Source organism: Carettochelys insculpta, chromosome 3 (assembly GCF_033958435.1).
Source record: "Carettochelys insculpta isolate YL-2023 chromosome 3, ASM3395843v1, whole genome shotgun sequence".
NCBI classification, from domain to species: Eukaryota; Metazoa; Chordata; order Testudines; family Carettochelyidae; genus Carettochelys; species Carettochelys insculpta.
This window is the reverse complement of record NC_134139.1, coordinates 97,081,599-97,369,956: the sequence shown is the minus strand read 5'-3', so window position 1 is coordinate 97,369,956 and position 288,358 is coordinate 97,081,599. Positions and strand designations below refer to the sequence as shown.

General features: G+C 42.1%; 1 protein-coding gene across 2 annotated transcripts; it reads left to right on the top strand.

The window, feature by feature from the left end:
- The first annotated feature begins 100,793 nt into the window (after positions 1 to 100,793).
- STXBP5 (syntaxin binding protein 5) lies at positions 100,794 to 284,757 on the top strand. 2 transcript variants are annotated; one of them, XM_074990422.1, is made up of 28 exons: positions 100,794 to 101,626; positions 103,334 to 103,431; positions 137,548 to 137,629; positions 141,578 to 141,678; positions 154,690 to 154,824; positions 162,272 to 162,335; positions 167,599 to 167,682; positions 183,107 to 183,230; positions 187,384 to 187,462; positions 196,089 to 196,243; positions 197,973 to 198,045; positions 201,399 to 201,546; positions 201,630 to 201,697; positions 202,335 to 202,375; positions 203,816 to 204,036; positions 206,461 to 206,642; positions 216,604 to 216,729; positions 217,995 to 218,146; positions 226,428 to 226,493; positions 231,755 to 231,820; positions 231,916 to 231,963; positions 258,659 to 258,709; positions 259,282 to 259,521; positions 263,455 to 263,827; positions 269,870 to 270,035; positions 272,468 to 272,579; positions 277,848 to 278,068; positions 279,011 to 284,757. In XM_074990422.1, exons 1-28 carry the CDS (start codon positions 101,471 to 101,473, stop codon positions 279,050 to 279,052), a joined length of 3,474 nt encoding a protein of 1,157 aa, XP_074846523.1. In that variant the 5' UTR covers positions 100,794 to 101,470; the 3' UTR covers positions 279,053 to 284,757. The 2 variants fall into 2 exon arrangements, with proteins under 2 accessions (XP_074846523.1, XP_074846524.1); XM_074990423.1 differs by lacking the exons at positions 231,755 to 231,820; positions 231,916 to 231,963.
- The last annotated feature ends 3,601 nt before the right edge of the window (positions 284,758 to 288,358 follow it).

Genomic DNA, 288,358 nt, shown 5'->3' with positions numbered 1-288,358 from the left:
GGTCATTAACAGAGTGCTCACTGACGGGCTTATGTGTATTGAGATTCCTAATGTCTGCTCTGTGTCCATTCATTCTTTGGTGACGTGTTTGCCCAGTGTAAATTGCAGAGGGGCATTGCCAGCACATGAGGGCATATATAACATTGGTTGAGGTACGAGAGAATGAGCCCCTAATCTTGTAATTAATGTGGTAAGGTCCAGTGATGGTATCCCAAAAATAAGTATGTGAACAAAGTTGGGAGCGGAGTTTGTTGCAAGGAAAAGTTCCAGGATTAGTCTGGACTGGAAGTACTATAGATCTGAAGTGGGTGTGTCCCATGAAAACTCATCACCTCATAAATCACTGTTAGTCTTTAAAGTGCTACATGACTACTGTTTTGTTAGAATACAGACTAACATGGCTACCTCTCTGTTACTATTCTTAACCTTGTCATTCTAGTCACAGGCCTGGGTACTACGTAGAGGCTGTGCTGATTGTATTTGGAGGTATTGTGATTAGTGTGTCTACAAATTAACATTAGCTCTGCTGCAACAAATGAGTGAAAGTTCATAAACGATCACAGTGGCCTATTATGTGATAATGATTAAGAAAAGTTATGAGAAGGAGACTGAATTAGTCAAAACAGCCGGAGGGTTTGTTAATGCCACCAAAATACTGTTCTAATTCTGATTGATTTCAGGTCTGCTGCCTTTGTTTACCAATGAAACCCCAATTAGTGTTTTCCATGGGGTGAATATATACCATGTTGGCCCAGCACCCAAGGGGTTATTGCAGGTCCTGCTAGTGATTGCTGGCAGCTTAGCGCCTCCTGAGATGCTAAAAGGTCTGCCAGAAGAGCAAACAGGCTGGAGAACAGCACTCTTGCCAGCAAGCTGCTGAAAGCAGCTCAGAGACAGTACTCTGAGAAGGGGCAACCAGACCAACAGCTGAAAAGCTTATGAAACCGGCAGAGAAGAGCTCAGAGTTGGAAGTCTAAGGGGAGAGATTCCAGAGTAGTAGAAAATGGCAAAAACAGTACCTATACATAGAAAGGGGAATCAGGAGTGTTTGGTTTGATATTGAACAGAACTGATCCCTGATGAAGCCCACTTGCTATGCCCTTTCAGCATGCCTGTGAACCACTGATAAGTACTTTAGGAATTGTTATCCAATCAGTTATGTACCCACCTAATAGTAGGTTCATCGAAGTTGTATTGCCCTAGTTTGTTGATGAGATGGTCATATGAGACTATCAAATATTTTGTTTATATCTCTAAAATATAGCTATAAAGCAGCTGGACATCTAAAATGGCTTCATAAAGTGCTCTGGGTTTGTAATGAACCCAGTGTCTCCCTCTGCATATCAGCCCTTACCTTCTTTTCTTTCTAATTCTTCCTCCCTGTACTCCATTACAGGTTCTCCATTACACTTGCCCTTAAGAAGGAAAGAACAATTCTGAACAGACATTATTGTGCCTACTGGTATCTTTAGATTATAAAGATACAAGTGAAATAAAGTCTGAATATTTACCAAAACATCCACAGACCTTTCTTTCCTCTTCTCCTCCCCGTCCCCACCCCTGCCACCCCCTTAGGGCCAGATTCATACCTGGTGTAACTTTAGTGCAGTGAATGGAGTTTCACAAGGGACTCTCCAGACAATGATTCCTCACTAATATGTGCCCTAGAGGAGCTGTTTAAATTGATGATGATTTCAAGAGGCCACCCCGATGTTATTTAGGAGATGGAGCAGAAAGAGGAGCTTTTATTTTTTAGTCATTAACTTCACCTTTTGAGTACAAAACAAACAAACATACACACATAATGACACTAAGCCATAAGTGATCCATTTCATTGCATTAACTAAAAATAAGAGGCCAGCTTCCATTATTGTTAGGAAGCTGTAAAATGCTGTGGATGTGATTTACTTGGAAATGCTTGTCAGCTTCTCTGACAATGGCACACTCATCAATAGCTTCTCTTGTTACATTTTTATGTCTTCTGTAAATAACCACATATTTGCTTTATGTTGTGCAAGAACTCGTACGGCAGCTTTCTTTGTGGAATACTTATTTTTAGCTTAAATAACAGGACTTATTGAGGAAAATTCTGCATTAGTGTTGTTCAGTCATTTCCCTGTCTCATCTCTGAAACATGTTAAGTAGGAAAAAGGAGACAACTGTGATCCCAGTATGGATCTAAGACAAAATAACCACATATGGGGCTGGCCTAGTTGGTACATAACTCACAGGCGCACAGACTTGTAACTGGTTATCCTAACTACAGAGCTTCCATAATACCTACTGGTGAAATCTAGTAGGAGCCCTTTGAAAAACTCCCTCTCTGGGAAGACTGCATTGCACCAATGGTCTCCCTTTACTTAGGGCAGTTCTGCGCTACAGGGGACGTTTGGATTAAGATACACAATTTCAGCTACAATAATTACATAGCTAAAGACAACGTACTTTCATTTGGGCTTCCACACTGTCTCCACGGAGGGAAGTCAACAGGAGCCTGCATTCCCATCGACTTCTCTTACTCCTAAAGAGGCAGGGTCGGTCTTCCCTGTAGGGTAGATGGAAGTTTACTGTCCTCCCCTATTACCACTAGTACAATTGGCTCAAGAAAGGAAAGATTAAAAGGAAAAAAATCTTGTCACTTAAAGATAGCAGCAACAGTCTTACATGGAACATTTCCTGGGAATTAATAACACAATGGTGTTAATGATCCCAATAAGTCTGGGCCATTAACTCCTCCCAGTTGGTTCTCTGTTCCCCAGAAAAAGCCTTATACCTTTGATTTACACCAGCTTTGTTAGGTTGTTCTGCTTTGTTGTTAGATCATCTTTCCAGCAGCTGCTGGTCATCTGATACCTACAGTGCATCCTTCCAATTCAAAGTCTATTGGAGGGAGAAAGACAGTAGTAGTTTTTCATGATCAGCCAGTTCAGATTCTCTCCCTTTGGCTCTGCCAAGAGGACCTCATTAACAGTGGAAGAAAAAAAGTTTTTGTGATAGTCATGTACTGATTCCCCTTTGCTGAATCACATGTTGCGCATCAGTTCCACTGAAATTGATGGAGCTCCTCATTGAGTTAAATACAAAACTCTCTAGTATAGCCCCAGCCATGAAGTTTTTATGTAGGACTACCAATACATTTCATTTGGATAATATTAAATTGGTTTGATAAAGTAAAAATGCTCCATTTTGATGTCAAAATGTTTATTTTGTTATAATTTTAATATCCGTGAACTAAAAGAATCAATAATAAAATAGAAATTTTTTTCGTTTAAGCACTGTCAAACCAAGACAATTTCTCATAAAAAGTATTTTCAAAATTGACACATTTCTCCCAAAAATGTAAGTTTCAATTAAGCGTTCTAACAAAGAAAGAAAGAGAGAGAAAACTGCTGGAAGTGTGTTTTCAATCAGGCCTATTACTAACACCTGCCGATTTTTACTATGAAAGGCTTTTGTGGCTGATACCCCAGATTCTCCTCTGCCAAAGCAGCTTATTCACTGCTCCAAATTTACTCCGTTACTCTAAGTACATGATGATACCATGAGCTAAGCTTCAGTGGGTTCACTGTCCTCTTCCATTAACTATTCATCTTCTGAATTGCAATAGGACATAGTCCTCTAGACTGTAGTACAATGATTGTTCATGGGGGTTTGTGTGTATTGTATTTTTTTAAAAGTAGAGGAGGGAATATATTTTAACTAAATAATGTTAAAGAAGCTGATAAGAAGTCAGAGCAAAAATACCAAAGAATTAGCTCAGAGGGCCAAATATTTTTTTTTAAATCTAATCATTTGAATTACACTTAATGTGTAAATAGGTACTTAAACTGGCGTAAATGTGCCTCTGCATTCACAGCCACCACTTCCTCTTGCCACATGGATAACTGCAGAAAAATGGCCATTTGCTAATTTTTATGTGCAGAGACACAGGTTTTTGCAAGGATACCCTGGTAAATTATGGAACCACACATTAGACACCTAGATTGGAAAACTGTGACTTGCACTACCACTCAATCAGCATGGAGTGCCTGTATTGCATGGATATGAAGTGCAGCTCCCCCCTGCATCAAAGTGACATCAGTACTAAGCTGCTGGATATAGCAAGGACAAATAAGGAGCTGAAGCCTGCAGCAGAGATGCTATGTTCCCTGCACTGTTTAGTGAAATAACATGGAGGTGATTTGGGGGTTTCTTTTCTCCCTAGAGGTAACTTTGGTGGATTTGAAAGGTGACAGTAAAGCCGTGGGACCTTGATCAGTTAGACAGTCTTCAAAGAGAAATGCAGAAAACTGTGTTTTAAAATGTCTGAGCGCTAACTCACACCACTAGCTGCACATGCAACCCACCCTTTCGTTCCTCACAGAAGCCTTCGTCCAATGCATAGTAGGAAGAAGATGACACCGGTGTCCGTTCATGCTTGCGTGGCAGAACAGCTAGAAATAGGTGCATGCAAGATTAAACATAAAGTGTCATCATCTACACTGAAAGCCATTTTCGTCTTTACTCTTGAGATGGAATTTAAAAAAGGGCCGTGGGCACTAAATTTCTAAAGCTATGTCTAGACTAGAGGGATTTGTCGGCAGAAGTTTCTGTCAGAAGAGTTCTGACAAAGCTTCTGTTGACAGATCATGGCCAGACCACAGGGTGGATCAAAAGAGCGATTGGCTGCTCTGTCAACAAAACAGCTAACCATAAGCACAGCAGGCAGGGTTGCCTGGTGTCCCAGAAGCCACGTCTGTCGACAGAAGACCCCCTGGAATGCCCAGACTCGCTTTTTGTCGATAGATCTGTGGCGAGTGGGGTACAGCTGTCAACAAAAGTGCTGACTTCTGCTGACTTACTGTCGAAAGAACGCCCTTGGGAATCTGGATGCTCTGCACGTTTTGTCAACAAATCCCTCTAGTCTAGACAGAGCCTAAGAGCCCATCAGGTTACGGGGGCCCTTTTACCCTGTGCTTCTCCTATAGCCTGACCTGTGCACATTTTTAGGACCTTGCTGATCAGCTTCCTGTTTAAAGCAGAAAATTGGTGACCGAGATTGTCATAGCATGACAGAGGTTTGTTTATGAACTATACACAAATCCCATTCCTTTGAACCGGGGCATAACAAGCATCACGTCACCGGTTCCCTTCTCAAAGACTGATGAGGCAAGGCAGGCACCTGTGCCCTGTCCTGGAAGCTGCACTCTTTTCTTCCCTCCCCCACCTCCCTGACACACACACCTGCTGCAAACTAGCCACCCCAGCCTCACTGCTTCCGGATTTTCCATATCTGAAGAAGTGGGTCTGTCCCATGAAAGCTCATCACCTAATAAATTATATTGTTAGTCTTTAAGGTGCTCCAGGACTGCTTTTCTGTTGTGTGAAGATACAGACTAATTCGGCTACCTCTCTGAGAGTATTCACTGCTTCAGTTTCCTCTCCCTACTCCAATCCCTGATTTTCACACCTAAGCCTGGGCTTCTCAGAGGCTACCTGGTCTTGAAAGATGAGCCTGGATGGAGGTCTACTATCCAGTCTGCAACACCCAAGAACCTTAGCAATTCAACGACTAGACAAAGGGAAGCCATACAATTCACACAGTACCCTGAAAGATTCTCTGGGTCCATTACTGAATGGCTTATTTAACTCTTTCTGTGGTAAGATTAATCCTGAGAGTTTATAGACCAACGATACTTCATTGTGCAAGACACCGTCACCCTTTGTCACACTAGCACTGGCACAATCCACACCTGCATCATGCACAGCCGTGCCCTGAGGGCACATTTAGAAATTCCTGGGGCCAACCGGTACTCTCTGAAGTGAGTCACACTGCTAAAATCCCTACTTGCGTCTAATATAGTATTCACCCTGAGGGGCAATTTCTGAATCGGGGTGGAGGGGAGAAGGTGGTGGGGTGGAAAAGAACCTTAAGATCTTCTTAAAATCTCAGTGCCTTTTGGCCTGTTTTATTGCTTTCGTACCAACTCAATTTTATTCCTTGCCACTGATCCCTGTCCATATTTATTCACCATGTTTGCACAGTCTCAGATGTACCCATTTGGAATGATTAAATCAGAGTAATCAGGGAAAATGAAAGCTCTAGAAAAGAAAAGGAGGAGGCCCCCTTGCAAATGCAAGTTCCCAAGGGACAGGAGTAACACTTTATGGCTTCACATTTATTGTGAATGTGATTTCACAGTTAGTCTTGTCATTGCCAATATGATCTCTGGTAAGAAGTGAAGCAGCTTTTCAGTGCATGGGAGGTTCAAAAGATTACAGATGAAGAGGTGGTGTTTGTCAGCAGGCTGGCAGAAAATAACTTTTCCCTTTTTCTTGTGCGGATCATATCACAAGATGCATCAAGGAGAACTGTGCGGCCACAAACTGTCAAGTGTATGAGCACTGAAGCAACAAAAGCCACCTGGTTTCCTAGAAATAACTTTGACCAAACTACCAGAATAATGTTGCTACTGTAGGCCTCATGTCATCTTATAATCATTTCTTCATGTGACATTTCACTGGGGCTGCCTTGTCTCAGCAAAATCTCATCACATTAGATCTGGTTATGCACATCATCCAGCATGATATTTGGGCTTGGATATGTCATTTGTATTATTACTCAGTAGAAGAGGCTGGCTTTATTGTTTGTAACTCCAGGCTCCCTTTGTGGAAGAGTAGTGTAAAATGTCCATGTATGAAAGTCCAAGTTAAAATTTGTGACTGAAGATATGTGACCGGATCTTACCTGGTGAGATGTGACTATAATCAGACATCCCAGATTGAATTCAATGTCCTGAATGAACCTTCCATACAGGGATTAGGTAGTACCACACTACATGCGAAATAAGAAGGTAGATCAAATGATACTTGTGACTCTTTCACTGGTGTAAATGCCACTACGTCAAGAAAATAATTCTTCTAGCAACCTGGGTACCACCTCCAGAGGCAACTGGTGTGGGAGTTCTAGGAGGGCAGAGGACCAGCCAAGTACCCCTGCTCTGCCCATGCGCATCCCACCCCCACCCACCTCTTCCTGCAGAAGCTCCACATTGTTTCCAGTGCATCTGTGGCATGGCCTAGGAGGGGAAGCTCACACTGATTATGAGTTGCACCACTCCAGGAGAGGGGCAAGACTGTCCCCACGCTCACTAGAAGTAGTGCAGCACTGAGGGGTGAACGTGGGAGATGCTGGGAAAGGTGCGTATCACCCTCCTGTGTACCCTGTGTCACCTATGACTCTCTCTTAGCAAGGCAGATTACCTGCGCTGATGGAAAAGCTCCTTCTACTGATGTCAAAGTCAGAAGCAGTTAAAATATGGTGCAGCAGTGCTGCAGTTATGCCCCTGTGGCACTTGCGGTTTAGACCTAGCCTTAGCCTTCAATATTGTTGATGAGAAGAAAACTCTTCTAGGTTTTTGCTCTCATGAGAATATTCTGCCTCAGTCTTTGCAAACCAGAGTGGTTTGGATGCCCAGATAAACACCTACTTTTTTTAGAATTTATTGAAACCAGGCCCTTTGGGAATTCGCTTGTGTCTACGTCATCCTCTGAGAAGGGTCAGAAAGTGCAAGGTTGACGTGCAGTCACGTTTGCTGAGCTGTAAGCAGCTGACAGTCAACTTGTTTGCAGATTGTTGCATTGCAGCAGAATGGTTTGCAGACTCTTTAATCCATAGTGCAGCCACTACAAAAATTCACCTCTCAGCTTGAAAACAAGCAGAGCAGGCTGCCTTTCCACATAGACATACACTGAGAAGAAGCTGCTTCTCAGCTTGTCTAAAGAATAGATTTGCTCATTTTAAAATTTTGTATTTTTGAACTGGAAATAGGATAGTTGACTATAAATAAAGTGCGTAAAGCTCCACAAAGGTATTAGCCCCTGGCATTTTATGGACACTACATTTACTGCAAAAAGAAATTGTGTTTCATGCTGTAGTTTTTGAAAGATGGTAAATAAGCTTTCCCTGAAAAATAGAGGATTAGTTGAAAAGCAATCGTTAGGTTTTCTTACTGGCAAATAGTAATGGATTAAGCATATTATTCTCAGGTGTCTCCAGGCAGAAGTCTTTGTTTAGAAGGCCAGTATTGCGACTTCCATGCTTGTGTTACCAACATATAGTGCAACGAGTGTTGTTAAGGGTCAGATTGCAACATGACTGCATGAGAATAGTACTGATCGTAATGAGTGGTTCTTTTCCGTGCATATCAGGGGTCAGCAACAGTGTGGGTGCCAAGAGTGGCAGGTGAGCTAATTTTCATCAGCATGTGGAGCAGGAGCTCAGTCCCACCCCTCCCCCATGCAGCCAGGAACTTCCTCAAAGCATGCCGCCTGTGGATTAGCAAAAGACCAGCTAGTGCTACCAACCACTGAAAAGCTCTGCATCTTAATTTATTAAAGAAGGTGTTGTATGCCGGACTATTAGGCCGTGTATACACTAGCCAAAAACCTCAAAATGGCCATTCAAATGGCCATTTCGAAGTTTACTAATGAAGCGCTGAAATACATATTCAGCGGCTCATTAGCATGCGGGCGGCCGCAGCACTTGGAAATTGACACGGCTCGCCGCCACGCGGCTCGTCCAGATGGGGCTCCTTTTCGAAAGGACCCCGCCTACTTCGAAGTCCCCTTATTCCTACGAGCAGATGGGAATAAGGGGACTTCGAAGTAGGCGTGGTCCTTTCGAAATGGAGCCCCATCTGGATGAGCCGCACGGCAGCCAGCCGCGTCAATTTCGAAGTGCCGCAGCCGCCCGCATGCTAATGAAGCGCCGAATATGTATTTCAACGCTTCATTAGTAAACTTCGAAATGGCCATTTGAATGGCCATTTCAAAGTTTTTGGCTAGTGTAGACGTAGCCTTAGTGACTTTAAAAAGTATCACCAGCACTAGTAGGTAGAGGTGAAAAGGTCAAATTTCAGCACTCTGACTCAGAAGGGTTGCTGACTCCTGATGAGTATGTATTCAGTCATAAATACAATGTACAATGACAAAAAGATTTTGCTATCTTTTCCCCTATAGCACTGTAGAACCAGTGTAATTGTGGGTGTCTTAATTCCTTTTTGACTCCGTTTATCCACAGAATCCTCATTTATGTTACAGTTGGTAATCTTCATTACCAGAGGAAAAGACTTAACTTTTAATAGATCTGGCGGGGAGGGGGAGCCTGCTGGCCCAGTAGTAATAAGTGTAAAAATTTTTTCTCTGTGACCAAAATAAATAGAAGTTAGTGAGAGAGAACAAATATATAACCCCAAAATATTAGCATTACATTCACCGTAAGGACCCAGCCATGCTTCATCGCAATTCTGTAAAGGTATTCTACACAGAAAAAATTGTAATCTTGTATATTTTCACTAGGTAGAGAGATTTCAAAGTACTTTAAAACAAGAATGTTGTTAATGAAGATCTCTTTTTCTGCTGCTTATTCTTCATGTGAAATTAGGTATTCTTTTCTTTGAAACACTGCAATCAGTTGCAGTAGAGATTATTATGAAGCCACAGACTTCGAAATCCCCTTATTCCTGTCAGCTGATAGGAATAAGGAGATATCTAAATGTGCAGGGTCCTTTCGAAAAGGACCCCGATGTAGCCGAGGTGTGCACAATCGAAAGCGGCACTTTCAAAGTGCCGTGGCAGGAAGCATGCTAATGAGGGGCTGAATATTCATTAGCATGGCCATTTTGAAATTTTGGCCAAGGGCAGCCACAGCCACAGAGTGACTAGTCTGCAGCTGACAAATTAAGAGCTGAAGCAGATAACCTACACTAAGACGTCTTGTGTATATCTTTCAAAAAAATTACAAATTGAACATAGCTTGTGTTTCTAACTTAGTAAATCTTGTTCTCCTAACTCTGTTTCCTGAATATATCCACAATGTGTTAATGTCTACCTGTCTTCCTTTCTTCTCCTTGTGCATGTCCAACCATCAACATGAGCTCCACATGATCAAAACACAACTCACACTTTTTGCCGCAAGCTCTTCCCCTCGCTCCTTTCTCAGTACAGACAGACACTGTTGTTTTTCCTATCCTTCAATCCTACAATATGTGATCTTTGACTCAGCCTTCTAGCTGGATCATCACATTCAAACCATATCTGAATCTTCCCATTTCTTCCTGTATAGCGTCAAGATCCACCCTTTCCTCTCCATCCACTCGGCTAAAATGCTTATCAAACCCCTCATTTCAAATTTTGATTCCTGCAATGTTCTCCTTTCTAGTCTTGACAAGTGCCATCTTGTCTCACTTATGTCCATTGCAAATGTTATGAAGGTCATTTTCATGGCTCATTGCTTCAGCCATGTCACCCCTCTATTTGCATCTGTTCAATGGCTCCCCCTTCTCCCCGATATCAAATACAAGCTCCTTACCATTCACTTTTAGATAGATGATTATTCTATTAAACTGTGTACTGCCTGCAGTGGTGACTGATGGGGGCAGCCATCAGTTGCCTCGGACGGATGCAAGACAATGATTCTGAAGGGGGGTGCTTTTCAGTTTTCCTGAACACTAAAGGTTTTGAAATATAAAAATCTTGAACTTTTTGTATGACACTGAAGGACATGAGACATCCAAATGTCAGTCTTGAAGGTATTGAAGTATTTGAAGTAATAAATTGGTACCAGGAAGAGGACTTTAAAATGTTGTTCTGATTGAGTTCATATATTCATATGGTTTCTTTTCTTCTTCTAGCATGCTACATTAGAGACATTAAAGAGTAGGGAGGAATCAAGTTGTGGAAAAGAGACCACTACCTTACATATTATGTATCCATCGTCCCCTTCTTAGAATCGATACAGCCATTTCGTGCAAAAGTTCACTTCCTTCATCTCTTTTCTCCACTTGAATCTGTTTCCACACATTCTTTTGGTTTGGACCTTAAACTCACTTAGCTCCCATCTCTTCTAATGCCACTATCACCTACCTATGAATGCCTACATACAATGGTCTTGACTACTCTTCTTCCACAATTTATTTCTGTATATTTCAGGTCAGATAATCCACACCTTTACGCCAGTCCTAGTCATTGCAAGCCCAACCAAACGTCACGTGTTTTAAAAACTTGATCTAGTTATGATCTCCCTAAATCTACAATCCTCAGTTCACTGCCTGTTTCAGAGTGCAGTTCTAACTCTCCCTACGTACCTTTCTGCTTCTCTAAAGATTTCTGTAATCCCACTGCTCTCATATATCTAAAGGATCCTTTCCCTACTATTCATATGAATTAGAAAAATAAACACTGTTTTCTTTTGTATCCCTGTGCATCCCCACATTTCTTGCAGCTCTTTGTCTAGGCTAGAGAATGCAATAAAAATTCATTACAGCAATATGGGAATATACGTAGAGTAAATACCTTGAAATAAATACTTACTGATAATTTTTAAATACCTACTTTATTATTTTATTAAAGTAACCTCCTGGGGCCCCCATATTAGGTCCAGGACCCATTGTGTTGAATGCTGTACTAACATCTAAGATAGTATGTGCACCAGAGACATTAGATTTTAAAAGACACAAGACAGAACAATGACAGGAGAATGGAAGTATTATCTCCCTCAACCAAGTGGAGAACTGAATGACTTGAGAGTTGCCCAAGGTCATGTGAAAAGTCTGTGGTAGAGCTTGGAATTGAAATCAAATAATCATGATCCTGATTCAGTGTTTTGAGGATATGACAATCTTTCTTTTTGGATTGTTTTGTTTTGTTTCCATGCACACTTTAAAATGTATTTATTCTTATATTTACCCTCTCCCTGATAAATTCTTTAGGTCAATTCGTCAACAGACGTAAATCGGTACAGCTACACTAAAGCTAGTAAACTGATGTTGAGTTACACGAGCTGGAGATCTGGCGCTTTATTTCCATGAAACATAAGGCTGCAGTACATTGTTCAAGTACCATTTGATAACTTTATTCTGTAAGAAATCCATCTGCCATCAAAGGCTACGGTTGTACCAGTGAGATCTGCCAACAAAACCCTGGTTTTGTTGCACCAGTTTTGTCTGCAATTTGTGGACAAAACTCAGCACTATCACTGGCAGCATTGAGGTATGGGATGATGAAATAGTGCACCCATTTATCTCAAAAACTCTTTCGAGGCAATGTGCGCATTGCATAGACAGAACTATTTTGAAATAGCCTCACAGGCAGCTTTCCCAGCATCTTCATTGCTCTTCGAATTTCCTTGACTCTTCCAGTTTTTGCTGCTAGTGGGGAACATAACTTTACAAAGTTAAAATTGGTAAAAACACATACCTTTATTCTTCCAGCTGAAAGAGAGACTTGTTGGACTAGCCATCACTTCGATAGAACATGAAATAGCTTCCAAACTTTGTCTCAAGCAATTTACTGCCCAATTTGCAAAAGCACAAAAGGCAAAGGTCTAAATATTTACACAAATTGATGATCAAGTGCAAAAGAATTACAATTCAATGCATCTGATGAAGCGGGTCTTTGCTCATGAAAGCTTATGCTCCAAAATATCTGTTAGTCTATGAGGTGCCACAGGACTTCTTGTTGAACTCAATTATAGACTCCATTCTGTATCAAGGAATAAAGATTTTCATAGTGTCCCCAAATCACTTCCTTTCAAAGTAAAATTCAGTGGTTTATAGCCAGAAACACTGTGTGTAACTCAAAATGGTTAAAACTTTGATGTGTCATCTACTGGTCAGTTTAACCTATACAATATAATTGTGCTAGGTTAATGAAAAGTAGAAAAAATACTTATTTTTACATTGTTCATTTTGAATACCTTTAAGTCTAGACTTCTCATTTTCCTTTGTATTGAACGAAGTCAGCATGCCACTCATAGTTTGCTTAAGGCACCAAAAACCTTTGGGCTGGCACTGTTTACCATACAACCCAAGGTGTAAGAGCAGCACATGCATGCGAACCTGCACTAGCATAACTAAATATATGTAGGTTGAACCTCTGAAAAACATGACTTTCTGGTCCACCAGGACCATGGATGTTCCTGGGCTACACAGCCCAAGTGGCCAGAAACTGGGGGCAGCAGAGCCAGCTGGCCAAAAGTCCACAAGGGACTATAAGCAGCAGGCCAGCAGCACAAGCCAGGCTGGGAGCAGCAAGTCAGGCAGCCCAGCCAGGGTGGTGGAGAAGCCAGTCCAGGAGATGGTTGGGAGTGGGTGGGGGGAGTGGGGCAGTGGCCGGGGCCAGCAACCAGGCAAGGAGGGGGTTAGCTGGGGCCAGGAGCGAAGCTGGGATCTGAGTTGGGCAGGGGGACCAGAATCAACCTCCCTTGGTTTGGCAAACTCCTTGTTCGGGACCAGTGAGGTCCCAAGAGTTCCTTGGGGCAGTAAGTTACTGAGAACTTTTACTCTCTTCCACACTGTGATTTTCAGGAGAAAGACTTCATAGGGAGGTGCAGCCTGTAGTGTAGATGTGGTGCTGCAGGTCCGCCAGGCACCCTAGGTATAGACTTGCATTGATAGCCTGTATGGAAGCTACTATTTTTATCTAGTTTAGCCCAGGTAAAGGCTGGATGATCTGTGCTGCCTGCAGCCTAGGGCATATCCTTAAAGATGATAGGCCAAATTCTCTCTCTCTCTCTCTCTCTCTCTCCATTCTCCCCTCCTCCCACCCCGGCCACATCCGCTTCTGTCCCTTTTGTACTGCTCTTGTGGTATAAAGATGCTAGAATCTGTCCCTAGTTGTTCTGCAGCCAATTTCTTAGTGGTTCCCTGATGGCCTTCCACTCCTCTGTTGGTTCAGGTCTGATATCTCAAAGATTTACCGTAGGGTTTCACAGTTTCTATAATCTTAACTGCTAGCAATGCCTACTTCAGGCAGTGTGTGAACTCTGAATCCAGGTCTCCACAGATAAATATCCCTTGGTTTCCATGCTACCAATTATAAAAATCCATCTAAATGTGTTTTCATGGTAAGAGTGGCACATGTGCACAATGTGTATTGATACTGTAGGATTTCATCTTAGGCAGAGGTGCTGATTAATCCCTGCTTAATGGAAAGGCAGTCGTTTTATTCAAGTGGTAACAATGAAAAAGGTGTGATGTTAATTCAACTCCTGTGACAGCTTTCTTGTGACAATCTATCAAACAGCTGCTTTAATACTCCAAAGAAATGTAAGTTATGTACAATTAATGATGGGGAGAATGCTGCTTCCTTCTGAGGGTGCCCTGAAGAGTAAGCTGGGAATTCTTTGTATCCCACAGCATGCTAAAATTACTTAGAATATAAATAACAAACATAAGGAAATGCAGGCAACATATGAATCCATGTGGAGAGCATATGCACTTGCAAGGGGAGCTCAAATCCCCTCTGCATCTGCCTGTCTATTTTACCCACCTGTCGCTAAATATAACTTTGAATTAAAATGTAGCTTTGGTCTTCTAAACGTCTTTTAGATGTGGATGCCTACGTGCTAGTCATGTGACACAATATGGCTTTTCTGTAGGCAAAGGGCTGCAATGAACTTTTTAAAATAACTTTGTTTAGGAAGAATGAAACATTTTACAAATTAACTTTGGGTGAAGTGTTAAGATCAAAGATCATGTTGACAAAGCAGACGAGTTTGGGTGTGTTTGTGGACCTGTTGAATACTAATGTGAATGGATTCTTCATCAAAGAAAATATTTAAGCAAATATTAAAGACACAAGTTAAAGTGATCCTCATCTCCTTTCCAACTTTCTGTGGGGGTTCCACAGGGCTCTGCTCTTGGTCCTTTTATCTCCCTCTGTGGTTTATCTCTGGGTAATCTTCATTTGCAAAACACATATCCAACTTCTCTCTCTACTCTGATGACACAGATCTATCCTGCTACTCCAGGCCTGTCTCCAGTCCTAACTAAAACCTACTCTGACGACATCTCACAAGTGTCTAGATATCCACATGGCATGACCTAAACAAGCTCCTCCACATTACTTTCTTTCACCACCACCGTAGACAACATCACCATGCTTCTTGTCAACCAGGCCTTTAATCTCAGGGTCATCTTTGACCTAGACCTCTCTATCTGTATATCCTCACATCCAGGCTTGGTTTAAATCTCACCGAAATGCTGCATAACACTTCTACATACAGCCTTTTCTGTTCATCCACACAGCTAAAGTACTCATGTAGGTTCTCATCTCACATCTTGATTCCTGCAACATCTGTCGCAATCGTCTTGGCAAATGCAAGCTTGCTCCCCTCAGATCCATTCAGCATGCTGCTGCAATGATATTTGATGTTTTCCTAGTCTGTTGATTTATCTGTCCTTCCTTTCTTCAGCCTTCCACAGATTTCCCCGTTTCTATTGAGTCAAACACAAGGTACTTGTCTTCACTTTCAAGGCCTTCACAGCCTATTCTCACCCTTCTTGTTAACTCTCATTCTATGCCTTAAATATTGAGTCTGTTCTGGTATGGCTATGGTCTGAAGAAGTGGGTCTGTCCCACAAAAGCTCACCTAATAAATTATTTTGTTAGTCTTTAAAGTGCTACTTGACTGCTCTTTTGTTTTGATAGTATATAGACTAGCACGGCTCCCTCTCTGTTACTTTCAAGATGTTGATTCTCAGCTCCAATTAGTCCAGGCCAGCAGCTTCCATCACTCACTAGTTAAATGTTCATTCTTAATCTGCATGCCCCTTCTGCTTGAAAGGGGCACCAATAAACGTCGGAGAAGCAGTCTCATTGTGGTCAAAAACTCTCCTTTGCTCTGATGTCTACCAAAAAACTTGTACTCTGTGGGTCAGTGGTGCACAGAGCCTAGCAGATTGATCAACATTGTCCTGTTGTTTCCTGGTATTCCCATCTTAGTATATCTGTCTGTTGCCTTATACTTTAAATTATAAAATTTGTGGAGCAGGGACTATCTGTGTTTTGTCCCTTGCCTAAAACATTGGGGCCCGTGTCCAAAACTAGGCAGCGTGGTAATATGAATAAATAATTATTTGTATTCCATACCATCTTGTAGCCACTTGTGCAAAGTTTTCCAGAGTCAGGCAGTGATCAGTTTCAGCGCAATGGAAAATTTTTGTGCTTTATATAAATTATAGCAAAACACTGACATAGTGGCCAAATTTTACTCATCTAAACTCTTAAAATCCCAGGTGTTCCAGGGTCTAACTAGTCCCCGGACTCCCATAAGATTGTTTTTTAAGTAGAGGCACCCAGGGATCCCAAAAATTACCCACTTGACCATCCACTTGACCCTAGGATAAACCTTTGCTTGCTATATATGATCTAATTTTGGAGATTTTAGAGGGAAGGAGAGTTAAGGGGGCAAAAAGATCTACCTGAGAATCCTCTCTCTCTGTCACGTGCGCATGCACGCGCGCACGCACACACACACACACCGTCTGCATCTCTCTCAGGAAAAAATGTTCAAGAAGTGGTCATGCCAATTAGGAATGGAGATTAGTATAGAAAACGGAACAATGACAGAGTTATGGAAAAAAAACAAAACACCAGTCATGTAGCACTTTCTAGACTAAAAATGATTTATTAGGTGATGAGCTTTAAGTAATAGCAAGAAGATAGCACCTTTAACCTAGAAAAGCTCAGGAAGAGGAAGACAAAAGGTATGGAATGCACATTGTTTGCCTAGCTCCTTCAGAAAAGAAAAGAGGAAAAGGACCCTAGGCAATGACGGACAGAAACTGGCAGCAGTGATGATTCTTTTTAAAGAAAATAGAACACTACTTCGAGAAGTGCGATGGAAAATGCTATGGGTTGTAAACCAAGACAGAGAAATAGCAGTCTGAAAGAACTGTATAGATGAGATCCTCAGGGAAAAATACTGCAAGGGATAAGGAAGGACAAATGCAGAATGTCAGTACGCACTTAGGCATTTTGGAAGGAAATGGAGTAACAATGAGAAGATTATTAGTGATGTGGGGGTGGGAGTCGGGGGGAATGTTCTTATTCAATACAGACAAAAGAAACCTATAGTTAAAGGCAGAGCACGAAAAAGTATTAATTTGATGCCTAAAGTATTTTTCTCGTAATTATCCAAGTGATACAGGGTTTATTAGTAGATACTCAGAATAGAAGACAATACTAAATACACATCATTTCATGGCAAAACAGGAAAAGCAAGAAAGGTGAAACAATGTCTTGGTTACAAAACATTGTTACTGGCACAAGAAAAACCTGAAGGAAAATTATTCTGAAAGTGAGAACTGTCTAGTTCTATTTTCTGAACAAGGAGAAATCTTGCATAATTTTTCATTTTCTCATGCACATAATCTTTGTCGCATTTTCATTTTATTGAAGCCTTCATAATCTGAGGTGTCTGGCCTGATGAAATGTTTGTTTTTTTTTTAAACTAGATTACCTACTGCATCTGTGTGCCCTAATCAGGACAGATGTCCATGTAAGGAAATGCTCCTCTTCCCTTAACTACATACCATCAAGTTCCAGTAATAAAATTCCTTTACATAAAAATAAATTATTTTGGTTGTCATTACCTAATCCAGGGGTCTGCAACCAAAATAGCAAGAAGAGCCATATTTTTAAAATTCAGTTACAAAATCAATCCTTCAAGAGCTGCAATGCACATGAATGTGAGACAGGCTTTAATAAATAGCATCAAACTGTACTTTTTGTCACCCCTATTTTAAGAACAGCACGCGCACAATGATTTGTACCAGTTAGAAAGTTGCTACCCCCATCTCCAGGCTTTAAGTGCCTTAGCCCCAAAATCTGCCCCCATCCCCATGCTTAATCCCTCTCAGCCCCATCTGCCCATCATCCCCAGGTTTAACCCCTCTCATCCCCAAACCCCTGCACCACCACCACCACCCCAAGGATTAACCTGCCTCAGATGACACTGCTCCTCCACAGCAGCCACAGCCATCTTCCCCCTCTGCTTCTCCTGCTGCCTTCTCTGCATGGCTCCAGCAGGGGAAGGCTTGGCTGTTCCTCCTCACAGCTCTCATCTGGGCTTAGCACATCCCCCATGTTCAGTGCGGGCAGCTTCCTGCCCCTCTGTGGCTCTCTTCTCCAGGGCTTCCTGCCACAGCTGACTGCTTAGTGGCTCCGGAGGCTGCTGCCACTTAAAGAAAAAAACTAAATTCAGTTGGTTTAATGGCGGGCAACTGGATTTAATTTTGTTTGTTTGTTTGTTTGTTTAAGTGGTGGCTGCCTCCAGAGCAGCAGGAGGAGTCAGCGGTGGCAGCACTTGGAGCTGCAAATGGCTCCTTAAAGAGCCACATGCAGCTCTGGAGCCACAGGTTGCTGACATTTAATCCACTCCCTGAGTAATTTGTAATGGCCCCAAATTTTGCCTCTGAGATTGGACACATGGGAAGGAGGCAGTAAACATTCAACTTTCTGAAGAAGAATAAAGACTGCTTGCTTGCTCACCCAACCTCACTCAGTGCTAGCAGGGTCTGGTCACTTCCTGAGCAACTTAACTTTTTCATTCTTTTCTATAAATGCAAAACAACAGACATTCTGTATAAGGGAAATCGAGACCTTATGATGCCCTTTCCTTGTTCTTCCAACTGCATGTTTTTCATAGGAATTGACAACGAATGTTATGTATTTGAGGAAAGGAGTTGGAACAAAGCTTTGGTTTTGTTTTATCAACCCTGAAACCATGCCTGAGAGACAGAGAGAAGGTGAATTTATAGTTTAAAGAATATCTCTCTCAAAATGAGTTTTTATTGATATTTATATTCCTATAGTGCCTAACAGGTCTAGTCATGGGCCAGGATCCCATTGTATTAAATACTGCACATAAAGACAGTCCAAGAAATATTATGGTTAAATTGGTAATAGGTGCGTATGACAACTTCTGACTGGTATGAGAGAAGTACACTTAGAATCTAAGGCCTTTACATGGTAACAATAATATTGGGCACATGTAGTCCTCTTCATGCTAATTTGAAGTTGTCACCATCTCACGTTGCCTTCAGTAGTTGTCTGTAAAGTGCAGTGTGGACTTGTGTTGGACATTAGATACGAGGCAGCGATGTGACCAATTAAGAAATATGGCATATATTCATGGTGCCATCAGCAGGGAAATCACTCTTAAAAACAAGGCACTAAATTAACAACTCAAATGCTAATACTTGGCATTAGATTAGTACTTAGATTAATACTTCCATTTGGTACTGTTGAAATAGAACTTAATCATCAGCTAGCCAAATATTTCATTGCTATAAATGTTCATTTATACCAGGATAGTTTGACTAATTTTATTTGATAATTTTATCAATGCTGTTGTAATTTGATAGCTTAGCTAATGCCTCTTACATCTTCTGTGCAAGACTACTTTATTACATTCCTGAACTGTCAAACACTGAATCGTTGCATGCACATGCATGAATGGTTCAGTGACTTCCATGTGCATGGGCATCTAAACTATGAAACGTGGAAACCAAGTTAAAGGCAGAGGTAACCAAATCCAAGTACACTTCATTGTTTGCACACCCTCAATACCAGTAATTTTAATTCTTTTCAGTCATAAACAAGATGAAGGTCAACATGAACGTGAATTATGCCATACCGTGCAGCTCTTATTCTATTGGAAACTGTCAGCATTTGTTTCATACAGCAGCTGCATAATAGTACCAGATGTCTTACATCAGAAGAGTACAAGCATTATTTCCCTTTAAAAAACAAAAATCTGTGCAAATTTTGAACTTAGTAATTCTGAGCTACACATTTACAAAACTCCCATTTTATATTTTTAAATCCCTGCCTCTGATTGTTGCCTGCTATTAAAATATAATGGTCTATTCTTCTTGTACAGCAAAAGCCCAGTTTTCTGGCATCCAAGTGAATGTAAGCTGAATGCTTACAGCTGGATTAGAGCACCAGTGTCCCTGGTTTGCACTGATTGCGCTATTAAATTAGTGGACCAATTTAAGAGACATACGTCCAAATTCGGGAGTGATTTAAATGGGGGAGGAAGTCATATCTCAGGATTTGTTTTTATCCCCAGGGTAATGCTGGTCAGTGAACTCAAGGTAGTTTCTACCTTTTAAATGGCCCGCATAGACACTTCCCAATTGGTTGTTTCAAGCTACATATGTTTGCTAGGGTGAGTCCTAGGTCTGTTCTGTTAACCAAACAATCCCCTTCACAGCATGCATATGAGTGAAATGTCCAGTGGCTTCTGTGTGCATGAGAGCTTGAACAATGAAATGTAAAACCTCTGCCAAGGGGAGGCGGAGATGGAATACGTTGGCTGCTTTGCCAGCGTTGGAGTGATGATGGCCTGCAGGCAGGCAGAGTAGCAATAAAAGGGGCGTTGCTGGCCAGAAGTGGGCATGGCTAAGCGGGCCTAGGGATGTAGCTATTCATAGGCTTTCTAAGCTATGACAATAATTGGTAAGTAAACATATTGACAAACTGTGATCCAGTGGGAATCCACTTTTGCCTGGTGCCTGAGGAGGATAATTCTGGTTGAGCAGAGCTGCAGTGGGAAGGAGAGAGGGACTTCTATTGCTGTTAGACTCTGCCAAAAAGTCATGCTTTTGCCAAATTTGCAAGAGATGGTAACATTGAGTGGTGGGCTCCAAATATTTTGTATTACCAAAAAGTAGCTTCTTTTCAGATTTACAATTTATGGACGCTCACAATTCGTGCCCTTATCAACAGCGCCTAAATAAGGCTCTAGTCCTCTACCTAACTTGCATAGGCACTTCCTTACCTGTATGTGGTGGAACCTTTTGCCTTTATTAGACATCTGCATTCACATAAGCATCCTGCAGTGTAGATCAGTTTGCTGGATGGAGTCCTAAACTGGTGTACAGGTTGAACCTCTTTAATCTGGAACTCTCTTGTACAGCAATATCCGTAGTCTGGCATGAGTTTGGTTAGCCAGACAACCACTTATGGGTGTGGCCAAGTTTCCTGTAGTCCCATAAAATTTGTTTACAGGCGCTAGTCCTGGCCCTCAGTGTTCTGTGCTGTTATTTAACAGTGATTTACTCCTAAATATCTTTTAAGAGCCCAACAAGCAGTGGAAGTGTTAGTAATGTGCTAGACAATATTGACCTCCCATGGTCCAGCAAATTCTGTCATCTGGCATTGGTCAGGTTCTGAGAGTGCCAGGCGAGAGAGGTTCAATCTGTTTTACCTACCAGTACACTGATTCTATTTTACATTGCCCACTAACTCAGTATCTGAGCACATCACCATGTCAAATGTATTTAATGCCACAGTAAACCAGGGTGGGAGGTAGTACTGTTGCTCTCATTCTACAGAAAGAACCATGGCGCAGGCAGACTAAATGACTTGGCCAAGGTCACACAAGAAGCAGGTAGCAGAACAGGGTATTACCTGGGTTTCAAGAGTCCCAAGCTAATCACTGTGCCTCTCTTCCTCTCAGTGCATTTTTAGTGTCTTGGCCCTTCTACATATCGTTTGGTGCCTATTTAGCTCGTTTTCTAGAGATATGATTTTATACCAATATAGTTAAGTCAGTACAGTCCTTACAGTGAATGCAGTTATACTTGTATAAAGAGGCTAATACCTTTTCTTAAACCAGTATATTTATAGTTCTACGAAAACTAGGTATAGATAAGCTCTTGGTACACATGCACAGCTCATTAAAATCAGGCCAACTGACGAGGGTGTGTGTTAAAGTGGGTCAGTTGCTCACAGGTCCGGCATTTCATTTGCAGCAGCAAATGGAGCTCCAGGCCCCTTTGAAGTGCCATGGCAGCACTGCTGTGGCTGTGCATGGCAGAGGGGGTAGTGGGGACGTGGTGCCATGGTCCAGGTGGTGCTGAGAGCTGACTACCCTTCACCCTGCCTCTTTGCTCTTGGTCCCACCCCCACCAGAGCACAGAGCCAGTTCCCCCTCCCACCTTGCCCCTAGGGCTAAGGGCAGCTGTCGGCACTGCTAGCTAAAATATACAGAACTGTTTCTTTGGTATGCAGAAAGCGTATTGTAAATTTGTGTGGCATTTTGAAAACTGCTCCATACAGTCTACAAACATCCAATGGTAGAATCTGAATTTACACACGCACAAATAGGTTAAAATATACAGGAGCTGTGCACAAGTATCTATAAGTGAAATTTAGCCAGGGCATGGATTAGGTCATTCTTAGACAGACACACTCTCTCTTTTCCTGGTGGCTCATAGACTCTCTTTTTTGTTTTCAGTGTATTGTGTAGTAGAATGTTCAGCAAAAATTATTTTGTTGTTGGCTGTTTTTCACCTCCATTATGCATGTTCTCCTCCAAAGGTTTCAAAATCCACCGCTAGTGTTCAACTAACCTTCACTGGCTAGAAGTTAGATTGACAGATTCCCTTTTGCTTATTGAATGTTCTCCTGGGCACACCTAGATGGCTTTTTGATGTTCTGACTGCCTTCACCGCATGTACTCTGTTGTCACTGAACAGCTGTTGGTGTAGTAGAAGCAGTCCTGTGTTGTACTAAGAACAGTTTATGTACAGTTTTATTTTGTTATATCCAAAGACATCACTTTTTTCTCTGTTGGTACTCAGATGGGCCCAAACTGCACAACTCAACTCTAGCCTTCACTAATGTTCAGCAGTATATTTGGTTCTGCTTATTATGAACATGGCAGCCAGCTGGAAAATCTGGATCTAGATGCAAACTTCCTGAAGACACAGGATTGTTCGGATCTGAGGCTTGCTTTGGTGTGAATACAATCACTTGGCTCTTTCAAGGAGCATTAGTAAAGCCAAGCCAGATTTTTTCCACACTTTTTTGTGCACAGGTGCCAGGCAGAACCAAATTAAAGGCTTGCACTGCTACATAACATAACATGAAGACAAAGCCGTCAATTTCTGAGACCAGTCTGTCTTTGTTTGTGCCTGTGGATTACTATGTAGCCTCTGTATCAAAACTGGAAATGAAGAACAGTTCCAGGGTGTTTATAATGCTTGAAACAGTACAGTGAATGAGAGATTCTGGAATCCCCTTTGGAACACACACTCTGGCACTTGGTACATTCACTGTTCCTATTTGAAGCTATTGTAGCTGCAGAAATATCGCAATCCTCTTTTCTATCTCACCCTCAATAGAACAAGAGCCCATTTCACTAGAGCATTCTTTTTTTTTTTTAATGCTTTTTCCACTGAAGAAAAATTTCACAGTCTCTTCTGTGGGGAACAAAAATTTAAAGCTGCTTGTACCTCCCTTGTTTGTTCAGTTTCCTCCTAGACTCTGTATTTATGCACCCCAGTTAGAGCAGATGCTTGTAGAAACTTATAATAGCATCTGGGAATGGGTGGTAGAATAGAAAGTAGTGGCTCTAGCTTTATGTAGAGAAAAGCAATTACTGCCAGTAGGCCAGGAAAATTCTGCGTGCACCTCTTGGTGTGGAACAGATCAGGGTGACCCTGCCCTGCCCCTCAACCTCTTCTCTGAATAATCTAAGTGCTGACTGGCAAGTAAGCAAGTGAAATGATCAAACACCTTCTGATCTGTGCCAAAGAGTAGGTACAGCTGTATGTTTGCCACTACACTGCTTCTGCTGCAGGAAAAAAAAAAAAGAGAAAAAATCATATTCCATTTTCATTTGGTTCTGACTGGGCTGATATTTCACCTCTTGCTTTTACACTCCTTTTTTTATCATGACTCTGTTGAGTGCCTTTCCAGCCACAATAATGAGAGCACGCACTGAGAGCAACAGAAAGCTCAGATGCCAGAAGGAGAGAACAGTTTGACACAAGTTTATCATAATAGCAATATAATAGGTCTGCAGGGGGCCTGCATTTTGAAGTGTTTTGGGGATCTCTCATTTCCTATGAAGCAGCAACTTGCTGCTGAATAATGTTCAGAGAGTTTTGAAAAGTTACTGCTATGCATATTCAGCAGCTACTCCATGAACACACGTACTATGCCAAGCAAATCATGGTGAAAAGAGATTTCCTATTAGCAATCAGAACATGGTCCAAAATATGACCCAGTTTGCAATGTTAGAAACATGATTTGAAAATACAAAAAGGGAATGTTGGCAACTTATTTTTTGCTGGAGTTGAATGTTTTATAGCTTTGTCATTAAACTATCCACACAAACACACAAAATAATAGTAAAAGTTGAGGTTCCATATTGCATACATGATAATACAGCTCATGCGGAACATAGTAAAATCAATCTCTTACATCTCACAGTTAAGTGAAAATTCATTTCTGCAATGGAGTCTTCTTTGGTGTACAAAGTAACAAATCCGTCTTAAGAAAAAGCTGCTTCCAAATGTTATACCACTGCTGCAGGGCCTGTGGAGAAATCAGCACTGCCCTCTGGATGCCATTCACATCCAAAATAGAAATATGTCATGTCTGAAAAATAATTTTCTATTAAGGATTAGAGAGTGAGAGATGGGAGTAAACAAAACAAATAAACAAGGACTATCTTAAGCTATTTTTATAAGAAAGAGTGGTGGTAATAAGTTTTTCAGTGTTTCAGTGTTGGAAAGGAAGAATTTGTACGGGCAGGGGTAGAAAGAAAATTTCTACAAGGAAAATACTTTTGTTAGAATTGGGTACATTCTGGAAACAATAAAGGGATGGAGTCATCCAGTGGGGGTACTGCATCTTCTCTGCACAAACACATTGGCTACATCTACACTACCGCAATCTGTTGACAGAAGTAACTCTTAGGAGAAATCTTCCAACAAAGCTTCTATCAACAGACAATGTCCACAATAAACGTGGATCAAAAGAGCGATCTGCTCCGGTCAGAGACAGCAGCCAGACTGCCCTGCCATGTTCTCAACAGAATGGCCAACCATAAGCTCAGCAAACAGGGCTGCCCGGTGAACGAGAAGCCCAGTCTGTCAACAGTGGGGCCCCCAGAGTGTCTGCACAGCTTTTTTGTAAACAAACTGTTGACAAAGGCATATTCGTCATTGGGGAGAGTCAGAATGCAGTCGGCAGAAGTGCTAAGTTTGCTGACAGACTGATAAAATGCATTTAGTGTATGGACATGCAGTGAGTTTAGTTGCCAAGTCTCTGGTTTCATCAACAAACTCTCAAGTTTAAACGTAGCCATTGACTGTCAATGAGATTTTGGTTTTTAAGTGCCAAAGTCCCTTTTGAAAATAGGTTTTTCAATGGCAGCAAAAGGCTGCTTTTCCCTGCAAATGGGGAGTACTCTCATGACAAAGTCTCTGTAAGGAAAAAGGGATTAATTCTAAGTGCTTTCAGGACTTCCTAAATGAATATACGTTGGAACTGTTCTTGTCCTATAACTTGAAAGGGAAACCCAGCAAACTTGGAGCTCTTTTGTTCTGAAACTGGGGTTTGTTTTGTTTTATTTTCTAATGCTTTATTTGATTGCTAGTAAACGTACTTATTTTAAGAAGGCTCTTTGTAACTATCTCAGGTCATAGACCCACAAAGGAAGAGGCAGAAGTCTCCAGTTAGACTTATACAAAAATAAGCGGCTGGTATAGGAAGGGTGTTGCTCCTGGGAGAACTCCAGCCCAAGACAAACCAGAGCTTGAGGTCTAACATGGCAAGCCGGTTTCAAGGGACACTCAAAGAGACCAGACAAGAGAAAAATATGTAAGCTCCCCCATAATTGTAAGAGGTCACTGTTTGAACATTGAGGGGTTATTCCTATATGGTCCATGGCCACCAAACTCACCACCATCAGGCCTCTAGACTTTACCATATTGTGGCACTGGACATGTACTATTTCTACATGAGAGTATTAGGTTTTGGGGGGTTATTTAAATGCCCTCAACCCTAGAACCAAGTGATTTATGTCAGAATCACCACTTTCAGCTTGTGAAAAAACACAGTTCCATCCTATAAGGATTGCAAGGGTTGGGGGAGCTTGAAAATGGGACCTGAGTTCAACCAAGAGGCTCAGAAACTAGAACACAGTTAACATGAACCCAACATTTATTAATTTTGTGGAAAAGCTCATGGTTGTCATCAGAGAAGCTCTTACCCATTTTTTGCCTGGTCGGGAAAGGTGGAGGGCATCCTCACCGCAGCAGGGATTTTAAAAAAATTGAGATTTTAAGCCAGTGAGCCCCAAATGGTTCAGTCTGAAGGGTGGGCCCTTAAAAGGGAAGACTTTACGCCAGTTTGGTGCTACATTCTGAAAGACGTGCTGGGACACACAGTTCTCAAGTGCAGAGGTCGCTTACTGGGGAACTGCTAAGCCCCCCAGAGATGAAGATCGTCTCTCTTTTTTATTTATTTATTTTTTAGTTTTATATGTAGTTCTGGGAATAAGCCTTCGGCTTCAGTAGCTGAAGAAGGGAGGATCCGAGACCCTCTCCAGGTGCCCAGTGCAGTTTCATTGCGTGAGGCTGCAGAGAGGACTGCTGTAGGTTGTGACTGAGGGGTGGCCAGGTGGAGTGAAAATTGCTCCCTCTGTCATGCCAGACTTCCCTCTCTAGCTACACAAGTCACCGTTATGCTGGTTGGAGTGTGGGGTGTGGTCTGCTGGATAGAGCAACAGTACAAACAAAGAAAAAGGCAAACATGCTAATCCTGCGACCCACAAAGCAGTTGAGGCTCACACTACCATTTTTCACAAAGCAAAGGGTAAATGGTGTCTTTGAAGGGAGGTGAGTCCTTAATCCCCCTATCTGCCCAAACCTGGGTATTGATTGAGGTTTGAGCTCAAGCCCCGCCCTTGCCCCACCCCACAAACTGGGATGGCCTGAGGGAAAATGGCATCTGGGAGAACTGTGCCACAGGAGCTCTTTAATCCCTTCCTGATGAGGAGGAGACCCTGTCCTGCCACAAGCTGTATTTTTCTTTTTATGTGGAACACTTTGTGCTCTGGAGAGGGGCTGTCCCTCCAGGAGCTGCAGCCAAAGAATTGCACCCCCTTCCTTGGGACTGGTTTCAGGACTGCTGTTTCCCACAAAAATGATTAGGGGGCAGAAGCACTTGACCTAAGAGGAGAGGCTGAGGGATTTAGGATTATTCAGTGTGCAGAAGAGAAGACTGAGGGATGATTTGATAGCAGCCTTCAACTTCCTGAAGGGGGGCTCTGAAGAGGATGGAGAGAGGCTGTTCTCGGTGGTGACAGATGGCAGAACAAGGAGCAATGGTCTGAAGTTACAGAGGGAGACATGTAGGTTGGATATAAGGAAAAGACATTTCACCAGGAGGGTGGTGAAGCAGTGGAATGCGTTACCTAGAGAAGTGGTGGAACATCCATGCTTAGAGGTTTTTGAGTCCTGGCTTGACCAAGTCCTGGCTGGGATGATTAATTAGGGTTGATCCTGCTTTAGGCAGGGGGCTGGAGTAGATTGCCAAAAGTCACTTCCAGTCCTAGGATTCTATGATTCTGTGAAATGTCTGAGGCAAGTAACATGCCGGTCCTTTTTCAAAGAGGACACTTGAGAGACAGCTTGTGATGGTAGGGCTGGCAATACTGCAATACAGCTGAAGGCACAACCCCATGGAGACAGAGTGGCTGGAAGTGGTTCATATCATTCATACCATGACCGACACCCACATTCAGCATAGGATTAATTAATTTGATAGCAGCCTTGGTCTTCATCTTTCCTCTGACATCTGCATGGTGGGGAGTCATTCGATCCTGAAGACCTCAGTCTCCTCTCTCTGTGTGCATGGGCCACAGAGAGATTGTGGCACATGCATGGAAAGCAGATGGCTGTTTTGTAAGTCTATTTGCTCTAACTCAGCATGCATTATGGAGCAGATTCAGAACTCTCTGGGCCCATTTCTTTGCCAGCCTTACTGCAGAACCGACATTCATCGGGATGAGAAGTTTATGTATTTATTCTCGGGCAACATGGTTTTACAGTTTGATCTTGAGAGCTAGTCATGTAGTTCCCGTTGAAGTCAAAGAGAGGTATGTTATAAACAAAAGAACCGTTTAGTACTTGCAAAGCTCTGGATAGCACCTGAACCACTTTATTTGATAAATGTGTATGAAGAAAACAATTCAGAAACTTGTTTTTCTGCTAAAACATGAGAGGGGAGATGACTATGAGACCTAGTTAAAGCTGCTCTGCTGTTACACAGTATTGTCGCATATCATGACATGTTCTGTCAGTGAAGTTACATAACAAAGCTGTGTTTCCGAACACAGAATTCCCCACTGGTAAAGCAGTTTTATGCCCCTGTAACTCCATTGAGATCCGTCAGGCTGGTAAACACTGAAGGTTTTTTTTCCTCCTCTTTGAGATATCATGTCTCTCTCTGCAAGAGTTATTTTTGATAAAACAAATAATATTTGGCTATTTTCTTTGGACCACAGTGACTATTGCATTTTATTAATTTTAATCTATGCCCCTAATATGCTTTCCACACAGAGAGAAAGAGCAACATGTGCCCCATCTGAAAAGCAATAATGAGAGTAAAGGAACACTATGACTAAGACTAAGATTTTTGACATGGGGATTTTCATTTAAATGCATAGGCAATAAACATTAAACCATGGAAGCCCCAGCCCCTTTCTGGGGGAGGGTAGACTGACAGCTCGAAGAGCTCTGCCACTGCAGGCTTCTGACTGCCTGAGCTGGACCCCTGTCATGAATGAATGTCTGTAAAGGGTTAAACCCAGAGAGAGAGTGGGTTCTTTGTTGACAAACAGCCTGGTGAGCCAATGGGAAGAGAGGGGGGGATTTTTTAAATGAAGCAGTTACCTGCTGAGGGGGTCTTTTTCTTTTGTGTGGCCAGAGGAGACAGAGAGACAGAGATGTTTAAACCTGAGCAGATTTAAGGAATTCAGTAATTATCTGGGCATGCAGACATGTAAGTAGAAAGGAAATGTTTAATCAGACATGATCAGGTTATTTTTTATTTTGGGTTTGGTGGGGGACTTCTCAGGCTGGCTGATATACCCCTCTGTACACTGTAACTTTTAAACTGGATTGCAGGGAAGTAATTCTCTATGCTTTAACTGACACTTTTTAAAGTTGCTCTGTAACACTTGGCAATGACGTATGCTTTATCATGTAAATCTTTTGTTTAATAAATCATCTTAAAAATAAAAAAGCAGTTATTTGATCCCTGTGTCCTGGAGAAGGGTCTGTGTCTACGTATGCCTAAAGGTCAGCTATCATATTGACCCTTAATTTCTTCTTCTTTGTTTTCAAGCTCTCTCCTAAGAGAGAGGTAAGAGCTTGGGGTTACCCCACAGGGAGACATCCCAGGTATGTCTTCATTGGTTCTAAATAGGGTTTTTCTCACTTGCATGGTGGCAGCTACCTCCCAGGGTCCAGGAATCTGTGGCCTTGGGAAACCTTTCAGCAGACGCCTGTAGAGGAATTTTTAAGGTCTCTTCTGAGTTTGGAGTGTTACAGTGGGGATCAACCTTGACAACGCCACTGCTGCATGGGGCTGAAGCCTGAAATCACAAAGGTCTGTTAAAGCTCCAAAATCGGTGACCTCCATAACAAAAGCATGTCCTTAACTATGTCTAACACTTTAGAAGCTATCCTGCAATCGTTACTCAGCAAAAGCTCTAACTGAAGGTTGAGTTTTAAGCTCTGCAGGATCACATCTATGGACATATTGAACTGTGATATGAGGTGTATATGAACTGCAAAATCTATCTTGAAGAGCCTGGGTCTTTACTGTCACTCTGCTGCATCACCCCAGGGAAGTCACCGGGAGTACTCTGGAGAGTAAGAAGGGCATTATAGAGCTTTGAAATAATCCCTGGAAATTGAATTAAATTTTGCTGTCTTGATTCTTGTCCAGTCTGAAAAATCAGCAGAAACTATATTTAACAATGGCTTTTCTTACCTGCAGAGCAGCAGCCAGCTGAGAGCACAAATGTAATTTAATGTGAATATTTTGACTTTTTTCGTTGGAAAAAGAAACAGTATGCATACACTGAATATTCCTGAGGTTCTCAGTTTGCTTGTTTTTAAAACAGTATTTGCAAGCCTTAGAAATGCTTAACCATATACCTACATTATAAACTCTGCAATATGCAGAAATTGTAACTGGAACTGTTAATGACATCCAGGTTAAGATTGCCTAACGTTCCAATATAAAACTTGCCCAGTCTTTAATAATGACTGAGCTTTTCTTTAGGGGTGGTTACAGAGAGGGTTTTACTTGTTTGTTTTTAGCTTCAACAAAAACCAGTTCAGACATAGGTTTAGGGGAAGTTGTGTTGTTTTTTGTTCATTTTAGAACTTCCAGACAGCTGTTAGATTGTGAAGTTCTAGCACCTTCATGCTTGGGGGCAGGAATGTCACATTTGGCAGTGGATATGCAATCACCCCTTTGCTGTCCCAGTGAAAATCTGCTCAAGTATCACTGTGTTAGATCTTAGGAAAATGAGGTTTGTACATGCTCAGTAGAAGCTAAAAATCCAAATTTTCTGTTACGCTGAGCACCAAAAACACCTTATGTGGAGCACCCACAGGGACATTTTGAAGAACTTCTCTTCTTAGCTGTAGCAGCTCTGGGGTTGGGCTGGGAAGAGACTTCTTCCCCCTGTTGCATCTAGTCCAGCAGGACCAGGCCAGAGGATGGATGGGAAGAGGTTCATGTTACAGGCTCTTTGCCTGGGACTGAAGCCCTTGTGCACTGGCTTTGATTTTCCACAACCCCTGCAGAAATCAGCCTTTAATTCCCTGTCCTGGGTTTGTATAGTAATCTGTGTTGTCAGAAGGGGATCAGGGTGCAGTGAAGTTTGAGAAATCGTGTTTTAGTACCAGGGGAACTCTGAGGGGTTCCTCTGCGATAGGTTCCGAGGAAGAAGTCAGATCCATCCATGCTGTTTCATCGCAAATATTTTAAAGTTGTGTATATGGTAAAACTTTAAGACCATATCACATAAACATAAAGGGTGCTTGGATAATTCATCTTACAATATTACTAATTTATACTAAAATGTTTATATTTAATAATTTCAGAAAATTCCGATGTCTGTATCCCATTGTATAAAGATCATCAATCCTGAGTGGCCATTCTAGCAAAACAAATTTTTGTGTGTTGCAAGATGTTGCTGTACTCTGCAGTAACTTTTATGATGCTTTAAATATAGTTAATGAGAAGAGCTGATCAAACAGTAATCGCTGAAGACAAATTTAGGTGATTGTTGTATATTCATTAAATATCAGAAGCAGACAAATGGCATAATTGTTTAATAGTAAAAATCCAGTATTCACATTCAGTATTCAAGCTTCAAAATTGGTCACCCGAGTCATTCTGCAGGCCGTATTCTACATCATAAATACTTACATGTTTTCTGAGCAGTTTCCATTTCATCAGCTTGGTAGGATAATGTCAAAAGAAAGTTTGGTGTTGAATCTGGAGCCGAAACTACAGCTTCAAGGGCCTGGGAAGGAGAGAAAATGTTGATGCCACATAGGAATACTGTACAACCTTGTTAACTCCACTGTCTGCAATATCTGGATGGCAAGAGAAGCTGTGGAATTTCACTGCAACCACAGATAACTGCATTGAGATGGAAGGGAGAAAAACCATGCATGTGTGCTCCACTGATATGGTGGTACTCCTTTGGCTTTTACAGAACCTCTAGAAAGCTAATCTGACATCCCGGCCCATGCTTAAAGAGCAGGCAGAACACTGCCATAGAATGTGGAACAACGAAGAACCTCTTTTTCCTGCCAGCAGTGGCTGGCTTAACCTATTGAAACGGTGGCCTGGCATCTGTCAGCTGAATATGTTCAGTGAAACACTGAGCACATCTAGGCTACGTCTACACGTGAAGCCTACATCGAAGTAGGTTATTTCGATGTTGCGACATCGAAATAGCCTATTTCGATGAATAGCGTCTACACGTCCTCCAGGGCCGGCAACATCGATGTTCAACTTCAACATTGCTCAGCCCAACATCGAAATAGGCGCAGCGAGGGAACGTCTACACGTCAAAGTAGCACACATCGAAGTAGGGATGCCAGGCACAGCTGCAGACAGGGTCAACGGGCGGACTAGCGCTTCCGGGGCAACAGCTAGCCGCTCCCTTAAAGGGCCCCTCCCACATACACTCAGCCTGCACAGCACGCGGTCTGAGGAGCCATATAGGCACACAGACCCCGGGCGCCGCAGTCATGGACCTGCAGCAGCAGCAGCAGCTAGAGGTCCACCCAGCCCTCCCGGCAGGAGCAGGGCTTGCCCTGGCCCATGCCATGTGGGAGGCAGCTGAGTACCTCCTTGCCCCAGGGGAGGAGATGCCCCCAGGGCAGCAGGGCTCAACCCCTACCCCTGCAGCACCCCGCTCCACCCCCTGCCTCACACACCGGCGGCTGTGGAGCTACCCCACCAGCACCGACTGGTGGGAGCGGCTGGTGCTTGGGGAGTGGGACGACGACCACAGGCTCAGGAACTTCAGGATGACCCGGCAGACATTCCTGGAGCTGTGCCAGTGGCTCACCCCCGCACTCAGGCACCGGGACACTGCCATGCGGCGTGCCCTCCCTGTGGAGAAACGGGTCGGCATCGCTGTCTGGAAGCTGGCCACTCCGGACAGCTACCGATCCGTGGGCCAGCAGTTTGGTGTCGGAAAGGCCACCGTCGGGGCTGTCTTCATGGAGGTAAGAGAACCCACAGGGGGAGGCCAGGGCAGGGCGGCCAGGGCAGGGCGGGGCCAGGGCAGGGCAGGGCAGGGCAGGGCCACGCACACCCTGCTCACCCCTCACTGGGGCTGTCCCATGTGCTTTCTCTGCAGGTCGTGCGTGCAATCAACGCCATGCTCCTGCACAGGCTCGTGAGGCTGGGGGACCCACATGCCACTGTCGCCGCCTTTGCCACCCTGGGCTTCCCCAACTGCTTCGGGGCTCTGGATGGGACTCTCATCCTCATCCGCGCCCCGCATCACAGTGGAGGACGATACCTCAATCGGAAGGGCTACCATTCTGTCGTCCTGCAGGCCTTAGTGGACAGCCGGGGACGTTTCCAGGACATTTACGTGGGCTGGCCTGGCAGCACCCACGACGCCCGGGTTTTTCGGAACTCGGGCCTGTGCCGCCGGCTGGAGGCGGGGACCTACATCCCCCAGCGGGAGATCCCTCTGGGTGACACCACCAAGCCCTTCTGCGTCATCGCAGATGCGGCATACCCCCTCCGGCCGTGGCTCATGCACCCCTACACGGGCCACCTCTCCGCTAGCCAGGAGCGCTTCAACAAGCGCCTGAACCATGCGCGCCAGGTGGTGGAGCGCTCATTTGGCCGCCTCAAGGGACGCTGGTGATGTCTCCTGACCCGCCTGGATGCGGGCCCCAACAACATCCCCCAGATTGTGGGTGCCTGCTGCGCCCTGCACAACTTCGTGGAGAGCAAGGGGGAGACCTTTCTGCAGGGCTGGGCCGCGGAGGCCGGCAGGGCACACGTGCAGCCACCTGCTGCCCCCAGTCGGCAGGTGGACCCCAAGGGGACCCGGGTCCGGGAGGCCCTGCGGGCCTACTTCGACCAACAGGCCGCGGGGTGAACTCTGCCCAGGCCCCCTACTGCCCGCCCCTTCCTCCCCCACACTCCTGCCCCAACGCCCACACCATGGAGCACCCCACCGCCCCCCCCCCCCCCCACTTGTCCTGGACAAATGACAGCACGAACTTGTGGGTGAACGTAATTTTTTTTTTTCCTGGCCAAACCTTTCTTTTGGGGTGTAAATAAATATGTGAAGCACAAACAGAAAACTAAGTACAAACGTTCAACCAAAGAAATATGTACACAAATAAAACAAACCAAAGAAACAACTGTGTGGCATACATAATAAAAAGAAAACCAGGGAGGAGAAAGGGGAGAACTATTTACATGGGGGGGACGGGGCAAACGGGGGCACCAAAAAAAGAGGGTCCAACTATATACAACAAGGCGGGGGCCACGTCCCGGGCCCCTCGCCCCTATAGCCCCTCATTGGGCGTGCCCGGCCAGGAGCCCCGCCGCGCCTGCAGTCTGGTCCGCGGCTGGGTGGGAGTGGGCTGGACTGGAAGGTATCGGTGCCAGCGAGTGTCAGGTGGCTCCAGGGGTCCCTCGGCGCTCTGGCCCTCGCGGGTGGGTGGTGGGCCGACGGCGGACGGGCCGGCGACGGCCGGAGCAGCTGGTGGTGGGGCTGCAGGAGCGGGCAGGGCGGGCGATGGCTCGGCCGGCGCGGCATGGGGGGCCAGGTAGTCCACCAGCCAGTTAAATGTCTGCATATAGGCCCCCCATGCCTCCTGGCGCCAGGCCAGCGCCCGCTCCTGCAGCTGGAGATGCAGCTCCAATACCTCCAGCTGCCGGCGGAGGATGGCCAGCAGCTGGGGGTACGTCGCCGTCGCCGGTAGTAGGCGCGGGGTCCGCCGTCTAGCCCTCCGTGGGGCCGGTCGTTCCTCAGCCGAGGGGCTGCCCTGGAGCGATGGTCCCGGAGGGCTCTCCGGGACAACTGAGGCCTCGCCGGCGCTCTCTTCCGGTCCTTCTGATGGTGCAGGTGCAGGACACAGGAGAGGAGTGGGGAAAGAAGAATGGAGACAGGCGTTAGTGTGGGCCCCGAGCCGTGGCCTCTGTCCCCCCCGCCCTGTGCTGCAGGTTCCCCATCCCCGTCCCCGGGACATGCTGCTGTGATGGATGGGGTTCAGGGGTCCCCCTGCCCTGCAGCCCGTCCCCTGGTGGGAGCGACTCTCACTTCACCCCGCAGGGTCTGACAGCAGGAGAGGTTTCTTAGGCCACAGATGCCCAGTTTCTGGCAGGAGTGACAGCACCAGCTGTCGGAAGAGACAGTCCTTCCAACCCGTCGTGGGGAGAAGACCCCAAGGGGGGCCCCTCTGGGATGCAGCTTTCCCCCTCCTCAGGCTGGCTGCCTACCAGCTCTCCCTTCCCCTAGCCTCTACCTGTGGCCCCCGCCCTCGCCCCCCAATTCCAAGCCAGCTCGGCTCCTCCCTCCTGTTGGTTCAGGGCAGAGGTGTCACCTGCCAGCTGTAGCGCCAGGATCCTCCTTTGGCCCTGGGAGCTCTTCGGCTCTTGTGGCTCATATGTAGCCTGAGTCTCCCTTTGGCACTCCCCCCACTCCATCACATGCTGCTGCTGCGGGGTGTCCCACCCCCTCTGCCCGGGGGCCCCTCGAGGTTCCGCTCCTCCCTGGCCCAGGGATGGGGCATGGCACTGTCATGCAGGGTGGCGGGGGGCAGGGGCTGATGGCTGCAGTGCTGTGAGGGCCATGGCCCTGGTGTGTCCACCAGAGAGGGGTACCTACCTGTAGGTCTGCTCCCACGGTCCGGAGATCCCCGGGGGTCGGAGGCCCTGCTGCTGCTCCGGGATGGCAGGAGGAGGATCTGCAGGCTGGATTCTGCAGAGGAGGAGCCCCCCTCCTCCTCCTCCTGCCACGATGTCCCGGGGATGGCGTCCGGGGGGGGCCCCCGGGGTGCGGGGCTTGCCTCCGGGGTGGACTCCGGCTGGAGGGTCTGCTGGGGCTCGTCAGCCGAGGTGTCAAGGGTGGCCGGAGGGGAGGAGGTGTGCCGGGAGCCCAGGATGTCCCTGAGCTCCCTGTAAAAGGGGCAAGTGACGGGGGCGGCCCCAGGTCAGCTGGCCGCATCCCGGGCCCGGGCATAACCCTGCCGCAGCTCCTTCACCTTACTCCTCACATGATCCGGAGTGCGGGCAGGGTGACCCCGGGCAGCCAGGCCATCGGCCAGCCGAGCGAACGCATCCGCGTTCCACCTCTTGCTCCCCATTACCTGGAGCACCTCCTCCTCGCTCCAGAGCCCCAGCAGGTCCCGCAGCTCGGCCTCCGTCCAGGAGGGGCCCCGCTGCCGCTTCCCAGACTGGGTGGCCCTCTGGCTGGGCTGGCTGCCCTGGCTCCCCTTGAGGGGGGTCCCCTGGGGGTGCTGGGGGCGCTCCTGGCTCGCCATCGCCACTGGCTGGGTGGCTGATGGCTGTGCAGGCTGCCCGCATGTGCAGGCTGCAGCCTGCACGTTGCCTCAGCTTCCTGCAGAGTCAGGGCGGGGGAGGGGACCTTTAAGGGGCCGCTCCATGCGGCCACCAGTGAGCTGAGGGGCTGGAGAGAGCGTCTCTCAACCCCCCAGCTGATGGCCGCCATGGATGACCCGGCAATTTCGACATTGCGGGACACGGATCGTCTACACTGTCCCTACTTCGACGTTGAACGTCGAAGTAGGGCGCTATTCCTATCTCCTCATGGGGTTAGCGACTTCGACGTCTCGCCGCCTAACGTCGAAGTTAACTTTGAAATAGCGCCCGACGCGTGTAGCCGCGATGGGCGCTATTTCGAAGTTAGTGCCGCTACTTCGAAGTAGCGTGCACGTGTAGACACAGCTCTAATGAGTCAGTTATGAAAATACTCTTAAGCAGACAGTGACAAAATAGCACAGACCCACAATTTCATATCACTGAGAAGAGGGGGTTCTACTGTTGCCTACTTCCGGAGAAGACGTTACCCTCTTCTTATAAGCGTGGGGAGACTTCGGTGAGAATGAGGAACACCTCGCCATATTAATCTATGGTAATGACATGGCAGACCATGTGCTCTCTCTCCTGTTCACCAACCTTGTGTCCCTTCCTGTGCTTCACAGAGCACAAAGGAGCACCGGGATAAATGCTGAAACTTTCTGCACCCAGCTTGCTAAAACCTTATCCATACTATGCACTCCTTTCTCAGTCAAAGAGACTGCCCCTCCGTGTACTCCTAATCAATAATACTGGTGCAAATCCAGGGGCAGAGAGCTGGAGAACTTTGGATGGATCCATATGGCATGTGTTTTGGCAAGCTAGCATCATGATACATATTCAACCCTTAGACCAGGAGGTAGTAAATGCACTAAAAGAATTTGGAGGCACATTGTTCAACTCTGTGCTTAATCACAAAGTTAGCTTCTTATAGTCCTCATTATTGTCAATACCCATTAAGAAAGTCGCCCATGTTTCAGCCAAATCATGGAAGGCTATACAAACATTGACAATAAAAATAAAATGCTGGGAAGACACCTGAAAATGCTACCAATGAGGCCCCGATGCCCCAGATCAAGAGCAAGAAACCATCAGCAATATCCAGGCCATTGCAGAACAATTTCTTTTCTTGTAATGTCCAGGAGGTGATCTGGGTTCAGAATGAGAAAACTGATGAGGAGTATAGCAACTTGTCCAAAAGTGACGTTGTGCAATCTGGCTTATGGTAGGAGCAGACAAAATGTTATGAAAGTGGTGATTGACTCAGGTGGAACCAGATGATGTGTGAATCCTGACTGATTGTGAGGCTGACAACAGCCTGGAGAAAGCTATCGTCTCATCAGAAAACCAGACTGGTGCAGACAGCTTACAGAGTCTACTGTTGAGTTAATTATGGCAGAGAGCTATGTAAAAAAAGCAATGCTGACAAACTGATTTATGATTAACCATTTTTAGATACGTAATTGTGGTGTCCTAATGAACTCAGTGAAGTTATTGTTTTACTCTTTATTACAGTATGATTATTAAACAGATGTCAACATTACTCCCTTTGTGCCTCCTCTCAGTGAAACTGAAGCTAAAAATAGCACTTCGATTTATCCCAATGCTTGCTTATAAGGAGGTTTTGAATGTCCCCAGTGCCATTCATACAAACAGAATTATATTATATTCACCGGATATTTCTGTTTATTTTTTCTCCCCAGCTCTAATAATAGGATGCCTGCTATTCCTCAGCATAAACTGCTATGCAGCTGTTTAGGACAGCAGTTTCACGGACTTGGGGATTTGCTTAGCCACTCCTGAAACAATTATAACCTGTCTGAAGGAGCGGTTTTGGATTCTTGCGGAGAACAAGGGGAAAGAGCTGTCTCTTGGTAAAGAAAAAGGGATAAGACCGCAGCTGTCACCCAAATACTTACTTGACCCACCATTTTATCACAGATTTTCACCCTACTTCTCATCAGCTATAGGTTGAAAACATTTTTATTGAACATGCACTTATGTCATGGCCTCCCTGGAAGTAGGCAGAGTGAGAGGTAGCTGGGTATATCAATGGGAAACATTGCCAACTAGGTGGGCTGACACAGATATGGCCAAATGCCTGACCCATCTCCCCTCACTCCCAGGTCTTGTTCTTTTCCTTGAAGGAAATGCAGGAAAGTGCATTCCTGCCATAAAGCCAACCCCATCAGGGAGGAAAAAACAGTCTGTAAACTAGAGCCAAAGAAGGAGGTACAATAGCACTGGCAGCAAGACACAGCAGCTGAAAGTCCTAGAGGCCTGTTGGCAACATAAGTGAATAAACTAAAACAAAGAAGCCATCCAACCAGCTGATGATTAATAGCTGATTTTAAATTGCCAATGGTAGCAACTCAAGCCAACAAGAAAATATCCCTCTGTTTAAATAGCATCTGAAAACTGGGAGGAAATCCCTGCTGTTACTGAGAAAGGAGAGTGGGTAGGAATATCCTCTCTGCCTCCTCCATGCTTAATATTAAGGTAAAACCAGTACAAAGTGGCTTCCCAACCAGCGGGGTCACAAACAGCCCCAAGAGGGTCCTACCAGTTGCCTCTCTTTATGTCTAGATGTTGAAGGAGGGAGAGGAAATCCCAGAACTTTTCCTTTTGTAACATGGGGTCATGGTATGGGAAAGTCTGAGATATGTGGCAATAAACCTCATTCATTCAACAGCAACAAAATATAAGATGCAGAAAATACAGCAGCCGTAGTTAGTGTCATTTGCTATGAGGAGAGAAGCTAAAATGCAAAGAAAAGAATCATAGAAGTGTCAGACTAGATGGGACCTTGAGAGGTTATCTCGGCCAGGCTCCATCCTTCAACTGCCAGTCTGATATAGGAAAAAATATACTTAGTCCATGCCTCACAGGTGTCTGTCTAGTCTGTTCTTTAAGAAGTCCAGTGGTGGAGGTTCCACAACCTCCCTTGAAAGCTGTTCCAGAACATTACTATTTTTGTAGTTAGAAAGTTTTTCCTTGTATCTGATTTAAGTCTTCCTTGCTGCAGATTACGGCCCATGAGCCTTTCTCCTGCCTACAGGGTCCATGCACAACAACTTGTTAGCATTTTCTTTGTAACAGCCCATCACATACTTGGAGTCTTTTCTCAAGACTAAACATACTCTGTTTTTTAATTTTTCCTTATAGGTCACATTTTCCAAATCTTTTATCATTTTGTAGCTTGTCTCTGGATTATCTATATCTTGTCCATATCTTTCTTAAAGTGTGGAGACCAGAACTGGCCTCATTGTGCCAATTAGGGCAGAACAATTTTTTCTTGCCTTACATAGCACACTTTTATTAATACTCCACTCTGGTATGAGATTAGCCTTTTTTGCACCTGCATCATATTGTTGATTCATTCATTTTGTGATCTTTTGTCCCCCAAATCCTTTTCTACAGTACTATTGTCTACCCAGTTATTACCCGTTTTATAGCTGTGCATTTATTTTTCCTGAAGTGAAGTACTTTGCATTTGTCTCTACTAAATTTCAACTTGTTGCTTTCATACCAACTTTTCAATTCGTCAAGGTAAGTTTGAATTGTGAGCCTGTCCTTTAACGTGTTAGCAACCTGTCCTAGCTTGGGGTCACCTGCAAAATTTAAAAGCCTACTCTCCACCCCAGTATCTAAGTCTTTAATGACAATATTGACTAGGACTAGGTCCAAAACAGACTGTTTGGGAAGTTGGGATGGATGAGTAGATATTACAGCAAACCATTGAGACGCACTCTTTTTGAATACTGACTTTCAATCAGTTGTGTGTGTGCAGCAATGTTATCGAGAGCACATTTCCCTGCTTTGCTTATGAGGATGTCACGTGGCGGGGAAGCATTACTTAAGTGTTAAAAGCATCATTAAAATCAGAATATTTTGTGTCTACTGCTTCCCCTCCTATCCACTAAGCCAGTAGCCCAGTCAAAGAAGGAAGTTAAGTTGGTATGGCATGATTTCTTCTGGGAATAGCCCAACAGAAGTGAGTCACTCTGGGAGCATTCTGCCGACATCCTGGTCATGCTCATTCCACAAAGAAGGAGGGATGTGTCAGCAAAGTGGGGGGGGGTTCCTCAACATTTGGCCCTGTGTGGGTGGGCCAAAAGTTGGGAAAGACTCTCCTGACAGATCTATTGTCAGTAGATACGCAAATGCATTGTGCAATTTGCGTATCTCTTGCCAACGGGTCTCAGCAATCTAGACTTAACCTTACAGAAATACACAATTCTCTTGAACTCCCTTTTCCCTTAGATTTTCTTCCATGGTAACCTATCCATCCAGTTCTCTAAGTTTATTAATGTCATCTTTTTTGAAGTCCATTGTCCTTATTCTTCTGCTTTCAATCCCTGCTTTCCTTAGAATCATGGAAATATACTATTTCATTGTCACTTTCAACCAAATTGCCTTCCACTTTCAGAATTCGAACCAGTTCCTCCCAGAACTCCATATATATGTATAAAATCTATGCTCTTATCTTACAATGTGTTTGCTAGAGGCAGCCATGCACTCTGACTGAAATTTGGAAAAATGCAGAGTTGAAACTTTCACTTCTTTATGTAATACAGAAGGTGAAGTTTAGTGCAAACAACTGAGATGTAATTTAGTTTTGAAAAATGTTAATTCCTCTTTTGGGAATACAACATCACCCTGGTGTCAGCTACTGCAAGCTACAAAATTATATGATGTATCTTTGCAGACACTAAATATCTTCTGGAAAATCTGTATTACATAAGCTACTTGACTCTACATGCATAAGCTTATAAAACTAAATTTAAAGCCAAATATAGTTCACCAAAGAGCTGAAATAAAAGGGCTTGTCTACACTGCCTCTTTACTGTACTAGTATCGGAGAGGTAATAGAGTTAGTCTGTGTCTTCAAAAACAGCAAGAAGTCCTGTGGCACCTTATAGACTAACAGATATTTTGGAGCATAAGCTTTCATGGGCAAAGACCTGCTTCACCAGATGCATATGCTGTAACTTTCTCATGTGGGGGTGTGAAGAAACATGCACACACCCCAAGTACATCAAGTTACAGTGTGAGTGCTGTGAAGTGCCAGTGCAAACAGGCTTTCAGCACTGTAAGCTACTCCCCTCATGGAGGTGGTTTACCTACAGTCCTTGGAGCTCTCCCAGTGCCGGTGCCATAACCACACTGCGTGTTAAAGTGCTGCCACAGCTGTGCTTAGAACTTACAAGTGTAGACAAAGGCTAAGGCAACGGTTGTGGGGGAGTTCAATCAGCTGACCCATGTCACAGAACCCTGGGCTTGAACCTCTACATTACGTTTGAAGCAGAGGTTACAGTTTTTTCTGACTCAGAACTAGGGCTCTGGCATCCATGCTACAGTGCACAGACCTGAGTCAAAGTAAACACATCCCAAAGTGTCAGGTGCTCGTTCAACCTCAGTGTTGACACTCTTGCCCTGTGAATGTGGTGACTGTGGAACAGCTCTACTGCTCATCTTGTTTCCTCACTGTGATGATACTACTGCGAGGTAGTACTATGGAGCATGGAAGTACTTAAACCACATCAGTAGCTACTTCAGTGGCTGTCTCAGTAAAGTGAATACAGTTTGAAGGGTCTTTATTGGACGACCATCTAATCTGTGAATTGGGCTCTCTCGAGCCAGGATGAGTCACATTGAAGGAAAATGCCCCTGTGCACCTGATCTGAGTATAATTTGGGCATCAGTCTCCATGGCTGTCAAGCTCTTAAAATGAAATTTTGCAGTACTTACTTTTTAAAATGGGATGTTCCATGAAGGTGGTTTTGTTTGGCTGTTTTATTTTTGTCCATTTGTTTTGAAGTTTGACGTCTAATGAAGGTATTGTAAGAAAGACATACCCACAGCTCAGCCAGGTTTGAAGTGTTGTGTGATGCCAGCACTCCCTGGAGATCCCTTATCCTGACCCTTACTGCACCCCAGGATCATGGGAAGCTGTGGGAAAATTTTGAAGCTGGCTGGCTCTTACTCACCATCCTCAAAGTTCATGTAACCTGGGTGTCCCTGCCACACTTTTCCAGAGAGACTGGAGGAGGGAAGGGACAGGAGCAAGGTCCAGAGGGGGCCTAAGCAGGGACCCCTCAGTGCTTATCCTCTGCCACCAGTAACTCTGGAATGCATCCAGAGAACATCTGGAACATGAGTCGAATTTGGGTCATGTGCACACAGTAGAGCAATAGGACTTGGACCCTAGGCCTTAGTTCAGCTTGAACACAGACTCTCCAGTCTTGTGGAGTCCTGAGAAGTTGGGTTCAAGCCGTAAGTTAGCACAATTAGCATGAGGATTCAAGGGGAGTTTGCCTTGAGCCCAGGCTTACATTGCTGAGTGGACATACACTTTGAATTAGTTGCTCAGGTTTGAAGAAGATCACTGTGTAAGCTCAGAAGCTTTTGTCTTTCACCCAGGAGTGATGGAGCAGTTTTGTACCAAGTGACATACTATCCAAAATCCTTTCCCCAGCCCTGTCCTCCCACAGGGAGGTATAGCCCCCAGACAGGAGATGCAGCTGCATGGAAGGGTTGGTGGAGAGGTAGACCATGGCACAATTGTATCAGAGGAGCCGTGTCTACACGTGCCCCAAACTTCGAAATGGCCACGCAAATGGCCATTTCGAAGTTTACTAATGAAGCGCTGAAATGCATATTCAGTGCTTCATTACCATGCGGGCGGCCGCGGCACTTTGAAATTGACGCGCCTTGCCACCGCGCGCCTCATCCAGATGGGGCTCCTTTTCAAAAGGACGCCTCCTACTTCAAAGTCCCCTTATTCCCATGAGCTCGAAGTAGGAGGCGTCCTTTCGAAAAGGAGCCCTGTCTGGATGAGACGTACGGCGGCGAGGCGCGTCAATTTCAAAGTGCCGCGACCGCCCGCATGCTAATGAAGCGCTGAATATGCATTTCAGCGCTTCATTAGTAAACTTCGAAATGGCCATTTGCGTGGCCATTTCGAAGTTTGGGGCACATGTAGACATAGCCAGGAGCTGCTATCAAGAGGCACCAACTTCTGGGAGCAGCAGTTAAGCACCTTTTCAGTGAAATGGATTTTTTTTTTAACTGAAAAAATGTTTTATCAAAGCTTGAAATGTTTGAGTTGTATTGATTTCATATCAGAAACTTAACTGAAATTCTGAGCCCTACAGTAATCTCTCTGGGTACAACAGAGGCAGTGTTTGGGGGACAGGGTGAGAGAGAGATCACGCAACTCCTGAATCAAAGCTTGACCTTTTTAATCCAAAACCAGCAATTTTGACAAAATTCCATTTCATGAAACATTTTTTTTTCAGTTCTGTATGGAACAAAAACATTCAAAACATCTAATGTTGTCATGAAATGGAATTGTTTTCCTCAGGTCAGCTTTAATTTAAAACAATAGAAAATAGTTTTAAGTGACAGTGTTTTATCACTTTGAAATCCATTTATTTTTTTCCTGCCATTCTTTTAATTCCAAAAATGTTGTGTTCCAAAAAAAAATGATGATAAGAAAACAGAACCAGGGCCTCTGGAAAGCTAATCAGATGTTAAAACCAGCATTTCTGGTTTTCTCTGCAGGTTTAATGTGAAACCACAAGTGTGTTGTCATGCACGAGTTAAGGTGCTGAGCACTAAGTAACTTATCTAAGTATGCATTCTAGAGAAATCAAGGTCTTCCATGCAAATTATTAATAGTTTATCTTGATTTAACTCAGGAAGAGATCCCACCATATGTCACACAAATATTCCGTTACTAAAGTAAGAGACATCATGACTCAAGCAAGCAAAATAACTCAGTTATTAATAGCTAGTCATCTATTCTATTAAAAAAGATCCAAACTAAGCAATGAAAGTATTCTGACACTATCTGTTTTTACTTCTGAAGTTACCAAAGAAACTAAGTAGTCTTGCTGTAACAAGCAAAGCATGGATAAGGAGATGCCAAGAGACAGGAAACAAAGGGTAAGAACCAACTGGTCAGCTTTCAACATGGTGAAAGTTAACCCTGGAGTGAATCAGAATTCTCTATGAGCACCAGTGTTGTTTCATTATGTTGCAAAACTAATGCAACTGATTATTACATCATGGCAGGCTACTACTCAATAAAGACCTCCACTCAGCGAGTATCTGCATTTAAAAAAGAAGCAAAATGTTAGGATGCATAAAGAGTACATAAGAGAATACACAAATGTGGCATAATGTAAATCAGTGGTATGTCCTCATCTGGAATGCCTTTTCTGCACAACCAGTCTGAGGAACACATTGCCATATAGCTACAGAAATGAATGAGACCAGCAGCAATGCAGAATTAAAAAATCCTTGGAGATTTTTGTGGACAGGTATATTCAGAGTTAGTTTTGAGCTGTCCACACCACATAAGCAGGGCAAATTAATTTAGGTCAGTGAACCTTACAGGGAGCTCCCAGAGGAGAGTCAGGACTGAGTGAAGTCTAATGAAAGAAGCATTTCAGCGGGGAAGTGGTGGACTGGGCCTAAGCAAAGTGATGAAAGTAAGGCCAGAAGGGGACTGTAAGGCAAGTAGTTTGCAGTTACTTCGTAGGAAAAAGGAGCTTGGGTTGAGCTGGTAAACTCAGGGTACCAAATCTAGAAAAGTAAGAAGGAATCCAGGGAAATAAATAGAAGGTTTGGGAGGAAGTAGACTAGCTTCTAGGCATATCACCTGCAGTACTATTTTCAGCATGATAGCTCAATCCACGATAGTTTGGGTATGTGTTCTCAGCATACCACCATGACACTTCAAGCTCCAAGTTCCTTTAATCACTGGGGGCTGGGAGAAGAATTATCCTGAAGGCAGGTTATCACTGTCAGTGACAGAACACTGGATTGGATGGACCACTAATCTTATGGCAGTCCCCATGTTTATGTGAGTATATCCTCTAAGCAGCAGCTGTGCAGCTCATTAAATTACTCCAATCAGAGGGAGGCACTAAGTCACTTCAGTGAAATATACAGCACCTTCAAAAGAAAAAAATGCACCACAACTGAGAGCCAGAATCTCTCAAAAATCTAATTGTCTGTGTATTCTCTTAATCAGATATTGTCAAATGGTTTTAGTAGCACCATGTTATGTGTTCAGCAATATTACCGGTATATAGAAGGTTTTGCACCATTTCATTTTTGTAAATGTTTTGGAATTTTTTTAAGCTTTTGCCAAAAAAAACCCCACAAAACACACACATACATGCAAAATGCAGCAATGACATTTTCATAGTTCAACCAAAGCAAGAAAACATTGTAAATATAATTTTGTGTGTGAAAATTTTGTTTCTCAAAAATCCATTTTAGACAAAGTATCAGTGGAAAATCTAGCCCCAAGTACATAGACCTCTCCCTGAGATCCTACCTCTGTATTATCCGGTTATCTTAACCACACACAAGCACCACATCATGGCTCCTTATGAGTCCTATATGAGTTTAGGCCATGATTCTCGTAGGTACTTGGGGTGGCTTAGTTCCACTGACTTCAATAGAAGTTAGATTCCTAAATACCTCTTGAGGATCTGAAGCTTAATGTTAGAATAAACTTGTAAACTGTGCACTGTGGAAATTCAGACACTGGCTTCAAAGGCCTCTAACTCTGTCAGATCAAAACAATCTTTCACTTAGTCTCAATCTCAGAGGAGTAGCCATGTTAGTCTGTAGCGTCACAAAAACAAGAGGTCCTATAGCACCTTAAAGATTAACAATTTTATTTATTAGGTAGTGAAGTTTTGTGGATAAGACCCACTTCTTCAGATCTGAAGTGAAAATAAGGGTTCTGCAAGAAAATGATCAGTGGTCAGCAGCCTGCGGCTCTAAAGCGTCATTTGTGGCTCCAGATGCTGCTGCCACTGTCTGCTCTGAGGCTCCCTGCCGTGCCGCCACTGAAAGAGCAGAACTAAATTTAATTGGTTGAACAGCTAGGAGGGTGGTGAGTGGGATGCGGCTGTTAAACTAACTGAATTTAGTTCCATTATTTCAGCAGCAGCATCAGGGCAGGAGGCTGCAGAGAGCTGCTCACTCACAAAGTAGCTGATGCATGCTCAGTGGGGGTGGGGCAGGAGGCGCCAGTGGCTATCTGGAAGGGGAGCCAGATGGGTCCTGCAGTTCTTGCATTGTCCTCACCTTCCATTGGCTGCAACCAGCTTCTCACATTGCCATAGGGTGGCCAAAGAAATCAGGGCCTCAAGACTAGAGTCAGAGGAGCAGGCAGGTTCACCCACCATGATGAGTAAGGCAACAGGAGCAACTAACTCTGGTGCAATTTGTTGAGGTGCGGGTAGGCTGGGGGCCTCTTTGGGTTGATGGGATAGTCCCAGGGGCAGGTTTGGGGCTGAACTGAGTTAATCCTGGGGATGGAGGTGACGGGTTTTGGGACCGAGAGGAGTTAAGCCATATGTAAGACTGTTATTAGGGGGGCCACAAAATTCTTTCGAGATTGGGAAACACTGACTTAGAGGACATTAGCCCATATGTTCAGTATGAACAGTTGCATACCTCAGATAAGGATGCAGATTAGTTGGGGAAAGAGTTAGCTGAGGATAATAATCCCTAGAGGAAAAAAGCCCTGAAATCTAGCTTGAAATATCTTGGTTAAATAAGTGCGGGCAATTTAAATGCAGGGTAAAGGAACTATTGATATTTGCAGGGCTCTCCTGGGAAACGTATGCTGACTAGTCAGGAGTATTTTCACAGCATAGTCTCCTTTGTTACTTGAGTCCCTCTTTTTTCACACCTCTTTCTTAGCACTGCCTCCTCTTTGTGTCATTGGTATCTAGCATGGGTACGTAAACGAATCCCACAGACATGGCTTTTCAGAGCATTTTCTCACATATATTCAGTCAACTATATTCAGATAACTCACTTCAGCGCTATTAGGATTAATTATGTGCAGACTGACAAGTGAACTGAGCATAAATGAAGATTTTTGGCGAACTTCTACTTAAACAGAAACAAAAACGTGAAAAGGAAAGCAAGCAAGAAAGAACATTTTAAGCTGCTTCAAAACATTTTTTATTCTGATGCTTTTTGTCCAGTTTGTCCATCAAATCAAAAAATCAATTATTCACTTAGCTGCAGTCAAAAGCAGACTGTGGCCAATTCTAATTGCATTGATTTATATTAGCCGACCAGTGCTGGAGTGCCAGGCATTCTGGCTGTGTCCCTATCAAGCTTTCTATTCCTGTTACACGGAAGGGGTCACAAGGAGATGGTGTAGCATTTGATTATATAGTAGCTGAGGATTTCTACATAGCAGGGGGAGGAGGTCTGAGCTGCCCAAATATAGACTCCTAGAGCTGGAGGGGACCTCAGGAGGTCATCTAGTCCAGCCCTCTGCCTAAAGCAGGATCAACCCCACCTAAATCACCTCAGCCATGATTTTGTCAAGCTGGGACTTAAAAACATCTAGGGATGGAGATTCAACTACCTGTCTAGGTAGCGCATTTCAGTGCTTCACCAGCCTCCTGGTGAAATAGTTTTTCCTAACACCCAACCTAGACATCTTCTACTGTATCTTGAGACCATTGTTCCTTGTTCTGCCATCTGTCACCACTGAGAACAGCCTCTCTTCATCCTCTTTAGAGCCCCCCTTCAGGAAGTTGAAGGCTGCTATCAACTTATCCCTCAGTCTTCTCTTCTGCAAACTAAGTAACCCCAAATCCCTCAGCCTCTCCTCATAGGCCATGTGTGCCAATGCCCTAATCATTTTTGTTGCCCTCTGCTGTACCTGCTTCAGTGCATCCGCATCCTTTCTGTATTGGCGTGCCCAGAACTGGGCGCAATACTCCAAATGTGGCCTCAACAGTGCTGAATAGAGGGGAATAATAACTTATCTAGCTCTGCTGGAAATGCTCCTCCTAATGCACCCCAGTATGCCATTAGCCTTCTTGGCTACAAGGGCACACTGTTGACTCCTATCCAGCCTCTCATCCAGTGTAATCCCCACATCCTTTTCTGCTGTACTGCTACTTAACCAGTTGGTCTCCAGCCTATAACAATGCTTGGGATTCTTCTGTCCCAAGTGCAGGACTCTGCACTTGTCCTTGTTGAACTTCATCAGATTACTTTTGGCCCAATCCTCCAGTTTATCTAGGTCACTCTGGACCCTATCCCCACCCTCCAATATATCTGTCTGCCCCTTTACCTTTGTATCATCTGCAGATTTGCTGAGGGTGCAATCCAGTCCCTCATCCAGGTCATTAATAAAGATGTTGAACAACACCAGTCCCAGAACCGAGCCTTGGGGCACTCCCCTTGAAACTGACCACCATCCAGATATTGAGCCATTGGCCACTACTCATTGGGCCTGACCATCAAACCAGCTTTCTGTCCATCTTATAGTCCATGTATCCAATCCATACTTCCTTAATTTATGGGCAAGAATGTTGTGGGCGGCTCTGTCTAAAGCTTTGCTGAAGTCAAGGTATATCAAAACCATTGACTTCCCCATGTTCACAGAGCCAGTTACTTCATCAGAGAAGCTAATCAGATTGATCAAGCATGACTTGCTTTCGGTGAATCCATGTTGACTACACATGACCACTTTCCCATCTTCCAGAGCTTCAAAATGGATTCCTTGAGGATCCCCTCCATGATTTGTCTGGGGCCTGAGGAAAAGCCGTCCAATCTATAGTTCCCTAGATTGTCTGTCTTTCCTTTTTTTAAAGATGGGCACTACATTTGCCTTTTTCCAGTCATCCAGGACCTCTCATGGTCTCCAGGAGGTTTTAAATATAATGGCCAAAGGTTTTGCAATGACATTTGCCGATTCCCTCAGTACCCTGGGGTGCATTAAATCCAGACCTATGTATATGTGTATGTCTAGCTTTTCTAAATAGCCCTTAACCTGTTCTTTCCCCACCAAAGGCTGCCCAGCTCCTTCCCATACTGCATTGCCTAATGCAGTGGCCTGGAGCTGAGCCCGTCCATGAAGACAGAGGCAAAAAAAACATTGAGTACTGCAGCTTTTGCCACATCACCTGTCACCAGATTACCTCCCTCACCTAGTAATAGCCCCACACCCTCGCTGATCGCCTTCATTGCTAACAAGTCTGTAAAAACCATTCTTGTTACCCTTCGCGTCCTTTGCTAGCTGTCGTTCTAATTGTGCTTTCCCCTTCCTGATTACTCTTCTGCATTCGCCAGCAATATATTTATACTCCTCCTTAGTCATCTGTCCAAGTTTCCACTTCTTATATATCCCTTCTGAGTTTAAGCTTTCCAAGGATTTCCCTGGTAAGCCAAGCTGGTTGCTTACCGTATTTGTTTTCTTACTGCACATTGGGATTGTTTGTTCCTGTGCCTTCAATAAGACCTCTAAAATACTGCCAGTTCTCCTGAACTCCTTTCCTCTTCATATTTGCTTCCTGGGGATCCTGCCCTTCAGTTCTCTCAGGGAGTCAAAGTCTGCTCTTTTGAAATCAAGGGTCTGTATTTTACTGCTCACCTTTCTTCCTTTTGTCAGGATCCTGAAATCCACCATCTCATGATTGCTGCAGCCCAAGTTGCCACCCACTTCTGTTTTTCCTACTAGTTCTTCCCTGTTTATAATCAGCAGGTCAATCTGTGCATGGTCCCGGTCGTTTCCTTCATCGCTAGTACCAAGAAGTTATCCCCAGCATTCTCCAAAAACTTCCTGGATTGTCTGTGTGCTGCTGTATTGGTCTCCCAACAAATGTCTGGATAATTAAAATTTCCCATGAGAACCAAGGCCTATGATTTGGAAGCTTCTCTTAGCTGTCTGAAGAAGTTCTCATCTACCTCCTCTCCCTGATCTGGTGGTCTATAGTAGACGTGAACCACAACACCACCTCTGTTGCTTCCACCTCTAAGCTGAACCCAAAGACTCTCAACTGATTTTTCTCCTTCCATATACTGGAGTTCTGAGCAACCATACTGTTCTCTTACATACATTTCAACTCCTACTATTTTCTCCCCTGCCTGGCCTTCCTGAACAGTTTATACCCTTCCGTGACAGTGCTTCAGTTATGTGAGTCATCCCACCAAGTCTCCGTTATTCCAATCACCTCATACTCTTTTGGCTGTGCCAGAGCCTCTAATTCTTCCTGTTTGTTTCCCAGACTTTATGCATTTCCGTACAAACACGTTAGATAACTAGTTGATTGCAACTGGAGTGATATAAAGGGTATTTAACGTGGGGAAGGCTATATTCCTGGGCTTTTTCCAGCAAACATCAGTTTATTGGCAACAGACAAGATACATTTATTAAGATTACAGTTTTTAAATAATATATTTAGAGTTGATAGGCCAGAAACTTGTCTTTCCCTGTGTTTGTGATACACACAGTACATTAATGTCACTACAATATTAATGAGGCCTTTTCCCCTCTCTAAATTGAATAATAGCAACAAAGTTATGTATCTCTGAAGAACTCATAAGCTTTCCTTCCTGTAAGAAAATATAACTTATCCTTGTGGATACAAAAGTTGCTGCTCTTCAAATGATTGAAGTTGCAGAGTACTGTAAAGAGCAGCAGGGAATACCCTGGTCAAATGTAGAGATGGGACAGCACTGCTGAGTAAATAATCCCTTATTTTTGAAAGGCAACATTGGTAACTCTAGGGCAGAGCAACAGGAAAGTACAAGTAAACTGCGGCGCAATATTGGTTGGCATGATAGTCAACAGTTTTTGCATGCTAGCATCTTGCCTATTTAATTTTTGTAAGCGTCTTAGGAAAAGAGAGTTTTGTGGAGGTAGATAATGAAAATGAACAGTAATTTATCAAAAATTATTATGGTCTCAGTCTATAAAGTCAAAAATGTGTGAGGAAAATTATTTGTAACAATTGTGAAATGATTGACTTGCAGAATCAAAGTTAATTTATTCATCAAATCAGAGCACGGTGTGGGGAAGCCACATCCTGTAACTGTTTAAGCTGATGATTTTGGATGAAGGATATTGTTGAAGTGAAACAGTTATAACGGCAGATTTCTAAGGGCAAATTTCATGGCCCTTTCTCTGACAGTTGTCAAACATTTTTTATGTTTGGTGTAAGGGCAGACTGCAGGAAAAAAAGTCATTTAACTCTCAGCCATTTTTCATCTGAAGAAGTCAGTTTTACCCACGAAAGCTCATGACCTAATGAATGTGCTAGTGTCTAAGGTGCCACAGACCTACTTCTTGTTTGTGATGTTACAGACTAACATGGCTGCCCCTCTGGGACTACTTAACTCTGTCAGTCATGTAGGAATAACTTTGAAATCATTCCAATACTGAAATGAGAATAAGACCTGGTTCGGTTTTTGCTAGTTTTGTCATTGTCTTTTCTTGTCAATGGCCACATAAGAGAATTTAATGGTAGGATTACTTCTCATACAGCAAAATTACTTTGTCCTCAATTCATCTTTTAAAATATTGGAAACCTAAAAATATATGACAGAGCCAAAGCCAATACATTTTCATTCTTGTACCCCCGTAAACACTAGACACTTACCCTGAAGTAGTCCAGAAAGCCATTTTCATGTCCCTCTTTCATATCTCTCCACCGGATTCCAATGGGAAACTGATAACAGCTAGGTACATGGTTAATAAGGTCTTCTGAGCTATATTTTATTCATAGCTATATATCTAGACTTTTTTAACATAAAAAAGTCTGTGTTCCTCAAAACTATATAAGACCCTGATCCTGAAAACCCCTAGGCATTATGAAGGTCACTTGGAGGTTGGGCACTAAAAATAGAGACAACCAAAATCACTAGTTTCTTTTGAAAACTTATGTACAACTATCCTACATCCTGTTGCTGCCAAAACCTGAGTCATTAATGACAAGGACAGAAGGATGGTGCAGGCGTCAGAGTATTTCTCTGTCTACCACAAACTTCCTAGGCAAAGCAGTTTAACCAGTCCATGGCTGATTCCCTAACCTTCAAATGAGGATGATAACTCTTCCTTAGCTTACGGTAATATTGTGTTATAAGGCATCAAATTTTGTGGGTAGCTCAGGTATGACAATAATTAACTCCTTCATTTTCATTGTAAGCCCACGTGTTTATTTGCTCTTAACTTTGTGACATTTCCATTTCCTGGGCTGACATTTCCCAAGCTTGAGTTTTCTCTGTCAAAAGATGAAATACACATAATTCCTGCCCCTGAAAAGCGGAGAGTACGGGAGGTTCAGCTCTTGTTAAATGAAAATAAAGAATGGATATAGAGGTATACTCGGTATTGTCCAAACAGCATAAGAAATGTGGATTTTAGTCAGATTGGGAGTTCAGACAGATCATCAAGAGGGCAGCAGCAGCTCTGCAGCTGCATTGTCATGGCCTTGTGACAACATGGTCAAACAGGGCTCCCTGCGCTGCTACTCCTGCATCCCCAATAACCGCAGATGCTCTTAAGTCAGGCCCCTACCATTAGAAAGGTAAAAGTGAGGGTGGTGATTCCACAGCCTCCCATACAATGCCCTCACCCTGCCCGTCTTTTGGGTTGCAACATAAAAATGTGAAACTGATGAAATTTAAAACCCTGGTCTGTGAAATTAACCAGAATTGACCATGAATTTGATAGTGCCCTGCTCATAGGAATACGACTAACAAGCAAACTTGTACTTTTGAAATATACCACTTTGTTTCAGAAGGAAGTGTCTTTAGAAATGTTTTGGGTGATGACATGGGCAAGATTTTTATCTCCATCCCACTACTTAAATAACGCATGCTTATCACTGTGCAGTTTCATCAGGTATATTTGATATATTATGCTGGAACAAAGTGCAAATGTTTTCAGTCAGATGCCTGCCTCAAGTGAAGGCCAATTCTTTAAAGTTGCATGAAGACATTACACCCCTAGCCCTGTCCAAAGTCATCTAGGCTTAAAGCACGTTTCCTCGTAGAGCACTGGAAAAAGCAACGGGATAATGAAGTAATTACATAGGCATGTCAGCTTACTCTGGGCCCAGGGTATGCTCAACCCCCTGCATCTGCCCCACCTGCCTCATCCTACCCTCACTCTGTCCCAGGCCCTGCCCCCCATCTTACACCTTCCTCCAAGTCCCTGCCCCACATCTTCCCTGCCTCTTCCTGCCCCCTCCCCTGAACACACTGTCCTGGCTGCTCTTTTACCTCTCAGAGCCACCCACATGCCATGAAGCACCTGATTACGGTGGGCAGGAGGCACTGGGGGCAAGGAGGAGAACTGGCTTCTGTGTAGCCGTTATTTTTTGCAATGGCCATTTCTACACATGCCACTTTCTCTGAAAGTAGCATGCTAATAAACAGCCCAAAATATGCTAATGAGGTGTGGATGTAAATTCCCAGCACCTCATTAGCATAGGGTCACATGATTTGGAGTCCGGCAGAAGCTCTTCCTGACTCCAAAACAGCGTGTGGAAGTGCAGCCCCTGGGGGATCTTCCAGAAGGAAGTCCTCCCTCTGGAGGCCCCTTCTTCCTGAAAATTTTCTTCCGGAAGATCCCCCAGGGGCCACGCTTCTACACACTGTTTTGGTGTCTGGAAGAGCTTATTCCAGACTCCAAATCATATGACCCTATGCTAATGAGGCGCCCGGAGTTTACATCCATGCCTTATTAGCATATTTCGGGCTGTTTATTAGCATGCCACTTTCGGAGAAAGCGGCACATGCAGAAATGGCCAACGTGTGCCCAAGCCCCAAAGCATCCACAGAGTTGGTGTCTCTGAGTAGCAATGATAGAAGACATGTCAACATGACACAGTGCAGTCATATTAAGATTCCCCCATTTTGTCTTGCATGACTTCACTGACTCCTGCAACGACACATAGAAATGCTCCCTGAATTTAAGGGCACAGGGAACAAGGAACAAACATCTCCTTAGAGAACAGTGTCTGTGTGTGGCCACCAGGTACTTTTCTTGCAGTCATGGCAACCTCCTGGGCAGTGGAAGGGCAGGCAGCAAAGCAGCTGAGCCTCTTCCAGGGCCACTGCCGGTGTCAGACCCTGCCCTCCTCTGGAGCTACAAGCAACAGAGGAGCAGGCAGCCCGTGAGTTCTTCTGTTTCCTGAGGGTGATGAGGCTCAGGATTTGGGCTTCACCCCTTGGGTAGTGAGAAACAGGGTCTCTGGGTTCTCGTGGCAGGCAGGGTTATGCGGCAGCAGGTGCCAGCCCACAACTTACCTGCCTATCTCTGCGCACACACATCATCCCTGGCCCCTGCTGCATCCCCAGCTGCTTCCCCATCCCAGGTTTCGTCTCTTCCTTGGATTGCTAGGGCTGAGTAAATCTGCTATGAAAATTGATATGTGTGTTTTATTAATGTTGCTTTTCACAGCAGACTCGCTAGCTGTGAAAAGTGATATTAACAAACATTCAAATAGTACTTCTTTCAGCAGCAGATTAACTAGCTATCACGTCTTTTCCTAAAAAAGCAACAAAAAACCTCCAAAAACCAAAAAAACCTCCAAAAGAAATAACAATAACAACAACAACAAGACAAAAATGCGCAAAGCACCCTGTTTGTATTTCTGTTTGGTTTAGGTGCAATGAAGAATAAGAAGAACTATATTTTGTTTTTATTATTGAGTCTTCAAAAAGAAAAAGCCTGCATAAATGAATTAGAATGATTTTGCTAGTCATATTTATATATTTATTTGGTTTTCCTGAAGTTAATTAAGTATTTTAGGAGAAATTGCCAGAGCTGCCACCAGCTGCACGCTGAGGCCACCAAAAAAACAAACAAACTGGGAGAACCGCTGGCTTGGAGTTATACATAACACAGCATTCTATATTTCAATAATAAGATGCTTCTGCTGTTTACTGGGCCTGAGCTAATGCGTGTTGGCATTAAAGGAAAGCCTGCTGTTGACTTCAAGGATATTGGTTTTGGCCTATTGTGAGCAACAGGGCATCATACTTATATTTGTTATATTAGTGAAATATTTTTCTGAGAAAGGGAAGATCTATGGCAATATTTGCATTATTATTGAAATGCTTTAGCAAGCATAACAAATGTGGTAAGTCAAGCCTGTTTGTTCCCTACAGTTTGCACTGACGCTAGTTTTTAAGGAGTGTCTGTTTAATTATAGCCAACACATCCTCTATAGAGCAAGACTAGGGTCAGACTCAAAGGTGCAGTTTAATTTTTCTCTGGTGTTCTTAGGATACCACTGGTTATGCTAACACACCTGATGTTTTACGGATTCCTGAGAATGAGATACAGGGCATTGTTGATATCTATCATTTCTACTAGACCAATGGCATTTTGTCACTTCACATATTTTTAGTCCCCTCTTTTAGAACAGATGCCTCTTGTTTTTAGTAGGCGCATCCCTGAAGTCCTCGAACAAAAATTCCTGTTGAAGCCTGACTAAAGGCTTCAGAATAGAACCTGGTGTTTTTATTACCATTGAAAGAATATGGAAAGCTTAAGAGTAATTTTTGAATTAAATATTGTTAGATAAGAGTATTCCAGTCTAATTTTAGGATGTTTATTCGTGCTATTTTCCTATTGTTTCCCTGGTTCAAATGTTCTGTTATTTGTCTTTTCAAGCAATGGGGTAACCATAAGGAGAATAATGGTGTGCCAACTCTCTTTTTTTATCATGAGTCTCACAACAGTTGATGTTTAAAGCCCTTGCTCCTGGACTCACAAAATAAAATAAGAATCTCATTTATCTTTAAAGCAAAATTTTCAGAGCGTAGGTTACAGGAAAAAAAGCTTGAACATGTGACCCCAGCATGCCCAAAACTTTCAAAATTCAGACTGTAAAACAAAAAAACAAAAATGTACTCATCAGCATTGCACTTCATCGTCTAGATTATTGGTAGATGATGCTTTAGATCCTTATTCATAGAATCATAGAAGATTAGGATTGGGAAAGACCTTAGGAGACCATTCTAGTCCAACCCCCTGCTCAAAGGAGGACCAAACCCAACTAAATTATTCAGGCTAGGGTTTTACCAAGTCTGGCCTTAAAGACCTCTTAGGATGGGGATTCCACCACTTGACAACCCTTTCCAGTGCTTCATCACTCTCCAGGTAAAGTAGTTTTCCTAATATATACCCTAAACTTCCCTTACTCCAACTTGGGACTTTTTCTGGACTTGTTCTGTCACCTGCCACCTCTGAGTACAGCCTCGCTCCATCCTCTTTGGAACCCTCCCTTCAGGTAGTTGAAGGCTGCTATCAAATCCCGCCTCACTTCTCTTCTGCAAACTAAAGTGCAGTTCCCTTAGCCTCTACTCATAAGTCATACACCCTAGCCCACTAATCATTTTTGTTGCCCTTCACTGGATTCTCTCTAATCTGTCCAAATCCTTTCTGTAGTGAAGGGCCCAAAAGTGGACACAATGCTCCAGATGAGGCCTTGCCAGCAGGGCCATCCCTGGGCATATACAGAATATGCAAATAGGCAGTGGTATAGGGACCACTACATTTGGGGCACCATGGTGTCCTAACCTTCATATGCCGAATGCTAGCTGCGGGTATTGCCAACTTCAGTGGCCCAATCCTGCACCCTCTGCTCCACTTCCCGCCTCCAGTGGCTCAATCTCCCAGACCCTGGGCCCCCGATCTGCCTTCCCAATGCTGGTGCTCTGTCCCCTGGTCCGCCAGTTGGCACATGTAGCCCCAGTCTCCCTCTCACTGTGTCCCTTCCCAGCCCACAGCCCCTCACGCAAACTTCCAGCCCCAGGTGGGGGTGGGAGGTGCAGGTACTTAGACTCTGCAGGGTACCAGAATTGACAATGGCAGTCCTGATCACCAGTGCCAAATAGAGGGGAAGCCAAGCATTTAAACACATCTAACTTTGAGCATGTGAGGAACCCTACAGAAGTGCTTCAAGATAGTCATATGATTAGGTACTTTGCTGAATCAGGGACTTAAATGTAATCTAATGAGTATAGCATTCATTTTATTAACACTGATCTTATAGCAATCAAATATGGAACTTCCAATAGAGAAGACAATTAAGGTGCTACTGTACTGCTGACTTAGAAAATGAAATTATTTGGTTTTATAAAGTGATATGAAGAAGCAACGTACTGAACAACTGTTTTTGGCAACAGAGCAAAACCTTATGCAGCTCATGTTTGCCGTATAATTTGTATCTATGAGCAATAATGTAGGCTACAATAATGGACCTCAGTAAAGTGAGTGCACACCCTGTTTGTAAACTTCTACAGTATGTGTTTGTATATGTTCCCATAAAAGGAGACTTGTGATTAGTTCCCAGGAAATTTAACACAATAATAAAAGTTAAAGCTAGTAGGAGGTTTCTTTGTGTCAGACTTAATCACTAATGCTGTGTCTACACGAAAGAGTTTTGTAAACAGAACAGGCCTTCTGTTGACATAACTCAGGGAAGGGTCCTGTGGCACCTTATAGACTAACAGAAAAGTTTCCAAGACCAGCATCTGATGAAGTGAGTCTGTGCTCACGAAAGCTCATGCTCAAAACTTTTCTGTTAGTCTATAAGGTGCCACAGGACCATTCGTTGCTGTTAGAGATCCAGACTAATACGGCTACCCCTCCGATACATAACTCAGGCAGTGTCTACAAATACAAAGCGTTCTGTTGACAGTCTCAACAGAACTCTACATTTGTCTCAACAGTGTTACTCCTCAAAAAATTCAGGAATAACACTTCTGTTGAAATAGGGTTCTGTCTACAGAAGTGCAGTGTAGACACTTCTGTTGACAGAGAGGGCTTCCAGTTCACTGGGCAGCTCTGTTTGCAGAGCTTCCAGTCAGCCATTCTGTCAGCAGAAGTCTGGTCACTCTGGCTGTTCTCTGTCGACAGAGAAGATTGCTCTGTCAATCTGCTTTTGTGTGTAGATGTACTCTGTCAACAGAGTTTCTGTTGACAAATGTTAGTGTTGACAGATGCTTCTAGTGTAGATGTAGCCTAAGGGTCTAAAGTCTATTTAGGTCAAAGAAAACCTTTCTAATGACTTAAATGGCTTTAAAACAGACCCAAGGAAGAGAAAAAATAGAAGCTAAGAGTGATAATCATGACCAAGATTTAGCACTAGTTTTCCAAATAGAGCCTTTCAATTTCTAGTAATGCTGTTCAACGGCATGTGTGCAGATTCTAAAGTTGAATTGTCATCTTGGATGTACAGGTTGAACCTGTCTCTCTCTTGTCCCACACCCTCAGGACCTGACTGGGGTCGAACAAGAGAATTTGCTGGACCATGGGAGGTCAATATTGTCTGGCACATTACCAACACTTCCACTGCTTACTCTTTGAAGACATTTAGAGGTAAATTACAGTTAAATAACAGCACAGAACACTGAGAGCCAGGACTGGTGGCTGTAAACAAACTTTTTAGGACCACAGGAAATTTGGCCATACCCATGATAAGTGGTTGTCCAGCGAACTAAGATCATGCCAGATTATGGATGTTGACATGCAAGAGAGTTCTAAATTACAGAGGTTCAACCTGTGTTTATATAATCACATGAAAAAACCTTCAGTCAGATCTTCATGTAGCAAACGAGGAATAGATGATACACAATAAATATAATACAAATGTTAGAAAGATATAAACATTAAAATGGGAAGAATCGCTTTTTACTGCTCTGTAAAGAGAACCATAAATAGAAATGGGGCTTAGTCGGTTGAAACTACAAAGAGGGACTTTTAGTATGGCTATCAGGGAAGAGCTCCCTGCCTCTGGTATCTGCTAAGCTGCACAATAGTTTCCCAAAGAAATTGGTGGAAAGTCAAAGACTGGGCATTTTAAAACTAGGTATGAACAAAAGAATGCAAATGAACTGCGAGGCACAGTCTACCCCGGCAAAGACATGAAGTCCCTGCCTAGATAAGCTGTTTCTGACTTTCTAACTTGTAAAACTGTGTAAGAATAGTTAATTCTCAAAGAACTGTAGAGGATGAATGTCTCAGAGAAAAAAAACATTATTACTGATTCAATATTTGAAGAAGTCACTAATCGTGTCCCACTAGTTGTCACCTGCCATCTCACACTGGAATCTATACAAGATGTCATTAAACACTTACCACCCATACGCAGTGGGAACTAGATCCTGAAACAAATCTTTCCTCTGTCCCTTCTTCTGGACTTCAGACAACTCCCCAGACTTCCCAAGTTCATTGTCACAAACCAGGACATACAAACTCAAAGTGGCACGAGATTCTGCCATAACAGATGCAAAACCTGCAGGCATATCTCCATTGCTGCAATGAGATATTGATAAGAATGGCCACACTGAGTCAGATCAATTGTCCATCTAGCCCAGTCTCCTGTCTCTGTCAAAGGCCAGTCACAGAGGCTTCAGAGGGAATGAATAGAACGGGGTAATTATTAGGTCATCCAGTCCCAGCTGCTGGTAGTCAAGAGACTTGGGACACTCAGAGCATGGGGTTGCATCCCCAACCATATTGGACATTGAGGGATGTATTCTTTTTTGACCACAGATACAATTTTAGCTTTCACAACATCACTAGCAAAGAGATCTACAGGTTGGCAGTGCACTGTTTGATGAAGTACTTGCCTATGTTTGTTTTAAAACTGCTGACTGTTAAGACATGCACTAGTAGTCGCCAAATAAAATTATGCAAAAAAGTAAATATTACTTCCTTATTCACTTAATCCATACCATTAATGACTTAATACACTTCTCCCATATTCCACTTAGTTGCCTCTTTTCTTAGCTGAACAGTTCCAGTATTTTTAATCTTTCTTCATATGGAACTTTGTTCAATAATGCCAATTGTTTTTGTTGTCCTTCTCTGCATCTTTTCCAACTACAATATATGTTGTTTGGCAAGGAGCAATCAAAAATGCATGCTGTATTCCAGACATGGTTGTACCATGGGATTTATCCAGTGGCATTATGATTTTTTGGTGTTATTATTTCTCCCTTTCCTAATGTTTCCTAACCATTTCGTTTGCTTTTGTTGACTGAAGCTGCATATTAAATGGATGTTTTCAGAGAGCTATCCACAATAACTTGAATGTTTCTATTTTTCAATGGTAGCAGCTAATTTTGACCCTTAGTTTTGTATGTATGATTGGAATTATTTTTTCTAGTGCACTGCTTTGTGCTTATGAGCATTGAATTACATCTGCTTTTTTTTTCTCCTAGTCACCCAGTTTACTGAGAGCCCTTTTATAAGTCCAAAGCTCACTGTGAAGACTTAACTGTTCTGAGTTATTTTGTATCTTCCCTACATTTTGCCACTTAGCTTTCACCTTGTTTTCCAGATCATGTGTGAATATGTTGACTAGCATAGGTCTTTGTACAGCTCTTTGGGGGTCCCATTTTTTAACTCTATACACTGTGATAACTCACCGTTTCTACCCTTTGTTTGCAATCTTTTAGCCAGTTATTGATCCATGAAATGACTTTCCTTCTATCCCATGATTGCTTACTTTGCTAAAGAGCCTTTGGTGAGGGATCTTGTCCAAAGCTTTGTGAAAGTCTGAGTGCACGCTATGGAGAGGCATGATTTACCGTTGCAGAAGCTGTGTTGATTCTTCCCCAGCAAACTGTGGGTTGGTTTACACTTCCATGAAGATTGACCCACTCAGGATTGATCTTCTGGAGTTCAATTTTGTGCATGAGGTAAAGATGTGTGAAATCAGTCTGTCTGGGGTTGGTAGCTGACTTCTCTACTCCTTGCAGAAAGGCGATTGACAGGACAAATGGTCCCGTTGACCTTCCTTAATAAAGATAGTCATAAAAGTTTACTTTCAATAGGTTGATTCTACCTAGGCAGTTGCCATAGGTGGAATAGTGTATCAGAAATTGACTTTCAGGTCTAGTGTAGATACCTGGCCTAAGTCTTTATATGTGTCTGATATTTTTTTCTTCATTCCAGTTTCAGTTTGCCTGATATTAAAATTGGACTGACTAGCCTTTAATTGCCAGAATTGCCACTGGAGTCTTTTTAAAAAATGGGTGTTATCTTAGTTACCCTCTAATCATCTGATAGAGAGGTTGATTTCAGGAATAAGTTGTGTACCACAGTTAACAGTTCCACAATTTCTTATCTGAGTTCCTGCAGAACTCTTGGGTGAATAGCCTCTGGTCCTATTGACTTCTCATTCTTTAATTGCTCAGTTTGTTTCAAAATTTCCTCTACTGACATTTCAGTTCCTCAGATCTGTCACCTAAAAAGAATGTCTGACATGTGGGGATCTCCCCCGTATCCTCTGCAGTGAAGACCAATGCCAAGAATTCATTTAGCTTCTCTTCAGGGCCTGGTCCTCCTTTCAGAGGTGTATTTAGGTTTCCCAGGGGCCTGGGCAGGAGAAAGAGGGGTGCCTCTCTCCTTTACCCACAGCAAAATTCAACATGAAACTAATTGACGTGTGATTAGCACAAATTCGAGTGAACCTTTCAAGGTAAGTGGCCCATTAACATGTCAGCAGTTGTAGGACAAAAAGAGGGGGATTAGTGGTTTCAATAAGCCATAAATCCAATATCTCTGTTCACTCATGATTTCTGGCAGAGTTATGAATTTAAACTCCCAAACTCATCTTGTGAAGGGGTTATGCAGGTTTCCTTTGAGGATGAGGGCTGAGCGGTCAAATAAAGAGTTCATGCGTAGGCGACAGGGTGTTCTTGTCTTTTATTGTTTTCTTGTGTGAATGTAGTGATTGTTTGGTTTCACCCATGTGGTTATAATTGGGTCATTCAATGCACTGGGTGAAGTACACCACATGTTGTGATAGGTGTGTGGGGGATCCATGGGTCTTGAAAGGAGTGTGTGTAAGGAGGGGTTTTGACATGGGCGGTGGTGAAGCTTGGGCTTATGGAGGCAAACACTCCAGCACAATCTCTTCTGATCAAGTCCCTTAGCGTCCAGGCTCCACTGCAGTTGCAGGCTCCTACCCCTCACCCAGTCTCTCACACTGTGACTTCTGGCCCTTGTCCCAGGCTAGCACTCCCAGCCACTTCTCTCTGAGCTCTGGGTGGCTAGGCAGTGTGGCCCCAGTCACTCTGGCCCTGGAGCACTGGTGGGGTGGGGCATTGCAGCACCAGCTGGAGCCATGATGGTATGGAAGAGCCAGCAGTCAGCAGAGGAGGAAGCAGGAGGGATTCGGGGGGTGGAGTCACACTTGGCTATTTGGGGAATCTCAGTCTCCCCCAGCCTGTGACACCTGCCACTCCTGGTTGTTGATCATGGGAGCAGTGGTGATAAGTCTGTGGATTTTGCATCTGTTTTACTGGCAAGACCTGGTACTGCTTTGAGGTGGTGTTACTGGGTCTCTGAGGTTGTTGCCTCTGATGACAAGTTTGGAGAGATGGGGGATGGTCTGAAAGCCAAAAGTGATGGTTCGGGAAAAATTTCTGTCAGGGTGAGGTCCCAGCTGAGCCTGGGTTATAGGTGTTTGATGATGCCCTGTGTGGGTTCCAGAGTCGGGAGGCCAGTGTAAATTAGGATTATGCAGTTGGTGGAGTTTATTTCTGTGTATCAGAGCAGTTTGTTTCAGGGTATTTGGGTGATCTGGTGCATGGTGCAGTCTTTTACTATGGTGGAAAGTCCTTGTTTGTTGAAGGGAGTTGTATGTGTACTAACTCGTGCATCCTGGACCAGGCCCACCAATGGGGCGGGGCAAAGAGGGAAGCTGCTCTGGGGCCCAGCAATTTAAAAGGGCCCAGGGCTCCCAGCCACCACTGTGGCTACAGCAGCAAAGTCAGAAGCTGGAGCCCTATGCCCTTTAATTGCCACCAGAGCCCCAGGTGGCACATGACAGGCTGCATTGAAGGGCTGGCTGGGTGAGGCGAGATCCATCCCCACCCTTTTTGCCTGAAGCCCCACCTCTTCCAGGGGCCCTGAGCCATCTCTATCCCCCTCCCTACCACACACACATTTTGCCAAGGGCCTGGTGATGTCTTCTAACTGCCCTGTCCTGGAAGTTCTTCTTGGAGCATGTTCTGTGGCACGTGAATGCCTGTCTGTGGATAACAGATTTCATGGCATGGGTGGGAGTGGTTCCTGGTGCTATGAAGGTAGCGGTGGTGATCCATGGATTTCATGTTTATTGTTATCTGTAGGGTTCCTTTGTTGAAGCTGATTGTGACATCCAGGAACCTAATGCTATTGTCGGAGTGTTCCAGATAGAGTTCAGTGGATGGGTAATGGTTGTCCAAGTTACATCAGAAGTCTGAGAGGGAGTTTAAGCTATCCAGACAATGAAAATATCTGTGTATCTCAGATATATCATTGGCTTCAGAGAAAAAAATATGTCATTAACATTTCAATCTTTTTATTGTATATGAAAACAGAAGCTTTTTTCTCTCAACATGTGCTTGAAATATTGTTATACCTTACTTGTCTGTCCTTGGAGAATTTAATCATCTTTGCAGAGCCTGAAATTACATATCTATTGGAATAATTTAAAAACCTATGAAGATCTGTTAACTACAGAAAGCAGAAGGTAATAGCTATGTGATTTTTTAGAAGGTGAAATATTTTTAAGACTTATATTTTGGCTTTTTCACTCACATCATAGAGAGTATTTTACAATGACACTAAACCCGTGAAAGGGTTTTATGGAGAACTGTGTGAAGAGGTGGATCGGAGCTAATGCCAGTGGTTATCAGGTAAGAGACAGCTGCATTTCTTACTTCAGCCACTCTGTACTGCTCCTTTCGACTCAGTTTCAGTGTTGCACTGGACCTAGAAATAAATAAATGACGAGGGGGAAGATTTAGAGTATGATTTTCACAGAAAGGAAAGAAGGGAGGATGCAGCATTGCTGACTTCTAACATTAAAAAAATAAAAATCTAATAAGGCCTCCCTGATCACTCATTGGAGGGTACATCTCTGCAGAAGCTGCCATTCTGTTCTTTTCTGTTCCTTTCCCTTGCTAGACAAAATAGGCCCCTTCTGTGATTTGCCATGGTCGTTTGTCTCCTATCTGCCTCCCACTGCTTCCTAAATATCACACTTTCCTCTCTACTGTGCCATGTCCCCTGCGTCCCAACCCCGAAGACTGCCTCCTGCTACCTCCATATTCTCCTGATTCCTCTTCTGTCTTTTTTCTTACCATATCCCTTCTTTCTCACAATCTCATTCTCAGCACCTTTAAATTTCCAATCCCGTACATGATGACTAACACCCTATCTTGACAAAAATAAAAAGGGGAGGTGGGGGGGTGTTTTTCAATTGTTAGGAAATGTCTTGAGAAGGATTTTCTGTTGTATAAAGCTAGCTCAACTGAGATAAAAAAAAACATTGGTTTTGGTCCTTTGAAAACAGGCCTGTGAGGCCACCATCTTTCCCCATGGCAGCCTGGCTTCAGCCCATTTGGAAACTGGAGTGTTGTGACATCTCTCTCTAGTGGGGTCACCCACATAGTCACCTATAAAAGTTAATGAGAAATGGTGGCCATCTTACCAAGGCCACTCCAGAGATTCTATCTCATTGTCCTTCATGAGGAATGGCAGCCATTTTGCATAAGGGAACAATGTCTTTTCTATTAGTGCTCTCATCACAATAACAGAAATCAGAAATTCATGAGACCCCTTAAGCTGTAAATGTCATAAAGCTTAAAAAATGACATTGCAAGTGTTAGTAAGTGTCATGGTGCAGTACACACATGCAAGGCTACAAGAAGATTAGGGGAAAGAAAACCAGAGAATAAGAAGGGATATACAGCAGGGGGAATCCCAACATTTGTTACATTTCATGGCACAATTCAAGTTACTGAAGGGCTGTGGTTTTGTTCTCTCTTTTAGTGTCCAGTCATCCTTTGAAATACATTTTCCTGAGCTTCACCATGAGATAAAGTTCCATCTGCTGTGAGGATGGTAACATGGAGTCTTGTAGTGAAGGAGGGCACATGTTGTTTCTTGTTAAGATGTAGACTCATCTATTCTTTCCCTCCTTATGGTGGCACAGAATAGCTACTTGACAGCTGATTGCCAATCCACTTTGTTGACTCCTGGCTGGAATTTTTAGCTTGTCCTTTGTCTTTGATGAAGAGGTTTGATAAGCACATTTTAGTCATAAATTCCTCTTACATTCCTAACTGTACATATAGGCTGCATCTACACTGGCAAGTTTTTGAAAGATTTTTCGAAAGAAGGGGGCTCTTTCAAAAGATCCTGCAAAGCATCTACACACAAAAAACGTTCTTTCAAAAGTAAATTGAAAGAATGTGGCGCTCCTTTTGAAAGTGCTCTTTCACTCCCATTTCAGGAAGAACACCGTCTTTCTAAATCTTCTTTCAAAAGAAAATGTGTAGACACTCTGCAGGACCCTTCTTTCGAAAGAGCAGTCCTCATGGCACCTGATTTTTCAATCCCTGGCCCATTCTTTTGAAAGAACAGGGACTGTGTGGATACTCTCTTTCAAAAGAGCAGATCACTCTTTTGATCCACTGCTTTGTGTGGGGATGCACACTTGAAAGAAGTTCTTTTGGAAGAGATCTTCTGGAAGGGCTTCTTTTGAAGGGTCTCTGTACGGTAGACATAGCCATAATGTTGGTATGTTTTTAACCATGATACTATTGACCAGTGAGTTAAGGCATATTTTGTACAAAGCTCATTACGGTGATATATAGTGTGTGAATGAATACAAGGCTACATTTGTTCACACATCCCCACCCCCCATACAGGAGATAACAAAGTCTAAAAGCTCTCAGCTCTGACAGATATTTGTCGAAAGCCATATGACGCATGTAAAAGGGAGAAAGATGCCTTCTAAAGATGCAGGAAGTTAAAATAGGGCTTGCTTTCTCCATTATGATAACATGGGGAGTAGCCAGCTGGGCTCCCACACATTCTCTTCTCTTTTCAAAGGACAGAAATGTTTTGGGAATAGGGGATCATGGGGTCACGCGAGGGCTTCCACACAGCTGAATAAATATTCAAGACTACAGATATTTGTGTAGATATGAAACGCTTTAAGACATGGGCAATTAATTATGCTGGCCATTCCCTGCATCTGACAAAGTGGTTTTTACCTGTGAAATCTTATGCCCAAATAAATCTGTTACTCTTTAAGATGCCACAGGACTCCTCATTGCATTTGTAATATATGTTATGGATAGGAGTCTTTTTATTTATTTAAATCAAAATAAGTAGAATATTTATGAAGTTGAAATAACGTGAAAATTTATCAGGGTTCGTAGATTACCGAGGTCAGAAGGAACCATTGTGGTCATCTTGACCTCTTGTGAAACACATGACATGGAATTTTCTAAAAATAATTCCTAGAGCCTATCTTTAGAGAAACATTCAACTTTATTTTTAAAATGGACAGTTATGGAGAATCCATCATGACCCTTGGTAAATAGGTCCAGTAGTTAATCATCCTCACAGTCAAAATGTATGCTTTTTTCCCATCTGAATTTGTGTATCTTCAACTTCCAGCCCTTGTATCATATTAACATAAGAATGGCCATACTGAACCAGACCAAAGATCCATCTAGCTCAGTACCCTGTCTGCCAAGAGTGGCCAGTGCCATGTGCCGAGAGAGAGAGCAAAGCAGGTAATCACCAAGTGATCCATTCCCTCTTGCTCATTCCCAGCTTCCAGCAAACTTGTGAGGAGTAAATAGCAATTCCTTAACTACTTTCTCTGCAGCAGTCATGATTTTATAGACCTCTGTCATACCCCCCCTTAAGTCATCTCTTTTTCAAGCTGAGAAGTCACAGTCCTATTCATCTCTCCTCAAATGGAAGCCATTCCATACCCTAAATTATTGTTGCCCTTTTCTTAACCTTTTCCTATTCCAATATATGTTTTTGAGTCAAGGTAATCACATCTGTGTGCAGCATACAAGATGTTGGTAATACCAGGCATATTACCATGAGTTTATAAAGACCAATATCGCCTACTAGATTCTTTCCCAAGATGAATGTCAAGTTAACAGGCCTGTAATTGCCAAGTTATCCCATTTGCCCATTTTGAAAAATTGACATAACATTAGCTTTCACTGGATCTCTGACCAAATCTGAAGACTTCTCCCAGGATTTCTTTAAAATGCTGATAATGATTCATGGGTAGATTTAGCACAGTTTCTAGCAAGCCAAAGGAGGCAGTGGATAAAAACCCATCTCAGATAGACAGATGCCCCACAGCTGCCAGAGATTAGGCAGAGATTAGCCTTAACCTCAGAAAATTCAATCTCGTTTATCAACACTAATTGAAAGCAAGATGTGAGTGGAGAATATTAAACAAAAGAGAAAGAACTAAGGACTTAAATAGGCTAGAGATTGTAGGAGCACTCACAATTACCTCTGACCATCAGGAAGACTCACACTTCGGGCTATTTAAAACTCATCTGAAGAAGTTTACCATTTTGTACTGCAGACAGCAAAAATTGTATCTTCTCCTTTTTCTCCTATTACAGTGCTGCTGCGACCACTGCCACCGCCAGGAAGTACAGTATGAGGTGCTCTGTTGCAAATGTCATGAGGTTTACTTTTCCCTGAGTGTATATAGTTGGTCTGATTTGAGAGCCAATCTAGAGTATATCACTGGCAGAAAAATGCTACCAAAAGGGGCTTTACAAAGTGAAAAATGCTGTGATGTGGCCACTGATTTTCGGCATTGAACCGGCACTTTGCAAAGTTCTCACCTGTCTTCAATTGCTGGCAGTGCTCACCCTATGTGTTGACCAGGTACTTTAACATACCCCTAAACTAGGTTGGTGGTAGGACAGGAAAGTATCCTGGCCCCAGAGAAACCTCTGATGTGTGCTTGGGAAGCTTTAAGGTCCCTTTGTCCTGTCGCAGAAGCGAAAAAGAGACTTAATGGCTGCGTCTACACGTGCACGCTACTTCGAAGTAGCGGCAGTAACTTCGAAATAGCGCCCGTCACGTCTACACGTGTTGGGCGCTATTTCGAAGTTGAAATCGACGTTAGGCGGCGAGACGTCGAAGTCGCTAACCCCATGAGCGGATGGGAATAGCGCCCTACTTCGACGTTCAACATCGAAGTAGGGACGTGTAGACGATCCGCGTCCCGCAACATCGAAATAGCGGGGTCCTCCATGGCGGCCATCAGCTGGGGGGTTGAGAGATACTCTCTCTCCAGCCCTTGCGGGGCTCTGTGGTCACCGTGGGCAGCAGCCCTTAGCCCAGGGCTTCTGGCTGCTGCTGCTGCAGCTGGGGGTCCGTGCTGCATATACAGGGTCTGCAACTAGTTGTTGGCTCTGTGTATCTTGCACTGTTTAATGAAAGTGTGTCTGGGAGGGGCCCTTTAAGGGAGCGGCTTGCTGTTGAGTCCACCCCGTGACCCTGTCTGCAGCTGTGCCTGGCTCCCTTATTTCGATGTGTGCTACTTTGCCGTGTAGACGTTCCCTCGCTGTGCCTATTTCGATGTTGGGCTGAGCAACGTCGAAGTTGAACATCGACGTTGCCAGCCCTGGAGGACGTGTAGACGTTATTCATCGAAATAGCCTATTTCGATGTCGCAACATCGAAATAAGCTATTTCGAAGTTGGGTGCACGTGTAGACGTAGCCAATGTGTGTCATTATTTGGCTCAACATTTCTGTGTAACTGGGTCACTTTCAGTCCTCTCTGAAAACTAATGCAATTTTGGGTATATTGAAAAAATAGCAAAATATCTACAATAAATATTGTGGAATTCCCTAGTATTCTGCTCACCTCTTATTTTTATTTTGTAAAGAATTATTCATGGTTCTGTTATTTTTAGGGCAGTCAACCCATTAAAACACTTAATCATGATTAATTGCGTCATTAATCATACTGTTTAATGAGCATAAAAGCACGTCCTCTGGAATGGGAGCCAAAGCATGAAGGGGTATACAAATGTTTAGCATATCTGATACATACATACCCAACAGCTACAAAAGTCCTGCATGAATGTCTGTTCTCACTTTCTGGTGGCAGTGTAAATAGGGTGGATAACATTATCGCCTGCAAATGTAAACAGACTGGTTTGTCTTAGCAATTGGCTGAACAAGAAGTAGGACAGAGAGGACTTACAAGCTCTAAAATTTTGCTTTGTTTTGTTTTTGAGTGCAGTTATGTATGAAAAAAAAATCTACATTTATAAATTGCACTTTCAAGACAAAGAGATTGCCCTAAGTGCCTATATGAGATGAATAGAAACATACGTTTGTCATTTTACAGTGCAAATATTTGTAATAAAATGGTGTAGTATAAGCAGTGTATACTTTGTATTCTGCATTGCAGCTGAAATCAATGTATTTGAAAATTTAGAAAATCATCCAAAATATTTAGTAAATTTCAATTGGTCTTCTATTGTTTAACAATGCAATTAAAACTGAAATTAAGCATAATTAATTTTAAAATTTAGATTAATTGTTTTTTTAGTTAATCACGTGAGTAAACTGTGACTAATCAACATCCCTAGTTATTTTGCATCCTTATTTCTGTTTTCACAGAAGTAACTTTGAGTATTAGCTCTATAACTAGTAATTCTTATGTGGCATAGGAGAATATAGGGCCCTTGCCACGGAGTAATGCCATTCTTAGTTTTGGTTTCTGTCTAGGCTATGTTGTTTTACAATGAATCTGATTTTTCCTTTTTTCTTGTTTGGGAGTGGAGGTAAAAAGAATATCCTGCTCTTGTATAATCAAGGAGTTTTATGAACTATATGTCAGATTGATTTTTTCCATGTGAGATCATTGGCCATAATCTGTAGTGAGACCTTACAGAAACATGCCAAACTGTCTGTGAAAATATAAGATATCTTTAGAATTGTAGAATATCCTCCTACACGGCCAAGAGAACCTGTCAAAAGCACATCTTGGTTTGCTTTGCTCCTACAATTCATGCTTGTTTGCAGTCATGATATTTATTGACTGAAGGTGGGTGGTAGAGAGTCTTGGCGTCAGCTTCAGCAGATGTGAAATTAAAAGTACAGAAGATCTTCCTGCAAAGTTCATGAACGTTTTAAAACATTTTAATGGAACTGAATAGGAAAGGCAGGGGGGGAAGAAAGAGAGAGAGAAAGTGTCAAGAAGATACCAGATAAGAACAAAAAAGGAGGAAAAATCAAAATGAAAGGATGCCACCATGGTATGACCATGGAGGTTATAATCTACACACAGCAGTCATGTGGACTCTGGTTCTATTCCTTGTCAAAAACTTCAGAATCAACACCACAGTTGAAACAGCACGACAGTGAAACAAACTAGTGAACATTAAGGCTGGGTCTACATGAGCCCCTTCCTTTTGAAAGGGGCATGTTCATTTCAGCGCCTCATTAACATCTTTCGAACCCGCTAATTAACATGCCCCTTTCAAAAGGAAGGGGCTCGTGTAGACACGGGGTTAGTGTGCACCAACAGACTCTACAAAGATCAGTTGACATGCAGCCATTAGTCTGTGTCTGCACTACACACCAGTGCTGAGCAACCCAAGCTACTGATTGGGCCACATGATTTGGGCTTACTTTATCTCAGTGGGCTCCAAAAGTGCCATAATTAAGATGGTCTCCCAAGAAGGCATAGTTTTGCTAACTGCTCTTGCCTACCTAGTATTTGTCAGGTGTTTTGATTGAACCATGGCATCACTTTTATTGGGTGCAGAGGGAGTAAAAGGCTCTTACAGTTAATGTTGTGAGCACTCAGCAAATACCTCACTTTACATGCCCTTGCTTTATGTGTGTGTCACCTTAGTAATACCAGTAGGGAAAAAAAACCATGAAGATGAAGCCAGTGGAATCTGGCAACCCTATGTGTGGTCCGTGGTAAACAAAATGTCTTAGGGGCCACAGAAGATAACTCAGTGGGCCGTAGGTTGCCCAAGACTGCTAAACACCACAGCTGGTGATGTAGCATACACATATCAGTAGCATGACTACATTGCCCTATGACAAATATGGGTATCCACTGGCCTATGGGTACAGGGCTGCTGTCCCGTGTCAGGGCCCCTGGGCCTTGGGGGCTGTGGTCCAGTGTGAGGCACCAGGAATGGGGGCTCTGGTGCCTCCTATGGGGAGGCAGCAGAGATGAAGGGGAGTGGAGGATGGGGACTCCCAAACCCCTAGTCAAGGGATGTTGCAAAGCCTCGCTGCAGCAGGGCCGGGGAATGATGTGTGGGAGGCTGGGGCTTGAGGCAGCCAACCCATGAAGGAGTTCTCTGGCATCAGTAACTGCCTCCCCTAAGTGTAGGACACCAGAGAACGAGGCAACTGCCCCATTGTGGATTTTGCTGACGTGGGGTGCCACGGAATGGGGCAGCTGCCCCACAGAGGAGCTCTCCTGCAGCAGGACCTGCTGCCACAAGGTGCAGACTCCAGGGAACAGGGCAGCCACCCAGTGGAGGAACTCCCTGGCAGAAGCTGCTACCACAAGACACAGGGTGCCAGGGAACAGGAGCCCCTCAAAAGACGGGACAATTTGCCTATTTTCTTAAAAAAGTCAGGATGCCTGTGAGACAGCTTAAATACGGGACCATCCTGGTAAATATCTAAATATCACAGACAGACTGGTAAAGATGAGCCATTAGATAGAGGTGTCATAAGCTCTCTGTTACTGGGGCCTTTGGGAAGGGCTCTGGCAAGGAGAATCAGACTGCCTTTTCCTTACTGCTGTCTTTGGGATCTTCCCTGAGGTAGAGAAGAGCCCAGCAAGAGAGGTGCAGTCTTTCCCCACTGCTGAAGTCTTTCCTTGTAATGAGGCAGAGCTCTAGAAGTGAGGAGCTGGCAGAGCCTTACCCCCTAGTGCTGGGCAGGGACATTACATTGAGAAAAACAGCAGCATAAAGGTGCAGACATGGCTTGGATGAGTAGAGAGGTGCGTAAAACATATTTGTAAGTACATACCCATACCTAATACAGGCTTATGCCCAGCCCATCACAAGAGCAGCTAACTGTGTTTATCTCCTTTGAATTGGAAGAGAGGCTATGATACAGATAAGGATGCAACCAGCTCTAGAAAACCATTCTTTTAATTTGATAAAGACCATTTATATATAATTAACATAATTGTACACATAATATACAATAATAAACAACAGAAAGACAACATTTCCTTTGAAGATAGCTGAAAGAAAAGCATCAATTATTAGGTCATCTCTGCTGCTCTGAAAGTATCCTTTGATAGATTTTTATCTTCGAGATGGCTATATGCATTACAGAATGCAGAGAATTGTCTGTTAGGCAATTACAGAGATTCAGTTTATTCATGTTCATAAAGGAGAACATTTGAACACAAATATAAGTACTTCCAAAGAGGCTTGTACAAATGGCAGTCCTGTTGCGTAACTCTGGAGATCTATCATATGGCAGACATTTGCAGAGATTCAATAAATTTCCTTAATTAAACATGGATTAATGCTAGTTTGGCATTAGCCTTAGGTGCTGTGGGTCCAGTTGAAAATGAGTCTGCAAAAGATCTGAATTTGTTTATTCCTGGTCAAAAGCTGCTGACCCATTGATCAAATAAAATTAGAAGAGTCTTGAAATATTCTGCAAAGGGACATCTATGACATGCGTATTTCTATAGTCTAAGCTGGGAAGTGGGAAAGGTCACTCTATTGACAGGCTGGAAGCAAAGGTCACTTCTTCCTGGCAGCTGCAAACAAAAGTCATTGCCCTCTCAGAAGTGTAATATTTGAGTACCAGAAATATATTTCCACAAAAGTCAAGAAATGACTCTGTTTAGTCAATAGACACAGGAAATTTCTTCTCTCCTACCTTCTCAGCTCTTCTTTGAATGCTGCTCTTGCAGAGAGAGATTATTAGTGAAACTGCAGGCTGTATACCTCAAATCTTTTGGGTCTTTCTCCTATATCCAGATTCTGTGATGGCTAAATGAATTCTTCTGATTCGATGGTTAAAATTGGTACTTCCTTTGGCTTCTGAGTTAACACCTAACTGGAATGAATGTGGCAAGCTTCACTTTTCATAAGTCTTGTGTCAGGCTATTGGTATTGTGTCGGGCTATCTAAGACAAAATTATATCTGTTGTCATTTGCACTGTTTTCTTCACAACAATAAAGGCTAGAAACTTTTTTATGGAAAAAAAAAATCTTAAATTCTCCAGAAAGCCAACAGTTAACAGTAAAACTTTTGGTGGTCCATAATTTATCTGTCATAGGTATATAATCTGAATAGTAACAGAGAGGGAGTCGTGCTAGTCTATACACTATCAAAACAAAAAGCAGTCAAGTAGCACTTTAAAGACTAGCAAGACTATTTTGCTAGTCTTTAAAGTGCTACTTGACTGCGTTTTGTTTTGATAGGTGTATAATTTGTTTATCGTGTCTGGGTAGTCAGTATGAGTAGGCATGGCCCATAGAAATAGTATGCCCACTTTTGCAGAGACATGTATATGAAACCCTTCTATTAATGGCAGGTGATGACAAGCAAGGCCAGGTCCAGTTTCTAGGGGATTCAGTCAAAAATGCAACCAAACTGGCTCAAGCTCCCCACTCAGTAACCTGGGACAATCTCACTCTACCTTCTGGGTGCTTGTAAAGGTAGTTCTTCCCCTCTCGCAAGTACAGAGTCTGAGATAGAAAAAGCTTGTTTAACAACAGTAGCCTAATATAAATTTATACAGCGGCACACACAGTATTCCTAAACAAAGGAAAGGAAAACCCCGTTAAACAAGGCACTGTCCACAGAGTCTGCTAAGTTGAGATCCCTTGCTTAGAGCTCTTTATCCACACACACCCATTTATAGAGTGTCTTCTCCTTCTTGGTGGTTACTCAATAACAAGTAGGACATCTTCATGTCACCCTCTTATTTATGAGTCAATTGATGGCTGATCAACTCAATTCTGGAGCTGCCGATCTTATGGCAGAAGAGGCAGGTGTTGGAGGGGTGTGGGACAGTATTTGACACTCTTTTCTTCTCGGCCTGTCTTTGTCTGCACTGCGGTGGGACCTTTTATTGTGCCACTCCCTCACAGATTAATGTTCTCCACTGGGGACAGTCTTGGACAACAATCTCCCTAGCGTCAACACCAAGGCTGCACTTTTTCATATGTGTCCTTCAGCATGTACTAACATCACTTCTGCTGGCCCCCAATGCTCCTCTGTCCTTCCTTCAATTTGGAAAACAGAATCTGCTTTGCGAGGTGCTATCAGACATCTGAACTACCTGACGACTCTAGCAAAGTTGTTGATGAATGCTAATGGCTTCATAGTTGGTCAAGTTCAACTCTTCCAGGACACTAGTGTTCATGCCTCTTTCTTCCCAAGAGATATGTAGGATTCTCCTGAGGCAGCGATGATGCTATTAGTCAAGTGCCTTCATATGATGTTTATATGTTGTCCAGGTTTCACATACATATAGTAGCATTGGAACAAGCACTGCATAGAGGTTTGTCTTGAGATAAGATGTCATGGTTCTTGAAGACCCTATGTCTCAGGTGGGCAAAAGCAGAGCTTGCATGGCTCATACAGTGCTGGATTTCAGCATCAATGTTGACTTTAGTGGAAAGATGACTTCCAAGGTACAGGAAATGTTCCACATATTCCAGCAGTTCTCCACTGACTTCAATAGAAGGTGCATGAGATTGTCCTGTTGGTGAAGGTTGGTGGAGCACCTTGGTCTTTCCACTTTCTACTCACAGCGTGATCTGGTCCATACAAACCCAGTGTTCACAGGTATATCAGCATGGAGTCTCTTACCATACAGGGGCAGGATCACCTGCCAGCTGCTTGCCCACTGCTCTCTGCTGGACACCCGTGCTGGATGCTTGCCCGCCCACTGATTTCCACCAGATGCCCCTGCCAGGTGCTTTGTGGGTTTGGCACTGGGCAAAGCCCTGTGATTTCAGCTCTCAGTGGCTTCAACTAGAGGTGATTTCAGCTCTGGGCCTTGCCACAAGAATCTCAGTATCCACCAGGGTGGATTCTCACAGAAAGAAACTACAAACCCCAGCAGTGGTCTGGGCTTTAGTTCTATCTTTGAACAGTGCAGGGGGGTGGGGTGAGACCATCAAACCAGATTACAGCTTTATGGCCAAAAGGCTCCCAGTTGGTTCAACCACTGCCCCCCGCCCACTTCTCCTCTACAGTGCTCTGTGTGAGCCACATCTTACGCAGTGGTGATGACTGCCCTGTATCCCCACAATAGTATCAAGCATTGGTGATATTCCACAATTCCTACACTAGGCGGTAACTTAATTTGTGAGTTTACAACAATAAGTTTTTTGCAAGAGCAAAACAAAAAGCATTCAAGTAGCACTTTAAAGACTAGCAAAATAGTTTATAAGGTGAGCTTTCGTGGGACAGACCCACTTCTTCAGAGCTTCCTGTAACAAATTGCTGTTCTGGTCTGGATATGGTCTGAAGAAGTGGGTCTGTCCCACGAAAGCTCACCTAATAAACTATTTTGCTAGTCTTTAAAGTGCTACTTGACTGCTTTTTGTTTTGATAGTATAACACTAAGTTTGCAAAACAAAAACAGTCAAGTAGCACTTTAAATCCTAGCAAAATAGTTTATTAGGTGAGCTTTCGTGGGACAGACCCACTTCTTCAGACCATAGCCAGACCAGAACAGACTCAATATTTAAGTTTGCATTACCTGTGAAAAGAGCAACCCCATCGTTTTCAGTGCCACCAAGATTTGGGTGCTTTAGAACATGGCAGCTACTCTGTGTTGGGCCCATGTCATTTCTAAAGCTGATTTAGCAGTTATAGTTCCTTTTTGTGGGTAGAACACAACTCAGAATTGCTCTCCCAGATCCCAGATTTGCAAGTAACCTGAAACTCAGTTTTGATTTGGCAAGGACTTTAGTTCAAATGTTGTTTATTGTGGACTTCTTTAACATGCAATTCTCTCTCCTTTCTCGTCAGTTCTGTTTCTTGTGTTTATTCAGTCAGATCATTTTACATTTGTAAGGAAGTTTGTTTTACTCCTTACTTCTATTATCATGGCATCAACAATAAAATTATGGGAGAAAGAGCTGGATTCTATTCTGGCAATGCCTTTGAGAATAACAGAGTTGCAAACATGTAAGTACAAGTAAACTTTAAACTGAAGAATGTTTCTGTAGCTCTTTGGCTGTAGTCTGCCAAGTGGGGAGCCCATGTTTATGATACATGAACCAGAATGCATTTGCCAGGAGTTTGCATTGCTAGCAATTAGGGACTGGGGGAATAAAATGAGAATCTTTTGTTTTTGCTTATAAACTGAATGAGTTTTAGTGGGATATCATTGACTTGCAATAAACATGAAATCCCAAAAGGCCATATTACAATCAACTTTCTGAGTGAAATCATACTTCCTTAAATCAGCAAAACCCAATGTGAAACACCAGCACACAGTTGCTATTTAAGAGTCATTGTTTATAACCTACAAAATCAAAGAGGAGTCACATGGCACATTAGAGACTAAGGCTATGTCTAGATTACAGGGATTTGTTGAGAGTAGCTTTTGTTGGAAGATATAATAGCCTAACAGATTTATTGAGGCATAAGCTTTCATGAGCAAAATTTCATCAGATGAGTTGGAATGGAAGTTACAGAGGCAGAGGTGTATATAAGAACAATAAAAAACATATTGGTCAAGTATAGGACAAGTGTTAATGAGTTCCATCAAGTCAGTATGGTAACAGAGAGGTAGCCGTGTTAGTCTGTACTCTAACAAAAGAAAGAACCAGAAATGTAGCACTTTAAAGACTAACAAAATGATTTATTCGGTGCTGAGCTTTCATGGGACAGATGGGTCTCATTTTCAGCATTTGCTGTAGAGATGTAACTATCAAAATAGGGGAAATAGCCTTTGCAGTATGTTAACAATTTGGTTTTTACCCATGAAAGCTTATAAAAATAAAGATGGTAACAGAGAGGGAGCCGTGCTAGTCTATACACTATCAAAACAAAAAGCAGTCAAGTAGCACTTTAAAGATTAGCAAAATAGTTTATTAGGTGAGCTTTCGTGGGACAGACCCACTTCTTCAGACCATATCCAGACCAGAACAGACTCAATGTTAGTCTCTGAGGGCATGTCTACCCTACGGAGTTATTTCGGAATATCTTATTCCAGAATTATTATTCTGAAACAAACTGTTCTGGAATAACGTGTCCATTCTACAGGAGAGCCCTAAAATAAGTAAAACATATTCCAGAATAGTGTGTTCGCACAAAATAGAGCCTATCTCAGATTAGAGGCCCTGGAAGCACTCTGGGTAGGACACCAGGGCTACGTCTACACGTGAAGCCTACATCGAAATAGCTTATTTCGATGAGTAACGTCTACACATCCTCCAGGGCTCGCAACGTCGATGTTCAACTTCGACGTTGCGCAGCACCACATCAAAATAGGCGCTGCGAGGGAACGTCTACATGCCAAAGTAGCACACATCAAAATAAGGGTGCCAGGCACAGCTGCAGACAGGGTCACAGGGCAGACTCAACAGCAAGCCGCTCCCTCAAAGGGCCCCTCCCAGACACAGTTGCACTAAACAACACAAGATACACAGAGCCGACAACTGGTTGCAGACCCTGTGCCTGCAGCATGGATCCCCAGCTGCTGCAGCAGCAGCCAGAAGCCCTGGGCTAAGGGCTGCTGCCCACGGTGACCATAGAGCCCCGCAGGGGCTGGAGAGAGAGCGTCTCTCAACCCCTCAGCTGATGGCTGCCATGGCGGACCCCGCTATTTCGAAGTTGCGGGACGCACAACAACTACACGGTCCCTACTTCGACGTTGAACGTCGAAGTAGGGCGCTATTCCTATCCCCTCATGGGGTTAGCGACTTCGACGTCTTGCCGCCTAACGTCGAAGTTAACTTCGAAATAGCGCCCGACGCGTGTAGCCGTGACGGGCGCTATTTCGAAGTTAGTGCCGCTACTTCGAAGTAGCGTGCACGTGTAGACACGGCTCAGGACAGGTATGTCCCATGGCTGCTTGGTCAGTGAAGCTGCTGTGAATGGCCGTATCACAAGTCACACCACACTGCCTTCCTCCTCCAAGGATATAAAAGGGATGCAGTGGGCATGTGCAGCCTTGTGCTCTGGTTGCCCTTGCAGACACCACAGCACTCACAGCATGGAGCTGGAGTGGCTGCAAACCACTGCCAGGCTCAAAGGCTTCATGCTGCATCTCATGGCACACTTCCTCCAAGCCACCCACATGTTGCTACAGTGGAATGACAACAATGGCCAGACAGAACCATTTGCCCAGGTCCTGGTGCTCCTGCTGCTTCATGGTACCCTGAACCCCTGTACATCATGGAGTGCCACTTGTAGTGGCATGGTCCCAGTGGCATGATCCCAGCTGCAACTGGGAGCACATCATTCTGCAGGGATGAGATGATCATCAGGGGTGTGGAATTTCTGCATGATGAAGGCCACCTTCTAAGAGCTTTCTGAGTGGCTCACCTTGCCCTCATTTGATGGGACACCTGAATGAGACCTTCCATCCCCATGCAGAAGTGCATTGCCATTGCCCTGTAGAAGCTCGCTATGCTGCACAGCTACTGGGAACCAGTTTGGCATGGCGAAATTGACCATCAGGGTCATGTTCCCTGTGGGTTGTCCATGCCATCAACCAGTGCTGGTGCTCTCAGTCATCCCTCCGGGAAATGAGGATGCCATCGTGAATGGCTTTGCTGACATAGACTTTTAAAACTGTGTGTGGTGATGGGGGCTAGACAGTGTACACATCCCCATCCTGTCCTCTGTCCATCAGGCCATGGACTAGGTCAACCGCAGGGGTTACTTCTCCATGGTGCTTCAGGCCGTCATGGACCGTGAGGACAGCTTCACGGACATCAGCATGGGATGGCCAGGAAGGGCTCATCTTCCGAAACTTTTGCCTGTCCTGGAAGATGCGTGGACCATCACCTTCTTCCCTTACTGCACCATCAGCGTTGAGGAGAAAAAACATACTCATCATCCTTCTGGACAACATGGTCTACCTCTTGCTCCCCTGGCTGATGAAGCCCAACATAGGGAGCTTGAAGCCCAGCGAGGAGGACGTCAATGCTAAGCTAAGCAGGTGCCAGATGGTGGTAGAATGAGCATTTGGCCATCTCAAGGGGAGATTCTGGTGTCTCCTCACCTTCCTGGACCACAGCAAATGCAACACTCCCTTTGTGGTGGCGGCCTGTTGTGTGAAAGCAGGAAGGCGGGGGAGGCTTTCCTGCCATCGGGGGGGAGGGCACTGAGGCACAGCATCTGGCCAGGGTCTGTGAGCAGCTGGGCACTGGTGCTATACACAGAGCACAGCAGGGAAGTCTTGAAGGAGAGTTTTTTTGTCAGGACCTCTTCTAAGACTCTTTCCCCTGTGCCTCTCCTCTAAGGGCCCCTGCTTTCCCGTGTGTGTCTTTCACCCCCACCCATCCCTTCTCCCACTCCCATTCAGAACAAACAATAAAGAATGTTCTCTGGAACAAAACTGAGTGTTTATTGGGGGAATATATAATAGGGGGCGGGGGGGAAGAGGACAGAAACCTGGAATGCGCAAAGAGTCTCAGGGATGGGACTGTGAGTGCTGCCTGCCTCTGGGGGGGATAGGGGAGAGAGAAAGGAAGAGGAGGCTGTGCCTGCTCAGGGGCCTCTGGTCACGCTCTGTCCCCTATGCAATAGGGAAAGGTTTCTAACTCACCTGAAGCGCCCCCACTGGAATTCTAGGGAACATCCTGGGAGTGGTCAACATCAAGGGTCAGCAGGACCACCTGGGTGTCATGCATGGTGCAGTAGCTGGCCTCCTTCTTCTCCCTGCCATCTTCCGCCTCAGGCACCTCGAGAGTGATGCTGGATGTGTCCCAGACAGACTCAATGACTGGGGGGGTGGAATGACATGCCCCCTCAGGATGGAGTCCAGCTGCTCAAAACTGTAGCACCTGTAGGGTGCTGCCTCAGAGCGTTTGGACTCCTCCCAGGCCTTGTGGCAGTCCTGGTGTAGCTCCTTGATTGTGAGCCAGCACTGCTTCTGGGTCCAGCTGTGTCCCTTCTCTTCCAAGGCAGCAGCAACCCATCCATAGACCTTGTCCCTTCACTACCTGGTGCGGAGATCCTGGAAAGTGCTCTCTTCCACCCAGAGCCCTGTGAGACCCAGCATTTCTGCACTTGTCCAGGACTGCACTTACCTGCAACCTGGGGCACTAGATGCTGTGGGAGCAGCTCTGGCAGTGCTGTAAATTGACTCATGGTTCCCTCTGACTACCCTGCATTGCAGTTCAGAGCTTCAGGGCAGGCCATGTGCAGCTAGTCCTTCTGCTTGTGGCTGGCTTCTTTAAGGCTTTGCAGGGGGCAGGAACAGTAGAGTTGGCAGCAGGGGTGCCTTGACTGGTCAGGTCTGCAACTGTGCCAGCCCCCTGGGGGCCAATTACCTTGAAATAACAGCCCCTGCTCATGCACACTAGCCCTATTTCGAAATAACTATTAGCTCTTTTTCTAATAGATAAAAGTGTTGGTCTTTAAGGTCCTGCAGGCTGGTTGTTTTGTTTTGTTTTGTTTTTGTGAAGCCACAGACCAATACAGTTACCTTCTGAGACTATCTTAAAATAGAGGTCTAATCCTCTGAAAACCAGGACATAATTTCAAGTTATCTAGTGTGCATGGAAACTTTATTTCAAAATAATCCCTGTAGGAAGACCAGTGCTAAGGTGCCACACAACGCCTCATGGTTTTTACAGAAAAAGACTAACATGGCTACCCCTCTGCAATTGTTTATAATGTAGGGTTTAAAGTGCTGTGCAGTGTTTGTATTCTGGTTAAGACAGATTCTTTCTCACTTAAAAACTGTGTATAGCAGAAGATTGTGTCCCTGTCAGAAAACCAACAAGAGGGGAGACTCTTTTTTATGTTAATTTCTCATTCAAATGCTGTAAATTCCATGGACAGTGCAATTATCCTAAGCAGTAGATTGATTTCTTTGTACATTTAAGGAAGTAAAATATATTAAGACAATTTCTATAAAGTAGGGTTACCAGATAGCAAGTGTGAAAAATCAGGATGAACATGGGGATAATAGATATCTGTATAAGACAAAACCCTGACTATCAGAACTGTCCTTATAAATTTGGGTCATTTGTTCACCCTGTTATAAATTGGTCTCAAACTGAACTGTAAAAAAGAGGAAACACTAAACATTCACTAATTTATCCTTAATATTATCAGAGAGATGGTTGTGAAAATGGTACTACTGTTCAAAAACACTAATTTCATCACAGGGGCATGATATTGGACATCTATCATGACTTGAAATTAATACATCATTTGTCATGCCCAGAGAGGTCGTCTGTTAACATTTTAAACCTACATCATTATGTAGTATCTTATCATTATTAAGGGTGTTCTTCATGGTTGATTAAACTCAGCGGAGACACACTGGTAATCAGAGAGACATTATTGCTGAGCACTGTTAATGCCTCCCTTCATGATAGCAAGCTGATGACCCTGCTTAAGCACTCATTGGTTAAACTGTTCTATCCTTGGATACCAACATCCTCACCAATAACCAGCCATTCTGGAACTTTCTATTTTTATAGATCTCTGTGGAAGGTATTTTTGGGTCAAGTCTAGCCAGACACACACTTAGTTTTCCTTAATCTTAATTAGGCTGTATTAAAATTGATGCATCTCATCCCTGCAAAAAACAGGGATAACATGTCCTTGCTGGTTTGTTACAGCTATTCTCAGTCATGGTGCTTCTTCAGGGAATCCCAAAAAGGTAGCACTGGACAGCTGCTCCTCTCAGACTATATCTAGATTGCTGGCACTTGTGTTGGGAGGGACTTTGCTGACATTTGGCCTGTCCCCATGGGGCCAAATATCAGAAACAATAAACCGTCTGTCGAGACATCCCTTCTTCCTCGTGGAACAAGGTGTACACGGGTGCCGAAAGAATGTTCCCAACTGGCAGATCCCTGCTGACAGATCTGCAGTCTGGGTGCGTGCGCACTGTCAACAAAACTTCTGCAGTCTAGACATAAGCTCTGAAAAGCTTTCCGTGTAAGTCCTACAGTGTTCCATCTTATTACCTCACTTTTTTCAGTGTTTTATATAAAGCCAGTAGGGCCTATTGCGAGGCATTTTGGCCTGTAGTGAGACTAATATACTGAAATTCAGCTGTCTTTCTTTTCAACAAACACAGATTCAACATGTTTGTTATCTGGCCAGTGTCTGATGGACAAGGATCTAGATGAGCTGGCTAAAGCTGAGATCAGATAACACAGCAGTACTGTTGTCAAGAAGGCCAGTTGTGGGAGGGTATAGAAATTGTTCCTGCTACATCAATTAAAGGAAATAACCAACTTTCAACAAAAGATTCTTAGCCTCAATATCTTATTGGAACAGTCACAGTTCCTAGATTCCTGGTGTCAGCAATGCTATTTTGTGCTTTTCACCATTTATAAGTGTCCATTCCTTTCAGGTTTAGGTCCAGTGGTTTTGTTACACTAGGTTTGGACTCATATAATGTGCTTTAGTAAGATAATATTTTGAATCCCATTTGGAAACTATAACTAGTGTAGAATGGAGATGCTTGCTTTCTGAGCTGGTCTGAATATATAGTAGTTCTGGTCAGGTTTCTGCATTCATTTCTTTTTTGATTGACCGTGATGATGATGACATTTAAAGATCACGTTCTGAATTACCAGGAACCATCATGGCAGCTGGAAGCATTAGCTATGAGAAGCTCCATTTAAACTTTCTGTGCCAGTTACAGACTTGATATTAATAACTATGTGAAATACCAATGACTGTCTGCTGATCTAGATAACTTACGTAGCCCCCCATTGTTGTAGTATCTGAGCAGTTATGGAGCTGTTTCTGTTAAATCCAGACACAATGGCCAGTGTCAGGAATCTCTCACTTGATGGATACTTCCACTGGGGTTTGCTGTCCTTGATAGATCTGCAGAGCCTGAACCTTGCAACCATCAGGCTATGAAGCAAGATGCATTTTTGCTGGTTGTCATTTGACTAGTAGTTTTCATTCTTGTTTAGTCTTTTAATCTCTGCAATTCAAGGCACCTCTCTACCCCAATGCTCCCAAATTAAGCTTTTAGATAAATACTAAATCAAAGATAAAAAGGGGAGACTGCTCAGATTTGAATAGTTTCTTTCATTGTCTATGTCCCAAAATGCATTGTGCTACTACATGAAAACCTGAAATTAGAATCATAGGGTTGGAAGAGACCTTGGGAGTGAAAGCAGGACTAATCCCAATTAAATCATCCCAGCTAGAGCTTTGTTAAATGGGCCATAAATACCTCTGTTGATTGCACCACTTTGCTAGGTAAGCAATTCCAGTGCTTCACCACCCGCCTACTGAAATAGTTTTTTTTTTCCCCCCAATATCCAACCTAGATATCCCCCATGTCAGCTTGAGACCATTACTCCTTTTTCTGTCATCTGTCACCACTGAGAATGGCCTCTCTCCATCCTCTTTGGAACCCACCTTCAGGTAGTTCAAGGCTGCTATCAAATTGCACCTTACTCTTCTCTTCTGTAGACTAAATAACCCCAAATCCCACAGCTTCTCCTCTTAAGTCTTGTGCTCCAGTCCCCTAATCATTTTTGTTGCCCTCCACTGGACTCTCTCCAATTTGTCCACATCCTTTCTGCAAGTGGGGAAGAGAGGAGCTGGAAATGGATACAGTACTCCAGGTCTGGCCTCATCAGCAGCGAGTGAAGGAGACTAGTTGCTGGGTAGATCTGCTGGCAGTGTTCCTATAAATGGACCCCAATATGCTGTTAGCCTTGTTGGCTACCAGGGCACACTGTTGACTCATACCCAGGTTCTCACTCACTGTAATACCTGGTTTCTTTTCTGCAAAACTGCTGTTTAGCCAATTGGTCTCCAGCCTGTAGCAATGCTTGAGATTCTTCTATCACAAATGCAGGACTCTGCACTTGTCCTTGTTGAACCTAATCAAAGTTTTTTGGACCAGTCCTCCAACTGAAACAGCTTGTTGGTGTTCATTTTCTAACCTGAATATAGGGCAAAATATAAACATTACTAACTGTGAAAAATAAATTAGAATGTGTAAATTGTTTCATTAGGTGCTGAAATAGTGAGGGAATTTTTATATTTAAGAAAGCTTTTAAAAAAGTTTTAAGTTGTTACTATGAGCTCTTACATCTTCTGTAACTCTGTACAATCCTGGATCAAAATGTTTCACAGAAGTAGCTTTTTTACAACTAGAAAAAGCTCGCTATTGAGATCTGGGCATATTGGCTGTGTAAGTTTCAGGTGTCCTCTGATATTCAAGTACAAATATTAATAAGATTTTAAATGTCAGGTGCTGTTTGCCAAATATATGTGAATCTTAAAATTAAAATCTCAGATGTACACGCATGCACACACAGTGTACTAGTGATCTCTTTCTTATTTATTTTACTTAGAACATGTGTCCTGTCACTACATTAGAGTGCAATAAATGCATGTCCCAAGACTCTGAGGGCATGTCCACACTTACTAAAAAGTTTGAAATGGCGAAGCTAAGGGCCAAATCGAAGAATACTAATGAGGCACTGCAATACATATTCAGTACCTCGTTAGCATGCCGCCGGCCGTGGCACTTCAAAAGTGCCACGGTTTGCTCACCTGCAGCTCATCTACATGGGGTTCCCTTTTGAAAGGATCCTGCCAACATCAAAATCCCCTTATTCCTATCAGCTGATCAACCACAGGCTATAGCACAATACTACTAATCCTGGAACTTTTCCTTGTAACAAGCTCCATTGCCAACTTTGTCCAGATATCTATTCTGGAGATAACATCAATGGACCTAACCATGTTAATTGCAGAATCACAGACACATTCTCCTGTTCCTCAACTAACATCATGTATGCCATCACATGCCAACAATGCTCATACAACTTGTATATAGGACAGACTGCAAACACTCTTCGACAAAGAATGAATGGACATAGAACAGACACAAAAAAACTCCAAATACACAAACTTGTCAGCCATCACTTTAATGGAGTGGGCCATTCTGTTAGAGACCTGAAAATCTGTGTTCTACTGAAAAGGGACTTTAACAATCATCTCCAGAGGTCATGCTCAGAACTAACATTCTCATAGGAATAAGGGGATTTCAATGTTGGTGGGGTCGTTTCAAAAAGGACACTCCCCCACCATGTAGCTGAGCCACGCAGGAGCTAAACGTGGCAATTTCAAAGTGCTGTGGCCAGCAGTATGCTAATGAGGCGCTGCATATGCATTTCAGTGCCTCATTAGTATTCTTCGATCTTGCCATTAGCATGGCCATTTCAAAGTTTTTGGTAAGTGTAGACACAGCCATTAACACGTAGTTTAAACAGGGACAGCAATTACCTGACCCATTATAAGGACTCTCCTACATACTTGGATGTTTTATCTAACTCTCAACTCCCACACCCCCACCATCCCTCTGCTCTTCTGATTTGTCAACCTTAATAACAGTTTTTGGACCTCTGTGCTTTATATATTGAGTCTGTTCTGGTAAGGCTGTGATCTGAAGAAGTGGGTCTGTCTCATGAAAGCTCATAACCTAGTAAATTATTTTGTTAGTCTTTGAAGTGCTACATGACTACTTTTTTGTTTGGATCAGATCAGTGGTCCATCTCGTTCAGTCTAACACTGCAGATAAAGCTACAAGAAATAAACTGTTCACAAAAGTAGTTTCTTCCTGATCCCAGATACCTTCTGATTGACTTATTCCTGGAAAATGAGGGTTTACACACCCTATTTAAAAATGTGGTTATCCTAGCTAATTTAACTGCAATTGTTCTTGACATATAAATTTTTAGTCCATTTTGAATCTTACTAAGGTCTTGGCCTCACTTGAATGTTTTGGCATTTAGCTCCACAGGTTAATTGTGTATATGGTATAAAAAGATACTTCCTTTTATTAATTTTCTACCCTTTCTATTTCATTTAAACTCAACTGATGCTTGACTCATGAGAAATTGAATATCAGCCCATACTTTTCAGTCACTTTTGGTATTGTAGACTCTCTATCCCTCTCATCATTTTATCACCTGTCTCCATTTACAGGCTGTGTTTTTTATGAGTGACCAGAAAACAACACTGTATTCCAAGGGAGGCCATAACATGAACTTATATAATGGCATTAAAATCTTGTTCCGCTTTCTGCTGTATCTATAACAAGACACGGCAACATGTATGCTAAATGAAAAGAAGGAAAAATGTTATTTCCCATTAAATGTGTCTCTCTAATATGACTGTGAACTCTTTGACTGTGACCACACTACCCCACCCTTCCAGAAGGGACATGTTAATGAGGGAGTTCAGAAGATGCTAATGAGGTGCTACATGAATATGCAGTGCCTCATTAGGATAACGGCAGCCACGCTCAATTCAAATATGCCACTTTCGGAACGCATGCCGCCCATGTAAGCAAGAGCCTTATGAAAGTGGCACGTTTGAATCACGAAGCTTGTACCATGTGTCAAGTTGTCTAAAGTGGTACATGAGCAAATATCGTGTAAAGCTGCAGAAAGAATAATAAGGACAACCCAAGGAATTATAGACAAGTCACTTTAACTTCAGATAGATAATAGACCAAATAATTAATCAATCAGTTTGCAAACACCTAGAAGATAATAAGGTGATAAATACCAGTCAGTGTTGATTAATCAACAAATTGGGTCAAACCAACCTAATAGTTTTCTTTGACAGGGTGACCAGCCTTGTTGATTGGGAAGAAGTGGTACATCTTGATGTTAGTGAGGCTTTTGAAGGCCTCGCATCATCTTCTAATAAATTAACTAGGGAAATACAATCTAAGTGGAGCTGTCATCAAATCTAACTCTTTGGGAAACTTTTCCCAGAGAGTAGTTATCAGTGATTCACAGTCAAGCTGGAAGGGCCTATCAAGTGGGGTGCTGCAGGAGTTGGTTCTGGATCAATATTTTCATCAGTGATTCAGATAGGGGCATGGAGGGTATACTTCCAAAGTTTGTGGATGATTCCAAGTTGGGAAGGGCTGTGAGTGCTCTGGAGGATGGAATTCAGATTCAAAATTTCTGGGCTAACTGGAAAAATGGTCTGAAGTAACAAGATAAAATTCAATGAGGACAAATGCAAAGTAGTCCACTGAGGAAGGCACTATCAGCTGCACACATACAAAATAGGAAATGATGCCTAGGGAGTAGTGTGGAAAAGGATCTGAAGCTGTGTCTACACATGCACGCTACTTCGAAGTAGCGGCACTAACTTCGAAATAGCGCCCGTCGCGGCTACACGCGTCGGGCGCTATTTCGAAGTTAACTTCTACGTTAGGCGGCGAGACGTCGAAGTCGCTAACCTCATGAGGGGATCGGAATAGCGCCCTACTTCGACGTTCAACGTCGAAGTAGGGACCGTGTAGACGATCCACGTCCCGCAACGTCAAAATTGCTGGGTCCTCCATGGTGGCCATCAGCTGAGGGGTTGAGAGATGCTCTCTCTCCAGCCCCTGCGGGGCTGTATGGTCACCGTGGGCAGCAGCCCTTAACCCAGGGCTTCTGGCTGCTGCTGCGGCAGCTGGGGATCCATGCTGCAGGCACAGGGTCTGCAACCAGTTGTCGGCTCTGTGTATCTTGTGTTGTTTAGTGCAACTGTGTCTGGGAGGGGCCCTTTAAGGGAGCGGCTTGCTGTTGAGACCGCCCTGTGACCCTGTCTGCAGCTGTGCCTGGCACCCTTATTTCGATGTGTGCTACTTTGGCATGTAGACGTACCCTCGCAGCGCCTATTTCGATGATGTGCCGTGCAACGTCAAAGTTGAACATCGACGTTGCCAGCCCTGGAGGACATGTAGACGTTATTCATCGAAATAGCCTATTTCGATGTTGCTACATCGAAATAAGCTATTTCGATGTTGGCTTCACGTGTAGACGTAGCCTGAGAGTCATAGTGGAGCACAACCTAAAAATGAGTCAACAGCATAACACTATTTCAAAAAAAGCAAATATCATTCTGGGATGTATTAACAGGAGTTTTGTAAGCAAGCTACAAGACATAATTCTTCCATTGTATTGATTAGGGCTCCACAAGATTATTGTTTCTAGTTCTGGGCATCACGCTTCTGGAAAGATGTGGACAAATTGCAGAAAGTCCAGAGAAGGGCAACACAAATGATTAAAGATTTAGAAAACATGACCTTTGAAAAAACTTAGTTTCTTTAGTGTGGAGAAAAGTAGACTGAGAAAAAAGACACGGTAACAGTTTTCAAGTATTTAAAATGTTGTTACTGTAAACTCTGTTTTAACCAGCATTCTATCTCCTGGAATGCTCAAATAATTGGCATTTTAACCCTAAGTAAATTTTAGTTATGTTTTCCATAAGTACAATATAGTGAAAGTAAATACAAATAAATACAGCAAATATGTTTACAGTGTACAGTGCTAATGTTGTTGGCAAATAAAGTACTCTGCATACGTTTTTGTTTGTTTCTTAATATCTAATCTTATTTTTCTGTAATGTTATGCATTGCTAGAGAAGAATTGTCCTCTTTAACCGGTGAAGATAGGACAGGAAGCAATGGGCTTCAACTGCAGCAAGGGCGGTTTTGATTGGACATTAGGAAAAATTTCCTGTCAGTGTGATTAGATACTGAGAATCTCTAGCATTGGAGATTTTTAAGAGAAAGTTGGACAAACACCTGTCAGGAGTGTCTCTACATGAGTGGTTCCCAACCTTTTTGGCATCACTCACCCCTTTTGATTTTTGAGAAACCCTCATGTCCCCCACCTCTTTTTTCCGTGGGCCAGCCACCTGTGAGCCACCTGCCTGAGTCCCTCCCTCCCACAAAGCCAGGCACTGCCAGCCCCGATCTAACTCCATCCTCCTCCTCCCACACAGCCCACACTCACTCACCTTTGCAGGAGGCAGCTATCTCCATGTGGGCCTTCACCAGCTGCCTGTTTTTTTATAGCAGCTGCGCTGGGTCGCCCATGTGAAATGGCAGGGGCTGAGAGCCAGGAGTAAGGACTGGCTTTTTCTTCGGGTGTGAGGAAAGACTGGGGGGGGACTGGTTTGCCCCATGCCCGCACTGGAATTTCTTCAGACACCCCCAGGGGGACATCCCCCCCCAGTTTGGGAAACCATGCTCTACATAATACTTAGTCCCACCACGAATGCAAAGACTGGATTAGATGACCACTAGAGGTCCCTTCCAGTTCTGTTACTATGGCCGTGTCTACACTAGCCCCAAACTTCAAAATGGCCACATAAATGGCCATTTTGAAATTTACTAATGAAGTGCTGAAATGCATATTCAGCGCTTCATTAGCATGCAGGCGGCCTCAGCACTTCGAAATTGACGTGCCTCGCTGCCGCGTGGCTCGTCCCAACAGAGCTCCTTTTCGAAAGGACCCCGCCTACTTCGAAGTCCCTTTATTCCCATCAGCTCATGGGAATAAGGGGACTTCGAAGTAGGTGGGGTCCTTTCGAAAAGGAGCCCCGTCAGGATGAGCCGCGTGGCGGCGAGGCGTGTCAATTTCAAAGTGCCGCGGCCACCCGCATGCTAACGAAGCGCTGAATATTCATTTCAGCGATTCATTAGTAAACTTCGAAATGGCCATTTGCGTGGCCATTTCGAAGTTTGGGGCTAGTGTAGACACAGCCAATGAGTGGCAACCTCAGAGCAGATTGTTAAGAAACAGGGCACAATCCCCAAGTTGGCTAATTGGAGTTCAACAACCAAGTAACAAGTGTGAACTCCTCAGGCACTAAAATAGATTTAACATGAAGTCAGACAGTATCCTCAGTCTGTCTTGCCAACTAGCGCATGCTTGCCTTTGTGAAAGTCCCTTACACCAAAAGTCAGAACAATATTCAGATTGCTTCCAGTTTCAACAGACCAGTCATACACATGGTCAGCAGTACCTTGGATCTCTCACCAAAGACAATGCATTAGCCAATTTTATAATAAGCTAACTAAAAATTACTAACCAAGATAAAGAAGTAAGAAAGTTTTATGTACAAGGGTAAAGCAGATAAACACATGTACAGATGTGAGTTAGTCTGAAGTTTCAAAAGGTAATAAAAACTTTTGTAATATGCAGGCTCTACATGTCCTTTCAGGCTAACCCAAGCTAAGCAGGTAGGATATCCTTTGCTTATATTTAGATACATTGCTCTCTCTGAATTCCGAACACCATGCTGATCCACTTCTTTCTGGTTAGGCATTTTTATTCCCTTCCACCAGAGTTCACATTGATGGAACAAGTATTGGGACCTTGCTCTTCTTCATGAGTTGTGTGGTGGGCATGGGACAAGGTCCCCAGGGTGCAACCTGGACTGTGGCCACTGAGCCCTCTGGCCCATCAAGTTGAGGTATCCCTCTCACTCTGTCAAACCTCTGGCAGGTACTGCACTTACACAGCCATCCAAAGGCAGGGACATACCCAAAGGCATGGGACATACCCAAGTGAGCTACATGAGTGATCTCCCAGATGCTCATGAAGCATTAATAAGGCGGCTCCAGCCAGTTCCCCCGAATTTCCAGCCTTAAACCCCAGAACTGTACTCTCTTACAAGAAACCTGGCCAGAATAAGGTAATTACACAGTCTGGTCTTCCCTTGGTAGGAATAGACACTAGACTTTGTAAACTGAGTTCCCAAATACTTAATACTGTGTCTTTTGGTTAAAGTAAAATATAAAACAGCTTTATTACAGAAGATAGATTTTAGTGCTGTGATTTTAGCTGCTGTGAATCACTGTGATACAGTTCCTGAAATGATGGGAGGGGCCAAGAAGGAGAAGTCAAGAGGCAACCAGGGCTGCTTCTAAGACAGGGAAAATCCCAAATGCCTTTGTAGGATACCTTTATGGTGTGCCACGAGAATTGTCCAAGTGTGCATGAAATTGAGTCAATTTGCAGAGTCATTGTGGGGGAGAAACTGACAACCCCATTCCAGCTGGGGCTGAAGAAGCAAGATTGCCTAAGTCCCAGCTGGTATGGGGTTGGTCAATTTCCTCTCACAGCAGCTCTTCAAAGAGCCACTGGGGGTGGGGAGGGCAGTGTGTGGGGAGGGGAATTGACAACACTGCACCAGCATTGCTGCCTGAATTCTAGCTGGCACAGGGTTAGTCAACACTGCCCCCCGACACCTCATGGTGGCTCTTTGCAGAGCCAGTGCAAGGGGAAATACTGATGCTGCAGGAGCCCATTCATATTGGGAGGCAGCTGAAATGCTGCTTCCTGGCCCAGGGGAACCTGCTCCCTACTGCAGCAAGGAGGGAGGGAGGGAGGGCGGGCAGGAGCCTGTTTGAGTTGGGATATGGTATAAATGCCGCATTCCAGTTCCAAGGGGCTGGCATAGAGGGCCAACATTTGAGCAATCAATTCAGCTGAAAGAAGTGGGTGTGCCATGGAACTGTTTGTCTCCTTGAAGTGTGCCGTGTTACTGAAAAGGCTGGGAACCACTGATTTAGCCCATTGTTTATATACCAATATACTCATTTTCGATAAAGCATGAACTCAGTCCATCTCAAAGGTACAAATTGCAATGGAAGGTACAAACAGAATTAGAAGTGATATATAATGGGAATGATATTTTTCTGTCTGTCCATCAAGCTGTAATTTAATTTAAAATGTAACTCTATTCAGTACACAGTTGTTGGCAGTTGTATTATACAGTGTTCATTGTCGTCATATTAAGGAACATAACAGTCAAATGTATTTGAAGTGAACAGTTATTCTTCAGTTTCCAGTATTTACCAGGGACAGATGATGTGTATTAGCACCAAATAGAGATTTATGTCAAAAACAAATAGACAACTTATCTCTTCTGTATACAGTGGGTGTCCTTAGGAGCACAAGACTATCCCCCACACAATCCAAATGTATTCAGCTGACTATGTGGCAACCAAACATACATACAAACATGGCAACTTGTGTGGGAAGATCAGAATGCTTGCTCCTCCCAACTAGATTTTAGAAAGCTTTTATATTCATTTTGTGAAAACAACGCCACTACTTTCTGAAGAATGGACACTTTTCCTGCATGGGTTACGATGTCCGTTAAATTGCAAACAGAGGAATAAATTGTTTATTTTTGCTTATTTGCATGACTTTTATTATAAGATACTTCTGATTCCTGTTCCATAGGGTGACTATTCGTCCTGTTTTTACTGGGAGAGTCCCTTATTGAAGCTCTCTCACAGGTGTCCTGACTTTTTTAAGAAAATGGGTAAACTGGTCCCATATTTTGCAGGGCTCCTGCTCCCTAGCACCGGGTGTCTCAGGACAGTAGTCCCCGCAGCTAGGGAACTTTTCCTCTGGGTGGCCACTCTGTTCCCTGGTGCCCTGTGCCTCAGGGCAGCAGCTTCTGCTGCAGGGAAGCTCCTCCATGGGGCAGTTGCTCCATTTCCCAGCAAACCCACAGTGGCAGCCACGGGGCAGCTGCCTCGTTCCCTGGTGTCCCACACCTAGAAGAGGCAGCTCCTGCTGCCAAGGAGCCCCTTCACCTGGTGCTGCAGCCCCTGCAGAGAGGGACCCCTGTCACGGGGCAGCTTCTGCATTCTCTATTCTCTTACCCCTTGCCGGAAGGCTGAAAAATCACTCTGCTTAGCACCCCCCGACCAGGAGGGTGTGGAGCCCCATCCTCCACTCCGAAACCTACTGTGGGAGGCTGCAGAGCCCCCATTCCTGGTTCCTCCCCATTGGCAGCCTGCTGGGCCTCCATCCCCAATGCCTCACCGTGGGTAGCAGCCCTCATCGTTGAGTAGCCCTGACATGGGACAGCAGCCCCACCCCCCATGCTTGGAAGCTGGTGTCTCATATTTGCCATAGGGCAATTTGGTCACCCTACTGTTTCATTCTGTCAGTTATTATAGAGTGTTGGAAATAAATAGCAGCATTCCAGTCATCAATGCTCATAGATAGATAGATATAAGACCCATATAGGAAAATGAAATCAATGAAAAATACTTGGGATTAACGTATGTATACTTATCTGATTTTTGAATCTACAATACAAAGCCTTCCATGATAGCTGTTGTTATTACAATGACAGCAGTAAAAATGAGGTGCGTTTTTGATTTTGCAGGTGAGTAGTCATTTACAATGAGTCATTAATGAAAGCTTTTGTTCCCTGGAATTGTACAATTGTGCACTTTAATACTGTACATGCACTGAGCAGTAAGTGGGAAAGCCAGTTTCAAAGTTGTAGCACTATAACTGTGTTTAGGAGCAGATAAATTCCTTTTGTTGGCCATATTTTAAGTTTAATCTCTGTAGTCAGAAAATCCTTCCTCTCTTGGCAGACAATCATATTTCATCCTAATATGACTGCTCATCTGACTTGCAATATATTACTTTCTTTGTACTGGAAGTAGATTAAACTTAATATTTCATATCATTGTACTTATGTGGCAAATACTATGCAATACTACCTCTATGATTAATAAATATGAAACAATATTCATTCAGAAAAATCTCTGAAAGTATAATTCTGCCTTTTTTGTGTGAAGAAAACTTTCATGACCTTTAGTATGTATTTTGCCTCTTAGGATTGCAAGAGTGAGGCCTAATTCATATTCAGGACAACTTTTAATGCAAACACTGGGACACTAGAGAATTACAGTATTTGATCATTTCTCTAAAGTAATTTAAACTTTTCATTAATACATCAATATGTTTTAAATATGCATTAAAATAAACCCAATCAAGCAATATATTCCAAAAAAATGCATGTTTAGTATTGATAATGTGTATTGTAGATGGCCAGTGGTCCCAATTCAGGAAAACATTCCTTATTATTCAGGACAACACTTAAGAATGTGGTTAATTTCAAGTATGTGTGTAAATGCCTCTGAACTCAATATCAGAGCGGTAGCCATGTTTGTCTGTATCTGCAAAAATAAGAAGTCCTGTGGCACCTGAGAGATATTTTGGGGCATAAACTTTCACGGGTAAAGACTCTCTTTGTCTTTGCCCATGAAAGCTTATGCTCCAAAATATCTGTTAATCAATAAGGCATTACAGGACTTCTTGTTGTTTTTGAACTCAGTGGGATTTAAGCAAGTGGTTAACATTAAGAATACGTACATATTATGCATAATCAGGACCAAAATTTGAAGGATTTTACTATTATGTTTTGTTCTTAGTACCTCTGAAATCAGCACCAGAAACCTTAAGTAGACTTGAATTTTGAAGATAAATAGCAGCTTCACTTCAAATTCTTGTTAATTTTTGGTGCCTGTTTCTTGTATTAGTGATGATCTTATACATGCATTTTCATGCATAAATTAAACTAAAATCCACATTGTAAGCAGCATGAGGAGATGAATTCCTTAGTGAGAAATAATCTGTCATGCAGATATCATTCATTAGGAAGGGGGAAAATGTAGATGGGTACAATATGTCTGTACAATTAAAATGGGAGGAAGTGATAGCACTTTGGAGACAGGATTAGAATACAAAATGACCTTGAGAAACTGGGAGAACTGGTCTGAAATTCAATAAAGACAAGTGCAAAGTACTTCACTTTGAAAAAAATCAGACACTACTATACTGGGGAATAACTGTTTAGGCACTACTAGGACGGAACAGGATCTGGGGCTGATCGTGGATCATAGACTGAATATAAATCAACAATGAGATGCAGCTGCAAAAAAAGCTAATATCATTCTGTGTTGTATTAACAGGAGTGCTGTATGTAAGACATGGGATGCAAGTGTCCTTCCTTACTCATGCTGATGAGGCCTCACTTGGACTACTGTATCAAGTTCTGGATGCCACATTTTAAGAAAAACGTGGATAACTTGGAGAGAGTCTAGAGGAGAACAATGATAAAATGGATTTTAAAAGCTGAGCTGTGAGAGAAAGTTTAAAAAGAACTTAGGATGTTACATCTTGAGGAAAGAAGACTGAGCAGGAACCTGGTAAATCTTCAAGAAATGTAAAATGTATTCACATCTGGAATGGTTTCAATGGCAGAGAAACCCAATCAGAATATTCTGTGTCCCAGAAGTGAGGGTGTGCTTCTGAGCCTGGGCTACAATATGGGGCTAAAGCAACCTCACTTACACAACTCCAGCTTTGTGAATAATATAGCTGGAGTTGACATAGCTCTGGTCGACTCATGATGGTCTCTGGGTTGATGGGAAGATCTCTTCCGTTGACTTACTCTACGCATCTCATTCCAGTGGAGTACCAGAGTCAATGGGAGTGTGAACTGTATTTGAGACTTGCTAAAATCAACCCCCAGTAGCTCCACTGCTGCACTACAGATCTCCAGTAAGTATAGACATACCCTTAGAGGTAGGAGACAATAGGTATAAATTGCTGCTCCAACAAAGGGGGGGGGATTATTAATCTGATTCTCTTGCATTTTGAGTGAGCGCACTAATCAATGGCCTGACTGTTATAACGATATTACTATCATGGCTTTCTGCAAGAAATCGTTTAGGTGCCTAAGTACAAGGCTCACAGCTGTGACTCTCAGGTAGCGATAAGACCATCTTTTTCCTTAGCATTTTTTGTTCACTTGTTGTAGGCAGCATCACAGTTTTCACCTTGCTGGCTTTTGTGGATCCTGTTCCTAGGTGCTTAATTTTCCCCAGATTTGTACAGGGAGCCTAGGCATCTAGGGCAATGTTGTGGGTTCCATTCTGAATACATAATTAAGGTTAGGCATTGCAACACTGAGTATAAATTCTCTTTGTGTATCTAGCCCTTGATGGTTGTTACTTCTGACCCAAAAAAGGTTCCCCCTCACTGCCATAAAGATGATGTTGAAACATTTTGTTTTGAACATAAATTATTATTTCACTATTTTAAAATGAAGTTTGATAAACTAACATGATATATACACCCTCATCATGGGCAGTTGGCTTGTGGTCTGCAGAAGAGTTTGGATTAAGCAGGGGCTGTGAACCAAAACATTTGAAAACAACCACTATAAAGTAATATTGTGTATGTTAAACACAGTAGGTGATTTCCATTAAGTAAGTTATTAAAAAGGCTTAGAAACACTTAGAAAGCTACAGTCAATGGTAAACAAAAACTAAAAGAGGCAATAGTAAAGGAAAAACTGACTGCATTTGTTCTGGCCAGGTCTCATGCTTACTGGAACATAGAAGGCAAGAAGAAATTAACAGACTACATAAGCAACAGGACGAGTGCTGTGCATTGTCAGAACAATATTGGAAGAAATTAATTAAATCCTGACACTGGCCAAGGAAGATTTGGATAATCAGAAGAATAAATTACTCCTTTGGACCCTGATATAATTAAAGGAGTGTCTGGAATCAAACCAGAACATGCTGCTTTTGAAACTGAAGAAGTGACTGGAAATGAAGAAAAGGTAGAAAAGAGATCTGGGTCTTAAGTATTTTTTTCAGAATAATTTACATTTATTGATAGGGTACTCATCTACTGAAAAGAAGATTGAGGTTTACACAATACTTTTTACTAAGGGAATAAAAAACAATACAAATAGAAAACCATATGTATTCTTACTAATATGCAAAGAGGAAAACCAAAGATATTTTTGAAGACAAATGTGTAAAATATTACGTATTTTTATGAGATTCCATTGTGAAGTAATAAGAAAAAAATAAAAATTTCTGCCAAAAGTTAAAATAAGTAATCTGCAGTATGGAATCAAAGTGTTATTGTGCTAATGTAGAATGAAGGTCTGCTCTAATATACTTCAGGTTGAACCTCTCTTGTCTGGCTACCCTCATGATGTGACCAGTGCTAGATGAGAGAATTTGCCAGCCCACAGGAAGTCAATATCGTCTAGCACATTGCTAACACTTGCCTGCTTACTCGGCTCCTAGAAGACATGTAAGGGTAAATTACAGCTAAATAACAGCACAGAACACTAAGAACCAGGACTGGTGGCGGTACACAAACTTTATGGCACTATGGGAAACTTGGCCACACCCATAATAGGTGGTTGTCCAGCTAATTAAAATCATGCTGGATTACAGAAACTGCCAGACAAAAAAGTTCTGGATTAGATAGGTTCAACCTGTAATGTAAAACCAGAGTAGATCCATTGACCTCCTGGCAATAGATCAGATTTAGACCAGTACAGCAGAATTTTCCCATAATAAAGAATGTTCTCATTAAAAGTTATCTGTTTGGGGATTTAAATAAAAAGGCCACAGGAGGAGAGTTTTTTTCCAGGAACACAAAATCTGAGGAAAAAGCTTTGATTTATTGTAGAGATAAAAGAAAGTTTGGGTTCCTATAAAGTTTCTGAAGACTGGAGCATTCATCATTGAACAGGAGAACTCCTTACTTCTCCAAGGGCAGTAGCTGAATGAGTTGTTAGTTGAAGAGAGTAAAACTAAGGGCTCCACCTGGCATAATAATACAGGGAGAAATTCTAAGGCCCATTAAAATTTACTGTTAGGCTGAGTAATATTCTGCTTACTTCTACAGAGGGTGCCGTAGCAACCATGCCACAAGGTTCTGTGGCAGTTGGGGTGAGTCCCAAGCTGTTTCAGGAAACTGGGTCTGATTGCCACTTCTCCAGCTGTGTAAGGAACATGGTTTCAGAAAAATTTTGCATGGAATGGTCGAACTGTTGTGAGCACATGCAGCATGATGTGTGATTACATTATATCCTGCAGAGTTGGGTGATGGGGAGCAAAAGACACACTGCAGCATATCAGCCTATGAAAACTCTAGAGAGGGGACAAACCAAGTTCAGAGGGTGAGGCAACTGCCCTCTTGCCCCATAACCAATGATATCCCTGAATGGAACTGCAGTGCCAAACATTGGCAAGAGAGTTCAGCATACTGGGGAGCACATGCTTGAGTAGGACACGAGGAGGAGGTTGGACACAGTCAGTTTAATTTGCAGAGAGAGGATGTGGTTATTGGGTAAGAGGAGCTGGGAGGGAGGAAGCTTTGAAATATTGCAACTAAGCCAGAGAGATGAGATAAGAGGAATGTTTGCTGTACTATAAAATTAAAAGCCTACTCTTGGTCCCATGAAAGTCAATGGGAGCAGGAGTGAAAGCAGCAGGGTCTAGTTGGTGAAGGGCATGAGTTGGGGAGGTAGGGAGAGGGGTGGAGGGGCATTGCAGTACAAAAGAAAATAGCAGCATCTGCATATGTTATAAACATTTATTATTTGTATTACAGTAGCTCTGAGACATCAGTCAGAATCAGGGTCCTCTTGTGCTAGGTGTTGCACTCAAAACACCATCTCTGCTCCAAAAATCTTACTTAGTCCTCAACTGAAGGGCATACAGGAGAGAGGATCAGGAAATGAAAGTGACTGTAGTAGGGAAAAATGGCTATACACGCTTCAAATCATCAAACACTTAAGCATGTAATTTACTATGCGTGTTGTCTTTTTAATTCCTATTTCCTGTTCCTGTTCAGCTGCTACCTACCTGCTGTTCAGACTGCTGCTGAGTTCCCCAGTTCTTGGTTGTTACAGATTCTGATTGACAACCCACCTGTATGACCTGCTTCAGGTTTTCTGTTTGTGGATTGCTATTCTAGGATGCATCAGGGCGTAACAGGTGAATAGTGCAATTAACTTCAAAGGGATTGCTCACAGTAGTAAAGTTAAGGACTAGAGTAAGTGTTTGCAGGGATAGGGCTCACAATGTGAGCTTAATAGAATGACTAACATCCTTAAAGTAACAGCAACGAAGGGTCCTGTGGCACCTTACAGACTAACAGAAAAGTTTTGAGCATGAGCTTTCGTGAGCACAGACTCACTTCATCAGACTTTTATAACTTTTCTGTTAGTCTATAAGGTGCCACAAGACCCTTCATTGCTGTTACAGATCCAGACTAACACGGCTACCCCTCCGATCCTTAAAGTAAAATTTCTTATCTGCATAAATCTTTGCAATATTATGCCCTGAACATGTTACCATGCAAGTAGAGAAGTCAAGTTACAGTATTTTCCTTTCCAGCTTAATGTTTATAATTTAAACAATTGTCAGAAGATAGAGGAAATTCTACTAAAATTTGAAAATATGGACTAACAATGTATAAGAGCAGTGGATAATAAAGAGAAGTTGGCGCTACCTACATATTTTACCTAAGTGACAGAATTTATTTTATAAACAGGAACAAACCCTTAACTTTTTATACAAATTGTACTTTGGCCTTTGTTTAAGCTTTCTCTTAAATATTTCCGACAGATTTATGTCATCTCTTGGCTCATGTAAGAGCACTGCTTTGAGGATGATCTGAGGAACTCCAATGTTCACCCATCTCTTCTCACAGGTAATAAGGAATCTGCTTTGATTTTCTAAAGACTGTCAACCATCTTTTAAAACTATGTGAGCTATCTTATATTATTCCATCTGTAGTTTTCACATGACATGAAACTTCTTGGCATTCAGCTCCAAACTGACTTACTGAGTTAATAACCCAGGGGCTGGTGGAGAGAGTGTTTGTGTGTGTGTGGGTACGTCTACACGTGCCCCAAACTTCGAAATGGCCATGCAAATGGCCATTTTGAAGTTTACTAATGAAGTGCTGAAATGCATATTCAGCGCTTCATTAGCATGCAGAAGGCAGCGGCGCTTCAAAATTGACGCGCCTTGCCGCCGCGCGTCTCGTCCAGACGGGGCTCCTTTTCAAAAGGACCCCACCTACTTCGAAGTCCCCTTATTCCAGCTCATGGGGCACGTGTAGACACGGCCTGTGTGAGACAGAGAGAAAGCGAGCATGTGCGCCATGGAGAACATGAGATAATCTCTCCAAGTTACATAGCAGCTGCACTGCCATTGCTATGCCACATTGATTGACCAAAAGGAACCTTTTATGTATATAATCTATGCACTTAAATCTATTGTGCTTTTCCCTAATAAACTGCTATTTTATGTATAATATGGACATTATTGCAAGTGTGATGTGTTGGTCCATTCCAACACTATTCTTAAGATGTTCTTGATACAGATCGGTAATGCCAAAGCTAACATTACCAAAATTGTATGCAATTATTATCTGGAATTATTTTTCTCATTAGTCTTAATTATAATAGATTCTTCCTCTTTCTTTACCAAGTGAGGAGCTGAGGGTGATTGGCATTTCAGAAGATTTTTTTTAAACTTAAAAAAAAAATGCAGGAATTAATTCTTGAGGCAAGGATAACAACATTACTCTTCATCGCTGGGCATATGACCCCCTACTAGTGAGAGAGAAAAACTGTCATACAACAACAGAGAAATGGACAGTCTATCTTACATTCTGTATCTGACAACAGCCAGTGTGAAATACTTCAAAGAAAGGTGTAAGTCTGCTCCACCCATCTAAATTGTTCAGTTGTGTAATAGCACCTATAAAAGGAACTGTTTCCCTACTTTCCTTGATTAGCATATGGCTTGTGGAATGAGGATGGACAGCCCTTGTAAATACTTTTACAGTAAGTTTCAGATGTTATACTGGTTGTGGAGCAATACAAGCTCCTTCCTAGTTAAGGCTTCCCTTATGCTTGAGCTTTTTTCTTGGAATATTACTTTGGCTTGATCAGAGGGCAAAGGCCGTTGTTTCAGGAAAGTTTTTGGGGAAAGGTCAAACCATTCTTGAGGAATAAACCATTAGTTTTTTTCCAATTTGAAATTGTCTTTTTCTAGTCTCTCCAAATCAAAAAGGGCACTGCTTCCCCTCTTGGCAAAGCCTTGTTCCATACGGTTACCTTACAGGTGCTTCATTGGCGGGCTAGGAAATGTTAAGAAAATAGATATACTTAGTCAAAACTACTATGCTGTAATTGTGGGCCGATTCTGCTCACAGGGATTTGAACAGTAACATTTTCCACTGATCATGTTGCTATTGACTGACTGCTGCTCCTTAAGAACATAAGGAAGTTAAGGGATAAAGGAGCACTCCCTTGGGATCCAGAGGTAGTCCTGGTTTGTAGAGCTGTAGGTGGGGGCGGGGGGTCCTTGTCCTTGTCCCTCTCCCCAGATGGATGGGAGAATTATGAAGAGAGGGTGAGCAGCCTCCCCACAGCTCCCAGGTATGGCTATACGATGGGTGCGTGCCCCTGAACTACCCAGACAGCGAGGGAAGGAACCGCTGTCCCCCGCCACCTCCCAGCTGCTCCCCAGTGCCACAGCAAGGCGGCGGCCGGTGGCTGTAGCGGTGTTCTGGCAGAGCGCTCCCAACAAGCACGGGCAACCTCCGCGGGCGGCTCTGCCGCTGCTCAGCGCCTGCTCCCGGCAGCGGCCTCCCGGGCCCTGCCAACTTCCCCCCGGGCCAGAGGCGAGGAGTAGAGCCGGGCACATCCGGGTGCTGGCGGCCTTTGAGCGCATGCGCCATAGAGCCGCTGCTGGGTGGGTGAGGAGGCAGCGGCAGCTGCTCCTCGGGGAGCGGCGCTTCCGCGTTGCGGGGCCAGAGGCCAGACAGGGGGTGGCGGCAGCGGCAGCGGCAGGCGCGGGGCTGGAGCATGGTGGTGGTGGGGCGGGCCGGCAGCCAGGCGCGGCAGCAGCAGCCAGCAGCCTGCTGCTAAGGCGCGAAGGCTGCCCAGCCGAGCCGAGCCGAGCCGAGCCGAGCGAGGGGGAGCGCGAAAGGCAGGGACTGCGGCGGCGGCTGGGCACCTGGAGGGCTAGCGGTGCGGCCGGCGCTCCCGCGATGTGAGGCGGGCTGGGCTGTAGAGGCTGAGGCCGGCGCTGTCACGTCGCAGCTATATCGAGGCAGTCGGCGGTGTCGGCAAGGGGCTGGGCCCGGAGTGGGGCCAAGCGCGCTTCTAGGGCCTTGGGAGCTGCGGAGTGGGGGTCGCCTGGGGAGCGGGCGGCGGGGGCGGATTTACCTTCGGGGGTCTCTTGGCTGGTGCCAGGCTGAGCCCTGCGCCGCGCCCTCGGCTACCCCTTGCGCTAGGCTCTAGCCTCCCTGGCCGGCTGCAGGGCTCGGCGGCAGCCGGTCTCCGGCTCAGTGAATGAGGAGAGCCGCTTGGACATCGTCTCCCGCCTAGGAGCTGCCGGGCTCTCCGCGAGCCGGGGCTGAGCCGCGGGGAGGAGAAGAGTCGGGAGCGCAGACGCCGCCGAGACCATGAGGAAATTTAACATCAGGAAGGTGCTGGACGGGCTGACCGCGGTCTCGTCTTCCTCCTCGGCGTCCTCCTCGCAGCAGCAGCAGCAGCAGTCCGGGAACCGGGAGAGCGACATCCCGGAGACGCTCCAGTCCGAGCACTTCCAGCTCTGCAAGGTGATGCCTGCAGCCAGGAGCTGTGGAGGAGCTCATGGAGCCATGATGGGCTCTGCAGGCTTTTGGCTGTTTGGGTTGTAATACCTACAATTATGGAAACCCCTCCGCTCTTTGGGGATGGGAAGGGAATGCTATGGGAGTTAGAAAGGGTTTGCTCGAGTGTTCTGTGGGAATCATCTTTTCTTTCCATTGACAATTTCTAGATTGTCTTGTTTCTAGGCTATTTCATGCACCTAAAGCTGTATCTGTCCAGGAAAAAAAATCTGGGGAGGGGGAAAGTAGCAAGGAGTGTAATGATACCTGGGTGTATATATAATGCACATCTGATTGCTGTTGCCTTTGAACGAAAACTGCTTATGATGGACTAGACGTATGGGAGGACCTAGCCCTTTGCCTTATTTGGAAATGCATTGATCCTTTTATATCTGCAGACCTTTCTGTTGAATTTATTAGGGCTTGTTATCAAGTAGACGCTGCTGATATTTCCAGTGTAAGGTGGGAGAGAAGTTACTATTGTTTGCTGATGGTATGATTATAGCAATTGAGGTTTGTACATTTATTAAAGGATGATGCAGCAAATTAATCCAAAAGCTGCACCAAGAGCAATAAAGTAATTTGAATATTAACACCCATCTTCTTTTTATACAACACCCAGGGCTTACTTTTTGTTCGGGCTGCTTTCTACACACTGCATTTTATCTAGTGTTACATGCATTTTTTCCCAGCAATTTATAAACGGTAAAGGGTCTGGAAGGGGCTGAGGGGTGGGGAAACAAGTGTTGAGTTAAATGGCCTTGTTTACAGATGCAGTGTAATACCTTGCAATACTCTGCATAATCATTTAAAGTTGAGAGGCCGGCCTGTTTAACCTTATCAAAGTTAAATCCCTGTGTACACCATCATCCGTATATTTTTATTTGTAATTTAAATCTGATTCTTTAAAATAGAAAAGCTAGTATTTGTATGGCTATTTTTCCCCCCTTTGGCACAGCTGTGATCAAGATTGTCATTTTATTTTTTTCATGTGAAAAGTGATTCATGCAATGAAACAGCCCAGTTAATTAATTTGAATCAGTTATTGTCTTACAGTACAGTTAATTTGATAACTGTACAAGCACTAATTAAAATCCTGACTAGTCAAAAAAGTAGCCATTCTAATAGCTTAATAAATAGTGTTGATGGTGGGGGTGGAATATGTACTTTCTTTTAAAATGCTATCCTGGAGGGAGGATGCCCTGTGCCTTGTCTAAGAGAAATGAGGATAGCTCTCAGAAGAGCAGTTCTAATGATTTGTAATAGTTTAATTCACAATATTGGCTGCATTGTCAAACTTCCCAGGAAACATCTCATATTTTAATTGTCAAATGCTTTGTACACAGCTATAAACAAGAAGGAGGAAAGACAAAATAAATTTGGGAAATGAGAATAGTTGGGTGGCTTTTTAAGGAAAGGAGGGAAAAATAAAATGCAGCTTTCAGTAATCACCTTCTATTTCATATTCAAGGATGTATGAATAGAGTCTCTACCAGAAATTTTCTGTAATGACTTCAGGATGAAGGGCTTTTGCATCAGATCTTTCTTCCTAAGTGTTTATTTCCTGACTGAAGTGCAATTAAAACTAAACTCCTTTCCCTAATACACTGTTTTGATTTTTTGTTTTTGGTCTGCTGCTTGACCCACTGTTACTACACTGCTGTGACTTGTTAGACTGTACGCCATGGTTTCCCCTATCAGCCTTCAGCCTTGGCATTTGATCCTGTTCAGAAGATACTGGCCATTGGGACTCAGACTGGAGCTTTAAGGCTGTATCCTTTCATTCTGTTATAAAAAGAAAATCACTGCTGCTGCTGATTGGAATCCTGTGTTGGGTTGCTATTCTGCTTTGCTGGAGCTGGTGTGAGGAAGTATTCTGGAAGTCAGGTATGTATTTGCATTTGGGGTTGGGGTGGAGAGGGGAAAGCCTTAATCGCTCTTGCTGGAGTCTCTCTTTTTTGTGTCTGTGTGTGCGCGCACACATCTTTTGAGGATCTGCCAATGCTGTGATGTATGGCTCTTCAGTTTTCACTATTTTGGGCTGGTATATGTGCCTGTGAAGTTTCTCTTGTGTTTGTATTTTTACTGCAGTTAAACACAAATCTAGGGAATCAAGGCCTGGCATGTATTAAAGATTGTAAAGATGCTGTCTTCTTGGACTTGAAAATTTTCGAAGGGGGAATGTTGGCTTCATGCTTGCTTGTGGATTTTCTCTTTGGGAGCTGCTTTCTAATATTTTGTAATTATTTGTGGCTTGTTTTTAAGCTACAGAAGGATTGTATTTGTTTCTAATTGTTACATCATTAATACTAAAATGTACAAGTTACTCAAACTAGCAAATGGAATTTGTAGCATAAGTCAACAATAGGCATGTTCTTCTATGTTTGAGAGAAGGGACCTAAATGTCTTTCCCCAAAAAATTGGGATTGGCTGAACATCAATGGGGAATATAGTCATTGAATTTGCTCTTACCCTGACATCTGTTGAAGCTTTGACATTTCTAAGAGTTTCAAATTTATCTTTCTAGGAAAATAATCTGCTTATAAATGGCAGATCAATATCTTGTTATCACTGCTACTTTGTAGGGCTTGCTACTGTTTATAGTAATCCGGGAGTTAGATTAACATGACAATAATCCCACCTCCTTCAACTAAAATGAAATATTTTGCAGCAATATTTAGTCTTTAAGCTTTCTTTTCAGATGCTTTAAGTTTACATATGTAAGATGTTAACTGTTATATGACAGAGTCAGAGAGAAGAGAATTTTAGATATAAATTGAGTGAGGTTAAAAAGTGTAAAAACCAAACAAATGTGAAATATAATTATCATTGAAGATTTCATTGTTCATAGGAGCAGCATATTAAGTATTATCTCTACACTTTATTAAAACTATTGTTATATGTAACTATCAAAACAAAAAAACAGTCCAGTAGCACTTTAAAGACTAACAAAATAATACTGGACTGCTTTTTTGTTTTGATAGTATATAGACTAGCAGGACTATCTCTCTGTTTACATGTAAGTAGTATTTCTTTATCTATTGAAGGTAGCTTTTACAGACAGGTTGCCATTTTTCTTGTAACTAAATTGGCAATAGATTATATGCCCACTTTAGTATTCCAATTATGGTGAGTTATGTTGAGGGTGACTTATAAAATGGTTAACTGAAGATGGAAATTAATTGCCTAACATCACTGTAATAGTGCCTTACGAGTTTGCCTTTTAATAGGCAGAAATAAACATTCTGGAGGACAAGTGAGTTTAGCTTAAGCATCAGTTCAAATGCAATTTTTTTTTAAAAATATCTGTTTTCCTGGAAATGTTGAAGCAGTTGTACTGAGCTACAGGTTGAGCTTCTCTATTCTGGCACCCTCAGAACCTGACCAGTGCTGGATGAGAGAATCTGCCGCTCAGTATTGTGTAGTAGCATTACCAACTCCTGCACTGCTTACTGGGCTCTTAGAAGACAAGGGTAAATTATAGCTAAGTAACAGCAAAGAACACTGAGAGCTGGGCCTGGTGGCCATTAACAAACTTTATGGGACTGCAGGAAACGTGGCCACACCCATGATAAGTGGTTGTCCAGCTAACTAAAATCATGCAAGATGACATATGATGCTAGATTAGAGAGGTTCAACCTGTAGTAGGATGGAGAGAAGTGTGTTTCTGATCTGAAACATCTATGCTATGTCTGAATTGGACTAGAGGGCTAAACCATCAGTCTTCGCTGATTTTAAACATTAGCTTCTTTTTTTTGTTTGTGAAAAAGGGAAAGCATCCCAAATATACTGTTTGTCTTCTTGAGTGCATATGCAAGACTTTGCTGCTAATAGCCTTCTCAAAGACAGGGAAATTTGACATTTGTTTTGCTATTGTTAGAACCTTGATGAGAACCATGAAATTGACAAGAATATCTCTTACTGTTTACAATTAATGAATACTCTGAACAGAAACAAGGTCTAGAACTACTCGGGGAGGAACAGGATGTAAAAATAGAGCCTATGGGAAGGTAGTGAATAGCAGATCCATCTTAGTCTCCACACACTCTGCTACTGTTTAGAGGCTAAAGTAGAGTGTTTTTTTCGGGTGGATGAGAAGTCTTCCCCAGCCCAGCTGTCCTCAATCTGTGGGAAATTGTTGGATTTCCCCTTGTCTTCTGTATTGGCCACTGACTAGTAAATTCAAAGTATGGTTTTAGGTTATGAAATTCTTCTTGTGTTTCATTATAACTCATAGCATATTCTAATTCTGGATATGTAATGACTGCTATAATTGATACCTAAGGAATGAAATAGTCCCATACCTAGTCAAATCTGGTATGAGGTATGATGATTTGGTTTTTGGGTATTCCTCTACAAACTTATAAGGGAAACTTCCTTTCAAAAGAGGGCCTCAACTTTACTTCTGTTGTGTTTTTTTTAACCCGTTTCAGTTTTTAAAAAATTTAAAATACTTCAAATTTAAAGAGGTAATACGATTTCACTCACAAAAGTGGAATGGGAGCAAAATGCTTTACAAATCAGAGGACTAGTTAGTAATGAATATTATTCAACTACTGTAATGCTTTTTAAACATGCCTATATTGAATAGTTAAATGATTTAAAAACATCTGATTAGTAGTTTTGAACTGCTTCAGATTTTAAAATCCGTACTGGTTATAGCTATGCATATTATGGGCAGGAGTGTGATAGCTGTGCTGTGAAATTCCTGTCTTCTATAACCATGTCTGCACCTTGGGGGAAAAAAGGGTAGGCTTTTAAGCACAATGAATGATTGTTTAAATATCAGAATTTAGCACACAATGTGGCATTTAAATAATTGAACTTTTTTTCTTCAAAAAGTTATGCCACTAGCATGTTTGTTAAAAATAGTCCATGTTGATGGGAGAGATCTCTTCTGTTGGCATAACAAGACTACCCCCCTGGAAGGCAGTAGCTGTGTTGGTGGGAGAAGCTGTTCTCCACATAGAGTCTGCACAGATGCTTATGTCAGTGTAACTTTCCTTGCCTGGGGAGTGTGGCATATTCACACAAGGCTTTGCTATTCCATGGCCAGCTTGTTCCTTCCTTGAGCAGTAATTCCTTCATGACGTCATTGCAGTTGGAGACAGAGTTGTTCATAAGGTTTTTGGAAGAGATTACAAAATTTATTTATGCTTGTGACCTTCCTCAGTATTTAAACTTGAGTTTTGAGAGTAAAAGATTGGGGTATAATTCCACTCCACCATATAGTTCTGAGCATGTGGTTGAATGTGCAACCTATTGGTTCTTATTACTATTTCCATAAAGTTTAATAGCCAAATTTGAACTGGGAACATTTTATAAAGGGATTCATTTTAAAAAATAAACTTTGTTCATCAAATAATCTTCTGCAGCAGTATGCTAGTTTGAGAAGTTATTGTAACTCTGAAATGGAAATCTTATATTCTCTGTTTTAGCTGTTTTGAATCAGAGGAACTCTGCTTCATAGCAGACTGAATTTTTAATAAATCAGTCAGAATAGAGTCCCTGTAATTATGCTTGACCGTTACGGATGGATAAATATGGTGACCTCATTCTAGAACTTTCATAGAAAAATCACATGGCTTTTTAGTAGATGAAGGCAGAAGATACCATGCTTCTTGTTGCTTTGCTCTAATCCTGAGCACAGGACCGTCTGTGTGTAGTCTATCCTCTCCAGAATTTCATGAGTTTGAGAGCAGTCTTTGAGTATGCTGTGCTCACAGATGAGATCCTAATTCTTGCACTCTGATACCTCAGTGCATTCCTTCCCTTCCCTGGATGGAAGGACCATCTAAGAAATACTTAAGAATTTAGATACATTTTGTTTAGTGTCTTGGGTACAGCAAGGAAATTGTTAGAATAGTCTCCATTCCACTTATCTGTCATTTTCAATCTCCTTTTCTTCAGAAATCACTACACCTCTATAGTGTAGTCAGATTTGTCTAAATTATATGAAGTCCTGTGGCACCTTATAGACTGACAGGGGTGTGTGTGTGTGTGTGTGTGTGTTTTTTTTGGAGCTTAAGTTTTCATGGGCAAAGACCCACTTTGTCAGAGGCATGCCTAGAGTTTATCTAATAATACACTTTCAAAAATAAATCATAGCTGGTAGGCTTTCTCAGTACTAATCTTCTGGATGACCTTTCCTTTGATCTCTAATTCAGTAATGGAATTGTAGGCCCTGGGCATACCAATGGTTTAGTTAATAAAGCTACTTTTTTTTTTCCTTTCACTCATACATTTAGAGGGTATTAAAACCTACATCACAAAAGATCCAGGGAGTCCAGCCTGTTGAAATCTTGATCTGATTCTGTTAAGGGAGGCAAGATCAACTTAGTGTTTAAAGCAGAAGATGGTGAGGCTACCTAGATCCTGTGCCCCATTGTTGCTTATTTTATTAATTCCCCATGAAGTTGGGCATTTTTCGTTGCTTTGGTTTTCCTAGCTATGCAAAATACAGTAAACCCCTGATGTGCGATTTCGATTTGCGCATAACTTGTGTTAATGTGAGGTAAGCACAAGTCAAAATCATGGGATTCCCAGGGAGTGGGGAATGCAGCTGGTCTGCCACCTGCTTGCTCCAGCCCCTGGTTCTCCCAGCTGGATCAACTATGGCCGTCTGCCACCCAGTGCCCCTCCCTACCTAAGGCTGCCTACCCAGCTGCTCCCAACTTGTTAATATATCCTTGTGTTCTCTGTGCATATGCAAGTAGTATAGTTCTGATATCCTCTTTTTTATCCTCATCAGGGAGACACTTTTTTTTTATACTAAATAACTTTAGCTCTTTACCACTGTCTCCAAGAGAATTGAAGAGTTTAGTAATTCATAGGTAGGGCGCTACTAAACACATGATCCATTTACATCAATTTCACCATCATAGGTTTTTAAGATTAATACATTTTATGATTTCATGGTGTCTTAATTGTAGGGGTCCTGACCCAAAAAGAAGTAGAGAGGGTTGCTAAGTTATTGTGTGTGGTGTTGGGAGATGTTGCGATACTGCTACCCTTATTTCTGTGCTGCTGTGTGGAGAGCAGGGCCCTCAGTCAGCAGCCCACAGCTCTCTGGTCACTGAGCTCTGAAGACAGCACTGAGATAAAGGTGGCATGATATGGCAATTCCGTGACCCCCTAAAATATCCTTCAGACACCACCCGACTTTTGGGTCAGGATGCCCACTTTGAGAAATGCTGGTCTTTCCCATGAAATCAGGATAGCCATGGTGTCCAACCAGTTCTGAAGTAATAAGCACTATAGTGACTACTGTATACAGAACTAGCCATATTGTTCTGAAAATATATTTATTGTTCAAGCCAACAAGCCACACTGAGCTGCCAAAATAATCACATGCGGCTGGTGTGTTCGAGACCATGGCATTGTAGTAGAAACACACAATACCAGATATGGTACGTGACATGTTCTTCATGGCCATGAATTTGGTAGGGCCCTATTATTAGGGTTAGTGGCTCTAATTAAACTCTCTGTTTTTGTTTTCCAAATAGATTTTCTCGTCTGATTTTTTTTTTTTTTAAACATGTTGAGGGTCCAAGAATGTCAGATTAATTTGCCACCTTGGAGTGCAGTAATAATTTTTTAATAATTATCCGATGAAGGTCATTTCTTACTTAAAGCAGAATCTATTTGTGCCAACATAATTTTGGATTAGGAATATGTGGTCGTACTGAGCATGGAATGCATGTGTTGCAAAACTGTGGTAGGGACTTGTAGAGCATGTTCTGACTTCATAGCATACTGTTATTGCTACTGTTTAAACTTTTGTGCTTCTTCCTACTATTCATGTTTGTTTAAAATCTAAGTGGTATTGTTACAGAAGAGGTTTATGAGTGTGGAGTGTATTCTTGAAGAGGAAGTCCTCACTTTGCTTTGTGAAATCAGTAGAATTTGCATCTGGTAGTATGTTTTCCTTTATCTCTTAATTAATGGCTTGGAGCAGTAAAAGTATGTTAAACTCGTGTATTACAGTGTGCAACTCCTGAAAAGCAGCATGTACAGTGTTGTAGTTGGACATGCATACTGCTGAGTGAGAGTCTTGGATACAGGGCTCAATAATGTTGCCAGCGGGTGTCAGCGCATGGAGTCCTTTTTGGTCTTACTCGTGTTCAATAAGCAGATAAGAGGTAACGTTCAGAGGAGAGTTCACGCTACAGAAGGAGCAGACAAATGGGGGAAAGAATGTTAAATAGACTCTGTCCTAAGTAACAGGACCCTATCAGAAAAGAGAGAATTTAAATTTTGAAATAAATCCGTATTCCTGTAGTAGCCAGCACTTGAAATGAGAGTGCAGTAATAAATGCTATCTAAACATTTGTATATATGAGAACATAGGCAAAGTTTTTATTCACTCCAGCATAATAATTATATGCTAACTGAGTCTCATTTTGAACAATTGAGGCTGTCCTTTAGTATAACTTTGTGAGAATAAGCATTACATTAGGTTTGTAATGTGAGCAGTATTTCAGTTGGTTTTTTGTTCTGTTGATGTGTTTTAGGTCATTCCCATTGTAGTAATGTATGGGGTAATCTGTATTTCTGTCATTTGATTTATTTCAGGCACTGTTAATTATGATCTTGCATTAAAATATTTCCCCTTATTACTTTATTTTGTTTGTAAATTATTTGACACATCGTTAGTTTAAGTGTGAACACCTATCCTTTCTAAGGATTATGTAAAAATTTACTGGCACAATAATAATTGAAAATCAATCACAATTGCACTCTGTGCCTCAGTTTAATAATCTGGGGGGAAGGTCTAGTGTGAAAAAAAGGAAACCTTGGAAACAGGTACAATTGAAACTGTCATACTTTTTTTTTATATGGCTGAAGTAAATGTAAAGCAACAACTTTAATTTTACATTCAGATGGTTAAGACCAATAATTGTGCCTGGGTTAGCAGAGTATTTTACAGTGGTGCCCTTTTGGTGTGTTTGAGTTGTTATATGTTCCATGGTCTCTTCTGGGCAACCACAAGCACATGCTGGAGAGTCTTTAATTTTCCATTTGTACTGCAAGTATTTGCAACTCCCATAGTTTATGTGGGTTTGCTCATGAGCTTTGTGGGAGATTGAAGCCAGGGATCTTCTGTATCAGGTCTTTCACAAGGTGTTTGGGACTTCTTGTGAACTTAATTTAGCTTTCCAAGCTTCTTCAGGGTTGAAGTTGAGTTGCTGAAGGTAACAAATGTGTAGGTCTTAAAAGGCCTATGTGATAAGGGATGTTGTAAGGGCCTAGTGGATGGAAAGAGGATCACTTTCCTTGATACTTTTGAATTCCTGAAGGGTTACAGCATCACAGCAAATACAGCAAACTCTTTCATATCTGTCATTCTATCATCTGGAACTCTCAGATAACCGGCCTTTTAACCCTAAGTACATTTTAGTTATGTTTTCCATAAGTATGGTATAGTAGAGTGGAGATAAATACAAATACTGCAAATACAGTAAAGTTTAGTGTATAGTACTACTGTTGGTAAATAAAATACTCTGCATACATTTTTGTTTGTCTTAATATCTAATCTTGTTTTTCTTTATTGTTATGCATTGCTAGGGATACCTCTCTTTCTCCAGAATATTTGAATATCCAACAACCTCCCAGTCCCTAGGCTGCTGCATATGAAAGAGTTTGCTGTAGATGCAGGAGCAGTGTGATGATGCTGGCAGCTAAGGTTTGAGGTCAGCTAGAGGGTTCTAATAATTGCATTTCAGTATTTAGTTGGACATCAGTAAGTTTGTTTTGCTTCTGGTCCACACTGGTAGGTATATAGTACTTGGCTGCAGAGTACACAAGGTCCGTTGCTGATGTATGCATCGCTGCTGCTGATACTCCCCAGCTTGTGCCTGCCGGTTTCAGAACCAATACTGTTGAAAAGCAGAGCAGTATAAATCTGCATCTTGCTATGATTTCTATGCACCGTATTTATAAAATGAGATAAGCATGACATTTTATTCTGAAACCTGACTGGCTGCATTTTTTAAACCAGATCTTGAATATTTTAATGTTTTTTTTTCCTTTGTGGCCTTTTTTCTGTACAAATTAAAGATTTTAAAATGGCAATTCCTTACCTGGTTTGACATGTTGGCTGCTCCAGAGGATTTGCTTGATAATGTCTACCTACTGCAAATTAACATAATGCTCTTTTGTCAGTCAAAATGGCATCTTTGGTGAAAAGGTGAAAATACACTTTAAATCTATCTGAAATTCTCTTGGTTTATGGAGGGGTATTGTGGGACAGTCAAACCCACAGAAGGCAATGAGTGGTTGAAGAGCAGCTCAGTCCTGAACCTGCAAGCCATGCCAATCTTGTCGCAGAATCTTAAAAAAAGAGACATGCAGTTCAGCAGGGGGACAGCCTGGGGAGATGGTTGGACCTCTCATCTTTGTCTCTCAGAAGGGAGCACTGCGGAGGCTTATGCTACCTTTTTGTTGTCTGTGAGTACAGAACAGTAGGATACGTTGCTGGAGCGTTTTGGTGGACAGAAGTTGGTGCTTCATTTATACTAACTTTGTTTCCCTGCCTTTGTGGCCTAGAGAATTGGGACTAAGGGTTTAGCTCTGGAGCAGACCCCCAATGAGAATATGAACCCTCTGAGAAGAAGGTGGAGCATCACTGGAAGTAGTACATGGATGTCTGACCAGACTCTAAAACTAATTCTATACGGGTAGCTGGATCAGAACGCAAAGTGGATGGGTGGACTGGATTTCCCTGTAATCTCAGTTGGAAAACTAGCTGAAAGACTCAACACATAAAGGTCTAGAAAGATTGTTGGTCCTAGACCAGGACTGCCATCCTGGTGTGATATTTATGATTATTGGGAGAAAACACTATCTTGCCCTGAAAGGGATGAGGCCAAATGTGACCTGATTGAAGAGCCAAGTCACGAGACTAAAGGGACTATCAGTGGATCAGGACAACAGGTGAACAGAGGGGGGGGAAAATCTGGCAGTAATGCATCTAGCCATAGTACATTATACCAGCTGGTGAGTCACTTTGTAACAGAGAAAATTAGCCACCATTGCAAAGAATATTGTTTTAGATGACTTTGATTCAAATATATTCTCTTCTTAAAATGTATATGATGGGAAGCTGCATGATTTTTTTCCCCCCAAGAAAGATTTTACACTAAAATGCGTCAATGACGTTGTTCTTTAAAAAGTTTGTTTTTAGTTTTGTATCGGTGGAATTCAGGGAAGGGAGTCTCCTAATCTCTCATCTTTAAGCATTTTTACAGTGTAGGAGAGAGGCTCTAAGCATAGATTTTCATTCAGGTGCATTCCATCAGTTGAAATGTTGAAGGAGTAAACATGTAATAATGTTCTTGAAATAGTAACAGAGAGGGAGCCATGCTAGTCTATATACTATCAAAACAAAAAAGCAGTCAAGTAGCACTTTAAAGACTAACAATAATTTATTAGGTGAGCTTTCATGGGACATACCCACCTCTTCAGACCATAGCCAGGCCAGAACAGACTCAATATTTAAGGCAAATTTGACCCATTAACACATGGTTTGAACCGGGATGCAAATTTTCTGGGACATTATAGGGGCTCTTTTGCATACTTAGCTTAATCTAATTCTTGATTTCCCCCTGCCCCTCTGCTCTTTGATTTGCTCACCTTGATAATTTTTTTTCTGTTTTGTCAACCTTGATTACTGTTTTTGGTTCTCTGAGTCTGTTCTGGTCTGGCTATGGTCTGAAGAAGTGGGTCTGTCCCATGAAAGCTCACCTAATAAATTATATTGTTAGTCTTTAAAGTGCTACTTTACTGCTTTTTGTTTTGGTCTTGAAATGTGTGCTTTACATTAGTGCAGAGCAAATGAGGTGTAAATGGCATTCTGTTTTAGGGTTTTTAGTAATGTAGAGCAAAGTTGATCACGCAAACTGAAGTGTTGAAAAGTTGGGTTTCCAGTAATAACTGAGTGGTTTTCTTTAGAAATAGGTGCCAATGTGGTGTTAGTGCTCTTAATAAAGTGAAGTGCAAATCTGCAAGATCAGCTGTGCTTTGTCCTGAAAGAATGCACAAAACTGTTCTGTAGTCATCAGAGGAAAGGAATAGACTTTTATCTTGAGGCAGATAGCAATCAATTAAAGCAAAAATGAATGTGCCCACTAAATTACTGACGATCATGCAGGAGTCTTGCATTTTTGATAAGTTAAAAAAAAGTTTTTTAAAAAAAAAGGTACATTTTGTCTGCGTGTGGTTATGAAGGTCATCTGCTTTTTTAGCTGACTGCACACTTACTGTCATTACTGTTTAACTTTCAATAAAATCTTTAATTCACATATACATTCAGTCATAATATATTTCTAAATAAGAGAACAACACAGCAGTGGAAGAACTAATCCAATTGAGTACAGCACAGTTGTTTCAAGTTATAATAACAATTGCTCTGCAAAATTCTGATCTTAGTTCTGAAGCAGGCAGCACTTAACTCTGATAATTATAATCAATAAATGGACATGTGGTTTAATTAGATTTTCATGTATATGCTTGTTACTGGAATTGGGTAACATGGAGAAATTCTTATTAGGTAGTCTGACTAATTTTACATATTAATTTTACGTTAACTGGATTAATGTACTTTGGTGCTATTAATATGTATCCTTTGATGCAGTTAGCATTTGTTAGTTTTAAATATATTGTGTACAGAATAGTAATTCACCTTGTTGCAGCTGATAACTATTTTTGGTTGAATTTTATTAGCTTTGTTTTAGAGAGCGAGCTATTAGTCCATTTAAAAAGTCATGCTTAATTATATACAGTGCTTTGCCTGTTTAATGATGAAATAAGTTTAATTTTTGTTTAATGGAAGTTTAACTTTCCATTGTATTGCATTTGTCACATGCTATATGTCTCAAACTGGAACAATACAAATACTCATCCCTCACTATATGAGCACAGTTGGTTCTGAAATTTCTGCTCAAAGGTGAAAACACATGACACTAAACTCCCATTGAAATACATGTAAAAGTCTCCAATTTGTTCCAAGTGCTTGTAACTTGATATAAACCAGTTGAGTTTAGGTACTTTTCTGATGTATTTTGAATAGTTTGGCACCAGAAATAGGATGTACGGTATGTATGTAGAGCAGGGATTCCCAGCCTAAGGTCCGGACCCAAACACGGGTCCCATTAGATTTGCTGAAGGTCACCAGCTGGGCGGTCCTCAGCTATATGTGGCTGTTAAAGAAGCCATCTGCAGTTTCTTAATACTGCTGCCTCAGGCAGATACCTATCAATAGAGAGAGCTGTCATCTCCAGCAGCTGTTTCTCTCCCTAGGGATAGCAATTACCTTATGCCTAGGTGCTGAAAGCTTAACACTTGAGTTAATTGGTTTTAATGACTGTTACCTGCTGGGAGCAGGAGGGCTGGGGGAGCCTAGCAGCCACAGTGAAGAAGCTGTCAGAGGAGGAGGAGTGTCTAAGGCTGGGGCCATTTAGGGATGCAGGGAGGGTCTAAGACCGGGGGCAGTTTGGGACTGCGGGCGGGGGTGGTGGTCTAAGGCTGGAGGTGTTTGGGGGCTGCTGGCGGGGGCTAAGGCTGGGGGAAGTTTGCAACCGGGGAGGGGGGACTAATACAGTAAATCCTCGAGTTACCCAGGGGTTGTTCCTGCAACCCCTGCATAACTCAGATTTTCCTGTAAGGGCAGGGGAGCCAGGAACCACCAGGGCTGGTCAGTATCCTCTCCCCCAGAATGGCAGGAGCTGGGAACCTCTCTTCCCCCAGCCACAGGGCTGTCAGATGGCTGCATGTCTGATGGAGGGAGGGAGAAGGCTCCAGCCACAGGGCTGTGGGTCTCCCCGCCCCCATCCAGGGACCCCACGGCTGGCTCGTATAAGTGGGGGAAGTTCACTTGTTTTGTGAACAAATGTAGGTATGTATGTCCCTCGTTTTAAAGTGCTCGTTAAACAAGGAATGATTGTAAAGCTAGAAACTCACATTTGAAACTGGATGAAAACAAGGAAATCAAAATATGGATGTAAAGTAACCATCATATTTTTCCGTTAGTTATCTGTTAAATATCTAGGTGTGATCTGTTTTGTCACTAACATGGTAAGGTTTTTAATACTCTTTTTTTCAAGCCTGTAGAAACTGTAGCATTTTTGGACGAATTCCAAATGAGAAGTTTACAGAGACTAGTTCAGCAGTCTCTCTTGAAAGTACATAGTCTTTTTTGTATGGGCAACATAGGCTTTTCCTCAACACTACCCAGCCAAAGGTGATTGTATGTCCACCATTGTCTAGTTCAATCTTTGGTGCTAAATTGCTTTCCTCTTAGTTTATATCCTCCTGTTTCTTTAAAAAATAAATCTGTCCTGAAGATTGTTTTTCTGTAGCACATATAGCTGCCTATAACTTGTCTGCTTCGTTTGTTCCATTTTAGATTCTACCCATGGAAGCAGTATTGTAGAGACCATTCAATGGACTGCAAAAATAGGTAATTTTATGGATAATAAAGGTGGAGCAGACTTGTATGTGTTCTGAGGATGCTTTAGAATAGACTCATAAATCAGGGAGTTGTTTTACAAGGTTTGTCTCTTGTACCAATTTTGCTGTTTTGTGTGTTAGAGCATAGAAACTAATTTGAAGATACTCTGCAAAACTGCCATCGTGGGAAGCCATGTTTGTACGTCAGTTTCCTTGTCAAATATAATTGGTTTATAGATAGGCAGAATCTTCCTTTCAAAATGGCAGCCCAAAAACTCTGCCTTCTCTGTGGGATGGATAAGTTGGGTTCTTTACCTTTTACTCACCATGGCCAGAAATAAAAATTCTGTAGAAGAGATTTTTGTCTTCAGTTGTGTTACTCCATTGTCTTCAAATTAGGCTTTTTTTAACCTCTTTGCCTTAAATAGGTTTACATAGGTTTAACTGATTGGAGCTTGGTAAACAATTCTGTCCGTCAAAACAAAAAAGGAGTAAAGTAGCACTTCAAAGACTAACAAAATAATTTATTAGGTGAGCTTTCGTGGGACAGATCCACTTCTTCAGACCATAGCCATACCAGAACAGACTCACTATTTAAGGCATAGAGAACCAAAAATAGTAATCAAGGTTGACAAATCAGAAAAAAAAAAAATGATCAAGGTGAGCAAATCAGAGAGCAGAGGGTTGGGGGAGTCAAGAATTAGATTAAGCCAAGTATGCAAAAGAGGCCCTATAGTGTCCCAGATAATTTGCATCCAGACTGCTGAACTCTTCCATGTTCAAATTCAACACATTACCACGTGGTTTGAACCGGGATGCAAATTTTCTGGGACATTATAGGGGCTCTTTTGAATACTTGGCTTAATCTAATTCTTGACTTTCTTCCCCTCCTCCCCTCTGCTCTCTGATTTGCTCACCTGGATCATTTTTTTTTTTTTTCTGATTTGTCAACCTTGATTACTATTTTTGGTTCTCTATGCCTTAAATAGTGAGTCTGTTCTGGTATGGCTATGGTCTGAAGAAGTGGGTCTGCCCAAGAAAGCTCACCTAATAAATTATTTTGTTAGTCTTTAAAGTGCTACTTTACTGCTTTTTTGTTTTGATAGTGTACAGACTAGCACAGCTTTCTCTCTGTTACTAATCAGTTGTGTCGATGAATGAGAGCTAACCAGTGCTTTTTGTGGGGCTGCCAAAGGAGGGATTGGGGGAGCTCCATCTCCCAGCCCCACTCTGCCACAGGGGTTCTGACTCCCAGCCATATGGCAGCCTTCCGGCCCTTGCTCTACCATGGGACAGGTGGGGGCTCTAGGACTTGGCCCTGCTCAACATAAATAAATAAATAAAGGCACTGGATTTAACAACCTATATAGCACACTCAGTTTTAGCTGTGTTGGCTCTTCTTGTGACTAGAACTAGCAAATGTCACTCTGATAACAGGTGTGCTTTCTGGATTTTTTTTACAGTGCACTCTTAGGCTAAATCTACACTAGAAGCATCTGTCTACAGAAGTGTCATCAGAGTTGTTCTGACAAAACTTCTGTTGACAGATTGCATCTTCAAATAAAAGCGAATCAATCTTTCGACCCGCTCTGTTGACACAAGGGCCGTCTGGAGTGTGTATGCAGTTTCTTTGTCAACAGTTTCTATAGACAAAACATGTTTTGAGTGTTGGTGTTCCGTAAGTTGTGTTGACAATACCAAGTTTTATCTACAAAACTTTCTATTATAGATATAGGCCTAGCCATAGGATATGTCTACACTAGAGTTATTCCAGAATGTGTCCACCCTACAGGGAAGCCCCAAAATAAGCAATACTCATTCTGAAATAGTGTGTGCATACACAATAGAGCCTGTTTCGGTTTAGAGCATTTCTAGGGACGCTAATCAGAAATAGGATATGTCTACACAGCAGTGTTATTTCCAAATAAGCTATTCTGGAATAGCTTCTTTTGAAATAGATCCTGTTCCCTGTCTATAAAGCCCCTATTACAAAATACCTATATCAGAATGGGCACTATTCCTAAAAGAATGAGATTTACAGAATTTGAAATAGGCTGTCAGCTATTTTGAAATTATTTGGAAATAGTGGTTTTGCGCTGCAGATGCTCTCAAATAATGTCCATTATTCCAAGTTTCCTGTGTAGACATACCCTTAGAATTAAACTACCCTTTCATATTTTGGAGCAGAGTTTTAAGGTGCTTAATATTAGAAGTGATGAATGGATGTAAGTTCTAATAATAAACAAGGATTACATAGTCAACCTTTCAGTTGGAAATGGCCTGTAGTGTTTAGTCCAGCCCATCTTCTGCAGTGTCTGGATTATTTAATTTCGAACAGCTGATAGTTGAATGTCTAGTATAGTATTAATAGCTCCATTTTAATACTAATGACTGCAGTTTCACAATGTGTTTTGTCAAGGTGAAAAGAATTCCATAAACTGGGGATTTAAAGCCTGAGAGCCAAATATTCTTGTGGTGTGGCTTCAGGCTGTTCTGTTGTCCTGTTGATTTTAGGAGGGCCCCAGAAGTAGACTGATTCAATATTTCTAGTGTCCAATACCATAGTTTCAGCACTAATCAATGAAAGGTGTTTATCCGTTATTCTTAAAGAAAAATTTCAAACTGTTGTACAAGGCTGCAAGGAAGATTAATAATGAAAATTATATTTTTATTTTTGCTTCCTATATTCAATTTGCATGGATTTCTTTGGCATATTTGATTTGGAAACCTTTATTCCTCTTCCATAATTGTTTCACTTTTCCTTCACGTATTACAATAGCAACATGATTAAAATAAAATATAAAAAAGTAGTTTTCCAACTTCTGATTTGCTCCTATGGAACTTTGGATCAGGTGCTAGCAGCATGAGTGATAGAGGAAAATATGCGTTAAGTGACAGTTATGGCTTATCCTTCATGCTGTATCCACTCTGTGGATACACCAACTTTTTGTAGCTCAGCATGGTAATGTACACCTGAAATCAAAATGCACTAAGGTTTTGAAAAATGAAACAAGTAAGCCCATTTTTTTGTTAGTGTTAAAAGTGATTTTGTTTGAAGCATATAGCAACTTTAGTGTCATTTTTGACTCATATGGACCATATGACTTAACGTACAGAAAAAAATTACACTTGGATCCTGTTTTATGCTGCAGTACTTAAAATCAAGATCAACTGCAATTGATAATTTAAATCTATATGATGTTTTTTTGACAACACATTTTTCTCTGTTTTTGACTACAGTTTTTTACCATCAGTTATGCACGTCATAATGCAAATATATTCTGTTCTGTCTTGACAGTTTTGTTCAACTAGTTTTAGTTTGCATAACTTTTAGTAAAGAAACCTGTTTTAAATCTAACAATTTTTTACTTTTAATAATTTGTCTGGTAGTGATTCCTGTATTTTAAGGTTATCTTGGGAAGCTCAGAATATACTCTTTTTACATCTAGTAAGTTTGTGAAAACTGTTTTCTGGGCTTGAAGTAGTTTGTGATTGGTCTTAGAGGTGATTTTTAATTTTTTTAATAAAAATATTAGCAGCTATACTTTGTGTTAGAGTAGTGGTTGTGACAGAATACTTTTTCATCTTATTTTTCCGTCAGTTTGCCTTCAATAGGTCAGTTTTAAACACCTTCAAGTGCAAATAACAAAGGTTTACTCCTTTATAAGGACTATGTTGGAGGGAGAAGAATTTTAAAATAAAATGAATAAGCAAATAACAGAGCAGCCTTTTTAGTGAACAGGCTTAACTAGAATCGTTTTACTTCTGTGTGAAGCCTTCAGTTCTCTCGTTTTCAAAGTGCACAGCTTCTTGGTTCTGTCTAGTCTAGTGCTTCATAAATATTATTCTCTTCTAGTGTAGGGGAGGCAATGAGAAGAGGTGGAAAGTCAGTGAGTATGTAGGGAACGTAAATGATTAACAAGGGTGCACGTATGGAGAAGTAGTCTACATTAGGACTGTGAAACAGGGACAGAAAGAATGAAAGGAAAATTGAACAAATAAGTAAAAGGGGACACAACATGAGTAAAGAAAAGGAAAGATGGATGTGAAAAAGAACAGTTTTAGCCTGAAAATTGTGAGGGAGAACAGAAAAAGTGGACGTATTTACAATTGATAGTGGAAGGACAAAGAATCAGGTGAGGCATAGCTTTTTAAAAAAATTGACTCAGGGCTTTGAGACTTGTCATGAACTACAAATTAGGGTCAGAAAGACTTCAGAGACTGGGTCGGACTGCAGCTAGGTATTAAGACTACATGTTCTGTGAGGCATAATATCTAAACTAGGTCATTGTGTGTTCTAAAGAGGTTATTAATTATCACTGGTGTCTTTTTGTCTCTTTAGTGACCCGTTTCTTAGAGAATGCAAAAAGTCTCCAATATCCTGGGGAGGGGTGTGTGTGTGTGTGTGTGTGTGTAAGTAAGTAATTGGGGGGGGGGGGGGGAAACTGGTTTGGAATGTGAGAGTGGTTGTCCCCAAGGTCAAGAGAGACACATAGGCTGTCTCACCCATGGGACTGCTGGAGAATGGTAATCTGTGACCACAGCAAAGAATTGCTGGTTGCCTAGGAAATAAGGCTGACCAGCAGACCAGGGACTGATTGAATAAAGAAGATTGCTTTCCAGGGACGTAAATATTAACTTTTGATTTCTCCTCAGCACCTAAGATCAACCCTTCTTACCTAGTTCATGATATGACAATCCATCAATAGTGATACCAAGCAAATTGTTAGTTTTTGTTTTAAAGCCAGTCTTTTAGTTCTTACTCTTGTTTTGGTTATAATTACTGTTATATGAGTAATTTTATGGTGGCAATCTTAAGGAGAAAAGAACCTCTCTAAGGAGAGACGTTGAAAAGCTTCCGAAACCTCTGTCTTGCTTAAAAGGCTTGGACAGAGTATTAAGTGTCCATTGAATTGTTTTGTCAGTCTGCAGTGAGTTTTGAGCAAGAGAGAAGTTGAAAGGTGGAGGACAGACTAGTTAAGGGGAAGGGAATAGTTTTTATAATAATGGAAACTTTAGTATTAAAATGAAAAACAATTTTGAGAGAACGTGTGAACTGGGTACCCTTTTTGAAGATGGCTTGGCTCACCAATATATTTTGGAAGTTGAAGGCTGCTATCAAATTGCCTCTTACTCTTCTCTTCTGCAAATTAAATAAGCCCAAATCCCTCAGCATCTCCTCAAAGATCATGTGTTCCAGCCCCCTAATCATTTTGGTTGCCCTCTGCTGGACCCTGTCCAGTGCATCCACATTCTTACTGTACTGGTGGAGCCCAGACTTGGACATAGTACTGCAGATATGGCCTCACCAGTCTTAAATGAAAGGGGATAATATACATAATGAGTTCGCCAGGTCTGCAGAAAATGCTAATCCTAATGCACCTTGATATGTCACTAGCCACCTTTTTTATAAGGGCACACTGACTCATATTCAGCCTCTCATTTGCTGTAATCACTAGGTCCTTTTCCACTCCACTGCTGCTTAGCCAGTCAGCCCCCAGCCCTGTAACAATGCTTGGTATCCTTCTGTTGCAAGTTGTAGGACTGTACTTGTCCTTGTTGAACCTCACCAGATTTCTTTTAGCCCAATCCTCCAATTTGTCTAGGCCACTCTGGACCCTATCCCTGCCCTCCAATGTATCTTCCTATCCTCTAGCACAGTTCATGACCTCTGCAAATTTACCAAGCATGCAGTCCATCCCCTCAGACTTAGTCCTTTTGTATAAAGTCTTTCCAAAAATCAGATGTTTCTACTAAAGATGAAAAAGCCTACTCTCGCAACTGCAGTGTTACAGGCTAATGATCCTTACTCTATGTTATAGACCCTCTTGAAAAAGCTCTGGTTAAAAACATACATTGTTCAGTTATTTTTAATAAAATCTATACATAATCAGCCAAGGGAAAAAGTTGTTAGGTACTTTCGCTCTCTTTTGAGAGGGAGAGGAAAAATGTACAAACTCCCCTAAATGTTTTTCTTTTCAAGTATCAGAGAGGTAGCCGCGTTAGTCTGTATCATCGAGAATAACAAGAAGTCCTGTGGCACCTTATAGACTAACAGGTATTTTGGAACATTAGCTTTTGTGGGCAAAGACTGGCTTCATCAGATGCATTATTGTTTTTATTCAGTAGTAACTAGTAGTAGTAGTAGCTGCCATTGTTATTGGCTTACCTTTTACTAGGCGTAAATTCACTCAAAAATTTCATTTTAGAATTGTGTGTTTTACATGTTTGTTTCATCTTTAGAGTTTGAGAGTTCTCAAGCACCATACTATTCTGAAGCATTCATAGCTTATTCTGTTTGACAGACTAGCAGAAATAAATTGTGTGCTATAGTCAGGGATTTAGACAAGCAATTACCAAAATGAATTGTTACGTTAAGGATATTTTCTGGGTTAAATAAAAAAAAAAAATCCTGGAAATGGAACAATGGATTATCATTATTTCGACTTGTGTGAAGCTGTTGTTACGTTTGTGTTCTGTTCGTGGGAATGGTTTAAAATACTGTGTCTAGATCAGAATATACCATAGTGGATATAATTGCAGAACGTGGCTTAGATTTTTTTATAGATGGGTGTATGGAGTAGTCATAGTGGAAGAGGTGGCTTACAACTGCCTGTTACAGGCAGCCAATATTATTGACAGCCCACAGCACATTTTTTCTAGTGCTTTAAATAAAGTTGTAATCATTTAAAAATTTACTTTAGCGTGTTTGTGTTTTCATTAATGAAGTACTTAGCTACCAGTGAGCATGGTACTTAGGAATGATTTATTTAAATCACTAATTTTGATCAATATTTAAATCACTAGAAAGGAGCTTTGATTTCTGTATGTGCTTCTTAATTACCTTTCTAAAGAAAGGTTGATTCTTGTTGGTTGGTAACTATTAACATATGTTGGTTAGTATAAAAACTGTATTTGATTGCAAAGTTTGAGTTTAATGGTCCTCTATCCTGTTGGTTAGCAAAATCTACACACATTATAGAGCTTCGCAATTATTTAAGTTCTTAAATTTTATTTTTTTATCTTAGAAAATGATGGATAATGCATGTATTTACGAGAGTAAGTTTTTGTGACAGATCCCAGGCCAGTGGGCTGCTGTACTCTAACTGGTAGAAGGCAAATACATTGGCAATTGGATGAACAGTTCTCTGTTCCTCGAGTAATGCAGAACCAGCAGGAATTTGCCCAAATCAATCAGGGCAGTCAGAGCATTTAAGGCACCTGGAGTTAATTAGGTGTTCCAGAATCAGCTAAGGCTAATCAGGACACCTGGAATGTAGCAACCCTCAATAGAAATGTATCTTTTGATAGAAACTTTGCATTACCTTGTATCTTTTGACAGGAGCTTTGTACTACTTCATACCTTTGTATTACTTTATATTATTTTGTACTATTTTGCACCTTAGTATTACTCTTGATATTTTTATTTTATATTCATAGACACTTTGTAAGACTCCATTTTGAAAGATATGATCTGTTGTATTAACCTGCAAACCTTGTGCTTTCTGTGTGTGTGTGTGTGTGTGCGCGTGTGCGCGTGTGTGTGAGAGAGATCCATCTGGAAGTGTGACTGGATTCTTAGGGTATGTCTATACTATGAAATAGTCAAAATGAACAAAGTTGAATTTGGAGCACTGGATTTTGTAAAGTCGAAGGCGAGTGTCCGCACCTGCCCACAAAGTCATCTTAGTGTGTCCCTACTAGTTGCAAAAGTTTGACTGTTGTAGCGTTGTATTGTGGGAACCTATCCTGCAGTTCCTGGAGCGCCATTGCATTTAGGGATCTTTTGCTGCTACATTATGGGGGGAAAAAAATCCTCACAAGTGGTGGTTGGAGTGTGTTGTCATCTTCCCACATTGCATTGCGCTCAAAGCAAACGGCCATTTTTTAGAAGTCTCTTTCCCCAGTGAGATTTTTTTTGTGTCAACTTCATCACAGAACTTTTAACCAGATGTGTCTTGAGAGCACTGATTGTCATCTTCCCAGACTACATTTCCCTTATTCTCCTCTCTTTGAAACCAAATGGCCAATTTTCACAAGTAAATCAGGAAAAGTGGGGAATTCAAGAGGGTGTCCAGAGGTTACTGTCACTCAGTTGAAGAAGAGAAAGAAAGACAGAGCACCTTGCTTTCTAGTGGTTAGGCTATCTTCCCCCATTTAAAATCATGTGAACAGGCATATGGATTACATGCAGCAAGGTTGGGAGGGAATGCCAGAGAGCTTAGGTGTATAGTACAGTAACTGCCTGTGTGTGAGAGGGAAGGGAGAGAGAGAGAGCACACAAGATCTAGTCACAGTGCAGCAAGCCAGGGAGCTGTCAGTTCCATGTATTAGGGTGTCTGTCCTCCAGGTGTTTGTGCCATGCTAACAGGAACCTCGGTGGTCCCAACACCTGTAAATTTTCTGCATTCAGTATGTCTCTGCACAAGTTCCCCCCCACACACCCCCAGGCATATTTTGCCTATGAATAGCAATGGTGCCTTTCCCTGTTCTGTGCCATGCTAACAGGAACCTCACTGGTCCCCCGTGGAAAGAATGTTTTATGATGTGCTGAAAAGCCACTTTGAATTCAGGTCAGCACCTAAGCAAATTGGCAAAGGTGCTCGTGCTACAATTATCTAGGAGCTTTTCGCAGTTCTGACTGTGCCATGTTAACAGCAACCTCAGTGGTCCCCTGCAGAAAGAATACATTTCACAGGGTAGGGCAGCATGTCAGGGAGCTGTCAGTCCCACCTATTTGGGTGTCTCTGCCATCCTAACAGAACAGGAACGTCAGGAATTCACTTTAGTGAAAGAACAAGTACCTTGATTATGAGCTTTCTGATAAAAGTGTACAATAGCCAAATGGATTGGTAAAGTTGCTCAGGCTTCAATAATCTATGAGCGTTTCAGGAAACCTGTGAATTTACTTGGTTGAGTGGGGCGGGGTGCCTCTTTTTCCCCACTCAAGGGTTATTTTGCATGCAAATAGCAAGGATGCCTTTCCCTGTTCTGACAGCGCCATGCCAACAGGTATCTCACTTGTCTCCTGGGGAAAACACATTTCACAGGGCAGAACAGCTGGTCAGGGAGCTGTTTTACCCCGTGAAAATGCAGCGAACAGGACACTGCAGAGACTGTGCATCTTCCTTGAGCCACAGGCTTTTGGAAGTGTGGGAGGGACAGCCCACAATGCAGCTATGACCAGGGCTGGCCCTCAAATCCTGTTTAGCTAGGGGACTGAGGCTCCCGTTAAAGTGGACAAGGCACCAGGCTCCAGGGGGATGCAGTTGGATGAAAATTATAATTCAATTAAAATGGGCAAATACAGCATTTTACATCTTGTGTTGGTTTTAACAAAGACTATATAATCGGTATGCATAGAAAAGTAAGTTTCAAAACAGGCTTTGTGTTCAATAGAATTAAACAAATCTGTAGTTATTTGTAATTAACAGAACTGATTTTTCTGGTTAGCTTGCATTTAAGGCTTTTTGCACTAATGTAGTAGAGCTCATCCCCTATAATCCTTGATTTAATGGACTAATATGGGGAAAGGGGTGTCTGTTAACAGACTTTCGGCATTATATCTGGGTGCTTATACTGTATGATAATGAGGTGCTGATCTTCCCAATCCATCACTCACTCCAGTCTTCTTGCCCCCCTTTATTCACTTCCCCTCACACCTCCATCTCCCTCTTCCACTTACCAGGAGAGGAGCTGAATGCTGGCCTGGTTCCTTCAACCTCCTTCAGCTCTCAGTGCTGTGACTCCTCCAGCCGCTGCCTCTGAGCTGCGCATGCGAAGGCAGAGCATGGCTGCCCCCATCCTGTCAGAGAGCAGCAATCTCTGATGCCATTTCAGGCAGTAGTGGCCACATGCCCATGTGCTCCACGCATACAGGGCTGGGGGAGCAGAGCTCCTGCGCCCCACTGCAGCCCCTCCCACTCCCCAGCTTTTCTCTCCCTGGTGGCCCCAAATGCTGTGTTGGCCCCTCTACCCCAGGTGGCCCTAGCTGCTCAGGCAGCTCCTCTACCCCTGGCCGCAGCTCTGGTGAATTTCCAGCATTTATTTAGGAGGGTGTGGCGGGGGGAGGGGCTGGCAGACAGCATCTGTTATTTCCAAAGTCTGTTTTATCAGGGTCCATTAAATCAAGGTTTTACTATATTCTGTTCGTCTCCGATGTAGTTGCATCACACAATGTTGATTGTTCTCCCTCCAGGAAACCAGCAGGTCCATCCTTGTCTCATTCTATCCTCAAGGGTACACATTCAGATAGTATTTCATTCATCTGAATAGTGATGAGTGTATTCTGATTGTGTCCTCAGTGTTCACAGATACACCCCACGTTTCAGTTTTCTGCTCCCTCTGGTCTTGTTTTCCTTGCATAATGAAAACACCCATTTAATCAGTTTAACTTAAATCTCAAAGTAAATAGATCCTACAATCTTCCCATATTGCCTTTCTGCCCTTTTTCTATTCTTTACCTCTGCTCAGTGTTTTCAGTGTCACTGTTTTAAAGATCCCAACCCGTTTTGAAATATAAATGGAAAAAAATTGCTGCTTAGCGTATTTTCACTCCTATATTTTAATTATGTAGTGACAGTCGTAATTCTGTAAATGTAAAATATTCACATTTTACTCACAGGGTGGTGGTATAAGAACATTTGTTGGCTCTTCACTAAGTTGACAGCCTCCAAATATTTAAGCAAATCTTCTTTTGGCTATATTACTACTTTTGCTTAAAAGAAAAGCCTCCTATTAATTTATATCACTGTACTTTGTTTCTCTGCGTCAGACCCTGGTGACTATTGCGAAGGAAGACTTCAGAATCTTCTTTTCCTTTTCCAGACCAAAAAACTCTATTTAATAGGGTTAGGATTGAGAGTACATGCTTGTAATTTAAGGATAAAACTTTTTTCAGGATTTTTTAATTTTCCTGAAACTAAGCATAACTAATCCAGGAAATTTTGAGTTGACATCAAACGAAACAAATAACAAATCCACACATGTTCGAGTATGAAATAGAATTAAGGTACCAAAACAAGCTTAGCTTGGCCCTCTGTGATGATGTGCAATAACCATATGATTAGATGGAATTACTTTATGAACACGTTAGGGTTTTGAATATTTACCTTCCTGGTTGTAAGGATTAGGTCCCAATAAAGCTGCATCTCCTTATGTTATAACAGAGTGATTAGGCTGGATTTAATTTTCCCATACCTGGCTGATAAAGATATCAATTCCTACATATGAACTGTAGTGGTCTAGAGCAAGACATGAGGGGTTTGGACAAAGCAAGCATTGCAAAGTTGGCTCGATTCCACTTATTAGTTCCCAGCTAATTTGTTTTTTTAATCTACGTTCATTTGATTTACTTGAAGCCTGTTGGTATTCCTGTTTCTCGTTAGTGACTTAAATTTTAATTTCATTCTGTTTGTGTTCTTCTCTACTTTACTAAATTTTGATCTGTGTTTATTGCAAATTATCACTTACCAGCAAAAGAAATCTGATGTGTTATGCTTAAAATGTATATGTAGTAAAAGTACTGAATTTGGAATCCTGGAAAAGAAGTTTGGTTTTCTTTTTTATAGCATTAACTGTGTGGTACTTTGTAGAAGGATGTGAGAACTAGCTCTCATTCATGAAAAATGTGCAGTCTAGTTTGGTGGGGCTTGGAAGTGACACTGAACAGTGATCTTATAAATAAGTCTTATTGGTTGTATAATTTCAGTTTCCCTTTTCTGAAAGGAATAAAAGGTGATGCTATTGTAAAGTGCTCACCCACAGCTGAAAGAACGAGCCTGCTTCCTTGAAGGGTCTCTACTGCATTTGGGTCTAATTTATCCAAGTGGAATCAAGGAAGGTCAGGAAGTAGCCAAACAAGGTTAATCCATAATGTGTGCTGTAGCTGTGTGAGGATCTTTATGCTCTGTGTATTTGGCAAGGAGCTCTCTCATATTAATGACCAATCAGCAGCTCAGGGTGGACTGTTATGAACCTGACACGTGGTATCCAAGAGACACAGAATCAGCAGCTCTGTGACTATTATGGAACCTGAGACATGATATCCAAGTTACATAGGTTGTAGCCATGGGGCTGTGACCCCTAATAGGGAGACCCATTACAGAGAGCTTCCAGAAATATTAGGAAACGCCTCTGTCAAGGGATCCTGACTCTGTCAACAGAGAAGCAGAATAGACAGCATGCGTACACTAAAGACCAGTGGTTCCCAACCCTCTCACTCGTGCATACCCCCAGTCAGCCCCCTAAACCATTAATGGACCCCCATCAAAGCCAATTATAGCCAGTATGTACGCTTCTTTTAAAATCAAAAAGGAAACCAAAATGTAGATTTTTCAGACAGCAATTAATAACATTATTGGAAAATATTATATTTAAAAATAATTTTAATGTTGCAATTTGATTTAAAATTTATTTTCTACCATCATTTTTTTTTCATGGACCCCCCCTGGAATTCCCTTGACAGTCACTGACAGTGACTTTCTTAATTTTGATATTTCCTAATTTCTAACTTTGACTTTGCAGCCTTGACATTTTAATGTAATTTATATATAAATATGTATATCTTAAATAAATAAAAGGAAATTCTATCATTTGCAAGTCTAATGATCTTCACAGTCGACCTGCACATCATAAATATCAGCAAAGTACCTTGGACCTTCCAGTGCTTTAATACAAACCTCTTCCACTGAGTTTAAAGTAGTAACTATGTTAACCAGCAGCAGAAGACTATTATTGTATATGATCTAGGTATTGTTAAAGCACATGTAACATAGTGAAACAGTGTGCAGAATGTTCTTTGCTGGAGGCAAGTTCTGGGTTCTGTTCTCAGCCATGTGATGTTTTTTGACCTCTCGATGATAAAGGTTAGAAACACACTGAATCACTGCTGGTCAGTTCAAGTGTATTTAAACATCTGTCTTCTGATTACAAGCTCTGTGCATTTTCGCTTTGGATACAAGGTATTTTGGTTGAGGGGAAAGCGTTATGATTTTTTTTCCTCCATAAGCTTTGTACTTTGACTTGACAAAACGTGACCAGTATTGATGGAGTTTTGATGCTTTTGGAAGCTATTTTGGAAGAGGGTGTAGTGAGCAAAACAAAACAAAGCCAGTGATATTTTTGATAATTTACAACTTCATCAGATTTGATTAGATTGCAAGGGGCCTTTCTGTTGTCAGGCCTGTAGCAAATCCACAAAGTATTAGCTTTTCAAGCATCTTTTTACTTCTAGGAGTATACCAGGTTCTGTTGCTCATTCACGCTGGAAAGATGAAGCATGTGTTTGCTGTGGGAAAGGGAAAGATAATTCCATTTTGAAATAGAAGGGTTTTATAATATGTTGTAAGGAGATTGTAAAAATAGGAGTCCGTATTTCTCCTATCAATTAACAGCTTGTCTGTTTCTTTGTGAAATAACTACTGCTTTTCTCTTGTGTGGTCCATCAAAAAGTTTACATTTCATGAAATTGGGTGATAAACTGACTTAAGATAGCAGGTGTCATTTCAGTACTACAATCGTGTACTTCATGTCAAATGAGGTTAGGCAGGAATAAGGTAAGAACGAATTGTGGTAATCTTACTGTGATACAAGTTTTTTGAACCATAGCTGAATTAGGAAGTAGTTTTGATTGAATATTTACATTGTGTTATGTGGAGCCCAAAAAAGCTTAAAACAGGAATTACTACACTGGACAAGATCAGCTGTTCATGTATTACAGATTCTTCTGTCTGACAGTAATCACTATCATATGCTTCAGAAAATGCTGCACAAAAATTGTCCACTTGGAAAACTTTTTTGTCTTCAGGTAGCTTATGTCAGACTTAACATGTTTAAGTCTTCTGTATAAATGTTGCTCTCCATATAAATAATCTTTTCTTACATCTGTTCCTCAATGAGTTACATGGTTTATTACAGATTGTTGATGTTTTTTTCAGTTTTTAGTTCAATTTCAACTGACTTGAAGGTCTTGTTCTTCCTCGAGTGTCCCCGTGGGTGCTCCACGATAGGTGTCGGCCTCGCTCTGGCGCCGCAGATTGGCTCTTTCCAGCAGTTTCTGCCGGACCGCACATGCGCCGGCGCGCGCCGCTCCCCTGCACGCTCCCGGCCACGTGCACGATCTGGTCCCCGCCAGTTCCTTCTTAACCGCCATCGGCTGCAGACGGAATCTGCTCAGGCTGCGGCCAGAGTCAGCGTATTTAGAGTTTTTCAGAGTTTTAGAGTTTCGTTTCAGAGTTCTTAGTTAAATTGTTTGTTTCTTTATTGGAAAAAAAAATAATATATAAGTAGAAAGTCTTAGTAATGAGAAGGAGGAGCGGAGGCAACATGGGGATGTGAAGGCCAGTAGGCCTCCTGCTGCGGCAGGCTGGAGTCCGTGAGAGGGGAACAGGCACAGAGAAGGTGCTAAGTACCCTATTAACAGCTCAAAGACTCACCACAATGTCCTCTTCAGGATTCAAGAGGTGTGAATCATGCCGCAAAGCTATGCCGGCCTCTTATGGGCACAGTCAATGTATTAGGTGCCTGGGGGAATCACACGTCACCCAGAAATGCTCCTTCTGTGCAAAGCTCATGGCCAGAGCCAGAAAGGATAGAGAAATGTGGCTGAAAATGCTGCTGTTTGATAAGGCCCTCCAGCCAGACGTGCCGGAGAGGCCTCAACTGGAGGGACCCACAGGGCTCCATAAAAGGAAGGCGGCGTCCCTCACCCCCTCGATGCAGAAACGGAGGAAGCTCTCTCCAGCCCGATCCCTGCCAGCGGTCACAGCGAGCGGGACGGGCGTAGCACACAGCCCCCAGCTGCAGTCGCAAGCAAGCGGCAGCGCAGCAGCGCACGTGGCAGAGGCTGAGCCTCCGATTACTAAGCAGCCAGCCCGCGCATTCAGAGCGGTGGCCAGGCAAGCGCTGGAACCGGCAGCACCGCCGCAAGCAGCACAGACCCCCGCAGCACCAACGGTGCAGGGCCAACAGGCATGTAGCCTGCAGGCACCGGAGGAGACCATCCGCGCAGCACCGCAGATGAGCGTGCCGAGCGCGGCGCCGACAGCGGGGCCGAAATCCCTGGCACAGGGAGGGGCGGAGCCAGCCCCGCAGGGGAGGGGAAAGGCAGCAGCGAAAACCAGGCACGGCAGCCCTTCTCTGGACAGGGCTGCAGGGCTGCTCTCAACAAGTCCTCCCCTTATGCTGCGTACACCAACCAGGAGACATGGGTCTCCCCCAGCCTACCCAGAGCCGCCTCCTCCGTTCCTCCAACCAGCGTCACCATGGCTCGGGCCACCCTCGCCTTCTCTGGGATTTGACCCTCTGGAGTACTACCACAAACCAGTTTCACCATTGTCTCAGTCATCCAGACGATCTCGCTCCCCCAGACATCGGGGGTATGCACCTCGAGAGTGGTCCAGGTCTCCATCCCAGGAACCGTGCCCGTGCTGCCACGGTCGTCCTTATCACGCTGGGCATAGACACCACAGGCATACACCCAGGGGCAGGTCCCCCTCGACCGCCCAGTACCCCCGCGGGCACTCACAGACGGGGACGGAAACACAGTTGTCTCAGGGGGAGTTGATTTTGGAATCCCGAGATTTTTCCCTCGCAAGCCTCCAGTGAGAGGGTGTACCACTGGCAGCAGGACCCTGAGAGTTCAAGGGAGGTCTACCCTAGTGGTTCCTCCTTGTCCTCCCCTGAAGAGGCTACGGCCCCCGGGGATGTTGCCCCCCGGACGACCTCAAACAGTTTCAGGAGCTGTTTAAAAGGGTGGCTTTCACGCAAGGCATCCAAACAGCACAGGTGCAGGAGAAGCACCACAAGCTCCTCAAAAACCTGAGGCCTCCGGCCTTGTCCAAAATCGCTGTCCCGCTCGACGAAGCAATCATGGAGTCTGCTACTATCATATGGCAGACCCCGGCTTCCACTCCACCTATAAACAAGAGGGCGGATAAGAAATACTTCGTCCCAGCGAAGGGCATGGAGTTCCTGTTTAGTCACCCACAACCAAATTCTCTGGTGGTAGAATCGTCTCAGCAGAGATCGAAGACTTCCCAGTACAAAGCGGGGAGAATGGATAGAGATGCCAAGAAGCTTGAGCTATTTGGCAGAAAGATATACTCCTCCTCCACCCTGCTGCTGAGTGGCTAATTATGCAGCACATCTAGCGAACCACAATTTCGACAATTACTCCAGGCTTACTTCTCTCGTGGATTCACTTCCAGAAGATAAGAAGCCGGTGCTGAAGGCTATCGTGCAAGAGGGCTATGCAGCTTCAAGGACGGGAGTCCAGATCGCCCTGGACTTAGCGGACATGGCGGCACGCTCAACGGCTACGGCAGTGATCATGCACAGGGAATCCTGGCTCCAGACATCGTGTATCCCGAGGGATCTGCAGGCAAAAATTGTCGATCTCCCTTTCGACATGCAGAAGTTGTTTGCAGAGTCAACTGATTCGGTCCTTCATTCCAGTAAAGACTCAAGAGCCACACTCAGAACCCTGGGTATTTATACCCCTCCATACAGAAAGGAAAAAGTATTACCCTCAACAAAGGCGATACCCGTACCAACCTCAGCATGCTCAGTACCAACGGGGCTACGACCAAGGGCGGCATCAACAGCAACAACAGTATAGAACTCCTAGGCGACGTTCCCAACAAGGCCAGGCCCAAAGGCAACAAGTTTGACGGACAGGTCGAGCGCTGCACTATTACTAGCATCGCGCAATGTCATCCACAATTAATGTTCCATCACCGCCTCCGACCGTTCCACTCACAATGGCAAAAGATCACCACAGACAAGTGGGTACTAGAGATCATAGCCATGGGTTACGTGATCCCCTTTCAGTCGCTCCCACTGCCAAGACCTCCGCCCAGGCCTTATCTAAGGGATGCCTCCCACGAGGCAAAACTCAAGCACAAGGTGGACCACCTGATGCTTATAGGGGCGGTGGAAAGAGTGCCGGAGTGACTCCAGGGGAAAGGGTTTTATTCACGATAGTTCCTCACAGAGAAGAAAACAGGAGGCTGGAGGCCCATCTTAGATCTTCGAGGCCTCAACCGGTACTTGCGCAAACAACGCTTTTGGATGATAACAGTCGCCTCTATACTCACAGCACTGGACGATGGAGATTGGTTTGCAGCCCTAGACTTACAAGATGCGTATTTTCATATAACGATCCACCCGGCTCACAGACGTTTTCTCCGGTTTATGGTCGGCAAAGAGCATTTCCAATACAAGGTTCTGCCGTTCGGCCTCTCCTTGGCCCCCAGAGTCTTTACCAAGACCCTGGCAGTGGTATCAGCCTACCTGCACAGACAGGGGGTATTTATATTCTCATATCTGGACAGCTGCCTACAGAAAGGGGCCTCGAAGGTGGAGGTACTACGCATGATACGTGTAACAGCAAACATGTTTTCTTCACTGGGCCTGGTCATCAACCTTGCGAAGTCAAAGATCAACCCCACACAGGACATAGAGTTCATAGGGGCACGCATAAATTCTATCACAGCAAGGGTTTATCTACCCAACGCTCGCTTTCGCACCATCGGTTCCCTGGTATAAGTCATTACGTACAGCCCTACGGTGCTGGTTTTAACATGCTTGCAGCTGCTCGGCCACATGGCAGCGGCAACGTTCGTGGTACAGAATGCCAGATTGCATATGCGCAACCTACAACATTGGCTGGCGAGCGTTTACAAGCCGGCATCCCATACCGTCCGCAGGGTGGTGTCGCCCACGACAGAGGTGCGCAGATCCCTGTAATGGTGGGTAAACCCCAAAAACATGCTAACGGGGTACTCTTTCACCAACCACAAATCTCTCTCTTTCTCACCACCGACGCCTCCCACATAGGGTGGGGAGCACATATTGGCGAAAAGGTGACGCAAGGACTGCGGTCCCCTACGGAACAATCACTGCATATAAATATAGTGGAGCTCAGAGCGGTGTTCAACACCTGCAAACACTTTCAAGACCACATACGAGGCAAGGTAGTCGGGATCAATACAGACAATATCTCCACCATGTTTTATATAAATCGACAAGGCGGAGCTCTATCCCGTGCCTTGTGTGGAAGCAGTCTGGCTGTGGAACTGGTGCATCGCCAACAATATAACGTTGAAAACCTCGTACTTACCAGGCGCTCACAACATGAAGGCAGACCAGCTGAGCAGGCCCTTCACACTCACACACGAGTGGCAGATCCGCTCCGATCTGCTACAACCGATTTTTCATGCATGGGGGTTTCCCCAGATAGACCTGTTTGCCACTCAGCACAACAAGAAGTGCCCCCAATACTGCTCCAGGGCAGGACTGGGGCGGGGGTCCTTGGGGGACACGTTCGCGATTTTGTGGAAGGGCCCACTGCTTTACGCGTTCCCCCCCACAGTGCTCATCCACGAGGTCCTGCCGAAAGCCAGGAGGGAGAGAGCCCGCATGATCCTAGTGGTCCCCACATGGGATCGACAGCAATGGTTCCCCTTGCTTCTCCTCATGTTGGATCGTCCACCGCTTCCCCTTCCGGTAGCGCCGGACCTGCTCACGCAGGCCCAGGGGTCCATAGTGCATCCACACCCCTGAAGCCTGCGCCTATAAGCATGGTTAATCCATGGCTCAGCTCCCTAGAAAGTACATGTACAGAGGGAGTACAACAAGTCCTGGAAAGTAGCCGAAGGATCTCCACCAGGAAGACCTACAAACAGAAATGGACTCAATTCACTGCATGGTGTTCCACCAAGCAGTTAGCTCCCCTTGATGTGCCTATACCTGTCATACTAGAATACTTAGTGGACCTCAAGAGAGGCGGGCTCTCCCTCTCCTTGTTGAAGGTCCATCTCGCCGCTATATCGGCTTTTCGGCATGAAGAGGAAGGGCCCACGGTGTTTGCCCATCCTATTGTTACCAGGTTCCTGGAGGGGCTGGTAAACCTGTACCCCCCTCGGAAACCGCTTCCACCATCGTGGAGCTTGGACCTGGTGCTCAGCGCGCTAACGGGACCACCCTTTGAACCCTTAGCCACGGTTTCCCTCCGTCTCCTTACGATAAAGACAGCCTTCCTTCTTGCAATCACGTCAGCTCGCAGGGTGAGTGAGCTCGCAGCAGTTAGGGCAACGTCACCCTGCACAGTATTCTCAAAGGAGGCGGTAACTTTATGGCTGCACCCAGCCTTTGTTCTGAAAGTTTCTTCAGAATTCCATCTTAACGAACCTATAGTTTTACCCTCGTTTTACCCAAAGTCCCATAGCTCCAGCAAGGAGGCACGCCTGCACCTCCTGGACGTGAGGAGGGCGTTGGCCTTCTACATAGACAGAACTGAGTCCTTCCGGAAAACAGACAAACTCTTAGTCTCTCTCTCGCTCCCAGGTCAAAAGGAGAGGGTCTCTCTTCACAGAGAATCTTGAAGCACATTGTGTCCTGCATAAAGATGTGCTACGAACTTCGAAAGACTCCTTTACTGGCCCTGCCTAGGGCTCATTCCACTCGGGCGGTGGCGGCATCAACAGCCTTTTTCAAGGGCATCGCGCTAAAAGATATCTGCAGAGCAGTGACCTGGTCATCCTATGACACCTTCGCCAAGCATTATGCCCTACACTTGGTATTCCAAGAGGATACCCGCCTCTCGACAGCGGTCCTTTCGGGGGCAAGCTGCACGTAACCCGATTACCCACCTCCTTTCTTGGGTTACTGCTGGGTAGTCACCTATCGTGGACCACCCACGGGGACACTCGAGGAAGAAAGAGAAGTTACTCACCGTAGTAATGATGGTTCTTTGAGATGTGTCCCCGTGAGTGCTCCACCACCCGCCCATTCTCCCCGCTTCGGATCTCTGTTTGGTGTTTTTCAGGAGCATCCGAGGCGGTTGGTCAAGGAACTGGCGGGCACCGGATCGCGCACGTGGCCGGGAGCGTGCAGGGGAGCGGCGCGCGCCGGCGCATGCGCGGTCCGGCAGAAACTGCTGGAAAGATCCGATCTGCGGCGCTGAGGCGAGCCCGACACCTATTGTGGAGCACCCACGGGGACACATCTCGAAGAACCATTGTTACTACGGTGAGTAACTTCTCTTTCTTGCATTATATAGGATTGTATTGCTTTCCTTCTCTATATATAATCCAAAAAAAAGGGTATCTTAACAACTTTCCAATTTATTTATCTCCTGTCTAAGTTGAACAGATCTGATATTTTGATCTAACCTTGCATGGAAATCTTTCCGTTCTTCTAGTCATGACAGTTGCCAAGGTTTGGTTTTTTTCCCTTTCTGCTGTATTTCTTCAAAGATAAGTGACAGGGCCTGAACACAGTATTTGAGGTGATGATGTGCATCATAGTATTGTAGTATTTTGGCGTAAGTTCTGTCCACTGAAGAGCTCTTTGATCATTTCTCTAACTCTAAACCAAAGTTGGAAGGTCAGACCATTATGCTAGAGCATAACAATGCTAGCATTTCCTTTAGAGTGGACTCTCAAATAATCTTTTAAATACTAATTTAAACACTGAGTGGTTTGATGAGCCCACCTGTCTTTCAGGTGCTTCATAAGCTTTCTTCCATTTCCTCACAGCTCTGTAATGTAATGTGTGTTAGTGGAAATGGCTAAAGATGAAAATTGACTGGTGAGTAGTATGTTCTGCATGGCACTAAAGTGGAGCTCTTATTTCTCAGAGAGAATAAAGGATTCATTGGGCTTGTCTACACTACCACCTTCCTTCAAAGGAAGGATGGTAATTAGGGTGTTGGGAGTTTACTAATGAAGTGCTGCCATGCATAAGCAGCACTTCATTAAGCAAATTCCCTACTGCGGCAACTTCGAAGTACCGGCACACATCTAGCTGTGGCTCACCTGCCGGTACTTAGAAGTGCCGGGGCAACTTCGAAGTCCCTTTACTCCATGAAGAGTAAGAACTCCAGTTTGCACTGATAACCATCCTTCCTTTGAGGGAAAGTGGCAGTGTAGACAAGCCCATTGAGAAATAAGTGTAAGTTTTACTTTTTTGTTGTTCTGTCCCAGGTTTATTCAGTCCTACCAACATGAAAGCCTTTCTGGTCTCCTCTGAGTATAGAGAGGATCACAGTGACTTCTCAACTGGGATAATTCCTCATTGTCCTTTGGAATTATTTCTCTGCCATTCCCTTGCCACTTACTCGGACTTGCTCAACCAAACTTGTGGAAAAATTTAAGTAATAGTTTTTGAGCATCATTACAATGTTTCTGAATTTATATTCCAAACATGAAAAATAATAAAAGGAATAATGTCTGATCTGCATTTTGAAATGGCGTTGTGATTCTAACCTTTTTTATTTCTATAAGCATGTTTTATAATTAGGTAAATTGATTAGTCATGGAAGAACCAAATTGTAAAGCTGTTCGTAACTTGTTCATAAATATAGTCTTTTCATGTTATTCATTTTACTCATTTTTTTTTTGTTGCATACAATAGTTATTCCTTAATAATATTGTCAGCTTTGGTAGGCCAGGAGTTGAATGCTACTGCCAACATGACAGTGGAGCTGCAGTAATCCAGCTCCAGTTCCTGATTAATGAGGTTAGTAAAGAGGATTTAACCTTTACTGTAATTAAAAAAAAATTATATTATTTTTAAGGCTGTTTTTAAAGCAGCCAGATAAAAGTAAGAATTCAGTTACTGTTTTGTATATTTACCAAACGGTGATAATACCTAAGGACAACAAATAACTTTTTTCTTGCTCTGTTCCAAGAAATAAAACGTCTTCAAAAATTACCACGAAAATAATTTTCACTTTGGGGTATTTTATCAGTTCATCAAGATAACAGTGCTCTTAGTATTTCTTAGAAAAAGTGTGGTCAAATATTGGAGTAGGTAAGCCTGAAAGCTTGTCTCTTACTAACAGATGCTGGTGCAGTAAAAGATATACAGTAAGGTCTCAGAGTACACAAACTCAGAGTGCGTGACCCCACTGTTACGCATCTGCTCCTGACCCCACCCCCCGTCCCAGTTGTAACCACCTGTGAGTGGCTAAGGTTCAAGCCACCCCCGAGGGGCTCCGGCGCAACTCCCCTGCCAGCTCACAAGCCGCCCTCCCCCGCCCATGCAGCACCAGTGTGACACCCCCCCCCCCCCCCCCGCTGGCTCACAAGCTGCCTGCCCGCCCCGCATGGCTCCAGTGCAACCCCCCATGCCAGCTCACAAGCCGGCTGCCCTGCTCAGATCCAGTGCAAACCCCCACCCCCAACCAGCTTGCAACCTGCCCACCCTACGCGACTCCGGTATGACACCCCCCTGCTGTCTCAGATGCTGCCCAGCCACCCGCCCCGCACAGGTCTGGCACGACCCTTCTGCCAGCTCACAAGCTGCCTGCCCGCTCCCTGTACAGCTCCGGTGCAACCCCCCCAGCCAGGTCACCACCCAGGCCTGGCTCTGGTTCTGGCTCAACTCCCCGCCCCTGCTGCAGCCCAGCTCACCACCCACGCTTAACTCCACCCCCCAACCCTCTGCAGCCCTAACCCACCCCAGGCTTAGCTCACCCCCCCCAACCTGCCTCCCACAGCCTGAACCCACCGCCAGGCTTAACCCTCTGCAACTGCACCCCCCCCCCCCGCCCCCTCAGACTTACCTTTCAGCCGCTTCCCCAGCTGCAGAACATGTGTTCTGCTGGGGAAAAAGCCAGACCCCAACTTGCGCGAAATCTGGGTTTACGCAAGGGTGTGTGGAATGGAAAGCTCACGTACTCTGAGACCTTACTGTACTACAGTTTGGACATTCCAGGTCTGGTACGCTTGGGACCAGTCCCAAATGAGGAGATTTGCTTGACCAGGGGAGGTCACCTGCTACTGTTCCCCGCCCATTTCTGCCCTGGCTATGCGTTGCTGCTGACCCCACTGCTGGTGGGCTGGGCTACATCCCTGCTGCTGCTGGCGGCCATGGACCCTGGTTGCCACTGCCGTTGCTGAGGGCTGCATCCGTGGACATGGCTCCACATCTGCCACCACAGAGGGCTCCAGTCCTGGTTACAGCCCCACTGCTCCTGCTGCTGAGGGCTCCAGTGACAGCTACGCAGCTCCTGGGGCTCCCGTTGCCGTTGAGGCTGCTGTCGCTGTGAGTTCCAGCCAGGATGCAGCTATGCTGATGCTAAGGGCTCTCTCACTCGCTATGCGTCCCCATTGCCACAGTGTCCAGTCTGGGGTTCGCTGGTGCAGGAACATCTGTGATCCACAGATGGTGCCAGACCAGAGAATCCTGGGTTTTAGAAATACAACCTGTATCTAATTCACTTTCTCTTTCTAAACGTTGCAGAAGCTGTTTAGTCTCACCTTTATGGACGAACATTGTGAATTGATTCATAGGGATAGCAGTGTTAGTCCTTAGTTTCACAAATAAATAGCAGTCCTGTAGCACCTTAAACACTAAGACGTTTATTAGGTCATGAGCTCTTGTGGATAAGACCCACTTCCTCAGATGATAGTCATCTGATGAGACAGTCATCTGAGGAAACAAAAAGCTGTCAAGTAGCACTTTAAAGACTAGCAAAATGGTTTATTAGGTGAGCTTTCGTGGGACAGACCCACTTCTCCAGACCATAGCCAGACCAGAACAGACTCAATATTTGAGGCACAGAGAACCAGAACCAGTAAGCCAGGAGGACAAATCAGAAAAAGATAATCAAGGTGAGCAAATCAGAAAGTGGAGGCGTGGGGGGGAAGGTCAAGAATTAGATTGAGCCAAGTATGCAGACAAGCCCCTATAGTGACTCAAAAAGTTCCCATCACGATTTCTGAGTCACTATAGGGGCTTGTCTGCATACTTGGCTCAATCTAATTCTTGACCTTCCCCCCCACGCCTCCACTTTCTGATTTGCTCACCTTGATTATCTTTTTCTGATTTGTCCTCCTGGCTTACTGGTTCTGGTTCTCTGTGCCTCAAATATTGAGTCTGTTCTGGTCTGGCTATGGTCTGAAGAAGTGGGTCTGTCCCACGAAAGCTCACCTAATAAACCATTTTGCTAGTCTTTAAAGTGCTACTTGACTGCTTTTTGTTTTGATAGTGTATAGACTAGCACAGCTTCCTCTTCGTTACTATTCATCTGAGGAAGTGTGTCTTACCCATAAAAGGTCATGACCTAATAAATGCCCTAGTGTTTAAGGTGCTGGAGGACTGCTTGTTAATTGTGGATTGAGTAGCTACAAATGGAATTTAAAGGACACCATTCATATAAAAGATAGGTTGTTTAAAAGTGGTAAGTTTATATCTGCTCCAGAAATACCTGGCCTAATTTTGTGGTTTTGCAATTCTGAATCGTAATGATTTTTTTCCCCCTCAACTCTTTTGTTGCTTAGCTAAACCGTGGTAACTAACAAAAAGGCTTTCATACACACAGTAAACAAGCTGGAAAAATAAAGCTGCAAGGTTGAAACTCTCTACTGCATCATTCTTGTGACCTGACTGGTGAACCAGAAAATATGCTGAACCATGGGAAATCAGTATTGTCTGATAGCATTAACCAACACTTACACAAAATACCGAACACTTCTGCTGCTTACTAGGCTCTTAGAAGACAGTTTTGGGTAAATTTAGAGCTAAATAACCACACAGAACATTGAGAGCCAGGACTTTGGTCTGTAAACAAACTTTTTGGGACCATGGGAAACTTGTCCACTTATCAGAGAGGTAGCAGTGTTAGTCTGTCTTCAAAAACAACAAGAAGTCTGGTGGCACCTTATATATCTGTTAGTGTATAAGGTGCCACAGGACTTCTTGTTGTTTTTGTCCACTTATGGGCATGGCCATGTCACTCACTATAATCATGCTGGGGCAGTGTGTGTCCAACTAGAGGGGTTCAACCTGTATGTTTTCCTATAAGCTTTTAAATATAGTACACTAAAGTGTAATTTGTGTAAGAATTAATAGATGTAAACATATTCATATATTAAATTATAAATTTTGTGATAATTTCAAGAACATTCATAAAATGTTACATGGTATTCCTTGTATCTTGTGAAACAAGTTAATGTTTTCTTAAGACAGCAAGTGTGTGCTAAAGATAGTCAGCAAGATCAAAATTCCTTACAGTCTGATCCAAAATCACTAACCGTTATATGGGATATCAGTAAACAATTAGAAAAAGAAAGTGGTAACTATTTTTTCTAAATACTCCCATCAGGAATATTTCCCTGACTTTCTACAAAATATTTGAATTATTACAGAAATATACTTGTATTTTTTTTCTGTGGTGAAATAGACATTTACATGTTATATTGAATGCGATTCAGTAGCTTAAAATGTGTACCATCTGAATGAATAAATGTTCTTCTTATATGTACCCCCCGATTATTTTTTTTAAAGTTGAAGCTGCTCCTTTTTAAGTAGTACGTACGCATTTGCTATAACATTTTTCAGTTTGTATCATGGTCTTTCTTCATGGTGATGATGGCAAATGTCAGTGGAAACTAATTATTGAGTGAAAGATGCTATAAACTTTAAATGTAGATGAACATCTGAATGATCCTTTTTCTTAAGGGAGCTCTTGTGAGTGCCTTGGCTGACGACACATTACACCTTTGGAATTTGCGTCAAAAGAGGCCTGCTATACTTCATTCACTAAAATTCAACAGAGAAAGGTAAGAACTGAGTCATCATTTGCATATGTACAGTCTTAAAAGTATATAGAATCTGTGTGTGGAGGTATGTAATATGTCTTAAAGAAGTGATTGAACAGAAAATTCTCAAGAAATCTCACCTACGCTGCCACAGGTTAAGGTTCTAGCATGCAACCAATTACATGGGATTGAGTTACAGGATGATTAGGGACTTAAACTAGTTGAATCACATAGAAACACTAAGGCATTTAAACACCTTTATTTTCTGTACAGTTAGTTACAACTCAGTTGTCAGACAAGAGTATGTGCTAAAGACAGTCAGCATGATCAGAATTCCTTACAGCCTGATCCAAAGCACAGCTGATTAAATAGAAGTCAGTGCGCTTTGAATTTAACCCTTCATTGTCTGTCATATTTTCATGTCCAGTGCATCAGAGTAACACTAACGAAGGGTCCTGTGGCACCTTATAGACTGACAGAAAAGTTTAGAGCATGAGCTGTCGCGAGTTAACTCACTTCTTCAGATGCTGGTCCTGGAAATCTGCAAGGCCAGGTATAAATAGGCCAGAGCAAGGCTGGGGATAACGAGGTTAGCTCAGTCAGGAAGGCTGAGTTGTATTGTAATCAGTAGATCTGGAGGTGTGAACAGAGTAACACTGGTATTAAAAATATTTCTAGTGTTGTTAATCTCTTTAGATCATTTAAATCATTATTCTATGTGAGACATTGAGTTGGCTTTCACAGGGGGGTTTCAGGTTTTTGTTAATTTAAAAAATCCAAAATGTGTTTTGGAGAAAAGTAGATGGGGATGATAAACAGCTCTTGAAATTAAAAAGAGTAAAAAAAAAAAAAAAAAAATTGAAAACTTGTATCATAATGGGAAGATTAGAATGTCATTAATTAATTAAAGTACTACTCCTAATTTTAAGTGATAAGTATTAATGGGTGCATGAGTGGATGGGGTAGACTTTCTGTAGTAATTCTTTTAATTTTGCCTTGAGCTGTGAGCGGATTTTGCATTAAACTAATATTTTTGTTCCTAATCTACTTTAGGAGAGTGTTAACCATCGGCATGAAAAGCAGTAGGGTTCACCTGAAATGGATGTCACTATACTGACTGGGATTGAATAGTCTTGTTTGTAGTACTTAACATTGATTCATCGTCTCATATTTTACCCCAAAAATGAACAGTTCATAATGAGATATGACATTTGATAGCTTTAACTGCCCCTTTACACTCCAACTTTATTATTTAGTAAGAATTATAATGAAAATAAGTATCTGTATCTAAACAGATTAAGATTCTACAAATGCTAGACACTGGGAGAAAGGTGGGGAAATTAAGTATGCTTTTATGGTTTGTGGATGTTGCTTATAATAACATCAGCATAAGTGTGAGATCTCTAATAAACGTGTGGCTCTTCCACAGCTGAAAGACACTTTTCAGTCTTGTAAATTTAAGCAGAATAAAAACAAAGTAAATAACCAAACACAAGTTACTTAGCAAGAACTGCAAAGACAAATTCTGCTTGTTGTCTGGCAGTGAACAATTGTTTGTGTCACTATTGAAATTCTGTTATTTGCATAATTGAATTAATGTCATGATCTGCAAATTTGACATAATAGACATGCAAAAAATGGCCTCATGAAATATGAAGTATTCAGAATACTCTCTTGAACATTAACGAATGCATCCAGCACTACATTTGTATTTGGTATTGTGGATTAAATTTGACCATATCACTTATAAAACAAAACAAAGCACATACTTCTGCTCTGTTAGGGTACAGAAGGGTGAGGGAGCATTTTATTATGATTACTACTGGGAATTATAGATATATTGAAAGCAATAATTCTGAATCCCCATGTTTGGAGTCTAAAGTACTCTAGGATTACATGAAATATGTCGTTTTTGTAATTATTTTGAAATAATTTACAATGCGTTTGCTTGGATTAGTTAATTTCTGTTTTTGTAGTATAAGTAAGATGAAGAGAAATTGCCTGTAAGCAGAGTTGGCTGACTTTTCTCACTAGAGTAACCTATGACAACCTAATAATAATCTCAAGATTTTATTGATACTTTACCTGGATTAAGATTATTTGCATATAACTGACACCAATAGTTCAAGTGTAAAATACTATTGGTGTAGTGTTCATTGTGAATGACAGTTGAATCTGCAAGGGCAAAGGGTTTAATTTAGTCTTGCAGTCCTTTCCCTTCCCCATATTTCAGTGGAGGCAGTGTTGCTGGATCAGGGCTCTTCGGTTTGAATCCTGTTCTCTTCCACAGATTTTGCAGGCTTGGGCAATCTACTTGCCCTCTGTAGTCATTTACCCATTTGTCTGGTGACCATGCTGGGACTGGAGTTAGAAGAAAGTTGGAAAACTTAATGGTTATAGGCAGTTTTAGATAGCCTAAGTGGTAATGTAACTTACTTTGCTCCATCCAGGATGTGAAGGCCAATTTGGCCCGTGTGGTACAAGTTTCAGATATTCTATACCAGTGTTATACTTGTGGGAGGTGAGACAATTTGACTTTTGTTTACTAAATACTAATTTTGAAATTCTTTTCTGCTTGGATGAGGAAATTTACAGTTCGTCTGATTTTCACATCTCCCTTCTTTTAAAGTATATTCTTTTTTTCATTGCTCAGTTCAGTTCTGCAAGTGGTGCTTTTACATCAACACAGATTTAATTCTGACCTATATGCAACATACCTCTGTCATAATGACTTGTGTTTTTTAGATAAGGAGGGTTTTTGGTGCTGGTTTGTGTTTTAATTTTTTTGTTTCTTTCTTGTTATCCCCTGCTAAGATTAAAGGTCTCAAAAGTCACAAATAATCAGGATTTTTACTTTATAATCTATATGAAATAATAGACTATGATCAGGATTTTCAATCCGGGATGACTAACCACCCAAGTTTATATTCGGATTGTCAGATTCTGAGCCTCTCACTGAAGTGTCTGTAAATTAATACTTTTTTTGTAGCAAATTTGAGAGTATAGGAACTATGTTTAGTTTTCTAAACATTTAGTATTTTAATTGATAGGAGTGTAACGTATCTCCCAGGAACTGTACTAGTGCAGAGAAATAAAAATTCTCTTAATGCTCTTGAATCAGGTTTCCTATCAAATATTGTGAAGAGTTCACAGCAAGTAAAACCATAAATCTACTATTACTCTTATAGTCCAGTTTTCTGTAACATAAATTTAGTCCAATCTGATGAATTTGCCAATCTTAATGTCCTTTTGAAGTATCAAACTGTAGAAAGCAATAAATCACCTTCATAGTTCCTTTTGCATTCAAGCTCCACTCCCTTAGATTTTTCTCTTGACACTGATCATGCACAGCTGCTTCGTCAGGATGTCCTTTAGTATAGTTGTCTATTACACTGATCGCAAAACCTAGCGTAGAGAACTATGCACATATATCATAAACGTCAAAAATTCTGTTTCTAAGGCACATATTCCTTTCTACTTCATCAAAGGAAAACATACTCAACTTTTTTGTAAAAGTTTTTCTGCTTCAAACATATCTCAGACTAAGCAGAATTCTTGCAGTATCAAGAATAGGAATATTTCGTTTCATAATTTGATAGAACATTATGAAATACCAGCACAATAACTGGCAAGAAGCTATAGAAATAAATTGATGTACCTATAGATTGAACTGAGCCAATATCTTCAACCGCTGTATTAAAAAAACAAAACAAAACAAAACAAAAATGCTGTCTAGCTCTCTGCCATCTAGTTAATTCTGAAGAACTTGTTATACTTAAATTTGGATTCTAAATTCTTCCCTGTTATTAAGCAAAATTTTCACTGAGATGAATTCACCCTTTTCTTAAAACTGTAGTTGCCTCATATTCTAAATAAAAGATTGATGGAGACTTGAGTCTTTTCCCATTGCAGCAAAGGATTCCTGTGTGATACTTTACCACTTCTGATTAATAGAAGTGTCTCATGTTATTCATTGAAATTTAACTATGCCGTACTTTCTTTCTACGTATGTATATGTACAGATTCATTTGTGATTAATATGCACGTGTGTGCACACACGCTTTAAAACATGTAGGCAGTAAAAATGTTTGGTATTTGTACCTTATACACAAAGATGCTCACTAATTTTAATGGTGTTGGTGGAAGTAAGACTTCTATATTACATGCAGCTTCTTAGACTGCCATAATTTTTAAAATACATGTAAAATTGTATTTTTCTACATCGGCATATAAAAACCTTTTTATTATGTTTGGGGTGTAAATCTTTTTTCTGCAATGAATTTGGGAATAACCCAGTTACTCCTATCCAATAACTATTTCTTTTCTCGTTAACTTGAATTTACTTGGTCTCTTTTTTCACTTTACATACGCAAATACTGTTCCTGTTATTAGAACACAAGTTATGGTAAATGGAAAAATTTTACTTGGCTGGCCTGGCAAATGAGGAATAAAAAATTTCACCTGATATGAAAAATTGACACTACTATATTTTCATACTGTAGATTAACATGAAGGCTGTGTCTACACTAAGACAAAACTTTGAAATGGCCATGCTAATGGCCATATCAAAGAATACTAATGAGGCACTGAATTGAATATTCAGCGGCTCATTAGCATTAGGACGCTTCCAGCTGCGGCCCTTCAGAAGCGCTGCTTTTGAATGTGCGCAGCTTGACACGGCTCCACGGGGGTTCTTTTCGAAATCCCCTTATTCCCCTCAGCTGAGAGGAGTAAGGGGATTTCAGAATCTGCGTTAGCACAGCCATTTCAGTTTTGTCTTAGTGTAGAGATAGCTGAATTGTTTTGTTCACATAGTTCAGCTTACTGTACAAGTCAATGTCTAAAAGACAGCTTTATATTGTTTAATGTTTGGTTTTGAATAATTTTACATGCAAATTGACAGTGACCTAAATGTATGCTATAACAAGTAATTACATGGCTTAAATTACTCTCTGCAGTTTGCTTTTTAAAAATGCATGTAGTTTTTCTGAATGAAAAGCAGTCCCATAGATTAGTGTTCTCCATTGATTAGAGAATTGTCATTCTGTCCTTCAGCAAAGCAAGGGAATATCCTGATGAGTAAAAGTTTTGATTGGTTTGACAAGCAAGTGATGTACCATAGGGAAATTAAAGGTTGGTTTATATGGATTCCTTTTTTAATAAAAATGTTTTCAATAATGACAATCTTACTTGTTTGGTACTTAAGATTTCCATAATATGCATAAATAAAGATTTTTAATAAACTAGTGAAAATGTCAGTGGCACTTCTTTGAGACTTCCATAATGAAATTGTCCTTTTCATTCAGCTTCCCTGTTGTAATTTGTGTTTTGGTATGTCTATGTACATAAGCTTGACATTTTACCCAGACACATGTACAAAACTAGCACAGGAAAATCCGTGGAGCATGTCTGTAAATATCGTAATTAATCCTCTTGTGCGGAAACTGGATTTTGTGAAAGGAAATAAAATGCCAGTAGAGAGAGCTAAATGTCAAAAAACTGTCCACTTACTGTGGGCAGACTTTGTGTTCAGCTAAAGTTTTTTCAGCTCTTTTCTGAGGCTAATAGTTTCAACTTCCTTTTGCAAAATCCAGTTTCCACACAAATGTGCAATCGACTGAAGGATGTTGAATTTCTTGCTAAGGAAAAAATTTATCTTTTTTAAAAATGTTTATTCAATTTACTGTATTATCTGGAAATTAATCAGTTTATATTTGTAGAGGTGAACAGTTTTGTTTAAAATGCTCCAGGTTTGGAAGAAAGATGGAAACTGAACATTTGCATTCAGTGTTTTTTGATAGGCTTCTTAGGAGTTTGTAATAGGCTAGATAAATGCCAGGGTCCATGTATGTTCTCATATACTCACTTTTTACAGGGTGCAAATGTTAATGCATTTGGTCTTCCTGTAAAGATATAAATCATTATCACTTGCCAAGTTTTTTCCAGTTTTAGTTTCTTTGATAGCATTGAGACATTGTGCTGTTTGGAGATGAATTTTACATCTTTAAAGAATTTGGGTCACTAACTAGCATGCAGCTGTGACATCCCAGCATGCTGTGATGCTACCACTGCTGAAATTCAGTGGATCTAACCCATGGAGGTATAAAACATACTTCTGCCAGCATGTATATTTTATGAGGTAGTAGGTAACAACAGCGTATTTCCAGACTGTCTACTAGCTCCTGTGCATTCTGGAACTTTGTGACATTTTCCACTGTGGTAAGTTACCTTATTTCACTCTCACAAGTTTTTTTTTTTTTTTTAAATAAAATACAAGACTCAGATTTCCAGCCAAGTTGTTTTAGAATCTGCAGTAGTAAGAGTTTTGTCTTAAACAGATGTTTAAAGGCCATCTGAGGAAATCAATAGAAAGAAATAAACTCTCTACCAAATGTTTGAAGTATTACTCTATAAATTATTGTGTAGTCTTCTGTTAAAAGTTACTTGTACTTATTCTAGAGTTAACAAAAGGTAGTCTCCCTTTTAACAGCGTTCAAAGGTTTGGATTTTTTAGATTCTTTGACAGTGGAAACCTTATTCTTTGTTTAGATTTTAATTTACAATATTACTTGTGAACAGAGGTGTTTATGGTGATGGCCTTTGACTTACAGCCTTTCTGTGGAATCCTAAACTGCTTTTCATGCTATACAGAGATCCAGTAATTTCACTAAAGGAATGCTGTCTACTCCTGAATGAAAAATGATGGGTTATAAGTGAACAATAATCCGACGCAGCACTTCATGACCAAATTGCTAAGTGTGCAGTTTGCACAGGTGTCCAGGGATAGTGTGTCCACTCTTAGTGAGGGTGGGCAGATTTAGGATCTTAATGATACAAATGCTCAGTATAAAGTGTCTTGGAATCCTACTCTTTCTCTTGGATAACTGGCTTCTGTTTTTTTAGCTTCTGTTGCGCCACTAGTAGTCCCCCATTATTATTATTATTGCTCTTTGATATGGACCCTTAAGGATTTTATTGTTCACTGGGGGAAAATGTACAGAGGTTTAATACTTTTTATTTTTGTGTGATGCTACTGTAATTGAAATATTTTTCCTTAGTGTACTTTTCTCTTGGAAATAATAAATAGGTTTGAACCCTTGCCACTGTGGTACCAATATTTGACATTCATTGCAATTAAAAACACTTTTTTTTAATGTGGTCAAGAAATAAACAATCTTGAATATATAATAGTTCGTTTACTGGATTCAACACAAAACTGAAACTAATTGATTTTTATATGGTTATAGTGTGATTAGTACAGTGAATTTATATTCTGCATGGAATTTTTTCCAGTTTTTTGGATTTTTGGTCTTTTAAAATTGTTACGGTTGTATGGACATATTATGATTACATGAGGAGATTATTGATTGCATTTTATGGTTATAGGATTTTAAAAATGCACTTTGGCTACATCTACACTGTAAGTGCAACGAAGGGTCTTGTGGCACCTTATAGACTAACAGAAAAGTTTTGAGCATGAGCTTTTGTGAGCACAGACTTACTTCATCAGATGCTGGTCTGGGAAATCTGCAGGGCCAGGTATAAATAAGCCAGAGCAAGGGTGGGGATAACAAGGTTAGCTCAGTCAGCAAGGGTGAGGCTTACTACCAGCAGTTGATCTGGAGGTGTGAACACCAAGGGAGGGGAAGCTGCTTGTGTATTTAGCCAGCCATTCACAGTCTTTGTTTAAGCCTGAGCTGAGGGCGTTGAATTTGCAGATGAATTGTAGCTCAGAAATTTCTCTTTGGAGTCTGGTCTTGTCTGTCTATAGAAGTTACTGTCAGAAGAGATGTTCCCACAAATCTTCTGTTGACAGATTGCATGTACACATCTTTTGATTTGCTCTGTCAACAAAAGCTCCCCCCCCCACCCTCCCAGAACGTGTACACAACTTTTTTGTTAACAGCTTTTTTGTCAGCAAAATGTGTTTTGTGTGTAGACACTGCATGAGTTTTGGCTATAAAACCCTGGTTTTGTCCACAAAACTCTAGTGTAGACGTAGCTTTTGAGTAATAATAATGAGTACACTTTGAGTAATAGCGTTCAGTGTCTGGGTATTTTATATGTGAACTCTAACCTATATAGGATCATATTTATTAAGATATAAAAATTACAAAAATCTTTTAAAGTTGCAAAATAAAAATTCATACTCTGGGAAATGCCAGAATTCACCCACCCCCACCACAGATCAGTCTTACTTTAACCCACTTTGTGTCTGTATGCACTATGATAATTTTATGGAACTTCCTGATCACATTTTAACTTCTACAGAAACCTCCCCCTCCTGTTGGAAAGGATGGTTAATGAAACAGGAGTCTGCAGTAAATGACATGGGACTGTAGGTGTGAAAATGAAGGTGTTCTTATGTCACTGGATTCTGATGATGAAAATTATTAATTTTTATTATTGTGGTGCGTAGGGTCCTTTGTCATATAACAGGATCCCTTTGTGCTAGGCACTGTACAGACCACAGGAAAAGTGTCTCTCTCAAGGGGTTTACAATCTAAATATTGTGCAAGACAAAAGATAGGGAGTACAAGTTCAATTAGATAGTATTAATCAGATGATACAGTGGTCTCAGCGCATTATCTGCCTTATCGTTTTTATGTAAGCATTATGGGAAAAGAGTTTCATGTTTGTCTAGCTGTATTGACTTCAATGAAAATAACACATGGTAACAGAAATGAAATAATAGAACGGAGTCAGTGAAATGCTACTACATGCAACCCAACTTCATTCTCGAGTTCAGACAGTATGCAACTTCAGTCTGCCAAGTGAAGATTTTATACTTACATTCTGGGGCATGGAATATTTCAAACTTAATAGGAAGGGCTCTGTGTCTGTCAGAGGTTGCGAAAGTCACAGATTCCATGGCTTTCCATGACCTCTGTGGCTTCTGCAGCATCCATTGTGGCAGACCACCCAAGCATCTGACCTTGGGGCATTGCTCAGGTGACCCCAGGGACAGCCACAATGTGCAGCCAGCTGCCTGTTCAGCTGTACCTACTCTAATTTGATGGGGGGGGGGGGCGGCGGTGGTAGCCAGTTAGGTGGACTGAGCAGCCTGCAGTGCCCATCCCAACAGTGCTTCTCCAATGATTCTCCCCTCCCCACTGCCGAGCATCAGAGCCGCCACCTGAAACACCCCCCTCCCCACAGCAACAGGCATTCCCCCTCATACTCTTCATCCACCAAGATTTAGTCATAGTTTTTTTTAGTATTCCCTGTAAGCTGTGCACTTCTGTGGCCGCTGAGGAGAGAATCATATGCCACCCAGCTGATTACCAGGATGACTGCAGCTACATTTTTGTTTGCACATGTCTCTGTGCGCACAAAAATGTATTCAGCACGTGGACAGAAAAAATCCACACATGGATGGAAAAGAATAGAGCGAACATTGGTCATGACTGTTTGTTTATTGCCTGTGGCCTGTCCATGACTTTTACTCAACATACCTGTTACTAAAAACATGACTAAACTTTACTTGTAAGTAAAGTAACCATATTATTCCTATACTACTTATGGTCCCTGCATCTCAGAAGCCTACCAGTATTGACTGCCTTTGGTCTATAGTACATAGAACGTCTGTTTTTCCATAGGGGGAAATACTGCAGTGGAAGTAGGGTGGTAATCTTTCTCTTGGCTTAACAGCTCAAATTAAAACAGGCTGAATACAAGCCTTATAAGTATTTTACAGGGCATATTATACAATAATGCCAGTTCTTAAACCCACTGAAAATGAGGGAGGACAAAGTTTTTACTTTACCATCTAAGGTGACTGAGAAATTTCTCTCAAGGATATTTGTTGATTAGTGTTGTAAAGGCCTCTAGAAATGTACAGACTGTAAGTTCACCTGACTGGGTGATATGCATCTTTGAGTCCAAAAAAAAAAAAAAGCCCCCACTAAAGTGCAAGATATTGCTGACAGCTATGTTTTATTGAAAACTGTAAAAGTTATTAAGGACAAAGCGTTGGTATCTTTAAAAATGTTTACATATGTAGACATATGGCATGTCTTAGCTTCTGAGTACTGTGACTTTGCAATCATAATATTCTTTCGATATATTTTTGTGTGCTTTTTTAAAGCAAACAGTTGTGGAATTATATTGATTCCTTCATGGTTCCACTGCAAGGCTGGATGTTTTAGAATTGTTAGAGTAATCGATAGCCATAGATGGGTGTCAGCCTGTGTGTAGACCCATATTAGAGTGGGAATGGACAGGGCTGAACACTTTGCTGTAGTGTTTGAGAATTTTTTTGGCTACAAAGGAATGGTAACTCCAGAAAATCATGGAATTCATTTTGGACTCTGAAAGTGTGTGCACTCAAATGGACACGTTGTCTAATCTGTTTCCTCAGAGCCTGATACTTGTGCTCCGTCCTTTCCAATCTGTTCATATCCCAGACCTTTTTGTTCAGCTTCACTTGCCCAGTCTTTCTCCATCTCTATCCAGTCCCAGCTTTCACTTTTCATCCCAGTTTCCCTGCCATTCTGAAGCTGTCTACGCTACGAGATAAAATCAAATTTAAAGGAGTTAGCTCAGTATTAAAACATCTCAGTCTTCACTGTAAATACCATTAGCTCAAATTAGCAAGCCCTAATACTGATAACAAGATGTCGATATTACCAGATAGGTATAGTGGGAATTTAAAATTTCGAATAAAGGCTAGTGTGGAAGTGCCGTATCTTTAATTTGAACTTATTAGCCTCCAGAAGTGTTCCATATGTATCCCATTAAGCTATGACCCTCCATGTATGGCTGCTTCCTTCTCTTCTGCTCTCCATCCATGTGGGCAGAAGAAGGTCACAGGATGTCCGCAAATTTTTGATTGAATTAGAGGTTGAATTTCAGTTCTGTAGCTCCCTGGTCTGCAAATATAAATGTCCAGATGCACAGCTGACGGAACCAGGCAGGGGTTTCCAGGTTGATAGCACAACTGCCAGCAGCTATGCAGAGGATGTGCAGCACAGGGTACCTGGGTGGGTTTGGGGGAGGTCTGAATTCTTTTCCTGGGTGCTCTGAATTTTGGGACAGTGCTTTGCATTCTGGGATTCTAACATGAAACACCCAAAGTAACTGAGGCTAAGGCACTGTGGGATAGGTCCCCACAATGCACTGCTCATGCTCTTGAATTTGCATAGGACAATTGGGATGCAGAAACTCAACACAGAAAAATGATGGGTTGAATTCAAGAACGTTTGTGGGCACTTAAAATTCAAATTCATAAGAACAAGGTAAAAATCTATTTTATTAATTGAATTTATGTTGTGGTGTAGATGTAGCCTGAGTCTCCTTTTCCAGGTTCACTGTCAGAATTGCAATCTCTCCCTCACTTTCTCTTCCCCACAGCCCGTCTTTTTCCTCTTATAGTCAGTCCCATTCTCCCATCTTTCCTAGCTCCTCATCCAGTCTGTTATCCAGCACAGCTTCAGCTAGCTAGCTCCCAGTCTCCTTGCTCAGCCAGTCCCAATCTTGCTTGTTTGCCAGGTTCCTTGTCATGTTGTCCCAATCTCCTTTTCCAGTTCGTACACTCACCCTCCATTCCTGGCAGTCACATCACTCTCCTTGTCCCAATCTACCTCGATATCCAGTTGTCCTTTGTGCATGTGAGTCAAATGGCTTTTACCTCCACACCACTGGTTGCAATGGTGGGTCACTGAGAACACAGGAGAGACAGGTATCTTGACATCCTGGCCTGGAGCGACTTCAGCTCTGTGGCCGTGGGCTGGAGTGAATATGCTCAGTTGCTGTCTGGGGATGCACATATGCAATCTGGTCAACCTTAGGAGCTGAGAGTCTAGAACATGCTTTGTGAAAGAGGAATCTGAGATTTTTAGCTGGTAAGATAGTCTCTACTGCGATTTTTCAAAGCCTTATAACTTTTGTCAAACCTGGGTAGATACATATGAGGGTGACTACAGGAACTACCCTGACACACACTCCCCTGCAATGTTTCAAGTCCCTTCTCCAAAGAGGCGTGCCAAAGGTGTTAAAAAAATTTTTTTAACGTGTAAAAGAATGTTCCTTGGTTCTTTCCTTCGAAACATTGAAACGTTTTGGCTGAAATTTTCAAATGATTTTCACCTGAGGCATATTCTTGGCATGCAAAATTTAAGCCCAAAGGTTAAAATTAGTTAAGGCAAATGAAAATAAGATCTTTTTACTAGGATGTGTTGGACAACCTTAATAGACATGGCACTATTTGCCCTTTTCCTTGGACAGCTGAGAAGGAAATTTACTCTGAGCACCAAATTTGCTGAAGTTGCATGTGTTTTTTTTTGTCTTCCCCACAGGTGGTCTGGGAGCTGGTGCAGTGAAGCAGAGGGGTTTGGTTATTGCCAAAACTTAAAACATATCATATGTCCAGTGGAAGTATGAGACATGGAAGGGATAGGTTATTGGATAAGATGGGTTGGAAAAGGATTTGAAGGTGAAGATCACTTTTAAGAGCTGAGGGAATAGGGTTTAAGGCTTCTGTAGCTGGAAGAATAGATATCTAACCGCTTTAAGATAAAATCAAAATTACTTGTTACAATTTATTGCATTTCATTTATGGTAGTTGATTTATTAACCTGGTGTCTCAACACTAGTACATAGAACAAAAGGCAACATGTAGCATGCATTGTGTACTTGAAATGGGAAAAAAGTAATATGGTGAGATTAATTTAAAAAAAAAGCTGGAAATCATGTACAATTATAATACCTTAAAATTAAATCCCAAATGAGGTATTCAAACATTACATGAAGATTTTTAGTTTGTTCCAAGGCTAACCATCACACCTACAATTTATCTTTTACGTTATAGACCGATTTAATTACATCATAGTTTCTGAAACATAATCTTTTATTTAGCAATTACATCAAGTATTTTAACTTTAAAATTTCATGTGTAAATGATGTATAAATGACAAAATGTGGTAAAATAATTCTATTCCTGGATATAGTTGTAAGATATTGGGCTCTAATGAAGTGTTTGTAAGATTTATAAATGATCTTCCTATTTAGTTTTTTTAATTGATTTTCTTGCAGGATAACATTTTGTCATCTGCCTTTCCAAAGTAAATGGCTATATGTGGGTACCGAAAGAGGAAACATTCATATTGTCAATGTGGAGTCCTTTACACTATCAGGCTACGTCATCATGTGGAATAAAGCCATTGAACTGTGAGTATGGTTGGGTATTACCAAGCTGAAAATGGAAAAAAAGTCTTAGCTACCATTTGTTAATTATAGAAATGTCATTCATGTTAATGTCAAATTTAAACAGAAATAATTTAAACACATTTCATCTCCCAGAAGATCTATAGTATATACATTTATTCTTGTCTAAAATTCTTCACTGAGTGTTTGTAATAAAGAAAAAAATAACTTAAACCTTTTATGTGATATGTGATAAGCAATGCCAGGATGGGGTATGTAGATTATGTGAAGTGTAGTATGGATTTCATTTATATGATATCTGAAATTTTGAATATGCAATTTTATTTTACAGTTCTTAAGAGAAACTACTGCCAGACTTTCGTAATAGAAAAATAGTCTTAAAGTCTTAAAGAGCAGCCCAGTCCTGTTTGGGTGTAAATCTCTCTGAATTATCCACAGTACATTGAGTTCTGTATATTATATCCTCATTTGCATGTTTCTAGAAAGTTTCTTCCCATTTGTCCATAATATCCTTTTCTTTAACTTTCTCTTAGCTTTTCTTATTCTTGTTCCAGGGGGTTTACAAATCTCAAAACAAATTTCTAATCTGTGATCATACAAGATTTTATTTCACTACATATTTTTTGATTTGTGGCTTAGAAGGATTCAGTAATCAGATCCGTATCTAGGTGTCTGTTGTTGAGAACCTCTGGCTGTGTGTAGGTATGCAAATAATATTTTGCTTGTGCGCCTACTAGTCCAGAAGTCTGCAGCCTGTGGCTCCAGAGCCATATGTGACTCTTTAAGGACTTATTTGCAACATAAAAATCCCTCCTCTTGGTGATCTCTGAAAAACAGTGAAAGTCAAAAAGCCTAACAATGAACAATTCATATCTAAATAGCAAATGGTATGTGATCTTGAAACGTTGGGTAACTCCCGCTTTAATATGTGAAGTGCATTGTGGCAAATGATACTGTATCCATGTTTGATTGTGTTGCTAATAAAATCTTGATTTTTGACAAGGAAAAGGAAGCTTACCGCATTCCAGCTGTGAAAGGCAACACACATTTTAAGAAAGCAAACAAATTAAATGGGAAATAAAATTGGCAAAAAGTGGGTTCGTGAGTGGAAGTCTGGAACATAGTGGTACAAACGCATGTAAAGTGTGAGGAAATAGAAGGTGGAAAAAGTTTGTGAACACCCTGCAGCAATCATGTATCGCATTACAAATCATTGTGTAAGCACTGTTCTTAGAACAGGGGGTTACAAAAAGTGTGGCTTGACATTATTAATTAAGCACTGTCTTATATTCACGTGCATTGCGGCTCTTGAATTACCAAGTTTTCACCAAATTTCAAAAAAGAAGGCTCTTCTTGGTATGTTGGTTGCCAACCCCTGTGCTAGTCGAATGCGAGTGGAAGTCTTTCTCTAAAAAGCAGCACACGATTTTAAATAGATTTTAATAAAGCTATTCAAATGATCAAGAGACAAAAATGAAATAATACACAAATGCCGCCTGATGTTCTCATCAGTGCTAGTGAATACGTGTCAGATTTTTCAGCTAGACAGTAAGGGTGCGGCCCCACCACAGCCCAATTTTGTAATGGGAAATTTCAGAAGCCACCATCTGAAAGCTCGCCTTTCAAAAGAGAGCAGCTACGCACAAAAAGTAGATTGAGGCATTGTTCTACCCTTTCGAAAGAGCCTTCCATCCTTTTGAGTGGCCATACATCCTTGGGCTCTCTTTCAAAAGAACGAAGCAGGAAGCTCTGTGGACAGGGTTGTATGTCTGGCAAGCTCTTCCGGGGGCTGCAGCCAGATGCTCCCTTAAAACAGCCCCTCCCCAACATCCTCTCCATGCACATGCCAAGGGCTGCCAGGCTGTCCATGGGCCAGCCCACCACATGCACAGAGTGGAGTGCAGCAGAATCACTGCAAAGACCCACATGAATTCCCACCAGCTTCCTGATGGGGAACTCCTGGATGCTGTCACCTGCCTGTTGATCACGTTGCTTGTGGCCATTGCCTAGCTGCTGTCCTGCAGGCGCCCCCCATGTTGCAAGGTGTGTGCCCCCTCCCGCAGGTCAGACGGCACCTGTGGAGATACCCCATCAATGCCGAGTGGTGGGACTGATTTGTCATGGGGGACTGCGACGACAGCTGCTGCCTCCAGAATTTGCTAATGACGAAGGGCACATTTCTGGAGCTATGTCACTGGTTGGCCCCCAGGACACCAGGATGCATCCCATGCTCCCCCTGGAGAAAAGGGTTGTGATTGCACTGTGGAAGTTGGCCTTCCCCAGACAGCTACTGGTCAGTCAGGCACCAGTTTGTGGTGGGCAAGGCCACCATCTGGATCACCCTCATGGAAGTAAGCCAGCCTGGGTCACACACCCACCGTGGGGAGGGGCTCCCAGGAGGGGACAGGGGGTCCTGGCACACACCTCCACATGCTCAGGGGCGCGTTTGCCCTCCATCCCATGCAGGCCATCAGGGCGATAAACCATCGCCTCCTACGCCAGGTCATCTACTTTAGGGACCTTGATGCTGCAATCATGGGATTTGCCAAGCTGGGCTTCCCCAACTGCTTTGGCATGCTGGATGGGATCCACATAGCAATCCAGTCTCCACAACACAGCACATGCAGCTGCGTCAACCAGAAGGGTTTACTACTCAGTGGTGCTCCAGGCCCTCATCGATGCTAACAGGTGGTTCAGGGACATCTTCATGGACTTGTCAGGCTGTCCCCATGATGCCTGGATCTTCAGAAACTCATGGCTGGGGCGCAGGATGGAGGCAGGGACCTACATCCCCCCCATGGGAGCTCCCAGTCGAGGACAAGAACCATGCCCCCGTACAGCTGTCTGGGCAGTGGTGGCTGCCTCTTCCTTGGGGTGGCAGCATGTCCTCCTGCCGCGGCACATGTGCCTTGGTGTGGGGGGGTGCCCCACCCCCTTCACCAGCTGCTGCGAGGCTCCCCAGAACATTGATGGGGCTGGCCTGGCCCCCGGGTGCCGGAGCTGTGGAAACAGAAGAGAAGAGAAGGGTAAACTGTCAGTCCTACCACCTGACCATGGGGGGGATGTGCCCCCCCATTCCCACCACCCAGCTTCCCCTGTCCTATGTCCATTGGCCCGGGGGCCCTGGGGAAGAAGGGTCCCAGAATGGGTAGGGTATACTCTGTCCATGGTCGTCTGCCCCCTCTCCACCCCTGCTTTCGGCCCGGGCCATGTGCACTGTAGTGCTGTCCATGAGATCACGTGCTGATGGCCATGTGTGGGCCTCCCTGTGGCTGCTGGGTGTCAGAAATGCCCAGATCCCACCTGAGGGTGCCTTGAAGAGCTCGGGAGAAGCCCGGTTGAAGGTAGTCTAGCTGAAAGACCTGGATGGAATGTCGATAACCAGGGTCCCATTGCTTCATTGCCCCGTCGCTGTCCAGCACCAGCTTGTGCTCCAGGTCATGTTGGGGGCACGAGGGCACACTCCACGGTCCCAGCTCCTCCTCCTCTGGTGCTGCGGTGTCGAGGGGCTCTTCCTTCTGCTTCCTTTGCCTGCTGAGCCCCCAAGCAGACTGGTGCATCCCTGGCCTGGCAGTGGGTTGCCACCTCTCCTTTACCTTCAACTGCATTTACTTGGGGTGGACAGGCGGATGAAGGCTGCCGCATTTCTTTTGGTGCCCCGTGGTCTGCATCAGGACCTCCTCATCCCCCCCCAGAAGCCAAGGAGGTCCCGCAGCTCCAGCTGGGGCCCTTTTCTTCCAGTCCTGGCTGGAGTCTGGGAACCCTTCCCTGGGGTGGTGATGGCTCCCTTTGGGGCTCCTGGCTGCTGGCTTGGCAGTGTTTGGCCCCTCAGTGCTGTGCTGGAGGGTGTACAGCTGCAGGGGTGTTATCCCTGCTGCCAGCACACTCTCAGCTTCCTGCCACAGTGTTTCTGGGTCAGTGGGACTTTAAATGCAGCTGGATTCAGGGGACCAGATAGCTCCTGTGGGGTTGGCCAGGGCATCTCCATGCTCTGGTGGGCCAGTGCCATGGAGGACCCTCTCTTTCAAAAGAGGGCCCCGTGGAGTGGCTACACATGTTTTCTTTCTAAATTGTTTTTGAAAGAAGATGCTATTCCAAGCAGAGGAAGGGAAGAGTGATTTCAAAAGGCAGGCCATGTTCTTTTGAAAGCAGTTTCGAAGGAGTGTTTGTGTGTGTTAATTAAAGGAATGATCATTGTGGTTTGGGACGCCTGTAACTTGTACAGCAGGGTGCTAACCCCCTCATTCTGCAGACCACCCAGTGTGAGAGGAGAGAGTGGATAGTAAGGTCCTGGAAATGGATTTGCTGGGAGGGATTGGATGGAAAAAGAAGGGAGGCTGGTAAAAGTAGTTGTGGAATAGACATGGGTTTACCTGCACTGTACATTGAGTTATCTGTCAGATAGTGCCAGGCATGTAATAATGTTGCAGCCTAATTAAATCCATGTCAGATGTTTCATGGCCCTCTTTTGGCATTGACAGGCAAGGATTTTTTTCGTAGTTTCTCTTTAGAATAAAGATCTGTGCCTTATGTTCAAACAGGGAAGTCTGAATTTGACACAAATGAATGGCCTAATGAGAGTTGCTGAGCATTCACTGCTTCTAGTGATGTAAACAAAATAATTTTTATTTAGGTTCCTTCACCTAAAATTAGAAAGTTTTGGCTAGAGTTCTTGTTAATTTCATGAGATTTACAGATTCATTCAAATATAGCTCAGTGTAAAATCTTCAGTCATTTATGTCTTCCTTACAGCAAACCAATCCATCAGTCAAAAACTTAGCAATATACTTTATTCTAGACTTCTTCCTTAGGCAAGTCTAAGCAGGGTAGACCCCTGAAAGCGGAGAAGATAGCTCCCCATGGCAAACAAAAGAAAAGCAGTCACATTTCTGTCTGTCTGTGCATAATATTCTTATGAATTTTTTCACTGCATTCAAAATAATTGTTCATTTTCTTAAATTGTCAATAATAATGATTTGTATCCACTTCTGAAACGTTTGAGCTTCATATTGCTTTTATTCATAGGCCTTTAAAAGCAAGTCTTTATATCTTTAGTCTTTACAACATTTTACCAAGGCAACTTTCTCCAACATTTAATATAGAGTGTAGTGATTTTAAGTTGCATCATGATTAATTAAACACAGTTTTGGTATTTTTGAGATACAATGCCATTTTGTGGCTACTAAATTACTTGCACAGCTTGCTTAAATCCATCCATTTTTTGCGTATTCAAGGATTTGATTACAGGATTATACTGTTTAAATAGTATTCATTAATCTTGTGTATATGACTTTTGTGTGGTTTGTTTGTTTTTTTTTTTTTTTTTTGGTTGTAGTCCAATGTCAGATGGCATTATCACAACAATAATTTAAACGTTTCTGGGGGTGCTTTTTAGTTCAGCTCTTGTACAGAAGCAACAAAACCTTTATTGTAACTTTAACTTAGGGACACAACTTTTGGACCAAGTCCTGCATTTTCTTTCAGTTGAAAATGTTTATTGTTTAAATGGCATTTTTGAATGAAATGAACTGCAAGAAGTGCCTATGGAAAATAAAACTCATTATTGATCTGTATGAGGAGAGCAGGGGGGAAAAGTGTGAATGCTCTTCTTCCGCCTCCATGTACAGTTTATTTCCTTCCTCCCTGCTGTTCATGAGAAGGGATTACATTTCCTATCATGCCTCTGGCCACTAGCAACAGGAAAGTGGAGGTGGATGAGGGAATATTGTTGTTCACTTATGATACTGCAGGAAATTCCCAGAAAATTTATAAAACCATTATTACCATATAAATGTTTAGTATATTAACAAAATCGTTATACCAATATCTGTTTCCCTCAAATTTTTCATTAACCTCTCTTATGCACACTCATTTCATAACCATTTTGAACTTTATATTTTAAAAAACTTGTGGCCCACATTTACAAATTAAAAAAAAGAAAAACAAACCTGCAGAAATTTGTGCATATGACCCTGAATTAGTTGTTGTTTGTACAGTTGAGTAATTTTTTTTATGATCACAATACATTTTTAGGCTTAAATAACATTGGTTAAATAAGTGTTTTGTTGATCCTGAAATATTTTTTTGTCACTGAACTGATGGTTGTCACATACTAAGTATAGCTAGAAATAAAACATCTTTAATAAAGATGTCTTTAAATTATCCTGATACTTTAGATTAAACCTAAGAGAATAGATGATGATGATGTGTTGACAGAAATATAAGAAGTCTGTTAGCTTTGTCTTATATAGTGCAGACAAATTCATATTTGTAAATTGTTTTCAAAGCTTTCTTAATTCATGAATGAATCAGTAGATTTCGAAGTGAGCACTAAATGACCAGTATCACACAAAGGTATCTCTATCAGCTTTTCAGTTCATTTGTAAAGGTATTTTTTAGGGAATAAAATGCACATTACCCCCAAAGTGACATGTAGCTGGGACTAATGATTTGTGAGGTTATGGAATCCTTCTTTGTCTCATATTTTGATTTAGCAACTAGTAAATTAGTGGCACTGTGTACTTTTCCATAGTGTTTTACACCTACTGAATGGTTAATATTTAAGGATGTTGTTTTGGTATGAGAGAAAACAATAAAGTCTATCTGTTTCTCAGTGAAAAAAATCAAAATACAGTTAAATAAAATATAGTGTAGAAACAGATTCACTATAGTTGTTGCAATTACATTGTTTAGCTGTTGACAATATTTTTATCTACGACCTGGAAGAAAACATTTTGCCTCTGTATTTAGCACTAAAGATTATTATTAATATTCTGTTGAGTTCTTGTGCTGAGAATTAAAGAAGGATATTTTAAATTGGACAGAGTTCAGAGAAAAGCAAGGAAAAAAAATAAAAGGATTAGAAAAGGGTGTGTGTTAGGGTAGATTCGAGGAGCTCAATCTATTTGTAGTTTAACAAAGGCAAGGTTAAAGTGTGTGTGACTAGCCTTAGTATCTACATAGGAACAAAAAATGGACTTTTCAATGTAGAGGAGAAAGTTATTACATAATCCAATGTACCTGGCAATGGAATAGTCGTGATTATTAATGGAGTCTCCATCAGTGACAATTTTAAAATCAAGACATGATGTCCATCTGGAAGATATGCACTCGGGATTATTTTGGGCAAGTTTTATGGTCTCTCTAATAAAGGGAGTCAAAGTAGATGATTACAGTAATCCCTTGTGGCATTGAAAACTATAACTCATTTAAGATGTGCTTCTGTTAAAAGTAATCATTGCATATCTGATTAGCTAGTATCTCACGGTTATCTTGCCTTGTCAGTTATAGTGTGCCTGCTCCATTTTCTTTATTTCTTGGTGTTCACTTTAACAATAAAGAAGATTAATTTTTGTTCATTTAAAATTTCATCCCAGTAGGAATTATTTCGAATATATTTTGGGGGAAGATGTTTTCCTTTTATTTAAGGTGGAAATGTTTTCCTCTTCAGGTCATCCAAATCTCACCCAGGACCTGTTGTCCATATTAGTGATAATCCAATGGATGAAGGAAAGGTAGGTTGAATTTGAAAATCATGCTAATAATAAAATATTCAATAAAGAGTGAGACTGAGTAATGTGAAAATGGCATTTATTTGTTTTAAAAAGAAGAAACCAAAAACCACCTGATAGATGTGCCATGGATTTTGAGGAAGTAATCAATAAATGAGAAGAAGTTCATGTTGGAAAAGATGTATCAAGGCTATCTAGGGCTTAGGAGTAACACAAAAAGTATTGAGATACGCATAGTAAAATGGCATGAAGAGTATGATCAGATGAGCTGTTTGATGTGGAGCAAGGATGAAAGCTAAGATAATTTAGTTGTGAAGATCCTAAAAGGAATATGCTGCCATCTGCATACCTGTAGAAGGGAAAAGAATGGGGACAGAGAATAGGGGAATATGTAAAATAGAGACCCCCTCTATCTTATCTATCAATCACACCAGAGCTAGCTGGAGGGAAAGGGATATTAAAGCAGCTGGTCATGTAGTAGCATAAGGTAACAAATTAAAAGCACAAAATACAAAAATGCCTATTAAAATTACAGTTAAAGTGCAAAAAGAGAGAAAAGGAAAGCTAAATAAATTCAGAAAAAAACTCAATAAAATTTGAAATAAAATAACTTGGAAGAAGAAAGATGGTTTAAGAACATTAAATAGGTTATTGTAGAAAAAGAAAAATTAAATAAAAATTAGATGTAATAAGAAGTTTAAATATGTATTGAAAATTATTAAAATACTAAATATACTGAAAATTATCATTGCATTTGATTTATGAAACAAGGTATCTCTCTGAATTCGTTGAAAAACGTCCCATGTTTTGGACTTGTTCGGTTAAATTTTGTCACCTGTTGCAATGCTGAAACCAGTAATAGGAGTTGTAGCTGCTCGCTGTTTCTGAAAATTGGGTCACTTAGTTAAATCTGAAATGATGGATTGATGTGCATAACTTTAGGCATCTGAGAGACTTTTAACTCTAGTGCCTTATGTCCACTTCCAAGATCCAGGGAAAGGCTTCCAGTGCACCTCATTCCCAGGTGCAGTGATTCTGAAAGTGTTGCCTTCTAGTGAACCAGACAAATACAGTAGCTTTTAGTAGTTCTGTGCTCTCATTTTTCATTAAAAATATCTCTGATCTTCTCCTGAGCTTCCCACATCCTTTCAAGAGAATAATTGGATGCAGAGGCTTTACTTTCTGTGGACATGTTTTTCTCTCTCCCTTTCTCCCTTCGTACACATGTGAGTGCACTTACATTCCTGTGGTGCGCATCTAGGAGAGTCTTCTAATGGTGGCTTCTTTAAAGAAGCAACAGATTTTTCTTTCACAGAGCTGCAAGAAGTGGAGTAAGTTTTTTCTCATTGTCTCACTAGAATATTGTGCTTGCTTGCTTTTAATAAAAATTGAGGGAGTGAAATAATGGGCTCATTAGCGACAGATTTCCTCATGCACATAAAAATTAAAAAAAAAAAGGAACTGTTCTTCAAGATGTTCTAGTCCTCTCAAATATCAAGCTATTCTGCTGGAAATTACTGCATGTCAAAATTAGGTAGCCTGACTTCATATTTTTTTCAGTTATGTATCCAGGAAAGCAAAATGTCTAATTCAGTACCTCCACAGCACTAGTGTATGTGTTCCTTCATTTGAACTATCAGGAGCCTTAGTCTGAGAATTTTAGCCTGTTTTGGGCTTGAGTTTTAAATAAGTACGCTTCAGTGAGGCAAAATTTCTCTTGTTTAAAATGGTACAATCTTATTTTATTCTTTCTGTCCAGTTAAACTGATGAATATCCAGCCATCTTAATTAGTCATCTTCATCTTCCAACTTTTCATTAATGCACTTCAGTTTTAAAAGTTAAATTGGTGTGCTTTCAGTTCAGTTTTCCATAGCTTGAGATGCTCCCATGTTTCTCTGAAAGGTATCCTAGTGTCTGACTAGTTATATTTAGGTAAGCAATCTATGAAAGATACAAACCTATTCTAAAAGTGAATAAAAGAGTAAAACACTCTTTTCTAACCACTAATAAAGTGCTGCAAGACATGGCTAGAGACAAGTTTGACTTTGTATTAAGCTGAAATGGCAGATTACTTTTTTGACTGAAATTCCTTTCTGTATCTTGTAACACTAAAGTTAAAAAGTATGCATTAACTTACTCTCTGAAGTGGTTCTGATTATAGCAAGTGACACTTGATAGAGTTGATGCATGTGAGGTGAACTCCTACAGCACAAAAGACAATCATAAATCTCACCACCTTCTGCTCCAAGTGCCAGTTGCCTATCTTTCACAGAAGGCATGGGTCTTTCTACCTTCTTTGTCTTGAAGATACAGACTAACACATTTGTACAATCATCAGAGGCTGAGACTCTTTGACTTTGTACATTTTTTCAACCTTACTTCTCCATCAAACCTTGCTGAAGTGTGCACATTTAAAAAGCATTCCCCCCACCCCTCCAAAAAAAAAATAAAAACACCCTTTGAAAATACTCCCTTGTGGGAGAAGATGAGAGAGAGAGAGAGAGAGAGAACAAACCACATTTGACAGATAGGTAGTCTATAGCATGACTGACTACTGGAAGACATGCCTATAAAGAGGACAGTTAAATTTTTAGCATGGTCAAACCTGTCTTGTTTATACAGAGGAAGCTAGCCTGCTAAAGAAAAGTTTATATGTATTTATTGTTGAATTGGTGTGGGATTTCTTTGGGGAGAAACTTTAAAAATAATGCACCATGGTTGGCTAATGGTCCTTTCAACTTAATTTTGAGAAAATACATGCTGACCAGAGAGAGAAGTCATTCAGCATCATACAAAAAAATCTGTTTTTTTATTATCTAAAATTAGGGCTGTCAAGTGATTTAAAAATTAATCATGATTATTCACACAGTGAAATAATATCATTTATTTAAGTATTTTGAGTGTTTTCTACCTTTTCAATTATTATTTCAATTACAACATCAAATATGAAGTGTAAAGTGCTCACTTGATTTTTATTACAAATGTTTCTACTGTAAAAACCTAAGAAAGTGTTTTTCAGTTTGTCCATTACAAGTACTATAGTGCAAGCATTAACGTGGCATTGTGATCACCATCACAAAGTATTTACTTGACAGTTGCACTGAAGATTTGTATATCCCATGGGTGGGGAGTCCCTGGCCCTCCATCTAGATCCAAACCACAGCTTGCCAGGATCTCCCCAGCATCTGGCCTGTGGGGGGTGGGGAGCCCTAAGCATTATGAGCTGGATCAAGCAAGCTGAGGGTGAGGCTGGGGCTGGCCCGTGGGCTCTGCCAGAGGTGGGGGCAGGAAGCAGCATTTTGCAGTGCTGCTCGCTGCCATTCCTCCAGCTGGGGAAGGGGGAGCGTGAACTTCAGCAGTAGCAGCCCTGCCTGGAGGCTTCATCCTGCTGCTCTGAGTGCTGCTCTGCCCAGTCAGAGCAGGGATGGGCTCAGAGCCATGTGCATCCAGGGGTGCTACACAGGTAAGCCGTACCTCCATCACCCAGACCCCACAGATTGCTCCTACACACCCCTCCCATCCAGACTCCTCATCCTGGCACTTCACTTTCCCTCCTGCTCAGACCCCACACCACAAGCCTGGCAGCTCCCCCCCACACTGAACCCCTCACTTTTGGCCCTACCCCCAGAGCCTAGAGGATTCCAAAAAATGTACTAGCCCTGCCACGGTTCTGCAAGGGCAATGTTTTTCAGTCAGGGACCACATCAGTGAAGCTTTATTTTGTTTTGCTTCTCACTTGTGCAGACTCCAGTTGATTTGTCTGTGGGTCAGTGGCCCCCAACCCGAAAAATATTCTCCATCTCAGTATATCCTCTCTCACTTCCATTCATGCTGCTAACAGGTTCTTCTCAGTAATTATCCATAGTAGTACGGATTGAGGCATGTTTATTTTCATCATCTGAGTCACATGCTGCCAGCAGAAGGTTGATTTCTTTTCTGGTGGTTTGAGTACTATAGTTTCTGCATCAATGTTGCTCTTTTAAGACTTCTGAGAGCATGCTCCATACCTTGTCTCTTTCAGATTTTAGAAGGCACTTCCGAGTGTTAAACCTTGGGTCAAGTACTGTAGCCATCTTTAGAAATCTCACATTGGTACCTTTTTTTGTTTTGTCAAATCTGCAATGAAAGTACTCTTAAAACAAGCAGCATGGTTTGGGTTATCAATTGAGACTGCTATAACCTGAAATACATGGCAGAATGTGGGTAAGCCACAAAGCAGAAGGAGTTGAGTCACAAATTTAATTAGCAAATTTACTTTTTAACATGCATCATCAGCATGGAAGCATGTTCTCTGTGGTGATGGCAGAAGTGCAAAAGGCGTATAAATGTTTAGTATATCTAGTGCACAAATACTTTGCAATGCCTGTTGTGAAAGTGCCAAGTGAACTCTTGTTGTCACTTCCAGGTGACACAGTAAATAAATAGTAGGCAGCATGATCTCCTGCAAATGTAAACAAAATAGTTTCCCTTAGTGACTGGGTGAACTATAGGACTGAGTGTACTTACAAGCGATAAAGTTTTATTTTTGTTTTTGAATGCAGTTATGCAACAGTGTACACTTGTGCTTGATAGAGATTGCACAACAGTATTCTGAGGCAAAGAGAAATATTTTCTGTTTATAGTTCAATTTCTAATGACAGTATAAAATGAACACTGTGCACTTAGCAAAACAGAATACAATTGAGAATGTTAGAAGAGGGTCGAAAATATATAATAGATTTTAATAGGTATTCTGTTTTAGCAGTGTGATTCAAATTGATTAATTTTTGAGTTAACAGTTATTAATTGACAGCCCCAGATAAAAATCACTGTTGAATCAAATAGTTAATGGGATAAATTCAAAAATGATGGATGGAATTAAGTATGGTTTTCTGTATCCACTACAGAATTGTATCCCAAAATATGAGCACAACTATTGTTGTCTTCCATTACAATATTAATCTATAAACCTGGAGTTATGAAACTTTTGGTTGAAAGTGGTTTGTGATAAACTAGTACTCTGTTTTCAAAGGTGAATATTTTGTGATTACAGAAATTTGGATGGTGCAGTAGACCATGTGCCTTCTGTGTAATAGGGGTACTTGAATGGTTTTAGAACTTTGTTGTGGAGGATTCCATTTTTTGTCATGTGTAGGAATAAAAGTACAAAGGGTCGATCAAATGTTACTGCAGTACCTACTTCACAGAATCAGAGTTACAGCTATTTTAAGTTACTTTCTTTCCTTCATGTATAGGAGGTAACACTCTTTACTCTGATTATTGCAGCTTCTCATTGGCTATGAGTCTGGAATAGTAGTGCTATGGGACCTCAAGTCAAAGAAGGCAGATTACAGATACACACATGATGAGGTAATGGCATTATTCTGCAGTTGACTGACTTCTACTTGTGTTGCAATGGGCTTTTTGTGTGTGTGTTCCTCTTGTGATATAGTTGTTAAATACTGGCAGGTTTGTGTGGTTGAACAATGGTGTTCAGAAGTAAAAAGTTAAGAGGAATAGAGTGTTTGATACCTCACATTTACATGTCTGCACAGGATTCTTCCAGTTCCCATTCATAATAGAGTTTTGACTTTTTTGAACAACTCAATTTCCTAATGTAATTTTGGCCACCAGAGCCTTTCAACACAGTTTGAACTGATAAAAACAGGCAGTAAACTTGATCCATTGCACATAATGGCAAGCGTAAAGCAGCAGTCTTAGATCTATCTCATGTTTAACTGAAAAGAAGAAAGCAAAGGCAAATATTTATAGCTGACGGATTTTTCTTCTCCAAGATACAGCTATGTGGGACAGGCTGCAGATGGAGTTCAGCTACTGCCAGCCTCTCATGTTATGTCTACACGGTAATTGGGAGGTGTGATTGCGGCACAGGTAGACATATCTAGGTTAGCTTTGATCTAACTATGTCTGGCTTTGAACTAAAGCTAGTTTGAGTAATAATAGCAATGAAACTAGAGCAACACAGCTCATCCTCTCAAAAACGTATCTAAGGTTTGCAGCAAACAAGGCTGTTGGGTTCACGCCTGTTGTTACTTGAACTAGCTTTGACCTAGTTAGATCGATCTAACTTGGGTATGTGTACACATGCTGCAATCCTACCTTCCAGTTGTCCTCTAGGCATGCTCTTGGGCTGCTGGGATGTACCATGGGGAAGCTGGGATAAAGATTCCCCTAAGATGCACCTATGGTTTGGAAGTGGAATGTGGTTTAGGCAAAAGATGGAAAAGCCTATTTGTCTGGGTCTTTGTGTAACTCGCAGTCCTCCCTGGCTGTAGAAGAGTGTTGGAACTCCATGTGGGATACTTTTCAGGTTGGGAAAGGCCTGGCCCGATTGCAAATAAAGAAACCACCCAAGCTCCCATCTTCTGTACATAATAGCATTTTACATATTGGCTACGTCTACACTAGCCCCAGACTTCGAAATGGCCACGCAAATGGCCATTTCGAAGTTTACTAATGAAGCGCTGAAATGCATGTTCAGCGGTTCATTAGCATGTGGGCGGCCACGGCACTTCGAAATTGATGCTCCTCGCCGCTGTGCAGCTCGTCCCGGCGGGGCTCCTTTTCAAAAGGACCCCGCCTACTTCGAAGTCCCCTTATTTCTAAAAGGAGCCCCATTGGGATGAGCCGCATGGTGGCGAGGCACGTCAATTTCAAAGTGCCTCGGCCGCCCGCATGCTAATGAAGCGCTGAATATGCATTTCAGCGCTTCATTAGTAAACTTCGAAATGGCCATTTGCATGGCCATTTTGAAGTTTGGAGCTAGTGTAGACGCAGCCATTGTGAACACTGTACATCTCTTTTGTGAGGAACTGTAGTTGACATTCGATGCTGATCATAAGATAAATGTTTCAATGTCCTACAGCACATTATGCTTGCTCAACAATGGAACTTTTTGCATAGTTTGCTGTTTCCAGATCATGTAACTTAGTAATTGACATGTACTGATCCCAGTTGAGGATCTAGCTTCAGAACAAGCTATTGAATGATTGATGGGCATGTCTTGAATGTATTTATAAGTGTGCCATGAGGAGTTACAGGCCTCATGTAGCTGCATAACCATTTTCCTCTTGATTTGTTGTCTTTAATATGTTCTAGGTTTTGTTGTGTTGAATTTTTTTCTTAATTCGTAAAATGGTGATTTTTTTGTTTGTTTCTGTTCTGAGACATCCTATTGTAGCTTGGTACTTAATGCTATTTCTCTATACTTTTTGGGTTTGTTTTTGATAATGTCAGGTGCACATTTAATAATTGGGTGTTTTTATGTGGATGAGGGAATCAGTGAAGTAATTGCTTTAGAGAAAACTGATACAATCGGTGATTAAGATTTTTTTCTAACATTAGAATTGGGAACAATCTAAACCTGTAGGATTACAAATAATCAGAAAACTATGACAGTCTGTGTGTTTTAGTTTGTGTGAAATATTTCCTTACTCTGTCGACTCTCATTCCAAAAAGTCTATGCAGACAATGTATAAAAGCTGTGGAAATATATTAAAATTACTGAACAAAAGCATTCTAGACCTTGGATCTACTTCACTGGGGATGAGGGTGGTTTGTAATCTAGGTGACCTCTTGAGCTCCCTTCCAGCCCTGTTTTTGTATAATTCTGTGTGTATTCTGCTCTTTTAAAATGCAGAGAGTACTTTGTCTGGGTAGCGCTTGGATCTATCCTTTCAAATATTTCTTCCCTTCAGAAGAGAAAATAAATGTAACCTTGTTGTGCAAAACTAGTTGTATATCTTTTCTTCCATGGACAAGATGCATACATGTTATGTTTTTGGAACAGTGGTGTCTTCCATCTTATAACTTTTTGGGTCAGTACATCAAACCCTTGTTACGATAGACTAATGGGGGTGGTGGTTGTCCTCCTATTCCCGAAAGTCCATTATATGTGAGGGTTTACTGCCCACCCACCCCTGCCAGGTTCCTCCAGCCCTGGCCGCTGCTGCCGCGCCCCCCCCCCCCCCCCCCCCGCAAACAAATAAAACCCTGCCACTCACTGGAGCTGCTCCCTCGTCATGCGTGGCTGGAAGCACCCAGCTGCGCAGCCAGAGGTGCCACTGCACGGCCTGGAGGAGCTGCCCCCACGTACACATGATGGCTCTGGTGGAAGAGGTGGTGGCTCTTCCAGGCTGCACCTGTGGTAAGTCTTTTTACTTTTTTGGGGGTCGGGGGGTGATTTTATGGACCTCCGTGGACTCTGGGAACAATGGGAGGGATGTCTGTTGTTCCCAAAGTCCGCTAAATTGGGGTCTGTAAAATTGAGGGTTTACTGTATTGCTAATTATGTCCTAATGACTCTGGATTTGGGGAAGTCTGAATGTGCAAAAAAGAGAAATTAATGCTGTCTTGCATCTTGCATTAACCAATTAGAACAGGCTGTGTTGAAGTGAATGGAGCAGAGGAATCTTGGCTGCTGCTGAGTAAGTCTGTTTCTCTGGACTGGTGGTTTTTAGAGATTCCTCCCTTCCTTCCCAGTGCTTCCTGCCTGTGCAGTCAGCTGTTTTGCAGTGGGCAGGAGGCTTTGGAAAGAAGGGAGAGGGTGAGAATGGGACATGCTTAGGAGAGGGAGTGGCAAGAGGCAGGGAAGAGGCAGTATGGTGGCAGGTACTGGAGGTAAGGGTCTGGGCGGGTGCAGGACCTTGAAGTGGAGTGGGGAGCACCTGCCTGGGCAAGGAAGAAACTAGGACCTATGCTGGCTTTTTCTGACAAAGCTGTGCAGTGTAAGCAGGACTTAAGGCCCTAAGCATTTGAGTCTACAGTGAGGAGCAGAGAATGGAGTACTTAGCATTTATGACACTAAGTTTGACCTAGTAGTTTGAAAGTGGTCCCTGAGAAAAATGGCTTTGGGTATGTCATGTCAGTTAACTCGTCTTCTGCACTACCAGTTTTTATTTTGGAGGTGATGAAGATGCTTGCCCCATTTCCAAGTACAGAAATAAAATAAGATTTCATGAATTACTTTAATTTAACAGCAAAGGTACCTGAAATCTTTCAATATGATCTTTACTCTTACACTTTAACTACAGTCACAGATACCTAGAATTAAATTTGTTTGCAAGGAGATTTCCTTCCTTTGCAAATGAAGTCCATAAAATGAAGCACAACTTAAAAAAAAAAAAAAAAAAAATCAAGCAAACAAAAAACCCCACTCCTTTCCTGCAGGACAAGTTGGATTTTAAAACCAGTATGCTTTATTGTAAGACTAGTTCAGGATCTGTTATTTGAGAGAGAATCCTCTGAAAGAATACACAAATCTAGCATTCATATTTAACAGAGCTTTTTATAGCAGTTATTTATAATTCCTGTCAAACCATTCTGTGCAGTTAGTTTCTTGTCATTGTCTTGCAAGATGTTTGTTTACAGTGAGAGGATAGAATGGAAAATGTTACCTTTTTTTGTGTCTCCTTTTGTGGGTTTATTTATATGGAAGGGCTCTGAAGTTCAAATATTGCCATTGTAATTAAAAGGCATTTTCATACATTATTCATACAGTATGAACATAGAATTAATTTTATGCTGTAATCGTTAGTTTTCTGCTGTTTTGTGGACATGAAAACAAAGACATTACTGCATGACTTGGAAGTGTTTGGAAATGTTTTAATATTTAAAGTTTAAATGGTCAGGTTTTAAATTAAAATATTTTGCCTGCTCTGTTTTAAACTAAACTTCAATAATAAATCAGAAGATAGAAATTACTATTTTTAGGCTCAGTCTTCTGATAGGTGGGTAAACACGAGAGCATATCTTTGAGCTCTATAGAGGATATGCCAGAACAGCGCAAGAGGTTGCCATTTAGTCGTCAAAGTAGCTACTGAGTAATTTATTTATGAGCAAAGAATGGATTCAGACAAGAACCTTCCTCCGCCACTCTCTCTCATGCGCAAATGTAGTAATGGAAATGATATTTTTAAAAAAAGTCAGAAAGCTTGCAGGTTACCCATACAAAATAAGCTGAGAGAGGAATCTGTTTCTGCCAAAGTCAGTGGAAGATTAGCTTATGGGGTGGTATCAGTTTGCTGTGCAATTCTTTATTAGGCACCAACATGTCACATTGAATGGTGGGTTAGAAATATCTGGATAGAACACTATTGGATTTTAAGTACCCGTAAATGCTGTTTAAATTTTTATCAGAAGTATTGATCGTTTTATTCCATCCTGTTTATCTTCCCCATCATAGCATTTATGTCTTTTCATACTGTTTTGGAGAATTAGTGATGTTGACCCCCTTTAAACTAATTCTCAAGCTGTGTTCAGTTTGTGCATTCACATGTGTAGAATCACAGAAATGTAGGGCTGCAAGGGACCTCGAGGCCTTCTAGTCCAGTCCAAGATGTATTGTAATTGCTATTCTGTTGCATAGAAGAATTTATCTGTTCGTGAAGCAAGGTTGCACGTGCAAAGCAACAGATAAAACTTTTCAGTATTGTGGCTCCGGAAACATGATTCTCATGAGTTAAGCCGTCAGTGGAATGCAGATAGGGACCACACATCTCAAAAAATTTCCATTTACAGCTACCACCTCATCATCTTTTGGCTATGGGAAGCCACACCCCAGCAAGGATTTTTTTTGTTGTTTTTTTTTTGTTTTTGTTTCTTACATCTATCTGAATATCTGTAAATTAATTTTTTATAATTTAAAAGCCTAAAGATAAACACACAGTTAGTTTTGTACAGCTGTAGCAACCATCTCATCACGTGTCGTCAGCAGAGGATGAAGCTAGTTCATTCTCCTTTGCAACATGGAATTTTATCTCTTCATCCTTAAGACAGTAACTGATAGGTGGAGAAGGCTAATATTCCAAAACAGGGAAGGTGGACTGGCATTCCCAGTGGAGTTAACTGCTGCTTTGGTGGCATTACCAGCCTCACCTTTCGAATGTTTATATTGGCCTTCTTCCAGAATTTTCCTGAGGAATGTAAACAAAAAGAAGGAAACTTATAACTGAGCAAAACCTAACTCTAATTTTACAATAAAAATACAGTAGAAAGAAAGATACTTCCCTTGCTTGAAAGCTTTTTCTCAGCTGAATTTCAAAGGACTGTTGTAAATATTGGAGGTATAGCGGCTTCTCAAAGCTACAGGAAATTGATAACCTGCCAAGCAACCTAAATAGAGGGATTGTGTCCTGTGTTGTTTAGAGAGAAGAATAATCACTGCAATTTTTCTTCAATCATAACACATTTGCAGTAACTAATGTTAAAAGATGAGTAGACTGAGAACACTTGCTAGCTGTGTGTCAGGTAGGGAAGGTCTCACCTCTTCTCCTGCCATTCTCCCTTCAGGGGTTTAGGGAGTCACAAAATTCCAGGGCTTTAACTAGTGCTCCGATGGCTTAAAGTCTAAGCCAGCGAATGACACCCCCCCACAACTCCTGCCTTCATTGTTTGGGTGAAGCTCATCAAGCAGATAAGTGTGGTATCTGTAGGGTTCTGTTGATGTGGCACTGTTCCTACTCTCTGGTGCACGTCTTCAAGATGCTTAAGCTGTTGGCCCCGACTCCATCAACAGCAGCATCCTTGGCACAGAAGGTACCGGATGCTCCTGAGGTCCCAAGATCTTGATGCTCCTGCGTCCTATGCACAGAGTCCTGTCATCTTGGAATTGCCCAGAGGTGATCTGGTGCTGGTTGGTCCTTTGATGCCTGATATGTACCAGGTGGCCCAAGGATTCATAGAAATGATGAGGTGTCTGGTGTGCACTGAGGCCCCTGCCTTTCAATACATATCCAGAGGTGAGCCTTCACTTCTGCCTGCACCTGTCCAGGTGCCATTGCTCAACTCCTCAGGCCTGCCCTGCGTCCTGTTATGGTTGTTTGAGGCATTGCCATTCCAACTTGTGGTGCCAGACGCCTTTGCAGACTCCTTTTCCATCCCACTTGACACTGGCCCATTATCCATCTAGGGCCTCCACTGCTAGCTCTTCAGATTGTGGATATTTGGCACATTCTGCCTCCTGTTCCAATGGCTGGCACTATGCCTCACCAGTTCCAATGCCATCTCCTTGATGCTTGTGTTTGGGTTCCATAATACGTGCAGCACAGGCAATAGCTCCTACCCTGTTTCTGTTGGGGGACTCAGTCATGTTCCCTGCACTGGTCTGGTTCTTTTAGTCAGAATCCTTGGGTGTCAGACTCTCAATGTCCATTTTCTGTGGTGCCAAAGGACTCAATTGCTCCCTGGGTAGGTCTTGTTCTTAATGCAGATCTGTCTCGCCACTGGTCCAGGTTTCAACACTTCACCATCTCAGCACTGGTGGTGTTCTCCATACTAATCCCAATGTTGGTCTCATTCTCAATGCTGTTTTACCTCTCGTCACTGATCTTGCTCTTGGTGTTGCTCTCTCTGCTGGTGCCAGTCGATTTCTCCTTTCCCCATCTTGCCACGGAGCCATTCTGCTTGACATTATTCTTTTCAGCATTGGTCCATTTCTCAGCACCCCTCACCATGGCACTGTTCTTGCTCTCCGCACTGCTTTTATTCACCTCATCAGTCATGAGAGTCCATGTGCACGAAGCAGACGTTGGCCGCACTTCTCCAGGACTCCTTGTCATTCCCACTCTCATTCTCCTGCCTCATTTCATTGGTCTCTAATGTCAGACCCTCAAGGCCTGGAACAAGATCCTCCTACTGCCCAGTATCCCCGAGCTCAGGGTCCGTACTGGGAGCCCTGGGTGTACCATGAACCAACGGACCCTGTGCCCTGTCACATACAGCATCAACCTAAAAAGCTCAGGAGGCTGCTAACTGCCCACTGCAGCTCTCGCCGCCCTACTCCTCTTGAGGTTATGTGTCCTCCTTTTGCAGAGCATCATGCACTGGTGATGCCTCCAGCCCCTCTCCAGATGAGACTGTAGCAGGCGTGTTGAAAACGAAGAACTCTAATGAGAGGGGAGAGGTGAGCTGCGTCAGGTCAGAAAAAAAGATCAGCTTTTGGCCGGTAGTAGTTTACCTGAAATTAATCTCTCACCCTAGGCCTTATTTGTGACAATTTCTCTTTGTGTGTTGGACTTTAACTCATGTGTTTTTTAAATTTATTTTACTTTAGTAACTTACTTTGGTCTGTCATCACTTGCAACTACTTAAATGCTACTTTTATACTTAATAAAATCACTTATCAAAGCCAATGTAAATAAGTGTGTGATGGGAGACAGAGATGAGGAGGGACAATAGGTGTGCATATCTCTCATTGATAAAGTGAGGTTTCTGAGCTTTCTCTGTGAAAACTGTTATAGAGAGTAAGATGGATTTATTTGGGGTTTGGTTCCATTAGGGCTGTACTTCTGGATGCTGTCTGGTCCTTGAAACAGAGCCTCCCAGAGTTGAAGTGTTACCAGTGTCTGTTACTTTGCTGCCTTTTTTTTTTTTTTTTAAATCCCAATGCTGTGCCTTTCCTGGGGGAAATCAAAGATTCTGGCTCAGCAGGGCAGGGTGGTGGGTGTCCCGGAGAACAGGTAAGCATTCTCATTGGTATGTAGGTGGCTATCTCCTGGGGGATCTCTGTGATTCAATCCATCACATCTGTGAACCATGGAAGTTTAGTCAATCAAGTGCAAATGCAGACCTACCCTAATTAACATCATACTCCACTGAAAATGCCTATGATGTACAACTGCAGCTGATTCATAGAAGTTATTGTAAGTGGTAGTTGTTAAAAACGTAAAATAGTGTGACACGTACTCTGTTTTCTGACCAAAGATAACCCAACTTCCCGCAACACATCAGGAGACAAGCTAAATTTTCAAAGTCTGCTAGGGAATTATGATACGAATTAACTTAAAAGCAGTAGTGCAGTCTTCTGTGTTGTATAAGTGTATTGGTGAATTTATAATTTTAGTTTATTTTTAAGATTAAAGCAGCCATAAATAATTTTGCTATAGTTTTTTTAGACTGCAGCTGATCCTTTGTTAAATTTCCACATTTTCATTTCTATTACAAAAGGTTTGGGCTAGTCACACCAGTATAAAAAAAGGCATCAGCAGTCCAAACTGATATATATAGTGACCCAGAAGGTGATGAATGTGGATTCCTAGTTTTAATTTAACTAAGAGTTGTGCCAGTGAAGCTCTTTATGGTGATAAATGATCAATAGACTCTATAATTGACTCTATATTATAGTTCAAATTGGTCTGGCAGTATCAAGTAATAAAAGGTCTCTGAGACACATCGAGCTGTGTGGTCCTCAGAGGTTATTCCATAAATAATTTTAGGTCCATCTCTGTTCCTCAGACTTCAAAGATTGTTCATTATATAACAATATAATGTGGGGCTGAGTAACAAAGACTCATATTCTGTAAAGAAAAAGAAATTGGATATATTTTTTTTCAGAATGTGTTGAAAAAAACTGCACTCGGACAGTTCTCATGGTACACCAGTGCGTCATGGGACACTGGTTGAAAACCACTGACAAGTGATAATGAGACAGTCAGCCATAAGGGTGTATTTCTTATGGTCATGAAGTATGAAATCATACGGAGTAGTATATTAGAGACAGCTTTATATTCCTTTAAAATAATTCAACACATTCTGAAAAAAAAATCCAATTTTTTTTCAGAATGTGTTGAATTATTTTAAAGGAATATAAAGCTGTCTCTAATATACTACTCCGTATGATTTCATACTTCATGACCATAGGATATACACCCTTATGGCTGATTGTCTCATTATCACTTGTCAGTGGTTTTCAACAAGTGTCCCATGACGCACTGGTGCGACATGGAATTTCATCAGTTTCCCCTCTCTGCAGCTCTTTGCAGAGGATCTTTTACTCTCTGGAGCTGCCTCCTCCTGCCTGCCCTTCCCTTTTCCCCATGCAAGCAATTAAGTAACCAGTGACATTTTCAGCAGTTACTCTATTAGTCAGCCTTTCTAGTGTGGTGCATGTACAGTCATCGGCCTTTTTTTTTTTTTTTTCCCAACCTGTTGAGGACTGTGTTGTGTGGTAAATTTGAAACATTAATGCATTTGATCCTCATTTAGCTTGAGTGCACTACTGTGTTGCAAACCTCTCCAAGACCATAACCTTAGTAAATGTAAGTAAAAGTGATGTTTATGAGCAATTGATTCAGCTGAAAAATGGGCAGTCTGTGGAATTGTCTCATTGAACTGTGCTGCATTCCTGAAAAGGTTGGGTACCACTGAGCTAAGTATCCAAGAAGTTTCTGAACATGGATATTTCCTACTTTGTAAGGCAATTTTAATCTGAACGTATCTCATAGTTAGAAACTGTACATGGATGTTAATGTTTAAGTAATTCATCTTAGTGTCTTTATAAATACTACCAGGCATTATCTTCCAAATGTTTGCTTGAAAAGGGTGAGTGATTCTGTTCGAACTTAAAATAATAACTTTTCAGTTGGCAACTAGGATTTTAATTTGATGCAAACACTAATACCGCTAGGATGATAATTACCTAATATTTTTAGAGCGTAAGAACATAAGAATGGCCATACTGGGTCAGACCAAAGGTCCATCCAGCCCAGTATCCCGTCTGCCAACAGTGGCCAATGCCAGGTGCCCCAGAGAAGGAGAACAGAAGACAATGATCAAGTGATTTATCTCCTGCCATCCATCTCCTGCCCTTGTACTGAAGGCTAGGGCACCATACTTTACCCCTGGCTAATAGCCATTTATGGACCTAACCTGCAAAAATTTATCGAGCTCTTTTTTAAACCCTAATAGAGTCCTGGCCTTCACAGCCTCCTCCAGCAAGGAGTTCCACAGGTTGACTGTGCGCTGTGTGAAGAAAAATTTTTGATGCACAAACAATGTAACCATATTAAAGAAATAACTGAATAACCTCAAATAAATAACTGAATTGTGACTAAATTGAACATGGATAAATTTAACTTGTTTTGGTGTTCAATGGCTTAATATTGTATGTAGTGCTTTATTTTTGTTTCTGTGGTCCTCTTAAGGAGGGGGGAATTGAGACCACAGTGAGGCCTGGTCTACAGTAAAGAATGAGGTTGATGTAAGGCAGCTTATGTCAACCTAACACTGTCAGCATCCATGCTACAGTGTAGCTTATGTATGTCAAACATGGAATACTTTTGCGTCCTGTGACTACATGTTTATAAAGTAGGTATATGACTGCAAGACCTTTCAAGAATAAACTCTCAAGGATCACGTGTGCACAAGACATAACCTGCTATTAAGTTGCACACAGGCAATGCTGCTGTGGCACATGATTGTGTACCAAGGCATACTTGCACGGGTGAGGAGGATGGGTATAGTTTGGGTCCCCACTCTACTCCATGAGTATGCATGCTGTATTCTGCCATTTTCTCTGCCACATTCATCAGTTTGTGACGTTCGTTCATCATGGATTGTTATGCTTTCTGTGCTATAAAAAGTTCTTTGCAATGTCGCTGTCACAATCAGAAAGTAGTAAATCTGTAAAAAGGAAGATTGAAGGTGAGCACCATGTTTTCCAGGACAAGAGGAAGCTATGTTGTTTTTGTTGTCAACTGAAATGGAAAATTATTTGCTTAATATGCAATTCAGTTATCAGAGTTCCAAAGGAGTATAACATCAAGTGGCGTTCTGAAATGTACTGAGAAAAGTATGATAGATTAGAAGGGAAATTACAGTAAGACAAGTACTCGAATTAAAGACAGCGTTGAATAGACAGCTAAGTCTGTTTACAAAAATAAACAGATGGTGAAGCTGTAGATAAAGCTAGTTATGTGTTTTTTTTTAAATTAGTAGTGCAAAGTTCAAAACTGTTCACTGAAGGTGAATTTATGGAAGAGTGCATGGTGAAAATTGCTGAAATTTTGTCCTGCAAATGTGAAAGCATTCAAAAAGATATGTGTCAGAATACAGTTGCAAAGAGGACAAATGAAGTGGCAAGTGATTTAAGTGAGCAATTAAAAGAGAAATCATTTTGAAGCATTTTCAATTGCTCTTGATGAAGGTACAGATATTGGTAGTGTTGTGCACCAGGCTGTCATCTTGTATGCTTATGATGGTGATTTCAGTTTAACTGAAATCACCTCTTGAACTTGTACCCGTGCATGACACTACAACTCGTGAAGACCTTTTCAATTGTGTGATTGTACTTGTGCAGAAGTACAATTTGTTTGTCAAATTTAGCTTTCATAATGACCAATCATGCTCCTTTAGTGACTGGGAAAAGAAGTGATTTTGTAGCTAGATTAATAGAACTCCTAGCATCAAGAAACATAAAGTCTAACCATGTTCACTGCATAATCCGTCAGGATGTGCTGTGCTCAAAGGTTATAAATGTGGAGCATATGCTCAAAGTTGTTTTAAAAAAAAAAAAAATTTATCCATGCCTATGGTTTGAACCGACGTCAGTTTTCGTCATTATTAACTGATGAGTTTGGAATTGAGTATGAAGGCTTGTCATACTATACTGAGGTCCGTTGCCTTTCTTGTTTAGAGAGTTGTGGAGGTGTTTTGGAAGCTTTGAGAAAAAAAAATCATTATTTTCCTTGAAATGGAAGATGGGACACAGACTTAATCAGTAAGGATAACTGGGTAAAAGATTTATCATTTTTAGTTGACATTACCAAATATCTGAGTGACCTGAATTTAAAACTTCAAGGGAAGTGACAGGTAGTATCTGTGTGTGACAGTATATAAGCTTTTATGACCAAACTTTGTCTTTGGAAAGTAGTTTAAAAAAGATTTATCTCCTTTTATTACATGCTGAGTCCATAAAAAAAAAAAAAACACCTTAGTTCACATTTTGTTCAATGTTGTACTTCTGTGATGTGAATTTGAGGGGAGATTCCACTATTTCAAATCATATGAAGATAAGTTCTTGTTTAAAGCAGTGTTTTCTTATGATCTTCAAAAGACTGAAGGAAGTATGCAAATAGAACTTACCAGAATTCAGTGTGACTCTTTTTTAATAAACAAATATAATTAAGTTGGCATTCTTGATTTTTACAGATGTGCCTAGGCAATTTGTTGAATTAACTAAATTTGCATAAAAAACATTCAGTGTTTGGTAGCATATACCTATGTTAGCAGCTGTTTTTGCTTGTAAAGGCCAACAAAACACCCAAAAGGTTAAGTGACGAACATTTATCAGCGATAATCAGAGTAGTATCAACTCAAAATAGCAAACCAAATATTGAAAAACTGGTATCAAAAAAGGAGTGTCAGCTCTCTGGAAAAAATACTCAGGACTGCAGTGCTGCAGGTTTTAATTTGAAATTTTCACTCTCTCTCTCTCTCTCTCTTTATATATATAAAATATGCTACTGTTGTATTTGCTTCTCAATATTGAATAATACAATGTGATTTAATATTTGGCTTTTATTTATTCCCAAATAAAATAACATGTTATATTAATTTTATATCAGTCAGTTTTTTGCAATTGCATGAATAATATGTTTATGCAAAATCTCAAACTTACAAAGTATCTCAAATTTTCACAGAAGTTTGTTTAATTTAATTAACCACTGTATTTTTTTGTTTTTATTTCAACAAAACAACGTATGGATAATTAAAAAAAAAAATTAAAAAGTACCTTAAATTTATATTTAAATCAAAAAACATTATATATGAGCAAATAACAATTCTGCATCTCAAATTTATGAACTATTAATAAAATTATAAAACCATAAAATTCATATTAACTAAGAAATTCGCAATTAAAATTATTGTATTTTCAAACAAGACCTGAATAAATATTATAAGGTATACCTTAGACATAGTCTTTACTATGACTTTCCAATAGAAGTTCATTTTTTTGGTGGCCCTGAGAGCTCTGTTTTCATTTGTTTGTCCCTCTGTAGGCTGTGTTTGACATGCCTGGCACTGTAGCTCCCTACCAGTGTACATCACCCACTTCACTAACCTTGTATCCATCTCTCTGAGGCTCTGTTTACACTACAAGATAAATTTGATTTTAGTAATGTTGATTTTATAATTAGGGAATTAATAAGTTTGAGTTTGACCATCCTCACTCCCCACATGCTCCTCACAAAGATGACTTATTGCTGCCACACTCAAATTGGCAGACGACTGTTGCAGTGGTGCATTGTGGGAGCCTATCCCACAGTTCCCTCATCCCCATGGCATTTTGGGTATGTTCACTGGTCTTTGACATCATCTTTCCACATTGTATTTTCCTCATTCCCCTCATGTTCTATGCAAATGTCGATTCCCGCTCTCCCCCCGCCCCCCCCCCCCCCCGCCAATTGAAAAGAAGGAAAAGTAGGGCATCCACAGAGATGGCAAAAAGTTTAGAGAAATGTCTTTCTTGTGTAGCTGAATTCTCAGCTGGCCATCCACTGAGTGTCCCCCACTCCCGTGTTTGCATCCGATCCCAGATAATAATACGGGAACACTGACTATATTCTCAAAGTTAGAAGAAAGAAGATAGAAAAGTCTAAGAAAAAAGATTTTTGACTTTTTAAAGAAGTAATACAGGGACCATGGAAAGCTTGAAGAGAAGAAAGCTTTTCAGAAAAGATTGTTGCTGAGGGGAGAGTCTTTGGCTTTCTGGTACACTACAAGGCTTCTGTGCAGCAACTGTCTTCTCAACTGGCCATCCACTGAGTGTCCCCGCTCCCATCATTGCATGTAATCCCTGAAAATAATACAGGGGACCTAGTAAAGCATGAAGAATATCTTCGTTGCTGAGGGAGACTTCCCCCCGGTGGCTGCAAACCCCCGAATATCTTTCCCACTCTTGGAGCCCTAAATGTGTGCAAGCCAGGACGTGGTGCTGCCTGGCAGCATTGTCAGCAATGAACAGCAGGGTTGGGTTGGGGGCTACCATGTGATGTGGCTGAGTGCAGGAAAGCCCTCAACTGTGTGGTGCCTGAGGGAGAGGAAGTGGGGTGCGCACACAAATGTAAACCATTGAGAAGTTTCGTGGCGTCTTATGCAAACATAACTTCCCACAACAGCCTTGTTGCAACATGATATGGTGGGGCAGTGGCTGGCACTGGGCAGAGCAGGGGGAAAAAGAAAAACACAAATGTGGAGACAGAACCACAAACTTCCTCCAACACTATTTGTAATGCGTAGATGCACTCACAGCAGTAATAGTAAAGAAAGACATTTCTCAGGCTCTCATACAAACATGAGCCCACAGCCAAAGACTTGCAGCTCCCACTCCGAAATTCAGTGTTCATGTTAACTGACTAACTGGAGAGCAGTGGCCAGAGCAGAGCAGTGAGGGGGCTTGTGAGTTACATACAGGACACCTCTGGACACTATTAAATTTGATTTTAAGATATGGCACTTCCACACTGGCTTTTAATCAAACTTCTGAATTTAAGATTGACGTTATTCCTGTCAGATAACGGTGATATTGTAATCAATATTAGTGCTCCCAAAATCAAGCTAATGGTATTTGCAGTGAAGACCATCATGTGGTAATATTGAGCTAACTGCCTTAAATTCAAATTTATCTCGTAGTGTAGACACAGCCTGAGAGGTGTAACACTTAGGTCAATGCAATGTTTACGTAGACACTGTGTTGCTTACATGGCCTGTTACTACCTCTGCCAGCCAGACCCCACCACCCTGAAGCTGCCAGTCAGAGCCATGCTGTTCTGTGCCTAGAGAGCAGGCTGTTTGTACTCCCCCAAGCCCCATTTAAATCAATGCAGGACATGCACCATCAGCAAAAGGAGCATTGTGTGGTAATAAACAGCTGATTGAATTGCTGCAGTGGCTGTAGGGTGACCTAACTTAAATCGACTTAATTTTATAGTGTGTGTATATCCTAAGTTCTTGGATTTCTTCTGAAAACTGACTTTTTTTTCTTCCTCTTGTGCAGGCCATTCATTCTGTTGCTTGGCACCATGAAGGAAAACAGTTCATTTGTAGCCATTCAGATGGTACCTTGACCATATGGAGTATAAAATCCCCTGCCAAGCCACTTCAGACAATCACTCCACATGGTAAGAAAAGAATGAAAACACGTTATCACCTGGCGGTTCTTGTACTGGAACTCTGACATCAAACCCTTCTATCAAATCCTGTTTTATGTAATTCCGGAGTTTAAAAACTACTGTGTTAGCAAAAAGATGATGTTTAGTTTTCCCAGGTGTATGCTAATGACTGCTGCAAAATCCAAGCTATTGTTAAAAAAAAAAAAAATCATCTCAAGCCCTTTTGCAAACAAATTTTCAGTGTGAATAGTGTAAATCAGTGCCTTCTTAAATCTGCAGAAACATCTCCAGTGCATTTCTTGGAAATTGCTGAACAGATGCGAGAATGAATATTGATTTTTGTATAGTTTGCTTTGTGCTTAATGTTTCAATCTGTATGATATAAGATGTATGGATAAGTGTCTGGTTTGTGTATAAATGCACACACTAATACGTAAAGTGTTGGGAAATCAAAATGGTGCTATTGAAATTCTGGAATTTTAAATTAAGGCTAGAGTTACACTACAGCAGAAGATCCAACCCACTGAGGGTCAATCTTCCAAGGTTCCATTTTACACAAGCATGACGTGATGCTCCTGGGGTCAATGTCGACTCCTGTATGCCTTGTGAGGCGAAGAATAAGGAAGGTCGATGGCAGAAACATTCCTGTTGACTTTCCACCATGAAGACAGATGACGTTGACTGCAGATAAATGGATTTTAGCTACGCAGTTAGTGTAGATAAAATTGCATATCGTCTGTCAACTTCTGTGTCTCGTATAGACATAGTCCAAGTATGTCCACTACCCAGTGGCAGAAAAAAGTACCCCAAAAGTTAACTGTGTAAAAGTACAACTACTTTGCAAAAAATGTAATTTAAGTAAAAGTATCCTTTTGGAAACTTTCGTGGGTAAAAGTACAGAGGTGTCGCATCTTAATTGTACTCAAGTATTCAGAAGTAAAAAGTAGCCATTTTATGACAATACATGGTTAACAACATGAGTTGTCGTGTATTATCCCTTAGTGTGTGCGTGCACACACACATATATATATATATATATATATATATATATATATATATATATATATATATATATGCGCATGTATACATAAGGGTGTATGTATACATTCAGTGTGTGTGTGTGTTAGTTATATACAATGTACATACATACTATTCGTTTATATTTCAGATCTGGAATTTAAATGTCATAATAGCCATTATAAATTAAGTTAAATCCAGAAGTCGAATTACAGCAATTATAAAAAGACAAAAGCATACAATGTATTAGACAAAGTTATACAAAATAAGTGCATTCCACCAAGCCGCCTTATAAGCCAGAACAGCAGAGGTGAAACATTGCAGAAGGGATGGGAGGGATGGGGCAGAGCCAATATTCCCTCTGAGTTTAAGTGCCTCATTAAAACTGCAGGTCACAGCAATCACACCTTATCTTCAGATTCTCACACTAGGAACCCCAATGACTTCCAGAGCATGAAGAAGGTTAGCAGGGTACAATGGGAGCAAAGAAAAATTCCTTATTCATAATGCAAGAACACCACTGTGCTCAAAAATTTCCCAGGTCAGGGGGCTTTAACAAGACCCCCTGAGCTGAGATTTTTCAGCATATTGATAAATACAACTTGTACTGAGAACATGAACAAAACCTGAGGGTGTGGCTAGGTCATCAAGCCAGACATCACCCACTGTGATTCATTTCCCTAGGAGACTCATGGGAGAGCTGATTTCAGTAACAGTTATCTCCTCTGCACCCACCCACCTGCCTCACATTGGGGAAGCAGCAGCAGCCCCCCCATCCACCCCCAAAAAAGTGAGCAAACTTCTAAACCAGCCAGGGAATCAGGAAGATGGGACCAACTACCTCAACAACTCAAGTGTCATACCCCACTCCTCGGCTTGTACCCCAGCCCTCCTCCTCAGTTCCCCCAAGGGGCTCTTAGGAAGAAAGGGAGGGGGTGGACCAGACCTGCTCCACATTTAACATGCACCTAGATAGCAGGGTGGCTTCAAATCCCAGCCAGCCAGTGCATGTGGATGCACACACACATGCATATGCACACACCCCTCCCCACAAGTCTCAGCCAGCCAGAAGAGAGAGTACATGCATGCTTTTTCAGTCCCCATCAAACTCAGCCTCCCACCACAGCTCCAACTCCTCCAGAAGAGCCTGCCCCACCCACTGGCCATGGGGCTTCTACAGGTAGTCCTTTGCTCCAGGAAGAATGGGGAGCCCCTGCCCTAGGCATTCACCTTTCTGTTGCTCCCTCCAGAGCAGAGGAATTGCCTGAGACAGAGGAGTTGCCGCTGTCCTCCCTGCCCTTTGCTGAGATGTTGCATTTCACTCCTACCTAGCTGGCTGGCCACTGGTAAAGTCCTGTGAGACAATTTATATGCACCACTCAGGACATCACCCTGAGCAGCAGCCCTGGTTGCTGAGCTGTCTAGGGCTAGTAGTGCCTGCATAGATACTGTTTTTGACTGAAAAAGTGTTGATGCAGCTTTTAAAAGCATGGTTCTTTGGCAGAGTCATTGTGCTGGTAGGTTATTTTTTTTAGAAAACAAATTGTCACTGCCTGATAATTGGATAATTCCATACGCAGCTGTGCTTTAGCAAATTGGAATAGTGACTTGCTCAGCTATTGGTGTGATGAAAGTAGTGAGCACACACTTTCAGAAATGGTAGGTGAGTAAAAAAAGTATAGTATTTTCTTTAAAAAAAAACACAAGTAAAAGTGCAGGTTTCATGAAATAAATTACTTGAGTGAAGTACAAATCCTGGAAAAAATTTACTTGGGTAGTGTAATGAAGTATTTCTACTTAGTTATGTTCCACCTCTGCCATTACCAAACTAGTAATACAGTAAACTCTTTCAAGTCTGGCAGCCCAAGAATCAGGAGGTTGACGGATATTCAGATGTTCTGAGTAATAGAGAGGCATACCTAGCAATGCATAACACTAAAGAAAAACAAGATTAGATATTAAGAATCAACCAAATGTATGAAGTGTACTTTATTTACCAACAACAGTCGTATGGTATACTGTAAGCTTACACTATATATGTATTTACTTCCACTGTACTTATGGAAAAAGTAAAATGTACTTGTGGTTAAAATGCCAGTTATTTGAGAATTCTGGATAATAGCATGCCTGATATGAAAGAGTTGACTGTATAATGAAAGCTATGTTGAATTGAAATACAGCAAAAAGCCCTTTCATGTGATACATCACCAACTGCAAGCTCAAAGACTGTGTGCAGAAAGTCTGTTTTATGGTGTAGCTGATGTGGGGCTGGGGCATGGGAAGGGTTGCGAGATGTACTCTGGGAGGGAGTTTGTGTCCTGGAGTGGGGGTTTGGGCCTGGAGTTGAGGCATGGGAGGGACTCAGGGAACCAGATGAGGTGTGCACTCACCTCCAGTGACCCCCTGCAAGTTGCTCCCTGTTCCTGCTGTTGCTAACAGATGTGTGACCAGGTGGCTGTGCAGGCACATTGCCTCCTTTGCCCCTGACCTGAGTACTTGGCCAGGAACCAGGGTCAATGGGAGCTGAGAGAGGAAGTGCCTACAGATTGAGGCAGCGTGCCTGCTTGCAGTACAGTCACCTGATGTAAGGACCCCCCCCCAATACACACACACCTGGTACCCTCAGTCTTTCCCGTGCCCCACAACCCCCACTTTACTACCTTTTAATTAACTATTATTTAATCCCTCCCATTTTGTCAATATGCCATGGACTTTACTGTAAATAAAATAGCTTACATTGCTATTGTATAGGAAATCAAGATATAAATATAGCTTGCTGCTGAGAATAGGTTATTTGAAATGACACCTTTATTCACTAGATCAACCTCTGCTCGTTTGTCTGTTTTAATCAATTTTCAGAGGAGGACCACATTATATAGGAGTAAACTTTATGGTTTCTGCCATATTGGTTTTTGAAGACTGTACCAAAAAAATTCAATATTTAGATGACTAGTGGCAATGTTAATTGTCCTTTTGTATTATACTGAGGCATAAAATAATGCGTGACAATATATTAAATATGTTTTGTATACATATTTTAATTTTTAATTTATTTTAAACAAATTTTGTGGTGTTTCAGCACATTAGATTTTTTTCAAGTTTAATATAGTATTCATTATTATTATTGTTTGTTTGTTTGTTTTAGGAAAGCAGCTAAAAGATGGTAAGAAGCCAGAACCTTGCAAACCAATCCTTAAAGTGGAATACAAAACAGCTAGAGCTGGGTAAGATTTTTAACACTTTCTAGGTATTTGTAGTCTTTGCATCATTCCATTTGTGGGACATGCGTGCAATGTTGCTGAGCTTGGGAACCTCTGAAAAACTGTAATTAATAATTAACTGTATTACTGGTAGGTAAAAGCAGACATTACTCTAAAAATATGTGTATGATTAGAATAAGTAAACATAATATGTTGATGAATGCTCCATATCTGTATGTGCCTTCCTTAAAATCAATAACTAGCAAAAATATTAAAATATGTTAAGTAGTGTGTTGCTTTTTAAAAATGTTCATGATTACTTACCACCTTTTAGTATTTTAAGGAGAAACTGATAAATTGGGAGAGCATTAACTACATTTTCCATTCTAAACTTTGTGGGAAATCTATTTCTTTGAAGAATTAAACTTAATTTATCTTGTAATTAGACCTGTCAGTCGCTTTTTTTTTTTTTTAAGTGAAGTAATATGATTTTGGAGTATGACTCAATTCTTTTCATATGTTGCAATGAACTTTGCGTAATCATGTATATTCTTGTATACTTCATAAAGCTGTAATTCCAGCAAGGGTCTCAGATGCAATTACTGCAAATTGAGTAGCACATTCTTGTCACTAGAATTTAATGGAAGATTTTCATCTTTTAAGATACAATGTTGGTTTTGTTGTTTACAGATGCAAAGCAATAGTTGGGTGGAAGGTGCTATTTCAGATCATAATGTTCAAGGAAATTTTTGGAGATATTTGCACATGTTCTGTTTTCAAATAATGTTCTCCATTTTATTTCGTTGACTTACTTGCTGTACTGTCTATTATTATTTGGCTGTCTGTATTGCATGAATGATTACAAAGTAAACAGGACTATTGAATATTAGTGATAGTTTAACAAATGCTGCCATATATATTGATAACACTCACCAGTTAATTTTAACAGTGTAAACTATTTTTCCTAGTCTAAAAGTCAGTTGAATGGGTAATTTAAAGTTTTGAAGCCAATTCCCAGTTTTTTGAAAATGCATGACCCAGCCAGAAAACATTTCTTCCATTGCACTGTTTTTGGTAGTCAACATCTGTCCAGGTGTTTCCTTTCCACAGAGAGTAAAAACACTGAATAATCATGAAGTCATGATGTTTTAAAACATGACATCTTTACTGTTTGCAGTTTGGACACTTCAAACTGCAGGATTTGTATCTTGCTGCTTGTGAGAGTCTGCTTTTCAGGTGTTTATAGCATAATCTGGGTCAGAAGCTTGAACGCAAACAGTCATTTTAAAATGCTATTTGACATCTCCACAATATGACAATTTTTTTTACCTCATGCAAACTTATTGATTTTTGACATGGTTTAAAGAAGATAAGAGTTGCAATAAAACAAGCTTAAATATGAACAGTCTCTCCTGTTAGTACAGCTTTCCCACTGCCTATTGTTTTTTCCAAGATGCATTTTGTTTTGTGTTTTTTCATTATTTTGGTTTGAGTTTCAACTTCTGTCTTATTTCTTAACTTAAATTGTTCTTTTACATACTTGACGGTGTTCAGAATACCTTTAGGTTTATTATTTGAAGAGTGTTGTTATATTAACGACACTCTTCCAGCTCACTAATAGAGGAGCCAAGACCTAGCAATAATCCCTGGAAAAAAACAGTTCACTGGGTACCTCAGTTAGCACATGGCTGTTTCAGTTACAAGTAGTGCTCTAACTAGTTCTTGTCTTCTTTGAAAGTCACTTATTCGTATTTGACACATTACCTCTACTTTCGATTTAAAATAGGTTGTCAGTTTTGCGGTTGTGTATATAAACCCTTCGCTCTATTTATTTCATGTAAATCAGATTCTGATCCCCTTTTTAGTTAAGTAGTACCTTCCTCCATAAGTAGCCATCTGGACATCAGTGCTTATTTAGTTTCTTAATATTTGTTCATTAGGTGAGTCATTATTTAAGTTAGCCTTAGCCTTGCTGGGCTGTAAAAACCAAGATAATCTATTTTTTGTTGTTTAAAGCAAGTACTGTATGTTTCTTGTCTCTTGACCACCAGGTTCATCCTGATCTTTTAAAAGAATTGGTTCAGTGAGTTGATTCATTTTGTTATAGTCCCAGGAATATATACAGTAGGGTCTCAACATTTGTGAGGGTTCCATGTTTAGAACCCTCACGGATGTTGATTTTTGCGAATGGGAAGGGGAGGCTTAGAGCCCTGGGAAACAGCAGGTGCTGGCGCTCCCCGCCTGGGGATGCTCTGGCAGCCGCTGGCGTTCCCAGCCCCAGGGAATCAAAGCCACTCATGAATAATTGAATTTGGAAATGTGGCACTTGCAAAAGTTTTGACTTTGTTGTGTTCGGATATGCTGATTTTTACATGAGATATTTTGAAGTATTTCCTTACCTGTTGTCTATATCATACTTTCTCTGGGGAGACTTTTCAGTCATTTCCTAATTGTCCATAACTTACTTCCTTCTCTATTTAATTGCTAAAGCCCTTAAAAATACATGAGTGCCTTTTAAAACATAAGTTGGGACACCTTTTTGGTGTCTCAAATATGGGACCGTCCCCACCTAATACATGATGGATGGTCACCCTAGTGGGTAGAGTAATGTATACATGTATTGCAATATATGGATAAAATATATACATGCAGAAAATTATAAATCTGAGCTTAAACCACCTTTTCATCTTGCCATTCACTTTTTAAACTTTCAGATCTCTGTTAAAAAAATAAATTAAATAAAAGGAACCAATACTCTTTGGTTCTGCAAAACACAAAAATTCAATTCTTCCCCAAATGTGTAATTTAAGATTAGATGACTCAGGAAGCACAGAGGTTTGATATAAATTACATGTAGGGTTTTTGCCAATGTTTGACCATTGTGGAAGTCTGTTTCAGGAGAGATCTAATGAGGACCTTTCACCCAAATTTTTTCTACTCTAAGTGGGGGTTGGAGAGTTAAAAAATTGAAAATACAGCCAACGCTAACAAGTGAATGATACAGTGGTAATGGCTTGACATTGCACGTAATCCAGTCCTTCATCATGTTCCATGGGGTTTTGATTAGCCTTTGATTTCCTTATTTTAGTAGTGGACATTATGGTTTCACCAAAATGAAGCAGAAATATCATGAAGGTTTGAGTTCCTCGGTAATCTCAGTCATACTGTTGTTTCACTTCAGACTGCATGATACAGGCTAGATTCCTTTTTAATAGTTTCCATTAAACTTTTAATTCCACAGATTCTATTGTGATTTATAGCAAAAGATGCCAAAATCATTTATAAATTTAAATAGTGTGTCAATTTATAGGGATCACGCCAACAGTCTCTGAAGTAGAACCGTTTCTGAGGTAAACCACAACTTTGTAACAGTTCCAAACAGTCCTGCATAGTACTGATTCCACAAAGTGAAAAAACTCATTTCTAACTGAAATTTACAGGAGAAAATCAGGTAGGCAGAGTAAAATTACCCAGCCTCATTCCCAGTCATCTAAAATAATTTCCAAAATGATTCCTAATAGATTTCCAGCAATCCATGTGTCTCAGTTATGTCATCATGGATATTTCATATCCCAATTACTTGTTCTTATTCCAAGTGCATAATTAGCAGTTATCTTACATGATGTCATTTCAGTATTGGGACATGCTGTTAATAGTAAACGCTGATTTATTTCATTAACTAAAATATGCAAAGTAAAGCAATACAAACCTGGAATAGTTTTTCTTTTGACACACTGCTTTTTCTAACCTCAGTATTGTTGTAACACATTTTATTTTGGGACTCTTTTTCGTACTGGCATTGTATCAGTGTCATCCTTCCTAGGTGATATTTAAATACCTTTTCAAAATCATTGTATTTTTTTTCTCCTATGGTTGTCATTTGTGGACTAGAAATATATTTGATGGAATCCCTGAATACTCTTGTCAGTTAGTTACTTTGGTTTATAAAAGCCCTGTCACATATAACCCACTTATCCTCACATTGACCTCAGAAGAGAAGTCTGGAGAAAATACAAGTACCAACTGACAACATGAATTATGGTGTTATATAGCTCAAACCAAGTTGTAGTATTGTATGTTGATGTATATAGTCTTAGTAGGTCGCAGTACAACAAAAAAGTGTCCATTTGAAATGGGATGTTTTCACCAAAACCAGTTAACTTCACCACAATGAAGTTATCTTGTGTGGTTTTTTTTTTCCATTTCCTTTGTAGTGGTGTGAACTCTAAGGCTATGTCTACACTTGCACATTTTCAAGGGTCTGAAAAAAAAATACACCCTAACTGAAATAAGTTTCACCAACACATGCGCAAGTGTGGACAATGCTATGTTAGTGGGAGATGTTCTATGTGCTCTCCCATATAAAATGGCTACATGGGAGACTTTACAGTGGCACAGCTGCAGTGTTATAGGCATTAACTAATGCAGATAAATGTTCACATGCACAACGGAGGTTGTCAGGCTCATACACAAGTGCAGAACCTTTCTGCTGTGCATGTTTCTCTGAGGGCTTGTCTCCATTGCCACTCTCCTCCGAAGGAAGGATGGTAAGTAGTGTGTTGGGCGTTTTACTAATGAAGTGCTGCGCTGCATATGCAGCACTTCATTAAGCAAATCCCCCTCCCCCCCGGCCCCGGGCAACTTCAAAGTACCAGCTTGCGTCTAGCTGCGGCTCACCAGCCAGTATTTGGAAGTCTCTGGGCAACTTCAAAGTACTGGCGGGTGAGCCACGGCTAGACGCGAGCCAGTACGTTGAAGTTGCCGGGGGGGCGTGGAGGGGGGGGAATTTGCTTAATGAAGTGCTGCATATGCAGCGCAGCACTTCATTAGTAAACACCCAACACACTACTTACCATCCTTCCTTTGGAGGAGAGTGGTAGTGGAGACAAGCCCTAGGAGTGGCAAGTGACTTCTGCCAGTGCTGCTGCCTTCTGCACAAGTTCGCAGTAAGATAAACCACATTTTGCACCAGCTGTAGTTTCTGGATGACTTAAAGGTGCAGAACACAGTGCATTAATTCAGTCTTCAGCTGGCAAAAGTATAGATGACAATAGTAGGAGCCCCATCTGAAAAGAGTGGTCATGTTGTTGTCCTCTGTAGATATAGGACTGCAGAGTTAATAGAGTAGGTGGTGTTACCTGTTCTTCTAGTATTAACTGAAAGTCCCATGTAAGCTAGAGTTCTCACTATTAATACAAATATATTAATGAAACTATAACTACTTAACTCATAGGTTACTAAACTTGCATTTAAGATATATTCATCATATTTAAAATTAAGATATATTCGTCATTACTATTGTGCCTATGACACTTGGAAAAAAATACCTCATGCATATATTTAAGTCTATGAAAGAGAGATTGTTTTTTATGCAGGATGCTTCAAAAAGGTATGCAGGAATCATAGTATCCTAGAATTGTAGGACTGGGAGGGACATCAAGACGTCTCTAGTCTAGTCCCCTGCACTCATGGCAGGACTGTTACCTAGGTCATTTCTGAAAGGTGTTTGTCTAACCCAAGAGTCAGCAACCGCCAGCATTCGTGCCACTCTTGTCACACAAGCGGATATTCAGTGGCATGTGGGAGCACTCAGCCCTGCCCCCTTCTCCTCCCATGCAGAGAGTCCAGGCTGGGTCCACACCCGTATCCGCAGGGCAGGGGCTGGGACCAGAGCAGAAGTCCCCACCACTCCCTCTACACCACAGGAGGGTGCCGGAGCTCCTACCATGGAGCCCATGCCAAAGGGCTGGGACCAGAGACCTAGCAGTGCCCAAGGTAGCAAATAATGCTCTGCTTCAAGCTCACACAGCCACACCACAACTTCTCCCCATGTGCCTCATGCTTGCTCTGGTCGCTCATGTGGCCTCTGTAACCTTTAACCAGCACAAGGAGCCAGGATCAAACTGACAGACATATCACTGATGGGCTTTGTTTATTAATGAAGCTGTTATAAGTAGGACTTAGTGATTTTAAAAGTATCACTGGAACTTGGACCATACATAGAGGTCTAAAGGTCAAATTTCAGCACTCCGCCTTGGACAGGGTGCTGGCCTCTGGTCTAATCTCTTCTTAATCTCCAATTTTGGAGACTTGCAATCTTCATAAGCATTTTTTTCCAGTATGTAACTACCACAGTAGGAAGATTTTCCTAATATGGAGCCTAAACTTCCCTTGCTTCAATGTAAACCTCTTGCTGCTTGTCCTATCCTCAGAAGTTAGGGTGAATAATTTTTTTATGTACTTGAAACCCATTATGTCCCTTACCTTCAATTCAGGCTTTTTTTTAAAAAAAAAAAAATCAATCTTTCCTCATAGATCATGTTTTCTAGTCCTTTAATCATTTGTGTTGCTCTTCTCTGGACTTTCTCCAGTTTATCCACATCTTTCCTGAAATGTGGTGCTTGGAACTGGGCAGAATACTCCAGTGGAGACCTAATCAGCCTGGTGTGGGCCAGAGGAATTACTACTTATGTCTTGCTTACAACACCCCTGCTAATATATCTTAGAAGTATGTTTGCATTTTATGCAATAGTGTTACACCATTGACTAGTGTGATCCAGTATGGCCCCCATATCTCTTTCCTCAGTATACCTTCCTAGGAATTCATTTCCCATTTTGTATATTTGCAACTTATTTGTTCCTTCCTCAGTGGAGTACTTTGCATTTGTCTTTATTGAATTTCATCCTATTTACTTCAGACCACTTCTTCAGTTTGTTCAGCTCATTTGGAATTGTAATCCTATCCACTTGCGGTTCCTTCCAGGTTCGTATCATTGGCAAATTTTATAAGTGTACCAAATATCTCTTCAGTCAGCTCCTTGAGTATTTTGGGAAGTATTTTGTCAGGCCCCGTGTTGTCAGAGCAATGCATTTGTGTGGTAAATGAACTATGCACTCCTCTTGTCCAAGTACAGTAAACCCTCAAGTTCCATGGGGGTTGCATTCTTGCAATTCCCTCATAACTCAAATTTTTGCACAAGTCACGGGAGAGGCTTGGGCTTGCAAGAGCCAGGAAGCTGACCAGCCTAGTCATCTTCCTGGCTGCTTCTCCCTGCCTTCCTCCAGTGGCATCACTATCAGCCTGACAGCTGCGCTGCTGGGAGAAAGCTTTTAACTTGTCTAACTGCCCGCAGCTGTGGGCAGCTAGGCAAGCTTAAAGCCCCTTCCCCCAGCTGCAGGGCTGTATGCCTGACAGCTGCATTGCTGGAGGAGGGCATGGGGAAAGCTTGTGGGCAGCTAGGCAAGCTAAAAGCCTTCCCTGTCGTCTTCCAGCCATGCCCAGGGGAAGGCAGGGAGAAGGGTCCACAGAGCAGCTTCAAGCTGTGCTTAACAGAAGCTGTGTATTTCGAGTATTTACTGTAAAACATCTTTTTATATTCTTGAAATGCTAGAGCACATCTAGCTGAAAAGGGAATGAAGTTGGCATGCTTGAACTCTTTTAGCCAATTAAAGTAAACAAGAAAACTGACCTCACCAAATATTAAGAATCAACAGCTCTTCTAAAAACTCTTTCACGAAAGCTGTGGTAATTAACAACTATTAAGTTTAAACATAAACTTTAGCTATAAAAAGGAGTTTGTATACATTTTAAAAACAGCATTTCAAGTCCTGTTGAATTCTAATAAAACTGAAGAAATGTATCAGAAAATAGACTGAATTAAAAACAAAATTAATATACTATTGTACCAAGCTACGCTTACATCTGTGCTGCTGCCTTCACAGCTGGGTAGTAAGAGAGGTGATTGGTGGCTGAAGGACTAGCTCTTTAGGGAGTAGGATAGAATTAAGGGCATCAATACCATACTATGCTACCCTTACTTCTGCAGTGCTTCTGGCAGCGACTCTGCCGCCTTATCTTCGATTCCAGCCAGCAGCTGCCACTTTCCAGCAGCCCATATCTGAAGGTGGCACTGCTACTGGAGCACTGCAGAAGTGAGGGTCTTATTACTCCATTTTGGAGCAAGACCCCTATTATTCTAATACTGTGACGCTTCAGGTTTAAGTAACTGAAATAATTAAATTTACCATTTGAAAAAATCTTGAGTGAAATTTATAAGAATGGACTGTGAATTTTGTTGGGTCCTGGTTACTGCTGTAAAAGTTTCTGCATTTGGTTGTGTAGACTACTGGCTCTGGTAGATCTCTAGACTTTATCTCATGTCTAAGATACAGTGTGGTCCTCAAATCAAATGAAGATACATGAGGTAACTCTCAAGCTATTATGGCAACAGAGATTTGTCACTATAAAGTAGTTCATATTCCAAACTGGTTAAGGAAGGTTAAGTGGTAAACATAATAGCACTATTTCAACCAGACTGATACACCACATCAGAGGATCTTGTCTGTGCAACTGGATGTTTGACAGTATATCTGAACTGGCTCTGCCATTTACTGAGAGGACATAGAAAATGTCTTTTGCAGAGAATTCTTTTCCCAAGCCTGTGTTAGGAAGCTTTTAGATAGGTGTTAACAACACCCCAAAAGTCTCTGAAAATCCATTCCCCTTGAATAGCTATTTCCAGTTACTCTAAATTTGTCTACTGCTAGTTGTGCCTCTTGATGGCATATTATGGGACAGTGGAGAAAAACTGTTCATTCTTTCTTTTTGAGTATCTTTTTTCATAGTCATAAATGCCTGTTTTATTTCTAGGGAGCCTTTCATAATTCTGTCAGGAGGCTTGTCATATGACACTGTTGGAAGAAGACCCTGTTTAACAGTCATGCACGGAAAAAGCACTGCTGTACTAGAAATGGATTATTCTATTGTTGATTTTTTAACCCTCTGTGAAACTCCATACCCTAATGGTAGGTTTTGTAAAGATTTTATTTCTACCCATTCTCTCTGTAGTTTTACCCTGCCAGAACAGTCCTTACTGCTTCTGCCTCCTTATTATATGTCTCTGAGGCACAGGACTGAAACAATAACGGTTGTAGCTGTTGCCTGTCAAGTTTTGTTTAAGCATTCTTTTTAAAGATGATGATATAAGAACAGCCATACTGGGTCAGACCAGAGGACTAGCCCAGTATCCTATCTTCCGACAGAGGCCAATGTCTGATGCCCCAGAGGGAGTGAGCAGAATAGGTAAACATGTTTCGTAATAAACCCCCAAGATCATTTATACTATTCTGAAAAAGAATGTTTTACATATGTTTTTCTCTTAAAAGTATAGTTAATTAAAATGCGCAGTCATAAAGCATTTGCAAATTACACTGCATCTGTAGCAATCTGTATGCAAAGACATTTTATCACATGCTCAGAATAGAGATGGCTGAAAAAATTAGTTGAAGTATGTTAGTCATATATTCAAACAGATGTTTTAAACGAAAGCATTGCACCTGTTCCTGAGTTTGCAATTGGAAAAAGAAATTAAATCTTATAAGGGACAAAAGTTTGTGCACATCCCCACTTCAGGAAGACTGCTACAGTGTCTCAAGATGCAGTGCTATTCAAAGCTGTCAAATCCTTAGAGCCTATGTCCTTCTTCCACAGACTCAAACATTCTAAACCATGGTTACAAAAGACTCCAATCACTTATGCTTTTGTAATGTCTCTATTTTATTATTTGGTGGAACTACTGAACTGCTGGTTCATTTGTTCTGTTTTTCCAAATCTTGTTGTTCACTAACTAATTAAGTAAACAAAATCAGTTGTTTGTATGAATGTTATTGGTTGGGGGTTTGAAGTTGTGGTAGGCAGGTACTGAACTACTATGAACTGTTAAACGTAAGTTTGGATGTAGGTGTGCCACGGAGGTCCCACTGATGGACATTGAAATGTGGTAAAGTTTATTTAAGAGTTCACTGTATTGCCTACATAGTTGTAGCAGACCAGTATGTTTAATGTCTGGTTGTGGGACTTGTCCCTTGTTCATTGGCCTTTACCCGTAAACCTTTTGCCAAAGGCTGAAAGGATAGAGGGGCATTTGTCCAAGATCTGTCCAAACAAATATTGCACATTTCTCTTGTCTCCAACATTGCAGTTTATTTGCTCTCCACAGAAATCATAATTAGCAGTCATTCATGGCTCAGAATGTCTGACCTACCCCAAATTAAAATTCTGGAATTGCCTCTTAATTCTCCAGATTCTGGTACCGCTCTGGTGCTCAGATCAGGTGGATGGACAGTCCTTCAGTTCCTTTTGTAAATTAGATCACTTACCATCCTCCAGTACCCCACTGTGTATATCTGCAGGAAGAATTCTGTGAGGGGAAATAAGGCTATTGTTAGTTATTGGAGTTCTCTGAAAATAACTGCTTTTGCAAAAACAAATGCCTTATTTCCTTTTTTCCCCCCTGTATCTTTTGAAATGGATTTAATTGAGAGGGAGAAGAAATGAAAATATGTAGATGAGGTCTTTGCAACCTCAGTTTCAAATACACAGATGTGTGAATGCCTGTGCACATGCTCTCATGGTGTTACTTCTCATGGCTAGTGAATTGTGTGGTACACAGTCTCTTCAATGTGGGCTGCTGATCTGATAGGTTAGGAAGACTAATGTGACTAATAAATAACCTTTCTTTTTCTCTGTTCGTAGATTTTCAGGAACCATACGCTGTGGTGGTTCTTTTAGAAAAGGATTTAGTACTTATAGACCTGGCACAAAATGGGTAAGACGCTAGGGTATAGTGAGGGGAATATGGAGTGGCTTTCTAATTAAGTTTGTTATGAATTTATTTGATGTCCCCTGTTAATGTTCCATTTGCACATGAAAATAATTTTAATGAGACTTCCTGTAACTGTGTTTGAGATTATTGCCTTATCAAAACTCCCAAGTTGATCTTTGACAAACAAATCTCTTCAAAAGAGCTTCTAACTTTCTGTTCCACATTTTGGTTATAAGGACAAGAGCACTTTAACAAGTGCACTTCCATATTTTTATAGTCCTAAAGAACTTCTGAGTTTAGCCTACTGTCTGGCATGCAGTATAACATAGCGCATATATATATAGACCTATTTCTGTCAACTTTATTGGCTTCCAACTAATGAGATAATTTTTGTGACTTTATTCATTCCAGGTTCACCAGGAGAAAGTTCAGTAGTCAGCTAGCATTTTAGTATTTTGCTAAGATTGTGAACAGTTTGGGCAGGGACTGTATTTTTGTTCCATTTTTATATGATGTCTAGCTCAGCGGAGTCCTGGGCCATCTATGTGCTATAGTAGTACAAATAGTTAATATTAATAGCTTTTTCCCTCTTTAAGTCAACATCCTTAGTCCATGCACAGAAATAATTTTCTTTACTTAGAATTAATTTGCGTGTGCGTGTGCGCGCGCGCATGTTTAGACCCTGCTAGGTCATAAAGGGTGCAGGGTGAGTGAGGGGGTCTGAGCTACTTTACTGACAAAAGTGAAAGACAAAGTAGAGGTTTTGTATCTTCCTCATGGAAGCACAGATTCAAGCGTTAAAAATCAACTTCTATCTGGAAAGCTCAGGAACTAAAGCTCAGGAACTTACTTTTTCATTTCTGCTGCTACAGAAGTATTAAGAAATAGTCTTGACAATGACAATTTTGAAGACTTGCATTACAAGGATAGTAAATATCTCTTCAGCTGATGATGTTGAGTGAGCACCCTTTGAAGAGTTCAGTAGCTGCATTTAATTGTTTTTGCACTGTGGGCCCATTTATTCTTCTTTTTTTGTTGATGTGTAATGCTACCCAGAGCATGTTAATACTTTTCAGGCAGGAAAGAAGACATGGTTCCTGCCTTTAAAAAAAGCTTATAATCCAATTTGTGCTATTTCTGTAACTTTTTTGTCTGCTTTGGTACTTTACTCATCTTGATCACTTTTCTTTTGTTGGATAAACGGTTTTTCTTCTTTGAGTATTGCTGACCATTCCATATTAGGTTTGTATGTTTGCTGTATGCATCAATGCCGGAAGATTTTCCCTCAGTGTTGTATCTGTAGGGTACTGGCTCTCATACCCTCTGGAGTGGCATACACAAGCATAAGGAGTGCCACCAGCTCCCCCCTTCCTTAATTCCTTCTAACTGCCAGTAAGGGGACTGTTGTCTCCTTGGTTTGGCAAGCTTTCTGTATCCAGTAACTTTTTCCTATTGCCCATCATGCAAATAATTCTTAGATAAGTAGTTTTTTTTATTCTCTTGTTAGTTAGATTAATAGTACTGAGGAAAAATCAGTCCCCTAAGGGACTGGTGCCTGGGCTTCAAGCCTAGTAATTGTTGCAAAAAGCCTATGCCAATGAGCAACCCACATTACAGTTACTTTGAAGTGTTTGGTGGATATCCACGTTGGTGACAAGTGTCATAGCCGCAAGGGCTTCAAACCAAGAACTAAAAAGGAGCGGGACATAAGCCTGAGTGCTCGTCATGGAGTTGGCCCTTGCTTTGGCCACTAAGATCAGACTTTGCATTGAATATGGCCTTGGTGCAAAGTGCACCACTGGCACTTACCTTCTGGTGCTCGTCCTCATCCCTAGTGTCTGCTAAGAAGCAGAGGAAGTACTTTGGGAGAGGGTACGTCCTGATGTCCCGTATGGGGAAGGGAAAGCTGGAAAGGGGCATAGGCCTGCGTGGGGCAGCATATTGCAAGCCAAGTGAGGCTATCCAGTTCTCCTAGTGATCCATCAGCCATCCCAGGAAGCGGCAGAGGTCTACAGCACCTGGAATTCCTATGTTGGAGGCATTCAAGGCTGCTAAAGACATCACCTTTTTGTTGGTGCCACCAGCGCCCCATCGAAACATTGTCGTCTCAACAGGGAAGCCAGGATTGGGACTCATGCTACAATCCTCATCTGTGCAGCATCACTTCTCGGCACCACAGCAGTTGTCATCAAAGCAGTGTTCCCTGGGGATGCACTTCCAACCCACCCGTACTAACTGGAGCTCCCAGCACCAGTCCACCAAGGAATAGCATCACTCACTGTACAGCTGCTCAGCCTTGGGGGTCACAGCATGTATCACTGGAGCATGGGTTTCACTCCTTGGAGCAATGGAGATCACTGGGGTCAGGGCACCAATCCATGGGGTTGAGGCAATGGTTTTTGCTGTCCTCATTTCTCCCACAGGAGTCCTGGCACCAATCCCAAAACTCTTGGCCTCTATCACTGGTTCCATTGCCTATCCATCAAGCTCTGTGGCCAGTCCCTGGGCAGAGGAAACTGGGGCCCTGAATCCTGGCATCTCTGTCCTAGCCCAAGCATCAGTGTGGTAGGCATGAATGGTGTGCCACCATGGTTCTCAAGGGAGGAATGCTTCTTTTCGGGCTCTGTGGGAGTTCAACCAGGGCTAGTAGCTGGCCGGTGGGCTACTCCATGGCACTTTCAGGACCCTTGTAGGTTTCACCTGGCAAGCTTCAGTGTCGGGTGTCAGAGAGGTGGTCTTGACAGTCTCCAATCCACCCCGGAAGTCCAAGGGCAGGCGCATCTTCCATCCTCTCCCAAACCTACCTGTAAGGGGGACACAGTGCCAGCTCGTCCCCCTGCCTTCACTTCCTTATCCTCCTTGACCGACAAGGCACTTGCAGGGCCATCCAAATATGCCACAATATGATGCCAAAGTATACTAGGAGCTGCTGATACCAGTGGCACATCCATAAACTCTTACCTGCCTCTGGAGATACTGCTTGACAGTCACTTAACATGGAATGGATGCAAGCAAGCACTGGAAGGAAAAATGATTAGCAACCTTCTGTAACTGTTGTCCTTTGACATGTGTTGCTCATGTCTATTCCATGAGGCATCCTCCTTCTCTTTCAGAATTTCAGCAAGAAGGAACTGAGGGAGAATGGAAACAGCAGCACCCCTTTTATTGGTGCATATGTTTGCCACTCCAGATGGTGCTAGAGCCAATCCCCTGTGGATGCTACAGAGGAAAAAAGAACTTCCATTACTGGTGCATGACATAAGCACATACACCTCACTTGGAACAGACATGAGCAACACATCTTAAAGAACAATAATTACGGAAGTAACTATTTTTTTCCCTTTTGTCTAAAAAAGGTATCCTATATTTGAGAATCCCTATCCTTTGAGTATACATGAATCTCCCGTTACCTGTTGTGAATATTTTGCTGATTGTCCTGCAGACCTGATTCCTGCACTTTATTCAGTTGGAGCTCGACAGAAACGACAAGGCTACAGTAAAAAGGTATGGTACAGTGTGCGTATTCTTATCTGATAATGCCAGTGTAAAGTGTAATTTATTTCAATCTGTCATTATTTACCTTCTAGGAATGGCCTATCAGTGGAGGCAATTGGGGTTTGATTACTCAGAGCTACCCAGAGATAATCATCACAGGGTGAGTGGTAAGATAGTATACCAACTTATTCAAAATAATTAGACAGCATTTTTACAGTTAATGTTCACATAAGCCACAGAAAATCATGAGCAGAATTTAACATTTATTACTGTATATTGTTTAGCACACAAGGGCACCGTCAAGATTAGAAACACGTTGAGCTAGGCATTGCACAGAAATTCAAAAGGATACTGTCCCTACCTAGTAGATCTTAGTCTGTGATTGTTTGCAATATTTTGGTATCCATGCTGGTGCCAGCAGATTAGAGAGAGAAGGTGGATGAGATAATGTTTTATTGGATCAACTTACGTTGATGAAAAAGACAAACTTTCATTCTTGGTTCAATAAAGGATATTAATTTGCCCACCATGTCTCTCTTTTAATCTGATTGACATTTTCAGAGGGGCATAAGCAGTCCCTGTTGAACCTGAGTTGATAAAATCACTTCTCAACATCTGGGCCTTCACAGCTATTGGTACTACAATAGAACTATGACGCCAGTGCAGAATCTGCTAGCTCCATGGTTAGCTCTGTGCTAAATTAGTAATGTAATCTAGTCTGAATTTCTCATCCTCATTCCTAACCTCCTTATTTTTTCCAGGAACAATTTAACTTTTATTTATTTTTTATTTTGTAGTCATGCCGATGGGTCAATCAAGTTTTGGGATGCCTCTGCAAGTAAGTATTTTGAATAATTATTGTTATTACTCATATGGTTCAATCATTCTCTAAATTTATGTATTTTTGTACAAATGCTAGCAAAATGTGCCAATGTTATCAGCCTCAGACAGTCAGTGCCTCATGTTAATCTTTGCATTTTGATAGCGTTAACTTGGATCTTTTTTTTTTTTCAAAAACAGTTTACTGTTTGGCTGACTCTTACTTCCCATAAGAAAAACCATTAGAGCAGGCTAAAACAAGAAATGGAAACTTCAAAATTCTTTAAACTACTGTCTTATTTTTCTGCCCCTCTCCTTTGTTGGCACATAGCTATGAGCAAGGAAAAAAGCAGGAAGACAGTAGAGTTTTAGTAAGGCATCTAAGCATCTATATTTTATCTATTTTTTGTCATGCAAAAAGTAACAAGTGCATATTTTAAAATATACTCTTACAATAAATTTTAGCAGCTAGAAATAGTTGTTTCCTACAATTCTTACTAGCAAAGTATAGAAAAACATCTATAAATGCACCCAAATAACTCAGTAGTCCAAACCTTAGAGAGTAAAATTATTTCTGATGCACTTTGGAATTAGAAGACCATTGTTGATACTAGTATGGAAATAAGTACACATATACATTTATGGTCATGTTATATCATTAATATTCAAGCACAGCTCAAAGGAAGAAATTTATTTTTATATATTGTAGCAGAGCTACATTTCTTGGTGCATGGCTGTCCTGTTTTGCTCTTCCTGTCTCCATCTGATTTCATTGTAGGAGAAAGTATCAATTTTTAGCCTAGGTTAAAGAAGTTCTAAGGGATTTTTCCTTTTTAAATGTCTCATTTTGGGTATTATAGAGTGACAGAACGATTAGGGAGCTGGAGCACGTGATTTGTGAGGAGAGGCAGAGGGATCTGGGCTACAGAAAAGAGAAATGAAGGGGGATTTGATAACAGCCTTCAACTACTTTAAGAGGGGGTTCCAAAGAGGATGTTCTCAGTGGTGACAGATGACAGAACAAGGAGAAATAGTCTCAAGTTGCAGTGATGGGAGGTCTAGGTTGGATATTAGGAAAACTTGTTTCACTAAGAGAGTGGTGAAGCTCTGGAATAGGTTAGCTAGGGAGGTGGTAGACTTTCCTTCCCTCAAGATCTTGAAATACTGTCTTGACAGAGTCCTGGTTGGGATGATTTAGTTGAGGTTACTCCTGCTTTTAGCATGGGGTTGGCCTTACCCCCTGAGGTCTCTTACAGCCCTATGATTTCATATATTTTCATTGACAAACTGAGAATTTTAACAAAGTGTCACACTGTTTTCATGCTTTGCTCTTGATGAAAATTGTTTGGTTATTTTTGTAAAGGGGAAAAGGCACCAGAAAGGAGACATGAGTTAGGGGAAAAGTATCTGTTGAAATTGAAAACTAACTTTTTGTTGTACATTCTTGTTTATTCCTCAGTAACACTCCAAGTACTTTACAAACTAAAAACAGCTAAAGTATTTGAAAAATCACGAAATAAGGATGACAGGCCTAATACAGATATAGTAGATGAAGATCCCTATGCCATTCAGATCATCTCGTGGTGTCCAGAAAGTAGGATGCTGTGCGTAGCTGGAGTTTCTGCACATGTCATTATTTACCGGTTCAGTAAACAAGAAGTGACAACCGAAGTCATTCCGGTAATAGTATCACTTTTTTAATTTTATGGTATTTGACTATACTAGAAATATATTGATAGTTTGGATTTTTATCATGATTCAGCCTGCTGGTTAAATTCTGATATATAGGAGATATTCAAAACTAGAAGCAGCTTCCTACACAGATAACTAAATAAATAAATTTTAAAAAAATCCATTTTTATTTCTCTGTTAAACTTTTTATAAGAGGTGAATGTGTTGTCTTAATAGGCCCGATTCAGCAAAGCACCTGCCTTTATTTTTCAGCTTTAACTTTGGCATGTAAGCATATGCTTAATTTTTTGTAGTGGTTCCTGATCAGGTCCATATACCACTTTAAAAGTTTTGGTTCTAATTTTAAAATCAGTTGGTCAGTCAAAGGTCAAATTTCAGTCCATGAACTACTACTGTGTTCTAAAAGAGATGAAATAAATTCAGAGACTAAACCCAGCATGCTAAACCCAAGGTTGTGAGTTTAATCCTTGGAGGGGGCATTTAGGGATCTGGGGCAAATAGATTAAAAAAAAAAAACTGTCAGGGATGGTGATACGTCCTGCTCTGAGGGCAGGGGACTGGACTCAATGACCTCTGAAGGTCCCTTCCAGTTCTATGAGATAGGTATATCTCCATATTTCAGAGTCTGAATGTCTCTGGGGAATATTTCCAGGCCTTTTTTCCTATGGGAAGTCCTTTGCACCACCAGTGACACTTGCCATTCCAACACTTTTTATTTTGCGACCAGTCAACTTCACCACCACACCAAAAACAAACCTACCCAAAGCAGTGTTATAACTGTATGGAAAGAGAATTGACAGAGACTCCATGAAGGCCGTTAGAGAGTTTGGCCGTATCTACACTAGCTCCTTACTTCAAAGGGAGCATGGTAAAGGGTTGGGAGATTATAAATGAAGTGCTGCAGTGCATATGAAGCACTTCACTAAGCTAAGTCTACCACGCAGCAACTTCAAAGTGTTAAACCTTGAAGTGTCGGCTCACGTCTAGCCGCTGCTAACCCGCTGGTACTTTGAAGTCCCTTTACTCCTCAAAATTTTTGAAGCAACTTCCAAGTTGAGTGTCTACATACACCCTGCTTTGAAGTTTAACTTTGAAGTAGGGCACTACTCCGTTCCTGGGAATGGAGTAAGGACTTCGAAGTTGGGCTCCCTACTTCTAAGTTAACTTTGAAGTAAGGGAAAAATGTGTGTGTAGACTCTCTGCTGGCTATTTGGATGTAGTGCCTAACTTGACATTAGTTCCTAGTGTAGATGCACCTGATGAGCGCTTTATTGACTTGAATGCCATACTGTGTGCCTATGTACCAATGTACAAAAAACACTTAACAAATGATAAAGGGTTTTGAGATCTATGGCAAATATGATGATTTTTTAAAAATTCTTCGTGTTCTAAACAAAAATTAATTACAATCCAGGTCTTTTTAATTTTAATATTTTTTTCCTTGGGTAAAGTCTGAGGATTTAAACATGCTTCATTTTTTATCTTTTGTTGTTACGTGTGTATAAGCAAGTAATTAACACAAAGGTTATTTCAGCAGGTACATGGTTCTAAATGATTTAAAGTGATCAGATGGTGAAACTGTTGTTCACGATTAAGTAGAGTTTTACACATTACTTGTTGGCACCTTGCTTTTTATCAGCCTGTTAGGTTCTGATTGATACATGATAAAAAATATTTGGTTGGGGCGGGAGGGGCAGGAGAAAAGAGGGGGAATTTACCCTATAGAAACTGCACTAAATGGGTATGAAAGCTATAGATGAAAAGACTAAATCAAGAGAAATTTAAATTAGAGGTGGAACCTGTCTAATGTTTCTGAAGTGTGTAGATCAGCACAGTGGAATTTCTGCTCAGTGTCACGGTATACTATCATTTTCTCTTATTTGAATTCCGTTTTTTTCAATCTCTTTTTCTTGCTAAAGCTAGGTGTAGTAGCTACAGAAGAAAATGTTCTATGACTGAGAAATTTCACTGTTGACATAGAATGCGAATAACACATTGTCCCCAAATTTCAGAGGCACTTAGGTATTGCTGCGTGAGCGTCAAAATCCCATATACGGTTCAGGAAGTCTGGCTTCTAATTACCTAAATTCTTTTTGGAAGTGAAATTTAGGCATTGTGATGCTAAGTGCAACAATACTTAAATAGCTTTAAAAATCTGAGCCTTAGCACTTACGTATATAGTATTTCATTTTTGTTCAATAAAATTCTGCAGAAAACGATGATATTCTTGAGCTACTTTTCTGTACAAAAGCTGGCCTGCCATATTGATCCATCACTTGAGATTTTATTACCTTTTAATTAATTCACATATACTGTTCTGTGGTTTTTCAAGAGGCAAATGTCAGCACAGAAGGAGAATGGTTCTCAGAGGGAAGATAGTATATTTCATTGCTGCTTTGGTTTAATTTACAGATGCTTGAAGTACGACTCTTGTATGAAATAAATGATGTAGACTCTCCAGATGGTAGTGAGCAAGTGCCACCATTGCCAACTCCAGGAACAGGTTCCAATCCTCAGCCCATTGCCCCACAGTCACATCCATCGACTAGCAGCAGCTCCTCTGATGGGCTTCGTGATAATGTTCCATGTTTAAAGTAAGTGTCAAAACACGGGGCGTTTATGGTGCATCTTTGATTATAATACTGTATCTTCTTACTTTCATTGATCGTCACCTTGACAAGACTACCCTGACAAGTGCTTGTGTCCCTTCCTTCATATTACTACAGAAAATCTTTCATAGACTCTGGACAATGCTGTGATGACTAGGGCAATATTTTACAAGCTTGTGAAAGCTGAGCCCAGTTTTAGAACTCTGAAACTTATCAGAGATACGAGAAAGCTCTAACCGCATGCACATATGTGCTCACCCAAGCCCTGTCATCTGTTGTTTAAGGGTGCTTATCTTCATTTTACATACCTTGTTCCCAGTTAATATTTATTGCACCTTAGTCAAATGCTGCTATAATTCATAATATATTTGCTTCTTCCTCAAGTGTCCCCGTGGGTGCTCCGATAGGTGTCGGGCTCGCCCCGGCGCCGCAGGTCGGATCTTTCCAGCAGTTTCTGCTGGACCGCGCATGCACTGGCGCGTGCCGCTCCCTTGCGCACTCCCGGCCACGTGCGCGATCCGGTCCCCGCCAGTTCCTCTTTAACCGCCATTGGCTGCAGATGGAATCTGCTCAGGCTACGGCCAGAGTTAGCATATTTAATGTTTTTAAAGTGTTTAAAGGTTTCTTTTTCAGTCTTTTAGCTTAAGTTAGCTTGTTGTTTTCAAAAAAAAAAAAAAGAAAAGAAAAGAGAGCAAAAAGTAAAGTTTTACAGCCTTAGTAGCAAACAGAGCAGCGGATGCCCGGGGACGTAAGGCCATTAGGCCTCCTGCCGCAGCAGGCTGAGTCCGAGAGGGGAACAGGCACAGAGAAGGTGCTAAGTACCCAATTAACAACTCAAGACTCACCACAACGTCCTCTTCAGGATTCAAAAAGTGAGAGTCATGTCGCGAAGCGATGCCGGCCTCCGATGGGCACAGTCAGTGCATTAGGTGCCTCGGGGAATCTCATGTCACCCAGAAATGCTCCTTCTGTGCAAAGCTCACAGCCAGAGCAAGGAAGGACAGAGAGATGTGGCTGAAAATGCTGCTCTTTGACAAGGCCCTCCAGCCAGAAGTGCTGGAGCGGCCTCAGCAAGAGGGACCCGCAGGGGCCCGTAAAAGGAAAGCTGCTTCCCTAACCCCATCAGCGCAAAAACGGAGGAAGCTTTCACCAACCCGATCCCTGCCGGCAGCCACAGCGAGCGGGACGGGTGGAGCGCATAGCCCCCAGCCTCAGTCACAGCTGAGTGGCGGCGGCGCGGAGACGCACGTGGTAGAGGCTGAGCCTCTGATAATCAAACAGCCGCCCTGCACCGCGGGCAGGGCAGTGGCCAGGCAAGCGCTGGAACCGGCGGCACCGCAGCTAGCAGCACCAACCCGTGGGGAACCGGCGGTGCAGAGCTCACAGGCATGCGGCCTGCAGGCACCGGGGGAGACCACCCGCGCGGCACCGCAACGGAGCATGCCGAGCGCGGTGCAGACAGCAGGGCCGAGATCCCCAACGCGGAAAGGGGCGGAGCCAGCCCTACAGGGGAGGGGAAGGCAGCACAGAAAACCTGGCACCGCAGTCCTTCTCCAGACAGGGCTGCAGGGCTACTCGATCTAAGCCCTCCACTTATGCTGCGGACTCCAACGAGGCGGCAGGGGTCACCTCCAGTATACCCTGAGCCCCCATCCCCGTTCCTACAGCCAGCATCACCATGGCTCAGACCACCATCGCCCTTCCTGGGCTTTGAACCCCTAGAGTACTGCCACAAATCAGTCTCTCCATTATCTCAATCACCCAGACGATCTCGCTCCCCCAGACGCAGGGGGTATGCGCCTCCAGAGTGGTCCAGGTCTCCATCTCAGGAACAGTGCCCGTGTTGCCATGGTCGCCCCTATCACGTGGGGCATAGACACCATAGGCATACTCCCAGGGACAGATCCCCCCAGACGGTTCAATATCCCTGAGGGCAATCGCGGACGGGGACGGAAACGCACATATCTCAGGGGGAGTTGATTCTGGAACCCCGAGATTTTCCCTCGCAAGCATCTAGCGAGAGGATGTATCACCATCAACAGGACCCAGAGGGGTCCAGAGGGGCTAACCCTAGCGGTTACTCGCTATCTTCCCCTGACGAGGCCACGGCCCCAGGGACGTCCATCCTCCGGACAATCTCAAACAGTTCCAAGAGCTGTTAAAAAGGGTGGCCTTCACGCAAGGCATCCAAACAAGAGGTGCAGGAGAAACACCATAAGCTCCTTAAAAACCTGAGACCTCCGGCCTCTTCCAAAATAGCTATTCTGCTTGATGAAGCAATCATGGAGTCCGCCACCACAGTATGGCAGACCCCTGCGTCCTCTCCACCTCTAAACAAGAGAGCGGATAAGAAGTACTTCGTCCCGGCGAAGGGCATGGAGTTTCTGTTCAGCCACCCGCAACCAAATTCTCTGGTGGTGGAATCGTCTCAACAGAGGTTGAAAACTTCTCAGTACAAGACAGGGGGAACGGACAAAGATGCCAAGAAACTAGAGTTGTTCGGCAGAAAGGTCTACTCCTCCTCTACCCTACTGTTGAGAATGGCGAATTACGCAGCGCATCTAGCGAACCATAATTTCGACGACTACTCCAGGCTGACTTCCCTCATGGACTCGCTTCCAGAGGACAAGAAGCCGGTGCTCAAGGCCATCGTGCAGGAAGGCTACGCAGCCTCGAGGACAGGAGTTCAGATCGCCCTAGACGTAGCGGATACGGCAGCACGCTCAACAGCTACGGCAGTGGTCATGCGCAGGGAGTCCTGGCTCCAGACATCGGGTATCCTGAGGGATCTGCAGGCGAAGATCGTTGATCTCCCCTTTGACACGCAGAAGCTGTTTGCTGAATCAACTGACTCGGTCCTTCATTCCAGTAAAGACTCAAGAGCTACTCTCAGGACCTTGGGGATTTACACCCCTCCATACAGAAAGAAAAAGTATTACCCCCAACAAAGACGATACCAGTATCAACCACAGCGTCCCCAGTACCACAGGGGCTACGAGCAAGGGCGACATCAACAGCACCAACAGTACAGAACTCCCAGGCGACGTTCCCAACAGAGCCGTGCGTCCTCGGGGCAGTGCCAAAGGCCACAAGTTTGAGACACAGATCGAGGGCTGCACTATCACAACCATCGCGCAATGTCATCCGAAGCTGCTATTCCACCATCACCTCCGACCATTCTACGACCAGTGGCAAAAGATCACCAGAGACAAATGGGTACTGGAGATCATAGCCACGGGTTACGCGATTCCCTTCCAGTCGCTCCCACCGCCACGACCTCCACCCAGACCCCACCTAAAGGACGCCTCCCACGAAGCGAGACTCAAGCAGGAGGTAGACCATCTTATGCTTATAGGGGCAGTGGAAAGAGTGCCAGAGCATCTCCGAGGGAAAGGGTTCTACTCAAGATACTTCCTCACAGAGAAAAAGACAGGAGGCTGGAGGCCCATCCTAGATCTTTGAGGCCTCAACCGGTACTTGCGCAAGCAACGCTTTCGGATGATCACAGTCGCCTCTGTACTTACGGCACTGGACAATGGAGATTGGTTCGCAGCCCTCGACTTACAGGACATGTGTTTCCACATAACTATTCACCCGGCTCACAGGCGTTTTCTCTGGTTTATGGTAGGCAAAGAACATTTTCAGTACAAGGTTCTGCCGTTCGGCCTCTCCTCGGCCCCCAGAGTCTTCACCAAGACCTTGGCAGTGGTGTCAGCCTACCTGCACAGACAGGGGGTGTTTATATTCCCATATCTGGATGACTGCCTACTGAAAGGTGCCTCGAATGGAGGAGGTACTTCGCATGATACGCGTCACAGCAGACACGTTCTCTTCGCTGGGCCTGGTCATCAATCTAGCAAAATCAAAGATAGACCCCACACAGGACATAGAGTTCATAGGGGCACGTATAAATGCCATCACAGCAAGGGTTTATCTACCAGATGCCCGCTTTCCCGCCATTGGTTCCCTCGTGCAAGTCATCACCTTCAGCCCTACGGTGCCGGTTCTGACGTGCTTACAGCTGCTGGGCCACATGGCAGCAGCAACGTTTGTGGTACAGAACGCCCGACTGCATATGCGCAGCATGCAGCACTGGCTGGCGAGCGTCTACAAACCAGCAGCACACACCGTCCACATGGTGGTGTCGCCCACGACAGAGGTGCGCAGATCCCAGCAATGGTGGGTGAACCCCAAGAACATGCTAACAGGGGTGCCCTTTCACCAACCACAAACATCTGTTTTTCTCACTACCGACGCCTCCCACATAGGGTGGGGAGCACACATGGGCGAAAAGGTGACACAAGGACTGTGGTCCTCCACGGAACAGTCACTGCACATAAATATACTGGAGCTCAAAGCAGTGTTCAACGCCTGCAAACACTTTCGAGACCGTATACAAGGCAAAGTAGTCGGGATCAGTACAGACAATACCTCCACCGTATTTTATATAAATCGGCAAGGAGGAGCTCGGTCCCGTGCCTTATGTGCGGAAGCAGTCCGATCGTGGAACTGGTGCATCGCCAACAATATAACCTTGAAAGCCTCGTATTTACCAGGCACTCACAATGTGAAGGCAGACCAGCTGAGCAGGAGCTTCACACTCTCACGCGAGTGGCAGATCCGTTCCGATCTCCTACAACCGATTTTTCACGCATGGGGATTTCCCCTGATAGACCTGTTTGCCACTCAAAATAACAAGAAGTGCCCACAATACTGCTCCAGGGCAGGACTGGGACGGGGGTCTCTGGGGGACGCATTCGCGATCTCGTGGAGGGGCCCCCTGCTCTACGCATTTCCTCCCACAGTGCTTATCCACAAAGTCTTGCAGAAAGCCAGGAGAGAGAGAGCCCGAACGATCCTAGTAGTCCCAACGTGGGATCGACAGCAATGGTTCCCCTTACTCCTGTGCATGTCGGACCATCCACCGATGCCCCTCCCGGTGGCGCCGGATCTGCTCACGCAAGCCCAGGGGTCCATAGTGCATCCACACCCCCTAGGCCTGCAACTGCAAGCATGGTTAATCCATGGCTCAGCTCCCTAGAGAGCACGTGTACGGAGGGAGTGCAACAAGTCCTAGAAAGTAGCAGGAGGACTTCCACCAGGAAGACCTGTAAGCAAAAATGGACTGAATTCACTGCATGGTGTTCTACCAAGCAATTAGCCCCACTTGCTGCACCTATACCTTTAATACTAGAGTATTTATTGGACCTCAAGAGAGGCGGACTCTCCCTATCCTCGTTAAAGGTCCACCTTGCCGCTATATCGGCTTTCAGACATGAAGAGGAAGGGCACACGGTGTTTGCCCATCCCATGGTTACCAGGTTCCTCAAAGGGCTGGTAAACCTATGCCCCCCTCGGAAACCACTTCCACCTTCGTGGAGCTTGGACCTGGTGCTTAATGCGCTAATGGGGCCACGGTTTCCCTCCATCTCCTTACGATAAAGACAACCTTCCTGCTTGCAATCACGTCAGCTCGCAGGGTGAGCGAGCTTGCGGCAGTTATGGGAACGCCACCCTGCACAGTATTTTCCAAGAAGGTGGTAACCTTACGGCTGCATCTAGCCTTTGTTCCCTAAGTTTCTTCAGAGTTTCATATTAACGAACCTATAGTTTTACCCTCGTTTTATCCAAAGCCTCATAACTCCAACAAAGAGGCGCGCCTACACCTCCTGGACATGAGGAGGGCGCTGGCTTTCTATATAGACAGGACTAAGTCCTTCCGGAAAACGGATAGACTCCTAGTCTCTCTCACTCCCAAATCAAAAGGAGAAGGTCTCTCTTCGCAGAGAATCTCGAAGCACATCGTATCCTGCATAAAAATGTGCTACGAAGTTAGAAAGATTCCTTTACTGGCCCCGCCTAGGGCTCACTCCACTAGGGCGGTGGCAGTATCAACAGTCTTTTTCAAGGGCATTGCTCTAAAAGACATTTGCAGAGCAGCGACCTGGTCATCCTATGACACCTTCGCCAAACATTATGCACTACATCGGGTATACCAAGAGGACACCTGTCTGTCGACAGCAGTCCTTTCGGGGGCAAGCTGCACATAAACCGATTACCCACCTCCTTACTTGGGTTACTGCTGGGTAGTCACCTATCTTGGAGCACCCACGGGGACGCTCGAGGAAGAAAGAGAAGTTACTCACCGTAGTAACGATGGTTCTTTGAGATGTGTCCCCGTGGGTGCTCAACCACCCGCCCATCCTCCCCGCTTCGGATCTCTGTTTAGTGTTTTTCAGGAGCGTCCAAGGCAGTTGGTCAAGGAACTGGCAGGGACCGGATTGCGCACGTGGCCGGGAGCGCGCAAGGGGAAAGATCCGACCTGCGGCGCTGGGGCGAGCCCGACACCTATCGTGGAGCACCCATGGGGACACATCTCGAAGAACCATCGTTACTACGGTGGGTAACTTCTCTTTTCCTTTCTAAAATGTTTTGATGAGAAAATATTTGTGTTGATACCTGAAGTGTCATGATATCTGAATTCATGTCCATCAAAATGAATGGAGCTGTTCACGCCTACAAATTACCGTCTAAGCCTCTCTGCAGTTTTATAACTTTAGAAGTTATCACAGATGTATCATCTGTTTCATAAGTTAATTATAAATACGGGTTGAGCCTCTCTCATCTGTCACCTTCGGGACCTGACCAGTGCTGGATGAGAGAAGTTGACAGATGGGAGATCAATATTTTCTAGCACATTACCAATATTTCCACTGCTTACCGGACTCTGAGAAGACATTTAGTGGTAAATTGCAGCTAAACAGCACAGAACACTGAAAGCCAGGACTGGTGGCCGTAAGCAGACTTTATGGGACCATGGGGAAGTTAGCCACACCCATGATGATTGGTTGTCTGGCTAACTAAAATCATGCTGGATTACAGAGTTTGCCAGATGAGAGAGTTCCAGATTAGAGAGGTTCATCCTGTACTATAATATACATGATTTTTTGGTGTGAATTCATTTGAGCATAATGGTTTTGTGGTTTCATCCACATATGAACTCCAAAGCAGAACCACAGACACAAAACCTGCAGTCATGTCTCCTCAGCTGTGATGATCATACCACCAACAGTACATGTTTTAAGATCGATTGCTCTTACGCCTGGCTAGCATAATGTGTGATATACGTCACTTAGTGCACTGCATGTCCCAACAACAAATATGGGACTGAAATCAATTATTGTGCTCTTAAATGAACTCATTAAAAAAAGGATAAGACAACAAACATATGACTTAATAGAGAAAGCAGTCCTATAGCACCTTTTAAGACTAACAATATTATTTATTAGGTAATGAGCTTTCATGGAAAAGACTCTGGAGAAGTGGGTCTTTTCCATGAAAGTTCATGACCTAATTAATAAATAATATAGTTAGTCTTTAAGATGCTACAGGATTGCTTTCTTTGTTTCCTGAAGATACAGATGAACAGGGCTACCTCTCTAAGACTGTTCACCCTATCATACTTTTTGTACAGTAATCACTCTGTATCTGACTTCTCAGTCTTCATCCTCTAAGGAAATCTGCACAACAGATTCAAAAAGTATTAATAACTTTGCTGGATATGGAAAATCATGGACTCGATAGAGGCATGGATTTATGGCTTATTACAAAAATATGACCCACTAACCTTCCCCCTCCAGCTATCCCCTCCACCTCCCCCCCGCACACACACACTTTCACCCATATGACTTGAGGTGTTAACAGGCCACTTAGAATTATAAGATTAGGAGTGACAAGTATCATCTAGACAAACCTGCTGCTGCGATGCAGGATTAGGGTCTAAACCATTCAAGACAGGTGGCCATCTAGCCTCCTTTATAAAACCTCCAGTGAAGGAGCTTCTGTAACCTTAGTAGTCAGTTTGTCCCTCTGCTCTTACAGTTAGGAAGATTGTCTTGAAATATAATTTAAATATGCTATACTGTAGCTTGGACTCATTGCTTCTTGCCTGTTCTTTGTGTGAAGAGAACACTTTTTCTCCAACTTTTTTGCATTTCACCTTGAATTGTCCTTTGAAGTGTGTTAACTACTTATGATTATCTATTCCATCTTGCAGTTAGTCGTGACTATATTTCCAAGACCCAAAGAAGAGCTCTGTGTAAGCTCAAAACTTGTCTTTGCACCAACAGAAGTTGGTCCACTAAAAGATATTACATCCCGCACTTGGTCTCTCTAATACCAGCTACTGTTCACGTGGAGGAATCGGAAATGGAAGGAACATTGTCAGTTAGTGCTCTGCTAAAGGGAGTGTTATGCCTCTAGCTCATAATAATTACCCTGATAACAATGCCAATTAAAATCCTCCCTTGCAGATTTGATATTTAGGTTGGACATGCGTGTAAGCTACTAAATTGTAAAAGTTAAACACTCCATCTTAGTTTGTGATCCTGGGTTAATCCACAGTCCAGAAGCTGATTTTATGGACAAACTTGTTTCCTTTGTTAGAAGCTCTTTCAACTGAATCATATAAAGCACCACCTTAAATAATAAAACCTGGGGAAGAATTCGAGAATACTCCAGTTGTATTTTTTAGGTGAGCTGAGAGTAGGAAGGTCTTATACTAAACTCACTAGCATATTTGCTCTCTGTCTCCAAGGCCAGAAACAGAGAGGTAGCAGTGTTAGTCTGTACTGTTTTGTTGTATCTAAGGCCATAACTTGTGAACACAGCCTCCACTCAATTTCAGAGTTTCAAGGAATGTTCTTGGCAACAGTGCCCAAAACTTTGGATCTTGGAGAAAATTGGAAAACTGAAAAGGGAGGGATGGGAAGGTGGCACATGGAGGAAGCACCTGACATATATCTGCCTCTTCCACAACCTCAAGCATCCCTGCAATTGTCTGTAAATCAAGCAAGTGGTTGATAACATAAATGCCTCCCAGCAAAACAGCCCATCTTTCAGTACTCTCTTATGTTTAACTTAGTCCCTGTCTCTAACTAAAAGAAATAATAATGGGGAGTTGCAGATACTATGGAGGAGGTTTGGGAACATATACATAGCCTCTTGAACAGGAGAGAGACTAGAGACCCTGTAACACAAAAAAAAAGTATAGGTCCTGCCATGGGAAGGAGAATGGAGAGCCTTGAATGGGGGACAGAAGGAATCGGGGCACATGTAACCCTGGTGTTGAGGTATTGAGGAAGTCAGGTACAGGAAAGAAGAGGTGTGTACACCGAGCTCCTTTCATGGGGTGAGAATGGGAAACCATGGCATGGTAGGGGGCAAACACACAGGTCCCCTGGTGGGTGGGAAATTGGAAGGTCCTGGTGTATGAGAAGGATGCGCACAGAACTTCTGGAGGGGCTATAGGGGGATGATTGAGGAACCCTAATGTCAGGGAGAAAAGAAGAAAGTGGGGCACAGACGCAGCCTGTGCCTTGTGGAGAAATGGGGGACCCTTGAATGGGGGTATATATGCTATCAATTCTGTTTTTTTCCAATGAAACCATCTAACTAAAAATTCAGCTTCTCATCTTGCACTTGTGTGTCCTCCTTCTGTTATACCATCAACCTTAGTCTAAAAACCCCTACCTCATTCAGTTATTCATAGCCATTATTCAAATCCCTCCTCAGTAGAAACTTCTTCCGTGAAAGAGACATTAAAAACATAGAATTTTTGTCATGTTTTGTCCATTCAAGACGTAATATGATAGTAATGCCATCTGTCCTTGTCTGCACTTTCCAATCCGTGTGTTTGGAATCATTACTCAGATTGTTTTAAACTGTAAATCTAAGCATCATCACAAATAATGGGATTTAAGCTGAAATTAACAAAATAAATGAATACACTTTGTTACATTATTCTTATTTGTGTATTTATTTGATAAATTGTAAAATTTAGTAATTCTCAGTCTATTTGTCTTGCATGAGTGAATGCAATCCTGTTGTATCAAAATGAAGAGTAGAGAGATGTATAAAGGAATTACACATTGTATTTATATTGCAGAATAAAAAGCTCTCCCCTCAAACAGTCTGCAGGCTACCAGGTTGAACTGGTTATTCAGCTGGTATGGGTGAGTGGAGAACCTCCACAGCAGATAACCAGTTTAGCAGTCAACTCTGCCTATGGCCTGTAAGTATATTCTGCACTTACTAGTTTTCTAATAAATTTCACTAAAGTGGCTGTCCTTTGAAAAAGTTAGCGTTTGTTTATAACCACTATGTGAGAATACTTGTGATGTAGTAAACCCTCAATTTAATGAGCTAATGGGGGAAGTGGTGTCCATTAAATCCAAAAGTCTGTTAAATCACAGGGTTTACTGAGACCTGCCCCCGCTAGGCTCCCCCAGTCCCCCACAAAAATGCCTGCTATTCACCTGCTGCCGGAGGAGCCGGAGCCCAGTGCCTCTTGCGCTGGAGCTGCCCCTGTGCCCCGCAGCTGCAAGGAGCCCTGGGACGTGCAGCTGGAGGGTGTATTTTTGGAAGCGGGGAGGGATTCAGGATTTTACAGGCCTCAATTAAGTGGGCTTCGGAAACAGTGGGGGTCTGGCAGACATCCGTTGTTCCTGAAATCCACTAAATAGGGGTCTGTAAAATGGACGGTTTACTGTAATAAAATAGTTGCAATGGTAGTAAAGTATTTCTTGGCAGATTTTGACTCTTTAATAACTGTGATAACCAGTCATTGAAAGTGTGTTTATAAACCTGGTTTTATAAACTGCTAATAAATATCCTAAAATCTATTTGAATGGATTGAAAAAACACAATAGCATTATGATACTTCTCTGAAGTGAACTTGAAAGTTATATGGAAAAACAATGTGATGTTTAAATGCTTCTAATTATATGAACAGGAAATTTGAGGTATTTTTCCTGCATCAGAAATCATAAAATGAACCGTAGTGTGTGAGCTTGTGTGTCACATATTTAAAAGAATCCTGTCCAGCATTCTTGATTTTAGTTAAGAGCTTATAATAAGTTCACTAAAGTAGAAATAATCAAAACTTTAGTACACCTTTTTCTCAAAGTAATGGCAGTTGTTATGGTTTATTGAGAAGGAAGTAACCATATACATTCATTAAGTTGAATTAGGGAGTAGAAAGGTGAAGGATCACAGAGTAGGAGGGTTGGCTTACCAACTGTCTGCGTTGTCCTTGTACATCAGTTGTAGGCAAACGTTGGTTCTCAGTCCATCGTGGTGAGCGGCTGTCTGCTGGATCATTGGCAGGCATGGAGCCTCTCAACTTCCAGGTTCATTTAAATGACCACAGTAAAATTAAGTATTTTTATAATTCTTTGTCAGTTCAGTGCTACATATAGGAATGAAAACAACAGCAACATTGGACTATCGTTATTTTTATTGGAGCCTTAATCTTTCCTCCTACTCTTTTTCCTTCAGAGTAGTTTTTGGCAATTGTAATGGTATTGCAATGGTTGATTACCTGCAGAAGACAGTGCTCTTGAACCTGGGCACCATTGAATTGTATGGCTCTAATGATCCCTATCGTAGGGAACCTCGATCTCCTCGCAAATCTCGACAGCCATCAGGAGGTAAGAATAGCTGCATGTTGCATTTCAGCCATGGTACCTTTCTCCGTAACTCAGTTGTGCTGTCAGTCACTACTTTGAATATAAGCCTTCTAGTAACTTCAAAACATATTTTTGAATGAATATTTTCTCTAGTCTTTGAGAATAACTAATGGAACATCAGTTTATATTCACATTCTCTCATACATGATGATTCTTCACAATTCACTATCTTGAATCAGTGGTATCTTGAGGGAGAGGCTCTATACTAAATTTCTCCTTATTAAGTTTCATACTTAATTTTTCCTCATTCTCCATGACTTACCCAGATTTATTTATTTTTTTTTCTTATTTTGTGATACAAGTCTAAGCTGTGTTGTAGGCTGGGCTTCATGGTAGGAAGGTACTTGTTTTTTCAGGTGATCAGTATTGGTTTTTAAGATATCAGAAGCATCTTAAGCAACACATAGGCAAGCATCGTACACGTTCATGGAAGTATAAATTAAATACAGAACACTTAATAACCAGCATAGCTTTATAATTATCAAAATGTTGTGAATGACTAAACTGTAATCTGCAGTTTCTCTGGCGCATGTGGTCTTCCTCCCATTACTAAGAATACTGTCACTGATGGGTGCCCCTTCTCTGAGGGTCATCATAACTGGCTATCTTTGTTTCTGTTGCTATTAGTTTAAAATTTGTCATCACTAAAGAATGTCCATAATTATCTGGCCTCATTGTGTGATTCTGACAGGAGAAATCTCAGCTTATGGAATATGAATGGATAATTTTGAATGTACAAGTCCAAGTTTGTAAAATAGAGTGGGTCAAAAATTATGTGTAGAGGGGAGGAGTTGAAATCAGTCTTTTGTTAGTTGAAATCAGTTTTCTGTTTTTCTTAAATTGCCTTGACCTTTTGTTATTCATAGTCTTTATTTATAATTTGTGAAATAAAAACAGCTAATATTTTTGTTCACCTTGGTTACATTGTAGATTTGTTTAGAATGAAAAACATCTTGAGAATGATATTGTGTATGAAGAAAACTCTTACCTTTAAAATGCTCATTTTTCAATAGAAAAGAAATAATTTGAAAAATATCATCCAGTGATAGTTTTGGTTCAGATTAAATGGACGCAGAGCAGATTCAATCAGGTTCTTATTTTATTTCACTCTGTGATAACATCTCTAGGTACATCCTGCTAGGGCATGGGTGTCCAACCTTTTGGCTTGCCTGGGCTGCATTGAGTGAAGAGGAATTGTCTTGGGCCACATATAAAATATATAATATAGCTAATGTATATAAATCACATAATAATGTTAGAAGTTTACGATCTTGTGGGACCGCATTGCTAGCTGTCCAGGGCCGCTTGCAGCCCACGGGCCATGGATTGGACACGCCTGTGCTAGGGTATCATCACTGTCCCTGTAACTCTCCAACTTGCTGTTGCATGAAGCTATGCCAGTAACACACAGAAAAATCTCTCCAAGGTGTGATTACTCAGCCATCAACATGTGGAACCATACACCCAACCAATTTGCATGAAAAATCCCTGAGATACTCATGAGTCTTACATAGAGGGGGATCAGCAAGTCACCTGAGATCTCAGCCTTGCACCACAGAAATAGTCATACATTGCTCAAGGTTCCCTGGGACAGTGCAAATTCAATAATAAGTTTGCTACTACTTTATGGGAAAGTGGACGTACACCAGCCTTTGTAATTTGAGCTGAGATTCCTTAAGCACTTCAACCAAAAATTTTTAGGTAAAATATATTATTAACCACAGAGAGTGATAAGTCGCAGGCACAGAGATAATCTGAGAGGTTATTTATGAAATAAATATTCTAAATAGTCTAAACTCTAACCTAAATAAATTAAGCAAGATTTGAATTAAGATATTTCTCACCTTTAACAGCTTACAGGCAGTTTACAGTAGCTCAGTACTCACACTGGACTCCCAGCTTGGAACAAAGCTCCTTAGTTGTCAAGTACTTGTCTTCTAGACCATGTTCTAGGTGGTGATCAGGTGTGGGGCAGTGGGGTGGGGGCAGGAGTAAGAGACCAAGTGAAATGTCATTATTTCTTTTCTTATACTTTCTTATTGTGCCTAGGAAAATCCTTACTATGATATGGGTGTCAGGCACTCCTCATTGCATATCTCCTTTCTCTGAGAATCCTCTGGATTGATGGCTTTGAGTGTTTCCCAAACTCACAACATATAGTAATACTTCATAGCTTCATCTACAGTGATTGTATATGCAATCCAATAAGACATTAAGGTTCAACAGATCAGTACTTTTAAAAAGGTACCTCATGCACTCTTTTTACAAAATATATAATCATCTGAGAATGGTGATTGATGGCTCCAGGTTGCTGTTTTGAGGTACAGTGGCCCACCCATTCTTTTTTTAGATTTATCAATGCTATATCTGGGATAATCATCTCCTGATAATAAATTACTAGTTTGAGAAGCATCAAAATAACTACAATGTGAATTTCAACAGTTGAACAGTGAGCACTAAGGTAAAGGCACCAACTGCTACTTGTATTGCCCACTGTATTGTAAAGCCATCCAAGGATTTTTAATCTTTGATTTTTCTTTAATGTTTAAAAGTGTATTTGTTCATATGAGCAAAACAGTCTGATATGATAGGCTTACTATTTTAGTTTCACAGGGGAGGATGTTGTTAATCTTAAATACTGCTTTTGTGTACAGTAAGTTACGCTGGGAGACATTAGAAACTGCTTGGTTAGTGCTGTTAGCCTTTGTCGTCATAACATTTTGTTTGCATGATTAATTGAATCCCTCTGTCATGTCTGTATATGTGCTTATTAGCTGAAATATTCTCTACGGCTCATCAAGATAATGAAAAGTAGGTCTTGGCTGGTAAGAATCTTGACTTGTAGTCTCAATTCATATATTTAGATTTTTTTTTCTTTCAGAATTTACTTACATTTACCAACAGTTTGTCTACTGGGCAAAAGCATTGTTTAATCCTAATAATGCAGGCTGTTCTGTAGGTTTTTCTGTCTCAAACATACTATGTTGGTATCTCGTCTTTCATTTTTTCATTGCTTCGTTAAGGTATGCTGACTGTGGCTTCTTGCATGTGTGGCCTTTCTAACTTTTATTCAGAGTCTATGAAAAAACTTCGCACCTCTCATATAAGTAAGTCATTCAATGGCAATAAAATATTTTTGAAATCTGAATTTGATACAAATAGCGTGCTGTTCAATCACCATGAATTTTTTATTAATCCATTTATATAATTATTTCATTTTAGAAAGTGGTGGTGTAGCTGTGTCAGTCTCAATATGTTAGACATACAAGGTGGATGAGGTAATATCTTTTCTCACTAACAGAAGTTGGTCCAATAAAGCGTATTACCTCACCTACCTTGTATCTCAAGTTTTAGAAACTTGTTTTGGCATGACTACTTCAACCATATTCGTGAAACGCACATTTTACTTGTGACACCACCAAAATATGTTAGGTGGAGGGCATGGAAGGATTCTTCAGGTGTAGGAGACTGCCTCCTTAGGATTCCCCAGTGAGCCCAAGCATACATGTTTGGAGCTGAGAATACATATAAGTGCAACTGTAGCACACAGAACTGCAGAGATTCAGGGCAGAATTACAGCACATAGGACATCCACCTGGAGGCTGCCATAGTTTGGACAGACTCACAGAACTGGCTAAATTGATAAGCCCACTCCACCGCTTGAAGCAAAACATTAACATAGTTTTTATTTGTGGTCATTTCTAAGGCAGGAACACAATACATTCCAGTATACAGATTGTTGCATTTAATTTGGTCTCTTATTACCTGCAAGCAATTACATAGCACTAGTATTACTAAGTGCTGGCTTAATGTTTAAATAGAAATATCAAAATAAAGCCTCTTACAACATGAGAGCTATGTGAAATTGTTGGAAATTATTTGCAGCATACTTGATTCAAGTATAACCTGGCTTAATGTTTTTTTCAGAATGCAAATTATCAGCATTGTCTTGTTCTAGCTTTGAAAAGGAGTCTATCTTCTCCAATTTATTTGTTTGTTTAGAAAATCACTTCTGGAACAGAAATTTACTGGTTTTTTTTTTAATCATAAAAAAACAGTACTTGTGATGTATTTTTATGCATAGCAGCATAACCTCATAACGGATTTATGTTCTTAGTAACTTTAGCATAAATATGTGTACTTTGTGTATGTAGCCAACAGGATTTTTGTGATTATCTCCTTTTGAGCACTTGGTGCTATTGTACATTAATCAATCTGTTTCAGGGTTGGTAGTGATGAGAACTGACAGAAGGGTAGAGGTTCACTTTCATCAACCTCTTCCCTTATGGTTCTAACCAAATGAAGGAACAAAACTACCTTTGAAAAGGAAGAGCCATAATTGGCTTACCTAGCAATCTTGTCTGTGGTGTTTCTTTACCTGGTGGTGTTTTGTTTCGTGTAGTGTTTTTTTATGGAAAGAACACTGAGGTACATGTTGACCCTCTGTAGTCCAGTACCCTTGGGACCTGACTGGTGCCAAACAAGAGAATTTGCCAGACCATGGAGGTGGGGGTTGGTATTGTCTAGCAGCATCACCAACACTTCCACTGCTTACTGGGCTGTTAGAAGACACATAGGGATAAATTAGGGTGAAATAAGAGCATAGAATACTGATAGCCAGGATTGGTGGCTGTAAACAAACTTTATTGGATCATGGGATGCTTGGCCACACCCATGGTAAGTGATCCTCCAGCTAACTAAAATCCTGCTGGGCTACAGATCTTGCCAGGTAAGTGTGCCTGACTAGAGGTTCAGATGCATCCATTAATGAAAGTAACAAAATAAATATTTTTCAAAGTATTTTAAAATGTTGATGAAAAGTCAAAAGGCCTCGTGTCATAGCATAGCATATGTCAGCCTGCATTTATGTCACGCTGCTTACCAAATTTTACCTGGCTGAAGTCCATCCATTCTTCTACAAAATATCAATTGAGCGCAAGTTGTGGTCCCACCATACTACTCTGCACTATCAGCAATACTGTCAGTGGTCCTATGCGTACTGACCTAATGGTCAGTCACCAGAAAAATTCAGAGGCCTCTTACAACTGCACTGGCTACAGAACAGATTGGGTTACCCACCAACATTCCCTGTAAGTTGTGTGGTTGTGCAACCACTCAAGAGATTCAGATGCTTCCCAACTGATTAGTAAAGCACCCACAGGAAGGTTTTTTGTTTTATACTGGTGGTGCACATTTGCCCATGGTTTGGTGCACATAAAATTTATTCTGGACACAGAAAAAATCCGCACATGGATGTAAAAAGTTAGCTAGAATATTGATACCTGCCTGAATCACTGCCAGATCCATGGACTATAGTCTTAAAAAGGAGTTTTCCTTTCACAGAGCATGCCAAAGCAGCAATTGAGCTCACATCGCATTGCAGATTGTACTACAAAATGCGATGCTGCAGCCCGTAACAGATACCACGTCTGCAATATATTGCAGTGCTGTTCACTTAATAAGTACCCAGATAGTGACAATACCCAGTTAATAATAATGTATACTAATCCTGTCCCATTGACTTTGATGCAAATAGTATTTAGGTATTGGCAACTGCTTATCATTCATTTACCACATTTGTTGGGGGAAAAAACGCTCCAGCTTTATTGGCAGTTTTGTGGTATGATAGCCAGAGAAGGAAATCCAGAAACATGCCTTCCCCAGGTGCAAGGCAATAAACAAGTTTGTGATCAGTGCTCAGCCTCCTTCGTGTTTCCTTCTGAGGCTGCATCCCAGGCTTAACATCCAGTTTGATATATCACCACCTTACCAGCATTCTCTGCATGCCATCCACTTGTTTGGTCACATTCAGTTTTCAGCCCATAGTTCCACATTCCTGAAAGGGTTACTGTGTACTTACTCATGTGCCCAAGAACTCTCCAACATGGATTTTTAATACTGTCTTTGCAAACTTCTTGGAGACCCCTTTTCATGCCACATTCAGAGTACTTCTTCCTTACCTCACTCTCAAGATGATATTCTTAATCTTTATCACGTTGGCTGCAGAGTCAGTGAATTCCCAGGTCCTTGTCATTGATCCCCTTTTCCCCAACGTTCCACAGAGATAAAAATGGTATTGGTTTTGGGATTTCATTTGAATTAGGCCATCCATTTACTGGCTTTCTCCTCTCCTAAATCTCACTCTGCTTCTAGAGAGAAGAAATTCCATAATTGGGAAATTTCAAGTCTTATTATATTACACAACTCTTCAGCCCACCTTTTCATCTCTGTTGCCATCTTGGTTGAAGCGTCAAGCCTTCCACCATCAGAGAATGTCAAAATAGACCACATAGTGGATGTCAGTCTCTTATGATATGGCTGCTAAACCTTTCCTTCCAAATTTCAAAAGTAGTGTTAGTAGACAAGCTTCATTTCTGCCTGCTTCTGGAACATTCCAGTGCCTGAAGTCTGAAAGGAAGCTACTTCCTAGAGTAATCCCCTAATTTATGTAAAGAACTACACTCTTGATGTAGCTGCCAGATCATATGTCAAGTTTGAAAAGCAGAATTAGCATCACTGCTGAAGAAGAAAAATAGAAAGAGAAGATGGTGCTGGATTGGACATACCCTTAGAAACCCAATCACCAACATTACAATACAAGCCCTTACGTTTGAAGCCACAAGGAAGAAGGAAAAGAGAATGCCCAAAAAACACCTAGTGCAGAGACCTGAAGGCAGATACTAAAAAAACGGGATGGACCTAGTTAGAACCGGAAAAAGATCATCCAGAACAGGATGCTGGTGAATGGTAGTCAATGGCCTGTACGCCAAGATGTGGGAGTGGAAGGGGGGCCACTCCTTCTAGCAGTAGAAGTGCATAAGATCATGTGTAGCACAAGTATGTGTGGCCCAGTGGAACTGCAGTTCAAAAATTTTTGATCAGACATCTTTAGTGGGATTGACTTTGGTGGCAGCATCTTGAAGAGCTACAATTAGATAAGGCTAGGCAACTCTTCTTTCCCTCGCAGGATAAGTCTCTGGATTTAGTGTTCAGAAAGTATTGACTGGTTAACCCTAAGATCAAGAATATAAAAAATGGCACCAGGGAGTTTTGAAACAGAAAAACTATTTCTTGCACCTACTTTTGCCATCTATGTCAATAATGCAAAATACTGACATCAGGAGTTGTGCAGGTGCATATTGGGTACACCTTTATTCTGTCTTTTCTGACTTGGAATGTTCCCCCTTTACCCCCCCCCCCCCAATCTCCTCAACAATTTCCACATTTTTTCCTAGAAGGTTCGGATGGTTAGAACAAAGATTTTGCCTTGTTGAAAATCTTGTTGTGCATGTGCAGGTACTCGTGTGTTTCATTTATGCAATAAGTACTCATTGTCTTTAGATTAGCATGGTACATCATAACAAGATGCAAAGAGAAAATTAGTTTTAAGTGAGCCAGAGACCAGATTAATATTCTTAAAACGTTAATGAAAGTTTTTTTTATTTAAAAACCAACAAAGCATTAGAAGGCCTAACTGGTAACTTTACATTTCAACACATCCTTTGTCAAGGCATAAAGAAAATAGGATCAAAAACTCCATTTGTATCACCAGGTGGCAGTATGTGATTCCTGTGTTTTGACTTCCTTCATCAGTGGGGGAAAAAATAAACCGTAGCCACCTTATATAATCAATCCATTTCTGAAATTAAAACGAAGAGTTCTGTTGAAAAACTGCAGATATATAGTATGACCGTGCCGAAATTAGAAGTTATTTTAAAATATATAGTAGTGGTCACATGCTTACCTTAAAGTGTTTTATAGAACTCCTTAATGTTATAATCCTCTTAATGTGATTTTTTTTTTATCACAAATATAAATTAGTTTCCCTAAATCAGATTTTAGGTCATCTATTATGCTTTTGTTATGGACAGTATACGTGTTTAATGCACATAATTAACGCTAATAAAATAAACTTATTCTGATTATACAAGGCTGTACTTTAAAATGTTTGCCAAATACTACTTTTCTGATTAAATATTGGCGAATTGATTTAAAAAATCAAGTGAAAAATTTTGGCTACTTGAGATAACATAGCTTATGTTAAACAGATTATTTTGAGGTAACTGAGGTCAGCCTCTCAAGTGAAGACTGTTGAATTTGTGCAAAAACATCTTGCCCTAAAGTGGGAGAAGCAGTGGTATATTAGTGTAATATAGAGGCTAAAAACTCACTGAAGTTCTCAAGAAAGATTGTAAACAGCCATTTTGTTTTTTTTATTTTAAAGTATTTTTCTATTTTTCAGCAGGCCTTTGTGATATTAATGAAGGGACTACAGTGCCAGAGGATCGCTGCAAGTCACCCACCTCGGGTAACTAAGTTTTTCCAAATATTTTAAAATTATACTTGCACAGAATGTGACATGCATTGTTCTAAGTCATTTGCCAACAATACTCACTGATTAATTGCATAGAATCTTATGGTAGCTTTTGTCTTTTCAACAGGTTGTGTTGATTTTGCCATTTAAAATTTCACTTAGCATTACAGAATTGTTTTCTATCAAAGTCAATGTATTTGAGTTCTAGAAAAGATGAGTCAAGTGGCATGTGTAAGTTTCAAATATTTATGCTTCAGGGAGACAGCAAACAGGCAAAGATATTCTTAGATTGGAAATTCATGCTATCTGTGAGGCTGTGAGGAGAGTGACGTTCTCATGCTACAGTATATTTTGTGAGTGCTTTTCCTATTAATTTTGTAAAATCACTAATGTTTGTGTGTGCTGCACATCCAGCAAGGAAAGGGGGTCTTGACTAGAAATTGCAGTGTAGGAACTCCTAAAGTACTAATAATGTAATATACTCACAACTTGTGACAACAGTAATAGCTCAAGTCGTTTCCATTTCAGTGAAGATCACAAGTGTGGAACTTTTAAAGTTGTTTTTAAAAAGATTTTACATGGTGAAATATCTCACATAGCAAAAGGGGAAAAAAAGTCCTCAGTCTTTTTTGGGGAAAGCTATTTTTGACTGAATTCCATAGAGTGAGTTTACTGCCATTTTCTTGTTAAGATGGTAATTGAAAAAACTAGTTAGGCGCTCAGAACTTTCTTCACATTAGCAGACTACCAAAACAGGAGCCTCCCCACTCCAAACAAGTTGATATTTTGCATTACACCAGAGCTGGAACTTTTAAAGGAGTACTGTGGTGATTCACTGTAAGACTGCATCTACATGGCCAAGTTTTCTCGAAATAGCAGCAGTTATTTTGAAATAAAAGTGTCTAAATGACACACGCTCTTTCAAAATAAACTTGAAATGGTGGGTTAATTATTTCAATTCTGGTAAACTTCATTTCCTGAGGAATAACTCCTATTTTGAAATAGGCCATAATGGGCTCCAATGGCACTATTTCGAAAAAGCACTATGGTCCCAGAAATGCTATTTCAAAATAGCTGGATATTATTTCGAAATGCATTTTGTGTGTGGTTGTGTTATTTTGAAATAAGATATAGCATTTTGCATTGTCTTAATTCAAAATAGGGCTGTCATGTAGATGTAGCCTTATTGTTCAAAACTGTAACGAGTATTTACTCATTAGGGCTCCAATCATCCAAATACTCATAAATGCAGTCATAAAGAATGTACTAGTATTAAAAATGAATTTTCAAAAGTGTCTAGAAATATGTCAGTTTCACTTTTCCCATCACTTTGACCAGACTCTCAATGGGGTCTGTCATTTTATTCATTTTGTCTTAGAATCTGTAGTCTGATGAGGTAGATCAGGATTTAGAAATGCAGATTTATTTTATCTGCATATTTTAATTGGACTGGGTAGGAACAAGCATATTAAAATGAACTCATCTCCTGAAAAACTAATAACATTATGGCTGCTCCTCACCACAACAGCCTGTAAAAATATTTAAATACTAGATTTCTTTAAACCTACTGTAGCCTGTATTGCCTCAGACCCTTATTGAAAGCCTGGGTAGAAAGATATGTACTTTGGAGAGTCCATAATGTCAACAAACTCATATTCTGCCCTTGTCTACAGTACAGATTTATGTTGGTATAAGTAAGGGTTTGTCTATACAACGCGGAAGATTGACCTGGTCAGAGTCAATATTCGGGGTTTTGATTTCACATGCCCAGTAGAGAGAGACAAAATCAAACTATCTGAGGTCAACAGTTGGCCTGGTACTCCTCAGTGTCGTGAGGTGTAAGGGCAGGGGGGTCGACAGAAGAGTTTCTCCCATCATCCTTCCTCTGTGAGGACAGCCAGGTAGGTCAATTGCAGATAAGTCGATTCTAGCTATGCAACTGCGATAGCTAGAATTGTGTATCTACAATCAACTTACCTACCTAATGCAGACCTCACCCAAGTTGCTCCAGGGAGCAGAAAATCATGGCCGTAAGCAACATAGTTACACCCAGCGTAGATAGTGCTATATTATTGGGACAGTTTCTCTGATGAACATACTTCCTTTCAGGGAAGTGGTGCTGGTGCTGCCAGGAGGAGCTCTCTTGCACTAAGCACTACAGGATCACTGCTGCAGCTCTGTAAGTGTAGGCAGCTCTCTGTTGAATTAGTGGAGTATGCAAGCTCCTAAGATGAATGCCCTTAACTGAAAACACCTCCTCTTAGCTCCCTTGCTGTTAGAAAAAAGGAGTGTCATCTTTAGCACCTAGATATATCTATAACAAAACAAAATATCCTCTTTTTAGACTTTCTCAGGAAGACTTTTTATAAAGTATTAAACTTAATTTCTGAATTGACATTCTGATTTAGCAGTTTTGTTTTGACCCTCATTCAGACTGTATTCAGAGTTTCAGTGGACTTCATCAAACTATCAATCTGTCACCAGTTTAAGATTTTCCTATTCAGGGCGCAGATTGTGAATGGAATTGGAATTTGGCCAGAACAACATGTTAGCCAATTAATTCTACTTTACATTTAAAAACAAATTAATATTAAGATTTTGGTTTTAAAACATGAAGTAGAGTTAGAGGTGTGTTGCTCTGACATAGTTACTTAAATAGTTCGTTGAGTGTTCAGCCTGATTTTGGGCTACACTATTCTCTTGGACAGATGTAGAGAAGTATTTTTCTCATGTAGACTCAACGAGGTCCTTCCTGTTTAATCATGAATACCACCACCAGGTCTAGTAGATGCAAAAATCTACGATCCACTTACTGTGTTCTGCTATTGTTGCAGTGAAGCACTCCGTCCTACATATTACATGGTGTTGTTAATAGGTCTAACTGAACTATTGGTACAGTTTAACAGGTACAGTAAGTAGAATGACCTAACCTGCAAATTTAGATTTAAGGCAAGTTTTGACTTTTAAAAAATACAGTTACTTGGCCTAAGGAGTTAGTTAATATACAAGAATAAATGAACATCAAAATATTGACTGTATAATTTGGAGTGTCTCTTTTGTATGGGTTTGTGTTTTATTTATTTTTTGTTTTAAGATAGCAATTTTACGATTAAAGGAGTGTAGCTCACGAGAAAAGACAAACAAAGAGCAGGAGGAGGAGGCAAGAAAAGGACAAGAAAAGGGAAAGCAAAGAGAAAGAAGCATCGGAAGCATATGGGTAGGAAAGGAGAAGTAGAGAAACAAGAAAAAATGTGCCCAAAAATATTAAGCATGAAAAGACTAGCATCTTTTGTGAAAGTCAGGTGTCAGTCTTCAGAAGTATCATTATTTAGACATCACGGGTGGAAGGAATACAGTACAGTTTAAACTTACAAATGAAAACTTGAAAAACAAAGAAGTCAAAAAGGAAGACTGGGAAGACGATAAAGAAGAAAAATAATCGGCTATGTTTTTTTATGAGTATTTCGAGATTAGCACCAGACTTGAAAAACTTTGAGGGGTGGAAACACTGGAATTGAAATTCAAAAACTTTCTGTAAATTAATTTAACATAATAGCTTTGTAATGCTCATCATTTTTTAAAGATCTGAAATTGGGGTTAGATACGCTTTTTAAATAAGTAAAATCAGTTTTCATTCTGCCATGGAAGAGTCAAAGATAATTTCTGCACTAGGTGGGGCATAAACACACTGTGACAGGTGAGTAACCAAAAAACAAAACAAAAAAAAAACAAAGAAGCAAACAAAAAAAAGAAACAAAAACCAAAACACGCCACATTCTGGGTATGCTTTGTTTTGAATGAGATTAAGATTCAGAAGTGGACTTCTCAAGATAACTTGCAAATTAATTTTTTAGTATAAAATGAAGAAACATGATCTGTGTGGTTGGAGAAATTGTTGTCAGCTTCACAAAGGGACTCCTAGAGAGGGCACCAAGACTGCAGAGGAGCCATGAGACAGTGGGGGGTGGGTGTTGTGAGAAGTAAGGGGACTTCGAAGTACCAGTGGGTGCGCCGCGGCTAGATGTGTGCCGGTACTTCAAAGTTTAAAACTTCGGAGTTGCTGCGCTGGGGGGGGCATTTGCTTAATGAAGTGCTGGCTATGCATGGCAGAACAGCCTCATTACCATCCTTCCTTCGAAGTAAGGTGGCAATGTAGACACAGCCTTTATGAAGTTTTGCATGTTATAAAAATTCAGCAAATATAGTTTTGGAACTTAGTTGTAAAATAAGGTTGATCTAGAGATTGATTGGTTGTACTACAGTCTGGAAGATCAGTGTTTGAGACTGACAGTCTGCAACATCTTAGGTCAACTGAAGACACAGAATGAATGGGGTGACAATTCAGTCTTCCAAATTAGCAGAATTGCAACTTCAGTTACATTCTAACTTCCTCTACTCAGTGGTTACAGAGATGATAGCTATAGAAGAAACTTCATGCCCTTACTCTAGCTTTGAGAGAGCGAGAGTGAGCTAAACTACGGAGGGAAGAAAATGAAGAGATTTTAGAGAATCTTGAAACTCTGCTCCGCTCATCCTATGCTCTGGATGAAGTTGCGTAGCTCACACAAAGTGCCATGCTCAAATACCTGAAATAATAATACTAGAAACACTTTGTCCTGTTTATTGGTGATTTTTTAGCAATGTAAATACCTGTTTGGTATTTTAGTAAAATTAAAAAGGCCACCAAATTAAACCTCTCTAAAAAAGTGGGTACACAAATTGTAGTCCATTCAATATCAGTGGTCTTTAGAACCATAGCTGGCAGAACTCTGGCAGTTCATTGATTTCTTGTTTTTGGAGACCAAAGGTTGTGCCATGTTGTATTTATTCTAGATCAAAATTTGGATAAATACTTTATTCTCTTCTTATTTAGAGACTACCATAGTAGGTGCCCATAAATTATTTGTTTCAGGAAATAAATGTCTAACCAAAATAACCCATATGTACTATATTGTGACGGTGAATATTGCTCTATCCAGTAATTTTGTTTCAGATTACCTGCTTCTTTTTCTGTATGCTCCATTACTGCAAAGAGTTTTTGGCATCTGTACAGTCATAACAGAAAGATTCACTCACATTTTTGTCTTTGATCAATACTTGTATGTATCTTAGCTGTGAAGTCAGCGTGACAATATGCTAAGTCTCATAAGACTTTTTAATATAGTGCATAGTCTTTGTCAAATCAGTGTTGTACATGTATCTTTTTGTGAATGTCCGTTTTGCGTGTCCATTTCATTCTGTCTTCACTCATATAGGTTCTGGTTCTCCAAACAATTCTGATGATGATGACGATCAAAAAATGAATAATTTTATAGAAAAGGGTACAGTATTTTTATTTTAATAGCATTATTTTGTTCAGTTCATCCTTTAGTACCTTCATAGTTTTTGACATTTTTTGTTAAAATGTTATTTACAGTGAAGACCAAAAGCAGAAAGTTTTCCAAGATGGTAACCAATGATATAGGTAGGAACTAGAAAATTCTGTTTTCTTCCTAATCTAGCACCTAACTCTATGCAACACTAACTCAACAGCAAAAAAATTCAAATTGCATTGCATTACTGAGTTATTAATCTATCATTCTTTGTGCTAAATGGTAATCTTTTGGGCTGCTTCTGTGCTTAATATATTGGCTACTATGATTAACAAAATCAAGGAGAATCGGGGTTTTAATACTTTAATTTTTATAATGTGTACCTTCCTATTGGAGAACAGGTTCTGTTTTATTCTGAGATATTAGAAGGGTTCAGTCTATGGAAGCTGCAACCTAATTTTATTAGCATACTTTTAAAAACTGTTGCTGATTTGTTGCCTTCTATTTATTTCCTTCACTCATATCCATAAGGCTAGGTTCCCCTATAAGTTTTCAAGATGGACATTGGATTGCATTTTCATTCGACGTAAAAAGGAGTAGCACTATGTATACCTATCCTCTCGATACTGTACCTCAGAATGGTGTATGTTTATGCTATCCAGCCATAATATGGCAAGTCACCAACCTATACATTCTTTTAAATAAAAGTTTAAAATTAATTGACAAAAAATGGTTTTATGTTTTATGACAGCTGTGATTTGAACCCTTTTGTGGTCAGAATGGAAATATGATAGATTGATAACCTGACACGTGGTCAGTAAGGAAATAAGGCAAATTGCTGTTTGGTGTATTCTGGGGAAAGGTCTCTTCATTTTTCTAATTTAATCTTATTTCATCATTAGTGCCTTAATATTTTGTATGTTTTATATGCATTGTATGGCTGCATTATGGTTTAGTTGTATTTTTTCAGAGCTGTTGTATTCAAAAGATTTAATCTATTATTTATAACAAGATTTTTGATATACCTATAATGTCTTTAGAAATATAAACACATCATAGAAAAAATCTAGTAGCATAAAGTGGCAGGTGAGGAGTTTTAATGCTTGCAGCCTGGCAAATTACTAGCTACTGTAGCATAATAAATAACAAGTCCAACTGAGACTCTACCTAGATGAATTGTAAGTACTAAGCACCAAAAAGGTTGAATCTTCTGTGTCTCAGAATCTATGGTTTGTGCCATTACTTCTATCATAGAGGAGTTTTATGAGTAATCCATTCGTTCATTCATGCCATGCTGATTAGCATAGGCAATCATGGCCTTCCACCTCTGTCTATTACGAGTACTCTGGAGCATCTCTGCAGTACTGTGGCAATGCAACCATGAAGAGATTCTATCCAGTATTTGCGCATGTTGTCTACCTCATACTTGCTTTCCATTACGCTTTCCTGTTGTCACTAAATTTTGAAGTGCAGACTTTCTAATTATATGGCCTATAAATTTTGCCTGCCTTGTTCTTATCCTATTGAACAGTGTTCTTTTGCTGTTGGCTTCATTTAAGACACTCATTCATCCTTTTGGTCATCCATGAGATGCACAACATCCTTCTTAAAAACCACATTTCTGTGGCTTTGATGTACTTCTCAGCTTGTTTGCCGATAGTCCATGATTCGCATCCATGCACGAGGACTGGTTCTACATAACATTGCAGCACACTTTTCCTCACCTCCAATGATAAGTCTGTTTGTGAGAATGCTTCTCATGCTCTGAAATGCTGCTTTCGCTTGAGCAGTTCTGCATTTCACTTCAGTTAAACACCTACCATCGGATGTGATATAGGATCAAAAGTACTTGAATGTAGTCACTTGATGAACAGCTGTTCCATTTGCTAGTACCTCACACGTTGGCAGTTCCTTTGTCTTCGTAATAACCATTACTTCTGTCTTCAAGATATTCATCTTGAGTCCCTTCAGCTCACTTTTCTTTATTGACAACGCTAACCAGTTCCTGAAGATCTTTTTCCACTTTCTGCTATTAAAACAGTATCATCTGCATACCCCAGGTTGTTGATGTTTAATCCTGGTAGACCTTCTATTTTGTGCATTATTCTTTCACTGTACAAGTCAGAGAGATCAGGTGAAAGAACACAACCTTGTCTCACTCTTAGATTTAGTTTCACATATATACTAAGGTTTTTTCCAACCCTGATGGCTGCTGTCCTCAGATGTTTTTAATTATTCTCAAATCCTTCCCATTTATATCCAGTTCTTCCAACAGTTTCATCATTTCTTTGTTTTACTCAAATGCTTTCTCATAGTCGATGAAGCACAAATATATGTCCTTTTGAACTTTCAGTGCTCTTTTTTCATGACCTTAAAATGTAGATTGCGTTACTAGTACCTCTGTCTTTCACAAATCCAGATTGTTCATCAAAGATCTGACTGTATTTGATTTCGAATCTGGTTCATAATAATCTTCAAAAGAATTTTGGTAATATGACTCATGAGACTGATTGTCCTATGCTGTTCACATTCATTTGCACATGGTTGTTTCAGCAAGGCAATAAAAACGGATCTTGATAAGTCTTCTGGTACGTGCCCTATACTATAAATATCATTTAAGAATTTTGTGATTGTGTCAATACCAAAGTCTTCTAAGGCTTCAAACATCTCACTCGTAAGTTTGTTTGGATCAGGCACTTTTCCTCTTTTCATGCATTTCAAAGCTTTTCTTACTTCCTCCTTCAGTACAGGTGGACCCATCTGCATTCTTAGAGGGACTCAGCTTTTCCACTCTCTCATCATCATAGAGTTCTGAAATCTATTCTGACCACCTTTCCAAAATTTTATGCTTTTCCATTACTATACTACCATCCTTCGACTTCAGACAGCCAGATGATGACCATGTTTTCCTTCCTGTTACCTCCTGGATTCGCATATGCATCTCTTTTGTATCACTTCCATGTTGCTGTTGAATTATCTTACACTGTTCATTTAACCAGTTCTCCTTTGCATCTGCACATTTTAACTTTATTTCTTTGTTCAACTTTTTCATATTCAGAATTATTTTGAGTAATTGTACATTGAGTCATCTATAAACAGCAAAATTTACTAAATAAGATACAATACTAGAAGATGAAAGAGTTTGATTTTTTTTTTAACTGGTTCTGAGTTATTTGACTTTTGGCACATCATTTAATTCTTCCTGCATCTGAATGGAACAAAGGGAGAACAACAAGTAATGATAGTTCAGCAAATGAAGGGAAAAATACACTACAGTAAATCCTGGGCAACCTCTGGGTAAATCAAATATTGTGTAAATTGGTGCGGGGAAATCCCCGGAATTAACCCATTTGGGGGAAATGGGCGGCTGGAGCCTGTGCGCCAGCTGGTGGCTCTGGCTCCCCCTGCAGGTGGGTAGGGGCTGGGTTAGGGATGGGGCAGGGCAGGGTGCCCCCTGCTGCAGCTGCCGGCTGTGCAAAGCAGCCATGGCACCCCTGCTGCCCCCAGCCATGGGGTAGCTGGGTCCCAGGGCTGCTGAGGCAGCAGCAGCTGCAGCTGTGGTGTTGGAGCCCTGGGCAGCTCTAGCCGTGGCATGGCTTGGCTCTGGACTGCTCCAGCCACCGCATGGCATGGCTTCGGGGCTGATCAGGTGGCGACAGCTCCAGCCATGCCTGCCCCTCTCTGCCCCCGGTGTTGCAGTGCCATGCAGTCTCAAGGCAAGAGCTGCTTCCTAAGGAGCCCCTGAGCTGGCTGGCAGTGCAGGTATAACTGATAAGGCAGCGTGCAATAAAGTGGGGTTCCCCCAGACTCGAACTGCTTTAATATAAAAACACATAAGCCAAGTCCAGGCAAAGCGTGGATCTACTGTACTCAGAAATCTGAGTTTGATGAATATTGATATGAGGAAGGTATGAAGACAGCTTATTCTGCTCCACATATGGAAAAAGTTAGAGAGGCCTCTCTTCCTAGTATAAAAACTCTATACCAGAGGAAAGTGGGAAGAGGAGCTAATTTTGTTCCAACTTTGATTGGAGAGTGACTGGTCCCAAACAAGGGAATATCCCAGGCTAAGTTAGGTCCCCTGCCATTGGTCCCCCAGCCTGACGTAGACTGCACTTCCAGTCCCACTGGCCACCCTGTTCTGGCCTGGCTGCTGCAGCAGCTGTAGCAGGGATGGGAACTTGCCCTCTTGCTGCCTGAGTCCCCGCCAGTCAGGATCTCTGGCCCAGGAACATCTGTGTTCTGGCAGGACCAGAGTCCCGGTTTCGGGAGGTACAACCTGTAGAAGCAAGGGCCACTTCAAGTCAGTGAAAACCAAAACACATGTTTGCATTTCCATTTCCTGTACGTTATATGTGACGTGTTGATTTTGTATGGCTATTTTGTGTGCCTTTATCTCTGTCATATAGCAGAATGTCACTGTCTTGTCATTATTTCACGTTAATAGTTGCATGTTTTACCAACATTGTTTAGAAGTGAATTGTGATCAGTTGGCTAGGGAATGGGATATTTAGTAAAAATGTGTGCCATCTCTTGTTACCAATTTCATTTATTTATTGTCACACCCGATTTTACTTTATCAAATGTATAATCGTATGGGACTTCTCTTGTGACGTAATTGCAGTTCTTTGCATTTTGGCTCAAGGAATACTGATTTCAGGAGTAAGCTTCTGGAGTTCTTTGTCCTCAACCTGTTGAGGATTTATCAGAGAAGCTAAACTTGAGGTATTAGCTAAAGGTGAAAGTATCCCCATGTCCCATTGCTTTAATTTGCCAGCCATTATTTTCAGATGAAGATATTAATCTTGTCCTTGTGTTCAGTGGTATGCTATCATAGCAGTAATTAACAAGGAAGTGTCGCACATGAAATGCTTTGACCACTGATGGAAACCACAGATGCAGTTAGGCATGGCAAATATTTATTGCTACACAACAGTGCAGACCTATCTCATGTGACCTTCAGCACTTTCACTGTGGAATTAGTTTAAATCTGCTATTCAACATTTTAAAGTAATGACAAAGGCTTATGTAGCCACCAAAATTTTTAAGATGGACCCATGTTACCACCCATGAAGAATTTTTTATAAAATTCCCTAATGTAGAATATTAAAGGGGTCCTTTTCTACAACAAATCTTATAATATGCATATAATATGTGTATAAAAAAGATACTTAGACCAAATATTTTCTGTTTAGCTGAGTGAGAAATAAAAACAAATGATTACCATTATAGTGAAACAACTTAAAAGAATAACAGCCAATAAACAATAAGGTAGTCCCCTTTTCCCTCATTAATTAAAACTATGAAGTTTTTTTTCTGTTTATACGCTAGGGCTAGTGCTACACTTACCCCAGCTGCCAGCAGCTTGATGCATATGATCATCTTGAGTAGATCATTTGCATATTCACAGCAGAAAACAAGCAGTGAAAATGTAGCTCTAACAGCAAAAATCCCCTCTGTTCCCAGCCCCTTATGCCTGGAAAAAATCAGGGATACAGGGCTGGGAACAAAGGCGGTTTTTGCTGGCAGAAACACGTCTTGGCTGCTTGTTTTCTGCTGTGAATATGCAGATGAACCAGTTGAATATACAGATGACAGCCATTTTGCATTTTTGAGACCTGCTCATTTGCATCAAGCTGCTGGCAGTAGGGGTGAGTGTAACACTAGCGGTATTTAACCTGTAATAATTTTTCACATCTTTTACTTTCTGCATTCCACATTTGCTCTGCATTCTGTCCACAGACATTTGGGAAATGTTATGCTGTGAACAGAAAGTTTTTAATATATAGTACCTTATGATTTTTTTTCCTATCAACAATCATCTCTATAGTAATTTGCTTCTCTTTAAATGTTTTCATAGAATACCAGGACTAGAAGGGATCTCGAGGTCATCGAGTCCAGCCCATTGCCCTCAAGTACTGTCTAGACCATCCCTGATAGACATTTATCTAACCTGTTCTTAAATATCTCCAGAGATGGAGATTCCACAGCATCCGTGGGCAATTTATTCCACCGTTTGACTGCCCTGACCGTTAGGAACCTTTTCCTAATGTCCAACGTAAACCTCCCTTGCTGCAGTTTAAGCCCATTGCTGCTTTTTCTGTCCTCAGAGGCCAAGAAGAATAAGTTTTCTCCCTCCTCCTTATGCTCTTTTAGATACCTGAAAACTGCTGTCACATCCCCCCTCAGTCTTCTCTTTTCCAAACTAAACAAGCCCAGTTCTTTCAGCTTTCCTTCGTAGGTCATGTTCTCTAGACCTTTGATCATTCTTGTTGCTGTTATCTGGACCCTGTCCAATTCTCCATATCTTTCTTGAAATGCGATGCCCAGAACTGGACACAGTACTCCAACTGAGGCCTAACCAGCCAAGAGTAGAGAGGTAGAATGACTTCTCACGTCTTGCTCACAACACCTCTGTTAATGCATCCCAGAATAATGCTTGCTTTTTTTACAACAGCATCATGCTGTTGACTCATATTTAACTTGTGGTCCACTATAACCCCTAGATCCCTTTCTGCCATACTCCTTCCTAGACAGTCGCTTCCCATTCTGTATGTATGAAACTGATTGTTCCTTCCTACATGGAGCAGTTTGCATTTGTCTTTATTTAACTTCAACCTGTTTACTTCAGACCATTTCTCCAGATCATTTTGAATTATAACCCTATCCTCCAAAGAAGTTGCAACCCCTCCCAGTTTGATACTCCTCGCAGTTATCATCTGCAAACTTAATACGCGTAGTTTCTATGCCAATATCTGAATCGTTAAGGAAGATATTGAACAGAACCAGTCCCAAAACAGACCCCTGCGGAATCCCATTTGTTATACCTTTCCAGCAGAATTGAGAACCACTAATGACTACTCTCTGACTACAGTTATCCAGCCAGTTTTGCACCCACCTTATAGTAGCCTCGTCTAAGTTGTATGTGCCCAGTTTACTGATAAGAATATGATGCGAGACAGTATCAAATGCCTTACTAAAATCCAGGTATATCACATCCACTGCTTCTCCTTATTCACAAGGGTTGTTATCCTATCAAAGAAAGCTATCAGATTGGTTTGACGTGATTTGTTCTTTGCAAATCCATGCTGGCTGTTCCCTATCACCTTACCACCTTCCAAGTGTTTGCAGGTGATTTCCTTAATTATTTGCTCCATTATCTTCCTGGCACAGATGTTAAACTGACCGGTCTGTAGTTTCCTGCATTGTTTTTATTCCCCTTTTTATAGATGGGCACTATATTTGCCCTTTTCCAGTCTCTTCTGTCTCCCATGATTTTCCAAAGATGATAGCTAAAGGCTCAGATACCTCTTGTATCAGCTCCTTGAGTATTCTGGGATGCATTTCATCAGACCCTGGTGACTTGCAGACACTTAACTTTTCTAAATGGTTTTTTAACGTGTTCCTTTTTGTTTATCGTCTAACCCTACCCCTTTCCCACTAGCATTCACTGTGTTAGGCATGCCTTCTTCAGACTTTCTGTGAAGACCAAAACAAAGAAGTCATTAAGCATCTCTGCCATTTCCAAGTTTCTTGTTACTGTTTCTCCCTCCTCATTTGAGCAATGGGCCTACCTTGTCCTTGGTTTTCCTCTTGCTTCTAATGTATTTATAAAAAGGTGTCTTGTTTTCCTTTATGCCTGTAACTAGTTTGAGCTAATTTTGTGCCTTTGCCTTTCTAATCTTTCCCCTGCATGCCTGTGTTGTTTGCCTGTATTCATCCTTTGTAATTTGCCCTAGTTTCCATTTTTTATGATTCCTTTTTTATTTTGAGATAATGCAAGATCTCCTGGTTAAGCCAAGGTGGTCTTTTCCTGTATTTTCTATCTTTCCTACGCAGGGGAATAGCTTGCTTTTGGGCCCTTAATAATGTCCCTTTGGAAAACTGCCAGCTCTCCAGTTGTTTTTCCCCTGTCTTGCTTCCCATGGGATCTTACCTACCAGCTCTCTGTGTTCACCAGAATCCGCCTTCCTGAAATCCATTGTCTCTATTTTGCTGTTCTTTCTACCCTTCCTTAGAATTGTGAACTCTATGATTTCATGATCACTTTCACCCAAGCTGCCTTCAACTTCCAAATTCTCTATCCATTCCTCCCTTTTGGTTAAAATCAAATCAAGAACAGCTTCCCCGCAGTAGCTTTTTCAACTTACTGAAATAAAAAGTTGTTTCCAATGCAGTCCAAGAACTTCTTGCATAGTCTGTGCCCCGCTGTGTTAGTTTCCCGACATAGATCTGGATAGTTGAAGTCCCCCATCATCACCAAATCCTGGGCCCTGGATAATTTTGTTGTTTAAAAAACTCCTCATTCCCCTCTTCCACCTGGGTAGGTGGCCTGTAGTAGACTCCTAGCATGAGATCACCCTTGTTTTTCGCCCCTTTTAGCCTAACCCAGAGACTCTCAACACATCCTTTTCCTATGTCCATCTCCACCTCAGTCCAAGTGTGTACATTTTTAATATATAAGGCAATACCTCCTTCCTTTTTCCCATCTGTCCTTTCTGAGCAAGCTGTTACCCTTCCATACCAACATTCCAATCATGTGTATTATCCCACCGAGTTTCTGTGATGTCAATGATGTCATAGTTGTATTTATTTATTAGCACTTCCAGTTCTTCCTGCTTATTACCCATACTTCTTGAATTTGTGTGTAGGCATTTAAGATACTGATTTGATCTTGCCTCCCAGTTTTGCCCTAACCATCCTTTTACTCTGCCATTATAGCCCGTGCTCCCTCCCATTTCTGACCCATCTCCCAGGTCTCCATGTTCTCCACTTACCTGTAGGCTTTGCTCCCCTGTCCCTGTTGAACCTAGTTTAAAGCCCTCCTCACTAGGTTAGCCAGTCTGTGTCCGAATAGGGTCTTCCCTCTCCTTGAAAGGTGAAGGCCATCTCTGCCTAGCAGTCCTTCCTGGAATAGCACCCCATGGTCGAGGAAGCCAAAGCCCTCGACACCATTTTTGCAGCCAGGCATTCGCCTCCCGGCTCCACCAGTCTTCATGTGGGCCCCTACCTTTGACAGGAAGGATGTGCCCCAAACTCCCTCATCCATACTCCCGGAGCCCAGTAATCACTCTTGAATCTGATCAGTGTCACACCTCGCAGTATCATTAGTGCCCATGTGTATGACAAGCTTGGGGTAGTAGTTAGAGGGTCAGATAATCCTCAATAACACCTCTGTAATATTATCTACTTGTAGTTTTAGTAAGACAGAATACATTTTAATATTTGAGTCACTATATCTTTTCCTTAATGAATTAAAATGGACATCAGTACTGCCTTGAAACACGTTAACCATGGTACAGAATTTTAGATTTTTATTGTCTTAATGCTTTTTAAAGGGAGGGTTGTGGATCTTAGAATTTAAGAGCTATCAAATTCTCATGTGCTCCAAATCACCAGTGAATTGCATCTTATTGTTTCCCAATTTCAGTCCTTTTTTTAAATTCCTGGGAAAATTGCTGTGGACTATTTGGTGTTTCAGAAATTTTATATCTAGAATGACTTTTTTTCAGATTTAAACTAATTAATCAGTAAAAGCTCTGAAGGCTACATGAGATATGTGTGCCTTTTTGTGTAGTAGTAAATATTTCTTTCAAATTCAGGAGGAGGAGACCGAGGAGCATTGTGTCACTAAGATTAAATGTGGTTTTAGAGGTCACGTGTCTTACTGGGTGTATGTGTGTGAAAAAAAAAACAAAAAAAAAAACTAAACAGCTTTGTTTTTTATTTCAACTCAGATGACCTGTTTAGAATGAACTGTGTTGCAGTAAAGGGAATTTAGAGAAGGGAGATAGAATGTCTGTTTGTGTATTTATATGGCCTGTTCCATAGTAGTATGAGTGTATTAAGTATTTCTTTAGATAGGGAAATATTATTTGTACTGAGTCAGTGCAGGACAGAATAGATAACACCACTCTTTGGCTACGTCTGTACTAGAGGGTTTTGTGGACAAAACAAGCATTTTGTCAACAAAACCTGCGGCGTAGCCACACTAAAAATGTGTTCTGTCAACACACTGTCGACAGAGGTTGGCACTTCTCTTGACAGCCCTCTGCCTCTTCCCCAGGAGGCAGAACGCCTGTCGACAGAATCCGTCAACAGAAAGCAAGTATGGATGCTCTGGGCGGAAGGGCCCTCTGTCAACAGATAGGGCTTTCAGATCACCAGGCAGCCGGTTGGACATTCTGTCAAGAGGGTGACTGGGCTTCCTTGCTGCTCTGTGTTCCCAGAGCAAATCGACAGAGTGATCGGCTTTGCTGTGTGGCTGTGATCTGTTGACTGAAGATATGTCGAATGAGATCTTCTGACAGCCATTTCTGTCAACAGTTCGCTCTAGTGTAGACATAGCCAAAAACAGCAACGTAGTCCAGTGGCACTTTAAAGACTAACAGATGTTTTGGAGCATAAGCTTTCATGGGCAAAGACCCTCTTCCTCAGATGCATGGTGCACACTAACTGGTTCATGTTGACCCCACTGGCAGCCACTAAAATTTCCCCAGTATACACATTAATGCACACTTAGGAAAGCTTTTTCTTTCCACAGGGTATGCATAGGCCAGTTAGTGAATGTCATGCTAGTGTGTATTGGAATTTACACACCAGTTAGTGGAGACAAGCCGTAAGTGTTTTACCAAAGATAACGTGTGAAGCTGAGAATTAAATCTAAATATGCTTCCCAAACCCAGCCATAGCCACAGCACCTTTCTGGTAAAGACAAATTGTGCTAATTGTTCTAATAGCTGTTAGTTGTAATTTGAGTATCTTAAGCTGCATCTACACGATGAGATGAACTCGATTTTAAGGGAGTTTGCCCAATGTTTTCCAAGTGCCTGTCTTCACTGTATATTCCATACAGCTCGCTTTATGGACCACTAAAAATGACCTATCGAAATCCTAAAATCATAGTAACCTGCTGGGTGTAGCGTTCAATTTGAATTTAAAATTCTGAATGAAGGGTAGTGAGGCATGGGTTTAAATCGAATTCATTAGCCTCCACAGATGTCACACATGTGCCCCCACAATGCACCAGAGTTCTCCGCTCTGGCCTCTTAAGTCTCCACTGCTCTTAGGTGTGGAGGATTTAGGCAAGAGGAAGACTGTTACATTCAGCACCTGGAAGCCTGTGGCTGTAGGGCCATGAGAGGCTGACAAATCTTCTTTCTTCTTCTTCGAGTGTCCCCGTGGGTGCTCCACATTAGGTGTCGGGCTCGCCCGGCGCCGCAGATCGGATCTTCCAAGCAGTTTCTGCTGGACCGCGCATGCGCCGGTGCGCGCCGCTCCCCCGCGCGCTCCCGGCCATGTGCGCGATCCGGTCCCCGCCAGTTCCTCTTAACCGCCGTCGGCTGCAGACGGAATCCAACTAGGCTAAGGCCAAGTAGTGTATTCAACGGCTTTATCTGTTTTTTTCTTAAAGTTTTTTCAGGCACTTAGGCTACTATAAGCTAGCCGGTTGTTATTTTGTAAAAAAAAAAAAAAAACAAAAAAAAAAAAAACCAACAACGAACAAGCTAGGAGAGGGACAGCTCAGCCAGTCCCAGTAACAAGCGCCGGAGGCCAGGAGCTAGGGCTATCAGCCCTCCTGCTAAGGCAGGCCATCGGACGGGGAAAACGGCACAAAGAAGGTGCTAAGTACCCACTTAAAAACACAAAGACTCACCAACAATGTCCTCTTCAGGCTTTAAAAACAAAAAACAAAAAACAAAAAAAAAATGCTGCTTCTTGATAAGGCCCTCCAGCCAGAAGCGCCGGAGCGGCCGCAGCAGGAGGGACCCTCCGGGGCCCTTAAAAGGAAAGCTGCCTCTCACTCCATCAGCGCAGAAACGGAGGAAAGTGTCTCCAGCCCGATCCCTGCCGGCAGCAACAGCGAGCGGGACGGGAGGAGCAAGCAGCCCCCAGCCGCAGCAACAGCTGATCGGCGGCGGCACGGAGAGCCACGTGGAAGCGGCTCAGCCTCCAATACTCAGCCAGCCGCCCGCACCGCAGGCAGGGCGGCGGCTAAGCAAACGCCGGTACTGGCAGCACCGCAGGCAGCGGCACCGACCCGCGGGGAACCGGCGGTGCAGAGCGCAAAGGCACGCAGCCTGCCGGCACCGGAGGACACCGCACATGCGGCATCGCCCTCGAGCGTGCCGAGCTCGGTGCGGACGGGGCCGGAATCCCCTGTATGCTCCCCAGCCCGATCCCTGCCAGCAGCAACAGCGAGCGGGACGGGAGGAGCGAGCAGCCCCCAGCCGCAGCAACAGCTGATCGGCGGCGGCACGGAGAGCCACGTGGAAGCAGCTCAGCCTCCGATAATCAGCCAGCCGCCCCGCACCGCAGGCAGGGCGGCGGCTAAACAAGCGCTGGTACCAGCGGCACCGCGGGCAGCGGCACCGACCCCTGGGGAACCGGCGGTGCAGAGCGCGCAGGCACGTAGCCTGCCGGCACTGGAGGACACCGCACGTGCGGCACCGCCCTTGAGCGTGCCGAGCTCGGTGCGGGCGCCGGAATGCCCTGTATGCCCCCCAGCCCGATCCCTGCCGGCAGCAACAACGAGCGGGACGGGAGGAGCGAGCAGCCCCCAGCCGCAGCAACAGCTGATCGGCGGCGGCACGGAGAGCCACGTGCAAGCGGCTCACCCTTCGATAATCAGCCAGCCGCCCCGCACCGCAGGCAGGGCGGCGGCTAAACAAGCGCCGGTACCACCGACCCCCGGAAAACCGGCGGTGCAGAGCACGCAGGCACGCAGCCTGCCGGCACCGAAGGACACCGCACATGCGGCACCGACTTCGAGTGTGCCGAGCTCGGTGCAGACGGGGCCGGGATCCCCTGTATGTCAGGGGCGGAGTTACCTCCTCAAGGGAGGGGGAAGACTGCACACAAGAGGAGGCATTGCAGCCCCTCGCCGCACAGGGCTGTGTAGTTGCTTTCTCACAGCCCTCCGCTATGTTGCAGACTCCAACTAGAAGGCAGGGGTCCCCCCCCACATGGCCTACCCGGAGCCCCCTTCTCCATTTCTGCAACCAGCCTCACCCTGGCTGGGACCACCTCCACCCTTCCTGGGATTTGAACCGCTGGACTATTAGGCAAAGCCGCTCTCTCCAGGGTCTCGACGGTCTCCCTCCCCCAGACGCAAAGGGTATGCACCAAGGGAGTGGTCTAGGTCACCTTCCCAAGACCAGTGCTTATACTGCCGTGGTCGCCCCTACCACGCAGGGCATAGACACCATCGGCAATCTACTAGGGAAAGATCCCTACGAACGATCTCGTACCCCCGAGGGCAATTGTGACCGGGGACAGACTTAAGCATCTCAGGGGGGACTGGTTATGGAACCCCGAGATTTTTCCTCGCACACCTCTAGTGAGAGGGTGTACCATCATCAGCAGGAACCGGAAGGGTCCAGAAAGACGTACCCCAGCGGTTCCTCGCTTTCCTCCCCGGATGAGGCTACGGCCCCGGGGGGCGTCCATCCTCCGGACGATCTCAAACAGTTCCAAGAGCTGTTTTACGAGGGTGGCCTTCACGCAAGGCTTCCAGACAGCAAAGGTGCAAGAGCAACACCATAAGCTCCTCAAAAATCTGAGACCTCCGGCCTCCTCCAAAATAGCAATACCGCTGATGACGCAATCTTGGAGCCTGCCACTATGATATGGCAGACTCCTGCGACTATTCCGCCTGTCCACAAAAGAGCGAAAAAAAAAAAAAAAAAAAAATACTTCGTGCCCACGAAGGGCATGGAGTTCCTGTTCAGCCACCCACAACCAAATTCTTTGGTGGCGGAGTCGTCGCAACGTGGGGGAATAAACAAACATGCCAAAAAGCTAGAGCTGTTGGGCAGAAAGGTCTACTCCTCCTCCACGCTACTGTTGCCAATGGCAAATTACGCAGCGCATCTAGCGAACCATAATTTCAACAACCACATTAGGTTGACCTCCCTCATGGACTCGCTTCCAGAGGGCACGAAACCAGTGCTCAAGGCCATCATCCGACCATTTTATAACCAGTGGCAAAGGATCACCACAGACACATGGGTGCTGGAGATCATAGCCACGGGGTACGCCATCCCCTCCCAGTTGCTCCCACCGCCATGACCTCCACCCGGGGCCCCACCTCCAGGAGACCTCCCATGTAGCGAGGCTCAAGCAGGAGGTAGACCATCTCATGCTCGTAGGGGCAGTGGAAAGAGTGCCGGAGCAACTGCAAGGGAGAGGGTTCTACTCGAGGTACTTCCTCACGGGGAGGTCCATCTTAGATTTTCGAGGCCTCACCGGTACCTGCGCAAGCAACGTTTTCGGATGATCACAAACGCCTCCATCCTTACGGCACTAGACGATGGAGATTGGTTCGCAGCCCTCGACTTACAAGGTCCTACCGTTTGGGCTCTCCTCAGCCCCCAGAGTCTTCACCAAGACCTTGGCAGTGGTGTCAGCCTACCTGCACAGACAGGGGGTATTTATATTCCAGTATCTGAATGACTGCCTACTCAAAGGGGCCTCAAAGGAGGAGGTACTACGCATAATATGTGTCACAGCAGGCACGTTCTCTTCGCTCGGCCTGCTTATCAATCTGACAAAATCAAAGACAGACCCCACACAGGACATAGAGTTCGTAGGGGCACGCATAAATTCTATTACAGCGAGGGCGTATCTACCAGAGACTCGCTTTCGGGCCATCGGCTCCCTCGCGCAAGGCTTCACCTTCAGCCCTATGGTGCCGGTTCTGACGTGCTTACAGCCGCTGGGCCACATAGCAGCAGCAACGTTTCGTAGAACAGAACGCCAGGTTACACATGCGCAGCATGCAGCATTGGCTGGCGAGCGTATACAAACCGGCAGCACACACTGTTCACAGGATGGCGTCGCCCACAACGGAGGTGCGCAAATCCCTGCAATGGTGGGTAAACCCCGAGAACCTGCTAACAAGGGTACCCTTCCACCAACCACACGTATTGGTTTTTCTTACTACAGATGCCCCCCTCATAGGGTGGGGAGCACACATGGGCGAAGAGGTGACGCAAGGGCTGTGGTCCTCTATGGAGCAGTCACTGCACACAAATATACTGGAGCTCAAAGCAGTGTTCAACGCCTGCAGACACTTTCGAGACCAACTGAAAGGCAAGGTAGTCGGGATCAGTACAGACGATACCTCCACCATGTTTTATATAAATCGGCAAGGAGGAGCTCGGTCCCGTGCCTTATGTGTAGAAGCAGTCCGGTTGTGGAACTGCTGCATCGCCAACAATGTAACCTTGAAAGCCTCGTACTTACCAGGCGCTCGCAATGTGAAGGCAGACCAGCTGAGCAGGCGTTTCGCACTCACGCACGAGTGGCAGATCCGTCCCGATCTGCTGCAACCGATTTTTCCACGCATGGGGTTTTTCCCCAGATAGACCCTGTTTGCTACTCAGCACAACAAGAAGTGCCCACGATTCTGCTCCAGGGCAGGACTGGGACGGGGGTCCCTGAGGGATGCCTTCGCGATCTCATGGAGGGGCCCCCTGCTTTACGCTTTCCCTCCCACAGTGCTCATCCACAAAGTGTTGCAGAAAGCCAGGAAGGAAGGAACCTGAATGATCCCGATAGTCCCAACGTGGGATCGACAGCAATGGTTCCCCCTATTCCTGCGCATGTCGGACCGGCCACCGATGTCCCCTCCGGTGGCGCGGGATCTGCTCACGCAAGCCCAGGGGTCCATAGTGCATCCGCACCCCCAAAGCCTGCGACTACAAACGTGGTTAATCCATGGCTCAGCTCCCTAGAGAGCACATGTACGGAGGAAGTGCAGCAAGTCCTAGAAAGTAGCAGGAGGACTTCCACCAGGAAGACCTTCAAGCAGAAATGGACTCGCTTTACGGCATGGTGTTCTACCAAACAGCTAGCCCCCTTTCGGTGCCTATGGCTGTGATATTAGAGTATTTACTGGACCTCAAGAGAGGAGGACTCTCGCTATCCTCGTTTCAGGTCCACCTGGCCGCCATTTTGGTGTTCAGACACGAAGAGGAAGGGCACACGGTGTTCGCCCATCCCATGGTTACCAGGTTCTTCAAAGGGCTGGTAAGCCTATACCCCCCTCAGAAACCGCTTCCACCTCTGTGGAACTCGGACCTGGTGCTTAATGCGAAAAGGGGACCACCGTTTGAGCCTTTGGCCACGGTTTCCCTCCGCCTCCTTATGATGAAGACGACCTTTCTTCTCGCAATCACGTCAGCTCGCAGGGTGAGCGAGCTTGAGGCAGTTATGGCAACGCCGCCCTGCGCTGTTTTTCCAAGGAGGCGGTAACCATACGGCTGCATCCAGCCTTTGTTCCTAAAGTTTCTTTCTGAGTTTCATACTAACGAACCTATTGTTTACCCTTGTTTATCCAAAGCCTCATAACTCTAACAAAGAGGTGTGCCTACACCTCCTGGACGTGAGCAGGCGCTAGCTTTCTCTATGGACAGGACCAAGTCCTTCCGGAGAATGGATAGGCTCCTAGTCTCTATCGCTCCCAAATCAAAAGGAGAATGTCTCTCTTCGCAGAGAATCTCTAAGCACATCGTATCTTGCATAAAAATGTGCTACAAACTCAAAAAGACTCCTTTACTGGCCACGCCCAGGGCTCATTCCACTAGGGCGGTGGCAGCATCAACAGCCTTTTTTCAAGGGCGTTGCGCTAAAAGACATTTGCAGAGTGGCGACCTGGTCATCCTGTGACACCTTCGCCAAACATTACGCCCTTCACAGGGTATTCCAAGAGGATACCCGTCTCTTGGCAGCAGTCCTCTCGGGGACAAGCTGCACATAATCCGATTACCCACCTCCTATCTTGGGTTACTGCTGGGTAGTCACCTAATGTGGAGCACCCACGGGGACACTCGAAGAAGAAAGAAAGGTTACTCACCGTAGTAACGGTGGTTCTTCGAGATGTGTCCCCGTGGGTGCTCCACTCCCCGCCCATCCTCCCCGCTCCGGATCTCTGTTTAGTGTTTTGCAGGAGCATCCGAGGCGGTTGGTCAAGGAACTGGCGGGGACCGGATCGCGCACATGGGGGGGAGCGGCGCGCACCAGCGCATGCGCGGTCCGGCAGAAACTGCTTGGAAGATCCGATCTGCGGCGCCGGGCGAGCCCGACACCTAATGTGGAGCACCCACGGGGACACATCTCGAAGAACCACCGTTACTACGGTGAGTAACCTTTCTTTTTTCATTGCTAGGAGCACAGCTGTAGGGTGTGTGCTTCTGTGTATACCCCTGCTAGCTGCCTTTTTTCTGTGCTGCCTCATGCCAGCTGCTGCTCCCCTCTCCCCCCATACCATGTGTCAGCTAGGCTGTGGGTGGGGGTCATGCTTGTCTGGTATTACGAGAAATTTCTTTTCAGCCATTTACATGTTGTTCTGACCCCCACATCCCCTCCCTGCCCTCCCCCATGGAGGCGCCACGCAGTCTGGAACATTCCCGCACCTACCCACATCACTTGGCTTGACCCCGAACCAATAAAAGGATGTTCTGTGCAAGGTGCCAGGCAGATTGCGCATCGTGAGGGTCACGATTTTCAGAGGTTGGCTGTAGCTGGGGGTCTTTCAGCCGCCTGGGGGAAGTCTCTCTCGTTGGTCACGATTTTCGGGGCCTGGCTCTAGCTGGGGGTCTTGTAGCCACCCAGGGGACATCTCCCTTGGCGGTCATGATTTTCAGGGGCTGGCTGTGGCCAGGGATCTTGTAGCCACTGGGGGATGTCTCTTTCAGAGGCTGGCTGTAGCTGGAAGTCTTGCAGCTGCCTGGGGGACTTCTCCCTGGGCAGTCATGGTTTTTAGGGGCTGGCTGTAGCCAGGGGTCTTTGAGCCACCCTGAGCCATACATGTTTCAATGAAGGCAATGTATTAGCCATAAAATTACGACAGCTGACGAAGTAAGGCTTGCACCTGGGAATATTCTTGTCCTAAGTGTCTTCTTTTCCAGGTGTAAACCTGGCTGTAGTCTGGGGTCTGTTAGCTTGATGAATCATTCGAGTTTGTGTAGCAACCATGTCTACTTAGACATAAGTGTCTTCTTTGGTAGGAGGCCTAAATCCAGATTCCATTTCTTGCAAGAGTCTCTGTGGACAGTCACGATTTTTGTGGCTGTCAACAGTGTACTGTCTTATAGCCGCCCTGGCCTGTTACTATGATGCATTCAGGTTTCAGTGTAGCACCCGTGTCTACTTAAGGGTCCTCTTTCCCAGGAGGTGTAAATCAATATCCAAGCCCAAAATAAAGCCTAGGCACACTGTTTCAGTGTAGCACCTGTGTCTACTTAAACATGGCAGGGGAAAGAGGGGAATGAAATGTGGGAAGATGGTGTCATATACCCACATCTACTTGTGGGGCCAGAATGTGATGGGTCTCAGGGAACTGTGGGATAGGTCCTCACAATACACTGCACTAGTGCTTGATTTAAACTACTTGTGTGTGGCAGCAGTAAGTCGATTTTGTGGGGAGCATGTGGAAAGGTGAGATGGTCAAAATCAAATGGATAAAACCCAGCATTAAGAAATTTGAGTTAATAAAGTCGATTTTCTCGTAGTGTAGATGCAGCCTTAGTTATATACTTTCTTTATAAATGGGCTGTATGTAATCAGAATTTTGTATAAGTAAAAAATTCACCATGCTATTAATTTAATTTTTACCTGATCATTAGTCTGATAGTTCTGAACAATATTAGAATAATTACAGTATGAAAATTAGCTTTTGTGATGTAACTCCGTGAATCCCTAAATGAGTTTTAAAATGTGTTTTACTGCTTGTAGTGATGACAGAATAATGGATGTCTTATTTCTTTAGAACAGCGTTTCCCAAAGTGTGGCTCACGGCCCAATACCGATCCCTAGAAAATATACACATTATCGCTATGTACTATTATTATTATGAATAAATAATAAACAATGAATATTTATTCTTTTTTCATTTTTTTAAATATGCGTTTATATTTTTGGGTGGCAAAAAGGGTACTGAAAAAACGGGCACCAACTATATAAAGTTTGGGAAACCCTGCTTTAGAAGAAACTTTTTGTAAAGAGAAATTTAATTACTGTGTATGGAACTGCTGGCTCTTCAGTTTCTCTGTGCTATGTTTAAAGTTGTATATTTTTAATTGTTGTAGGTTTTTAAAGTATGTTGCATACAAAGACAATGAATGATTGTCAGCATTTGAGACAAATTAAGGATTTGTACAGTTTACCTGTTACAAATGGTTGTACCTTTTTATTACCTTGTTTTACGTTCCTGGTATCTTAATTTTGCAATGTTTCAGTGTCCATAAAAAGAACAATTTTCTGTCTACATATTGTTAGTACAACATTGCTGACTTCTGGTAATGTCAGCCCCGCTGTTCCAGAAATTGATTTTAACACCACTTGCTTTTCTAATATCACAAAACCCTTTTTTAAAGAAGAAAAAAAGCCTACCTTGTCTTTTACAAGGTAAGCCACAGAATAATCCTACATATTATCTATGTTTGAGTCAGCAAAGCATTTTAACAACTGAAGTACAGTAGTAGTAGGCGTCCTTCGATCCCGAGGGATCATGGGTTTGCGCCCCAGTTGGACTGATTCAAGTAACGTCTTCTGTGGCTGTGCAATCCAATCCAGGAGTGGCAGTCCTTTCCGCACTGTGAGCAGCAGTAGGCATATGTCGCTCTGATATCACGGGCACGGATCTTCTTGAGGGCTCTCCTGTCTTCCACTTCCTTCATCGAGGTAGTTTCATACATAGCAAGAGCTTCCTTCACTCCGTTTCCAGGCATGCCTGTGTGAGGCGAGCGAATGCCAGGTGTTTGCACTGATAGAGTGCTGAGTTCACGCTTGTATGTGTCCTTGTAGCGCAATTTAGGTCGACCTTTCGACCTCTTTCCAGACGCCAGTTCGCCGAAGAGGAGGTCCTTCGGTATTCGGCCATCAGTCGTGCATGAGACAGGGCCCAACCAGCGCATACGCCTCTGTTTGAGAAAGGTGAACATGGAGGCGGTGCCTGCCCTCTCAAGCACTGAGCTACTGGGGACCTTGTCCTGCCATGAGATACCGAGTAAGCGCCTAAGGCAGCGCATGTGGAATGTGTTGAGCCATTGCTCTTGTTTTGAGCACAAAGTCCATGTTTCAGTGGCATACAGCAGTGTGCTCAAAACACAGGCTGTGTAGACCTGCACCTTGGTGTGTACAGTGAGTTTATTGTTAGCCCATACTCTCTTCATCAGCATGGAGAACGTTGTGGCGGCTTTTCCAATATGCTTGTTGATCTCGCTATCAAGTGACAAGTTGTCCGAGATCGTCAAGCCTAAGTACACGAACTTATGGACGACTTCCTGTTCGTAGTCTAGCACACTGATAGATGGCTTGTTACCCACATTTTAGCCCAACACCTGGGTCGTCTTTAAGCTGATTGTGAGGCCAAATTCCATGCATGCATCCGCAAAGCGAGTTATGAGTGACTGCAGTTCCTGCTGAGTGTGAGTAGCAATAGCTGCATCGTCAGCAAAAAGGAACTCCGTTAGATGCTTCGTAAGCACCTGGTTTTCGCTCTAAGCCTCGACAGTTTGAAGAGATTGCTGTCCGTTCTCATGCGGAGAGAGATGCCCTCTGTAGCAGTTCCGAAGGCATATTTGAGCAAAACTGCAAAGAAGATGTCGAACAGTGTTAGAGCCAGCACACACGCCTGCTTCACTCTGCTGAGAATCTCGAAGGGCTCGGATGTGGATCCATCGTATACGATGGTCCCCTTCATGGAAGGCTGTAATAATGCTGAGCAGAGTTGGGGGACAGCCGATCTTAGCCAGAATTGGGAACAGACCTTTTCTACTGATGAGGTCAAATGCCTTGGTCAGGTCGATTGAAGGTAATATACAGAGGTTTGTTCTGCTCCCTGCACTTTTCTTGTAGTTGCCTAACAGAGAGAGCCTTGTCTACGGTGGACCGTTCAGCTCTGAACCCACACTGAGACTCAGGGTAGACTCTCTCCACAAGAACATTGAGCCTCTTCAGAACAACACGTGCAAATAGCTGCCCCACGGTACTGAGAAGGGAGATGCCGCGATAGTTGTTGCAATCGCTTTTGTCACCCTGGTTCTTGTAGACAGTAATGATGTTAGTGCCGGGCTTTTTTCTGGACAGGCTAAAGGCAGTTAGATTAAACAAAGCCCTACACCAAGGAGGCCTGTTTGACACCTCCTGAGCACAGATCCCAGGACCCAGTCAGTTCCCTGCTGCAAACCCAGGCAGGAGAGCTCCACCCCGGTTCACACTAGACCCCGCCCAAGCCTCCTAGCAGGAAGTGGCTGGCAAGGAAGAGCGAGACCGAGGACAAGGATTAAAATGGTAACAAAATAATGGTTTTTATTGGAACAGCACTAACAAAATAACAAACTATCTATACTATGACTTTAACGATACCTAGAGACTTACTAGTAACATTGTGAAGATTTGACGATTCCTGGATGTAGATGTAAATTTTATTAAGCTGGAAGGCAAAAAATGAATTTATTAGTAGGAAGGGATAGGTAAAAGGGGAATGGTTTAAATATCCCTGCTGCCAACTAATACAGGTAGGGCAAGGGGTGCTAACCCCTGCCTCTAACCGGGGGCAGGGCGCTACTCCTGCCCCAAAGTGTAGGCCTGGGGGTGGTCAAGGTTGACTCCTCTTATTTGTGGGAGGCCTTCTGTTTACCCTGAATAGGCTCTATTTAAAGGGGGCTCCTGGGCGGCCTTAGCTCTGCCTCAGGTAGCTCTGAGGTTGGCAGCTGATGGGAGGTGAGGAGGTCAAGCCTTCACTCACAATAATATATATAAAGGAGGATTGAGGGTAGAACAGGGCAAGGAATAATACCTTCCCAATAAAATTATTACAAAATACCTTAATATATGCTATAATAATATTAATATAAAACTGTTAACAATTAATAATTAAATGTGCTGTACTTTGTATACCCTGGTCTCCAAGGCCCGGCCCTGAGGGTCAGGCCCTCGGGTTCTGCGCCAACCCCGTCGGCACGCCATAGGGGCGCGACCCCTACTCCCCCTTTGGGGGCCCCGATGTCAGTCTGTGTATGTATTTGCAAGTAATGTTACGTGTCCTGAAGAAGAAGGTTGTAGTTGGTAGAAAGTCCAGTCCAGTGAGTGTGTCCTGTCAGGTAGGTAGTCACAGCCAAAGGTGCCACAGGTGGAGAGGTGACCAGATGGCGGCTTCCAGGTTAAGCAGCCGAGCGTGCAGTACCTGCCAAAGGCAGGCCAGTTCGACACTCGGCTGCCGCTCCTCAGAGGCCGCTTGCCACTGGTGCCGCAGGTGGGAGGGGCAGCTTGCAAGCAGTGGGACCGCATGAGTCCAGGCCAGTGCTGCAGCTGGAGAGCAGTGCTGAGGTGATTTTACCTCAGCTCTCAGTGATTTCAGGTGCTTCGCCCCGAGGGCTGGCCTAAGGGACTCAGCGCACGCTGTTCTCACAGCTACGCTTCCCTATGTAGGAGTGCAGAGTCCTGTCTGCACCTCCAGGGGCCGCAGAATGCTTCGCAGCACCTGCTTATATTTTGTGTCTTCATGTATTATTCATCATTCCATTTACATATTCATGATCTGAAGGTGAGGTTTTCAGCCAGGTCCTCCTGGGCATAGAAGGTTCTCAAAGGTCTTACCTTCGCCCGATAGGAGGCCTGGAATTCAAATACCTGATTATGAATTATTCATGAGTGCAGGTTACTGGGGGAGCCAACTGACAAAAAGTGACTGTTGGTAATGCTGCTAAATGGCAGCCTGTGACACTTTAGATTTTTTTCATGTGCCTGCACTGATTTTACACAGGCAAAGGCATGTATTCCCTGGCCCACGGGGACAATAATGTCCTCTAGGTGTTAGAAAATCGTGACAGTTAGCATCCCTCATATCTTGCGGTACACTGCCTTCTCTCCAGCATTGGCAAGTATTCCATGCAGCTCTGAAACTAGGGTACCGTTGGCGCATTTGAGGATTTCTGAGGGAATACCGTCTTTCCCTGGGGCTTTTCCAGAAGAGAGTGCTTTTAGCGCGTCGCTGAGTTCCTCCAAGGTGGGCTCAGCATCGAGTTCAGTCATGGTGGGCAGAGGCTCGATGGCATTCAGGGCTCCCTCTGTAACTACGGTCTCCCTGGCATACAACTGTGAGTAGTGTTCCACCCAGCGTTCCATCTGCTTGGTTCTCTCCTTCAAGACCTCGCCTGTGGCCGACTTAAGTGGGGCAGTCTTTGTTTGTGATGGACCGATGGCCTGCTTGATCCAATCGTACGTTCCTCGCATGTTACCAGTGTCCGCGGCCTGCTGAATCTTGGAGCAGAGTTGGAGCCAGTAATCGTTGGCACACTGACGAGCAACCTGCTGCACTTGACTCCGAGCAGACCAGAGCACCTGCAGGTTCACCTCACTGGGAGAGGGCCTGTATGCAGCCAGTGCCTGTCTCCTCTTCTCAATCAGGGGCATCAGCACTTCAGTGTGGGCTTCAAACCAATCAGCAGACTTGACTGTCTTCTTTCCAAAGGTAGATATCACAGTATTATAGATAGCGTCCCGTAGTTGTTCCCATCTCTTGCTGATAGCAGTGTCGTCCGGGCGGGGCAAGGCCTCTTCAAGTGCTTGGACAAACTCACGTACTTTTGAAGGGTCACGAGTCTTGCCAGTGTCAATGCATGGCCTCCCTTCCTTTTTGGAGCGAAAGAATCTTCGCGGCTGGATGTGCACCTTACTACACTCGAGCAAGTGATCAGTGTCACAGTCTGCGCTGTGGTAGCTATGTGTCACCCTGACATTACCTAAATGGCTGCGTTTGGTGAGGACGAGGTCAAGCTGGTGCCAATGTTTCGATCTTGGGTGTTGCCATGAAACTTCATGCTGGGGTTTGACATTGAAGAAGTTATTGGTTACACAGAGGTCATGTTGGGAGCAGAGTTCAAGGAGGCACTGTCCATTTTCATTCACCTTCCCTGTTCCAAACTATCCCAGACAGGATGGCCAGCTGTGGTGGTTGCGGCCAGTTGTGGTGGTCGCTGCCAACTCTGGCGTTGAAATGGCCAAGGATGAATAGCAGCTCGTGGGAAGGTACCTCACTGATGGCAATGCTAAGTTCATCATAGAACTTGTCCTTAACTTCCTGGGCAGAAGTTGAAGTAGGCGCATAGACGCTGAAGATGTTGACCATGCCCACTGGTGTTTGAAGCTGGATTTTCAGCATTCTCTCAGTTCCCACATTGGTGGTATGACTGAGCCAACTAGGCTGTTTCTGATTGCAAAACCAACACCGTGTTCCCTGGTCTCGTCTGGAGGCTTCCCGTGCCAGAAAAAGGAAAAGTCCTTCTCCCTGAGACATCCAGAGGACGATAGCCTTGTTTCCTGGGGGGCCAGGATGTCCATCCACAGTCTTCTCAGCTCGTTGTTAATGATTGCTGTCTGCCAGGGGTTACTAATGCTCTGTAGGCCTTCTGTAAGGCCTGGAGTCATGGTCCTTACATTCCATGTGCCCAGCCTGAAGGCTGGATTATTTTGTTGCTTGCTTGTTTTGCCTGGTGCAAGGTTAACGATCCACCTGTCAGTGATTCCCTAAGCCCCACACACCCAGTGGAGCAAATGGACTGTGGCGAGGCAGCACCTACTTGGCTGGGGGCCGCCCAGCTTGAGGCAGGTGGTAGCTGCCCAATGAGATCCGAACACCTCTCCCACTGTCGGAAGCAACCACTGGCGCCTCACTCTATGCCAATCGAGTGTAGTGGCTTCATACCGGTAACTGCTGCTTCCCGTGTTGTGTCACCACTCAAAGCGATGCCGGAGTGTCCTCTCCAGGGCGCAGGCCTGGGCAAGTAAGTTTGAAGAACCAGCTGATGCCCAGCAGCAGGTTCCTCCTCTCCACACGCATTGATGTAATTCAAGGGAAAGGCAAAAGCCAGTACAGCGTGGCACCGATGTCGTCGCAGGAGCTGCCAGAATGAGATTGAGCACAACCTCAAACTGCCTTAGGGGCTCCATTTTCTGGATTTTTCCTTGGGGTTTACTCCCAAAGCCTTTCCCATGACTAGGTATCGCCGCAAGGCAGCGGAGGTTTTAAATCAGAGTTTCCTTCTCCTCGGTGGGTGGCCTTCCCAGGCTGACGAGCCCCATCTGCCCGAAGCAACTGGTTTGAAGGCGCCAGTCACCTGCCTTCACCCCTTCTCCTGTCAGTGCAAACAGTTTCGCCAGGTTTAGAAACTACGCCACACGTGAAGGCCAGGAGCTGGACTTCGGTTGTCAGAAGCTATTGGAGACGCACGCCACGGGAGCATTTTACAGATAGTGGGAGCTTTTCCCCACGACCACCCCCAGCTATGACAACCTTTGAAGCAAACAACTGAAGTACAGTACAGGCTTTATCATCCAGCCTCCCTGGGGGATGGGTTCCCAGATAATAAAATGAGCTGGTTATTCAAGATGAGGCAGCCATCCCCAGCTGGACATGTTAGTTAACAAAGCATTCCCATTATCTGAGTGCCAGATAACATAGCTTTTAGTATAACTTAAAGAACTCTATAAAAGTCATTTCTTTAGGACTATTAGGTTTTCTTCCTTAAACGTATGGTATTTAAATCTATGAGTATTTTATGTGACTAATATTAAACATGTCAAAATTTGAATGAATTATCTGGCTAAGCCTTTCACTCTAGTAGAACCTTGCTAATATGTTGTTATAATTCATTCCAGTCTTTGCACTTAACATGTGGGGGGGACATTTTAAGTACAAAGTACTATAGCAAGATGACCTTTTAGTAGGAATGTTTTTTTAATATAATAGACTATAATGAATGTGTTAGCCTAGCCCTAGTCACTTGGAATTCCTCTCCCCCGGCAGGAAGGGAGTGTCTCTTCACCCCCAAAGAACAAAAGAGGATTAAAAAGCCAATACAACCAATTATGTAATTTAAGACTAAAATAAATGGTTTAAATAAATGTATAAATTGCATTTTAGTCCATCATGTTTTCCTTTCTAACATACTAATTTACAAAACTCAGTATTTCACAGTAGTTCTTCTATATTTACAAAATATTTTATATTTATATATATTTTATATAGTCTATTTTTAAAAAATTGTGTGTATATATTATTTAGTCTAATTAGTTTGTTTTATATATTGTACTATTTTTCAGAAAACATGTACATTGTATATAGACAATATATTGTTCTTTTTGTATTTTTGTAAGTTTGTTGTCCTAAATTTCCGTATATTCAGCATGGGATTTTTTATACATTTTTAAATACGTAATTTAATTTTTGTATCTTAATGTAGTATAATTATAAATTACATTTTCTGCGTTTTTATATATGTCAAGATGATAATGGCATTGAGAGTGCTATACACTAAAGTTTTGTGAAACTCAGCTGTTTGCATGCACAGGCATTTGTGTGAACTGTGTTTTAGTTTCTAGGACTTTGTTCAACGTGAACTGCAAGTTTCCAACCTGATATAGGAATATCAGGTAAATGGACTGCTGTCTGTGTAGAAAGAATGACATTTGAGTCATGCCATATCAATTTTCCTCAAAACTTGGGGCTTGAACAAGGATTTTCAGAGGATTTTGTTGAAATTTTGGCAAGTGTCAGGCTAGATCTTAAGGATGGTACAGGCTTCAAAATTTGAGTCTGAATTTCAGATCTTTTCTCCCCAAAAGTTGATGGAATTTTGGATATGGGGATTTTGAGTCAGACCCAGCTATAGTGGAAATATTGTTTAATACAAAGTTTGTTATACAGAACTTGAATTAATTGCTAAGTACTGAAAATTACTGTAATAAATCATGATGTATTAAACATTTGGAAAATTGACAATCTATTAATAATAGGCCAGCAATAGCATATTTTTCTTAAAGATCTATTTTATTTTTCAGCAAAGATGTCCAGAAAGTTAAGTTTGCCAACAGAACTAAAGCCTGATTTAGGTAAGTTCAAAAATAAAGTCTGACCCGTTGTGCAACTGTGTTGGCAGAAAAAGTAAATGTCTACAAGGAATCCTAAATTATCAGAACAACAATAAAGTATTGACAGGCCATTGGATTGCTATTTGTGCTTTTGACCCATCTGTATCTATCAGTAAAATGAAACAGGCTATGCCTTTCCACTGTCATGCCCCTAAGCTGAAGTTAGCTATAATGCAGAATTGCAAAACTTTGCTTGCAGTCTAGTTTACTAATGTGTGGTAAAATAGACAGGAAAATCTCAGTTGCTGTCATTCTTTTCTGAACACACAGATTTGTGCATAGCTGTTAAACATTTGTTTTAACTTCTTGTTATGTCAAGAATATTACAGAAGGAATATCAGAAAATGTCTGTTTTTTGGAACCACGTAATAGGGAATACTTAGTGAAAGGAAGTAATCTGTGGAGTGAAAAATATGAAATGCTCAATTTTTAAAGAACTTATTTTTGCAGAACATGCTAAAAATCGTAACTGTAGTTTGTTTTGAAACTGTTATATTTTGCAATGCTTTTTAATGAACATAAACTTGTTTCAGATGTTAGAGACAACTCATTCAGTCGGTCTCGAAGCTCCAGTGTAACAAGCATTGATAAGGAATCCCGAGAAGCAATTTCAGCTCTTCATTTCTGTGAGACTTTCACACGGAAAGCTGATACATCACCTTCTCCGTGTTTATGGGTTGGGACTACTCTGGGAACAGTGCTTGTCATTGTACTGAACCTACCCTCAGGAGGAGAACAAAGACTTCTTCAACCAGTAATTGTTTCTCCCAGTGGTATGTAGAAGGCAAGAGATTTGCTGAGTAATGTGTGTTTTTGAGGGGTTTAAAATGTGATTTTATTTTTTTCTCAATTTTGGAATTTGCCCCAAAATAATTATGCAGTGTTCACTGTTTAGGTCAAGTACAGTGTAGTGTTTTAGTATTCCAGAAGGTTGCTATGTCAGTTGTGTTTAGAGATAACTGATTTGCAAAATTGCTCCTCAGGTTATGTCTGAACTACAAATTTCCAACCTGGTATAGGAATATCAGGGAAATGGACTGCTGGCTGTGTAGAAAGAATGACATTTGAGTAGCCCTACTATAGCACACACAGATTTGACAATATAATAGAGGGTGACAGCAAAAGAAGAATTTTGTTAGATGCTACAATCTTTTTATTCATCTTGCTCTCAAAAATGTTCTTATTGGATTTGTCAACCACAAAAAAGAATCGAAGTTGATTATTACTGTGTAGATTGGACTAGGTAGTTCAGAGTACCAAGCAGAACATCCTTCTCTCAACACGTGGCAGATTTCAGCTCTAAGATTCTGCTTTCCTTGAAAGCATAGAAACTGTCATGATCTGCTCATTCTTGAACACACACCTTGTTCAACATTAGTGTCTTTGGGTCACTAGCACAGCCCTTTTGCCTCCGAGTGTCCTCTCAGAACACTTGCCTGTGAATATCTGGCTGGGCTGCTTTTCTCATATTTATGTAAGACCCCTTGCTCTTAAAAATCCTGATTGACTATGCCTTTGATTTAGGGGTTTGAAAAAATGGAAATTTTGTATTTAACCTAAGTAAACACAATGATACATTTCAGTCACCCTTCTACCTCTTACTCCCAGAAGGAAAACATCATCTTAGAAGAGCCCGACAGTGTTCTGCCTTCTGGTCACTTTTGCTCACTGGACTTTTTTGTAACCCTGCGTGCTCTCTCTCACGTCAGAAGCCAGCTTATCACCCTTCAAAGTCGAATTCCAAAGTTCAGAAGGAGCAGCAGTCTGGCTGGAGCTCCTGTCCAAGAGTCTAAGCTTTTGTCTCTCAACACCTCTTGCATATGATCTTTTGGGCTTTGTTCAGCATATCCCACCATATGCAATACTTGTCCTCTAACACACACTCCTATCATACCATTTCGAGTGAACATGGTCCTTTTGTAATAATAGCTAGGGTGACCATCCATCCTGTTTTGGCTGGGACAGTCCCATATTTAAGGCAACTGTCCCGAAGGGTCGGGGGTTTTTGTGTTTTTGGTTTTTTTTTAAATAAAAAAAGCCATTTGTTCCATATTTTTAGCTGCACCAGTCGCCTGTTATGGCTGGCAGGAAAATGCTGGGCAGGCTGCAGCCAAGAGTTAGCACTGTCAGGCAGGGCTCAGAGGCAGACACAGGAAGCCAATGGGAGGAAAGGCTGCCTGTGTGTGACAAAGGGTTAGTGTGTGTGGGGTGTGTTTGTTACCCCTTCTCATGTGCACCCTAAAGCAGCAGTTCTCAGTGGGGTGGGGGATGGAGCCTGCCAAACCTTTCGGGCTGAAGCCTTGATACCTAGCACACCTCTGCCCCCCCATTGAAGCTGGGAGCTGCAGAGCTGAATGCCCAGGTTGGTGACCCCACATGGCTGAGGACAGGACCTGAGGGCTGAAGCCTCCGATCCCTGGTGTGCCCGTCTCCACAGGCTGAAGCCCTGCTCCCCAGTGCACCATTCCTCTTCACCCCCGCAGGCTGGACCCCCAACCCCAGCATGTTTCCCCTAGTCTGAAGCCCTAATCCCTGCTATTCTCCTTCTCTCCTGCCAATGAAGCTGCAGGACTGAATGCCTGAGCGCTGGTGACCTGTATATACCCCCAGAAATTAAGTAAACATGCAGGACAGTCCCAGAGACTTCTCTCTTTCTGCCAATGGCCAACTCCCAGCCCACTTTTCTCACATAGCCAGTAAGAGCTGCAGAGATGGCGGGGCCTGGCTCTATAGCTGTCAGTCATCAGAGAGCAGGGGCTGCAGGGGATCCCTCCTGGCACAGAGACTCTAGTTACCCTGTCCTTGCCCCCAAGCTATCCCCTGCCCACACACAACCTCTGTCTATGCCTCCGTGCACCCTGAGCTAGCCCCTGGTCACATATAGCCCCAAGCTACCCTCTGCCTATCCCGAGTTATCTCTTGCCTGCATCCTAAACAACCCCTTCCTGCAGCCTGAGCTAGCTACCTATATGAACCCAGCCTATAGCTACCCTTCCCTGAAACCTCCGCTGCCTGCACACATCCCCTAGGTAGCTCCTTCCTGCCCACAGCCCCTGGCCACTCCTCTTTCCACACCCCGAGCTGCACCCTCTTTTCAGACTTTTTGAGCTGAGCCTCCTCTCCCTGCCACCAACAGCCAAACCAGGCTGGGTGGCTGCTGGTGTGCATGAGCGGTAGAGGTGATGCTGCCTTCCTGGTCCTGCTATATGGAGCTGGCTTAAGCCTGCCAAGGCCTGCCCCAAAACAGAAGTCACACTACACCTACACCTGAGACTCTCCTCAGCCCAGACCCTCTCCCCCCCCCACCCCCCTGGTTAAAGCACGTTGGGAGCAGGGCCTCTCAGAGAAAAAGAAAAGCCCAGGACACTCCCAGATTTTGAGGGCCCTCATCGTAATACAGATAAAGAGGTGATACATGAAAACGAAATAAGGTTCCAAAAAAGAGTGAGTGAGACAGAATCCGAATACATTTTTTATTTAACAAATGCCAAAAAAATTAACAAGTGTCAAAATCTGAGACCCCTTTGAGCTTGAGGTCAAAGTCAAATGGCATTTGCCCCTGCCCCACCATATTCATCACAGGGAAATATGGGTCACCCTAAATATAGATCAGGCTATAGATGTCAGTCATTGGATATAACAGGGGAATTTTGACCTAAATAAACTTTCCTCTGTAGATGGCAAATCAAAAAGTATGTAATTAAAAACGATCCTAGACAAAAGAAACAGCTCAGTAAAAAGATTCCTCAGATTTAACGCATTCAGGAGACAGCAATTCAGTTAGTTAATAATGGCGGGTGAAAATCCTCTTCTTTACTAAACGGACCTGCTTTTGTAATCTCTATTACTAGAACAAAGCCAACAAGGGAAGATGCAAGAGAATCTGGTCTCTTATACCTAAACATGCCTAATTCATAGAGGGAAACGTAGGCTGACACTTCTGACCATTAATAGTACTTATCATAGATGGTATGACTCTGTTTAGGAAAGCATTAATGCCTATGAGGAAAAGAGTGAAAGCTGTGAACTTTTGACACTGATGTTAATACATTTTCTTACCAATCTCTGGCTGTGTCTAGACTGCGGGGAACGGTTGGTGAAAGAATACACAAATTGCACAACACAGTTGGTGTATCCTTTGATGACAGTTCTGTCAGGAGAGGCTTTTCCAACATTTGGCCTGTCCACATGGGGCCAAATGTTGGGAAAAACCCCCTCTGTCGAGACATCACTTCTTCCTCATGAAGGAGGTTTTCCAGAATGTCGACAGAATGCTCTCGATTGACAGATCTCTTGAGAGATCTGCAGTGTGGAGGCGCGCTCTGTCGACATAACTCAACAGAAGCCTGCAGTCTAGAGAGAGCCTCTCTGATTCAGGAAAACATGCCTATTTAGCAAGGTCCATATACTTATTTTCAAGCAGATGCTTAATTTCCATTTTAGTTAATGGGATGTATACAGACACTTCAGTGGATGTTCAAATGCCTTCCTCAATAGGGATGATCTTAAGAACAAACAAATAATTTTCTGAATTAAGGACTAATGTTTTGGCTAGTTGGAGTTTTACTGTAAAACCAGAAGGCAGGTCTGAAGATTTTGTTTGGAAGAATCACTTTTTTTGCCAATGTTTTTCAAAGACGATAAGGATGTAGTTTGGAAGACAAATCAGGAGAATTATTTTAGATATGTAAAATTCTATATCCTAGGAACCATTCTGAGGCTAAAAGGGGCAATTCTGAGAATGGCTTTTCTGGACACCACAGGATCGTTAATTCCACCAGCATATGAACCCTGGAGAGAACATAATGTTCCTGAAGACAAAGATGAAAAGGATAAATTGAAAAAACGGCGGCCTGTCTCGGTGTCCCCCTCCTCCTCCTCTCAGGAAATCAGTGAAAACCAGTATGCCGTGATATGTTCTGAAAAGCAAGCAAAAGTTATCTCTCTGCCATCACAGAACTGTGTTCATAAACAAAACATTACAGAGACTTCTTTTGTTCTTCGTGGAGATATAGTGGCATTGAGTAATAGTATCTGCCTTGCATGTTTCTGTGCCAATGGACATATTATGACTTTTAGGTAAGAGATATTTAATTATGATTTAAACATTAAAAAGAGAAAAATTATAATCCCCTACCATCTCTTACCCTGTCACCCAGTAATCTTGTTTCTTCAACCCACAGAAAAAACAAATATATATTCACTGCTGATAAACCCGTATGCATCACATCCTCTTGGGGTGGGAGTAATTTGGCAGATGGATAATGTTGCACTTGAAATTTGTTCCTATATGAATTAGGTTCAAGCTATAGTTAAGGTGAAATGCTAACAAGTCATGTAGGCTAAAGTAACATATTACTTTTACATATTACATATTAAATATTTAATATTACATATTAAAGTAACATATTACTTGTGATGGTTTAAGCTTTCACAAATGAAATCTGTAATTTACTCCTTAATTTTTTGTTAGAAAACTTGTATAAACACTCCATTTTGAAAGCCAAAACCTGCTCTTCCTTACCCCATCCCTCATTCTTTTGTAGTTTTTTTTAGACACATACGTACACTGACTATTTTTGTATTGATAGATTTTTTGTTTTAATGTTTTCAGGAATTATTTTCTCCCCAGCAGTGCTTGCAGAAAGAGGGCATGTCCATCCATCTAAAACACTGTGCATATGTGCACACATGCCCACATGCTAAAAGAACACTATTAAAGTTGAAAAGTCAAGCACTCAAGTTAGGAAGTGCCAGAATTAAGGTTACTCTTGTAGCCTTCATGAATGTATGTATTAATCACATCTGTGGTGACATTACTTACTGCAGAATATGTCCATGTATAGCAAATTGCTCAAAGTCCTTTTTTATTTTTCCCCCCTTGTGGGTTCCCAGTCTGTATCTCATATCCCAACTCCCTGTCTCCCAATCCCGCTTTCCTTACTCTCACTATTTATAGTTCTCCTCTTCCCCTCCCTGAGGCTCCTTGTCCTAATCAACTGACTGACTTTACCCTCTACCAGGTCAGGCCCAACCCTTACCCACTTCAGCAGTCCAGTAAAGAAACTTCATTCACCTGCCTAGGCCCACACAGGAGGAGCATTGAGAGCGACTCCCTGCTCTCCGTTCTGGTGCCTTGACCAACGGTACAGCCTGGCCACCAGCAGCTCAGGATACAGTTGTGAGGAAAGTCCTGCTTAATGCAGATGAAATCTCAGTAGATCTTAGTGCAAAGGTCCAGCAAATGTGCTAAGCACGTGAGATCGATTTTTAAATTGGCTGATTTGGGGTAGATTTTATTTTTTTTTTTAATAATTGCTTATTACAGGAGTGCATAAAAGTCAATAAAGAGGGGTCCATTTGCTAGAGTCTGTGTTCGGCACTAGAGAGTCTCAAAGGATACATCAGCAGTGGATCTTGACGTGTAATGTCCATCTCAGCTAGCCATACTCATGCAAGTTCCAGTTGAGTTAGTACTTAAATTAACAGTGTATGTACAGCTGCACAAGCAACAGAATGGATTGGCTGTCCTGAGTATAATTCCATCCAAGACCCTCGGTGCTTTCTAGGGGCTACTTGCTCATCCTGCTGCCTGTGCTGCCATGGCTGCACTACTGTTTTTAGCATGGTAGCTCAATTAGAGCTAATGTGGCTGTGACTGCCCAAGGTGGAAATTACACCCCTGGCCTGAGTGCAGATATGCTCTGAGATGGTTGCCAGAACATTTTAACATGAAAAAAGGGTATATTTTCCCTTGGCCTCTCTTTTAGAAAGTGTGGAACTCATTTGGCTGAAATAATAAAAAAACAAAGCAAAAAACAACCCAAGGCATAGAAAATTTCAGCTGAAATGAATTAAAATTTGACACATACAAGTCTGTTTCTCAGTCATGGGTGCACATACTCCTGGGTGTACACAGAGGTCTTCCAGGGTATTCAACTCATCTAGATCAGTTTGTCACTCTGGGGGTTGTAGCCCCCTGGGAATCACAGGATGGATTCAGAGGGATCACAAGTGCTGGACCAGAAATAGGGCAAATATCTGGGGCCCCACACCACAGGGGACCCAGCAAAGGTAAGTTGCTTGCTTCAGCCTTGCTGCCTGGGGCTCAGACTTCAAATCAAAAGTGAAAAACAGGTTCAAGAATCAAACTGAAATGGAAGTATGAACTTCACATTCCAAACAACTTAATTTGTAATTATTTGATGAAAATGAGAAAGTAAGCAGTTTTTCAGTAAATGTGTTCTGTGGCACTGGTATTTGTACAAATTAGTTTTTATGTGAGGTGAAACGTGGAGTATTCAAGACAAATCAGGTTGCTTAAAGGGGTACAGTAGTCTAGAAAGCTTGGGAACCAATGATATATTCATGACTGCTGGTCATTTTGCAGACAGAGAATCAATAAGCAGGAGTTTATTCTGTTAATTTTATCACCCAGTCTTCTCCTGGTCATAAGATATAATTATTTCTAAATCAACAAATTCATCCAAATGAGGGCTGATTAAAATATCAGATAGTGTTCATAAATGTCATTTCACTTAAAATGTTGAAAATAAATTGAAAAAAAAAATCCTTCAAAACCTAACAACTTGCATGGAAGCTAGATACGGTTTAACTCTCAAAGTATTCTTGACCCATGCCAGGATCTGGGACTGTCGGTCTGGCAAAAAGTGTATGCAAAAAGCCAGCAGGTGACATCTTCCATGCAATGGCCTGGTAGCAGAGTGCATGACATTCAATCTCTAGTAACTCCTCCTGCTAGACCCAGGGTCTGCAACCTGTGGCTCTTCAAGGACTTTTGTGGTTCCCAACACTAGAATTGCAAAGTTTGGGAGGTGGGGGGAAACTCCTGAATATTTTCAATAAATGGTGAACATCTAAAGGTGACTGCAACCTGAGAGGCTGATTTTGTGCATCCCTACCAGATGCACAAAACTGAACCCTGGAAGACTGACCCATCAGGGTAGTCTAGTCTAGTGTAGGCATACCCCAAGTAGCATAACTGTGGCTAGTTTTGTGGCAACTCAGGAGACTGTGAAACAAGGAAAGCTGTTCAGACTGCAAATGTATAAAACAGTGCTTCATCAAAGTACAAGAGCAGCTGTACAGTGATTTGAAAAAGAAAAATGAAATAGTTCAGAATCCAATTTATTTTCAACATTTTAAGTTAAATGACATTTATGAACACTCTCTGATATTTTAATCAGCCCTCATTTGGATGAATTTGTTGATTTAGAAATATTTATGTCTTATAACTGGGAGAAGACTGGGTGATAAAATTATCAGAAGCACCCTCCTATGACCCCTCTTCTCTTCTGATTTGCCCACCTTGATTACAGTTTTTGGTTCTCTGTGCCTTAAATATTGAGTCTGTTCTGGTGTGGCTGTGGTATGAAGAAGTGGGTCTGTCCCATGAAAGCTCATCACCTAATAAATTATTTTGTTAGTCTTTGAAGTGCTGCTGGACAGCTTTTTTGTTTTGTCAGGGTTTTGAACACTATGCTCATTAACCAATGCTGAGATTTTCCGAGGCTGTAGACTCGGGAGCAGGAGAGAAGTAACAAAGTGTTTAGCTTGAATGGCAGAGGGGTGCTCACATTCACGGTGGGCTCTTCCACCTACTTCCCTAGATCTGCCCACCACTCATGGGCTTTCAGGTTCCCTTCATGCCATGGGCTGTGGGTCCCAGCAACTAAGATGCTTCAGGAGCAGGTTTGCCATAGGCTGCTATTGGGGATCAGCCAGATAAATTTTGGTTCATCTCCCAATATTTCTGAGACACAGGAATAATTATTAAACCTATTTCACAGATGGAACAACTAGGGCTGAGAAAGAGAGACAGGCTTCACAAGTGCTGCAAACCTGTGTTTGAAAAATGGGCCTTGGTTAACTCTTGTTTTGCTGCCAGTGTGCTTTGAAAGCCACTCTCAATCTTGGTGCTCCATTTATGGAGTTTTGCTTAAGTTGAACCAATAAAATGCTGGAAGAAGAATTTGTCTCTAGATGCCTCAGCATCTGCTCTAAGTACTAGGTGCAGGGGGCATGAAATTTCATAATGGGGGCACAGTGCAATCAGCCTCCCTGCTATGGCATCTGCTGGCTCTCCTCCTCACTCCCTGCCATTGCCAAAGGAGCATATGGCACATAACTTACAGGAGACCGTCGCTCACTTTTGGGCCATTTGGGCAGGCTGCAGGGGGGAGAGAGGGACAAAAAGTGGCACCCAACATAAAAAGTTTTCTCACCCCTCTGTATTGTATGTTGCTAAACTGACCCCCTTTGGATCACCAGTTAATTTCTGGTACTCATTGCCACTAACTAGAACTGATCTTGGAGCTTACTAGGACTCAGAAAATGGTTAAATATTTACATGGATCCCATTACAAAATGTGTGTGCACAGTTCTTAAAATAGGGGTCAAAAAAAGTACGGTTTGACATTGTTTATTAAGGACTGTCTCATATTCACATGCATTGCAGCTCTTGAAGTATTGATTTTTCTACCCAAATTTGAAAAAAAATGCCTCTTCTGTTTTGGTTGCACATCCCTGCCTGAGAGCCACTTACTCTCTGTTGCAATTATTTCTCTTTCAGAGGCATGCAGGCCAGCCACACTGTCCTTACAACACATTTACAAAACAACATTGCTTGAACTCGGCCCCGAAAGGGGAGTCCTGCTTTGGTCTCACTCCTGCAGAACCTATTTCTGAAGCAGGGCAACCCAAATTCTCCCACCTCCTTGATATGATATACCCTTTGAGCTCACAGTACTTTTTGAAGATTGCTTTTCTACAGGCTACCAGGCTTAACAGCTTGATATTTTGAAGAGCTATCTCATATGAAGAAAAAAACCCTTCATGTACATATTGTTGCTATTACTATTTTTCTTCTTTGTTAGAGTTTCATTTTTGCCAACACAGTTTTTAATCTCGAAGAGTTGAAATCCCATACAGCTGGTATCTTTAGAGTAAGAGGAAACTACTTTGCATGTAATTCTTCAACTCTTGCTCTCCTGCTTAAGTTTCTCAGGGAGCTTTAAGATGGTGGTTTGCCTTTGTTTGTTTTGAGTAACTAATCTTTTCAGTTGTTTTATTTATAATTGGCTAACTTACTTGTGGGGTAGGGGGCAGGAAAGCATTGCTTCCCAATAACATAAGCAGCTGACTGAGAAGTCCAAGAATGGTATTTGCAGCCCAGAGAATGTATACAATCACCAGCATAGCTTATTTTCTGCCCACTATTTCTTCCTTTTGAGAATTCAGCCTTCCTTGTTCTAGTGAGCCTCAGAAGTGAGAATCCTTCAAGGCAATATATTTTTAAAAGCATCCCTATATTGTATTTGTTTTCTTTTCTCTTGAAATTCAAGCAAATTAGGGAAAGGAGAAAACCAGTTTCCTCTCAGATGGTAGAAATCTTTCTACGTTTTGGTGACACTTTCAGAGCTAATTTCCCTATGCATAGAGTAGATGTTCTTAAAAATTACACAATGAAACAGTCAATTCCCATGAAACTCTTTCCAAAAGCAACCTATCTTTATTTTATGGCATTGATTTAAAACAATTGTGTGTTTTTAAAATGGATGGACAGTAAAATGTTGTATTAGAAATTAATTGTTCAGTGCTATTTTAGGTGATAGACTTTTGTGCAGGGCAAGTGAGGTGGTTAGGTTAGTATATCAGGAATCTACTTGATCACTTATGGGCTTGTTTACACTACCTCCCTACTTTGAATGGGCGTTCATAGGATGTTGGGAGTTGATTAATTAAGTACTGTGGTGCATACGCAGCACTTCGTTAAGCATATTCCCCCTGCAGCAACTCCGAAGTTTTAAACTTCGGAGTGCTGGCATGAGTGTAGCCACAGCTTACCTGCTGGTTCTTCAAAGTGCCTGGGCAACTTTGAAGTCCCTTTACTCCTCAAAATTTCGTTTGTTTGTTGTCACTGAGGTTTCATGGCCCACTGAATTATACTTACTTGAGACCTGCCTAATATGTGACTGTTAATAATCTAATTCAAAAGGGTAAGAGGAACAAGAATGTCCTATAGTTTCGTAAATATAAGCTGAGAAATTGAATAATAATGATAGTCCTCTTTAACGTAAATGATCTTTCAATTCTCTTAAGTTTGCCAAGTTTAAGGCCACTGCTGGACGTATATTACCTGCCACTTACCAACATGCGGATAGCCAGAACATTCTGCTTCACCAACAATGGACAGGCGTTGTATCTTGTCTCACCTACAGAAATTCAGAGAATCACCTACAGTCAAGAAACTTGTGAAAATCTACAGGTAAACCAACATTAAAATAATACTGTTGTTTCTGCATAGGTAGGAATTCTCTATAGGTTCCAGCTCTTAATTCTTGATGATATGGTAGATTAAAACCCCTTCTAAAATATTAGGGTGCAATAGAGGGCTTTACAGTATACAATACATCATGATTCTTAGTGCATTCAGTTTCCTGTCTTCCTTTGTACATCCTTTGTACATCTCTGGAGCAGTCTGTCTGTCTGATTTTGTGTCTTTCTGGTGTTTCATGTGAAACGAACGTGAAAATTCTTGCAGTTAAAGACTTCTTCATTCTTCCAGTCAAAATGGTAGTAATTAAAGATGTGTACAGGCAGGAAGCACAAACTCAAGGCGTTTTGATTGACACATTATGTTGTAGAAATTTCAGAGGCTAAGTGTGAGATTTTTCACCTCTTTGGCCCCATATGCCAAATGAAAGACCCAGAGCAGTGTAAAGGGATTCCACAAACACCAGTTCTGGGGGGGAATTACCCTACTGTCAGAAATGTGGAAGATAAGCAACAAGTTGCAAAATTTATTTTAAAAACTATAGCGGGTTCTTCAACATCAGTGCATAGTTGAAAGTATGTAAGCATACAAGCTTGATTCTTAGGCTGGGTCTTCAGTAGAGAGTTCTGTCAATGTAACTCAGGGAATGTCTATACACCTCAAGAATTCTGTCGACAGATTCTCAACAGAACTCTGCATTTCCCTGAACAGTATTATCCCTCAAAACTTTGAGGCATAACAATCTGTCAGCAGAGTACTGTCAAGATATGTACAGTGTAGGCAGGTCTGTTAACAGAGAGGGTGTCTGGTTGCTGGGCAGCCCTCTTTACAGAGCTGCCATTCTGCTTTCTGGTGCTAGAGGGCAGTGCAGCCTGGCAGTTCTCTGTTGAGAGAGCAAGTTGTGTATAGATGAAATCTGTTGACAGAGGTTCTGTCGAGATTTCCTTGTCGACAGATGCTTCTAGTGTAGACATAGCCTTAGTCCACTTAGTCATCTGTTCTGGCTTTCTAATTCTCATAAAAATAATTTAGATAAAATGACCATTAAATACCTGGATGTGTGTTGAATGCCTTATGAAAGGCATATGAAGGCATATGCCTTATGAAATAGATGGTAAATATCATGTAAATATCTTGGGTGAAATTTTCAAAACCAGTCAGCGTTGCCCTAACTCTGCTCCTTTTGAAGTTAATGTAAATTTGAATATTAATTTCAGTGGGAGACTAATTAGTGAGCCCTAAGTGTTCCTTCCACCAGTGTGTCTACCAAAGAATATGGCTCTATGGAGGATACCAGAATGTCAGAACTTCAGTCAGATAAAGATGTTTTCATTTATCTTTAAACCATTAAGTGCAAATTTTAATACCACTGTAGAAACAGAAATTCCAGGATAGATATTGGAGAACAGACTTGTTACTTCTATCAGGAATATGTGGACTGTACATCATTTTAAACTGTTACATAGGTATCTGTTTTAGAGTTAAGTTCGTGACACCTGTTTCTCTCATGCTTGTGCTCTATTCTTTTCCATGTGAATGAGCCTTTGGGTGAAAGAGAGAGCCAAATGTCCCTAAAAGGATAACATTTGCAGTTTTCAAGTACATAATAGGGGTGAAATATTGGCATTATTGAAGTCAATGGCAAAACTCACTCATTAACTTCAGTAAAGCCAGGATTTCACCCTACAATTCCAAAAACCAAAATTCTGAATATCCAGTCGCTCTCTGTTCTAATGTTCTTTAATTGTAAAAATTCCAGAGTGGAGACAGCTTTTCAGCCAGAGTTGTAATTCAACAGAAAAGGAGCTGTGTGTGTTAATTGATTTTTGCATGATCTTGAATTTGTATGCTTGGATATTGGAATTCAGAAAAAAAAAACTTAAAGGTAGCTCATAATATAATGAAGACATGGTACCAAATGAAATAGTGAATAGCTGAAGACTTGTGCAGGAGAAGCTTTGGAAAACATATATGACATTATCAAATGTTTAAAAATTAGGCAGGATAGCCTGAACTTGCATTCAAGATTGGAAATAATCTAGACATGTTAATGTTGCAAATGTGGTAGATGGTGTTTCAAAAGGAATAGAGTTAACGTTGCCCAAGCTTTTAGTTGAGGAAAGACATGGCTATTCTCAAATATTCCTTTTCAAGTACTCCTATATTACAGGCTCAAGCTATTACGGTAGCAGATGACTGAAGAGTTTCCTGATCTGTTCTTGACTTGTATTCAGGTGTATTACCAAACGTAGAAGATAAAATTGTTCTAAATAGTTGCTGCAAAGTTCAGTCGTAGTGTGAACATTATGAATTGCAAACTCTGCAGGTAGATGGCTAAAGTGAAAATATACTGTAGCAATCTTGTTTTTGTAAGAGTCTTAAAAATGAAATATGTTGCTAGCATTATTTTTTTCATTACAAAGGAAATGTTGGGTGAGCTCTTCACTCCAGTAGAAACACCAGAAGCCCCAAACAGGGGTTTCTTTAAAGGCCTATTTGGAGGTGGTGCACAGTCTCTTGACAGAGAAGAACTCTGTAAGTTCATTTTTTTTATTCTAAAAAATTGGATGTTGCAACAAATAAAACAGTTGATACATAATTCTATGTCATCCCCATTCAAATGTGGCTTCGCACCTGATTCACTGAGCATCATCCACCCACTGTACTGATGACTCAGATGTGGGGGGAGTGGTAAACAAAGTAGAAAGGGTAATACATAGAAATCTGGATCCCTTGGCATGCTGGGCACAAACAATGTGCATTTTAATACGGCTAAATATAAAGTTATAAATCTAGAAACACTGTAGACCACGCTTGCAAAATAGGCAACTTTATACAGAGAAGCAGTGATTGGGAAGCCAAAAAAAAAGGCGGGGAGCGGGGGAGGTTTAAGCAAAAAACCACACACCTTGGAGAGCCTAGTGGAGACACAGGTGAACATGAGCTCCCAGTGCAATGCTGAGCACAAGCTAATGTGGTGTTTCACTACATAAACGGGAACATTGAGTAGGAGTAGAGAAAGATATTTGGAACTGATTCAATCATGATTGGAATATGGTGACTAGTTTTAAGGTCTGTAATTCAAGGATGATGATAAATCAGAATTTAGAGTCCCAAGAATGATTAAACTTACAGAAAACAGACCTTATATTGAAGACTCAAGAACCTCTGTTTAGCTTAACACAGAGCAAGTTAAGCTGTGAACTGTGTACAGTCTGTAAGTACTGTCATGGAGACCTGAAATTTGATAATGGGCTCTTTAGCCTAGCTGTCGAAAGTGTAATATCCAAAGGCTGGAAATTGAAACTAGGCCAATTTAGGTAGAAATAAGGTGTATTTTTAAACAGTGAACCAATTGAATAACCATCAAAACAACTGACCAAGGGTCTTGGTGATTCTCCATCACTGAAAAATTTTGAATCAAGATTGAATGCTTTTCTAGAAGATGTGTATTTCAAACAGTGACTAGTTCGTGAAGTCCTATGGCCTGTGTCCTATGACGGGAGTCAGAGCCTTTTTTTTTCTGAGCCGCCTCCTTCTCCTACATGCTATAAAAGCTCCACAGCCCCGCTGTGCCACAACAATTTTTCTGCATAGGAAAGCCTGGGTGGTGTTAGTAGCAAGGTCAGTTGCCTACGATCCCAAACCACAGGTGGCATGGCAAAGTGAAGTTGTTCAGGGTTTGGCTTCAGCCCTGGATGGTGGGACTTTCTGCCCTGGGCCTAGCAAATCTAACGTGTGCCATGTTTGGCAGACTCTCTGAAACTTGCTGACATGTGCTCTGGAACTCTAAGTGAAAACCACTGTTGTACGCACCAGCAGGCTAGATAATGTGTTCCATTCTGGCTTAATAATCTCTTCATAAGGCTGAGGTCAGGATCACCTCTTCTTTATTCACTAACATCATCTAACTTCTACTACAGTGAAGTAGACCATACTTACAAAATAGGCAGTTTACAAAAGAGGCAGTTCTCTGTGCTTCCTTCACTACATATCCCTGTCTCACTATACTGCTTTTTTGCTGAGAGAATCAGAGATACTGTGGAGCAGTGGGGGGAGCCATTTTGAAGACTGTATGTGATACACATGCACAAGACTGTATAATTAAATGTGTGGGACAATTTTTTTTAATTTCAGATTTTTCCTGGTACTTCAGTTTTTAACCTTATTAGCCTTTAAGTGTGTTTTTGTACAGAATTTGAAGGGGGCAGGATTGTTTTGTTGTTAGAAAAAAATCTAATTCCATCCCGTACAACTACTTGGTAGGCAGCATTCTAAAGCCCTTTGTAATGCATATACAATCAGAGGCAGTGTTGTTTGTCTTTCCATGCACACTTTTATTTTACATACTGATTTTTTTGAAATTCCTTCTTTTTATGCACTATCAAAGACCATTACCACATGCACATATTTTAAAAAGTAATTCGTCTTAACTTTCTTTTGCACTGATGAGCATTCTTCATGTATTGAATATTGAGAGGCTATCTTTTGCATAAACATTTCCATTTATACTTATGCATGGTGCCTGTAGAATGTTTGCAGATCATATATCACATAACAAACTGTTTCCTATTGAATGTTTGTTAAGCCGTTTTAAGGAAAAGCAATTTCACCAAACCACAGAAGAGGGTATTTGTAATATTGGGATTCCAAGACTTCTCCATTTTCTACTGAAATTCAAGACCTATCTATAAAAAGGTGCACAAGTGTGTTTTATTTTGTTGTTTTATAACTGAAAGAGTCTTGGGTTTCAATTATGCTTTCTTCAAAAGCAGCAAACCTGTCTTGGTTTAAATTTCTGAATCACAGAACACTAGAATTGGAAGGGACCACAACAGGTCATTGAGTCCAGTTCCTGCCCCTCTTGGCAGGACCAAACACCAATCTAGTCCATCACCAATAGGTGTCTGTCTAACTTCCTCTTAAATATCTCCAGCAATGGAGATTCCACAACCTCCATAGGTAATTTATTCCAGTGTTGAACCTGAAAGAAGTTTTTCCTAATGCCCAACCTACACCTCCCTTGCTGCAGTTTAAGCCCAATGCTCCTTGTCCTATCCTCAGAGACCAAGGAGAAAAATCTTCCTCCCTTGTCCTTGTAACCCTTTTTGAGATACTTGAAGACCACTATCATGTCCCCTCTAAGTCTTCTCTTTTCTAAACTAAACAAATCCAGTTCTTGTGGTCTTCACTCATAGTTCATGTTTTCTAGACCTTTAATCATTCTTGTTGCTCTTGTCTGGACCTTCTCCAATTTCTCCACTTTGTTGAAATGTGGTGCCCAGAACTGGACATAATGCTCCAATTAAGGCCTAATGAGCGCTGAGTAGAGTGGAAGAATGACTTCTCAAGTCTTGCTCACAACACTGCTGTTGTTGCATCCCAGAATCATGTTGGCTTTTTTTTTTGGCAACAGCGTCACACTGTTGACTAATATTTAGCTTGTGGTCCACTATGACCCCTTTCCATGATACTTGTTCTTAGACAGTGGCTTCCCATTCTATAGGTATGAAGCTGATTGTTTCTTCCTAAGTGGAGTACTTTGCATTTATCTTCATTAAACTTCATGCTGTTTACCTCAGACCATTTCTCAAGTTTGTCCAGATAATTTTGAATTCTGAGCCTATCCTTCAAAGCAGGTGCAACCCCTCCTAGCTTGGTGGTATCTGTAAACTTAATAAGCATAATCTCTATGCCAATATCTAAATCCCGAAACAGATCCCTGCACAACCCCACTTATTATGCCCTTCTAGCATGACTGTGAACTATTAGTAACTACTTTCTCAGAATTGTTATCGAGGCAGTTATGCACCCACTTTATAGTGGCCACATCTAAGTTGTATTTGCTTAGTTTATTGATAAGAAGATCATGAGAGACTGCGTCAAATTCCTTACTGAAGTCTAGGTATACTGCATCCACCGCCTCGCCCTTATCCACAAGACTTGTTATCTTGTCAAAGAAAGCTATCAGATGGGTCTGGCATGATTTATTCTTTACAAATCCCAGCAGGCTGTTACCTATCACCTTATTTTCTTCCAGATGTTTGCAGATGAATTCCTTAATTATTTGCTCCATTATCTTTCCCCACACAGAAGTTAGTGACTGGTCTGTAGTCTTGGGTTGTTCTTTTTTTCCCTTTTTATAGAAGGGCACTATATTTGCCCTTTTCTAGTCTTCTGGAATCTCTCCCTACTTCCAGGACTTTTCAAAGATGATAGCTAAAGGCTCAGAAACCTCCTCTATCAGCTCCTTAAGTATTCTCGGATGCATTTCATCAGGCCCTGGTGACTTGAAGACATCTAATTTTTCTAAGTAATTTTTAACTTGTTCTTTATGTATTTTATTCTTTATACCTGCCCCCTACCCACAAACATACATTATGTTAGGCATTTCTGCATTGGCCTTCTTGATGAAGACTGAAACAAATATGTCATTAAGCACCTCTGCCATTTCCAAGTTTCCTGATATTGTTTCTCCCTGCTCACTGAGTCATGGGCCTATGCTGTCCTTGGTCTTCCTCTTGCTTCTAATATATTTTATAGAATGACTTCTTGTTACCCTTTATGTCTCTACCTCATTTGAGCTTGTTCTGTGTCTTGGCCTTCTAATCTTGCCCATGCAGACATGTATTGTTTGCTTATATACATCTTTTGTAATTTCTCCTAATTTCCACTATGAATTTCTATGACTCTGCATGAAAGCTAGACGTTTCATGAGTTATATTAGTATTTGAACATGTCTCCAGATTGGTGGTTTTCACTGTAGGTATCTCTACAGGTCCTGCTTGTAAACTAAATAAAACAAATCATTCATGCCATTCTTCTTATAAGCACTCAGTGATATTATCCTATATCATTAACTAGAATAAGATGAATTCAGTATGAAAATTTAAAATATGACCAGAACATCTCAACATGTTGCAACAACCCTTTGAACCAGAAATGTGAATTTAATATGAAAATATTAAAAATAATGCTCTAGAAATTACAAGCAATTTTCATATCTGATACTATTTTATTTCCTTAAGATAAGCCTTAAACAGATTATAAAATATTTTTCTCTGATAAAGTGAATATCTCAAATACCAGATAACCAGTATGATTTTACTCGGGTCTGTCATTAAGGCCACGTCTACATGGCCTGTTAACACAGCGCTATGCTAATGAGACAGTTCACAAAATTGCAAATGGAGGACAGTTTGCAAACTCATGTAGCTAATCAGCATAGCCGCATGAAATTTTGCTGTCGGTGTGGGGGGTGCCAGAAATACAGAATCCATGTGGACGTGCATAAGGGACTGGTGACGGAGTGGGGTTTAGCCAGCAGAGGCACTTCCACATGGCCTCTGTGCTGTTGGCACTTGCCCTGCTGACAGCATAATCTCACACAGCTATGCTAATTAGTTGCACGAATTTGCAAATGGTCTTCCATTTGCAATTTCATGAACTGTCGTTAGCATAGCGCTACCAGCAGCAGCACTGTGCTAACATGCCATATAGATCTGGCCCAGATGTTTGGTGTCCGAAGTGAAAAGTAATTTGGCACCTCTTTTGGTTAATGAAAAAACACAGTAATTTTACAATAGCAGGTGATGTGAGGTTAATAGCATTTTTAAGCAATAGTATTTTTTGTTTTATTCAAACAGAATAACTAAATTCTTATTTTGAGTTAAATGGTCAGTCTAGTTTTTTTCTGCTTTTAAGTTGGAGTTACAGTTTGTAATGTTAGAAACTGATTAACTTTTCAGGAATATGAAGCCTTATTTTTCTGTTTTGAGTATCTTGTTCTTTGAATCTACCTAGTTGGAGAATCGGCATCTGGAAAGGCATCAAGAAGTCTTGCTCAGCATATCCCTGGGCCTGGTGGTATTGAAGGTGTTAAAGGAGCAGCATCTGGAGTAATTGGTGAACTAGCACGAGCTAGGATGGCACTAGATGAAAGAGGGCAGAAACTAGGAGAACTGGATGAAAGAACAGCTGCTATGCTAAGTAGTGCAGATTCTTTCTCGAAACATGCCCATGAGGTGAGTCCTTTTAGCGCATCAACATTGTACAACAGAATTGTTAATTTGTGCAATTAAATGTAGTGTTCACTGAAAAAGAACAGATGGTCAAGAAGTGGGAATCAGTATGAGAAATAGTTAAAACTTCCTTTGTTTTCCTATCAAACATTATGTTTTCCCCTAATGGTTAAGCTGACAATATTTCTGATATTGAAACCACCCGCCTCACCATATAGGAATTTGGTACAGGACTGAGCTGCACCTATCTGGCATGCATTGTGGCGGATACTGCAGGTTAGTTTCCATTGCTAAAGAAATTGGAGTCAGGCACCTTAACAATGTTTTCCATTATGTACACGTTCTATTTACACTTATTTACACGTGAGCCCTGAGGACCTTAAATGCAGATAGACTCGGGTTCTCAAACTGAGGGTTGGGACCTACAGGGAGCACAAGCTGTCAGCCTCCACCCCAATCCTGCTTACCTCCAGCATTTATTATCATGTCAAGTATATTAGAGTGATTTAAATTTATAAGAGGGTTCCACTCCAAGGTTTGCTATGTGACAGGGGTCACCAGTATCAAAGTTCAAGAACACTGGAATAGACCAACTGCATACAGACAGGTGCAGAAATCTCGCTTTGATCCTTCTGAGCAACCACCAGGAACAGACCCTCATTGTTGGCCCTCCAGGTCTCTGCCTAGTCCATTACCTGCCACTGAATTTTCATGTCCTTGTCGTGCTTGTCAGACCCACAGTCAGGAGCTAGAAGGGTAGCTGCAGACTCACTATTGGCAGCTTTGGGATGAAATCTGCTTTTATTTTTATTAAAGCAGTCCATCACAATGTGGAAAAAAAATAAAGAATTGATCATCTTTTATTTGATTGTATTTCTGAATATCAGGGGCACTGCATGAAAATGTTAATTGAACTTATACCTGTGCTTTTTTATTTATTTTTAGATGATGATGAAGTACAAAGATAAGAAGTGGTACCAGTTCTGACAATACACATCCAAATTAGATAACTTCATCTGGAAGAAGGGAGAAGCCCTTTTTTTCTTTTAATTAATTTCTGCAGGACCATTGGCGTTGGAGGAGTATTCACTGTCTATTGGATAGTGGTGTTTCCTAGCACAAATCTTACAGTTTTACCTCAGTCATATGGCTTTAACTGAGGAGCATTGTATTTAAAACAGACACACATGAATTCAAGCATTTGTCATAGCTGTGGGTTTGCTCAAAGCTGGGGAACAGAACAGGTGACAGGATATTTGGAGAAGAAAGACAAAGGGGAAAGATACAAAAAGGGCAGTGGCGAGGCAGGATCAATCCTGTGTTAATATGTCATATGCCAAAAGTTTGTGGTGTTGTAACTGCTGCCAGTGTTTCACCCTCCTGTGAGGAGAGGCAATAAATCAGGGGTCCAAGAGTTGGAATAAAGTTGTTTGTCGTACTGAACTATTGATAGCTGGCTGTCATGAACCCTTCCCACCCCTCAATCCCACCTTCCCTTTTTATTGAAGAAGTTACACGCTTTTTGTGATCATCTGATGAGACAATCTGGAAGGCTTGGAAGATCCATATTGAAAATGTATAACATAGTTGACCTGTTCTGTCTCTTCTTGGACCCCTGATCTAGTATTCTTGTATTCACATCATACACTGTCATGTGCAAAACAAAGGTTGTCGTTTTTGCATTAAAAAAAATCAAGTGAATAATATGACTGCATTGCGTTTCATGCTGGGAGTTTTCATTTGTGTTATGGCTGTGCGATGTGAAAAGTGAAAATATCTCCATTGTGGTGAGATTACTTCAGTGTCTTATGTATCTTCTTTCATTCAGCTAAATCTCCTTCCTGCCCTCAAAAAGGCCCACTACCACTAATTGTTAGTTGTTTGTAAACTCTTTAGCACTGGCTTTGGGTTTCATTCATCCTTTGAATTTTTTTATAAATGTTTAACAGACTATCTTTATATAGCCACTTAATTAAAATTGTTGTGGCAGTTCTAAGCAAAAACTGTGGCTAACCCCTTCAGTTCCTTTTACCAGATCAAATAACCTTGGACTCAGGTTTGAAACAGTTTTAAACTCAGTGAAGATACTGTTTCAAGGATAAGGGCAAGCGTCTAATTTTAAGTAATCAGTCTTTTAGTTTTTCTGAAATCTGTAGAGCTACAGTACAATTCTGTATCTTAGTAGGTTCAAACATTGAAGACACACTTTAAATAGGACTTAGTCTGCTTTTCGTATCAGACCCATTTACTAAAAATTGTTTTGCAAACAGCAAAGACGTACTCATTATTTCAGGAAGTGGAGGATCACTTTAAATGTGGGCAGGAAATATGTGAGCAGTTGTGTTCTGTCAAAGCAGCTTATTGTGTTAGCCTGTGACTGCTGCACCAAAGCCGTAACTGTAGGGATGAACAGAGTTATAAAGAAAAAGAATCTCTTAGAAGAAAATATGTGCATTGTAGAAATTGGTTGATTTCCATTATTTTAATCTCAAATTAGAAATAGTAACTAATTGCATTTTGCAAAGGGGAATGGTTATAGAAAAACAACTGAAAAGTTTCCTATATTGATTCATTAAAATAACTTCCTCCTAGCACCTTAGCTCTATTTTTGTCATGCACTCTTCTTCAGGTATTCCCAGGGCAAAATTTGGTATGTTTAGATCTAATTGGAAAATGCTGTCATAGGAATGCAAGTTTACAGTAACTTGGCTTACTATTTAAGAGATGCAAGAGGCAAAAGTTACACATTCTTAATACAGTTCCAAAAATTCAGTTTTGTCTCGGAAAATGTTCAGAATTGTCTACAAAGTGGTGAATTAACTTAATTTTATTTGGGGGTGAGCAAGTTGTTAATGGCATTCACTGACTGACTGCCTTTTGGTTTGTCCGTGCTTGAGGGTGTAGTGCATGTACTGCCATTTTGTGCTGTATCGCGCAAATCAAAACAACAAAAGTCTGACTATGTTTAAGTTTTTGTTAGGAAAAAAAGTGATGCGCCAAAGCAGTTACAGATGTGGACAAGAAAATGCTAATAAGCATTCTCAATGCTTGATCGTTCTCCATCTAGACAGGGATTATATTAGCTCCACCTATTTAGTTCAGTTAACCACACATTTGTTTAATCTCTTCTGTATGTTAATGTTACCGATTTCATTTTTGCAATTGCAGTTTGCCGAATGTATATTCAATAAATTGATCTTGTATTTGCTTGCAATCCAGCAGCAGAAAGCCAGATTAATTTACATGAGATCAATTTAAAAAGAAGTTCTGAAGTGGTGGTTTAATTTTTCCATATTTCTGAAATTCAAATGTGTTCTTTTACTTTAATCCAATGGAGATAGACTGCATTTCAGAGCAACAGGAATCTAAGAAGCTTCTCTGCGCACTCATTGTGAGAGATGCTCTTAGCAGTGCTTCTGAACAAATCATGCTGTCAGATCCATTGAAACTGCCATCAGATTAAGAGGAAAGTCTTGCTTAGTCTTCCCAGAAACATTTGACAGACAGTAAGCAAAGCAAAACAGGAAGGAATGAGAAAGCATATGCTTGATCAGGGAAAATGTCTGTTTCACATTTTCATTGGCATTGTTCGTTTGTCACATGTCTGGTATATAAGCTAGTTTGAAAAAATCAGTGAAATGATCATTGCTTACAAAATGAATGCACAATGGCTCTTTAGTCAATTATAGGGACCACAGACGATTTTAATTGTTTTTTAACCTCAAATGTTGCTTGTCAGTGTTTTTTTCTTTACAAAGAAGTTTGTGATACAGAATGTATGTGGCATTTTATTTGCATTTAGTGGACAAATCATTTTATACAGTGAACCTGAACTTGAAACAGAGGGGAAGACACCACTTTTAGACTGATTTTTTGTGCGTATGTTGAAAATTGTCAAAATACAATTGTACTATTAATTTTTTCTCTCTCTTATGGAGGTGCAAGAAACTGCTGCTTCTTATGTTAAATATTGTGTATCACATTTAATTTAATTAATTTAAACTGAAGAAACATCTCTTTGAGTTTAAAAGCTCTGCCAAATTGTATTTTTTCTGAATGTTATATATAAACATAAGCATAATCAAAATAAGTCTGAAACTTTTACACCACCGGCATCTCAAGAAAGATATGTTCTTTGGAAAATGGCCAGTTAGAAATACCACACTAATTCACAATACAATTCCTTGTCTGTTCCATAGTTTTTGGTTGAGGTATTCCTTGCCATTAGAAAGCTATATCCAAAGGCGACTTTTTTTTTTTTTGCAATGAATTTTTTTCTCACTTAATAAATAGCACTGATCTGACCTGAACTTTAAACTTGAAATAATTTCCTGCACTTTAATTGAAGCTTGGTATTTTATTCCTCAACTTTACATTCCATATTTCAGTAGTTGAGATTCATTTTTTGTATATAAACATATGCATACAATACACAGTGCTCAAAACAGACTAGTCATCACTGCTGATAATTACTGTTTAGAATATAGTTTAGGAAGTGTGTGCTTTTTTATCAGCAAACATTGTGAATATAAATATATACAATATAGAATCTAATGAAAGGCACTTACTGTGTGTCAGCATCTGTGGTTTTTAAATTGATACAACTCTTTCAGGTTTGTTTCAAGATCATATAGTGATAATCTGATTATATTTATACATACTGTTATAAAATGTACTTTTAGTTTTAAAAGAATTTTATATATGTATACTTTTACCTTTAATTTAAAAAAAAACTTGTGTTAAAGTTTAAGTACTTAAAAAGTATGTATATTATCCATACAAAGTTATTTTTAAGCTTATAATAAGAAATAAATTCATATCTCATATGGAGATACAATTACTTTACAAAAAGTCCATTTTCATCTTAAGAAAAATTCTGCAAAAATGAATCATACTTTCTCTAACCTTTCTTTTGGAACATTCTAAAATTATTCCTTATCATGGGGAAGGGAAGGTTTTATTTTAAAAAAGAAAAAAAAAAAAAATATATATATATACACCACCCAAAACCTAATTGTAATACTTCTTTCAATAGCTGCAGCTTGCTCTTTTGTGGATATTTACTGTAATTTTTGTTTGTTTTAAGATAGATACATAAAAATAGTTTTTCAGATATTTTTTTCAGCTTTTTTAATAAATTTCCAAATATTAAATAGGAGTTGTATGTTTTTTGTCAATTAAATTTTTCCTCTTATAGTTCACTAATTTTGGTTTATCAGTTTTGTTACCCGTTGATCAATATGATGTGTTCAGAATGTTTTTAAACGCATATTGTCTATGGCTGAAGTGCCCTCCTCTCTCTCTTCATGGTTTGACTTACCTGTGTGGAAACTGTCTTGCAATTGCAGTGTTGTTTGGTGTGCGGAACTGTGTGAGATGATTGCCTTCTTTACAGAGTAATTTCTCAGTTGCCCTTTTCCCCTGTCCTGGCTAGTTTCTGATATAGTCTTATGTGACTCTTTCCCTGTGGTTTTAATGACTTTGCTGCCATTACAAACATTTCAAGTAACTTTGCAGATAGAAATGAACTGACGCGGGGGTGAAGATAAAGCACATGATTATGTGGAGCAGCTCAACTGATTTAAACTGTTTCCATTTTGACAGTTTAACTTACATAGAAAAGCAGAGTTAAGTTTAAATTATGCCCATTCTTGTCATCATGTGTCTTGTATAGATATAGGGTAAACCTGTATTTTGGTTAACATTTCAGGATAGAGTATTTTGGAATGTTTTATACTTCAGGAAAAGGTAATGAATTCCAGGCCCAGAGATCCAGTGAGTACTTAAAGGTAGAGGGGTAATCAGAAAATCAAATGCAAAATGTGACTAAATCAGTATTACTTTTAATTTTCAAAGGTAAAACTTCAAAAAAGTTTGTCATGCAACTGTAGTATTTCTTTTGACAGTTGCATGCCTTTTTATTAATTTGTGTTGTGTAATTCCAGTTAAGAATGATTCAGAGACATCAAACTTTCTTTGTTTAAAATGTGTAATAAGTTGTATATGGAGCACCAATATTATTCAGCAACAGGCAATGCAAGGGTGGGGGACATATTTTAAATATTTCCTTTTTAAAATGTAAATAAACAGTACTAAGCTACTGTAGACCTGAACTTCCATTGTGGTTCAGTGGTTAGAACTACAAGAAACATGCTGCTTTCTAGTTATGCTACTGCTTCATTCTACCAGCACAATGAAAAACACAGTAATTTTTTCTAATATTGCCCACTTTTGGGGTAAGCATGCTTGTGGTATAGTTCTAGCTTTATGTATACCTTTGTACGTGTGTGTGGTGGTTTTGAGGGTTTTTTTTGTTCCTTGCTGTTTGTTTTTCCATTAAATCTTGCGAAGCCCCACTAACTCTTGAGGGTGATTACTGGGAAATGCATTTTAGGTAAGGTTGAAAATCCATCTGTCTAAAACTATCGTTTCATATGAATTGCAAATTGTACTGTTACAAATATGTTAGATTGTGTAGTTATTTTTCTTGTACTTGAATTAAACTGTCATCATAACAAAACAGATCAAATTAAGTATGGAATATTTTTGTAAATAAAAATACCTGTGCAGCTGGTATTTTAAATGAAAAAGGTATTATACATTAATGTTTCAGAAAAATTTTCATATGTGTATATGAATGTCTCATTCTGCTGAAGGGCTCTGACTGGGCAAAATAAACTACTCAAATTTCTCCTGAAGGGTATCAAACTGACTTGGGTTTTTTTAAATTAATCTTTTTCCTACTGAATATGATCTATGTGTCTGGTTTCTTCATACTGAATAGTGCCCAGTTACTCAAATCTGAAAGGTGTTCCCTATCTGACAAATATAATCTCATTTGAAAATTCTTGTGTATTGTGCTTTGAGAACATTTTAATTTCTGTATATTGTGCATTTGTCAGCAATTTGGATATATTCAAATCAATTTTTTGTCTGATATATGTCCTTCAATATGCTCCACAGAGGGACTGTACCAGTAACAGGTTCTGGAGCAGGCAAACCTGCACACATGTGGAAGGATGGAGCTGACTATTGGACAGGGAATCCTAAAACTTATCCAGAATACACTAAACATAAACAGGGGACCAGAAAATATATAAATATGTGTAAATGCATTTTTGTACAAAAGTCAGGAGATGACATCAGAAAGTTTCCTCATGATATGCATTATTCCCACAGTGTATTCCGGTTTCTCTCTCTTTCCGGTGAAGCATCAATGACGTTCACAGCTAGAGAGATGACATTTGAAGCAATGAGGTGGTCCTCTGACTCAGCAGGTGGGTCCAGCTTACAAACTTGGGGTACATTGGATCATTATATTCAGGGCCAGGAAGTAACCCTCTTTGCAGAATAGAGTATGGATCACTTGCTTGGATCATTTGGGGATATCTCACTTAATCTGCCATTGCAGCAGCCTCAGGCACTGGCGTACTTCAGTCCTTGCTATCCTCTCCCTGTGGCACACACTAATTAATTCTTTCTAGCATTATAGCACTTTGCCTAATTCTGTTAAGCAGGGGGTGTTCAGTAGCCTGTGATATATGGGAAGTCAAATTAGATGATCTAGTTGTCTGTTCTGGCCTTAAACACTGGCTGCATCTGTCAGATGACTTCTGACAAAACTTCTGTCAACAGATTGCAGACAGACAGCAAAGAAAATCAAAAAAGTGATCCGCTCTGTCAAAAGACTGGCTGGACTGCCCAGCCACTCTCTTGACAGAATGGCCGACCAGGAGCACAGCAGGCAGGACTGCCCGATTACCCGGAAGCCCAGTCTGTTGACGGAGTGCCCCCAGGGAGTCCACATGGCTTTTTTATTGACAGATTCTGTCAAGAAAGGCATTCTGTCTCACTGGGGAGAGGCAGAAGGCTGTCGACAAAAGTTCCAACAAAACGCTAGTGTAGATGCAGCTAAAGAGTCTAAGCTAGCCAAGGAACTATAGACCGAGAATTATGATAACTCATTTTGCAAAATATACGTTGTCAATTTTCTCTAGTGATATTTCTAATAATTGAAGAGACCAAATGTCTATTTTTTTCTGTACTATCGAGTTAGAGGCATTTTTGAATATTGATACAATCAAGGCAGTGTGTGTGCTGTGATTTGGTGGCTGTTGATTCGCGGATATCACCTCTAGTTTTCAATTATAAGATTGCTTCTGGCCTTTATAGATGTGATGAAAACCTTTCCAAATGTAGACCAAATATAAGAGTTAATGCAGTGATATTTTCCTGAGGCTGGAGACAACCTAAAGTAGTAAGAGCTTTGAGCGGTGTGAACTTGCCCCATTCATCCCAGGAGAGTACGTATTTTGAAAGAGAATGTCAACTTGACTGTCAAATGTTAAACTACTGGGTACTTAACATCCAGATGTTCAAGTATAAATTGCATTTTTCATCTTCCCTAGCTGCTCAGAAGCCCTAATATTCCCTGAAGCTTCCAGGTTTCTTCTTGTAGCTTCTACAATAGTTACACATTTTAAACACTAACGTCTGCAGTACACTATCGATTTTAGCCAATCATTAAAATTTAACATGACATGAAATGAGGGGTATTGCAGGTCATATTCAGGTTAGTAAAAAACACAACAAAACCATAACACAGGATATTTGAGGCTATGGCACAGTTTCCAGTCTGTTCCAGGGGAATGACATAGAATGCTGCAGTATGAAACTACAAAGTATTTTACGGAAAGCTGCTGGCAAATCCCTACATATAGGGTATGTCTAGCCACAAGCTGTATCACCAACTGAAATCGGCTTTTGCTGAGCAATTAAATCCCTCTTACCCTGAATTTGCCAGGCAGGTTTTGGCACTGTGCCAAAATCACTACACACACATTCTAAGACTAGCTGTATGTAACTGAGCTGGATTAAGGAATTGGAGAAAGGAAATAAAATCCAGGCTGTGCTTCCCTTAGACCTGGCACGTGGTCTGGAAATCCTAAGGAGACAGGGACAGAGCTAAGCTCCCCTGTACTGTGCACCTACCGATCACAATGGGTTAATCTAGTGCTGCCCCCGACTTCCCTCGTACATAACAGATGACAGGCATTGTCTTAATCTCAAGGGTAGGGGAAGAAGACAAGCCAGCCTGGGGTCTCCTCACAATCCCCTTCAGCTGACCGTCTCTAGGATCCCTCTGAAATAAGTTTCTGCCAGCTGTTTTTATGATAACATAGGTGTGTAAGTCAAGTGGCAGCAGTCTGTTACGGTGTAGAACGTAGATCTTGCTGCTGTCTGATGGGATTGCTACTTGCCCTTATAATTCTGTTACAACACACTTCCTCCTGGGGATGGGGGGGAGGTTATTATTGGAGTTGAAAGGTCAAGTACCCAAGTGTTATGAAATGTCAGATTTATTGTGCAGTACAACCTTAAATAAGGCTTTGTGTGTGTGGGTACATACTGATATACTCTTCAGTTACGTTATTTACCACATGTATCTTAGACTCACAGGCCAACCCAGGCTGAAGCTGCAATGCATTCCAGCTCGGGCTGAGGTGGGGAGAATCTGGCCGTTTGCTGTGAGTGCACTCTGCTTCTCCCTGTCTCCCTTCACTGCTGCAGGTGCAGGAGCCAAACCACTACTACTGACCTGTACCAGGCTCCCCTTCCCTCAATAATCCTTGGGGGATGGGCTCCCATGAGGGGGGAGGAGGTCAGGGCACCCTGGTTTACCACATAATCCTTGATTATTTAGTGCACAAGAAGCAGAATTAAGAATGCACAGAGAACCATAAATCTGGCTTTTCCAAATATTGTTGTGCTTGACTTTTGCCATCTGTATAATGCTTTTAGCCAGTTTTTAGTCCACTTAATCCACTGTGATTTTATAGGTCTCAAAATTCAATTGTATATGGCAAATCGTTATAGTGTGTGTGTGTGTCTAGTGAGGTACCACAACGATTTGTTCTTATTGAGGACCTGGAAGAAAACATTTCTGATCATATAAACATGGGGCAGGGTTGGTGAATACTGAAGATGTTATTGAGTAATCTGGATCACTTCAAATTTGAGCAAACAATAAGCATTTTGCTTTATTAAAATGAATGTGTTTACATGAATAATTTTATAATACAAGTCATAAGTCAGTGGGACCTCTACCTTGGAAAGAAAGGGTAGAAAACTGAGTTGGGACAGATCACTGGGTCTGCAGTTTGCCTGTTGCCTAGCCTTGTATGCTATATAGTACTTGGTCCTGTTCACTTGTCGCAATGAAATAAGGTTGTGCATCCTTTTGCCACAGGAGGGCAGTCCTAGCTAGGATTTCTGTACTGGTGGATGGCATAA

Coding starts and splice junctions, on each gene's coding strand:
- STXBP5 (XM_074990422.1), top strand. CDS start 101,471: ATGAGGAAATTTAACATCAGGAAGGTGCTGGACGGGCTGACCGCGGTC. Junction 263,828..269,869: donor GGACATATTATGACTTTTAG/GTAAGAGATATT, acceptor AATTCTCTTAAG/TTTGCCAAGTTTAAGGCCAC. Junction 270,036..272,467: donor AAACTTGTGAAAATCTACAG/GTAAACCAACAT, acceptor TTCATTACAAAG/GAAATGTTGGGTGAGCTCTT.